Raw genomic sequence first — 220,214 nt, forward strand, 5'->3', positions numbered from 1 at the left:
TTAAAATGTGCTTTATCTTCGCGGCATAATTACTTGTTGTCATTTCAATTATGTCTTCTTGATGCATTGAGACGGCAGCTGGGCCCTGTGCAGAGCCAGGCTGGTGACTTTGAAATCCAAATTTGTTATTTGGCTTTCTTGGCTCCCTGTAGTGCTGGGATCCAGGGTGGGAATCTCCAAAGGAATAGTTCTGGGATGTGCAGGTGAGTTCTCTGTGATCCCAAAGGGAGCAGGTATGGCCAACACACCTGGATGGGATCAACGTGTCAATAAATAATCTTCAAAGACTTAGCTGGGAGGGATGAAAACCTTCTGCCCAACAGTCCAGGCAGAATTTGAGTTCTGCAGGAATCTCCATTAGATTAAGTCAATTTGGTTTAATAGTGATAAATATTTTAGGGCAGAGCAAACCCAGGGAATACTGGGTTTGCTCTGCTCAACCTCTCTTCCTCACATGCTGAAACAACACATGAGAGGAGGATTTAGCTCATTGAAAATCTTCCCAAATGGAGAGTAAGTGGCTGTTTGGGATTGTCTTCTCATGGGAAAATATATGAGTTGGAGAGCTCAGTTTTTATTAGTTCTCCTCAGAATTAGGCTTTTCCTAGATAGTTTGTCTGGTTTTTAGCCTAAAGGCTGCTCTCACAAACCACTTCAGAGCAGAGATAAAGCTTCTTTTATCCCCTTAAAAGACTTCTCATGGTTAAGGCTCTGTATGGTTATTTATCCTGCTTTTATTCAGATGCCTCATTTCTGCAGCATCTGATCATCCCTTGGCCATGTGGTGGCAAAACTTTGCTTTCTTCTGTTTGATTCTCTCAGAATTGTTTTTCAGAGGCCATGAGGGGATGGAAGGAAAAGGAGAATGGAGTTTTTACAGAGTATGGAATTTTCTGGGGGCACCTCTGTCCTCAAAATTCGAAAGGGCTGGCAGCACCTCTGGTAGATCTGGCTCTGTAAAGTGAATTCCTGGGAAGATGTGGCCAAGGCTGTCACCTGGGAATGCATTGCTTTTCCTGCAGGAGGAGGGCAGGAAAGTGTCCCACGTGCATGCAGAAAAATCCTGTTTGACATTTCCTTTCCATTCAGGGAAATCATTGCTGCACAGCCCTTCCCAATGTGTCACCATGTTCTCCAGTGAAGGAACGAGATTGGAACATATTGTTGGGGGCAAAGAGAATGAGTCATTTCCCATTTTAAAAAATGGCTTTTAAGCCTTCAGCCTCCCTTTAGATGAGCTAAATACCAGTAAAGGGCAAAACCCAGCTTTGTGCTCGAGGCTCTCTCCCCTTGCTCCCTGCTGTGCCCAGATTTCACCCCCTTTGTCAGGATTGCAGGCAGAGCAGCAGCTTTTCGAGCTCTGTTAATGCCAGGTTCTGGCCTATATTTCCCTTTTTTAAGCACCACTATTATTCTGGCTTTGGCAGCCCTGCAGGTGGGCACGGCCCTTTGTGGGGGAATGAAAAAGCCACAGAGCTCCACATTTCAGTGTTTTTCCGTGTTTTCCCATTCCCTATTTCCAGAGCACTTTGAAAAAACAAGGAGCAAAGGCCTGGGCTCTCCTCCCTGCAGGGACACATCCGAATTTCAGTGACATCCCTCGATTTCCCCAAACAGCTTCAGCAAAAAGCGACTTGTTCAAGCTGCCCCTGCAAACATTCCAGCATTTAAAGGGAATTCTGGGCACTGGGGAGGAGCAGTTGCTCCATGAGGTTAGCTCTGCCATAAGGAAAGGCAGTTTTTGGGAGGCTGCATGGCCACAGGAGAAGGCCTGAGAGGTGCAGAAGAACCGATGGAAGGAGAAGGGGTGGGCTGAACGGTGGAACAGCTGAGAACTGAAACCTGCTCCCCTTGTTGGTAGGATTACACCCAGCAGGAATATTGCTTTGCTTTTCCAACACTCCTGCAAATCCATCATTTGCAGGATGCTTAGAAAGTTCACAAGGAATTGGATACTCTCCCAAGGAGGTCTTGTCTGTAAAACAAAGGGTGTGTTCTGAAGGAAATAAATCTAAACTTTCTGCAAGATGCTCCAAGAGTTTCTCCCATCGTGTATTTTTATTTTAGAGCCCAGAGGCAGACAGCAACCCCTGAGGAGTCCCTGGGGAGGTGTGAGGGCAGGAAAGCCTCAAGAGCATCACAGAACATCCCACACCCAAAGTGAGCCTCTGCTCCACCATTCCAGCAGGGATTCCCCATACCTGGTGCCCCAAAACCGATATTGGGAGCTGAGAATCCCACATTCCTCCATGATCCCTGTGGGATGGGAAAATTCCATCTGGGATCTCCCAGAGCCAGCCAGGGCCTTCTCCATGAACAGCTCGTTATGCTCAAGGAGCACTGGAATTATTATGGTCCATATGGCACTGAAAGGGTTTTAATGGGGATTAGTGGTTTATGTAATGCCTAACCCACATTGGGCTTAATTTATGGTGTTTTCTCCTTGTCTTTAAAAAAAAAAAAAAAGGCTTGTTTCCTAATGATAAGCCTGAGTACTAATTTAATTTACATTTTACTGCTCCTAGGCACAATCAGAACACATTGGAATAAACATTTAAAGCCCCTTACGAAACTATTTGTTGGGTTTGCCATTATTCTTTTGGCCTTTTTTTTTTTTTTTTAAAGCAATGTTCTTGTTTCCCCCTGATGAAATAGTGGACTTAGGTTTGGAATTACATGACCCACTAATTAAAACAATGAGTCTACCACAATCTGTAGTCTTCTTGGAGAAATAAAAAAAAACCAAATCTTCTGGAAAGTTCGGCAACAACAGAAATTTTTCAAGCTCCTGGAATAAGCAAGGCCAGAAGAGAGCTTCAGACATACAAAGAAAATAAAATCAAAGTCTAAAGCAAAAAATACTGAAACTAAATAATTAGATAGTGCAGTTGGTGGGGAAAAAAAAAAAAAGAGAGGCTGAAATTGGTGATTAATTCTAAGTTTCTCACAAAAAGAAACTTTTAAAATTTCAAGTCCTAAAGTATATTTTTCATTCTTTGTGTTTCCCAGCAGACACTGCCATCCCTCCAGTGCTGCATTTGGGAAGCTGTGGGCTGTGTTTTTCAGAGCAGACATATGTTTGCTTGTGATGTGTCAGGGTTTTGTTGCCAGCTTGGTGTACTCTGGGGCAGTTCTAAAATGCTGAGCTGTTTTAGAAACAGATCCAAATTAAATCAGAAATGTGCAGAGATTCAGCTTCTCTGCCAGCCAATTAAAAAAAAAAAAAAGTCATCTGTCTGTTGTTATCTGGTATTACAATTATTGCTAATTTGAAAAGAATCTCCCAAATTCACAAGGCATTTCTTCCCTGCACAGGAGTCAGGGGGATACATGCCCAATATCCATTTATTCAAGTACAGAATTGGCTTTATCCTTGTTCTGAACAATTAACCAATGCAGTAACTGGAGGGATTTGGGGGTTTTCTTTGAAATTCCTGAATTTCTTCAGTCCAGGATTTATTTCTGTATTTATTTTAAATGCCCTTACATATATCCCTGTCTCTGGCAGTGGCCTCAAGGCCACATTGGGGAACAGGTTATCAGCTGTGTGTCTGAATCCCTTTGGAATCTTCTCCTGAACTCTGCAGCTTCTCTAGAATCTCTCATGCTGCATGCCAAGAATTCATTAATTAATGACTTCCCAAACACTGATACAACTCCCACTTCTGAAAACATTTTTTTGCACTCCTTCCCCAAACTGTGAATCAATCCTGCTAGGGATGCATTTGGGGTGGGCTTTCCCCTCATTTAACATTTTTTTCCCCTCATTTAATATTTTTTAAATGTTATTCTCAGCCTGGACTATGGTGATGTCCTGAAGTGGTCTTCAGGTTACCTGCAAACATTTTACCTTTTCAGTGGCTCCTTTTAATGTCTTCTCAATCTTCCTTCTTCCCCCCTCTGATTGTAATTCCACTTGTTAAGTTAAATGTTATTATCCTGGATTTGTGTTTTGACTTTTCAGCCTCCAAAAAGGTCAGATTTGAATACTTTATGGCCTCCTTTGCCGAGGAAAAAGTTCAGTGGCTGCATCTTGAAACAGGTCACATACTCTGCTTGCAACTAAATCAAGAATGGCTTTTCCTTCGTGGGTTTTGGGACCAATTAACTGAGGAAGCAATGCTTTACAGTGTTTAAATTAATGCTGTCTGCAAGAGGCTCTGCCCTGAAGGGTCCTGAGGCTTTGTCAGCACAATGCCAAAGCCAGAATTCCACTCCATCCCAGCCACACCAGTACACACAGAGCTTCCCTCCACCCAAAGGAAAAAACTCCAATAAAAACCCCAAACCTACAAGGTGGCTTTAAAATGAAACTGGTTTTACAGCCCCCTTTAGACAAACGTGAGAAGATAAGGAGATGTGAACATCGTGCTTTTGAAAAGGGGAAGATATCAAAGATTTATTTTGCTCTTTTCCGAAATCAAATTCTTTGAGAAGCCACAGCTGTACTCAGCTGGGGAGAGCACGCTGAGCTCTACCTTCCCTTTGAATTGAGCACAGCTGGGATTTCAGGCTTTCATCTTCCGTGGATTCTCCAAAGTGCCTCAGTAACCCACTTGAGTGAGTTCATGCAGCCACACAAACACCTCTCCAGTGCAGGACCCCGACGTGCCGAGAGAGTTTCCTCCGTAATTCCAGCAAATCCGGGGAGTGAAACACTTCCAGCCACCTGGGAGCTGAGAAGGGCTTGCAACTTGTTTGGAATCACAGCTTGCTGGCACTGATGCTGCTCTCCTGGCTGTCATTCATCCCTTCTCCTAGGCCCTTTAGAATTTGTGAAATATTCCAGCTAAACATTCTGTACGTGGAAGGGGAGAGAAAAGGAGCTTTAATCCTGCAGTGTGTTTAAAAAATACATGCAGCTTTGGGGGTTTATTTTTTCAGCTCTTGCCTGTATCATAGTATGGAAAGGAGGAAATTGGGCTGTAAATGATTAATTCAGCTGCTTTTCCATTGTGCTGGGTTCCAAGTGGAGCTGTTCATTTGGCCTGGGAAGGTATCACTGAATTCAAACTGGGAAATGAAAAGAGCAACAGTGAGAAATGAAGGAGCTCCACTGGTAGAGGAGGCAGCTGGAGAGGCAGGAACCTCCCCTGGATGCTGGGAACCAGCAGGATGAGCCTGGCAGGGCCTGTTGAAACAGCCATAAAATGCCAGAGTGAGGATGTTCAGCTGGATCTACCAGGTCTGGTCCCAGCCATGGCCTGGAGAAGTGTCAGGAATTCTCTGCTCTCACACCCATGCCCTTCCCCTGATTTTGGGAGGTGCTGGGGAGGGGCTGTGGGTGTCTGCTGGGCTGACCCTCCGTTTGCAAGCCCAAGCCTCCAGCACAATTTATTCCCTGTCAGTGAAGCAGCAGCAGCACAAGACTCTGCCTTGCTCAGTGGTAATGGAGCCCAAATTAATTCCAATATTGGTTCCTAGTCCAACAGAGGGAAAAAAGGCAACCTGAACACAACAGCCCTGGGAAGAGAAAACAAAGCTCCTGTGAGATCCCAGATGGCAGCAGGCAGAGCCTCCTTCCTGCTGACTTCTCTAATGACCCAAACTCCCTTCTCTTTGGGCTTTCATCAGAGATGAGCCCCTGGAGCTTGTCTCTCCACAGCCTGGGGTTTGGAATTGAGGTTTGAAACACCCGCTTTCCTAGCACAGAAACAAAAGTGAGGAGCATGGTAAATGCTGCTTCACTGGAAATAATTATTCTGATGCATTGCCTAAGTGCTCCTAGAAAAGCTGCAATTAATAAAAATGCAGTGACTCGAGTCTCCCCATGCACAGTGTCCATGTTCCTTGAGGTTAGCAGACAGCAGAGCCCATGTTGTGAAAGAGATTTCCACTTCCTAATTAATAACCTGACTGTTTCTAGCAGGCACAGCTCTTTGTTTGTAATTAGTGAAGCAAACAATACTCATGTTTCTGTCACAGGGTGCTGAACGACACCTTGTCCACACTCTGTAACTTACGCCAAGGAAAACTGTGGGGTTTTCAGTCCAAACCTAAACAGCCTCAGGATGGGGATTAGTCACTTCTATAGAGGAAGCTGTGGGGAAATGTCCCCAAGAGCAGGGCTGTGAGAACAGGAAGGACCACTGGACAGAAATAATGCCAGGATCCCATTTCAGGCTGAGTTTGGAAGGTGTTTCCCTGTGGAGCTCATGGCAAGGGAAGCAGCAGCAGGTGCCTCCCTGCTCATCCAAGGTCTGTGGTGGATAAAGCTGGGAATGCTCAGCCTGTGCAGATGGATCCACACATGCAGCAGGAAAATTTCAGCCTGCAGGCTCCAGATTTTCAGGAGAGCCTCAGGCTCTGCCTCAGGAGCTCCTCTGTAGTAGCTTTGATGTGACAAATGTAGTCACACATGCACTGAGACAGAAATTAAAGGGAACGGGGAGAAGAGCCAAAAAAGAGCCCCAGTCAGTGCTCAGGATGATGGATTGACTCAGAATGAGCCACCAGCCCCAAGTCCTGTGCAGCAGGAGTTGTGCTGGTGAAGGGATGGTGCAGGGAAAAACAGGAGCAGCTTGGAAAGCCCTCCTGTTCCCAAGGGCCTGGGGGATGAACCCAGCAAAGGGAACAATTGTGTTCCCTCCCCAGAGGTTCCCAAGCAGGCTGATCATGGAATATTGTTGGCCATGGCATCACAAGGTCTCCTCTGAGCAGATCTGCTGCCAGGAGCCCAAGCACTCCCTGTCGGAAATGGATTTGCCTTCAGTTGTGCTGTCCTGGATTTATGGCTGAACGAGGAATGTGCAGGACTCCTTACCTGGATAAATGCTTAGAGGTGTCAAAAGAATGTATTTCATTTGTAAAAGTTCAAGATGAGAAAAAGCTGATTTACAGGCAGACAGTGTTTTGGTCCCTTTTCCAATCTTTTTGCAGATAAATACAAAGGTCGACAAATGCAGCTTGTTTTTCCATGGAGACTGCAACAGCTCTTGATTTAGTAAACCACAAAAGTCAATATATTAAGGCAAATAATTTCTTAATTCATTGTAGCATTTTAATGACTCGGTGTTTATTTTGATTTAGAGCTGTTTTTTCATCCACCCCAGTTCCTTTTTACTCAGGTAGAATAGCTAATCCTCCCTGGCATGAAGCAGGCAGTGCTACACAGAGCTAAAAAAGATCTATATCACCTTAAAACACTGCAGAAGAGTCACTGCTCTGGTCCTGGACTCAGTGAGAAGACTCAAGGGTCTCCTGGAAGGTACCAAGGATCCCTGGCAGGAGCAGCCTGACCCTGGAAGGTCACATTCCCTCTGGGCAGACCCCAACATCATTTAGGAGCTCCAAGTTCCTTTTCAAGCATTGTTTGCTCCAAACAACCAAACTCCTCTGGATCTTTGCATCATTCTTATTTAGGTAAAGCAAGAAAATCCCTGATTTCTGGTTTTTATAGTTTTGGGGCCTTTATTTCAGTTGTTACCAGAGAAAACAGCAGAGTTCTGGGACCCTGTACATTTAATTCCTGGAATTCCTGGAATCAGCCCACGATGCCACATCCATCTTCCTGACTTCTTTAGCAGGGAATGGATTCTTTTCAGACTTGTGTCTTCATTTTATTGAGTCTGCTTTTGACTGCGTCCTTGTTTCTTGGGTCAAAGCTTTGTCCTAGCACATGGATTTGTAGATATTTAATTAACAACTGGAAAAAAAGAGCTAATCTGGCTTCATAGCTGATAAGGATCTCCAGTCTACTTGTCAGATCCTTTTGCTTTCCAAATTCTTTTGCAATTGTAACACATGAATACAAAAAGTTGTATCCCTTTTTACTTTTCCCATAAGCTCTGAATTACCCTTTGATTATTTTTTTACAGGTGTATCTTTCTAAAATCCCTTCAATTGTCTTTTTGCTCTGTCCAGCATCCCTTAGCCAAACAAGGGAGCAGCATTTAAAAGAAGCAAAGCTTTGGACAGTGCCCACTTCACTTCCAGTAAGTCCAGCCTTCGACCTGCTGCAATCAGAGGTATTTGCTTTTCCACACAAACAGGATTGCAGAGCTCCAGCACATCTGTGCACATGGGAGGAGAAAACAGAGCTGATCAAGCAACAGAAACGTTTTTATTTCCTGGGTTGTGTTTTTCCCTTGTGTGTCCTGGTTGCTTTCAAGGGCACATCTTGCACAAAAAAAAAAAAAATAGACAACCAGAAAGTCAAAAATTTGCAAAATGATTAGATGTCACTTCCAATAAGTGGGTGGCTGGGTCAGCACATTCAGAGGCCAACATGGGCCAAAATTGCTGCATAATCTGCATATGGATTTATATTGGTCTTTCTCCAAGTAATGTGCTGTCACTGAGAAGAAATGTGGCTTTTCCAAGGGCCAACTGCTTCCTTGGAAAAGATTATTTGTCAAATCTGAGCCTCAGCGTTTAGCAAAAAGGAAAAACATGTTGTCCTTCTTTTGAAAATGTTGGGTCTTCAGCAAGCCTGGCAGATTTACAAGGGTTAAGAAGGCAATAAATCTCCAAATCCTGAAAGGCAACCACATCTGGAGCTTCCCACCAGTCAGGGCACTCAGACTGGGAAATGCAGGAAATGCAAGATGCTCAAACTGGGAAATGCAAGATGCTCAAACTGGGAAATGTATGATACTCAAACTGGGAAATGCAAGATGCTCAAATCCTCTTTACCTGGGGAGTGTGAGTGAAGAGCGAGGAACCTGTTCATGTCCACAGGTTTCCTTCAGCTGAGCTCCTGAATATCCTGCAAACCTCCTGGGAACAGCTTCCATTGCTGTTGGGGGCTTTTTATCCAACGTGCAGAAAAACCCATCTGGCCCAGATCAGAATCATTGTCATTTTAAGCAAATAGAAATGTATGACTTTTCAGAATCACAGATCAGTTTGGGCTCAGCTACTTCACTGTTTATTAAAAGGATCTCACAATCAGCTTTTTTTCAGAGGTATAAAATCACTGCAGGCAGTGATGCCCCAGACATTCCCTTCCAATTACCCTGAACTGTAAGACTCAATTGCTCTGAGTCATTTCATTCTTCAATGACTGTTTTCATGGATGTGATTTAAATTATGCCAAAGGTTTTTAATTAAAGTCACCCTTGTCATGCAAATATTTAATTTGTATTGATACATTTTTAGCTATAAACCACTGCCTTGATTTTTGGAAAAGGCTCTTTGAAATTCAGAAGAGAGTTTTAATACAACACTGTGTTGGTTGTGACATGAGGGATCTGTCAGTCACTCACTCCCTGCCTGGCTGCTGAGCCTGGAGAGGTGAAATTCCACCTCACACTGTTTCAGAGCAGCAGAGGTTGCTGCCAGGCTTGTATTGTTTCAGCAAAACATGAATAAAAATAATTGTTCACAGTATTTCCTTTTCATTACTGGAGGCTCCTCAGTGCTTGTGTGGTGCTGGGGAAGTTCCTCCCTGAGCACTGAGAGAGTCCCTGCACTTAATGCTGGCTTTGTAATTTGTTTGATCTGTCCTGAGTGAGCAGAAATGGAGTCTGTGGCAAAATGGGCCATAAATCATTCATAAGCTCTCACCAATGGATGTCATTTCTAATGCTTCTCCCTCTTTTCTTGCTGAGACGTAATTTTCCTAAGGATGGATGCAAAAGGCCCCCCCTGAAGTATTTAATAACATCCCACGGATTTTCCTGTGGCCTGGCTGGTCCCACAGAGGCTGATTTTGCACCAAATTTACAGTGACAACCACACAGCAGAGCAACAGCAGAAGTAGATGGAATTAAAAGCAAGCTGGCAATCTGTGTGTGGCTCCTTAAAAAAAGGTAAATGGAACAACAAAGGCAGCAACACCTCGGAGAGAACTTTGCTGCTTTTCCTTTCCCTGCACAGAATGCTGATAAGGGCTGTTTTGGGGAGGGCTGGGCGTTGTAAACACAAATATTCCTGCAGCTTTTGGCTGTGAAATGGCAGTCAGAGAAAGGCAAGACGATTTCAGAACGTGTTTCTGTTCGGTTCAAAGATTCTTTCTCCTTTTTTTGCAGCCACATTTCACATTCTCTGCCTGTCTAAGGTGCACTTGGACACACAGCAAATACAGCCATCATTCCCAAAAATGCATCTGGTCAGAAGGAGGGCAGGAATGTGTGGCTGCACACACACATGAGGGATTTTTCTTCAGCTCAGGAAATCTGGGGCTCCCTTAGCTTTGGGCCATGAGCCTGACTTGGCTTTGCACTGCTCCCTTTTCCAGGTGGCCTTTGAGACAAGGACAGACAATGTGCCCTGAAATGATGTTGGCATCTCAAGAGGTGCTCTAGGAAACACAAACCCAGCAATATCGTTGGGTTTTGAAGCTCTACCAGCAAGACAGAGATGGCCAGGATAAAACCAGGGGACTCTTTGGTCTAATCAAAGGTTAATTGAGTCTGCACTGTCAGCCAGGCTGAAGGAAGCCGAGCAGGATTTTAGAGAGCAGCATCAAAAAGCCCCATTTAGTGATCTGCAGAGGCTGTCAGCTGCCTGACAGGACTGAGCTGAGCTCTTTTTGAAACAAGCTGCTCTTATTAATAATGCTTCTGGTTTCTCTAATTATCTGCTCATTGTTCTGTGAAAGACTAAGCACTTCTCAGCATTCCAGCTAAGAAATCAGGCTGTGCTGGTATCTGGAGATGTCATGTCAGAGAAGCTGACCCCAGCACTATTTGTAACAGCTGGTGTCTCCCTCCAGGCCAGCCCAGACCCCATCTGCCTCTCCAGACACACAACACGAGCCTTATTCTCTTTCCATGCATCTCACAGCATCTTCTGATGCAGCAGTCAGCTGGTTTGTTCCTCTGCCTCTCTCTCTTTTCTCCCAGAAACCGTGGAGATGAAATGACAGATATTTCAAATAAACAAGTGCTTTGGTTTGCAACGAAAAGCAAGGGGAGCTTTTTCTTCCAGAGAAAGGCAACAGGAGCATTTCACATGCTCTTGTCTTCTCCTGTGCCTCTGGAATTGGAAGGTGATCCCTGAAGGCTGCCTGTGCCAGAACAGGAATTGTCCCTGTGTCTCTCCATTCCAGCCCACTGGTCCCTGACTCCTGGCTTGAATTGGCAGCCAATTCTCATGGCACTGTTTGCCATTTCCCTCAGCACAGGATCCCAGCAGCCTCTGAGCCACAGCTCTTCCAGGAAACACTGAAAATGAGTTGATTTCCGTGCCTGTTGGGGCTGTTTGCCTCGATTCCAGTGCAATGCATCCCTGCACCAGGGATTAATGTGACCTTTTCAAAATGGGTATCAAACATTTGGGCAAAAGCTCCCTTTTGCCTCAGCTGAGGGAGTTAATTTTTCCCATTTTCATTCTCATATGGACAAATCCTTGATGGGTGTGATTTGCTTCTGAAGTGTTTGATTTAGGCTGCTGGTGGTTTTTCTGTTGATAAAACAGACCTCAGTGCACCTGACAAGTGATTTCTGAATTCATAAGGTGTGTCCTAAACAAATATTTCCTAGATATGTTTTTGTTCTTTGTGTCTTGGCTAGTCCAAATCAGATTTGCCAATGACCCTCTTTGGTTTCTCCTCTGGCACTTTGGGCAAATGTAACTCATATACAACAGCCAACCTCCAGTAAAGATGTGATGGGATCAACACAATTGTTAATTGCAATTAATTAATTCTTAGGATTTAGCAACCAGGGTGTCTGGCATTGCTGCTTTGATGCAAGGATGCAGAGTACAATCCACTAATAATTGTCATTATCTGTCTGTGGCAAATAAAAATATCTTTGTATTTGGCAGAGCTCTATTGTTCCATCCACTGTGATTCAAGATGTTTTCCAAGCATTTTCTGAGAATCAGACTGTGATTTGAACAGACTTCACTTCCAAATTTATTTTTACTCTTCTTCATATAATATGAAGAAGAGTCGTTTGCATATAATATGACAGTTAAAATAATAATAAAAAAAGAACAGATATCCAATAATGACATGGATAATATCATAACAGTTCCTGCTTCACTCCAGCCCTACCCTGCAGCTCCAGCAGAAGCTGTGGCTCCCTCTGTATGATGTAATTTTCACAGTGTGTGCTCGAGGTGCTCTGGGTGTTGACACAAAGATTACAGAGGTTCTACTCTGACCTTGGACAAAAAGAGAAATGTTGGCAGCACAGAAAGGTGAGCAATGTGTGGGTGAGGATTTGGAGGCAGCACTTCTAAAAGAGACCATTTCACCTCCCCACTCCATCACAGGGAGAAATGAGGAGATTCGGGCAGTGCTGCTGCTGATCTCAATGTGCACCCAGGTTTCAATGGGCACAAGGCAAAGAAAGGCCATTCCTGGGGCAGAAAACTGCTTTTTGTGGAGGCTTTGGCCCATCTTTTCACCCCCTGGCCCAGCTTGTTCAGAACACAGATGCCAGGGCATGGTGGTGAACCTCAGACATCCACCTGAGTGCTCAGGTGGCCACACAGGAGCACAGACTATGCTCAGGGTTGTTTTATAAAGCAGGCTGCGTTTCCAAGACACGTCCTTCCTTCCATATTCTCCTATCCAATTGCCCTTGAATGCAGCACAGGCAATGTTATACACACTTTAGATATCTCTGTATAGTCCTGTCCATCACAGCCCTATCAAAAAGTTTCCTTTGCCGAGTTTTCCAAAATCTGCATCACACACTCACTAAGGCAAGGAAGAATGGTGCAATAGGAGATTTCCAGTGACAGAAAATCAGGAAATTATCAATTTAGGTCCATCCTCAGAGGCCAATCTTGTGTTCCAGGTCTCCCTAATTACAGCTGTGGAGCTGCAGGGCAGCTGGAGTTTGTCCTGTCAGCAGCAGCCAATTTCCTCCCTGGCATTTCCTCCCTGCCCCTGCTGCCTGGGATGGCACTGCCTCTGCCCCTGAATGAGGGCAATTACAGGCTTTTCTCTAATTGGGATGCTCTAAAAGACACATCCGCCCAGAGATCTCATCCACTCTGAAAATCCAAGGGTCCTGCTCAGAATGCAGATTTTTCCACACATCCTCCAGTCAAAACAGTCCTTCCTGGCTCTCCTTCATGCTGCAGAGCTCCTGTCCTTTGCCAGGATGTTGCACCTTTCCTCCAGGATTTCTGTCACCAGAGCTGCCTGGAGATCGCTTGGGTATCCTTGAGGTGACAAGTGCTGCATTCTGCTTTGTTTCATACTGAGTCCTTGCCCAGATCCTTGGAAGTTTTTTGTTACTTGGCATATCCTGGTTGGGGTTTTGATTCCATAATCAGTTTAAATGCAATGTGTCCCCTGTCCAAGTTAATTACATGGTTGGGTTAATGACTCAGTGCTTCAGGCTCTTGAGTGGGGAACTTGGCCAGTCATTAATGCATTGGTTATTTTACTGCCTCTGAGCTGAAGTCTCCATCCAAAACCTCCAAAGTGGTGCCTTCACCAGCCAGGCAAGACCCAGGTAGTCTTTTCTTTGTGAAACTGCCACTGAGCTCAGGAGGGTGAGGTGATGGGCAAAGGAGACAGCTGAGAGTCCAGGGAGTTGTACCAATATCAGTGTGACACTGGGGGAGTTCTATTAATCAGTGTGACTGAGAGCTCAGGTCAGAGCCTGTCTAGGATGGAGAGCAGGCAATGAAACCCCTGGGACAAGCAGCTATAAAATCCTGTGGAATGCTTCACAAAAAACTACCTGAGAACATGTTTTGGGGTGAAAAAACCTGCATATAGCTTAGGAACCATGAAAGCCCAGGGAGCTCAAGCCACAATACTTGGAGGGAATTGAGCAAGAGCATTTTAAGCTGTGGTCTGAGGGAGACAAGCAATACTTCTGTTTCTGGGAGACAGATGCTCATCCATCGCTGTGATTCTCTTAGAAGTGAACAAGAAATCTCCTTCAGCACCTTTGAAAATCCTCATCCCTTAAAAAAATAGATGTCATTGACCACTGGAGGCATTTTTTCCTCTGAGGGAGAGAGGAGGTGGAAGCCTAGAGTGCAAATTTCATTGTGATACTAATTACAAGTTCCTCTCCTGAGCTGGTTAGCAGCTATTTTGATTAGCTGACGTTCAAGACCGCTTACTGTCAGAATTCTGGCAGTTCTACCCAAATAAAATATTTGTTTGAGGCAGCTCGGCTCCCCTCCTTAGGTAAGGCAGTTGTGTGAAGCCTCAGTGCATCTGTTTGTATTGAGTGTCCCAAAGGCAATGTTTGTTTCCTTTGTTTGGGAAGACAGAGGAATCGGTGCTCTCATCTTTTATTCATGCAAGTATTTCTGGTGAATGTGGCCTCCACTATGTATTAGAGGCAAAAATATCACTAACAGTAATGCCTGAAAGACTCTTTCCTTGTGTTACAAATGGACACCCAAATTAAATTACTGCTGTTAATGCGTGCCCACTCCGTAATTGCAGCCCGGTTTGGAATGCTGCTGGAGCAATTATCTCCGTTCAGAATTGCAAATCAGGGGGTGGGTTGGATCGGGAAAGTAGGACATCTCCTCCTAAACAAAGGCGGTGGCACGGGTCTGTAACACGTCTGACAAATTGCTGTCGGCTTGGCAGAGCCATCAAATTACCCTCTGCTGACACCCCTGCTCCAAAGGAAGCTCCAAAGGAAGCTCCGAGTGAGCAGAGCTTCCCTCTGCTCGGCTGGGCTGCAGAGCTGCTAGCTGGAGCAAAGTTCCTTTATTTTCTTGTTTGGCATTCCAGCCAGATGCAGCCTGCAGGAATGGAATTACCAAAGACAATGCAAAGCGCTGCTCAGGTGGTGCCATCCTGTCCCTATTTAATGTCCTTATTTAATGTCTCAGCACTGGCATGGGGAGGTCCCAGGATGGTTTGCCTCTCCAGTTTGGTGGGACTGAAAACTCGGGATCCTTTCCTGACAAATGACTATTTCACAACAAACACGGTGCATTTTGATTTCCACCCAGTGGGAAGGAAAACCAGTTTTTCAGAGAGGAAGCTTAGTGCCAAGCCAGAGATGACATTCAGCTCCCACCCAAGCTGAGGTAATAACCTGATGTGGCTGAAGATTTATTCATTTCATGCCAACATCCCCATTCTTCGTGCACAGGAAACAACTCACAGAGCCCTCAGAGCCCTCTGTGCTGCAGCAACTTCTGGAGGTCATTAAGGTTTTATTTTCCTCGCTTTGCTGACATGGCCCTGGACACACATTTCAGCCAAACATTTTCATGCAGAATTAAACTCTGCTAGAAACTCTGGCTAGCACAAGAACACAAGGAAACAGCTGCAAGCTGAGGAAATGGGACAGCTCTGGAGCAGGGATGTGTTCCCAGCTCTAAAAATATCGTCCTTAACAAGCACTGTAACGTGAAAAAGCACCAAGTGCAGCTCTCATTCCTCCCGAGGCTTAGCACAGGCCCTTCCACCTTCTTAATGCTTTCCAAATATTTCACCTTTTGATACCAGAGCTCGAAAATTTTAAGTTCCCAGGGGAAATTAGTTTAAAATAGGGCTTTGACTAAGAATTTTTGCTCCCAGAGCTCAGCGAGGACTGAGGCACACATTCCCAGCCAGCAGGAGCTGCAGCCTCAGACTCAGGATAGGACAACTCATCCAAATTAGTTACTTTTTACTTTTAGGAAAATCCTCCTGCCTGGCCCAAGCAGGTGCAAGGCTCAGCCCCAGGGGAAATCAATTTTATCATTGTTTATGCCAGAGATGACATACGTAACCTACAGGAATTCAAACTCAGAAGAGCTGCAAATTCCTTTAAGGAAGGGAAGAAGTATTTTTATTATAGCTCTGTGCCTATATGCAAATATATATGCATATATATATATATATGTGAATTTATTACACCAGCTATTAGGATTTAGTTGAAAGTGTAGCTGTGTTTGATGTTCTTAAAATCCTTTGAGTCAATGGATTAAGGAAGAATCCAAACTTTTGAAGTTCTTCCTAACTTAAAACACAACTCCAGCTTTTATGATTTAATGCAAAATTCATGAAGAAGAACCGAAGGACTTTGAGATCCAGAACACATACAAAAAGTCTAAGTCAGTCATTTGCGTTTAAAATACGATTTTAAGCCAATTTGAAAAATTTCATGGTGCTGGCAAATAATTCCACACACTTTGGTGTCAGCAAGTTTGGTTCAGGTCCCAGACTCTGATTCCCAGACTTCAGAAACCCCATATTCAGTGCTGCCAACATTCCTGGGTTTTTTTTTCAATTTAATGTCAGAACTTCCAAAGTAAAGCGCTCAGTGAACACCCTGCTCTCCATCTCTCCAGCACTGAATGCCCAGCTGAAGGAATTGGAGGTTCATGTAGAGTATGAGATTCTGGATGCTCTGCCAGTGAGCAGCTACTGAAGAATGACATATTTTTATGATTTTTTCAAGGCAGCTGTGTGAAAACCACATTATTTTCATCTGGGGAAGCAGGGCAAAAGGACACTTTAGGAATGTCTGTAGCTCCCCAGATCACCCAAGGCACAACAGAGTGCATCCTATTCCAGCTGCAGGAGCCAAAGGGCAACCTGGCATCACAGGAAAATCCGAATCATTGAGGGAGAACAAGATCTGGGGAAAGGCTGAAAGGCAGGGGAAATCAAATGGGGAGAGGGTAATAAAGGGGAAGACAGCTGGGGAAAATGCCAACAGCACAGCTCCAGAAATCAAAGTGTACAGAAGAGCCCAGGTTTTCTGAATTTTTACATGAGAGGCAGCCAGCGGAAGGGTTGTGCTGTCTGGAGCTGCTTAGTGTGGAGCCAGAGGGCAGAAACTCTGCTGCAAACCTCCCAGGATAAACTCCTGCTCTGATCTTGTTCAGTATTTGCCTCAGTGGGGCTGCCCTGGGTCATGACATGCACTGTTGGTCACAGCTCTTGGATTAACCACACGAAAAGCAGGAGCTGCTGGGAGCAAAGCACTGCCACAGAATGCTGATCCACCCGGGGGACACAGGGGACAAGGGGAAATGCTGAACTCCCAGCCATGTCAGGGGGCTCCCAGTGCAGGTGGAGAAAAATCCCTGTCAGATATTAGAAAAATGCATCTGGAGGAAGAAAACAGCCCGAGGAACAGGGTGTCCTGCACAATGCACTGAGCAGAAAGAAGTGGATTTAATCACACCCCTCTCAGCAAAACAGTTTATTAATCCAGGACTGAAATCTGGGGTTTCACTTGGCTTACAATAACTGCAGTATTTGTGTTATCCTACCCCAATCCCCCTCCAAGCTAGGTGATGAAGGACAAACAAAGCTGGATATGTCTGTGGAGGAGATTAAACTTGCTGAATTATAACTCTCCTGCTGGGCCAAATTCTTCAGGCCCTAAAGTCATGACAATGGGTTTATCTAGAACTTCAAACATGGGAGAATTATTTTGAGAGCTGTTTTACTCACAAAAAGATCTATGCTTCGAATTTCCTAGAATGCAGGTGGCAAAAGATGTGTCAAATTTAGGTCTAAAACTGTGTTTTCTGCAGGGATACCTTTCACTAGACCAGCTTGCCCCACACCTCATCCAGGCTGGCCTTGGGCAGGTCCAGGGATGGAATGGAATAGAATATGATTTTCACTTTGGCTTTCTGGAGTAAAATAGAAGCAAAGGTTACACTTTTGAAGCACAGAAAGGGACCACTGTTGTGGAGAAATTATCATTAAAATGTTAAAAAGTTCTTCTGCTCCAAGAAAACTACAACCTGCTAATTTACATATTAATAGCCCAACTTGATGCTCGGGAAGATAAAAAATGCAATCTTTGGCCAGATGCAGAGAATTAATTACAGCAAGTGAAAGGATCCAATGAAAAGCACAAAGCAAGGCCTGAATATTGTGAAAGAATGTTGTTGCCAGTCAAGTTTGAGTGTGTGCAGAGGAAGATCACTCAGTGCTCCTTCCTCCAGAGTGAGTTTCACTGAAGAAGGGTTGGACTTGGTGATCCCTGTGGGTCCCTTTTAATTCAGAATATTCCGGGATTCTGTGACAGTTTAAGGCATTTCCCAATACTTTGGTTCGAAGGTGATTTGCAGAAATAAATCATTCTGTGCAGGTCATCTGATCACCTGGCCTGACACCAAATAAAAGCGCAGGGTGATCTCAGAATACCTGGTTTTCCTGAATAAATAAATAATTGCACTAGGAATTTGGAGGGCCTAAGATTTATGATTTCACAACAGACAGACAGGATGTATTAAACCTTTGTGCTAATAGTAAATAAAACAAATACATATTCAAATGTACAAATGATATGTGGGTGTAGGGTTTTAGCCAGGAAAGGGGCAGGAAATAAATCTTTTTTAACAACAATTCCAGTCTAATGAAAGGTGAATTTTGGTTTCTGTCTTTACTAAGACTGATTGATTTAGACCTCAACACACTTCCTGTGGCTCACAATTGCATTATGGCCGCTGTTAAATGTGCTTCTGAACAGAAATAAATAGCAATTTGAATTCATTCAACTAAACACAGGATCCCTGTTCTTGCAATTAGCTTGAAAAATAAATCAACCACATCCTACTAAAATTCAAGGGTTGCCTGCTATCAAGGGGGAGAGCTTTTCATAGTTTAACTGGTTTGGAGAGTGTTATGAATATTTGAAGGGATTGGATTTTCTGCCCTTTCCCTGGGCCATCCTACTTCCTCCCTTAATTAAAGATCAATTAATCACTTTGCCCCAAACTGGGGGGGAAAGGAAACATTCTAGAGCAGTGCAAACCCAGCATTCCAGCTGTTCTAGAATCACTTTATTGAACATCCTTTAGCCCAAACACAGCTTTGGTTATTTCCTGTGGTGGTAATGTTAGGTCCTCAAGTCTTCCATAAATAATTGGATTTACGACTTTCATCAAAACATGACTTTTTCTTCAGCTGAAGAAATCACATCCAACAAAACCAACTTCTGGCCATTCCTTTTCTGTATTTCCTTTCTTAATATGGGATATTAATCTGATTTTGGAAGTGTTAGTGTTGGCATTAACTAAGATTTTTCTTATGGAAGTTCTAGGGACTACATTTGGTAGCACAGAAATAACATAGGAAAACATGGCAGATTAAACCTCATTAAACAGGTATTTTCAGCTCTCCTTCTCCTGAAAATTACTTTCCTGCAGCTCACTCTAGGTGGCTCTAACTGGGGCTGACATGTTTGATCTTGAAAGATCCTTTGGTCACAAGAAGAACTTTTCCAGTGGCTCCAGTAAACTCTCACTGCTCATCAGGAGTGCATGAGAACAACTGGAGCACTTCTCTGCCATCCCTGTGGCTTTGCTCCACCCTCAAGGATTATAAAGATGTTGTGGCACTCCAGGTGAGATGGCTCTGGTCTGGAATGTGCTCTGGCACAAGGTGAGCCATTGATTTATGAACCATTGGAAAGACAATTTGTCGTGGGCACCATCAAAGGCAGATTAGCCCATGGTTGGTTCCTGGCAGGGAGGATTTCCAGACTGTGGGTGCCAAACAGCTTTTGGGTGTCACACAAACCAGGACTGGGTGTGGTGAGCCCACAGGTCTCTGTCAGCCAGCACTTCATCACCTCACACAGATCCCTGGCCACCAGCTCCATTTCCTGATGATTTCTGGGATAATCACTGCACTTTCCTGCTTGAAGAGGTGTGCACAAAAGCTGAGCAGTGGAGGGAAGGGCTGTTGGAGAGAAAGCACATCCTGGGGAAGCAGCACAGAAATCTGGAAACCCACAAAGTCCCTCTGCTCACCGAGAGCTCAGGAACCTCTTGGAATCACAGAATCCCAGAATTATTTGGGTTGGTGACAGAGATTAATGCACTGTTCACTTTGACTGGTGCTGATGCAGGGAACAGGTTGGGAGTGTGGTTTCTATTTTTCAAGTGTGTTTTTTGCACAAGGATGTTGGATTTGTGACTTAAATTGCTGCGAGCTCTTCCTTTTTTGCTGTTGTTCAAATGAAGAGAGATGTTTAAATTTTAAAAAAGGGGGATGCTGAAGGGAGCTGCCTGATGTGTCCATCGGTACACAGGCAGTGTTTGATTAAAATTACACTTCATTAAACTCCTCTCAGCAGCAGGACTTGTTCTGGTGTGCAGGGAGGTGCTTTGAGGAGCAGCATCACTTTGCCACAGACTCTGGTTGTGCTCACTGCCTCAAGTGCCTGGCAACAGAAAAGGAAAAGCACAGCAAAGTTTTCTTCTCCATAATGCCTCGAAATTTCCCACTCTTCAGGTGATGATACATTTAGGTGAGGAGCCTTTTTGGAGGGACAGGCAAATGATGAGATAAAAGAATAAAAAGCCTGATGGTAAAATTAGCTCCCTCTTTCATTTTTAAAGGGCTGGGAGTGGAGGGCTGAGATCTCAGGTAACCATTTGTGCTCTGCTTTTGTTCTGGTGCAGACAGCTGAGTTCAAGATAGTATTTTCTCTTTCCCCCTTGATTGTTTTCAAAATGAGGCAATTGGTTGTATTTACGGCCACTGAGAACACACTGGCTTCAGTCCATTCTGATTCCCGGAATGGAACAAACTCTGTGGGTGTACATGGCTTGTTAACCCTCCTGTCACAACCCCCTCTCCAGCCACTTCTGCTCCTTGATGTTGCTAAAAAAACAAAATATTTGTGCTTTTGAATACATTTTGTTTGTCCTCACTGACAGCTGGAACATTTTCTGCAAGTGCCAAGCGAATGCAAGAAGCAATGACAGAAATCTCCAGCTGAAAATGTCCGTCCCTTCCTAGTACATCTCGATTTCTCCTGCTCTTTGCTTCTAAAAGTAGCCAGAAAATGTCAAGTTAGCCTTACCAGACTGTGAGATTGGAAGCAGGCGAGCACAGTGTGTAAGTCAGAGAGCATTTCCCTGGCAGGGACAAAGGGAAGGAGCTGCAGCTCGGTGGGGCAGCTCTGGCTCTGTTGCCAGGATGACGCAGGGCTCCCCTCAAAAGCCCTCTTGTGCTTTTTTCTAAAGGCTGCTTGCAGTCAGTCAGGAGGACACAATCAAGCTCCCCAGCCTGGCTCTGGGAGGCCTCGCAGTGATTTTCAGGAGAGCTGTGACATTTTTGAACACAAACTCATTTAGTCTTAATGCCCCTCACACCTCAGGACTGAGGGCTGCGTGCATTTATTTGTCTCAAAGCCTGTCTGATTCGTCTCGCTGCTATAATGAAGTGTTTTGCTAAGCCATTGTTTTTTACCATGAATATATTCCCTTGGCTGCATCTTTGTGGTGGATTATTTGCTCCAGAATGTTTTCTTTTCATCTCAGAGATGAATATACATTTCGGGACCAGGTTTTGAAATACCAGTTTGCTTCAGGAAACTTCTTATGAGCAAGTCTGGGAAGCCAGCACTAAATCACTTTTGTATATTTTATTTCCCAAGGAATCAGACCCACTTTGTTTATTATCTACCAAAACCCCAAGCAGAATGTAAAAACCAAGACTGAATCAGAAAGGAGCATTATAAAAATACTGAAGCTGTCTTTCCCTGGCAAGGGGGAAATACATCCCTTCACTTTAATATATAAAAAAGAAATTATAGACTGGTAAAGAAATAAAACCAAAACCACATGAAGAGTCCATGCATTTATTTCAAATACACACCAAGATCTCAGCTAGACACATTTGTTTCCAAAGCCATTTTGTCCTGCAATCACCAAACACTAAAGCATATAATAGCATCAGGATATGAAGCCAGAGATGAACCATGATATTTAATCAGCTGTTTCTGAGCAATCCAGGGAGGCTGAAAGCTCTGCCAGTTGTGCCTGGGGGCTGTGAGCACTCAGCACTGGGGCAGCTTCACCCCAAAAACCTCACACAACATTTTAGCCACCCCTGGCCCATCCACAGCAAATGCCACCCACATTCCAGGCCTTTCCTGGCCAGAGAGAAGCCCAGTCAGGAGTGGTTATTCCCACCCCGTTTCCTCTGGCTCCTCCAGCTCAGGGTGTGTGCCCAAGCTCTGCTTCCTGGACCCTCCTGGAGCACAGAGGTGGTTCTTTCCCTAAAAAAAGCCTTTGCTGCACTACTTGTGTTCTTGGACAGCACCCTCTCCTCGCCTGTCTCATGCTCAGCCATCCAAATAAACTCCAAGGATTCCTCAGGGGTACTGCAGAAGGGGTCTGGCTGGATATAAGCCTGAAAGAGCTAGAGGTTTTCCAGAGCAGGTGCAGCCTTGGCCATGGAGATGTGTCCCAGCTCCTCCCTCATTCCCATCAAGCCAAACTTCTGTTACCCTCAGAAAACTCATCACCACCAGCAGCTCCGTTTCAAAGTTCAGCTGCAGGGGTTTTTTTGCCAAAGTCTTACAGCTTCCTTTTCCTACTCGTGCTTCTAGCCCACAGCTCTGAGTCAGTTCAGAGCATCTGAGCAGGGCAAAGGAAGAGGGAAATCTCTGTGTCCCTTAGCAGGCACAAATGCACCCATCCAGTGCCAAATGCCTTCCTTGCACACAGAGATGAAATATCTACTGCTCCTCCAAATGGGCTTTTCCCCACCAGAATGCACAACAGGGAAAATGCAGTTCTGCTCAGCAGGAGGAAGTAACCACTGTGTTACCTCTCCTGCAGGTTAGCTCCTCCTGAGATGTTTGCTCCTGCACCAAACTCAGAAATGTTAACACCACAGACTCCTGCGAGTGCAAAATGCTCAATCCCACCACCAGAAGTTGCCATTTGTGTCCCTCAAACCCTGGCAGTGCCACCAGCAGCCCAGCCTGGCTCTGCCCTTGGAATCAGGGTTGGATTCCAAGCCCACACACAAGCACAGGGCTGTCTGAGCTCAGAGACTTTGCCTGAGCTCCTCTTTTGATCAACTGGCAAAAGAGAGAAGTGGGGCAATATGTAGTCATCAGGTGCTAATGTCAGACATAAAAAGCTCAGTTTTTCTTTGAAATTAATGTTAAATGCTCAAATAAAACAGTTTTATCTTTCTACTCTTTGAAAATAAAGTTACCAGTGCAAATGGCACACCCAGTTCCAATTTGATTCCTAGATGAGCCCACTGATAGTGGAAGCATTCAGGATCCTCTAATTAATGTTATAGAAAACTGTACTTAATTACTTCTTAAGCACTTACATCTGCATAAAGTTGCATTACACTGAATACATCATCATTTAAATCCATTACCTACACATAAATATGTATCAAATTTGCATTGCAAATGTCTTCATCCTCTGCTTTGTTAATCACAAATGTCATGTCTAAATTACTCCAAAATGTGCAATTCTGGCTTACTTGCCAAATACTTTCATATTAGATAAAATACATGTTATAGGACAAAAAAATATAATAAAATAGGAGGTGGAGGTCCTCAGGGTAGTAGAAATTATTACCAAAGTCACCAGAATGACTCCACTGAAATCAGCTGTCAGTGACAGCTGCCATGACAGACTTCATAAGAAAACAGAAAAAATATATGGTTTCGTGCTAGAAAACCTATTTACAACTGTTTTCTTCAATTTTCATCCAGAATTAGTAAGTGCTGATTTGACTGCTCAAGTGATGAGCCTGAGACATTAAACCTGTTTTGCGGTGCCTAGAAAATTCCCACTGCAAGATCTGAGCTGGTTGTCTTCAATGCAAATGCACATGAGTTAATACATGTAATGAATTTCTGTACAGCACAGCACTGTCTCATCTAAGTTCATCTGAAGCCAAGTTAATAAAAGGCTTGTTTAATTAAATGCAGCTTTCCATGTTCTCTTTCAAATTGAACAGTCAAATGAATACACAGAGACATTGCTCTCCTCAACTTGAGCAGTCATTACAGCCTTTTTTCAGCACCAGTCACAGGCACAGAAAAGGGTCAGGCTGAGCCCCTGTGCCATGAAATTATGCCTTAAATGCTGCCATCCATTACTGCTGGGTAAAGAACCAGAAAAACCGTTCTGAACTGGACCTTCTTCGGTCACTTATCAACGACATGGGCACTGACAAAAGCAGATTGCAAGTTTTTCAGCTGGGAATAATAAAATGCCCAGCTGCTAATGCTGTTGGGTCGTGCAGGATGGACAGACAGGATCAGGCTGCTCTGGCTGCATTCCCAAATCAGCCTGGCAAGCACAAAACAGCCGGAGCAAGGTCAGGGCTTGGCTTTTTGGGTGTGCTGGAAGCCGTGGGCAGGTGGGGATTGCCTGTGCATTCCCTGGCCTGTTTAATTCTGCTTTACATTAGCACAGAGACAGATGGTCTGCCCTGGGTTTTACACAAGAGTGTAGGTGCTGCCTACAGAGCAGGAGAAGCCATGAGGGATGGCAAACAGAGGGAAGCCAATACTCTCTCGGCACATTTTGGGGAAGTGATTACAAATCTGACTGTTCATGAGCTGTATTCCGTGCTCTGCACAGGAGATGAGGAGGATGCACCAGCTCCACAAGCAGCAGAGAATTACCATGGACAATCCCAGAGGCCTCTGCTGGGGCAGCACAAATATCTCAGTGCCAGGGTTGGAAGTTGGATTGCTGGAGGCTTCTCCCTTCACTGAGCCATGCTGCCAACTCCATGCTTCTCCCAGAGCAATCCTTACAGACTCCACTCCAGAGGGAAATGCCTTTTGCACCTCAGGGGTCTGGGGAGGGCTCTGGGTATTGCACAGCAGCTCCTTCTTCCCAGCCCAGTCACAGGCTATTCTTCTTCCCTGGGAGCCTCTGGGCTGCTGCTGTCCCCACACCATTCCTCATTCCCAAAAAGTGGTTACTGTGCTCTAGCCAAACACCTGTGTAAGAACAGCTCCTGCCAGGCTGTTGGAGAGCAGACATCCATGTCAACAGCAAACAGCAAAGGAACAAAATTACTCCTCCATTACAGACCTGGAGGTAAATTAAGAAGTCAATCAGCACATGTCAATGTGCTGAGCAGGAAGATCACAGGGTGCCCCTGGATCCCTGGAAGTGTCCAAGGACAGGCTGGACAGGGCTTGGAGCACCCTGGGATAGTGGGAGGTGTTCATGCCCATGGCAGGGGGTGGAATGAGATGATCCTTGAGGTCCTGAGCAGCCCAGAGCATTCCCTGGCTCGGTGGGCACAGGCAGCAGCAGTTACACATAGGCATGGATGCCTCCTGCCCGGGGTGGCCTGGCACGGGCCAGCGAGGGGTACCTGGCCTTGGCAGCCACGTCAGCCCAGCACCAGAGGTGACAGTACATGGCTCCTGCAGCCAGCAGCAGGGCACTGCTGCCCCAGCCCACGAAGAGGGCAGCTCCCAGCTCCCGTTTCAGCGGCGCCGGCACTTGGGGATCGTAGAAATCCCGAACGATGCTGCCGCCAGTCCAGGACACGGGGATCAGCACCAGGGTGCCCGTGAGGAGGAAGGCCACTCCGGCTGCCAGGATGAAGATGCTGACGCCCTGGGGTCCCTCCTTGCTGCTGCGGGTGTACTTGACCCCCACAATGGCCATCAGGAAGGACACCACAGCCAGCCCCACCGCGATGCACATGAGGGCCCTGAAGGCCTCCAGCGGCGGCGGCAGGGCCAGCACGGAGTCGTAGAACTTGCACTGCAGCCTGATGCCCAGCTGGCTGATGCAGTCCATCCACAGCCCCTCCCAGATGGTCTCAAACACCACGATGTTCCCGTCCACGTAGGCAGACACCCTCCACTGGGGCATGGCCGTGGCTGCCAGCGTGCCCACCATGCCCACGCCGCCAAAAATCAGCCCGGTGATCTGCAGCACGCAGCAAGCCATGCTGCCCAAAGCTGCTCCAGAGGCTGCCAGGTCACTTACTCACTCACTGAGCCCATGGACACCACAGAAGGGAGCTTTTCTCCGGCAGCTTCCTCATGCAGCAGGTTGGGTTTCTCGGGAGACGCTGCAGCCTGGAGTTCAAACAGGTGGAAATCCATTACTGGCTGCTCCAAGGCTCTGCTATTTATTTGCTTTGAAATCCCCTCTGAGTGCAGCCCGTCGAGCCCGACAGGTTTGCAGCCAATGGCAGCCTGGGAGAGGTGTGTCAGGGCTGATTTCACTGCTCCTCACAGGGTGGCTGAAGTGCTGCTATAATTAAGCTAGTGGCAGGGATTCAATTAAAGGCACCTAATTGCAGGGCTAACAATTTCTTAACTGCAAGATTGCAGCTCTGTTGAAATTCAGTACAGCAAGTCTGAACTTCCGTCTGCTAAAATATTGTTTCAAATGGGTCATTACAATTGTTCTTACAACAAAAGCTGAACTTGAGGCTTGGAGTGGAGCTTATTGTCTAAGTGCTGCAGCCCTGAGAAAACACCTGATTATTCTTTTTCTTTAAATCAAGCCAGGAGGTACTTGGTGTAGCCCTTTAATGTAGATTTCTCGTTTTGATCAAATACGAAAGTCTAATCATGATATTAGACAGGTACAGGAAAGTCAAGTATTCCAATCAACATCAAAGCTTTGCTCTACCAGCTCCAACATTCACTAGGGCGGCAAAGCAAAGAAGTGGGTGAGTTTCACAGCTCCTGCCTTTGAATCCAGGAGTAGTCACAGTTAGGAGATAATCCTTGATGAGAACTGGGAGGAAGACATTGTCATTGTGTTCCACACCAACAATCTTACCCAGGTTACATCAGGAGGGGCTGGGGGTGACTGTGTGATGTGACAAGGATGTGCAGGGTGTACAACACTCAAATCCAGGGATCCCTCCCACAAACCTGCACCTCAGCCTGCACAGATCCCTGCAAGCCCAGACAAACACACATTCCAGAGGCTGCTCTGCCTCGGGCAGCTCAGGAATAACTGCTGCATTAGGGCTTTGGCTGCTTTCTTCTTCCTGCCTTGAGACAATCTGGATGATGGCAGCTCATGGTGGTGGTGAAGTTGGTGTGCTGCCACTTGCTCCAGCTTTTTGAACCACTTAAAAATGTAATTTTTTTTAAATGGTCCACTAAAGGCAATAAAGGTGCCTAGAATTCCTGTCAAAGAAAGACATATTCTGGTTTTTCTTTTTGCTTGTGGACTCTGTGTGTTTGGAAATATCAGACATTGCCTTTGATGGTATTAATTTAATTACAGCCTTACACAACACATTCAAAGACAAAGCTAAACCCATGGAAAGGAAATTGTCCACCCAAATCACCCACAGCCCAGTCAGTTACTCCTTGGAAGGAAGGAAGTGCCAGATAATGCAAATTATTCAGTATAATGTTACACTCCCAAGTTGAAAATGCTCCCAAGAGATCTGGGCAATTCGACTTCGAGTCTACAATAGGAATCTGACAAGAAAAAATGTCTTCAGCTGAGGTGTGAAACACAGAAATAAATCCATCATCGGGTTTGTACTTAGAGAGAGAGGAGTTTTAGTGTTCTGCAGACAGAAAGAAGAATCCCATGATGCAGAAATTTGAGGCACTGTGCTCCATGCCACAGAGAAGGAGATGAAATCAGGAGTCAGAGATGGGTCTGAAAGAAACTCCCTTCTCTGGCAGGACGCTGCTCCTTAGAAGCAGACTGCACACCAGACCAGTGCTATTTAACTTGAGTACAGTCTCCATCCATCTTGCTGGACTTCTTTTACCTCTGAGTTCCCCAAACTGTTTTTTGGATTACTTATTTTAACTCCAGAACCAGAAATCAACTTATGATGGAAAACCCCTCTCAAAACCAGCATTTAAACGTCCTTCTTTTTCAACAGAAAAATTCTTTGTGCAACATTTCCAGGCAGGCAGCTCCTGAAGGTGTGCACAGCTGGAGAACAGACCATGCCTAATGCCCTGAATCCATTCTCCTGGCTGCCTTATCTATCAGGATTGCTGGGAAATAATTCTCCCTTGGATGGCTCCGGGAGGGTCAGCAGTTGAGGCCATGCGGAAAATCACTAGGGCATGGTTTGCAGAGAAGATGAAAACTGCTGGGAGAAATGGGATTAAAATGCATCACGTGCAGCAATACATCCAGGGAGGGCTGAATGGGAGCTGATCTTTAATGGGAATTAGAGCCTTTGGTGGGTGACATCCAGGGCAGGGGTCAGCAGGAGAAGGGGACACCCAGGTGACACTGCTGGAGGTCCAGGGGACACCCAGGTGATACTGCTGCAAGTCCAGTGGCAGGGCAGTGCTTGTGGTTGGACCCTGAGCAGAGGAAAACCCTCAAATGGCAGGTTTGGGACCTGAAGGCGAATTTCAGAAGTTTAAAGGAGCTACAGGAGACAGGTTGGGAAAAAGAATAAGGAACACTATGAATATATTGGAACTGGAAAATCTCCTTAACCTCTTAAATGCCTGTGAGTCCCTGGCTTCTGTGGAAAAACCCTTTTTTTGCAGGTAAATCCTGTGTTTGAGTCAGCCTGGAGGGGGCTTTTACAGCCCTGGCTACCCCAAAAATCTGCAGCTCCATATAAAGGCTCTCAGAAAGAGAGGCTTGGCTGGCTGAGGCATTTCCAAACCACCCTGAGTAGCACCTCTCTCTTAGAGCAGAAACCACACAAACTGTCCCAGGGTGGGCATGGCTGATACCACGGATTTAGTGTCAGATGTGAGGAAATAAAAGGAAATCCCTGGTTACACCTGACTGGACTTGGGAAGCCTCTTCCCTCTGTGCATCATCCCTCTGTTGTGCTATTGGAATGCTTCCCTGCCTGCAGAGGATAATACCAGCTCTTATGCAAACATGCCCACCCCAAAATTTGCCTTCAAAGAGGAAAATGGACAGCTGAGGGAGCACGTAGCCTTTACACCTCATCTCTCCCAGGATCTCTGTTCACATTTACATTTGCTCTTCCCTTCAAATCAGGATGTTCATTTGAATCTTTCCCTGGGGCACCACCTTCTGTTCCCTCGCTGGCTCTTAAAGTGCTGATGCCCCTTGAAAAGGAAGAGGCAGAGCATCCCCAGTCCACAGGATTAGCAGAACCTGCCAATGAGCCTCAGCATTTAATTAATTATAGGCATCAATAATGTAAACACTTAATTGCCTCCCTGAAAGCAGGATAATTCCTCTTTGAATAACCTCTCTGTACATTGAATTTCAAAGTCCTTATCCATACTCATGCACCTATAGAGAGGAAGAGACTTTAATCCTTTACAAATGTACAGCCATAGTGTTCAGAGTTGATGATGAGCTCCCATCAGCAGTGGATAGCTTGGCTGAGGGCTGATGAGCTGAGCTGAAGGTTCAGTGACATTCCTGGAGCAGGCAGATATGTAGATTTATCAAAGGCACACTTCACACCAGTGGCTCCTGGAGCTCCAGTGAAGTCACCCAGGCAGGCTGCAGAGCCTGGCAAGGGGTAGCCCAGCAGGCTGGGGCTCCATGGGTTCCCTGCATCCCTCCCCATGGGCAGAGGGGCTCACCTGGACCCTCCTCTGCTGCAAACCTGCAGGAAGTGCACAGAGAGCAGGCTGGGGATTGTCTGCTGATCATTTGTTTTGGAAACACGTGTGAGTGGCATCGGTTCCTTCCTGCTCGTGGCTTTCACTCCCCAGTCATTACCTGCTGGGTTAACCACTTTGTTTTCAGCTCTTTAAAGGGCTGCTCAATGAAATCACACTCCATGTTAATGGTTCCATTACTTCCTGTGGTATTTTGATTGACTGCTGCATCTCAAGCCTGCTGGTGAGGCAAAAAGTGATCTGGAATCTGCTTTACTTCAGGAGAAAATGGCCTGAAGCCAACACAGGCCTTTTTATTTGTTCTACTTTTAGTATTGCTGCCTGCATTTCTGTTATCAGTTTTTAATGTTAAAAGATGAAAGGGTATCTCCTTCCCCCTCTCTTCAAGTGTGGCACATTTTGGGGTGAGAGGAACATCTGCTCTGTGCAGCTTAGAGAAGGATTTCCCCTGGTCACTTGGGCATTGACCTCCAACTCCAGCTCAGAGGAAACCCCTGACTGACTCTGGAATTGTAAAGAACTCGGATTTATTTTCTGTGCCAGCAGTTAGGGGGGGAACTGCTTTATTTACATGATGTAATGGGTGGAATAAAAGAGGAAAAGAAGGTAGATTGTGGAAGTGGTGGCCTAAAGATAGGTGAGAGGCAAGGTTTATGGAAAGAGGTAATAGCTTTTATTAGACTGACTGATGCTCTTAGAAATAAGAGTTTAAAACCAAGGATGAAATGGAGGAGAAGGAGGTCTCAGGAAACCTGGTGCTGCTCTGTTGGAGTGGAACAAGGCTCACATTGCAGGCAGATGATGGAATTGAAGGATCATTAGGATGAGAGGAGCTGCATCTCTGCACAAGGCCATTGCCAATGAGGTGAGAGTGCCTGGAGCAGCCAGGGAGAACAGCTCCTCTGATCTTCATCATGTTATTCTTTATTAATTACACTGAACAGCTTCGGGATGGGAATGTGGATGAGACTTGAAAGTTCCTCAGGAAGTAAACAGAAAGTAAAATAAAATGCAGCGTGGATTAGCAAAAAATAAGTTCAGGTTTTGTTTGGTATCATTTTCTAGTAAATAAAAGTTGATAAAATCGAATTCTGTTGGACTTTATTAAAGCACCTGGTGCAGCAGTGGGAAATCAACAGAGACACTGAGGGGATGGCAAAGAGTAACGAGAATGTGATGTGGAGGCAGAGCCCATGAGTGAGTGAAACAACAAAAGGCTGGACTGGAAGGAGAACTGTCACATTCCTATTTCCAGACATTGATTTCTGCTGCTGCTGGAGCCAAGGATTTCTCTGGGGTCTCATCCTACTCCCCTCAGGAACCCAACAATAAAGGAGGAAGTGCAGCAAAGAAATCTGCATGAGACCCCCAGCTGGGAGATGTGTTGTCAGTGGCTGAGCCCCACAGCCTGGGATAATGGGAGTGCAGTGCATCCCACACACTCTGGGGAGGTCTCTCTTGGATCTGGGAATCATTTACCCTGTGCTCTGAGCGCTGCAGGGAGTGCTCTCCAAGTGGGGATGTTTCTCCCGGGATGCTCTGTGAAGTTTTGGGCAACAAACCTGAAATGGGAGAGGAGAAACAGCCAAAAACAGCCAGAGGGGGTAAATGAGTGTGGGAAGGAATGTGAGGAGAGTGACAGAGAGAAAAGGACTGGAGGTGGTGAAGCTGAGCAAGAGAGGTTCAAGAAGTGAGGTGGTAACGGTCCTGAAGAAAGGAAGGAAAAGTTTTCTGAGCTAAAGGAAAGCTGCAGACTGTGGGAAAGAAATCATGGAGCAGCCTTAGTCTGCAGTGGGGAGATTTACTTCAAGCTTCCTGAAAACCCTTTTTAATGAAAATTATTATTAAGTGCTGGGCTAGGTTGCTGAGGACACTGCAGAGTAGCCACCTCTGGAAATTTTATTGCAAGAACATCCCTCAGGAACAATTGTGGCATATTTATTCCTTGAGAAGAGCAAGGGAGCAGTTCAGAGACATCAGCTTTTATAGAGGGAAGTTCACCCACCTGAGCCAAACAAGCATTTCCCCTGCTCTGACCTGCAGGTTGTCCATCCCTTTACACAGCCCAGAGGGCTCCAGGTGCACCTGGAAAGGCTTCACTTCCACAGAATGTGTGCAAACTCCCAAAGTGCAGAGCGAAGGGGCACAGGGCAGGCCCCCTTGGTTTCATCTCTGAAACCAGTTCTGCTTATTCCCCAAATACTTCCTCTTGTCCCTAAGCAGGAAAAAAAGGGTTTCACATCATACACTTCCAGTGAAATATTTAAAACAGTCAGGCTCCAGAACAGGAATGTCGTTCTCCATTAAACACTACAAATTGAGTTATGTTCCCAGTTCAGTCAAAGGCAAAATTCCATTGATTTCTGTGGGTCTGGAGTCACACTTTATTAATTGGTTACAAAATTCTATTAAAATACTGCTACTGTTGATTGGTTTGGGTCATTCATTACATCAGTTTGTCTGGAATTACTTAATTTTTTGTTAGGCTTGGTTTCTTTACATTGTTGTTTATCAGGGGGACATGATCTTAATAAGAACAATATAGTTTAGTCTTTTTTAATGGGAACTGTGAGCCAGTACTATGGTTGTTTGTTCTCCTTATGCCTATAAACTATGCTGGTGTGAGTGGGTCTCAGCAAAAATCTTGGCCTGATTGTACAAAGGATCCTTATTTAAAAAAAACAAAAACAAAAACATAAATAAATATATATATATAGATATATATCCCAGAGTCCTGTGGCAAGCAACCAGCACAGTGTCTGTGGTCTGTGCAATACTGGGAAATGCAGTAAGCCACGAGTTTGCTGCTTCTAAAAGAAGGTTATGAATGAGTTTGACCTATATGGGTTACAAAAGAAATATTAACTTTCCCTGGAAGGATGGTAATTAGGATGTACATAGAGAGCTGTGTTTATTCTCTGAAATAAGGGATATTTTTTCATGTATTTCAGCTTACCTTCCTCTGCTGGATAAACTCTCTGTGCAACCCTCCATTAAGCCTACAGTAAATCAATCCCTTAGTGAATGCTTTTCTTTTAAACCATTATTATCTTGTCTTTAGTCACTGTTATCCCTTCTTTCCCAGGCAGAAAAAAACCTCTCAGCCGCTTAACTCTTCTCCTCATTGCAGCAGGCCAGAATTTCATACCATGGGGTAATTTCAAACCCTTTATTACTGCATGACACATGAAATGCACCCCAAAGCAAAAGCAAAGCCACACAACCCGAAAACTGTTCCGAGGTGCTATCAAAATACCCTGAGTTACCATCAAAATAACCCAAGTTACTATGAAAATACCCCAAGTTACTATCAAAATAGCCCATGGTACTATCAAAACAACCCGAGTTACTATCAAAATACCATGAGACATCCACCTGTGCATGCAATAAAAGCGTCCAGCAGAGCCCACTGCGGGTGGCTGTAGCTCCTGATGGCAGCAGGAGGCAAAGGCAGGGTCTTGGAGCCCAAATCCCTCTGGAAGGACTGGAAGCATGGAGAGGCAGGAGGCTCCTAGACATACTGGCTTTTGGAGTAGGAGCTGCCGGTCAGGCTGGGAGATGGGCAGTGGTGTGGGATGGAGTGTCCGCAGCTCCCGGGCTTCCCGGCGTGGCTCCAGAGGCAGCAGAACACAGAGCCGGCGGCCAGCAGGCACAGGGCAGCCCCCCAGCCCAGGTACAGGGCTGTTCCCAGCTCCCTTTTCTGGGCAGCATTCACCATGGGGTTGTAGAAGTCACTGATGATGGACTTGGCCACCCAGCAGAGCGGGATGAGTGCCATGACGCCTGACAGGAGGAACAGGGGCCCGGCGGCCGCAGCTCTGCAGCCCTCGGGTGTCCGGCAGCTCCATGTGTTCTTGGTGCTCCTCGTTGTCCTTGTGGTCCTTGTGATCCTGGTGCTCCTGATGGCAAGGATGGCAGCCAGGAGAGCCATGAGGGCCATGGCTGTCCCCGCACACATCAGTGCCCTTGCTGCCCTCAGGGCCGGGCTGAGGCCCAGCGCCGAGGCGTAGGGCTGGCAGAGCATCCGCAGGTCGGGCTGCCGGGAGCAGTGCACCCACAGCCCCTCCCAGGTGTCCCCCAGCACGATGAGGTTGCTCTCAATGAAGGCAGACACCCTCCACTGCGGCATGGTGGTGACAGCCAGCGTGCCAGCCAGGCCGGTGCCGCCCAGCAGCAGCGCCACGGCCTGCACCGCCATGACAGCCATGCTGCCCCGAGCAGCTTTGGGTGCTCTGTCCCTTCTGCAAGGGAGCTTTCACACTGCTGCACTTCCTGGGTCTGTCCTGAAATTGGGAATATTCCACCTGAGCTCGGTGGCAAAGTTCCAGGGGGAAGCAGAGCCAGCTCCCTGCCACAGGGCCCCTGCTTCCAAAAGCACTTTTGTTCGGATGCTCTGGGGAGAGCGCTGCAGACAGAGGATCCAGGGACAAAGCAAATCTAAAGGATAAAGAGAGAGTAACCCTAAACCTGGAACAGCTCTGCAGGGGACGAGCAAAGCTGCAAAACACTGTTTCAGAGGGAGAGAGGAGACTCAAATCTGCCAGTACCTCTACACATACATAGCTCTAGACATTTCTCTTGTTCCACATGGAGCTGTGGGAATAGGCAGGATTCCAGAGATATCCATGTGCTTAAAGGATTGCACATTCAGCTCCTCAGGATGGGATTTAGGCCGTGTAACAAATTGTTTTCCTGTGCAAAAGTCAGCAATTAGCCTGTGATGGAAGGGCAAGGGGAAGCATTGGTGCCCTAAGACCTGTGAGAGCTACTCCTGTACAAATACTTTAGAAAAACATCACTTCAATTAAAAAAAAACCCAACCAACCAAAAAAACCCCACAACCCTTAAGAATTATGGCAAGAAGGCGAACTGTTCATTGATATGTTCTTGTGTGATGTGATCTTTCTTTCTTTCTCTCTCTCTTTCTCTCTTTCTCTATTTCTCTCTTTCTTTCTCTCTTTCCTGGAAAATGCCAGGTGAAAAAAATTGTGAAAAATCAAAGCAACAGAAACTACAGTTAAAAATCTAAGACAAAACCCCAAACAGACATGGAACAGTAGATCCTTTTTACAAACTCTTATAGCTGTGGATGTGTGCATGAAATATTCAGCCTAATCTCTGAATGTGCCCTAACATGGGAAATAAAAACCCAGGCATAAAGTAGGATTCTTTTGTGGTGAAATAGAACTCCATATGTTAAGAGAAAACCTAATTTGTTACACGGTAAAAGAACAATTTAGGCTATAACTACCTAGATATTGAAATACAAGCCTGCTGCTGTTCATTTGAACTTTCCTGCCTCTAGTTTTTCTCTTGCCATTTATATCTCTTCAAAACCAAGAAAGCAAATGTAAAAGTGCTAAATGTGCCAGCTCGTTGGCATATCAGAGACAGAGAAGGATAAAAGTCCCATTTACAGGGAATATTTTATGCTCCCCAAGTGTGTTTCTGTGTGTAAAACCACGGTTAGGAGGGAAGGCAAAGGAAGAAGCATTTTACAAATCTTTCCCTATTCAGCTTGCTTTTCATATCCAGTGACTTTCCCAACCTCTGCTGTTCATAAAAATATGGAAAAATGGGGAAGGCAGGCAGGGGACCTCTCCTTCTGCTTCTGGCCCCTTGAGCCCTGATCTGTGTTTTTGGTTTTGTTTGGCTTTGCCTGCTGCAAACTTGTCCTGTCATCCAGCCCCATCCCTGCTGGGGGTCTGGGTACAGAACTTCAGGAAAAGTGAGCCCGGAAAATTTTTGGATGACCAAATCCCTGGAATCACAGAATAATTCAAGTCAGAAGGAGCCTCTGAACATCATCTCATCCGACCCAGGCTTGGAGCCTTCAAAATCACGAGGTGGAGAACTCAAACAAGATCCATATCCGTCATCAAAAATGTCCCAAACTTTTCCTGGGGGAAGAGGGTGGTTAAACCCTGCTCCCCCAAGGAGGATTTTGAGGAGAGCCTATAAATGCACAGCATTTCCCTGCTAAACTGGATTTGACATATTCAGTACATCATAATGCAATTATCATTGCATGGCTCTGCAGCCCCACGGTTGCCACTCAAACAGCAAAGGAAAAGCTCCCATCCTGAGCAGAACAAATAAACAGGCACTTCAATAATACATCAGGAGGTAAACACAAATGTGGTGCAAGCAGCAGGACTGATTTCTCTCAGAGGCTGCTGAAGTTCTAATTTACAGGACATGGAAAATAATTAGCTGAGCAAATATAATTTAGCCACGTTATTGATTAATTTACAAAACCATTAAAGCTCCCATATAAATTCATGGTAAGATTGTGTCTGCGTCAAGGATTCAGTATTTGTACATTCTTGGAAGGATTAAATTTAAGTGCCTTATCTTGCTCAAAACCATTTTGGGGAGGAAATGTGGGGAAATCTTATTTAATGTTATGAATTGCATCTGCTTGTTTATAATTAAAACACAGGAAAGGGGCAAGTCAGGAATCTCATTATTTGTTCTTCTCTGTATTCAAACATGTCATTTCATCATGGGGAAATATCAAAAATGCCTCTGAGTAGCTAATCATAGCTCACTGTCAGCCACAGGATCCTATTAGTGTTAGAAAACAAATATGTATATGCATAATTTAACCTTTCCTTTCCCTTTCCACCTCCTTTTTTTCCCATTTCCCACTATTTTAAGGAATTAATATCCTTGAAGTTTACAACTTTCCTGTACAACCTGTGTATTTTCCTGCTCAATGTTCCCAGCTCTTGCTCTCCTTCCATTTCTCCTCTCATGAGCAGGTGAGAGCTGCAGGCACTTTTATTCTCTATATTTGGACCTAAAATGTCCTAAAAATATGGACCTAAAGCAACTCCAGCACTGCTTGGGCAGAAAATACACAGGATTTTGTGTGGGACCAAGAAGGGTTTATTCCCCACCATTCCATGGCTTTCCTTCCACGTGCTGTTCTCTTTGGGGACGAGATCACCCTGTCACAGTCCCATTTCTCACAGCTCCTCTGGGAATCCACAGCCCCCAGGTCCCTGCTCTGACCTATCTGCAGCCATTGAAGGTGTTTTGGAACAAAAAGCACCAGGAAAATGTGTTTTAAGCACAATGTTCTTCCTGAGCACTCAGCAGCGTTTCATTTCTGAGTTAGGAAGTGCTGAGGGGGAGGTGGGGACAGGGGGACAAGTGGCTGCTCAACACCTCCAAAAATCTCACCCTGCATCCACGGGGGAGTGAAAGAGCCCTGATTATTGGTGCTGCAGTGAGAAAGCAGAGGAGTGGTGATGACAGACAAGCTGCTGGGCATTTTCTCTCCTGGCAGGCTGTCACTGCTGTGCCAGTGGCTGTGCACCATCACCTGGCAGTGACTTTCCTGCAGGACCTTGTCCCTAATGTCCCTTGGCTACCCGTGTGACAGCATGGAAGAGAATCTCATGCCTAATATCCCAAATAACTGCACAGGTTTGCTTCTCCTGCTCCTCACGCTTTCAGTCCCACCTATAAAACAGGTGACAGTGTGATGATGCTCCCCTTGGATTAGCAGTGGTGCAGGAAATTCAGTTTCCCTGGTTTTACCTTCCGTTTGTTTTGTGAGGTGCTAATGCAGGACATTTGCAGAGACACTGCTCAAAAACAGGATTTCTGAAGTGGCTGAAGAGCATCAGAGGCTACAACTCCCTGAAATCTCTGGCTCTGAGAGAGAGCTGAAACCTCAGATGGATACAAATACTGCCTAAGCTGATTTGATTAGAAGTTTTACATCTCTGGACAAAACCCATCATTTGTGGTCCTTCTGCTCCAACCTATTGGAGCCTGCAACACCATATTACGTTTTATTTTCTTTTCTAACAGGTCCCCAGGCTTTTGTATTCAGCATTCCTGACATTCTTGCTGTGAAGGGCTGCCCAGCCTGACTCACAGCACTTCCACAAGTGTGACATGACAGCTCATTAAAAAAAAACCACTGGTCTGTTGTGGCTCAGGAGCCTCAATGACTGCAGCAGGATTTCGCAGGTGGGAATCAAAGCAAAACTTCAGTTCTACCTGCTTGCCTAGAACCTGTGTTGAGAGTTCAGCAGAGAAAATCCAGGCTGGGCAACGAATGGATGGAAAGCCCCTGTGCTCTACAGTATTGCAGCTTTCCTCGGCAGATTAAAAGGAGAAAAAAAAAAAAAAGAAAAAAAAAGTAACTTTTGGTCAAATGCCCTAGGCAAAATCAGTACTGTTGGCTTCTATCCAGAATTTAAAGACTAAATGGATAATGGCTGGGAAACGTGTTTGCACCCATGGCAAACTCTCATCTGTTGTGTTTTTGCATTTCTACAATAAATTTATGAAACAGGTGTTGTTAAACCACGACTTGCCTCCTGCAGGAAAGGAGAGAACAAAGAATAGTTCTTGTGAAATGTTCTTGTGACAAACCAGCCATTCTGTGGTTCCATTCTGTGGTGGCTTCTGCAGCACTGTCATTGCTCAGTGACAGATTTTTGTGCAGCTCCAAGGAGAACAAACAAAGGGATGTGCTGGAGATGGGTGAAGGGGACGAGGAATATGAGAGGAAAAACACAGCCCTTCACTTCTAACCCTTTCTCTTCCCTCTCCTGCAGTGTCCCAAATAATCCTTATCCAAATATTTTATTCTGAAGCTGTGTTGCCTCTTATCTTGTTACACCATGTTTTTGTATTTGATCTTAATCTTCCTCTATTTAGCTTGTACCAGCCTCTGGCCTTTTCACATTTAAGGATTTTCTGTCTGCAGAAATTTCCCATTAGGAGTGGGGGGGGAAAATGTTTCTGTGGATAAATTATCACACAGGATCCAACGTTATGTGTAGGGGGAAAAAAACAAAAGATGAGGCCATTTTAGCATGAATTCATTTTCCTAAAGCTTAAAGAAAAGTCACATCATTTATTTTCCTTATGATGCTCTTTTCCATGGGATGGAGGCAGTGCAGTGAAATCACACCAATTTACAATATTGCAGCACTCCAGACTCCAGGCTGCTCTCTCCAGAGTGTGCCTCCAGCTCCCATAAACAGCTCTGGAGTCCTCTGGAGGAAACATTTACTTTATAATTTCACCACAAACTGGAGAGTCAACATCAGCTCTAGTGTTGCTAAATTATTCCCCCCTCACAAAAGCAGCTGTGAAAGAACATTATCATTACAGATCCCAAACAAGCTTTTTTTTTTTGGTTGTTGTTACAAATTCTCATTTAAGACTGTTGATGAATATTAATTCTCATTATCCCAAAATACCACAGAATGTTCATCCAATCATGAATTCCTCATAAAGATAATCAGGACTTCATGTTTGCAGCCTTCCAGGACCTACAAGACAAATGGAGAGAGACTGTTTACAAGGGCTTGGAGGAGCAGGACAAGGGGGAATGGCATCAAAATGAAAGGGAGTGGGTTTGGATGGAGTATTGGGAAGGAATTGTTCCCTGGGAGGGTGGGGAGGCCCTGGCACAGGGTGCCCAGAGATGCTCTGGCTGCCCCTGGATCCCTGGAAGTGTCCAAGGCCAGGCTGGACAGGACTTGGAGCAGCCAGGGATGGTGGAAAGTGTCCCAGCCCATGGTGTTCCTTCCAACCCAAACCACGTTTTTATTTGAGCAAAGATAGGAATTATTGAACTGAAATAGCTGCAAAAGCTGTGCAAAATATTTACAGTGAGTGATGAGTCCTCAGGCTTTTATTTCCAGGAATTTGGCCTCAGCTTTGCCAGCTGCATCACTTCACAAAGACCTCCTCCCACTCAGCCACCCTCACACCAGGCTGCCTCAGGTTTGCAAAACCCAGGCAGAAAATGAAGGCACCGGGGTCAGGCAGAGCTGGGAGAGAAACTAAATCTGCTGTAATGAATTCTGCCTGGCTGTTTCATAATTCTGCTCTTGTAAAGCACCCAAACAAACCCACTCAGGATGTTTACTTCCAGACAGTGCAGGCTGGGGGTTTCATCAACCCAGAGCTCCACAGGCTGAGCAGTGCTGCAGTTGGAACCCAGGTTTGAAAGGAGACAGGAATGGCCCTCAGATATCTGAGTGCATCCTGGATCAAAGGGAGATGCTGAACGCCTGAATTCAGGTGATAACATGGTAATTCTTTTCAAGTGGGATGAAAACTGTCCCTGCTCTCCGAGGGTCTCTTTGACTGCTGGAGAGCAGCAGGGCTGTGCAGCACAGCCAACCTCTCAGCCACACTGGGACTGAGATGTGTCACATCCTCACAGCTCCTGGGGCTGCTCTAGGGCAAATGTGGAACATCTTGTCACACCAGGACAGCAGCTGCCTTTGGTTTGTCCTGGATGGATGGAAAATGAATGTGGGAACCTCAGGAGCAGCTGAATGGCTGCAGCCATGCTTGTCAAGGCTGCTGCTTTGGGAAATCCCTCAGGAAGCCATCCGTTAGTGGATTTGGAGGAATTCTTTAGAGGAATTCTCTCTGGAAGCCATCCCTTCCCAGAAGAGGAGAGTCCCCAAGAGGTGCCTGCTTTGTTTGTTTGCTCTGGCTCTCCTGGCTGGGCTCCTCAGGGAACCCTCGGGAATGCAGCTGTCTCCTGATGACAGTGCTGCCTGTTTTCCCAACTTCCCACTGCACCAATTATCCTCTCCCTGCTGCCTCAGACAGCAGCATCCCCTCCCTGCTTGGTTTTGCATGGAGGTTCAGGCCATGAAAGAGCTGCACCGGGAATTCCTGTCTCCAGTACCCAAACTGTCACCTCTTACTGTCATTGTCACTCAAGCACTTTGTGCACGTGTTATATTCATATTTTGTTATGCTTACTGTTTCATACTGCCTTGCACTAAGAAAAGCTTTCCCAGCGCAGCCAAAGGCTGGAAAAGATCCTTTACAGAGTCCCTGTTTTCCCTCTGGGGTGTAACCTGACTAAATGAGTCTAAGTGAAAGGTAGGTCAGGAATTTGAGGACAATTGCCACCTGTGTATGTCACAAGTTCTCACACAGCCCCTCGTGGGAGGTTGCTGCATGATTCTGGCACTGCACCATACCAGATAGTGCTGGATTTTCTTCAGGGAAATCACGGGGTTTTATTGATGCAGTGTTAGCACAACACGATGGAAAATTAGGTACATGATCACTGGTGCCTTGGTCAATGCTGTGATTCTTTGTTTTTAATAAAGTCTGTTTTGATTAATTGATGCCAGCAACACACCACTCTTTATTTCAGGATTTATCTTCCAGTGCTTTGCCTTTGAGCACTCACAGCTCGCTGTGCCAGCTCCACGTCAGTTCTGTCCTGTTGTCATTTCCCAGTTTGCATGAAAGCCAGCTGGACAGGGGGATTGTGGAGTCAGAGAATCACAAAAAGATTTCTTGGGCTGGAAAGGACCTCAAAGCTCATCCAGTGACACCCCTGCCATGGGCAGTGACACCCCTGCCATGGGCAGGGACACCTTGCACTGTCCCAGGCTGCTCCAAGGACTCAAGCTGTGTTTACTGAGAAGCTCTGAGCAGCTCCAGCCTAAGGATTGCTTTCCTGGTGCTCTGCAGCCCTCACAGAAGCAGGAGAGGCGTGCTGGATGTGCTCCCTGCCTGATTATCCCCTTCTAAATCTTGGCAAACCCTGCTGGGATCTCAAGGGCCGATTCAGCCCAGCAAATAACTCCAGTGCTTGTTGTTAACACGTCCCAGGAGCGTGGAACAAAAGGTACAAGGCATTTGTTGCTCCCCTCTCCTGCATTAAAAGCGGTTCTCAGACGAGCTGTTCCTCACCACAAATTCATTACAAAGGAGAGGCAAAGCCAAATGAAAGTCCCACGTTTCCCTGGGGAAGCACAATCCATTTCCAACCCCTTTTTTGTTCTTAATTTGGCTTTTCTGTAGACAGCCAGCCTCGGGGTGAAGCAGACAGAGCAGAGCTATGGGCTGTTCCATTCCAATTCCCAAGCCATTCAGAAAGCCTGAGGTTCCCTGTTCTCCAGTTTCCCATGCAAAAAGAGGGGAAGAATGGCAGGAGAGGTGGGAAAAATTACCACTTCTCCCACAAAAGATGGACAATTGGGTCTCTGAGGTATGGAAAGCTCCAGCTTAAATATAATAATTAGCAGAGGACAGAAGGGGAAGCCTCTTTCAGAACAAAGAGTGATTACCAGGGAGGCCTGGCTGGAGAGGTTAATGGGAGTTTGTAATGAGAGGAGAACTCGGGGAGGATGCAGAGAGAGCAATTTAATCAGCCCTGGGGTGGAGGGGTCACAGCCAGCTCCAGGCAAGGCAGTGGAATATAAAACACAGGCATTAAAACACCAATGAGGGAGGCAGTGGAGCCAAAATACAGGTGGGGAGTTAGTCACTGTGTTTCTCCAGACTGCTGGGTGCCACCAACCCAAAACCTGTTCCCTCCACTCACCTGGGAACTGCAAACAAACAGAAATGTCTTGTCCATGTACTGCAAATGCCTGGAGCCCTCCAGAAGGGGGGCAGGTTACCCAGAAATGCCCAGCCCTGCAGGGATGTGGCTGGCAGGGGGAGGAACATACAAACATTTTGGAAAAAACAAACCAAAACACACGCAAGAAAATATTTACCACCTGTGAAAAACGAGAAATGCAGGCAGAGAAAAAGTGGCAGTGAGGGGAGGCCAGGGTAAGGCTTGGCAGAAAGGGAAGAGGGTGTTAAATCTTCCAAGAGAAGAGCAGAATAAAGTAGGAAGTGGGAAAAAACAGAGTCCCACCGAGGGGGAGGAGGAGGAGGAGGGCAGCTCAACTGTTCCAAAGCCCCAAAAATGGGAGTTAGTGCTGCCCTGGGATTTCTGGGCTCTGTCCATCTGCCTGTTTACACTTCTCAGCCACACACCACCCCAAGCCCTGCAGGAACATCACTCCTACACCAGGCTGCTCGGGTGGCTCTGCATGTCCGTGTCCTCACCCGTAAATGGGACAGCAGAGGAATGAGAGGTGGCACCAGGCAGGAGGTCTGGAACTAGCTGAACAAGGTGTAGGGGGTGTTTGAATCCATGTTGGGCAAATCTGAGGGGTTTATGGGCCTCTTCTCCCAAAACAAACAGGTTCCTTCTTTCTCCTATTTTCCTAGTAGGAAATCCTGTTTTTTCCTGTCTTCCCAGCCTGACAAAATCTGCAATTAATACTGAGGAGGAGGATGGATCAGCCTTTATAATATAAAGACAGAACCTGATGAAGATGTATCGATCGGAGGGTGAGCAGCAAAGAGGAGAGGGGAATGTCACAGCAGAGGTGAGTGACACAGGGTTATTCCAGGCTGGAATGAGTAGCCAGCCCTCAGCTGGAGAGGGACACCCCTGCAATCTCCTTGCTGCGGGAGCTGCTGATGAGGAAGAGTGAGTTCCCTGCTGGCAGCTGAGGCGTGGGCACCAGCGGAACTGAACTCACACTTCCAGCCAAATATTTCCCTGAACCTCCCCAAAGTGCCTTTAGTACCTCAGCGCTTTCATGGGGAGCTGATTTGATTTCCTTCTAGTGCCACCAGCTGCTTCACACACAAAAACAGTTGGCTGGGAACTGCTGAACACTGACTTTCAGTGCAGCATCCTGCCAGGGTTCCTGCAGGAGAAGGTGGAGAAGGAGTTCTTTCCTTCCTCAGCATCTCCAAGGATGGCTCATTTGACCCCTCTTGATCTTTTTATCTGCAAACAACCTTCCCTGTTCACCCTCTCCTTGACTGGGGATTGAATCCACTTCACCCACATCCCTCTGGTGTCATTCCTTTGGAAAATCACTGCTCACCCAGAAACCATTCCATAATTCCCATTATCCCTGTTGTCTCTCTCAGTGCTGTTCCTGCATCAGTGCCTCCCCTGCAAAGGGACAGATGTGACAGGTTTGGGATGCAGTGAATTGTCACCTCTCTTTTCCCATTTTTGGATCATCTGGGAGCACCCTGAGCAGCAGGAGCTCCCCACACACATCCCCCAGGATGTGCCTGCTTAAAGCTGACCATTAATTTGTGCTCTCATTTCCTTTTAATGAAGCTGTGCACAGACCTTCCCCCTGCCCCTGTGGCTCTTCAGTCCTGGTGCTGAGGGACCTTGTTAAAACAGCCTCAGAAAATTATCAATTAAAAGAATCACCCTTATAGATGTGCTTGTAAGGAAAAGTGTGTGAATTATACTTTTTTTTTAGTCTTCTCAAGCCATATCCAAGGCAGTGAGCCTTCTGGCAGGAATTCATGGAATACCAACAGTAAAATTCTGCCTTCAGAACTTCACGTGTGCAGCTTCACAGCTAAATAATTCTGCAATTGCAGAATGAACTTCTCATTTCCAGCACAGTTTGTGCTGCTCTGAGCACTTCCAGAGAGCTGATTTCACGAGAAATGCAAGAATAAACTGTGAAATAACCTACAAATAAAACAAACTTCGGGTGTTTGGTGTTTCAGTGTGAGTTTGGCATTCCTGTTTGGGAAAATATTCTCTCTTTAAAGCTATTTTAACACAGACAGCACACCCTTCCTACTGCACTGAGAGTTCCATTCACTTCTGAATTACCTGATTTTGTCTGTTGGTTCAATAAAACCCTAGCAAGGTCTGAGTTCATGGTTTTTCCTCAGAAGCCCATTTTTATCCATCTTTTGGAAAATCACAAGCAAAAGCAATACACCAGTTCCCTAAAGTGCAGGAGAGGAGGATCTGAACTCATGGTTTTTGGTCCCAGGATTTTTAAGGTTTATGTTTTTTTGAACTGGTGATCTTTGGTCTCAGGATTTTTAAGGTTCTAAAGCCAAGAGCTCACAAATTCTGGGGCCAAGGTTTTACCCATTCCCTCCTTTGGATGTTCTCCAACAGCATTTTATTCTTCTTATATTGCAGTGCCCAAAACTGCACCCAGTTTTTGCAGCAAGTAACAGCAGGTGAGTGAATAAACCTGACAGAAAATGCAGGGGGAAAAAAGTGCTTTTCAGTGCTTATTTCAGGCCAGAGAAGACTGAAAAACTCATCTTGCTTTAAACAAGTGCAGCAGAGGTGGTGAGTAGCCATGGACACATCCTGTCCCTCCCAGTCCTCCAGCACAGTATTTAAATATTTTATCTCTTTCCTGCACTCAGGATTATGTATTAGGAGAAGGAAGGATCTGGAAGATTGTTTTCCTGTGTCCTTGTTAAGCTTCTCTCTCTCAAGCCTGATGCCCATATGGCCTGTTAATAATGCAGCACCATAATTTAACACAGTTTGCCTTCAAATAAATCCCAAAGTAAGCATGGGCCAGGATAATGCTCCCTTAATAGGAAGAGCATGGCCCAGAGGGAACCAACCAGCAAATCAAACCATAAATGTGGAAATCTGGGGGGAAAATACAGCCTTTCTCAAGCACTTCAAAAGTTATTATTATTATTATAGTTGTTGTTATTATTATTATTGTTATCATTGTTATTTTGGTTGTTGCTGTTATTATTATTACTATTATTGTTATTGTTATTGTTATTATTATTATTATTATTATGTTGAGCTTACATCCCATCAGTGTTCATAAAATGGAACTTTTTATGCTGCTGGTGCTGGGGAGGAAGCAGATCCCAGAGATCTCCTCAAATACCTGCAGCTTTCAGGGAACTGAAATATTATTGCAACCCTGGAACCAATGGCTTTCCAGAAAAACTCCTTCCAAACAGCACAGGTGGCCTGGAAAGAGATTAAAAAATTCAAGGTTCAGGAAGGCAGGGTCAGTTCAGAAGGCAAGGTCAGAACAGTTCCTGCTCTGGAGCAAAAAATTCTTCCCCCACCTCAAATGGCAAGGGAGGGAAATTTGCCCTTTCTTCCCCCCTTTTTTTGGGAATTACACTCCAGGAGTGCCATAGGAGGGATGGAGAAAGCCCAGGGCAACCCTCACAGCACATCTTTTACAGAGCTCCATGAGGAAACAGCAAAGGAGTGACCGCTGATAATGCTGTTTGAAAATTATATTTATGAAATAAAAATAGAAATAAATTAATAAATATAGATTTATGAAATTTATATATACACCTCGCATGCCTGTTTGCCAAGAACAGCCCTAAAAGTCCCTGGCAGCAGCCTCACAGCCCAAACCTGAATCCCAGGAAAGCTGGGATTCCAGGAAAGCTCCCTGAAATCCTGAATCCCAGGAAAGCTCCATCCCCCTGCAGCTCCCTGAGGGACCATTTGCTGTATTGATTACATGGCAACCGATGGCAAACCCACATTAGCCATCCACAGAGAGGCTTAGGTTTTGGCTAAGGATTAATTTAAGAGTTTTTATGTGATGCAGGCAAATCTACTTTAGCTTTGCAAGACCCTAACATTCCCAGGTCTGAGGGAATTTGCCGTACAAAAATCCGCTTTTCCCCGTGCTTAGAGCGTGTACAAGAATATTATAAAGCATAATTCTTCATGATCTACTCAGTGCTGGAGTGCCCCAGTTCCACCAGATTCTGGAGATTTCAACTTCCCAGCTCTATCACTGCCAATGGTTATATTTATTGCTGTTTCCAACTTACCTAAAAAGGTTTCTCCAAGTTTTTTTGTTTATCTTTCCAAGTTTCTTCTAAAGGAAGAAATAGCAACACAGATGACCAGAAAAGGAAGTTGCCTGTGGACTCCCACGAAGGGTTTTCATCCCTGCTGAGTCCTCAGATCTTACTTTTTAAGGGAGATTTTTACCTGCTGGACCAGAAGGACTTGGGGACATGATGGTTAGCTACAGACACTGATATTTTTGGCAAAGAACGACAATGGGATATTTTGAAGTACCTACAAAGCCCTGTGCAGCCCTGGAGGTGTCCAGGGAATTCCTGGCTGTGGCACTCAGTGCTCTGGGCTGGGGACAAGATGGGCATTGGGCACAGGATGGACTCAATGGGCTGGGAGGGCTTTTCCACCCTAAATGACCCAGAAATCCTGATTCTGAAATGGTTCCACTTCCTGCTCCCCTTTATCTATTCCAAGCCACCGATCTGTGTGTGAATTCTGGGTGGGTTGCTGCTGCCTCCTGTGCACACAGCACTTCCCCAAAACATATGTTTGTGTTTGGTCTGAGCAGGGTTGTGTCAGTGCAAGACAGACCCTGGAATTACACAGTTTGGAGTGTGGAGGTGTTGCATCTGTTCATTTGTGCTCTTGGCTCCTCTGGGCTGTGCCTTCAGTGTGGGCTTTGTGAACACCTTTTTCACTCAGTGATTCAAACCAGGGCCCTGCTGTTGGCAAGGCTCTGGAGCCCTGTGACATTGGTTATTGTCACAATACTCACAATAAATAAATAGAATTGTGTTTTAGCTGGGTCAGAGGGCAGCCTGGGGTTGGTTCTGCTAGCTAGGAAACAAATTTAACATTCATTAAAGGCATGGAGCCAGAGCGTGGTGAGGACGGTGCCAGCTGAGTGCTGCAGGTGAAATTCAGGCAAAGGACATGGGAAAAATACAAAATACAAATATTCCCTGATATCCCTAAATACACCTGCACAGCTTTCCCTTATGTTGCTTGATCCCACTGGTAAGAGTTGAGTTCTGGCAACTCAGCTCTCCCCAAAAGATCATTTTGCTCACAGGAAATGGTGTTTCCAGACAAACTCTGAGTTGTCTCAAAACCTGGGATTGAGGAGGACTGAAGTAAATCCAGTGAACTGCATTGTAATCTGGCTGTACAGAACTTAAAATGGGTAAAAGATCATGCTGGAAATTCATTTCAGTCCATACATTCATGGGGAGTGAGAGCCAGGAGAGTCACGCCTTGGGAATTGTGAGGACCTCCATCAAATCACTTATTCCTGCCAAATGCAGAGAGCAACTTCATTAAGGTTCTAAAAAAAAGCCCTCGTATGCAATCAGGATCCCATTATTAAGAGAGAAACCCATTATTGCAGTGACCCTACACCTTTCAGAAGACACAAAATTGTTCTGCAGACAGATGGGAAAATAGCCTTTAATGAGTCACCTTTTGGCAGGAAAGAGTGAAAGCTATCTGGATCTCAAGAATTCTGAAAGTTTTTTAAAGAATGTTTTAGTTTCACAGAGCTTAAGACTTAGACATGTCACCCGTAGTTGCTTTTTAAAGCACCAGGCTGGGATGGGATGAGAAGCTCTATGAGCTCATCCCAAGGATCCATGGCTTTTTGTGGCAGATGGATTGCAGCCACAGCAGACTGTCAGGGAAAAGGTCATGCCCTGAAAATGCAAACCAATTTCTTACATTTTCAATGTCAAATTGAAAATTCGCAGTTTAAAATGGGAATTAAAATCTGCAGTAAAACAAAGGAGGCTTTGCTGGATATTAAATCAGATCTCATCAGGCAAATTTTGGCCTCTGCTCAGCCAAAGCATTGCACCATTTGGGTGTAAAAATGTTATCTCCAATGGGTTATTATTTTATAGCATCCTGTTTCTTACCCACAACATGCAGAATGCACAACAGCATAGTGCAAAGACTTCCTCCTGCCAGGGCCTTCGTCACTCTCATGGCAGCTTCTCTCTCCTGATTGTCAAAAAACCCCCAAAAATCAAAACATAATGTGGAATAAAAATAACACAGAGCGTGGAGAGGGGAAACACACATGGGAAAGTATGGGATGAAGCCATATTATTGCTCAGGTAAGATCAGGATTGGTACCTTTGGCTCTTGATTGTCCCCAGATTTATTCTGTGCCTTCCCTGGGTCCATCACTGGGGACACTCCGATGGCTCAGTGCTGGGAAATGAAGGGAAAGCTGTGCCTGGAGCTGGTGCAGCTGCTGATCCGATGTGAGAGGCTGAAATCATTGCTCCCTCAGCCAGAAATTCCCTCCCTGTCCCTGTGGATGCAATGGGATGAGGGAAGTGACCGGATGCGTGCTCCAAACCCATTATAATGTGAAACAGAATAGGTGGCTTTTATCACACTTGGGCTATTTCTGGCTCTAGGAAATGAAAATAAATCTCTCCTGTCACCTCAGCAGGCATGATTCTCCCTCTCTCTCATGGGCACTAAGAGCTTTTGACAAGGAAAGTACCTTTTATTTGAGGAAAAGGGGAGGAAGCGAAAATAAACTTAATGCAGTGCCTCAGAAACTCAGTCAACCACAGCATCACGAATGGAGCAGAGAGCAGCAGAGCCCAAAAGCAGCTCCTCCTTGCTGGGCCAGGCATTTCCCTGCTCACAGCCCCTGGCAGGGCTCTGGGAGGGGAATCCTCACCTTTCCAAGCAGGAATCTGCAGCAGCTCAGCACAGCACTCCACCTGAACCTTGATGTATTCCTTGTGCACTGCTCCTGAGCCTCTGTGTGATAGACTCTGTGTTTTCCTTCGTGTTGTCTTTTACACCAGTGGCATTTTATCAGGCTGATAATTCAGCTTTATAAGCATCCCCTGGTATCAGCATTAGTTGTGTCAAATCCCTTATCCGCCGCGTGAAAACAGACAGGCGTTTTGTTGAAACAATAAATCCATTATGTCAACACAATTAATTCTGTGCGCTGCCTAAAACATTCTGTCGAGGAACAAAAGGCATTAACTTAATATCTTTATCTAGTTGACAAAAAAGCAAATTAGTTCAGAGCCTTTGATGTCACTGTGGTTTACGCCAAGGAAAATCCTTGCTGTCGCCATCCCGTTTCACCATCATTTGGTGAGGAGTCAGGATGCAGGGTTGTGGTTGGTTCTGCAGCCCAAAAAGGAAGGGATTTGTTCCCTCCCTGCTCCTGCAGCACCAGCAGGATTTCTCATGGCACTTTGTGGTGTCATTATGGACCAAAGTCCTTCCAAAGTCACTGATGAGCACAAGGGTCTGGGGGCTCCAGGATTCCAAACGAGCTCAGCGCTCCATGTGCTCCCAATGCCTTGGGGAAAATCCCTCTCTTCTCACATGTAGGGAGCCACTGGAAATTAGAGATTCTGAGAATAGCCACAGCAGCACCTCTTTTCCTCACACTGAGAATAAAAAATATCTCTCTTGAAGGGGAGAAGGTTGTGAGGTGCAGAAATCTGGTAGCAGAACTAAGATGCTAATTAAAAAAAAAAAAAAGGTGCTTACAATAAACATCCAAGGCAAACTCAGAAATTCCACCTCATCCTATCTCCTCCAGGCTTCTCTCCCAGCCTCCCAGCAGCCAGGTTTTCCTGTTGCACCGAAGGCAGCAGTGCAGCTCCCCACGATGCAGATGGAATGATTGTGGATTGTGTGGCCATCAATAGACTCCTGATTAGCAATTTTTCTTCCATTTATGCCTGCAGTGATTAAGAAACATCCAGCTGTTTCTTTCATTTTTTATAAAACCTTTTTTAATCTTTTTTCCCCCTCTTCTGCTGGAAAAGGCTGTGTCTGGGTTGGTCTGTGCTCTGCTGTGGCCACACAGGGAGCTGGAGGGTTGTGAGCTGCTATGAGCTGAGAGTCTCCTGTGCTTCCCTTCGGGATTCCTGCAGGATCAGTATCTGAGTTTATCTCCCTCCTCAGGGGGTGGCAGAGCTGAGGCTGCAGGGTTCAGGATCTCCAGAGCTCAATTCCAGATGGATCCATCCTGCCATCCTTTGCAACTTTGATTTACCAGCCAAGGCTTCCTCATGTATTAGGGAGCTGCTGTCCCCTGTAAATAGATTTTTCTGTGACAGGTTTTGAGTTGTTGTCTCCACACTCCCATGGTACCAAATCCTCTTCTAACACCCTCTTTTTAGTGCCAGCAAGTCAGGCATGACTTTATTCCTGGCCAGGGTTTGTGTGTTTGGCTGACAAAATTCCAGCCTCCACACGGATGCTGATACAGAACTTTTTCACTTATTTAACACATTTTTAGCAAAAAAAAGAAAAAAAAAGAAATTCACATTCATTGGTTCTGAATGACATCATTCTCTTTCAATAATTAGTATTCTATCCTCTATTGGTTATTATTTCTCACTTCTCATGCTAATTAGTCCCTATTTTTAGTATCTTTTCCCTCCAATTTCCAAGACATACAGTGAGTCTGTTTTAGTCTCTTCTTTACCTTCTGGTCTCTGCAGAGTGTCATTGTGGTCTATAAATTCTGCATTCTGGATGTCCTGTCCAACCTCACCAATCCATTTCCTCTCCCAGGCTTTGCTCACTCGAGCACATCAGAGTTAGTTTATCAAAAGTTATAGTTTTGGTAATTTTCCCAAGCTGTTCCCACAAAAGCAACTTCTTACAACTTTGCTGAGAGTAATCTAAGAACAACCCACTATTTATAGTTGATATACATGTTGGTTATGATTAATTAAAGCAATGATTTTAAAAGGTAATTGAAACCATTAACTACAATTATTTACAAGCTCTCACCTGTTGCACCAGCTCAGCACTCAGAGGTGGCAGAGGAGCTGCCAGCAGAGCACACCCTGGGAAAATCCTTCTGCTGATCCAGTTCTGGAGGTGCTTTTCCAGTGGGAGGCAGATGCTGCTGTTCCCACAGGCACAGGGAGAAACTCTGGAAGCAGAATTCCTGCTTTTGGGAAATATTCTTCTCACTGTACTCGCAAATGCCCTGGGGAGCCATCCTGCCCTGCTGGGCTGGGATTTTCCTGCTTCCAGCTTGGAACTTCCCTGGTATCACATGGAATGCTTAGGCACAGGGTCTCTGGGATTTTGTGGTATTTTCTCGCTGAAATCAGCTGCAAAATCTTGTTAAAACATTGTTTGGAATCCTTTCCTGGTCAGACCCAGTCTGTCTGAGGTATTGCTGCTCTACTTTAGGTGGCATCTGTACAGAGGCTCCCTTAGAAACAAATATCCTTAATTATCTACTGCCCCTTTATTCTATTTTTCCACTTCTTTGCCCACTACTTTAAATCTGCTGCACACAAGCATTTCTTTCTTCCTGAACAGAAAAACAAAGTCAAACCTTTAACACAAACCTTTTTTCTTCCAGGCACAAGAACACCTCGTGCTTTGTGGCACATAAAATGCTGGAACTTGACCCAAAACTGTGCTAATATCGATGGTTTGGTAGCCCTGAGGGCTCTGCTCTGCATCTCCTCCTGACTGACCCCTGAGCTTTTCAGGAGAACAGGACTTTAGCACTGAATAAAAGCACTGAATACCTGCAACTTAAAAGAGATTCTGTCCTGGAGCCCATTAGGGTGGTGCAGTGTCTTTTTGTGCCCATTTCGAAATTCAGAGATGGATCAAAGTCTGAAGAAAAAATGGGAAAAGAAAAAAAAAAAGGGCCTTTTTTACAATTTGTTCATGTTTAACCCACTGATGGGCCAGGAAAAGGCACGAGGACGTGGTGGATGTGCCCTGAGCTGCAGGGCTGTGAGCTCAGCACTCAGCAGCTCCCAGGCAGGGATCAGGAGGATTCTCCTGCTCTGTTGCTGTGCAGCTCACGGAGCCATGGTGCCACCAGGAGCTCCGAGGTGGAACCGCCTCTGCCAAACAAAAATCCAGAATCCCCTGGATTGGAGCCTTTTCACGCTGCAGAAAAGGTCTGTTTGTTGGGATGTCTCTCACACAAATTATATCTCTTTTTGTGTTTTGTCTTGAAAGGAGAAAATGAATCCTGTTTGCCCTCTGCGTTGAAGGGATCTGTACATGCCAGTCCCAAGCAGGAAAACACCTTCTCATTTCAGCTGGATCAATTTATTTGTGCTCCCTGGGAAGTCTGAGTGGGAAGAACTTCCCCCTGCCATGAGCAGGCAAACTGAGCTGCCAGTGGCATTGGATTTGGATTTACTCCTGCTCTGATTGAGGCTGTCTGGGATACATGGAGCCTTTCTGTGGAGTTCCCCAGCTCCTGGCTCAATGGGGTGACAGCAGCTTTCACAGTAACTGATGCAAAACCTCCTCATCCCCTTAAATCCATTGCTGCTCCTGGAAGAGCTCTGCTGTCACCAAAATAACAGAGAGCCACCAACAGAAGTGGTTGTGGTGGATTTTATCATTTTATCACCCTGTGCTCAACCTGCATCTCTCACAGTCCCTCCAGGCCCAAATTCTGCTGAATTCCGTTAGATCAGCTGAGTGACAAAGTGACACCATCCCTCTGCTTCTGTAGTTTTCAGAAACATACACAATGTCCCAAGGATGTCCAATCAATAACCTGCAGGCAAGGCTGGCTCTGGTTGCTTGGACAGTGATGGAGGAGTGCTGGGAAGAAAATGTTCCATCAAAACCAGACACCACAGGTGAGTGATGCAGCCTTCAGCTTGATGAAAGTGTTGTTGCCTCCAAACAATCCCAGTTCCTTATGAGACTGGAGAAAAGCCCTTTCCCTTCTGTAAAAACAATAAAATAAAATATGGGGACAGCCCTTCCTCATCTCTTCCCTATTTCCTCTCTTTCAGGACCAGAGAGCTGGAATCCAAGAGAAATTTAACTGATGTAATGCACTTCCCCCAAAAGAATCTGTTCCACAATGCAGGTCTAACTGCAGTTATTGGTAGCAGCAGGGTATCTGGCAGGTTCAAGCTATTCAGCCTAAATATCCTAAATAAAACAGCCGTAACTACCCTACAACTGAATAAAACTGTTCTGTGGTGCTTCCTTTTCATTTCTCTCTTCACTTCCCAACCACACCATCTCTCTGCCCACCCTCCCATGCTGATCTTACCTTCCTGCCCTTCCCCTGCTGCTGCCCCAACACACTGCAGCATCTCTTTGGGCTGCCTACAGAAGTGATGCCAATAATTATTTTCCTGCATCATTTGGAAATCCAGCCCTGCAGCACTGTGGGGAAGTTCAGAGAGCTGAGCCCACAGCTCCAGCTTGTCTGTACCACACTGGGGGGAATCTTCCCAGAACCAGCTACTGCTTTCAAAATGAATTTGCTGAGCAAATGCACAGCTTTTATGCCCACACTCTCTGTTTTATTCTGCCTTTAACAACAGTTCTTTCTCTGCTCTTTACACAGGAGACGGGCAAAGAAGGGTCATTTAAAAATCTCTTCATTACCAACTGCTCATTTTCTCATATTTTGTGAGGGTTAGAGGGGGCAGAGGATTGGATTTTCTTATCTTTTCAAGCAACATTTTTTTAAATCTCCTTTTCCTGGAGTATTCCAGCATATAACTCAACTAATAGTCTGGTATTGCAGTGACCTCGAAGAAAGCTGATGCTCTTGCTCTGCTTGAGTCTTTTAATTTCTTATTGGAGATCTGAAGAAGCTGGCTTTTTTAGTGCTCTCCTAGAACCTGTGGCAGGGCATGGAGCAGATTTTTTAAGTGCATTCCTAGCCAAGCTTTCTTCCACATCCCTCTGCCTCCTCCAGCACTGAGATCACTCCCAGCATCACCACACTGAAACCACCACCAAGCTACTCGGCCCTCTAATACCCCTTGAGGAGTTAATTAAAGGGGTTTAATCTCTGCTGAGATGAAGTGAAGCTGAATCTATCCCTGGAAATTACTTTCCCTAATGGAATGACGCACAGGCGGGCAGGGTGGGATGGTTTCTGCAGCGCCAGCAAACAGGAGGATGCTGCTGCCGACTGCCTGGGACTCATTTGCTGTTTATTGGGTTCTTCAGAGTGGAAATCCCTCAGATTTTGAGGAGCTGGGCGGGATTTGCAGGGGAAGGAGGACTCCCACCGGCCGCGCCTGGAAGGGAGCGGGAGCAGCTGGATTTAAAAAGCAGTGCCAGAGGCTCTTCTGGCCCCCAGAACAGCTCATCCAGAACTGCCTGTGTCCTTCCTCAGTGTCCCTGGTGGTGTGACCACAGGCAAAATGCTCTCTCCCTGCCACACTCCGAGCACACCAGGTGTTGATTCAGAGCCTCCTCTCCATCCACGGACAGCCTGGGACATATTTAATATTCTCTTCACACCTCCCTGCAGCTTTATGAACCTGAGTTTCTGCCTTTGATCTGCTCCCTGCAACATTAATTAATTTCAAGCCCTCTTTATTTTTCAACGTGCTGTTTCTAATGGTTTTCTTGAGTTACTGATTCTGTTTCAAACAGTATTTTCCCCCAAAAGCAGTTCTTTGTTGGGCTGCTGTAGCAAGGTGTGACTGCAGAGGGTCATCAGCTCATTGCATCCTGGGGATCCAGGGCTGCCAGAGTCTATCCCAGCACAAAAACACAAGGTATCCATGTTTGCCTCTCCAAACTGAGCAGGTAATTGCAGGAGGAATTTTCCCTCTGTCTTCCTCTGTTTCTGGCTGGTGGTAGCACAGAGCTTCAGAGCCAAAGCATTTCAGAAGTGTCCCTTGTCACTACTGCTTTCTGCTGGAGGCTCTCCCTCCACACACCACTCCCTGCAGTCATTGTTTTTTTCCAGTATTTTATTTCTGACAGGCATTTACAACGTTCCATTCATAGAACTAAAAACATAAAAATAGACCTTCTTTCAGCTTATAAAAGAAATATATAAGAACCTTTGACATAGACATGTCATGACATTATGTACAAGAGCCACGGTACCTTCCCAGTACCAGCCTTCCAGTATTTGAGTGCTGACTGCATCCTCTGGGAACAGCAAAACCCTCCAGCACGTGGGACACAGCTGACAGGTGATGATACAAAAACAACCATGTGGTCATACAAAGGGGGTAGAAACTCTTCTAAAGCTCTTACGAAAAGAAACCAGGAGATAGCAAAAAGTTACAAGAGAAAGCTTTCATAAGGTCAAGTATAGTGCACCAGAAACCAGGAGAGGGAGGGGGCGAGGAGAGGATGCCAGCTGGGACACACAGACAGTGATGGATGTTTGGGGGGGGATAATTTTTGTTATGTTTTAAAATATAGTCAGAGTGGATTTTATAAAATATAATCCTAAGGCTATTATAAAATTTCAGGTTCTCAAAGTACCTACTGATGTGTCAAACATCAACAGATACCGACAAAACAAAGCAAAAAGAAAATTTCATATAATCTTCCTTTTTTTTTTTTCCTATAGGTGAAACTGCAATGGGAAATGCTATATAGATCTTAAAAAAAAAGTGCTATTTTGTGTTTTCGTATTTGGAAGTCTACTTAAAACCCACGAGATTTTAGTCACATTTTACCCTGTTTTAGATGTTTAAATAAAAGATTTAAAATGTTGAAGAGGTTTACTTGTGTAGAACTTTTTTCATCCTCTATTGCAGTGGAAAAGCTTTTAGAAAGGAATTAAAATACACTAGTTTCACCCACGGTAGGAGAGTGGGTGAGGTCAGTTTTTTGGCCATGAATTCCCTATCCCCTAAGCCCAAACTCTGCCAGAGAGAGTGGAGCAAAGGGATCCGTGGCTCCAGCAAGAGCACACCACAGATCCCTTTGCTCTACTGCAATTCAGTCATGTCATTTTATTTATTATTCTTTTTATTAGCTAACTAAACTCCAGTCTCAAACATATACAATAAACCTTTTCCTGAAGAAAGTTATACCTAAATAAGAGTTTCCAGTTCATATTTTAATATAAAACCACCGTTCCTAACCCTCTGCAAAAAGCTAGCCTCGTATCCTAGACGTGGAGCTACCCTAAATCTCTTACCCCTTTGTGCCCCTGCATCTCAGGTAAAATACAAAAAAATATTTCTTCAAGTGTTAAATTTGGATCTCTTTTAAGAGAGTTTGGCATCTTTACAAGAGTATGTAAAACTAGAGCTTCCAACATTGACATTAAATTAGACCAGCCACAGACCAAGAGGACTGAACACAACATAAATCCCAAACCTTTCCTCACACATTCCTAAAATACATGTATATTCTCTTACACTGAAGAAGGGAAAGGGAGTCAGAATGCTGCGACTGTACAGGTTAAAAAGGCAGTTTCCTGTGAAGGAGATGAACCTACGACCGCCGGCTCTCGCGGCCACCAACCCCTGTGTCCTTGTGCTCCTGCCGAAGCCCATTCGCTGCACGGAGGTTAAGACACCCAGAGTAATTTGTTTTCCAGTGATTACGTTCTCCCCACACTCAGTTTCAGCCCCTGATTGTTTTAGAATAAATAAAATAGTGTGAAAGCCCTTGGGTAACGTAAGACAGGACCTCGAGCTCGTTTCGTTCCCGGTTTTTGAGCGTCTGACAGTCGCCTAAAGTGTGGCCGCATGGCTTCGGACCAACTGAGCTGCCGCAATGGTGTGTGCAAGTGTGCAATCCTGGGGGTCACGGGGGGACGAGGGGAGGGACGGGGGGACACCCACGGGGCCGGGGGGGCTTTAGAGCTCGGTGTTGAGCTTCCTGCCGGGCACAAAGTCCTCCCGCCGCACCCAGATGACCTCCTGGCCGTGGCCCTCGGCGTCGCCGTTGATGCCGGGCAGGGTGGCCTGCTTCCTCAGCTGGGCCATCCTGGCGGCGTGAGCGTCCCCGGGCTGGCACGGCCGCTCGGGCCGCCGGCCGCCCGCCAGCGAGGTGGCCTGCAGCCTCTCCCGCAGCTCGCGCTGCGCCCCGCGCGCCGCCTCGCAGAAGTCGTCGTCGTCGCTCAGGATGTCGGTCTCCTTGATGTCGTCCTGCTCCTCGTACTGCGCCAGGTCAAACTGCTCCTCGACCCAGCGGTCAGTGTCCCCTCCCTGCGCGGCCTGCGCCGGCTCTTTCTCGGGGCTGCTGCTGTAGACGGCCTCTGAGTCAATGGTAAACCTGTTTCGGGCCAGCCGCCGCCTCCTCCTCCCAAGAGACTTGCTTGGGGCTGACACTGCACACACAAAGATAAAACCCCACAGGCGTTTTACACACGGCACGACTCGGGGGGAAAGCTAAGTCCTGCCTTTAGCACCTGCAAAGGCCTGGTCGCTGCCTGCTCCCTGCGGTGCCTCAGCTCCTCAGCATGAGGCCTCTGCGGCCGCAAGAGCAGTTTCTGCTGCTCAGATCCACCGTGGGGATAAAGGCCTCAAGTGTGTTCCTCCTGAGCGGCGGGCAGCCAGCCAGCACCAAGGGCATCTGCTCAGCTCAGCTTCCCACTCGCAGCCCCTGCTGCCAGCACAGAAGCCACAGAATCCAACAGCTTCACACCTCGGGGAGGAAAATCTGGCCTGGAGCAACACTGCAGCTTTCCCAGTGGCTACCTCAGTGTTAAGATGCTGCGTTATTTACAGGGAATTAAGTTCCCTGTCCAGGCTCTGCTACTCCCCTCCTCACTTCCTCCCTGCTGGGTGAGCAAAAGAACAACCTCCAAAACCAGAAAAACTATCAGAAGTTCCTTCCTCAGCATCTACTCAGCAACTGGCCCAATTAGCAAATTCTCATCTTCTGTGTCAGAGCATCTTCCCAAGAGGCTCCTGAGGCCAAGCAGGGGCAAATCCTGCAGCTGGAGGTGCTGCAGGCACCACGGTGCTTCAGGGGGCACAAGGAGCTCTGAGGTTGGAGTTTGTCCCCCCACACTGAGCAGCACCTCGGCACCTGCAGGATGAATTTATCCAGCTCAGCCTTGCGTTTTGGGGTCACATTTTAATGTCCCTGAGCCTCACAAGGTGCATTAAGGTACAACAGCTCAGTTGCAAATTTTATCTGTAGGGAGAGGTCTGGACTCCAAGGTGGGATTTTAATCCCTGTAGAATTCCTCCTGCAAACGCCTCATGGAGCCAAAGTGAAAGGAGGTCTGCATCTCCAGCAGGTTGGCCCCAGAGGCCGATGGAAGCAGCACTGTGGGTTTGGCTCTCCTCTAGCTGCCCTCGCTCACACTCTGGGAGGCAGAGGGCCAGCAGCACCGTGGGTTTGGCTCTCCTCTAGCTGCCCTTGCTCACACTCTGGGAGGCAGAGGGCCAGCAGCACCCCGAGTGAGAAGCTGGGCTCAGCTGCTGTTGGTGTGGCCTGCCCTGGTCAGAAGAGGAACAGGAAGCCTGGTTGTCTACAGTGCTGGATCTAATGAGCAGAACAAGAAATAAGTAACAGACCACAACAAAACACGCAGCGGTGCCGTGTACTTTTCAGTTGGAAGCAAATGTTTCTTTCCTCCATCATCTAGAGTTCTGAAAATGAAAACCTGCTATTCCCTGGGATTTTCTCATTGCTTTTGCCTGAAGTCAACTGAAAAGGAAAATCCATGGTTTAGGACAGGCCATTACAAAAATAAAGAGTACCAAGTGCACACTTCTCTAAATGTGGGAAGGAGGAGCTCATGCCCTTTAGCAATTGAGCTGAAAAGGCTCATGTGGAGGACACCCACAGCTGCCCCTTCAAACCAAGCTCAGGGGAGCTGTTTTTCCTTGTGCATTTTAGTTTAAAAGTGCTAGGGTCACCTCGAAATTCTGTACATGCCTTTAGAAACACACAGCTTCTGCTCTGTTCAGCTGAACCCCGGTTCAGATTAAAGTGCACAGCCAATCGGTACTGCCAGGAATCCCATTTCCCTTCCATGCCAGAAGGAGTGCTCTGAAGCTGAGCCTCGAGTGCAAAGCAAGCTAAATAGAGGCAATTTAAGGCTCTCAAGGAAGTGAAGCATGGAAAACCAGCAGTTTTTACATATACAGGAGAGAATGCTAATCCTAATATACAAGTGACACACACCACCACATGTCCTACAACGGTGCTGGGGTTACTGGGATCTTGAAAGTCTGTAGCCCTACAGTACCTGCCCTGTTCATGGCTGGCCTTGCACCTTTTAGAGCACACAATCTTTTTCCACCAAAAGGAACATATTGCTGGGATGAGGGCAAACTTTCGGTTTTAAGGAGCTGTCTTCTGTGTTTGTCCCGCAGGATGGAGTGCACTGCCTTCAGAAAGTCCTTCCTGTGTTCTGGTGAGCTGAAAAAGAGAATACAAAAGGCAGTGTTAGCCCTTGGGAACTGCTAAAAGCTCTCTGTAAATGAAATTAATAATGGCTAGTTCTGTGATTTAAGACACTGCAAATCGACTGGCAGGCGTTTCCCCAGAGAAGACTCCACTGAACTCAGTGTTTGCAAAGCAAAACTAACTCCACGGTCACTGCAATGGGCATCCAAGGAAACCAATACCCAGCTCATTAATAAAACATTCAGCCTTTCAGCCCTCTCGAGGTTTCCTTTGCCTGAAGTGCCACCCACACTTGGCTGTGTCTCACACATCCAGCTGACCCGTGGTGGCTCAGTCAATCTGTCCCTGCAAACACACCGAGCACAGCTCCTGCAACTTTTCCTAGAAGTAGGAACTGGCTTGGCATCAGCTCTGATGGATCCTGATGAACTTATGTTCCAAGTTCTCACTTGAAGTCTAAAAGCATGCCAGGGCAACCAGCACCAGAGCAAGGGATGTTTATTTAAGGAAAGGCAATGTTCCAAGAGCAGAGGTTGGGACTTGGTGCCATGAAAGAAACCAGCTGAACACAACACCTGCCATAAGGATCCAGTGCTGGAGTTTAACTGGAAAATTGTAAAAAGGAGTTTCTCATAAAGGTGCAAAGCTGATTAAGTGCTATGCCTTTGTTTTCAGATATTGTACAAAATTCTACCTTCCAGAAGTAAGGTTTCAACACCGTCTCCCCACTCTCCCTGCTGGCTGTTCCCAGATTGCCTCAAAGGAAAGACACAGGCAAGCAGGGAAGCAGAGATGTAGCTCCTATGGAAAACAGGGAAAGCCACTTACCTACAGCAAAGGTGAAATGTCCTCTCTGGCCTGCCCTCAGACTCAGATTTGACATGGACAATCTCACACACAGAGTTGGTCTCTGCATCTAAAGGGAAAAGCAAGCAGAACTTCATGTCTACCTCCACGATTAACTCTGAAGTATTTACTCCACAAGGAGTGAAAGCCCCCCAGCCCACACATCAAAACCCTGCCCAGTTCCTGCCCTGGGAACATTACCTGCACTGGCCAGAGCTCGGACCTGCAGCGCTTCCAAAGGGATCATGTGGCGAAACCGGAACGGATCCCAGTCTTCATAAATTGAGGCTCTATGTGATCCTCCCTGGAAGGATTTCAAACACTGTCAGGAAATGAGACACCCTGGGGCAGGCAGACAGTCCTGTGCTCTGGACTGAGGGCTCCCAGCTACAGACTCACTGCAATCCTGATTTTCTCACTCCAACACCTCCCTGAGAGGCATCTCTGGGGAGATGTTGCTGAAATCTGGACTGAAGCAGCCCTAAGGCCCATCAGCTCTTAGCAACACCCTCCAAAGTCACTGAGCCCAGCTCTGGGCGCACACACACTCATGAGCACATCTGAGTTTGGCTTTTCACTCTGGAGTCACCCTGTCCCAGCTGCCTTTACCCATGCAGGCACCTCAAATCCCTCTCTGGTTTATGCCACAGGCAAGGATCACAAGTTCCACTGTATCACTATAAACTGACCCCTGTTGTAGCACTGCCAAGCTCAGCTTTAACTTGGCATCCCAAACTCCAGAGGGATCCCTGAGCCACTCCTGCTGTGGCTGAGAGCAGCCAGCACTTGCTTGGTGGCACTCAACACCCAGGGCACTGTGAGGTGACAGACAGTAATTAGCTCTCAGGCACTCATACACACTAACCAAAGAATCAAACCCAAGAGAGACATTCACTGTGACATCTTCATCCAGGACAATCCACCCCAGAGCAGGGAATGGATGTGGCAGGCATGGCAACAAACTACAGCAGAGAGCAAAGGATAAAGGAATACTTGCTGTGCCCACCCAGCTCCTCAGACACCAGGGACCACACATGCCAGAGCACATTCCAGCTCCACAGCTTTGTGGAAAGCAAATTTCCATCACAGCCCCAGAATTGCCCATGGCATCACCCAGATAGTCAATGCAGACTTACGAGTTTCTTCTTCTGTTTGGAGCCATCCTTGTACACAAGGACCACAGCAGTTTTGAACACTGGAGGAGAAAGTTAGAGACAAAAGCTATGTAGTCACAGATTCCCAAAATCCTGCAATGGTTGAGGCTGGAAGAGACCTCTGGAGATCACCCAGACATTACTGGGATGTCTCTAGAGAGGGAGAATCCACGCCCTCCCTGGGCAGCTGTGTCAGGGCTCTGCCCCCTCCATGAACAGAAGTTCTTCCTCCAACAAGGTGGAACTTGTTGCATTTCAGTTTATGGCCATTGCTTCTCAGCCTGTCCCTGGCACCACTGAACAGAGTCTGGCACCATCCTCTGACACCCCTGGGGGATATTTGCGTGGATTGATGGGGTATTTGTATGGATTGATGGGATATTTGTGTGGATTGATGGGATCCCCTCCCAGCTTTCCCTCCTCCAGACTGCCCAGGCCCAGCTCCCACAGCCTCTCCTCAAGAGAATCCATAAGGCTTGGAAGGGGTCTCCTCTACTCCCAAGCATACAGACCTTTCACCTAAGCCCTCACCTGAGCCAGGAAAGAAGGCTTGGAAAAACCATCCCAGAACAGAACTGAGCATTGCAGCAGAGACAAACCCATTTTTAAGTTCCAGCCAACCCAGTGGAAGGCAATGCTCAGTTACTGTCAATATCTGCCATGGTGACAGTCTTTAAGGCATCTGAAACAGAAGTCCTGGGATACAAACCAAATGCTGCCAGCTCAGGTTCCTTCTTCCACTTGCCCAGGGAAGCAGGAGGGTTCAGCCATATCACTGTGTTATGCAAGAGCAAGTCCCCCATGGAAAGGTCGGCGACCTGCCAACACCAACACATGCACAAAGGCAAGGGCTTTAATCAGCACAAGATATCTGATGGGAGTTTTCGGCTCAAGAAAACTTGCCTGAAGTCTAGCTCTGAACAAAAATGCCCCCCAAGCAAACTTCTGGGGTACTTCATCAGCTGACTGCAAATGTGTGCCAACAAACTGTGAGGTTTGGCAATAGAGGCATGTAAATCCTCAGTTGGTGAGTATAAATTAGGGTAAGTTAAACTCCAGTTCTTGGAAGTCACAGCAAAAACCAGATATTTTCTGTGCCTTTTCTTCCCTTTTGTCTATTTTTCTCCCTAGAAAAAATTTTCTTTGTATAATGTTTGAGTATTTAGGCACATATTCAGTTTGGGGTAAAGACTGCATCAGGTGCAGTGGTCAAGCACTCCCTCCCCACAGCTGCTGTGGCTCCCAGTTTTGCCCAAAGGCTCCTCTGTGGACACCACATTGCTGGGAATAGACCAAGAAAGGAGTTCCCAACTGCTGGGAGATGCAGCAACCAGACCTTTCTCCTTGTGGTCCCCCACAGTGACAAACTGAGGGCTATTCCCAGGCCAGGGGGATGTTATCCCATCCCACCACCCTCCCCTCACAGAAGTCTGAATTCAGTTCAAGTCTTGAATTGAGCTGGAATTTATCTTAGCACCAGGATCTACTTCACTGGCACACCAGGAAAGGTAAATACTGGATCCAATTTAACAGGTACCACAATAACAGCTTTTTCCTCTCTAAATCTGATCGTATATTACCTCTTTTTTCTCCCCTGTTTGTTCTGCTATGAGCTGGTCAAACACTGCCCCATATTCTTCATGGATTTTCTGCATTTCATTAATGTGGCTGGCAACTTTGTTCATTGTCTTGATGGCCACTGGAAGAAAGACAGAGACAGGGGGTGAGCAAAGTGAATTTTAACCCTCCGAGGGGAAGGGAGAGGAGGAGGTTGCAGAGCAGAGGTGAACAAGAGAAAAGTGGAGTTAACTGCTTACCATCAAGGTGATAATGTTCTTCACTGTCCACATCAGTGAGAGCAAAGAGCTCCTTGAGCAGGAGGGGGTATTTGAGTATCCTCTGGATGGGTTTGATGAGGTAAGACTCCAGGGTGGAGGAGTGCTGCCGGCGAGGGTTCTGGGCATCCAGGAACGCCTTGAAAGCAGTGTCTGTCTTGGCTGCAAGATTCACATGAAACCATTAGATCAATCAAACATCATACCAGCTGCCCTGAGAGAACTTTTCCAGGTTTAAATTGGTTTAGCCAGTGACATTTTGCAAGGAAGTGCAGATTTATTGGGTGCACAGAATTAGATTTACGCCCTCCAGGATTTGAGTCACTGACACTCTCCCCGGATGTGCTATTTAGGATTTCACAGCAGGCATCCACCTCCAGCATGGGCAATTTTTGATTTCACTATCCATGATAGAATTTCCTGAGTGGGAAGAGACCTACAGGACCATCCAGCCCAGCTCCTGGCCCTGCACAGACACCCCAACAATGCCACCCTGTGCATCCCTGGCAGTGCTGTCCAAACGCTCCTGGAGCTCTGGCAGCCTCAGGCTGTGCCCATTCCCTGGGGAGCCTGGGCAGTGCCAGCACCCTCTGAGGGAAGAACATTTCCCTGATACCCAACCTAACCCTCCCCTGGCACAGCTCCAGCCATTCCCTGGGTGCTGTCACTGTCACAGAGAGCAGAGATCAGAGCTGCCCCTCAGCAGACAGCAGTAAGTACTTCTGGCCTGGCAACTATTTTAGAGCAGCACAAACTGCTTTAATCATCTGTTCCATTTAAGCAAAGGGTCAAATTGAGTATCTGCAAGAAGTCACTGCTTGTAAGCCCAGGTGCACCCACAATATTGGCAAGTCTGGTTCTCCTTATATCATTCAACCTTAAAATGCAGCACTGAATAACAACAACCATCAGGAGCTAGTGAGGAGCAGTAAACTGAGGCTAATGCACCAGATTTTGGGAGCACAGGCAGCATGGATACCTGATTGCCATCATCTTTTCTACCTGACTGCTAGTGAATTTATGAAATTGCCATTTTCTCTGTTGCTCCCTCCACTGGAGCATAAGGAGGGAAGGAAGGAGGAGGCAGTATTTATAGACATACAAATTATTCAGTGCAGGAGCAATTCCACACAATTGCTTTTATTAGAGTCATGTCCCCTGCCGAGGCTAGAGGGGTTTTTGCAGAGAGTCACCTGATTTCAATAAAGCAACTGGAGTTTCAAATGCAAAAGCCACCTGCACCTCAGCTGAGGACACCAAGTGACACCTGAAATACACTCCCAGGCTTTTGAAGAGATTAATCTCTGGAACAGAATTTTAAGTTCTGTTTGCGCCATAATTCAAGCATAACCATTTCTCATTTATAAATACAGTCAGCAATGGAAAAGAGAAGAAAAATAATCAGATCTACTTAGTCTACAGCTCTAACATTAAGGGCCAATAAAATAAAGCCAAAAGAAAGCATGGATGTGACTAGCAACAAATCACTTATTTATGTATTCCACAGAGCTGCCAAGTATTCTTTGCAGCACAGGGAATAAAAGCTTACAAGTAGAAATAAAACCAGAAAAAGTGCACAAAAAATATTTTAAAAAACCCAAATCAACCAAGAAACAAAAACCCCAAAACTTCTGACTGTCAGACCTCCAGATGTTCTTTGAAAAATAGGAGTTCCTCCCTCAATGGCATTGCTCCTACAACTGGAACCATTTGTTTGTTTAATGTCTCGGCCAAAAAGGAATTGCATGAAGCACTGGTAACTGCAGGAGATTAACACTTCCACAGGGAAAAAACATCCCTGTGAGGCAAGCTGGCCCAGGAGCCAGACCACAGTTCCTTAATCTCCAACTCAGCAAGCCAAGCTCTGCTAGGAATTCCAACACGGAAACTTCTCAGGCAAACTGGAATGAAGGCAAAGGGAAGGAGAGAGAGAGAGCGCTAAAATATTCAGACAGCTTCCATAAAACATTCTCCCAGGCTGATCCTCTCCTAGAGGCTGCCAGTGCTCCACCACACTGGCCAGGGCTTCCATGGGATTGCCACCAGCAAGGATTCCTGGCACAAACTGTGGGAGGATGCAGAGGTCTCTAAAGAGCCACCACTCCTGGTTCCAGAGCACACAGTGACCCATCAGCACAGAGCCACAGTGGGATTCCCATTTAGGAAATCTTCCCACATGACTGCAAAAAACCAAACATGCCAAGAGAGAGCAAATCCAGTGTGAGGAGAGAAAAGCTGCAAGGAGAGTGAACCAGCTCTTGTCACGAGTTGCTCAGCTGTCACCACAGGGTGGTCCCACAACACAGACCTCTCCAGGAGCCTCTCCAGACTTAATTCCCCATTCCAAAGGCTCCTGGAAAGCAGCCAGGCATGCGTGTGCCTCCATTCCTGCCCTGAGATGTTTGGGAAGCAGTGGCCACAATCAACATGTGGCTGCAAGACCTCTCAGTTTGTTTTGTAAGGGACTCTCACCTTTCACCAGGACTTTGGGGACTTTAGTGTGGCTGGCACAGAAGGCACTGTACAGCTTGAACCGGTCAGCGTAGTACAGGAAGGATCCACCCAGGGAGAACAACACTTTCTGGGATCAAAAGGAAAAAAAGAAAATTAGTAAAAAGGCATTTAGTTATTGTGCCTTCAGCCAGGTCATCTGAAGCTTCCATCCAGCTTCTGGAGGACAGGACAATGCAGTTGTAGTGTGTTTGCACACCAGGACACCACTGCTGGAGTGAGCCCAGAGGAGGACCAAGGGGATCAGAGGGATGGAGCAGCTCTGTGAGGAAAGGCTGGGAGAGCTGGGATTGCTCAGCCTGGAGAACAGAAGCCTTGGGGTGACCTCACTGTGGCCACAGAGAGGACTGGATGTGTCTGACCTTGCAATGGATCAAGGCACTGAGGAGCTGCTAGCAACACTCATCCCCCACAAACACACTAAGGCTTGGACATGAGTTGGTGTTTAGGGTCAACCACAATCCCAAAATGCCTTAGGAACCAGACAACACCTGCTGGGGGGCTCAGACCACACGTGGGCAGCCTGGGGACAGCGGGTGAGACAGAGGGAAGCAAACTGCAGAACTGAAAGCACAGAACCCCAGAGGGCAGAACTGAAAGTCAGGCCTGGTGCCATTGTTATGGGAAGAACTGGAAGCAGAGCACTCAGGAGATGGAGTTTTCTCTGTAAGGCTATGCTAAACAAACACCTGATGGCAAAGACACTCAGGCACAAAAAGACAAATTCTTTCCATGGTGCTCCCAGGGTTGAATGTTAGCTGAAGAGCAATCCCAGAGGAATTATAATTATTATTATTGTTATTAGTCTTCAAGACATCCTGTCCTTTACCAAGGTGAGTGCTCAGAGCCAGAGTGGAATTCCCCAAAGGAAAACCACTCTATCAGCTCCTTGCCATGCCTCCAGTACCACTGCATTAGAAACAAAACAAAATTTGTTTCTGCATTTCCCAGGTTTTTAAATAAAGTTTATGGAGCCGCAATTTACATTTCTACCTGTGAAGATGAACACCTGCTGAAAGCCGAAAGTGTTTGCCACTATGGATGAACGTGCAAATACAAAATTCCATGTATTATTCTGCTCTGTAGCCCCAGAGGGCTTCTGAACATGAGACTTGTCAGGACAAGGATTTTATGTAACTTTCCATTTCTAGCTTTTCCTGACAGCTCAAGGCAAGAAATCTGGCAGAAGGGTGAGAACAGCTCCTAAAAGCACATGGTTCCTAGTGCTCTATATGGCTAAATGTAGCATAAACTACAATTGCAGCAGGGGAATTTTCCAGCAGCACCAGCATCAGCTGAAAATTAATCTTGAGTAGAAGCAGAGGCAGGTTTTTACATGAACAGTGCAATTGTCAGAAAAATATCTAAAGAGTGTTAAAGGTCTGCTCAAAGTGTAAACACCTAGACAATGCAAATAATGTAATTTTAAATATACAGATATATAAATGTAAACAATTATTACCTTAAATTGCTCAACTTTTTCAAGCTTTTCCAGGTCTGGAACCAGCCTTACTCCATCTTCCAGAGTTTTCAAGAACTCTACCTGGAATGCTACCATTTCAGTCAGATTCCCAAAGAGAACATCCAGCTAATAAAAGGGGGGAAAAAAAGAATGTTGAAATATCACTTTGAGGCTAAACTGGGTTTTCTAGAACTGCAGCAATTCTCACTCCAGTTGTATGATCAGTGTAATGTCAGGAAAAAACCACCTACAGACATTATTGAGCAGCACCTTTGTGCTCTACTCAATCCATTATTTGAAAGAATTGGAACCAAGTGAAAATAATTTCAGCCAAACAAGTCCAACTGGGTGAGCAGAGTGGAGGGGCAGGAAAAGCTCTCTGGAAAAAGACAAGCAAAGTTCAACATACCTCATCTGGTGTGAGGAAGGTTTCTTTTTGTAGAGGCTTCAGATATCTCTCCATCAGACAATTTAAGTCCTAAAAATTCAGAGAAAGATTCCCATGTTGGTACCTCTGGATATTTACTGAGGTGACAAATAATGCTTACTTAATCTGAGAATTTATCCTTTCCACACACAACACGAAATTGTTGGATTTCGCAGAACTTAAGGCAGTAAAAGGGAACATTTACATATTTTTAGTTACAAAATCAATACCAGATCTCAGCGATCAGTAACTCAGAACAACAGCCTAACCATGTGAAAAAGCCTTCTTTTCAGTGGTTTAAGTTACATTTTAGGCACAGACTGTAGAACTGAATGCAAGTTCACCAAGAGACCCACACACCAAACACAGCCTGAAGTTCCAGAGGAGAAACCAAGAGGTTTTCCAGGAAATGAGAGGCTGAGGCTCCCCTTACCTTGACATAGGTGCGCTCAGTCTCCAGCAGCTCACAGATGACCTTGCGGAGCTTGTCTGCGTCCGTGAGTTGCCTCATGGTGCCCTGCTGGGGTCCTGCACAGTCCTGGGGAGGAGCACTGCAGTCAGAGGGGTTCATTTCATGCAGACTGCGACAGAAAGCAGCGACCTGCTCTGTGCTCTTTGAAGAGAAGGGAGAGGAAAGCAGTGGTAATATCTTAAATAAGAGCCAGAGGAACAGTGGGGCTGAGAAGGGTTTGCAGCTCAGCAGTTGCAGCTCAGGGAATTTTTAACAGGCACCACAAGTGTCTATTCTGTCTCTCTGTGACTGGGGATAAAAAAAAAAAAAAGGGAGTTGCATAATTCAAATTAATTGAGGTGCTGCTCAACTACATTCCTGGTTTCAGACACACGTGAATTTTAATTAAAATAGCCTCGTCCAGCACTTCAGATTGACAAACTCACAGAGAGGCCAAAGAACTGGGAACCAAAAATGCCTGTGCAAACAAAACAGACATCTCACCCCCCTGGCAGTTCCCTAATGTGGACTGCAGCAGTGCAGTGAACAGCTCTGGTGACACAGGGCCAGAACCTTTCACACTGGCATTTGGGAAAGCAGAGCCATCCCAGTTAAAGGCTCTTCAGGCTCCAAGCACAAGCTCATTGGGAAAGCAGCTGCATCCCTAACCTGTGTCTGGAAATGTGCCTCGCAGGGTGAACTTCTTCCCCATGAGTGCCACTTCCCAGAGCTGCTCCCTCAAGCTGCTTTCTTTAATATTTAATCAGTTGCCTATATATAAAGCCAGTTATCCTCACTTCACCCCCTCGTGTTAGATCATTTCCTCACATCTTTCCTTACACTCCAAAGTTTGGAGCAGGAATAGCCTCTGGTGTCAGTGACGACAGCCCCAGGCTTCCAGGATTGCCAAGGCAGCACTGGGGTGTGTCCATCCCTCCCAGAGAGCCGCAGGGAAAAGAGCTGCTCCAGTGAGCACACCTGATAATCCTGCCAAGGGATCTGAAGCCAGGCTCAGTGACTTCCCAGCACTGCCTCTACAGCCCCCCACTTCAGGAATTTCTGCATGGAAAGGATTGTTAAACATTGGCAGGGGCTGCCCAGGGAGGTTTAGAGTGCCCATCCCTGGAGGTGTCCAAGGAATGTGGCACTCAGTGCTCTGGGCTGGGGACAAGGTGAGCATTGGGCACAACTTGGACTCAATGGGCTCAGTTCTTTTCCAACCCAAAGGATTCTGTAATTCTATAAAACAACTGACCCAAAATCAGCCTGTTCAACCAGAGAAATGCAAAGAGAGGAGAGGAGAAAGAAACTAACAAACGGAAAAGAAAAAAAAAAAAAAAAGAGGAAAGAAATAGAGAACAAAGCACATCAAAACCTTGCAGTTTGGAGACAAAGCCCTGCCCTCTGGGACATCACTCCCACGCACTGCTAGTTGTGGTGATCACATTTTTTAAGCCATGCAGTCTGCTCACAGAGAGCTATTTCCTCTCCATGCACCCACAATCCATGATAGGACAAGGGAGGATCTACCCCCTTTCCTTAGAGGTCTCTTACAGCTGGAAATGCTCCCCTGAGGTCCCACTGCACAGCACATGAGTGAAGATGCTCATTACAAGCAAAGGATTGAATTTGCTCATTACATTGCAAAAGATAATTTTCTTCAGGACACAAGTGTAAGCCAGGAACTCATTGTAACTGGCTGTCTACACCAAATTGCCTCTTGGACACACTTTATTACAGGGAAATTATTCACCTTCAGCCTCTGAGGTTTAACTCAGACATGGAAGAAAGGAAAAATGTTACAAGTTGAGGGCAGGAGGAAGCAGTGAGTTGGACAAGTCCATTCCAACTCACCCTGCTCCTGCTGGTAGCATGTGTCACTAAGATTTGAGGTTTATTAATCTTGACTATTCAGTAATTCCTGTTATTTCTCAGCAATGTTCCACCTATACTTGCTGTATTCTTAAGTATAAAACACACCCAAACTTTTAGCTTAGATCTGCATCAGATTTCAGCAGGTATGACCCTGATCCCAACAGCCCCAAATCCACCAAGGGCAGTAGGTGAAAGACAAGGCAAAAAAACCTTCCTGAGTTCCCTGCTCTGCTGGGAAGGCACAGAGAGCTGACAGCTCAGATATGATAATCTGGGCCTGCAGAGAGCCAGGACATGAAGGGTTTTGCTCAGCAGCATTTGGCTTTGTTAACACTATTTGAGGAAGATATGTCCAATGGTGTTTCACTTTAAGATCTGAAAGTGCAAATAAAACTAGTTCCAATGTATAAAGCACGATCTGGAATCAAACCCCAAAAATAAACCAAGTGTTTCAAGCAGCTCCTGCCTGCTACCCCGCAGATCCTCCCATCCTGTGCATGCTCTTGCAGGGAAAGATGGGTCACCCAGAAAGAGGGAGCGAAAATCTGCTCAGGGCGTGAAACACCAGCTCAGCACTGAAGTTGAAATAACTCATGGAGGCATGTGGTGCCCCAGAAGGAGCAGTTACACCCATATGGCAGGAAGGAAGTGTGGAGGACTTCCCAAAGCCTTATCTCCACTTGTGCACGCTCAAACTGCTCATGGACTCCAGCCACGGCCAGCACTGCCTTCCCACTGCCCTGCCCCACATCTCCTCAGGAAATCCCCACACATCACCCACCCCACACTCTCTGCACAGACAATGAATCTCCAGCACAATCAGGTTCACAAACCTGTTCCCTGAGCAAACAGCTGTGGTGTGTAACCCCCATCTGAGCAGGGATGTCCCTCAGGGTGTCTCCTCAAGGCTGAGGGTTCCTTGATACCACAGAGCTCTTGTAAGTGTTTAGGAGCATGCTGAACTTTGAATTCTTAGCCAAGGCTTATAAAGGACTGGCTGGGCATATATAATCCTTCAGACATAAACCACTGACCAAGCCTGGGACTAGGAGCAGATCCAGCTGCACCTGAAGCCCTCTGAGCTTAGCAAACAACAGGTCCTTTCTGACCCTCATCCCTCAACAGGAGCTTGCAGTCAACAACCAAGTGAGCCTTGCCATCAAGCCTTTTTAAACCACTGTCATACTGACCAGCAAACTTGGTTACCTTATTGGTTCATATCATAAAAGTATTGTTGTTTCTCTCCTAGAACTGAAATGTGCAATTCCACCTGCAACAACTGCTGTGCTTCATCCCTGAGCACAACCTTGTCTACCTCATATTTCCTTTAAAAAAATCCATTTCCAGACACATGCCGCACACACAGGGCTTCAGGGCACAGCTATTTTGGTGGAAACTCTCAAACAGATTTCACAAAAACCTCTCTATCCCCATTTTCCCAGAAAAAGTGGATAGAGTAGGGAAGCTCTGGAACAGAAACAGATCCTTTTATCTCTCTGCACCAGCTCTGCCAGCAGTGACAATGACAGCATTAAAGAAGGATTTCTCCAGGAGAATTATAGCATCACACTTCAGGCACAATCCTGCAGCGAGCTGAAAATGAGACTGAGGGCAGCCGCAGCTGGGCTGGAAAGTAGAGTTCACACAGACATTAACCCCTCCTCGGGAAGGGGCTCAGCAGAGGAGCCAAGCTCACATCCTTCCCATGGAGGAGGATCAAGGACATTCACAACCACGGGGCTGCTGCCCCTGCAGTAGTTTTGCAAGCCATTTCCTCCCGTGTTTGCCACGCAAAGCCATCCAGGTGCCAGGGCATCAGGCAGCTCGGCCCTGGAATGGCACAGAGCACCTCTGGCCAGCACCCTGCAAGCAGCAGGGACCTCCCAGACAAAGCCAGGCAAACCGCATCCTCTCAGCACCGCCGGCACGGCAACAAAGAGCCTCTGCGGGGCACACACGCTCCGGCTCAGCCTGCAATTCGGAACCTGCCAATTAAACAGCACGAAAACCCCCAGCTGCCGATGGCCGAGCCCTTCCCCTCGGGTCTGCTCACCAGGTACAGCATCCGGTACAGCGAGTCCCCGTCCCTGCCAGCGCTCTCGCCCCGCAGCTTTCGGTGTCCCCTCCAGAGAGCCGACATCGCCGCAGAGGCAGCGCTGTCAGCGAGCCGGCAGCCAAATCCCCGAGCTGCACATCCCCGGCTGGTCCCACGGGCTCTCCCACTCCTCCCAGACACCCCAAGCTGCTCCCTCACCGCCTGTGAGCGGGGCAGGGCAGCGCCCACCTTCCTGCGGCGCAGCCTCCCCTCCGTGCCGTGTGCTCACCACATCCACGGATCCCGAGCCGGGCGATGCCAGAGCTGTGCTGCTGGCCGAGGCAGCTCCGGCAGAGGGGCTGGAATGCAGCAGAGCGGGGAGAGGACAGCCTGGGAATATCAGTGTGCGCTGCCCACTGGCTGCGAGCGGCGCTGCTCGGGAATAGCAAACGTCGCAAGGGACGCGGCACCGAACTGAAGGAACTTGAAAGAGCCCGTTCTGCTGCAGGGAAACCGACCCCACAAATCCCCCTCTTAATCCTTTCACGTCTACTGCAGCACACTGAAGGTTTGGAGACTTATGCTGGTCTCGAGTAATGCTGCAGAGAGCAGTCGACCTACTTTTCTTGGAAAAAATCCCTCCAAGTGCACAAGCGTGCACACACACAGCCCATCAGCCACGCTCCCCAAGCACCACTGCTGCCAGGTAATTAGCCTTCACTGCCACGGGCACATGTCTGGAATTAAAACAGGGAGAAACGAGTGTCCTGCGGTAATTTGAACCTGTGACACTTGGAAAATTCGTCCCCAGTTAAATTCGAAGGACCACAACAGGAATAAACACACGCAGAGACTGATTTTGAGATTCAATACAACACCTACCTTAGCCTTTGGCAAACTGCAACATCAGGAACTCACACATATACACTCATTTTCAAAGGTACCCCCTTTGAACCTCAATATTGAAAAGGCCAAAACAATCACCACAGAGGCAAGTAACCATTGAAGAAATTACTGGTGTGAAATGTTTCTGATGTTCTGTTGAATAGAAGCTGACAGAGGGCAACCCCCAGATTTCATAAACAGCCTGAAATTTGGTGCTAGATGAAAACAAGCTTGAAAAGGTGGCAGAGAGCAGGCTTGCCTTTCCCCCACTCTTCTCCCTCCCCTTGGCTTCCACATGAAACAGGGACAGAAAGGAAAGCCAGAAGCTCACCAGGGCTTAAGGAAAAGGGTTGATACCCTTCACATAGATGTCAACCCAGGAGATAAGAGGGTGAAATCAGATAGGGAGTGAGTCCAGGGAACAGCAGCTATCCCACACCACTGACACCTCAACCCACCTTGGGAAAGGGCTTCCAATATTTCATCAGAACAGACACACACACCTCATTTTCCCTTATTCTGTGTAATAGAATCATCACTTTGACAACAGCCATGGAGAAGAAAGCTCTGCATTACCAGGCCTTTAGGATATACAGAACACAAGCTTCTCAGAAAAGGGAGGAATCCTCAGAGCTCCTGCTGTACCTCCAAATCCTTCAGCAGCACCACAGCTTGGAGGCTTTTGCAGATTAAGAAGCAAAAGCAGCACTCCTAAGGAAAAACACCCACGTGCACACATGCCGGGCTGGGGGAAGGGACAGAGGCAGCTGTGGGAGGAGGAGGAGGAAGGACACATTCCAGTGCCTCCTGTGTCACACAACCCCTGCCACCTGCATGATAAAGGTAGCAGGGACCAAGCTCAGCTTTTGGTGGGATTTCCCCCACTTACCTTCACACAAAGCCTGTGCTATGACAGCAGATGAGCAGGGGCTGTGAGCAGTGTGCTCCTCTCCTTTTTCCATGAATTATTAATGCTCCCCTAGGATCTCTTTGCTGGCTGGAGAGCCAGGGAGCTTCCTGGGAAAGCTGGGAGCTGTCCATGGATGGAGCCCTACCCCAGGATCAGCACAAGACACCCCAAAGGCTATTTTGGGATCTCCTAATGCTGCCCCTGTGCTGGAAGGAGAGGAGCTCTGCATTTAGCTGGGAGGCCCCAGTGCTGGTAAAATTTTAACATTCCTCTGCTGACCAGTGGAATGGACGGGAATGCTCAGCCCTGCTGTAGCCAAGAAGAGCAGAAAAATAAGGGAAATCTCCCTTGATCTCCACCATCCAGGAGAGTCTGGGAGCTGTGGCAGTGATGGAATAAAGGGGAACATGGCACAAGGGCAGAGCATTCCCCTACCCACATACAAAAATAACCCCTGTGAAACAGCCCTGAGGACATCACCTTAATCTTCTGTGCCATAATCCCAGGAGCATGGAAAGGTGTGGGAGTGCATGGACAGGAAAGCATCTTTGTTTTTCTCCTCACCGTGTGGTGACTTCCCACTGCAAGAATCCTTCCTTCCCATGCAGATCAGCTTTCCCGAGCACACAGAAAAGCCAAGGGATTAAGAAAACCCTTAGCTGAGCTTTTTTTCTTCCCCATTACCATGTACTAGAATTTTCTGAAAGCACTGCAGAATAATTTGGAGGTCTCTGTAGTCAGCAAGGAAGCCACTGAGTACAGAGCAGGGACAGCAGCATCCAAGAGTCTGCCAAACTGAGTAGGTTAGGTATATTCTATAGGTACTTGTGTCCTTTAATTGTGGGAGAATACGCCAAGGAGTTTGAAAGATAAAGAAAAAAATAAAAAAAAGCCTCCGTCCCCTTTACCCCACACAAATACAGAGACATATTTCTGTACCCCAAAAGGAAACAGGCAGTGATGTCAACATTTCACTGCCAGGCAGAAGCTCCTCCCGTTGGAAACCAGGGCTCCTTGGAGTGGGGAGTTACTCCTCCAGGATGGAATATTGAGCATTAAAGCTGCTAACACCCATTTCTCAGTTTGACTAAATCTGCTGAGCTGCAGAGCTAATCGGGTAATCCTAACGCCTTGTGCAGGCAATTACAGCTCTGAGGAGACAGGAGACAGCAGGCAAAAACCCCCAGCTCAGGAACAGAAAACCCTGGAAAAAACGTGGAGAGCACTGATTCCCCCAGCAGCGAAGTGCTGTGCTCTGTGCTCTGCCACAGCTTCGTGTGACAGAAGAGACTCTGCTCAGAGCATGTGAAAATCCCACATATTTACAGCTAGAAAACCCAAACTATCAACAAACACTTCCACTTACTGAAAAAGAAATTTACTGCTAGAAATCATAAAGTATCAACAAACACTTCCACTTACTGAAAAAGAAATTATTTGTACTTACAAGAAAAAGTTCTCAATAGAACCTGGAAGCAAACTGTATGAGTAATCACCTTCTCTGTGAGCATTTCATGGTTTCCCTTATCTGACTTCCACTGTCTGGCTACCAAGGACAAAACTCCAGGCTAGAGTGACACAAGGGATCAGGAAACAAGAGGCCAAGGTCTTTTCCTTCCTTCCTCTGCAGTAGAGTAGCACAGGGAGCAGCCCAGAGCTCCCTACAACACCTCTTTATTTTAACCTCTTGGTTAGAATAATAGAGAAAACATGCATAGAGAGAAAACACGAACAAACTGAAATCTAACTCTCATTAGATCGTTATTTGTGAAGAAAAATAGCTGTAATTTCTCACCATCACCTACATAACAAATACCTAAAAGCAATCAAGATAATCTCACTGGATTGTGCCTCACCAATCATCACCTCCTGTCACCAAGTGTGACCCACCAAGCACTGTGGGATTGTCCCTTAATCGATGGCAATTAGCAATCCATTTGCACAAGCTCTTAGCTATAATTGGACAGTTTGGTTCAGTTTAAGGTAGATTGGCTCTGATTAGTTTGCAGTTAGGAACCTGCATGTGAGCTATGCTATTGCTGTAAGGAAGGAGAGTTTAACTTACATTTGTCCTAAGCCTAGAAATCAGGAAAGAACAAGAAATCCCAATAACCCACATGGTTTAGTGGGGCTGCTCTGGGAATGGAGGTGACAAACCAGTCCGTTTCCAAACTGTGGGGACATTATCATAGGGCACTGAAGATGTGAACCCACCCTAGAAAAAGGGCACAAGTCTTGCCAAAGAGGCAGCAGGTGACATGGCACAACCAAAGCCATGGCTTGTTCCATTCAGGATCATCCATAACCACCTCCAAAGTAACATCAGCGTTTTCCCAGGAAAGGTGCTCCAGTCAGGTGAAAATTAAACCTCCTCACCTTGCTCATCTTTTCAGCCTCGTCTGACGACTCCAGGTCCTGTGCTTCCACCTCCTCCGGGGCTGCCTCTGCAGAGCTGTCGGGGTCACTGCAGAGGGAGTGCCCTGCCAAAGCAAGATGGGTGTGAGAACACGGCCAGAATTCCCCAAAATCCAGAAAAGCTGGCTGCAGCCATGGAGTTCCCATGGCCCACGAGCACATTCCAGCAAGAGGTGGTGCCAGAGGCACCCAACGACCTCAGAGCAGGGTTTGCAGCACAGGTTTGAGGACAGGTGTAAAAACAAATAGGTTACGACCAGACAGCATTGCACTGGGAACTGCAGATCAGAGATAAGGTTAAATGTCACTCTGGAAGTCTGACATTCAGCAGTCATTGCCTGGCTGGTGAGCAGTGCCAAGGACCTTTCCACCCCACTGCTTTCAAATAGAAGCTGTGCTGTGCAGTTTGTGGTCCTGGCCAGCCCTTCCTGTGGCACATGGTGATTCCACTGCCTGCATTGCTGGCCTGACACTTGCTGAGGAAACAAACCCACTTTTAGACACTTTGGGGAGACAGGACCCAGCATTCAGCTGCTGTTAATGCAAGTTTTTAGACCCCATTATCCAAAACAATTTGCATGACTGTGCTAGATTTCCCACTTTGTTGTGTCCAGAGATAATTTGGAAAAGCTGGAATTCAAAACTCTGGAATTAAAATCAGAACATATTCTGTACGCTGGGATGGAGCCAAGTTGGTCAATGATGAAATGGAAAGGACATAAAAGGAAGGTCAGAGCTCAGGCCTCTCTTCTGAAAAGGGAGGGTTTACCTTGGAAAAAGATGTGCCTGTAGGGGTTGTTTGCCAACACAGAATCTATCTGAAGAAGTGTTTTTTCCTGTAAGAAGTGCAGTTTTCTGAGCCTTGCCCAGATTTTATCAAATCTCACCGTCAGCTTTCTGCTCTCCCTGTTAATGTGTAAAAAGAATTCTTAAACCCCTCAAGGTGTCCATTTAAAAAAATGAGAAAATAAGTGCTGTGTGCCATAATTTGCAGAGGACAGTCTGTGTTTTTTCACTGCAATAATTTCCCTTCATAAACTGTGTGAAATGCACCTTGCAGCTGTTTCCTCACCCCAAACCAAGGTAATAATATTCGTTAGGGAGGTCTTTTTCTGCTTTTAAGCCACACCTTTTGCTTTTCCTGTATGCTGAAGCCCCACTCAGCCTGTTTCCTGCACTTCTACCCAGCAGGCAGGAACCTTTCAGTGGAACAGTCACACATGTGCTCAGGGTCTTTCTGATGCCTTCAGCCAGCAGGGACCTGAGCAGCTTTATCTGCTGCTTGTTAAATGCCATCAGGCAATAAAGCTGCACGTTCCTGCCCGTTAATACCTCCCAGTTACCGTCCCACTTCTGTCAGCTTCGTTCCATCACCTGCTTTTTGCCCTGGGAATCCTGATTTAGCTCTGCCAGGAGAACGTGCTCCTTTCCTTCTTCCTGAGCACTGCCACTTGCTGCCGTCACGGGACATTATGGAATTGGAAAGGGAAATCCAAAAAAGCAGCAGGAAAAGGGGGTCAGATCCACGTGGCCCCAGCACAGAGGGAGGTCACAGGAGCCCCCAGGCTGCCTCAGCACTGTAATACCTGTGACTAAAGCCCATTCAGTAACTCCCACTTGTGGCTACAACCAGCAAAATAGAAGGAAGTTTTATCCCACTGCAGCAAAGGTGCTGGGGCTTGAAGGCCTGGAGAATCATGGAAAGCTTCAGTACCAGCCCAACACTTGGCTATCATTTTCCACAGCTGCTGCTTCCAATTTGCAGGGTTGGTGTTGCTCAAGGTTTTAAAATGAGACTTCCACGATGTGTGGTACCTCTCTTAAAGCCTCCTTCTTGGTGCCAGGCTATATATTTGTGTATTACTATTTATATATTTACTTCAGTGCAGTGGGAATAAGTATTCCGAGCTAGCTGCAGCACAAATCTCCCAAGTGTGCACCCTGCTGAGACAAAATACAAACCAGGAATCCTGTACCTCAGTGCCTAGTCTTCAAAAAAACCCCAATATCATCTATTTGGGCAGTTTAACAGCAGCTTCCTTAATCCAAATGCTGCCAGGGAATGGCTCCGTTATGAAAACAGAATACCTTGCTGAACAGGCTCTGTCATTAAATGGAACATTTTTGATAGGAGTTGTTAGGGACTGGTGGCTCACATTAAATTTTTATTTCAGATGACATTTCGCCTAAAAATCTACAATAAAACAGGTCTGGGTTTTTTTTCCTTCCTTGCAAAAGAATTCTGGTCAGCTCTGACACACTGCAGTATGAAAGGAGCATATGCCCAGGGAGCCCGGGAAGGAGGGATTTCCATGGCAAAATAGGGAACACCAGCCTTGGCTCCTGCAGATCCAGGCGTGGCCGCCAGAGGGAGAGGCAGCACAGCAGGAATTTGGGACATTCGAAATAAAAAATGAATTCTTATCCCAAACCCCTCCGGTGGCTGCTGCAGCAAATGCCCCCGGAATTGGTAAATCAAGCTCTGAATGAGAGCAGTGCTACACACGGTCTGAAATCAGCCTCGTGAAAATAACCCTGAAGAAATTAGGGTTGTTACTGGCCTCAGCTGATTCTGAAATCCGAATTACTCAGCCCAAGGGGGCCTGTGATGGACGAGGATGGAATAAAAAGCAGTGATATGGAAGTTTGTTCCAGTTTTACAGCACAGATTTATCCTGTGTGCCAGTAACTCCAGCCTCTGGCTGCGTTCTGAATGACAAAATAACAGACTCCCTAGAACTCCCTAGCTGGAAGACTCATTCCAAGCAGGGGACACTTTCAGTCTTTATCCATTCTGCATGGGGATTTATATGCTTCACATGATCCCTCAGGCTAAAGGTCTCCAAAATACAGGGGAATACGCAAAGCCTTAACCTCAGAAACTCCACCCCAGAGCAAAGGAAGGCAATGAATTGTAGGGAGACCACAAACAAATATGGGTAGTATTCCCATTCCCAAATCCCCTTCTAATAGCAAAGTATCTTTCTGATGGTCTGGGGGAGATTCAAGGCTCTGTTTTCCAGCTTTCAGCCTCTCCTCCCCTGGACTGAGGGGAGGCAGAACACTCCTCGTGGGGAGGAGAGACAGACCCCACTGATCCTTTTAGGCAATAAGGAAAACCTGCTGTGGGGCTCCAGACAGACTCAGAGCTAATCCTCCTCAGCCAAATTTATGCAGGCTGTGTTAGCAGTAGAGAACACAGAGCCAGGAAAAGCAATAACAGATGAAAGGAACAAAACTTGTGGCTCTGCAAAGGCAGCGCGAATTCCACGGGGAAAGCATCCATCGTGGCCACGATGGCAGCTCTGCCATCAATCAGATATAAAACCCAAGGTCACTCCCAGAATAACCTGTCAGGCAAACACAATGAAGTAACCAGGGCCACAGAGCTGATTTGCAGCTCCAGCCCCAAGCTCAGCATGTGCAAGGGAGTTCCAGATGATGAAAGAGCTGCGAGACGTTGGATTTAACAGGAGCTCAGGCAGACACTCCAGGGAGGTCCACTCCCAGAAACACAGCCCTGCTTTGCTCCTGAAGACCTCCCATTGAGCAACAAGGCACCAGGAAAGCATGCTTAAAAGAAGAAAAAAAAAATAGGAACACGCATCTTTCATATTTTGAAAACACACAATATGATTTGCCTCATCGGAAAAAGAAAATCTACCCTTTGCTGCCTTCACAGCTGATGAAGAATTGCTATGAAGAAGATAATGGTGAGACATCAGCACGATGGCACAAGCAGTGCTGGATTCCTGGAGCATGGATGTGCCCACAGGTGCTGTATGCCTGCTGGCACTCTGACCCTGCTGAGAGGGGCTGCACTGCCTCAGGGCCACAGACACAATCTGTGTGCTGTAAATAAAGCATTCAGCAGAAATCATGGAGCTGATCTGCCTGGCCAGCCCAACTGCCTGCAATCAACAAGGACACAAATAAATAGGTCAGTGGGTATTTCATACTTGACTGCTCTCTGCAAGAAGCTGTGGGGCCAAGAACAAAACTCTAAGAAAGATAACGCCACAGCACCCCAAATGAAAGCACAGATCCCTTTTTAAAATGTCACGTGGTTCCCATTTTAGGTGACAAATCCCTCTGCTCCCAGGGCAGACGCTCACCTCAGGGAAAAGGTGAGCTACGAGCAGCCAGCACCCAGGGGTTTGGGTGAAAAATCACAGGCAAGGACAAGAGGCTTGTGAAAAGCTGGTGTTGAGTAGGAAATGGGGGCACCTTGTGGCCAGCTAGGAAAATGTGCAAGACTACCTTGATTTTCCAGCACAAAAGTATAACTGGGAAAACTTCCATGAAAATTAAAAGAAGAAAATGTCCTGAAAATGTTTAATTTTAACTCCCTGTGCAGGTTTAATCCACATCTTACATGAGGTTGCTTTCAGCAGTCCCCTCAGAGGGATTTGCATTAAGCTGTTTGGAAGCTTTTCTTGCTCCCTCTTTTCCACTTGCTATGAATATCACACTCCCCAAAGCCAGTCTCAGCTCAGAATAGCTTTGATTAGCTAGAAACTACTTCATTTTGGCAATTGCGCTGATTTTTCTTGTATTTTAAATGATTCCAAAAAACTGCAACAAGGAGGTACAACCAGTGTTCTCTTTTGTTAAATCCAGGGGAGCATTTAAAAGTTCAGAAAGTCAAACTTGTGGCAAACAATCCCCAGTTGCTACAGATTAATATTCTGCCAGCTGGGTTCTCTGAGCAGGGCACTGTGGTGAGCAGGAATGCCCATTCCCATGGCAGAGTGCTGTGGGATCACTTGGATATCTCTGGCTGGAATGTCAATCCCTGTCTTTAGGTGTTTTTAAAGGTTCCTGTGAGTTATTCCTGCATCTCATCAAACACCCAGGGTCTCTGTGATCCTTGCTGACCCCAGAGAGGGTGAATCACAGAACCACAAAACATCCTGAGCTGGAAGGACCCACAGGGATCACCCAGTCCAGCTCCTGCCCTGCACAGACACCCCAACAATCCCACCCTGTGCATCCCTGGCAGTGCTGTCCAAATGCTCCTGGAGCTCTGGCAGCCTTGGGGTTGGGACCATTCCCTGGGGAATGTTCAGTGCCCAGCATCCACTAATATCCACCATAAACCTCCCTGGCACAGCTCCAGCCCTTCCCTGTCACTGTCACAGAGATCAGAACTGCCCCTCAGGAGGAGCTGCAGACCCCAATGAGAGTCCCCTCTGTCTCTTCTCCAGCTGAACATTCCAAGTGCCCTCAGCCACTCCTTGTATAGCCCCCCCAGACCCTTCACCATCCTCGTGTCCCTCCTTTGGACACTCTCCAACAGCTTTAGACCTTCCTGATGTTGTGGTGCCCCATAGTGCACACAGAATGCTCTTCCCCTCTTCCTCCCCTTGCCACACGTAGATCCTGCAGGCAAATCCAGAGGCAAAAGCACCTCCTGAGCTGCCCAGAAGGGAGCAATTGGCTCTGTGCTCATCTGTGGGCACAGCCAGAGGATGTGAGGTGCCTCTGGTGATGCCACACATGTCACAGCCTCACTGTGGGCACAGCATGTGACACCTCACAGCTTCCAAAGCCCACCCTGGATGATCTGCGCAGTTCAGGCTGTCATTCCCCTCCCTTGCACCACGGAATTCACGCGCAGGGATCACGCAGGATTTCTCCTGGTGGTTTCTGTGTCACACCAGTACCTTGGCTGCTCCCAGCGAAGGCCAGGCTGCTGTCACTGGGCTCTGAGGGGTTCTCTGGGCGCCGTGGGGGAGGCTGCTGCAGCCTCTGCCCCTCGTCGGGCTCGGGATGGGTGCGCACGGTGAGGCTAAGCGAGGACTGCACCAGGGCGTCCTTCAGCAGCGCCGAGTCCAGCTCCTCAGCGGCTCTCGAGTTGATCTCCAGCACCTCATCGCCAGCTTTCAGGCCTGTGGCACAGAGGAACAGGTCAGAGCTGCACACATCTCCCCACGGACAGCAAGGAGCTCTCAGGGGTGGTTATGTCCAGACAGAATCATTAATGACTGCGAACGATACTGAGACTGGATGGACTTTTGTGACATCTGCTATCTGGCTGCTCTTCTAGTGCCACCCTAAGAGCAGAGTGCCCAGGAAGTCCCTCCCAACCTGCCAGCAATGATTTATCCCCTTTTTCCTCATGGCAGAGCCGCCGTGCACACTGCACCCTACACAATGCAGGCCTCCCCTTCCTGAATCCCACGGCAGCACAGGGATCTTCAAAAGGCAGATCTGAGCCCTTGCTAAGTTATTCATGGCTTTTTTCCAGCCTGATTCCGGGAGTTATTTATAGCAGCAGCGCCCCAGGGAGCAGGGGATGAGCAGGGGATGTGCAGGGGAAGCAGCTGACTCCTGCACTCTATGGGATGCTGAGGGACAGCGTGCAGCCCTGCGAGGTGACACGGGAATCCTGACCTTCCCCACGGCCAGCCAGGCCCTCCCTGGCCAACAACAGCGAGCTGCAGTGGGCTTTCATCCCAAACAATCCCCAGGGCCAGGCAGGCAGCAGCAGCCAGGGAACAGCAGTGCTGAGAGCTCTGGATGTCAGATCATCCCATCTCCATCCTTGCATTTACAGGGATGAGAGCTGGAATTTGCAGGGACCAAAGAGCAGGGGTGACCATCTCTGCCAAAGGAGGAGTCCTGCCCCACTGAAAGCCTGGCTGATACTCCAGGAGATAGAATACTGACCCACATTCAGGGAAGAAACGTGGAAGGGAGGAGGCTAAGGAGCTTCCTTAGGAAAATGGAGATCTCCCTAAATGCGTATAATTGTGCCCAGAAACTGTAGTGTGGTGTGCAGTTTCAGGGAGAATAAAATGAACTAGATAGAGTAGCTACAAAGTAAATGGACTGTAAAATCATATCTGAAAGAAGGACAAAACAAGGCAAGTCAAGCATTTCGCATTATTTAATTTATTCTACTTAGTGATTCTGTGGCATAATAGTAGCACACTAATAGGCCTGCAACCATAAACATGGGATCTGGGGCTTCATTTGCTCTTTGTAGTCTTTGTTTTGGATCATTTGGGATAAAACATCATGTCTATCTCAGTACAATCAAGGAGCTCCCCTTCCAACAAGGAACGTCTTGCTAAGGCAGCCCAACAGAAGAAATAAAGAGATAAATCATAAAAATTACGAGGAGAAAATAGAAGTTTTCTAATTGGAGAAAAGATTGAAAATGAAATGCAGTATCTCCTCTGGTGGAGTGCAGTCAAATGCAGACAATGCACATAAATAATGGGAGGCAGAGAGAGTTTTCCTCCCTTCCTCCTGCTACCTCAGGGAATCTTGTCACAATATCCTGCCGACTGCTGTTCATACAGAAGTGCCTTTCCAGGTCAGTTCTGAGCAGCTATGTATCTGTGAGCTGTTAGTCCCTGTTCTAGCACTGCAGCCCCACAGGAGGCACTCTGAGCTCACACATCCATTCAAACTGTTCTTCCAGCAGTAACTAAAAGCAAAACAGGGAAGCCCTGATGAAACCCCGTCCCTCCTCACCTCACACTTGCTTTGCTCCTCACAGGAACCCACAGGGTTTCATTGCCCTAGGGCAGCCTGGCAGGGATCCCCCCAGCCCCTGCTCAGGGCTTTTGGCAGGATATCCATCATGTTAGCCAGGGAATGCTGTGGGGCCAAGGGACAGGAAAGAGAAAGATGGTCTTTTCAAGTTAAACACACACCTACCTATGTGGGTTTCTGAATTCGGGCTTAGGGGCTGCAGCTGGGTGCAACTCCAGGCTCTTCCCCATTCCCTGACCACTGCTCCTTCCTGCCTGTTTCTGCCTCCACTGTGCCCCTTCTGCTCTTCACTCCAAGCCACACAAGCCAGTTCTGCTTGCCTGGGGTCACAGAAGCTGCCAGGGCAGTTTTCCATCAGCTGCACTGGCTCAGCAGTGCCAGAGGCAGCACCAAGCCAAGGGATGCAGCAGCCTGGGGGAGAGCAGCTTTTGGCAAGGGCCAACTGCTGAATAAGCTCTGCAAGGCCATATAAACCCTTGCTAAGAGAACACTGAAGGTGTTTTTGAGGACTCTGCAAACACCAATGGGTTATGACTTCTCACTTCTCACCCCTCATGGTCCCCACGTTCCCTGACCAGCCCGTCCCATGCAGCAGGGGAGGCAGTGAATGGGAAATGCAGTGCCACGGTTGGCCTCAGCTGCATCACAGCAGATCCTGCTGTGCCTTGGGATGAGCTGCCAGCCTGCTTATCCCTCCTGGCTCCTGCTCCAAGTGCTGCCATGCTTCCTGCAAAGGCTGGAAGCAAAAGCAGAGGCAGTAACCCCAGCCATAGGGAGCACTGAGATGCTTCTGCTGTATTTCCATCCCAGTGACTGACTTGGGAGGGCTTTGGGAAGTGTTTTACCTTTCTTGAAAGCCAGGCCTGTCTCCTTGACGCCGTTCACATAGAGCCGGCGAATCCCTTCCTCTTCCACAGCGGACAGAGAGAAACCTGGGGAGACAGCATTGAGATGGTCAGAGAAATCCAGCCCCTTCCAGTGTGTCCCAGCCACCACACTCTACAGCCAGGGCTGTGCTGTCCCCACAGTGGCAGTCGGGAATCCCTCTCCCCTCCTTTCCCTCAAACCTTTGCAAACCTAACAGAGAGTTAAACAAAGAAAGTGGCTCTAACAAAAGCCTGAACTGAATTTCTCAGTGCATTTATAATTCATCTACAATCATATTCGAGGATACCACAGCTGCAAAGCCTTGGAACAGACTCCCAACTCTCTTGCCACCAAAGGTTGCTCCAGGAAGTTTTGCTGTTTGCAGACCAAAATTGCACAGAGCCATGGTTTGCAACAAAAGCTGGGAATCTGAGAGTTGTGGCTCATGCCACCCCGTTCCTTCAGGCAAGGAACAACACCTCCTGCTAGAACAGTGTTGACCTCTGCTTTTTGGGGCTCATGGGCTGGGCAGGTTTGTAAAAATGCCACTTTCCTTTTTCCCCTTACTTTTTTCAGTTGCTTATAGCACAACCCATTATTTGCCAGGTCTCAGCTCAGCACACGTTTCATGCTCACCAGAGACCCACAGAACAGTCTTGGAGTGGAAATGCTGACACAGCCTCATTTTAAACACTGCAAATGGTACTGTGATCTTTGGTCTGGGGGATTTTCCTGCCATTTGTGTGTCACTGTAAGATAACGATGGGTAAAGGAAATATAACGTGCCGAGTTAAATGCAGGTTGTTTATTTACTGGTGACAGTTATCTAAAGCAGAACATTTGCCTTTCTGAAACTTCATTACTCCCTAAATGAGTGCAGGCAACCATTTGCTCTCTCTTTTTCTAGAGAATAGAAAAACATTTACAAACCTCTGGGGGGAGTAGTTTGTTTTGACATGGAGTCACCAGGCAAGAGGTGTGGATGTGCTGGGAGCCCATCCTGACTTTAGGACCCCCTTCAAGTTGATCCTTATGGCTGAGAGTTATTTTTTCATCCACGATTTAAAAATAAAAATTAAAAAAAAAAAAAGGAAGAAGAAAGGAGGGGGGAAATGTGGCAGCTCAGAAGTGAGAAGCATATGGCCTTTCATGACTTACTGAGCTACTTGGAACCTGCATGCGAGCTCCTCGGGCTGAATCAAATGAAATTTGTGAAGCTCACTCAACACACCAGCCTTGGCAGAGAGAAGAACCCTCGACTAAAAGAGCAGCTGTAAAATATAGTAGTTATTGGATGTCATCACCACAAAGCCTACCTGAAAAAACAGCAGAGTGTGCCCAAGACTGCAGTTTGAGTCAGCACAAAGGATCAGCTCCTAAGAGCGTCACCCTTTTCAGCTGAAATGCTGTTTGGGGCCAAACACCTCACAGTTAAACCAGGCTCAGGGGCAGCTCAGGCTCTCACTGAGAGGAGATCAGAATGCCCAAGCAGCCCCAAGCTCCCCCTCTCCTATGAGGAAAGACTGAGAGAATTGGGATTGCTCAGTCTGGGGAAGAGAAGCTTTGGGGTGACCTCACTGAAGCTTTCCAGGACCTGAAAGTGGGGAGACACTATTTACAAGGGCCTGGAATAATAGGACAAGGGGGAATGGCTTCAAACTAAAAAAAAAAAAAAAAAAAAAAAAAAAGAGGTTTAAATTACATATTAGAAAGAAATTGTTCCCTGTGAGGATGGGGAGGCCCTGGCACAGGCTGCCCAGGGAAGCTGTGGCTGCCCCTGGATCCCTGCAAGTGTCCAAGGCTGGACAGGGCTTGGAGCAACCTGGGCTAGGGAGAGGTGTCTCTCCCCATGGCAGGGTGTGGGGTGGGATGAGCTTTAAGGTCCCTTCCAACAGAGATTCTGTGATTCCTCCACGAGAAGACCTCTGCCTCCTTCAATCCATCAGCTCTAAATGCATGTGTAGTTGGCTTCTTAATTCATCTTTCGGCCATACCCACAAATCCTGCAGCTATTCCTGGCAGAAAGGGCATAAGGAGCAATTACACAGGTTGTCAGCAGCTTTGAGAGATGAGAGATGGGCAGCTGGCAACAGCCTGGAAATGGTCATCTCACACACACAGTTAACCCTTCCACAGCCAGGGAATGTGACCCTACCGTGTTTTATTTCCACAGCAGTGCTCTCACTGCCATGTGGGTGAGAAACAGCCCAGCCATGTGTGTGTGTGTGTGCAGTTTTACACACGTGGACAGCAGCAATGCACAGTTCCTGGCTGAGTTCCACAGGGGCTCCACACAAACATCACAGGAGAGGAAGGGCAGCAGTGGGTGGAAGCCACAGCAATTGCATAAGCTGGCATTGCTGTCAAAAACATTATCATCACACTGTGCACGGACTCTGAAACACAGGTGGGAAGAGATGGGTGGTGACCCAGGCAGAGCCTTCTCTTCACTGGAAGGTTCTGATGACAGGAGAACAAAAATCTGCATCTCTGAGTGCACGTGGCCTCACCAAAGCAGCTCAGTACCTGAACAAATCCACCTCCAGATAATCCCCTCAGCCCCCTGTGATACACCCAGCTGCTGGTGAACATCCAGCAGGCTCCTGACACATCCAGGAGCTGGGAGCCAAGGGTTCTTACTGGTTTCTGCCCTCACAGCCTTGGCAAAGAGGGAAAGAGTACCAGCCAAAGGGGTGAGAACGTCTGTGCTCAGGCATCAGCAAAGCATCCACGGAGAGATCCAACACTGGCCAGACCCTCCAGGAGTGCCTCTCACCACAGGCATGCTGGTGGGAGTGGAAACACCACAGGATGCTCCCAGGTGAGCTCTCCCTGAGATGTGGTGTTGGAACAGGATGATCTTTAAAGCCCCTTCCAGCCCAAACTACTCAGGACTGTGTGATTTCAGCACACACTTGTCACTGGATGAACACACAAGGAGACACACATAGACCACAGAAATCCTTCTGCCAATTAGAGGCAAACCACATTTGGCCATTTTCCTTCAATGAGAGAAAAGTCAGCTTTTTTGGGGTGCTTTTAGCATTCCCTCCCTGCAGGGTCAGAGCCAGTGCACAGCTACATCCCACACCTCTCATTTCACAGGACACCACCATGCATTTCACCTTTTTTTTCCACCTACCACTTAGAGAAAAAGAAAAATAAACACACAGGAAATGCTATGACAGCCCCAGCTCTTGCAGTGCTTTCAGGCACTGCATAAATGTCAATCCTTGGCCATCACTGGGTTGGTGAATATTTCTTTCTTAGGCCTTCAGTATTCAATCCCCAGTCAGTCCCACTGCTTTTTAGCAGAGCTGAATATTCCAATGGCCTGCAGCTTTATAATAGCACTCTGGAGATGCAGAATTATTCTATTCATTAAAACAGAGTATTTAGATAAACACCAATAAGATGCAGATTGGCTGCACAGATAACTCTCAAATACACCCCAGAACTGTAACTGCCAGACCAAAGGGCAAACTCACCAGGCTGGAGGGCAGTCACCTGAAATACCTGAAAGCTGAGAAGTATGAACTACACAGAGAGGAGAGATTCTGCTGGAATGACACAGGCAGGACTTGCCCTGCTTTATGTCTCACACAGATCTGCCGTGTGTCAGATTCTGGCTCCAGGTGTCTGTGGGACATCCTTGAGGGCTGGAGCCAGGCATCCCCAGGCTCAGGAATGCCAGCAGGAACTCACCCTGGGTGCCCCTGGCAGGTGGGGAAGAGGCTGAGCATCCTCTCTGCAGCTGCAGAACTGGAGATGCCTCATACCACAGCGGTACTCCCGAGGAGGGGGGCAAGGAGAAGGAATGAGGAGGTGGGCAAGGAGGAAAGACTGGAGCTGGAGAGCCCTGCAGGCTGTGGGCAGTGTGGAAGCCCCAGCCCAGCCCCACAGCAGGGCCATGAAGGCTCTGTGAGAGATGTGACAGCTGGCAAAGGATGCTGCTCCCACCCACACCCTCCGTGGGTGGCACTGGGAGGAACCACAGCAACAAGCAAACGTTCATCCTCTCTGCCACTGTGGCTGCACATCCTCCAGCTCCAGGAAAGCCACGTTCAGGGCACTCCAGATAAAGCTTCCCTCCTCCAGGGCAGGTGAATGCTCCTGCCGTGGCTCAGGAATCAGAAGTGCTTTTCTCACTGTGCTCAACAGACCTTTAGGTATATCAGTAAACAGCACGCAAGAACCTGCTCACACTAGAACTGACTGGGGAGAAACAGCAAAACAAGGCAAGGAGTTACTCACCATAAATATCAGAGGATGCATCAGACTTCTCCATCTGAATGTGCTGGGTAATTTTCTGACAGATTTCTATTTCTTTGTACAGCTGAATAGAGGGGGAAAAAAACAAACACAAAAATATGTTACCGTGGGAGGACACATCAATTGTAATGGTTTGGAGCAGATTTTTGGTTTTTAATTACAGGCAGAAGAAAGGGACTGTGGTCATTATTTATCAAACAGTTTCTCTCCACCTGTGTGAGAAGCATTAGCAGTGTCACTCAGCTCTGCTGGTAGAACACAGTTAAAGAGGAGGAAGCAGTGTTTTCCCACCACCATCACAAAACCAAGGATGAATCTATTCCACTCAGTCAATACCACTTGGAGTGCACAAGAAACAGAGTTTCTGTTCCTGTTTTCTAATTTACAGTAATAGCTTAACGTTTTTATATTATTTTAATGAAGACATTACAGGAATTCCATCATTCCACAGCACTGAAATCACAAGGACTGACTTTGTTTCTTAAACCCATTTCTTCATTATCTGACTATCAGATTTGCTATACCTCAGCATGACATTTCACCTTTAACACCTTGATGTTTATTTGCACCAAGGAAAGCCCTCAGCTCTTTGAAATGGTCATTAACATGCTTCCTGGGAGAGCAGCACAAATTCACACTTAGGCAGTAGCCCAGAAGTCCCTCCATCCAGCTGCAAATCCCTCTGCCTTTCAGCACTGAAGTAACAAACCATCCCTTTGTCTTTGGAAAAAATCATAGCCCCAGGTCAGCGAGAGCCCACAGGTGGATATTAATTCTGTTTATATGCTGCTGTGAGCTTGTAAAGAAGCAATTCACAATAATCAACATTTTGAAGCTCAGCGTCTGGACTGAAGGATGTAAGCCATTCCTTTCAAAAAGCAGAGGAACTAATTAGCAAAAGGTTTCTCTAATAAAAATATAATTTGATCTCCTGCTTCTATCTGCACTGCAAAAAGCAGGTATTACAGAACAGTTACAGACCCATGGAAATAAGTCCATTTTCTCCCCAAACAAGCAAACATACCAAGCGTGTTGGTTTGATATTCATCCATTAGACATCATCTTGCAGCATCCATCTCTACCATTCCCTTCCAGCATCTACACAGTCCCACTGACAGAGTTTTGGGTTAATTTCAGCTTTTCAGAATAAACAATAACTGATGACTGTGTCAATCCTACACCCTCTCAACACAAGACAAGTCCCCAAAGTCCTTCCAGGCAATGACAGCTAAAATCTGTCTCCTCTGAGTTTTAATTTTCCCCAGCTATATCACACTTCCTAGTCCTAGCACTCCTCTAGCATTTTCTCACTTGATTTTTTGTTGTTGTTGTTGACAGCATTAATGGAAAATCCCAGAACTTCTTTGCTAAATGAACAAAAGCCTCCATAACTAGCAAAGTTTTACTTCTTATAAGTAAACCAGCCACCAATGAAAAGGACTTTAAAAAGCTTTACAGCGTGCCTGTGTAAAATCACTGAGTTAAAGCATGACACTAATCCTGTTTGGTCTTTTTTTTTAATCTCTCATGGCAAAATTCCTTTGAAGTCTGCTTTTGAGATGAATGAGATGAAAACAGCCAGCTGAGGCAATTAAGGAAGTATATTCTCACACATAAGTCCAGACCTTCTTAACCTCAATCTTTACCTTCCCATTAAGGAAAAAAAAAAAACCCAAGAAACATTAAAAATACTCAACAACTTGTGTATTTTCCCCCTGTTTAAAAACCAGACAGAGGGACTGTAACAAGAAGTGCTCAGGCCCAACACCATGTCTTGAAAACCCCCATGGACAACAGGAACAACAGGAAAAGACAACTAGGAGGGAAGTTCAGCTTAAAAGTACCTTACAGTGACTTTCACACATTGCCTGTGGCTGTCTCTCCTCCCTCCCCAGACACATCCACACACAAATATGAGCTAAACACCAACCCAAGATGAAATGTTTGGAGAGATCCCTTTACTGAAAGCCAATTTGCTGTGGTCTGCAAAGCACCACGACTGCAAGATAAAAAGCATAACTTCATGCTACAGAATGTCAGATAAACACTAATTAACAGCGTCCTACCAGTGGCATTTCATTTGCCCAGTGGGCAGCATTACCAGTTCATAGATCTCCTCCTCTGGCTTTGGTACATAGAACTGGAGCTGGTTGTCCACGAGGAATTTCAGGCGCAGGTAGTGAGCAGAGTAATCCAGCTGGTGTGTCTGCAAGAGACAGAGAGGCTTATGAGAGAAAAGCAGTGTTCACCTCATCTCTGACACTCACAGCAACCAAAACACCCCAGCACTGCCTTCCACCAGGATCTCCTGGCCTGAAACCTGAACAAAACCTGGATCTCCTGCTCTCCCCCAGGAACAAGCATCCACAGTGAGCAGCCTCCTTGGCTCTGCTGACCTGGCATTCTGCTCCCTCCCAAGCTATTCCAGGAATAAGTTCATGCTACAGCAGCAGAAGCCTCAGAGCATGCCTTTGGATAAAATGATACTCAAAAAATGTTCTGCTAACAGAGCAAAATATGGCAGGAAAGGTGTTTTCTGTTTGGTTTGGGTTTTTTTTAGCATCTTCATAATTTAGCATGTAAATACAAAGTGGTAAATTTTAAGCAAAACACCAAAAAAATCTATCTGTCCTCTAAACTCAAACCAGCTCAGCATACACTGGCTTTGTAAGGCTAGAAAAAGCCAGGAGTTGCATCCTGGATTGCAGCCCTGTGGAAACAGGTCACACCATTTTAATGAATTAGTTATAATTAGCTGAGGATACAGCATTTGGTCTGGGAGATGTTAACGACCTTTTCTCAGCATGATTAATAAGGTTGATTTAAGCAGAGGTTAATGCAGTGTGTAATCAAAACACATTAGGAGTATGATAAACACAAAGGATATCATCCAGAAGTTACTTTCAAAGTTCCTAAACTAAATCTAATGAGAAGCCCCAAAGTGATTCACAGATACAGGAGGTAAATTCTCCTCACTGTCCCTTCTGAAATCCCATTATTAAAGGCTTTTATACCTCAGCCTTTTCATTTTACACCAGCAAATTACCAAGGTTTCCCAGGCTGTGCTGAAAACAATGGCTTATCTGAAAAATCATGCAAGAACATCATTATTGCCTGTTTGTCCTGTTTCTTGAAGCCTGGCTTTTCCAGTTCCAGCCAGGATACAGCAGCAATGAGGTGATGAGCAATGTGCACTGAGGGACCTGTGGCAGACATCCTACCCTGACCCTCCAGGGAACACACAGAGAACAGGCAATGCTCTGGAAAGTCTGGATTAGCCCAGGGGTAAAAAAGCTACCAGTAATAAGAAAGAAAACTTAAACAGATCTATTGCTGCACTCTGCACAGTGTTCTGTTCAGATATGTCCAATCCAAAGATCAAATTATTCCTGTATGAAATGGAGTATCTGAAATGGAACAACCTCTGTAATACAGATAAATTCCTAGTTAATTAAATAATGACTTTGAAATCTATCACAGGCCGAAAGAAAAACACCTGAATGTAGGAGATCCTTGATCCCTCATTTTACTTTTTTCTGTTTTTGGAAAGCTTTTCTCACTGATTACTGCTGTTTTCAGTAGTTTTATCTCTTACAGACAAACACCCCAGAAACTGAAGTGAAGCAGAATTGGCTCTAAAGGTTCAGAAATGACACAGAGCAGTCCTGGGTTACTCTCTGGCCAGCTTACATTACTGTCCCTAGACACGAAAGTGTCAGTGCCAGCTGTGTGTCCAGCTCCACACCACTGCCCAAAGCCCACCCCATCCACAGCCCCTCCAACATCCTCCCCTTGAGGAGCAGACCCAAGGGATGCTTTCCAGCCCACCCCAGGCAGGCAGAAATCACCACCTGGGATGAATTTATCCGGTTTGGGGACTCCAGGCAGAGCATCAGCTCAAGATAAAACTCGGTGAAACATTCGTATTTAGAGCCACTCATTTCTTCCAAGAAACCCCATCAGCCCAAGTGGATGCCATCAATCCAGTACCCTGCAGTCCCATCCAGGTCAGGGATGAGAGCCATGGCCACACTGCAGCCCAGGAGACACCCCCTTTAGTTAATTACCATCCTACAGCTGCCCCAAGGCTTTGTCTACCTCCAAATCTGACATTGGTTAGAGTGTTTCAAAGAGGGCCATGATTTTCTACTGGAGTGAAAGGAAAAGGTCCCCTGAATATGGACACAGACAGTCTGCCCTAAAAGCCAAACCATTAACCCACTTTTCTGTTGCTGGGAGCTGCATCCATATGTGGGGAGGTGGGAGCAGAAACAGGGCAGCTTTAATGATATGAATATCCTTTCGAGACCACCCAAAATACCTTTCAGCCGTCCAAATCAGCTTCTTGGTTTATTTATTTCTCTCCTAATAACTCTGGCTATGTCTGGACTAAATTAAGCAGCTAACCCCATTTAAGGCACAACCCGACAGCTTAACCGAGGTGCTCTGGAAGAAGAATTTACAGCCAGGGTGAGATCAGATTCCAGAGGCTCCCAGTGCCACAGCAGGCTGGCACACAACCCCAGCTGTTCAGCCAGCCTGGCTGCTCTCCAGCCAAGGAGAGGGCCTGGCATGTTCTCCCAGCTTGCTGGGGGAGACCTTCATGGCAGCACCACAGAAACACAGCAGCCATCCCACAGCATCGCTCCTGTGTGGCCCCAGCTTCTCCAGCAGGAAAGAATCAGCCCAAAAGCAAAGTAATCCCTCAGAGCATCAGGCTTAAGAACTTCTCAGAGGCTTCGAGCACAAACCCTGAGACCCTGGGGGAATCTGCTTCTTGGTCCATGTGCAGCTCCCTTTGAAAAATGCAAATTGTGAGGGGGAAAAACCTTTCTTACCTCACTTTTTATTTAGTCAAAAGACTAAGGGCCATGTAGTCATCTATGCTTGATTTTTGGTGTTCTTAGCTCCACACTGGCTCTGCCTAAATCCATGTACAGAGTGTGATTTCCTCCTCCATTTTAAGACACACTATTATGCAAATGTTAGTAATGCATATACATTCGTTCACACTGAGCAGTGTTACCACAGAATCACAGGATGGTTAAGGTTGGAAGGGACCAGCTATTACCTGTCAGCCACAGAAAGCAATTTGATGCATATACACTGACTTTTCCTGCCTTCCAAGTATGTTGCTAGTTACATCTTAGGAGAAATCTTTGAGAAACCACTTTAAAAATGCTTTAAACACTCCTCCCACCAATCCTGCATTATAAAAGTGTCACAAAGCATCCTCCAAAGCCTAACTTGCTGTACAATAACAAGCAGCAATGTTAGCATAAGAACACATTTTCCACAATGACTTCGCTGCACTTAATGTTCTCCAACAGAAGAATCAAGCTCAGTTTAACAGCACAGATTTAACCATATCTACAAACATGAGGAGGTTTATATGAAATGTAGAGCTTGAAATGTTTACTGTACCAGAACTTGACTGGTTCTCAGATGGCAGATGGCAAACTGATGTGAAATGATGTGGATCAGATATTAAAGGGGGGAAAATGAGCTGAATGCAAGAGACAGAAGAAAGAGATTGATTATTAAATGCTACAGAATAGAAGGCATCCCGAGAGTGATTTTCAGGCTGAAAACTCTTACAGAAAGGAAAGAAACAGGTAAGAGCTCTTGAAGAAACACTCACCAATCTCCCCTTCTCCTTAAACACCCCCACCCAGTGCAGCAAACACACAGTGAGAGACCAGACCCTCAGCAGGCACCTGCTGCAACCACAGAGCTATGCCAGCTCACTCCGGCCGAGGGTTTGATCCACTGAGTTAACCACTCTTACCCAAAGGAAAACATAAATCCTAAAAAGAAATCATTACTAATAATGTGTCATCCAGCTTCCCTGTTATGTCTCTCTCCAAAAATGTCATCTTTTGCTGAACACAAAGCAGAGCTTTCATGAGCTGCAGCACACCTGGCAGAGAGACGAGCACACATACAATTACTGGAAACAAACGCCTTTCTCTCACCTTGCCTCTCTTCGGAAGCACATGCAACACGTTCTAAAAGTCCCCAAACTTAAGCTCTCAATAGTAATAAATGTTTTCTTTTCTCCTGCTGTTGTTGATGTACAAAGCAGACTCACTTTTCAGAGCAGCATGTGACAGGAGTCGGGTCTCGCTGGCTTAGAAAACACACATTATGTAGCTGCCAGATCTGAAAGCCTGTATTTAATTTGTCAAACTTTCCAACTCATTAGAGATATAACTCTTTTCAATGACCCAATGTCTCTGATACTTCATCTGGCAAAGAAATCCAGGTGGTTTTTCTTCCCCCCACAGAAAGGTAAAAGTTTTCTCCTGTCCCCTCGTGCCACCCACACGCTGGCACAGGAGGCTGCAGTGATTTCCCAGCTGCCCCAAGGCACATTTACCTTGCAGATCATTTCCAGCACGTCCCTGGAGGTGTCCCCAGGCCGGATGACTGTCAGGGCAGGCTGGTTGTTGGGCAGGCAGAACCACGAAGGGGTGAAGTACTCGTGGACCCAAATATCACAGTCGGGGTTGTGCTGGTGGACACTGCTCAGGGCCACTTCTTTCTCCCTCTAAACAGACAAAATCCATCATGACTATCCCAGCCCAGCACAACTCCCTTCTCATCAGTAACTGGTGCATTATGTGCTATAGCACACATTATGTGCCATCTCCCTCTTAGAGAGAAGGTATTTTGTTCCTAAGCCCAGGTTGAAGGCTTGTCTGAACAGGAACCTGCAGTTTTCCCTGAGCAGGATAGAGTGTGCCTTCCCTTGCCACCCACACAGCTACACTGCTGCAGTGTGCTTCTCCTGGGATTTCACCCTATGGCTACTGGGAATGCAACAAAAAATAGTAGGGATAAAAGCAGATTTAAATGTAAAACTGAAATGCACAGTGTTTCTGAGCAGACCAATGCCAGCAAAACTGTTGTAGGTACTGCACCTCCAACGCTTAGAGATGGCAAAATAGCAAATCTTAGCATTTATTCTGAATTTACTGTCTGCAAACGTGGGGGAAGGAGGCAGCTGGAGAGCTGGGGTTTTACCTTGCCATCCGGGACTGTGTCATCAAAGATCCCTTCCAGAGATTTCTTTACTGAATCGACTCCTTCTCCAAACACCTGAGGAACAACAGAGGGAATCTGCTTTAAAACATGAATGAGACTCCCCGTGTGCAGCACCTGCCAAGGGCAGAACAGTCTGTCTGACATCCAGCACGGAAATCAAACTGAGAAATACAAACATGCATATCCAAACACGCTGCTTGGAGAAATTTTTCACTGTTCACTGGGGAAATTGTTCACTGTAGAAATTTGGGATGGGGAAAGCCTTCTTTATGGTTGGTAAGTCCCATCCAGCAGTCCCTCAAACCTCTTTTTGTCATCCGAAAAGAAATGACACAGGAACAAGGAGGTGTTTTCAGCAGAGAGAGGATCTCAAACACCAGGGCAGCTCATTCCAAGTGCTGTTCCTTAAATACAGGGAAGTTCTATCCTGTGCCCACCACCCCCAGTTCCTCTCCAGGACCACTCCTCCTGAGCACAGGTGTGGCTTCACTGACACACCACTCTCTCTCCAGACCTGGCCCCACCACAAAGGTTTGCAAGGCAAAACTGGGGGAGCTCTCCAACATTCCCTCTGGCAGATGCACTGGAGAAAAGGAAAATACCAGCTTGATGGAAGTGCAGGGAAGGTGAAAGACAAGCTGGTGATAGGGTGGTGCAGCAAGATTAGAGGCCACTTCTGCTTGGAGGTCTGTCCTGACTTCCTTGCTGCAGCTGGACTAATTTTATCTCTTTGTGCTTGGTTTCCCCACCTGTAAAATGTGGGAAATGAGCACTTTCCCACCTCTGCCAGTGCTGAGAAATCAGAAGGGCTCTGCTTCTGGCTGGCTTTGTAATGACCCAGCTGCCAAAATGTACTCAGCAAACATTCAGGCACAAGCCAGCGTAACCCTTCTGTAATGAAGTAGGAGCTGGTAACCCAGCACGAGCCAGAGAGCCAAAGTCAACAGGATTCCCTGCAGGAGGAATGACCAAACAGGAATATGTGCAGGATCCACCCCAAATCAGCACAGGACTGCATCAGATGGCCAAGCAGGGCTGATGCTGCAGCAGAAACCAATAATGAAAACTGAAAAGTTCAGTTTTATAGCTCCACATCAGCACAGCTCTAGGATCCAGTTGCTGGGTTTGTTAATTACTCCATGGCTAAAATGAAGCAGGATGGGAAAATGTCTTTGCCCTTTAGGGATTTACAGCTGGGTGCTTCCAATGGCAGCACCTTACACATGCAAGGGGAATGTGTTCAGGCACTGCATTTAGACATTTTGCTACTTTCTCAAAACCTCCCACTTGTTACAACTCTCTCCACAATGACTTTCCTTGAAGCTGGAGCAGAATCCCTTTCCATGCCTGTGCTGTGAAGGAGCAAGGGGGGCAGCAGTGGGGGAGGCAGCATGAAGAATGCAATTATCCCCAGTGAGAGGGCAAACAAAAGGGGGAACTCAGGGGGAAGTGAAAGCAGGTTTGAAGGCACAGCACAGGCACGATCCCAGCTTAGGACAAGGGATTTGGGGCAAGTAAATACAAAGCAACAGGGATGCTGCAACACCGGCACAAGGACTTGGGAATGTGCTCGAGGAGCTGCATTCCAGCCAAACCCTGGGCTTTTGCTCAGCCTCTAAATATCAGGTGAACTTTTATTGTCTCGCTGCAAACAAGCTGAACAATTCCACAGCATTCATTCTGTGCTGAACAAAACAAAACAAACACCCACTGCTGCTTCAACAGACAGCACAAGAAATCACAGGGCACACAGCGTGTGTCCTTAGCCCTTCTCCCCACAGTAAGTGAGAGAAGAGGAAGAAAAGCAGAGCCTACATTTCCTGCAATTAGGTGAGGTATGGCTCTCAAAAAGTGAAAGCTGTAATTAGGGATGTTTGGAAAGAATAACAGGGAAGCATCTTCCTACCACACTGAAACACGTTTTCTAGAGAAAGATCTGGGCAGTGACTCAGTGGAAATAGCACAACTTTAGCATTTTTATAAATCAGAAGCAAAACAGGGAGTGTCCCAACTAAATGCAAAGCTTCTTGTCCCCTTAGGAAGTTTTCACCAAACTCAGCTACACTTAAAGCATTGTATGAACTCATAATTTTAAATTAAAAATAACCAAACAAGTCTGAACTGGGGGCTTTTTCCCTCTCAAAGTTGTATCTGTTTTACACTGCTGCTTTATTGCTCCCGAGATTAGGGAAGGCACCTTCAGGAAAAGCAGAAGCAGCAGAAATGCAACGACAGAATTCAGCGACAGAAAGGGCAAATTCCAAACCTTTAACAGGAGCTGCTGTGCACTGATCTGCAGCTCCAGTCCTGGATTTTTGAAGAGCATGAGGAATGAGATGACTCTATGCCAGTGACTCTGTGCATGAGCTCCATTCTGCCTGCTGACAAACCAACCTTGCAAATAACAACACCCCAAACTTCCCAGTGCTTACCTGGTTAATGCTTGGCCTCCCTTGCTTTTTCTTCGAGGTAGTATCCAGCCCCCAAAGAGAGGAAAACCTGCTCCTCCGCTTGCTGGCAGATCTGGACATGGCCTGTGTCCTTCTCCTCACTCCCGACTCCCCCGTGCGAGCTGCCACCTGTCAATGCCACATGGCTTCACAATCAGAGGCTGCAGCAGCACACAAACCCCACCAAGCTCTGGAGTTTGAGGGGGAAAAAGGCAAATCCTATGGCAACAAAGGGTAATCACTAGAGGGGCAGTGGGGATGCTGCCAGGCCACTGCCTTCTCACTGCAAATTAACTCACTCCTCCCAGTGTCAAACGTCAAATATTGAAATGGGCAGTGCATACCACCCCCCATCATTTTTTGGCATTAATTTATTTTAAAGCAGCCTAATCATTACAGAGCAAAGCCTCAGCACCAGTGAAGGGTTTGGGGGTTTTTTTCTTTTTTTTTTTCCTTTTCCTAGCAAGGTTTGAAAGCTGGGCATGTGAAACCTGAGATTTCCAAACTTATCTGTTGCTTCCCAAAAACCTGGTCTTCCTCTTTGCTCTTTCCTGTGGAAACACTCTGGGCATCCTGGTGCTGACTCAGAACTGCAGCAAGGCAAGGCAGATAAAAGCTTGCTGGGAGGTCATGGCACTGAAACCTGCACTTCCTTAAAGATAAGTGACATCTGAAGGAGTGAGCAACACACAGGAAGGGAAAAAGGGAGCTGAAATGACCCTTCCCATCAGAGCAGTGTCAACTGCTCTGCAAAATGGCCCAAGGTGACAAAAGAGTTTTGCCTTTACTGAGCCCAACAATCTGGGGACAGTTTCCCAAGTGAGGAAGCTCTGGAGCAATCAGTGGGACATTACTCAGAGCTGATGTGTTCAGCTGAAGTCAGAGCAGATTTCCCACATGGAGGTGGCCTGAGGAGAGGCAGCTCCTCTCCTGCCAAAAGGGAGTGGTAGGGAATGGCAGGTATGAATGAGAGGCAAGGCACAGCCAGCCAGCCAGACAGGCAGACCCACCCTGCCAACTGCACTTCCTGAAGCACCTTTGTGCTGCATTCCCACAGCCCAAACCAGCAAAATGGCACTGTCACACATTTGGCAGCCCCAGCAGGAGGGAATGGCCACATCCCCAAGTGATGCCCCAGCTACCAAGGAATTGGGTGTTTGGATGCAGCACATCCAAAACTCAAGTCAGGATGGACAGAAGGCTGGCTGGTGCACCCAGGGAAGTGTGTGAGGAATGGGGGCTCTCCTTGGGAAACGTGGGGAAATCAAGGGAAAGGAGAACTTGAGCACCACAGCACCATCTCCATTTCCACAGCCTGGACTTGTGAGACGTTCTGTAGCTGTACCTGGGATATTTTCACAGAGCCACCTGGGGTGACCCAAGTTATCCTTGGACAAATGTACTGAGGAACATCTTCAGGAGACTCAAGTCATGGAATCACAGAACGGCCTAGGTTGGAAGGGACTTCAAAGCTCATTCAGTGCCACCCCTGCCACAGCAGGGCACTTCCCACTATCCTAGGCTGCTCCAAGCCCTATTGTCCAACCTGGCCTTGGACACTCCCAGAGATGGGGCAGCCACAGCTTCTCTGGGCAAATTCCCTTCCTGAAACTTGAGTCAGGTTTCCCAACGTGATGCTGCATTTCCCCACCTTCCTGGGGGCAAAGGAGGACACGAGAGTTTGCTGCGAGGAGAAGAAAACACGTGTCTCTTCCAACACAACATTTTCAAAACATATTTTTTTCCCTTGGCTCTCCAGAGACACCAGCATGAAGAGGCAGACTGTTTTTCAGGCTAACGCTCAGTGCTTTGCTTGATGCAAAAAAAAAAAAAAGCATAAATGCAAATTACAGCCCGCCACTTAAAAAATATAATAAATCCACCAGCAATTAGCAGGATGATGACGCTAATCTTTTCATATAAGAAAGAATAAAAACGCCCCTGACTGAATTACAGCTCTGCATTCAATTGAAGGGTACAGCTGACATCTACAAGACAACAGTGAAGCTCAGCTATTTCTGTGAACCTCCAGGAGTCCAAGGTGAAACTACAAGAACTTGATTTCAACTCATTAAAAACCCACCACTTTGCTTAACATTCCCCTGTACTTTTAAGAGCTGGGTCATTCCAGCATTTAAATTTAAACAACCATTATTTGCCACACTGCAGGTAGCACAGAAGAACATTTCCCCTCCTCCCTCGTGAAGCATCAGGTGTTGATGCCCAGAGAGCAGATATTGGAATACTGGTCAGCAGGGAAGGTCGCTGAGCATGGGAAGGTTCCACTCACCAGGGCATGGAAGGAGGACACGGAGAAGATGCCCAGGCGGCCCATGGCGACCTTGGTGGGGCGGCTGGCGAAGGCCAGCAGGCGCTTGGGGTTGGGCAGCTCCCCTCCCTGCAGGCTGGCCAGGTAACAGCGGTAGCGGAACAGATCCATCTGGAACTGCTCCAGGTTCTGCTCCCACACGAAGATCTGCGGCGGCCGAGGTTCGGGAGCAAGGGGAGAGAAGGGGAGAGAAGAAGAGTAAATACCTTGGTAAATGCTTTGAAAAAATTCTGCTCTTCCCAGTAACACACCTTTTCACCAATGCTGATCTCACACAGGAAACCCTGATTCCCACATCCCCCTGCCCGCCCAACCCCCTAAAAGATACGAATAGTAAGAGTTTTCATTAGATGGAAAACAACTTTTTCTACATCCATGGCAGAAGTCTCCTCCTGGGACAACTGCTCCTTTGATACAATGCTAATTAACAGGATTAAAATTTCATTTTTTATTTTCTTTGTATTTCCAGGATTCTCTGCTCAGCAGTCCCTTAAGAGGCTTCTTTCACGCATCAAGAGCATCTGAGAAACCAGAAGAGCAAACCCCACCAAACTCCAGGCACAGGGCAACCCAAATCAGCAGCCACAGCAGCAGCTTTGCTGTGAGCACCAACAGAGCTTGAAAAAGAGCCATACACTGGGGATAATTAATCTGATCAGTGGAAGAGTGCTGTAATCAGCCGATGGAAGGACTTATTTAAATAATTCAAATAGCTTATAGCAAACAGTTTCAAAGCATCCAGACAAACTCAGTTACATAAAGAGAGAGACTGCTCTGCCCTCTCACTGTGACTGACAGCCTTTGAGAGGAGCTCTTTAGCATCTCCCTCCTCTTTCTCCCCCATCCTCATGGATTGTAACCCCTTCCAGGGGGTACAAATCCCTTTAGCTCAGCCCCAGCCACTTGCCATGCTTTGCATTACAGGCACACTTGGCAGCCGTGGTACGAGCGCTCCAAATGAGGGAAGCAGGAGCCATATGTTCATTTCCCAAAATAAGGTGCTGCTGCAGCAGCAGGAGAGACATCTGCTCGAGGCTCTCTGCTTCTGAAACCCAGCTTGGCTGTCCACTTGAAGGCAGAAGGAGCAGGCCCAAGGGGGAGCCAGGGATGCAGCCACAAGGTCAAGGCAGGCCCTTGTGACCAACAGAAACCAGAGATGGCTTCTTCAGCCCAGCTGCCAGCAGAAGCAGCAGCCTCTGGCATGCTTAAACCAACAGCAGCAGCAGTGTTTGTCAGTGTGTGAGCAGCTGCTCCCCAAGGCATCCTGCAGCCATGGCCTGGCTGCCTCCTCACTCACTCCTGTCCAAATCTCCTGGAGGTCAGGAGAAGGCAGCCCATGCTGGACCTTAGTGGAGTACATGGTGCAACTAAGGCAAGCCAGCACAGCTCTCCTGCTCCCACCTGCTCTGGGGAACGAGCTCCTCCAAAACTCTAGAAGGCCTTAAACCCTCACTAAGGACTTATTTAATGAGTAAGAGTTTACCTGATCCAGAATGGTCTTCTTCTTCTTGGAGTCTGTCACAGAGGACAGCTGCATTTCACCCATTTTCTTCATCTTCTCATCCATGTCGATCTTCTGCTCCAGCTTTTTGATCTCTGTTTTCAGGAGTTTCACCGTGTCCTCCTTGTGGTGCTGCCGTGCCACGGCGGTGGCACAGGCTGAGTGGATCGCCGTGATCCAGTTCTCCAGCTCCGTCTGGCTGCACGTCTGAACACAGGCAGAGAAGTCAGCATCCTCTTTGAAACTGATTGCAGATTAACAGATGCAGTTCCGAGGAGTTTCCTTTCCCTTTGATCTCAAGATTCAAAGCCTTAAATCCACTTACCCCTGTTGAAGTAATAACCCCCCCATCATCCTTAAGCAGGCCATTTTTAACTTGGCACCAGCACTTGGAATTACACCTCTATCTGTGCTTTGCAGCTGCGGGGTGCTTCCCAGCAAGGCCTCAGGAATTACCTCCCTGGCTCAGTGCAGTGCTGCCACATGATTTCTAAACTCCCAGTTCCTTAAAGGCAGAGAATGTGCCAGCCCTGTGCTCTTCCCAGGATGGAGAGCTTTTCTGGCATGCAGCAGTTAAAAACAAATTAATGGCATAAAACGTGCCCATGATAAGTATGAGCAGCTTTATTATGGTGCACAAACAAACAAGCTTTCCATTTCTGAAGGTCCCAAAGCACTCTGAAGACAACCCTTTTATCATTAAAGGCAGGCTCATCCTCATTTTCATAGCTCTGGCACTGTCCCCTCCTAAGCATGGATATGGCAGCTTGGGAAAAGGGAACACTTCCCCTACCTGGAAGTGTCCAAGGCCAGGTTGGAAGGAGCTTGGAGCAACCACGGCAGGGTGTGGAACTGGATGATCTTTAAGGTCCCTTCCAGCCCAAACCACTCCACAAGACACCAGGCTGGAGCCTGGGACACCAGTACATTTTTCTGGAGCTGGACTATTCTGATTAGAGGCTTTTTTGAATCTTTCCAGATTCTTCTTTCCAGATTTTCAAAATAAAAAGTCAATCATCTTAGGCCTTTTACTAAACTCCATTCCTTTTTACAGTAGGTTATAAAACAAACTTTACAGCCAGCTCAGGGTTGCAGAGGACTTTGTGTAAGTGTCAGCCTGTAGCAATAATCACACTGCTATTTGGCTCCTGGCTGGAAAAGTAGCAAGGTGCCAAACCACCTTGTTCTAATTAAACTTTCTGATGATGCCTGATCTATTAATAGACAGCCCAGCATGACTTCTCCATTTGCTGGAGAAGTTGAGGAAGGTCATCCTTACTGAGGTCACAACCAACAGCTAAGGATGAAGCCAAGGAGAGATTCCCAGAGAAGCCCAGTGGGAATCACATATGCACAGACTGGGTTTCAGACTGATGCTCCCCAAACTTTTGTGCTACTGAAGCAAGTAGGACACACGTGTCCCAGAATGACACCACTTTCCCCACTCCAGCTAGAAGCCCTAAGCAGAAATAGGATCTCCTCCAGAGGGACTATCTCCTACTTCCCAATCTCCTTGCCTTCAGCTGGCACTGTACACAGGATGTGGCTGAACTGGTCAGGCTCCCTGCTCAGGCAGCACCATTAACAAGCCCTCATTCTACTGCTGAAGACACTCTGAATCCCCTTTGCTGAGGAATGTCTGCTGGAAATACGGGAATTATTTGCCAGAATGGGAGACACTTTGTCCACAGTCAGATGGTGAAACCTCATGCCCTGCAGAGAAGAGAGCAGTGCTGGACTTGGAATAAGATGGTGTGTTTTGATAATTCCTAGCAAAATTCTAACAGCATTTTTTACCATACTAAATTTAAAAGTATTATCTGTAGACCATTAGATTCATTTTTCTTTTTGGTTTCCTGGGTATTGGGAGGGAAAAAGGGATCTGGAGTGGATTTTAGGAGCTGAAGATGAGCAGGGGATGGGAATTACTCCCTTTCTCAAGGGAAAGGACCACACAAACAAGCTGCAGACACCTGACACACAACTACATGGTGTCACAAGTTGCTGGGAGCTCCTGGCAAACACATGATGTGTGCCAGGCAGGGCTGGGTTTGTGTGGGCACAGCCAGAGCTGCCTGAGTCGTGTGGGAGGGATGGGATGTCTCTGGGTGCAGTGCCGTGGAGAGGCTTGTTACAAGATGTCCAGGATCTGTGGGCATCACAAACAGCCCTATTTTTCTGTTCCCCAGGACAGAAATAGTCTCCTGCAGGGCTGTGGTCTCTCCTTGCTAACCTGCTACTATAGCTCTGTGCTGTGTGTGGGGCAAGGGCAGCAAAGCCTCTGCAAAGCCCTGTCTCTTACAAGTCACTGAGAGTGGCACAGCACACTTAAGCCCAGCTGGATGTCCTGTGTGGTGACTGGCTTGGTCTGTGTGTTCTAAGCATGCTGCCCAACCAGTTCTCACTGTAACGCAAGAGCATTTCTTCACTCTTTGCTCCAGCCATCTACACAAAGAGGGTCTGGTCAGTTAATCAAACAGCAGATTTGACACTGATCATGTCCAAATCATGTCCTTCCTCTAGTGCTGCCAGAGGAAAACCCCAAACCTACCAGAGTCAGCAGGATTTTTCCATTGATCTCAGCCAGAGCTATGATGTTCTCCTTGATGTGAGACAGAAAAAAACTTTGTAAAAACTAACCTGGAAGAGGAAAGCATCCCCGAGGGAGTTGCTGAGGCAGAAGACAAAGTCCTTCTTGGGGTGCTCAGGCACGGCTTGCACGATGCTGTTCTCCACCCAGACAGCGTGTTTGGGGATGCTGTTGTGGTCAATGCCAGACCTGCCATCCGTCTCGTAGAAGAACAATGTGCACCCTGCAAGAGACAACGAGCAGCACATTCAAATGCCCTGCAGCTCCTCAGCACCGAGACTGAGCCTATAAATAAAGCCTTACAGGGATCTCCCTGAGTTTTGTTCTCCCCAGGATTGCCAAACCAGAAAGTCACGGGCAGTAAAACACAGACCCAGATGAGAAACATGGTAAGAAGTCACAAATTTGGGGTCATCCATGGCCACCCCATCCCAGGGAAAACTCAGGCGTGAGATCCTGAGTCCCCTGAGGGTGAGAAGCAGCTGTGAGCCAGCCCTGGGAGCAGACAGGCCCCCAGGCATGGCCCAGCCTCAGCCTCTGCAGCTGCTGCCACAGTCCCTGCAAGGCAAAGATCAAGCCATTTAATTATTAGATGCAGACAGTAACTGGAATTAAAATGGGCTGGGATGATCTGTGCTTGCTGAAAGACTGACGGACAAAAAAATTTAGCTGGGGACAGCAAACAAACTGCTCGATGTTACAAAATTATCTTTACAATCCTCCGGGGGAAGGGGAAAAAAAGTATAGAGCAAGCGTGCAATTTGGGAGATTCTGAAAAAGAAAAGGATCTCCTCCTCTCCCACCTTCCCACACTATCTCCAGCTGTTTATAAGCTGGCACACAGTTGCTGTGTCACTGGAAAGGGATGCCCTGGTACCCAGGCTCTCAGAAAACTATTTGCAGCCAAAGACAGCTGTTCACTTCAAAGCCTTGGGTAAACACTGCCAGTATCAAGGCACAGCAATGTAAGGAGTTAACACTCCACTTGAGTCAAAGCACTTCAAAACAACATCCCTTCCCGGCTCATCCTTCCCCTTTTTCCTCCCAGATGGCCCTTTGTTTGCCCGCTCCTCACAGCAAGACCTTCCTGCCACAGGGCTCCCTCCCAGGAGATTAGGGCTGCCCCTCACCTCCCTCTCTCCTCTCCCATTTCCCCAGCTCTCCAGCCCCCACAAGGGATAGCTGGCTCCTAACTTTGCTGTTGGTTTTAGAATAGCACTGCAAATTAAAAATAAACAAGTGCTCTAAGAAAAGCTCTCAGTGGGGAGGACAGAGTTTGACCACACTGAGCTTTCTGGGTGACCCTACTAGAGCAGGAAACACAGCTCTGCCTCTGCTGGCTCTAGCCACAGCAGAGGAGAGGGAGGCCAGGCCCAAAACTGTGGCTTCCTGTTTCACTGCTGCTGAAGCACATGAAGATGAGTTTATGAGCACGTGCCTAGCAGGAACTGCAGCAATCCAGGGAGAAGAGGATCTGTGTCCTGGGCAGCTGTGGAAGGAAGCAGAGTGGCCAGGTGATGAGGGCTGCCCATCACGGGGAGGGTGACACAGTCAAAGCCAACGTCACCCAAGCCACATGCCAGCCTCCATGGCCAACCCATGGCTTCCTGTCCACATAACACCACAACTGTGCTGCAGCTCACTCGGTGTTTATACTCACGGAGCTTCTCTTGGGGAAGGAGAGGCCCTAAAGCCTGAGAGGTACAGGAGAGATGCAGAGCCTGGCAGAGCCCCTGTGTGAACACAGGCCACTGTCACCACCAATGGGCTCCCACCATCCCATGCCTGCAGTGGCACATGGGTACTTAGCTGCCACACAAGTGTGCCATGGACACACTTCTCCAGGGAAGCCACCCAGGGCAGTGCCAGCATGGTTTGAACCCCAGCGCTGTGCCGTGGACTACACAGGTGCCATCACCGAGCACATCAGCAACCACCACATGAAACCTCTGCAAAACAGCAGGGCCACTTCCTCACACTTTATGTGAACGATACTGAACTTCACAGTAGCTTTTGTTCCGACTCCAGGCCCCTGGTTTCGCCACCCCACAGAACACACTGCACGTGCCCACCTGGGCACACCCCTGCCCACTTCCTGCGTACCTTTCAGGGATACCCAGTAGTGCTTCCACTTCCTGCGCGTGGCCGACTCCACCTTCTTGTTCTTCTTGTGCACCAGGAAGTTTTTGACGGCCAGGGCGCCGGCCTTGCGCACGGTGCCCTGCGCGGCCGTCAGCAGGATGTCGGACTGGCCGGGGGAGCTGAGGGTGCCGCTGCTCTGCTCGTCGCTCAGCGCCGAGCCGGCCTCCTCCAGCTGCTCGCTGGTGGTGCTCATCTCCAGCTCGCGGCGGAAGTTCTCGTAGACGCCCTGGCGCAGCCCGTCGCCCGCCGAGCTGCTGCCGCTGTCGCTGCCGATGAAGGCGCGGCTGGCGGGCGGCGAGTAGCTGGCCGTGGTGGCGTTGGAGCGCCGCGACAGCAGCTCCGTGTCGGTGGCTGCGCCCTCGATGCCGCTGTCGGTGAACTCGCTGCCCTCGCCCGCATTGACGTCCTGGGTGAGAGGGAGACACACAGTGAGGGGAGAGCCTGGCCAAGACCCCGAAGACCCAGGTGGCACCACATTTCTTCACACCTCCGTTTTTTCTAGCACTGCAAATCCCTCATGTCTTTTCCTCCCGAAGACAAGCAACCGGAGGAAAAGGTGGGGTAGATGACAAACAGGCATCGCAGCATCCTCAGTGAAGAGCTCTCCACCTTGGAGAGAAGGGTGAAGTTGTCCCATGGATTTCCCTACAGCTTCATGGGGACAGATTCATTTTCAACATTTTCTATCTCCCAGCCCCAGGACTGTACTTTCTTGACTGCTGCAGGAGTCCCTGTGGCTCCATAATTTGCCTTTGGGGCATCTGAGGTAAGATTGCTTCCTTCTGGAGACAAACAGCTGGAGGAAAGGGTGGGGTAGAGGCAGAGCTTCGAGCACAGGTTAGGGAACACCAGTCACACATGCTCCACTCCGGGTGGTACCTCTACAGCCTTGGCAATTTGGAATATAAGATGCAGCATCATCTGTTTACATTGAGCCAAGTTAACAGTGCTAAAGGTTTTGCAAAAGGAGAACATATGGTAGTAAAAACTGGCAGCGTTGAGAAAAGCAGCGCCCAACCTACGCGTTTTGAGGAGAAAACATTGATATTGTGCATTCACACCTACAGCTGAAGATACATTTCAGACACCCCAAGGCCGACCTTTGAAAATTATGTAACCAAAAAATGTTCTTATTTTTTTTTCCTCCTGACAGGTTAACGTGGTTGAGATTATTTCTGCGTTCATCACAAACTGTAATGACAGGCCATGTGATACTCCCCACAAATCCCACAGACCCTTCCTGGGCCCCAAGAACTTGCAGTGGAAGCATCAGAAGAGACAAGAATATGGTCAATTTGAGCAAGGCAGGAGAAAAGACCACTGAACTGGGGTTTTGAAGGATGTGATGCAGCCTGCCCCCTGCTACAGGGTTAATCCCTCCAGGGGGATATACACACCACCACCTTGGTATTTACAGGCATCTGTAGCAGATTTTTGAGGACAAACAAAGGCCAAACCCTGTAAATGGAAACAAACATTTTAGGTACTCGAGAGAAGAGGGATCCAGGGAAGAAGATGCAAAGAAGTGAGAAATATGGCCAAAACAACAGGAATTTCAGCCTCTATCTCTCCTGCAAGAGCAGCTGGTGCTTGAATCAAAAGGTTAAAAAAAAAAAGGAGTCTCTGAGAAGAGGTAGCAGAATGGAGTATTTATTTTGAGAGAAAACAAGCTTCCAGATGTTGGTTGAAGCACCAGTTTTCTTTGTATCCAAGAGCAGCTCTGCAGAAACAAAGAAACCCTCCATCAGCTCTGTTTGAAATCATCCTCCTGTGGAGCAAGGGCTGGCTGAGGAGAGCTTAGGGGCAGGGGAAGGGTTGACTAACTTTTAAGGCATTAATTTGCAATGGATGGGCCCGTTCTCTATAAACACCGCTTCCCAAGGGAGACTTGGAGTCCAGCTGGAAGAATAAGCACTTCCTTCCCTGCTCAGTGAGCACAGCTATGCTGGTCCATCTGGTTATTTAATGCAGCACACAGTGACAGACAGGCTGCTCTGGCCAGGCCAATATTGCTCTGCTGCTCCCTGTGTGAATGAGCTGAGCAGGGTTTCCTGTAAGCACAACCCTGTATCCACCCAGAGCAGCTCTCACAGCCTCACGTGGGTCCTGCTGTTCCGATACACTTGTTTTTGGAAGCCAACTACCTTCTCATTCCGTGCAAAGGAGGAGTATCTGGCATGGGGAAGCGGTGCTGCTCGGAGACCCATGTTTACAAACACTGCCACAAGCAAGGCTCTGCACTTTGCCATGAAAAACTGGATGGTGCAGCTTGCTCTGCCAGCACTGCCTCCACGTGAGCACTGTGCCAGGGATGCTCCAGGCTCACACTGCCCTCTGCCAACACAGCTACAGTGACCTACAGGCAGCACTGAACCGAGCCCCTGCCACCACTGGGATCATCATTCCCAAGGAATTGCTGCTTCCTGGGCACTTCTTCCTCCCTAACTTTACACTGACAGTGAATAGGTTTAGATTGATTTTTGGGAATAAATTTTTCCCTGTGAGGGTGGGACAGCCCTGGCACAGGTTTCCCAGGAAAGCTGTGGCTGCCCCATCCCTGGAAGTGTGCAAAGCCAGGCTGGATGTGACTTGGAGGTACCTGGAACAGTGGAAGGTGTCCCTGCCCAGAGCAGGGGGTGAACAGGAATGGAATAAGTTTTAACTAGTCCCTTCCACCTAAACCATTCTGTGATTCCATGATTCTGTGCTCTACAAAAAGGACAGAGTTAATTCCAAAATCTTAGCTGATGTAATTTTTTTGGAAGCATATCTCATGCTCCAGTTAAAATGAGCTGATTTAAGAAAACAAAGAACTACTAAAACAGACCACCAACTTGAGGGAGATAGGATTTGTAATCTTGCCAGCTAGTGTGTGGATCAAATTTTCTTGGTGCTGATTAGCACATGGAGTATTTTTCCAAAAACTGAAGCTGCCCCAGAGCTGCAATGCAAAGGCTCTCAAGGTCCTCCATGTCCAGTGTGCCACAGCCTTCTCAGGTGACCTTGGTGAGACACTGCATTAATTACCTCAGTTTCCCTGCCAATAAATTGGGCTTACACTCTGTAACCAATATATGAGCATATCAGTTTGTAAAAAAAAAATTTATAAAAAACCCTCAAAGATGGAGAACTCAGAGTAAATATATGTGTTATACTTGCTCATGAAGTTAAACTGTAGCACATTTTGCAAAGACCTCTATAATCTTTACCACAATGCAAGTGATAGGCCGGACTGGTCAAAAGATCTTTTCAGCGTAATGTTACAGCCCTGCTCCTAATCTCCCTCTCCTCCCTGCACCCCCTTTTCCACTCTTAAATATCCCTTATCAAAGGCTTGTGGGCAACCCATTCAAGGCCTTTGGTAGGAGGAGGGTCTGAGCAGCCAGAGGTCAGAGCAGTTCCCAACCCGGAGCTGCAGAGTTATGAAACGCGGCATTGAGGGAGCCTCGAGTGCTCGCCAGGCTGGCCCATGAGAAGATCGCTGCTGGGGTTAGGAGGGCTCAGGGCATTCACTGCACAGGTGAAGAGGTCTCTGCTTCCCAGTTCCTGCTGCACTGTCAGCTCATTCCCATCCCAGGGCAGGGAAAGATCCCAGGCAGCTGCCGGCATGTGCTGCGGGAGCCTCGCGGTGCTGCGCTGAACACACTCAGCTGAGGGTTCTGCACAAAGCACAGAGGTTTCCTATTGTGATCCCACAGAAAGCTGCTGGGGCACAGGGGGAAAACAGTCCCAAGACAGGAACCAACTGTAGCAGGGTTTGATGAACACAGGGGGTTTATTGCTCTGACTGAAGGCTGCTCTGTGGAAAGCAGGGAGACAAGGGAAACAGCAGCAGAGCTTCCACCAGGATCTGGGATCCCTGGCAGTGCTGAGGGCACAGAGGAGCAGCACCATTCCTTACTCTGCTGTGTCCTTGGAGGTGCCCAGAGGTTATGAAAGAAGGCTCAGCAGACAGTCCTGATGGGAAAGAGGAGGGAGAGGTGGAATGCCCAGTGTAAGAGAGGTTTGCTGTGGAATGAGGACTGGAGCAGGGCTGAATGGTGCCATTGTCACCAACAAGGCCACATGCCAGGGCAGCCCTAAGAGCATCCCAGTGAAATGAAGTGGAATGAGTTATCACAGCCCCATCAAGTGCAGAGAACCATTTAACTGATGAACCAACTGGGTAAAGTGCTAGTGGAAGCATTAGCAACCCACTTAAATAGAGGGTTTTTTCTTCACATGAACACTGGGTTTCAGGCAAAACAAGGCAGTGGGGAATAAAACTGTAATGCAACAGCTACATTAGGCTAATGTACCTGCTGCTGCAGCTTTTGAATACTCACATGATACCCATACCTCTGTATGTCTGCTGCAACCACATTTGTTAGATAATTTTTGCTAAATTTAAAAGATAAACAGATAAAACCCCTTTTGCTTTAGGAAAAATGTCTATATTCAGCTAGCAAAAATCAGGGGAGGAGTTTTGGGACAGGTTCCAGTGTCCCCATGTTGAACATACCTGGTACTGGCCTCTGCTAGAAGAGACCACAGGATGGGACAAGCCTTGCCCAACTCTCCAGCTCATGCCTGGGCACACTCAGAGTGCCTGCAATAGCTGCACGTCCCAAATTTCCCCCCATCAGCCCTGCCACAGACACTGTGACAGGCCTTGGTGACTCACTTTCTCCTGCCCCACTGACAGCACTGATTCATGGGCACTTGGGGGCTGATTTAGTAGGAAAAATCTTACTTCTCTAATATAAATAGTTCCTCATGTGGTTAAAACTTCTTTCTAAATGAACCATTAGATTAAAAGTACAGCTGAGTGGGGGTTTTCCTTGGAAGGGGCTCCCTCCAAGCCAATGCAGATCCTTTGTTCCCTGTCCTGTTGAGCAACAGAGCGATCAGATGCTCACACTCAGCAAGAGTGATTGCACACAACCTGTCTGGCTGCTCCTGAGGCAAGCACCACAGAATACATTGCAAATGGGTGAGCAGCCTGATGGTTTGCATGCTTTTATCTGACTGGTGTCCCTTTGAAGCTCCTACTTGGAAAAAGATTGGCCTGATAAGAGTTTTTCCTTTCTTTTCAGTCCTGATTCTACCATCATTTGATGGTCAAGGTAAGGCTTGCTGCACTTCCAGATTGAATCCTTTCTCCACATTCACGTCCAAGAAGCAGAGATAAATCATAAATTGCAACTGAAACTTGACTGGGACAAATGGTTTGATTCCTGCTTCCATGCACTCACTGCACTGGTGCAGCAGTTCTTGAGATGTCTGAGAGAATCAATTTTTTTTTTTAATTAAATTTAGAAAAAAACAAAACAAACCCTTGCATGTGTTATTAAAGCTGCTCAGAGTGGTTTGATAAGCAAGCAGGTTTGGGTCATGGTTCTCTGAAATCAAATCTGCCCCTGAGAAAAAGGTACTAGCTCTGACCTCCAAATACTTCTCCTGGCAATAAACTCTAGTCTATGAAATGGTGAGTCACAGTCACAGGTGTCTGGGCAATAATCCCTGGGAAAGTCTTGAGGCATGGATTTCAGTGGATCTGGTCCCAGGATTTCTTTGTGAGCTGGTGGTGAACACTTGCAGTGTAATTTGGCACCCTGGAAGAACAGCCAGGAGATAGTGGGATGTGGAAAGATGTGCATCCACCATGCTCCTGTGGGACAGCAGGCAGCAAACAGCACTGTGCCAAGGGTCTGCCAACCTCACATCCTCTGCAGACAGCTCTGGCTCTTACCTCAGCATCACCCTCAGCTCCTTCACTCCGTGTTAAGCTGTCACCTCAGCTCTGGGCACAAAGGCTTGGGAGCATTTTTGGTTCACTGAGTCCCCAAACATTTTCCAGCCAATATGTGGGCCCTTCCAGAAAGATCATCCCTGTGCTTCCCCAAGGAACCTGGTTGTCTTACCTTAGATGCCCTAAAGGCAAATTATGGACACACAGGGACTCCTGCAGCAGTCAGGAAAGTACAGCCCTGGAGCTGAGAGATATAAAATGCTGAAAAGGAAATTGTCCCCACCAGCTCCTCCCTGGCTCTAGCACTGACTTTTGAGGGTTGCTAAAGTACGTAATTCCATGAAGGAGAATGCAGCCCTAATCCAGTAAAGCCTCTTGCAGTGTGGTCCCTACACACAGCTCCCGACACCTCCATGGATCTGGGGCAAATTCCCACTTTCCATCTGCTCAGTTCTCGGGTGCTGCAGTGTTTAATCCCTCTGTTCCCAAAGGATTCCCTGAGGACCCCCCAAATTTACCCTCCTTTCATCCCAGTCGACCACCCAGCTGAAGGAAGTTTCTAGAGAAGCTGAATTAACCATGAACTAATAAAAGCAGCTGAACTGTGCTCGAGTTAAACCAAGGGCAACGTGCCACCAAAACCCTCCCAGTTAAATTAAAACACAGGGTTGGGTTACTTTTTGTTTGCTGAAGCCAAGAAGAGGGAATTCTTCCTGCGAAATGCAATAGAGAGGGTAGAAATAGGGGACAGCTGCTAGAACAGCAGCCTGAAATCCAAACACATAATCAGGGAGGAGTTCACCTGAACAACACCCAACTGAAGGAAGCAGGGAAATGCCTGTCATCAGGGATGATAACCAGGCACAGCATCACATGCTGAAATACTCTGAAAAGGAACATTTCAATGGAGCACTTCACTGGAAAGGAGCACTCCTGCAAATTGCATCCATGTAAGTAAGCAGAGCCCAGCAAACAAGCAGCTGGGGCAACCTGTCCGTGATTTTTAAGTGCAAAATACTTGGAACTAAAACCATGCAGCATGTATAGCTTTACAGAGAATACAACTATTGCCAATGTTGTTATATACACTTCAGAGGTATAAATGACAAAGTCCTACTGCTTAAAAAAACATGCCTGAATGGAGCTAGATCAAATATCAGGACTGGTGATTTGCTTTCCCTTGGCCTCCAGCCGAGAGCTGAGGAAGAAAAACAAATTAAGATCTTTGAAAGAGGTATCAAAATATTTGCCAGTGAAGACCAAAACACCAATTTTCACATGCTCCTTTCCCTCACAACATTGGGGCAGAGTTGTGTGCTCTGAAGGGAGTGACTGCTCTTTGCTTTGAAATACCCCGACTAGGAAATACCTGATCTAATCTCCTCCATCTGGGTGACAGGGCAGGAAAGACCTTTGAGTGTGGGTCTGAAGCCTTCCTCAATGAATCCACTTCCAGTCAGCTAGGCTGTAAACAGCTCATTTGGTCTAGACATTCAATGGGTCTGGACATTCCGAGCTGCCACACCAGGACCCAAGATGTGGATTCCCAAGCGGTTTACCCTGATGCAAGCCTGGGCTGCCACAAAAATGAGTTGTTTCCACTTCCCCCAGCCCATTCCCACCCTTTCCTCCCCCTCCTGGCCCTGTGGCTGGGGGCTGAAGGCAGAAATGTTTGGATTATGAGGGTGGTTTGCCTGGAGGCTCAGCAGGGTGACCAGCTGACCACTGCTCCTCAGTGGGATCCAGCCCCACAAGCCAAACGGCCCTATTCCCAGCTTTTGGGCAATGGGGGCATGGCTCAGGCTACATCCAGGACCTTGGGAACAACCTCTGTCTGAAAGGGACTGGCATCAGTGAGCCCCACACTGCAGCTGCAAACCAGTAACACCCTGCTTCTACCTACTCACTAACCTGTGTGCCAGCAATTATGAAATGCTGCCAACTCTCTCTTTATTTCTTCCCTTCATTCCATCTGAAGTCAAACAGCTCAGATTAAAGGTCCGTGTCAATCTGATTTGGAATCACACTTAGGTTGGAAATAGCCATGTTTTCCAGACTACAGGCAGAATTCCTTTAAAGAAGCAGAGCTCCAGCTGCTGAAGATGCTCTGCCTGGAAAAGCCATGGCCAAGGAGGGCTGGAAGAGAAGGCTGGGAGGCCACAAGTGCTCTGCAGAGAATGAACAGGATGCAGTGGAAGCCAGAAGCAGAAAAATATTTCAGAAAAGAGAATCTTGGGACAGGTCAACCCAAGAGCTTTGGAAGCATTCCTTGCACAGGAAGACTCCAATATCTAATCTTCTGGTTTTGGGAAGAATGCCCTGAAGGGAAGTTCACCCCATACTCTCTCCCTTTGTTTTCCTGAGCAGTTGGTATTTGGGGAGCAAGATACTGGGCTGGATGGTGCTTGCATGGGACTGACCCAGTGTGGTCCTTTTCCATTTTGAGGTTTTATGCTCTATGCCACAAAATTATTTTGTGAAGAAGTTTTGCACAACTTAAAACCAAGTATCAGCTCTCTGGAGTTTAGCCATCCTACAGAACATAATGGAACACTATAACCAGTTACAAAATTCCCTGAGATAGTAAAAAAAATCAACTGGAAAGTTTGTCTAATTTTAGACTGGTTTCTCTGTACATCCTGATCTAATTCCCACAAACCCCCTTGGTTTCATCTCTTGCATATTCTGCAAAATTTTTTATGTAGGGTTTTTTTTTTTAAGGTTTGAGATCCCAGATTCCTGCAGGCTACCTAGAGAGGCCTAAAAATAGTAATAAACATGAAAATTGGACAAAAGGGGATTTAACACACCAAGGACATGGCCTGGGGCTGGCGCTGAAGCTGGTGCAGCTTCCAAGTGAGCTGGGCAGGAAGTTTGTTCCTCTCCTCCAATCAGCTTCATAAAGAATACGGAATAAGGAGGTGGCAAGACAGGCTTGGGAGGGGCACAAAACTGTATCTCAAGGTTTTAATCCCTTAATTCACAGAATCACAGAAGGGTTTGGGTTGGAAGGAACCTTAAAGATCATCCAGTTCCGAATCCCTGCCCTGCCAGGGACATGTCCCACTATCCCAGGTTGCTCCAAGCTCTGTCCAACCTGGCCTTGGACACTTCCAGGGATCCAGGGGCAGCCACAGCTTCTCTGGCAAATTCCCTTCCTCAAACTTCAGTTAGGGCTCATAACAGCAGGGGAACATGGGGTACATTTGTCCCTGAACACACACCAGGAGAAGGAGGAGGAGGAGGAGGGAGTCTCCTGCAGGCAGATGTTTAGCTGCCACAGGACACAACAGGACCACTAAACAAAATCTGGATCCCGCAGAACAGGCTGTAGGATCCTGGGGATCTCCCAACCCACAGTCAGAACAGGCTGTATCCAGCCAGTGCTTTCTCCCTTCGAGGAAGAATGGGTGCAAATGTCAGCCAATTAAGCCCTTTCCACCTACACCACATCAGCTCCAAAAGTCAAACACGATCCCAGCAGAGCTCTCCGGGAAGTCTCGCTCGGCAGAGCTGAACCCTTAATGGCACAATGTTGGGAAAAGCAGAACTGCTGCGTGGGTGCCCCAGAGCCACCCAGTGAGCGCTAATCCCTTCTGCACAGGGAATATAATTGCCTCTCCATGGAAAAAAATCCCTTCCATTAGTGGAAAGTGACTCCCACCGCTCCATTTAAGGTTTAAATTTGGACATGGAGAGATTGCCTTCTCTGTTTTTGGTTTGTTGGTGTTTTTCCCTTTAATGTAAACCACGTACTGCCAAACCCATGGATAAGGCATTAGAACAAAATATGTACAGCCAGGATTCTGGTACCTTCTTGCTGGGATGTGTTTTTCCTCAGCACAGCTCAGAGAGTACAGCCAGTGACAACTTGCAGTAAATTTAATTTATAGAAACCATGATGATGTTCATGCATGCAGCTGAGCGTGCATGGAACAATGTTTGGATTCAGGAACCAAACACCAGGGCACAAGGCCATCACTGTGGTGTCAGACTCACCCTTTTGGCAGTGACCTCATTAGGAACTAAACTAGTCAAGGTCACCTACAAGTGACCATCGGGCCCTTCCAGCACTTCTAGCACCAGGGTAGCTGAGAATAAAAAACCAGGCACAGCTACAGCTTTTAAAAAAATGGAAAAAAACCCCAACCCACTGGCAAACATAACCCCAAATTCTTATGAGGATTGGCAAAAGGGATCTGGGCAGAAACCTCGCTCTTGGCTAGGAGAATCCATTAGGTGACTCTGCACTCTAACACCACAGAGCAATGACACGTCACTGGCCTGGAGGCCAAGAGGGAAAACCATGTCCAACACCACATTACACTTGGCCCTGGGTCATCTTTGTGTGATGCCCTCACAGCCCTAAGATGTAACAATTATTTTGCAGGATTGGAATGGGGGGAGGCAGTTCAAAAGGCTGGTCAAAACACAAATTTATAGCAGGAAGTGTTTTCCAGCATGAGGACACACATGGCAAGCTCTGGGGCAATGGGGTTATCAAGAGCATGAAGATAAAAGTGCTGAAAGATTGGGAGGGCAGAGGGAAACAAAACTGCCCAAGAGGTGCCCAAGTGCCACCTGGCACACGCCAGCACAGTGCCAAGGAGCACAGCAAGAGCAGTGCAGTGACACAGCCTCAGCTCCACTTCACACCAGCGGTGAGGAGGAAAGAGTAGTGAAGTGTGAGACACTGCTGGACTGTGCAGACAGACACAGATTGATGGCCTCCCTCCTCTCACCAAAGCCATCCAAAGCCACCCCATCAGGCTCACCCAGGCACTACTCCTTTCACTTGGTGTGCAAATTTGGCCTTCATTTCCGCCTTTTCAAACACATAATGACGGTCATTTCCCTAAGCTTGCTCAGCCTAGGCTGGGGCTGACATGACTTCATTTCTGACAACTATCTTATACTTACAGGATGCTGCTGGGATTAAAGACTTGGGAGGAGAAATTTTGACCTTTGCAAAGCTTTAATTTTGTTGAATTTATCCGTGGTAATAATCACTGCTGAGACTCCTCACAGCCGTCATCTCCAGTCTCAGGAGATACATCCAGTGAAACCAGCCCCACAAAATTATTTCCCTGGGTATGGCTGAGGCCTCACAAAATACTACTTAAATTCCAGACTTTCACTATGTGCCTCAGAGGAATCTTCTGAATGCCAGCATAGGCACTGAGAAAAAAAAAAAAACCACCTGGCTGTTCATCACTGACTCCATTCTCTTTTTCCTTAAATACACCTGAAAGCAGGCTGCAGGCAGCAGTTGCACCCAACAATCTTCAGGAAAGCTGTTAGGTCCAAGGCTGCCAAAACCGTTCTTTTTTTTTTTTTTTTTTTTTGCTTGTTGTGGTTGTTCTCTTGCTTTTTATCCTGCACTAGTGCACCAAAGGCTTTTCAGCTCCAAGAGCAAAGAGCTGATTTGGAAGTACAAAGCTGCTGTTGTAGGACGCTGCAGCATCTGTTTCAGCATGTCAGTTTTATATTTAGCAGCAGCCCATCTCCACAGATCAAGCACAGCCAGGAAGTCCCTGAGCAGCCCCATCCCAGCAGCTCCCATGGGCCAGTGCCAGAGGATGAGGGGGCACAGACTCCTGGAGCCCTGCACAGCCTGGAACCTGCCTGGTGTTTGCTGCCCAGCCTCCTGGACAACTGAGCCAACAGCTCAGCCAGCAGCTGGACATGCACTGGCCAGCCTCTGGCCCTGACCAGTATGCAGCTCTCCCCTTTTTCTGGGTCAGACACACACTGCACAGCATGCAGGACGAGCCAGGCAATGCCATCAGGGGAGCAGCCCTGCCCCATCCCTGCTCTGTGTCCCCAGGCCATGTTTCTGAGCCATTTCTAGAGAATTGTGCATGTAAAACATCAGGCAGCTGCACCTCTGCTCTCAGAAAGTCCAAATGAACTCAAATGGAGCACAGTCTGCCCATAACATGTGTGCCAGGCATGGTGAGGAGAGGAGGGCAGGGTTTGGAGCTTCTTTCTGCCCCTCTCTACACATCATCTGCCACTGAACTGCCAGCAGAACCACTGCCTGCAGCCTGAGGCAGGAACTCCATCAGGCAGGACAGGGAAAAGCAAGGCAGCATGTGGGAAAGCCCCGAGAGCAGCCATCAAATCACAGGCCTGGTGTCTGGAGAGCAGGAGGGGCACCTGACAGCAAAGATCCTCTAGACTCTGTGCTGTCCCTGGCCCAGAGATGCAGCCTCTTCTCAAACTGTGCACCATCGTTTCTCAGTTTACAGGAGGCCTGGCAGTGCCAGCACTGTTTCAGGGAGATGTTTTGCACAGACATGAACATCAGTTAATCAGAAGAGTGAAATTTCAGCCCAGGGAGTGTTTAGTACAGAGGGGAAACACTGGCAGGTTTTTTTCTTTGCCTCCAGCCACGAGTGCAGACAGGGGAGGGTGACAAGGCAGGGAGGGCAAGGAGAGGGGACACAACTCTGCAGTGGAGTGATCAGTTTTGGCAGCTACCCTGGAAAAAAAGGCACCGTCAGCACTGCAAAACACGCAGGGAAATCTTCTGCTGGCAAATGCAGATTTCCCTTTCCCAGAGGCAGTGAAGAGTGGAAAAGGTCCAAGGAGAGCTGCAGATAAGGAGGGGACAGTGATGGGATCAAGCCAGCCCTGGAGACCAGCTAGTTCACCTCTCTCCTGGAAACAGCTCTCTGCTTGGAAAGGGGCTGTTGATGGAAAACACAGCCTGGGAGAACCTGGAAAACCTTTACCTACAGACCCAGCTCAGCAAATGCCAAATCACAGAAGAAAACTGCCTTACCTGGGTGGTTTTTGCCCTTCTGCCTTGCATGCTGCTGCTGTGGCTCATCTGGGGGTTGGTGGCTCCTTCGGAAAGGCAGTGGGACTTCCTGCAGGGGAGCGTGTTGTAGTTGCTGTAGGAGGACGGCGCGTCCTCAGCGCTAACCGATGCCATCTTATGGCCCCCGAGCTCCGGCATGTCGGACACCAGGTTCCGGCAGTAGCCTCCGAAGGCGTTTCGGGGTCCCCCATTGATGGCGGCGCCGGGGGTTTTGGGGGAATACAAGTCGCTCATGGAGTTGGCCCGCTGGCAGGCCACCGGGGGCTGCGGGCTGCCGCCGGCCTCAGGGCCCTGCGCGGCCTCAGCGTCCTTGTCCTCAGCCAGGCCCAGGATCTCCTCGTTGCTGGTCAGGTGCTCCTGGCTGAGGTCGGACAGCGAGAACTCCAGGCTGTCCTCGCGCCAGATGTCAGCCGACTTGGAGCGCTTCTTCTTGAAGCCGGCGGCGTCGGCGAAGGCGGTGCCATTGGCCGCGTAGCGCAGCGCCCGCCCGTCGCCCTCAGCCAGGAAGGGCGCCTCGTCCCCATAGAGCCGGCTCTCCTCCGAGTCGGGCATGCTGTGCACCGAGGCGGCCGTCAGCACCGTGCTGCTGTCCACGCTGGGCGTCACCGACGAGTCCGTGTGGTAGGACACGGGCCGCAGCCCCATGTCCACGCGGTCCACCCACATGGGGCTGCCAAAGTCCTCCAGGCCAGGCTCGGGGGCGAAGGGCTCCAGGCCGTTCTCCACCAGCGACTGCGGGATGCTGGGGGTGCTGCTGGAGCGCGTGCTCACCTCGGAGTTGCGGTGCACCATCTTGCCCGAGGAGGCGTGGCGGGCGCGGCGCGAGGCCTTGCCAGACAGGCGCAGCGAGCGCGACGTGTGCTTGCGGCCCAGGCCCGGCTGCTTGTCCCCGTACAGCGCCTGCTCCACGCTCTGGCTCTCCGCGTTCCCCATGGCGTCACGGTCTGCAAGGACACACGGCGGGCACCGTTAGCAGAGGAGACACCCCGACACAACAAAACTGCTTTTTTGGTTAATTACCCATCCTGTACCAACACCTACACCGCAGGTTCTCGCAGGACCTGCTGTAACTGCTGCAATAATCCCACAGAATTAATTAAGGAGCCAGCGGTTGTACCAGCGAACTCAGAAATACAGTTAAATCAGAATGTAGCAAACAGCCAGGCAGCTCTGCTGGTGCAAGTGAAGAGTGCAGAAGAGGGAAGGACTGACCCTTGAAGCTCCAGGGTGAACTGGAACCAGTTCAGCACCACAGTGCAGTCTCAGCTGTGCACACATTCACCTGACTCTCAGCATCATTCCAGCCAACAAACTCAAAAAATCGACAGCTGCTGTTTATCTGCATGTAACAAGATGCTGAAAAGTAGAGATGTACACCTTTAGCTGAGAGTCCACCTTCTTTTTTTTTTAGCTAGGAACTGCAAAGTGAAGCACCAAATGGCAAAGTACAAATCCAACCCTTCAGCAGCGAGCTAATGACAGGTTTGATTTCTGGAACAAAAAAACTGTGCAACATTAAGCAGGTACAGAGAGCCCCACACAAGAAAGCCGTATTATGAAAAATAAATTAGCATGAGTGACTCAGACTATACAAAAATAACCTCTCCTTCCCACTCCCTCTGAAGCAGATAAGCAGATCCGAGCTCTTTGATCTGAGCTGGAACGCAGGGACGGGGTTTGTGTCCCCAGCCCCAGCTCCAGCCTCCTGCATTATTCAGCTGAGCACATCCCGCCGTGAAACAGGTTTCCCATCCAGGAGGTGGGAGTGATGATCTGATTCAACCTTGGGAAACACTTTGAGGTCTGCGATCTCACTCAACAAATGTCAGAAATATTTTATCAGTAGTATTGGGTCCTTCTGGCCTCATGGCAAGAGGAAGAATAAGAAAAGTAAATGCCAGAGTTCAAAATTAAACAGCAGATCCTGAATTGCACACAAGACAATTATATAGAGAAAAACAGTCCATCAGTCTTGAAAAGAAATCCCAAGACAAAACTTCTTTGTCGTGAGGTATTTCCATTAGTTTTAGTTGAAAATGAAAAAGCTGCCCTGACAGTAAAATAATCTGGAGTTTTTAATTTCTTGGGGCAATTTCTTCTCTTTGGAGGGATGCTGATGGGTACTGAGCCAGATGCTAGCAGAATGAATGTGACCATGTATTTTCCCTCACTGTCTATATGCAAACCATTGCTGCTGCACAGAACTGAATTAACCCTACAAAAAATACATGGAAAGTGAGGAATTGATGGCACTAAACCTCAGGACAGCACAGCAGAACTGAGCTCTGCAGTGACACTTCTGACCACAGCCAGAGGATTGTGCTTCTGCTCCTCTACCCAGCAAAGCTGAGTAAAAGGCTGAAGGTAAAAGCCTGTTTGGTGCTGGAGAAACACACAAAACCACAAATATCAGGACATTTCTGTATTGAACAGAAATACAATTGCATGGGAAGTAAACTAAGGCAGGAAATGTCCTACATCTACAGAAATTAATGGCAGAAGTCCCTTTGGCTGCCATTACTTCTTTAGAAAAATAAATGCACTGAAGGAAGGACAGGTTTAAATCCTAAAAAATAAAAAAAAAAAAAAAAGAAAAAACCCAGTTTTATTAATCCCTAGACAAAGGGTTATTATCTCATAAGAGCTACAGCTCTTTGATACAGACTGAGAAACAAACATCAGCCAGATTTTGCCTATAGAACATTTTAAAGCACAAAACCTGCATCTTTTCTTGTGATCATATTTAAAACCAGGCCTCAACATTCCCATCTTTCAGAAGAAATCCTCTTGGGGCAATGCTTTCACTGCTTTGGTCCTGAGCTTCTTGCTAAGCACACTTTTCTTCTGGCAGGATTTCCACTGGCTGCAACACCCAGCAGAGCCATTTATCCCCAGTCTCCAGCCATTTATCCCATCTCAGCCATCCCTTCTCAACCTATTTAAGGAGAATGAGCAGTTTTCAAAGTTCTCTTGAAACCTGGAATGATTCTTTACCTTCCAACCACACCAGGCAAGATTTCCCCCAGCCAAAAAAGCAACACGACCACAAATGGCTTGGTGAGGGAAAGGAGTAGCAGCTCAGGCTGCATCCCGTGAGGAAATAACACTCTCCTGGAAGGAGAGAAGTCTTCTCTCCACAGAAGGAATGTTTAGGGAGTGATTTCACACAATGAGAAGTATCTGCTAGAGACTGGCAAGATGTGTCAGACTTCAAAGTAAAGACCTGATCCTTTTTAATTCTGTGGATTGGCACTTGGTTTGAGGACATTTGCAAATCCAGACAGCTATCAGTGAGGCAATACCTCACTCCTGCACCCTGGAAAGGCCCTGCCCGAATCCCACTGAATTCCTGACTGCAGGAATGCTAACCAGTGGGTGCAAGGGGGCTGCAGGCAGTGCAGTTGATCCAGCTGCAGCCATGCCAGACAGTGCCACCCCTGAGGTTTGTCACTGTCCCCTAGCAGTGCCCATCTCCCCTGGGAGATGCAGGACACGCCTTGGGAGGGACAGATGACCCCACCAGGTCAAGCTGAGGGGGATCCTCTGAAAGGGACCCCCATCCTACCTTCTCACCCTCATTTCTGCCACCCCTCCGCATTGCTGGCTGAGCATTTCCATCAGTTACCCTGAACCAATTCTAGTGCTTGTACAGTCCACTGAAATAGCAGAAAATAAATCCAGGGGGAAAAATAAAAACCAAAAAACAACAAAAAAAAATAGTTTGTTAGTTAGTTTTTGCTGAGCTAGTGAGTTGGCCTGGCACGTGCCAGAGGCAGCACAAGGGTGCCTGTCTGGGGACACAGCAGGGACAGGACAGGACAATGTGTCTGGAGGGTGACGCAGGAGCCAGGAGGAGGGACAGTGAGTGGCATCTCCTCATTTTTTGGCAGCAGGGAGCTCTTAGGTGAGCTGAGGCAGATGTGGAAAGGCAGCCCTGAGAGGGAAACAGGCACCGACTCAGATGCTAGCATCCTCAGCGAGCAGGAGCTAGGCAGGGAGGGGAGCCCCAGCCTCCCCCTCTCATGGCCACAGCAGACACCCTGGGGCAACAGCGTCTCAAACTGCTCCAGCTACGACTGCCAGATGCTGCCTGTCTGTGGCTTAACTGCATTTAGCACACTCAATGAAAAAAATCTGTATCAAATTAAGAAAATGAGTAATGTTAATGGGAGCTGCACGCAAGTGCTGGTAGGACAAAGGCTCCCCTTGTTAGCTCAGCAGCCAAATGCAAAGGGGACCATTACAGAGCTATCAAGGTACCACCAGGATATGACAGAGATCGAGGGTGACACATCTCCATGCTTTAAACAGGTCTGTGGTGGTGTCAGGAAGGAATTACCCTGAACCTCGCAGAGATCAGCGCAGGACCACGCGCTGCGAGCACAACTGCCTGGACGCTTTTCAGCAGAAAATGTTGATTCATCAAAACCCAGACTTTTTGTGGGAATAGAGTGCCTTTGACAAAATCTCTCTCTCTCTGGGAGGGAGAGGTTTGAAAAGCAAAGCAGGGAGACAGTCACGTCTCCTGAAGAGGCACCAGCGCCGTGACTCAGGCGCTCGCCGAAGACGCGGAAGATCCAGATTCGTATCTGCAGCCCAAGGCAGGCAAATGAGGGGTGGCAACTTCTTCCTCCACATCCTCAAAGAAGTGGCCTGACCATCCACACTGGGAAAGGGCTCTCTCTCCCAGAAAACCTGCTCCTTCCCAGTTCAGGGCAGGGAAAATGTCAGAATTGTGGAAGTCTTCAATAAAGTCACCTTTAAGCCAGTCTGCGCATCAAGAGACGGGACAGGGGGCTGAGATGTGTTTTTTGAAAGCGCAGACTTAAGACTGACATCAAGATTAGGCTGCTAGCAGGGAGAACAAGCGTTTGCAGGAAAGCTTTGGTAAAAACAGTCTGCTTTTCCCTGGAAAAGCAGACTGACCTCCAGCTGAACTGCTGAGGTTTTGCTGGATGAGTCTTACATGAAATGGTTACACATAAATTATATCACATTCTAGATGACCACTGATGATGGCCCACTCAAAGAACGTAATTTCCTTTAAAAACAGTCATTTTCCTTCCTCTTCCCCTACCCCTGATATTAAATTATTTCCTAAAATAATTACAAAACCAGAATACTCTTTTCAATTAAACCTGTGTTACTATCTCTTAAACTTGCAAAAGGCTGGACACCACTAGATTCCAGAAGCATATCAGAAAAATATTAAATTTCCAACCAAATTTGAAGCACCTCACAAGACAACAGATTGCAAATTTAAAATTAGATTCTAGTGGGAGGCCCTGGTGACAAATCTGTATTTTTCTCCTGGAGCATAGCTCGAAGGCTGTGAGAACCAGAACAATGATCAAATCCACAGCGGGCAGTGAGCCTACAGAAATAAACTTCTGCTAAAATCTGCCAGCCAACAACAAAGATTTTTACTGAACTCACCAGAACCACACAGAAAAATGTACAAGACTAATAACCAAGTGTGAACACACACATTTTATTGTAATTAAAATGTGCTTTTTCAAAAGGGCAAGAGAGAGGCTGAAATTCCACAGAAAGCCTTTGAGTTTCTCGGAAACTCCAGCAACATATTTCATTGTTTTCACATCAGAACCTCTTAACCAGCCACTTCTTTTTTGTGAGCCGCTCTCACATGTGTTAAAGCACAGGATGGACTCCAGAAAAGCCCTGCAGGCAACTGGAGTAAGAGGAGGAGAGAGGGAGGAAGGGATGTCACCAGGAGCCGCCTGACAGCCATTGAAAAGCCCCAGTGCTGCCAAGCCGGGGTACCCAGAACATGCAGCTCAGCCTGCCCTTCCCCTCCCCGAGCATCCCACAGCACAGCACAGCCCTAAAGAAACACACAGGGACCACATGTACCTTCCGAGGCAGTCCCGGTATCCAGCGCAACCTTCCCCCAGAGAGCTGTGGCATTTAGAGGTATAGAATTGCAAATGACCCCAAAATGAGCAGTTACTGGGACTGCAGAAGCTGTCAGCACCTGCCACTCAGCGACTCCATTACTCCCGCGTCAGAGTCTATGACTACATGCCAAAAACCTGGGGAGAAAGGGGAGAAAAACAAATCAGACAAAGGGTTAGCAGGGAGGGCTGCACAGGAGCATCTTCTGCCGAGGCCTGGCAGCAGCACTTACCTAAGGAGCACTTAGCCAGTACAGCACTGAATGCTGTGCTCAAATTCGGATGATGGAATCTGATGGTGGCAGAATAAATGAAAAACCCAGTCAAGCACCGCCAGCCCCAACCACAGGACGTGGAGAGTTCCTCTTCCCACAGCTCTGCACAATCCAAATCCCCACAGAGTTTAACATTCCCTCGCTGAGGCCGGTCTGTCTCAGCTCGGGGCCAAAACCACACCTGCATCTCAAGACGACCACCAAGAGAGGAACCTTCCAACAAAGCAGGGCTGAACTTCTGGCACCAAGGGGAACCCAACCGCCCAGGAGAAGCTGGAAGGCCTCAGAGGAGATTTCTCTGCACACTGTCTCACTTACAGAAAGGGCGGTTTTCCAGGCAGGGAATTCATTACTGTTTTCCAAGGGCGAATCAGACATTGGGGCAGAGCATTTCCATCTGGTTTTGTGAGCAAGGAAAGGATTCTCGGGTTAATTGTGCTGATGAAGGCACTGATACAAGACCAGGCTGTGCTTCCTTAGACCAGAGACAAGTCCTAAGGACAGTCCTCAAGTCAGACACTGAGCTCCTGTGGGTACCAAATCCCAGCCCTTTCCAGGCCTGGCACCCCTGGTGAGCTCTCCTGCAAGGATCCCAGCTCAATCCAGGCCTGGGAGAGGCTGAAGGCCATCCCAATCCAGCTCTCACCCAACCCCCCTTTCTCCCAGCCAAGCACCAGCAGTGAAACATCACCTCAGCACTGCATGTGGACTTGGGAGAGTTATAAACTTCTCCTTGAGTCCCATGGAATAAAACCCTGGAGAGGGATTACTGATGCCCTTCATGTTCTTAGAGCTCCTTGGTGGGAAAAGTGTGATCCTTGCTCTTGGCTGGATTCTCAAAAGACATGAGAGTCACCACCTCTTTTTTAAATTAAAAATATTCTTGTTTTCTTTCTCTTCCTTCAGGTTCCCTTCTTTACTCCCCACCTCCCCCTCTTCCCCCAAGCTGTTGGTTGAGATCTGAAAAGCAGTTCATGAATTGCTCAGGAGCTGGCAGAAATTAATAAAATGAACCTCATTTATATTGTAATGGACTCATTATCATGCCAGCTGCCAATAATTTCCAAGAGGGGAATCTTGCTGACAAAAAAGGTCCTACAGGCAAGAGGCTCCCCACCTGCACCCACCACATGGGGAGCAGCCCTGCCATGTGCATTCCTCACCTCCCAAAGAAAAGGAATTGTGACCATCTCTGTTCAGATCCACCTGCTACTTCCCCCGAAACACCTGACCAGAAGAACAAAACAGACAGCCGAGCATTTGATCAGATTTTCTATTCTCACACAGGTTTTGAGGAGTTTGTAGCTCAGCAAAATCTGCTCCAGGGTGACACAAACTCTGGTCACTCCCCTGAAGAAACCAACTCCAAGGCAGCCTGTTCCACACAGCACTTGTGCTCCTCCAGCAAAAACCTTTCTCTTCTGGCAGTTTTTTTGTTAAAAAGGGGATGTTTTCACCTGGATCTTGCACTATCCAAATCCTCATGCTGCTCCAGTACATCTGAAGGGCTGGCAACATCCTTTGCCATGAACAGATGAGTACTGGGCATGCACAGTTCCTCCAGAATACAAGGATTTATCATTACCCATCGACTCTTTCCTGGAAAGTTTTGCTCCTATTAACTTTGACAACTCCGTCAGTCTCTCCTCAATGAAACAAGTCATACTTTTGAAGAAGAACATAATTTTTTCATCCTTTGTCTAACATTAATATGCAGTGGAACAGTCCTCAGTGTCCTGGTTCATTCCAACTGCCCAGCTTCTGCTGCAGCAGAAATTCTGGAGTTCTGAAGCAATGCTTTCCTTCCAACAAGGTCCTGTAAGGTCCAACAAGGCAAAAAGTGGTGCCAGTGATCCTCACTCAGGAGGAAGGGCTGAAGCAAACATGAGCACAGCTCCAACACTTCCTTTCCAGAGCCCTGGACACGTTTGCTCCCCTGGATGTTCCCATGGAGACTGGCCAAGGGGGAAGCTGACCACTGACCCACCAGTCTGTTCTCAGGGGAGATGGACAGTTGTAAACATTAACACATGGAACAACTGATCTAATTTTTTACAAAATCAAATAAAGATTGATTTCTTTTTATGTGCACTCAAGACAAACCAGCCCCTGTTAGCACTGACTGCTCCCAACACACTCAGACACAAGGGTGGTGTGTGTGAGCCAACGCCTGCACACGTCAGTGCAGCTCCCGCGTTCTTTGAAGGTCTGCAAGCAGCACAGCTGTATTTACTGCACAGCCACAATCAAACCAGGCCAAGGAGTTCCCACAGGGCTCATCGTGCCGCAAATCCCAGCCGGGGGAGCACAGGAAACCTCCACGGATGGATGAAACGCAGAGTAAGGAAGCAGAACAGATTAAAGGAGCACCTTGTTATTCTTCACATCTGCTACCTGCGATTCCAGGTACAGCAAAGAGCTCTGACTTTCACATGCTGCAAGCAGTTTGCAAGAGTTTGGAGAAAAATCCAGCACACCTGTTTTCTTTTTGTTTGCGGACACTTGACAAGAACATGAATGGATGAAAAATATGGAAGCTGTAGCTTTCTAAAATACTCCTTTTCAAAGCACAACCCTTCCTTTCCAGTACAGGAAAAATCAGCATGCAAATATATCCATCCCCTCGTCCAGTGAACAGGAAAAGTTGGCAAGAAGGACTACAGCTCTCTTTCAATTCTATTTTTACTTTTTCACTTTATGAGGCATTATTTTTGTCAGATTTCAAATGCAATCAATTGGTTGTTAAGCAAATCTTCATCCAGTTTGGAGAAGCCCTCAGTAACTCTACCATCAAGCATCAGGATGCACATACAGGGACAGGAAGCAGTAGTCATTCCATACAGAAACTATTCAATATTCAGCAGCAGCTCTGGGCTGTATTCCCCACCCACGATCCCAGTTCCACACCATTGTAACTCCAGTGTTCGATCCCAACTCCCGAAATGGAGAATCAGGCCCTTTATTTGTGACTGGAGGCCACATTTTGTTAGTTAATAACTAGTTAGCTAACATGAATTGGTGCTGAAATCAGTCCAGCCAATCCCCTGCCCTGAGACTGAGGTAAATGCTCTCCTGTGCTCCAGGGCTCTGGTGCTCTCCCCATCCCATATCCCTGGGCTGCCCTCTGCAAAATAAACCCACAGGAGAGGGAGCACAGAATATCCTGAGCTGGAAGGACCCCCAAGGATCATCCAGTCCAACTCTTGGCCCTGCACAGACACCCCAACAATGCCACCCTGTACATCCCTGGCAGTGCTGTTCAAACACTCCTGGAGCTCTGGCAGCCTCAGGCTGTGCCCATTGCCCAGGGAATGTTCAGTGACCAGCACCCTCTGGGGGAAGAGCCTTTCCCTGATCTCCAACCTAAACCTCCCCAGACACAACTACAGCCACAACTACAGGGTTCTGACCCTGTCCCAGGGAGCAGAGATCAGAGCTGCCCCTCGGGAGGACCTGCAGCCCCCAGTGAGGTCTGACCTCAGTCTCCTGTGCTCCAGCTGAACATTCCAAGTGCCCTCAGCCACTCCTTGGATGGCCCTTCCAGACCCTTCACCACCCCCATGTCCATTCTTTGGATGCTCTTCAGTACCTTTAGATCCTTCTTAAACTGTGGTGCCCAAAACTGCGCCCAGGACTTGAGGTGAGGCTACACCAGTGATGGATGGATAGATGGATGGATGGAGAAGAGACTGTGCTATGCCCAGATCTTTGTTCAGAAATGCAATTCAGAAATGCTCCAAGCTTCCCCGCTCTCGATGTAGACACTGAGCCCCGAGACCAACTTTAGTGGATTGCAGAAGCTGGTTGACTTTTAAAGCAGTGAAAATAAATGACAAACGTGCTCCTCTCTGTGTTTTCTTTTTCTGACATTTAAAATGTCACAGAAGCCTTTGTTTGTGAGAAAATTAATTTCAAACCGAGCACGGCTTGTGAGAAAAATTAATCTGAACCCAACCACAGCTTACACTACCTGTTGAGGAATATGGCTGCTCCTGAAACTGAAGTCTGATGACAGTGACCATCCAGAAGGGTCAGGAGATCATCCATACATCCCTCAGAACTGGCTGGCAGAGCTGCAATTGCAAAACCTCTTTGCAAGCATCTTGCTAACATGCAACCTCCGTGTCTGTCACGGCTGGGAGAACAATGCTGGGGATCCTCCAGATGAAGAGGAGGGCAAAGAAAAATAAACCCACATTCCCTTTGAGAAGAGCTCCTAAAGGGGAAGGTGTGGGAAGCCCTGCTCCTCCAGCTGGAGCACCACCCCTATGACGATTTCCAAGGGAGGGAAGAAAAGGCAAAAAGGGAGGGAGGGAGGTTTGTCAAGAGACCTTAAACCTCCACAGAGCCAACAGTCAGCTATCCCCAAATCCCATCTGAAGAAAACAAAACCAGGAGCACAACACTGACAAAGCACCGTGGGGCCTTGGCAATAAATTAATGGAAGAGCAGAGCAGGTAGCCCAAGGGAAAGCCCCCTCTCCAGGGTTTCTATATTTATAGAGGGGATGTGAATAATTGACACGCTTGTGGGTTTGTTTGTTTTTCAATCATTTATACAACTATCTGAGCATGTTTTAACTCTTTCCCCTTCCCTTCCCTTTTATTTTTAATGGTGGGAAAATCCCCCTTTCTCCCCTGGGGGGAATCTGCAAGGTTTTACACGTTTCCAGCAAAGGGCAGAGCAGGGGAAGGATTCTAATTTCAGATCATCAGACATAAGCAAATCTATGGGAAGCCACGAGGGCAACTCCCTGGAGCCTGTGGGGCAGACTAAGCCCAGCCACAAGGGAGCTACAGCAAAGGAAGAGCCCACTTGGTCTCTTTGGAGGCTACAGGGTCTGATGTACATTTATGTTACTTAAAAAAATAAAAAGAATTGCCAAAATGCAGCTGAAATAAAAAATAAGGTGTGGTTTGTTTATTTACCTTCAGGTTCTGTGTTATTGTTATTACACTTCACTTAAAAAGGACTTTCTCCTTGTGCCAAATGAGCAGAGAATTGCTGATACACAGCGAGGGTGGGATGTGCCAAATACACTAAAAAGATTTAGGAGCAACAAGAAAATGTTCAGGCCAGGAGACAGAGCTGCAAATGGATCTAAGGGAGCTCACTGTACAGCCAAGGAGTGGGACCTTGCCTGCACAGAAGAACCACCCAGCACCACAGGCTCCAGCAATAAAAACTGAAACCCTTGGCTTGAGTGACCGAGGAGACAGGATGTGAAGGATTAAAATGTTGTGGAAAAAAATCAAGGGCAGTAATTGGGGTAGGGGGAATTGGAGAGGAAGTGCTTAGTGTATCTCCTCATTTAAGCACTGAGGTAAGTAATCTGATTTTCAAGCAATGCCAAAGACCTCACACAGATCATTAAGATGGTGCCTGAGATATGAAGTATCTAATTTTAGATACCCTGACTTAAGTACTAGGGAGGGAGGGATTCCAGAGGTCTATGGAAAAACCAGTGTGAAATACAACTCGGGCAAAGCACCATCAGCAGAGCTTTCCCTTTTTGGTCACACTGTTTCTGAGGAAGCACAAGGAACCTCACTGAGAACCAAAGTGTATGACATACCTCAATTACTGCTTTACAGTCAGGAGAAAGGACAGCAAAGTAACTTCCGTGCTGAGGCCCCGAGGGAAGCATAATAAGGAAAGGATTGAAGCAAAGGATGTCCTTTACAGATGACAGCATGCCTCGCACAAGTTTTGGCACCAGGATCTCTCTGTGAGCTCGTGCTTTGAAATCAGCACTGCTCAGGACTCGGCCTTCACTGAAATTCCACTGGGTGGGATGGAGTCTGGTGGCTCCAGCACAGCAGGGCAGGGCTGATTCCTGCCTGGCAGGCTCCCCAGAGCTCCCTTCTCTCTGTGAACACAGTGCTCTCATCAGCAGCAGGAAGACCCAACACAGCCACATCCCCAGTGTGAGAGGGTGCCAGGTGACTCCAAGGGGCAAAGCCATGTTCAACCAGCAGAAAGCATGTGTTGAACATCCTAAACTTCCCAAAAATCTAAGTTTATGCCTGACACATCAGTGACAGCACAGACACAGTTCTCTGGTGGGACAGGGACAAGTGAAGATGCTGAGACAGCCATTCACCCAGGCCAAAAGCCAGGACTCCCCACAGGACTCCCACCCTCCACCTGCTCTGAGCGTTCCCACCACGCTACACCAGCAACAAAAAGGTGCCCAAGGTGAAGCCCAGCTTCCCAAAACCCGACTGGGAATCCTGACTCCTGTTTAAGCAGAGCCTGGGAGGAGGCAGGTGAGCAGATGGCTGAGTGGCTGCTGTTTCCAGCTCCTGCTATCAGCCACACCAGAGCAGGTTTCCCAGCCGGGCGTTACCATCGCACAGCCCTGTCCCTCCGGCAGGCAGAGAAGGAGAAACCACGAATGCAAAGCTCACTGGGCTGTACCAGCTTGGCACTGCTGAAGGGAAATTAAGCATTCCGGTTTTATCTTGCACGTCCTGACAGAACCTGATGGCTTCAGTTTATCTGGGCTGACTGGTTTCAGTCACGACTCGTCCATCGCATTTCCTGACGCGGCTCTTCCCCTGGGGAGGAACACACAACACCAGGGCCACATGCTGGGTGTTGCTTCTTTAATTAAGAGGGGACAAACCCCATGAGGGATGGGAATCCCAGCAGAAGACACCCTCGGGGTTCAGGGGTGAGCCCCCACCCTGGGAAGAGGTGGGCAGGTGGGCAGAGCCAGAAAAAGGATGGATCAGCAAATGCTCTGGAGAGGAAAAGCCAGAACTACCAAAAGCCAGCTCAGGGTGGAAAGCTGATACCCATCAGCTCCGAGTGTGGCCTCCAAATAAAATGAAGGCTTTGCCTTCTTTTCCAGGGAGTGCATGGGGGGAAGAGGCATGTGAATCACCACATCTGAGGTTATCAGGAGCAAAACTCAAGAGTTTAAAATGTGCCAGTCAGCAGCAGCTTTCAATCTGCATCCCAAAACTATGAGAGCAGCGACCACAGGGATATGGGCAAGAATTTTTGTATTAAAACCTGCGGATCAGGATCCTGCCTGGGACTGGAGAACAAGTGATCCCAGCAGTGATGTATCCATCTGTCTGTCAACGGAATGCAAAGCTGGAGAGCACAGCTGAGAGATGAACAGGGAATGACACGGGAAGAAATGGGAAATTGAATAATTTCTGCCTGCTACTCTTGATCGCTCCCTGCAAGAAGATGACCCATTTTCCAGAGGAGGAAAGGCAGAAGACACCTTTCCAGGGAACTACTAGTGGAGCTGAAGATGACAAAAACTGGCACAGGAATTATGATCTGCCTAAGAAACTTTGCAGAGAGGTTGTGCTGAGAAGAGAATTATCTCATTCAGGTTTTTCATGTTTTCAATGACAGCACATAAAAATGAAATGTGCCAGTGACTTGTGCTGATGTCACAAAGCTGGAAGAAGTCACAGTACAGAACAGACCTTTTGTCTTGTATTGATCCCAGAGGGACGGTGAACTGCCGGTGTGGCAGAAATGCCAAGAAAAACAGAAGTAAATCAAAGGATGCACCAAGCAGGACTTGCCCAGCAGAAACAGGAGTGACTGATGCTGCAGAAGACACTGACCTCATCTGGAATGCCATGTGCAATCCTCATCTTGGCCAAGGTTAACACAGAGCAGACACCTTCAGGAAAAGCAAGACCAAAGTGAAGCTTCACTCTGGGAGGAGTTCAGAACAACAAAAGTGCTGTCAGATGGAACCCAAGCAGAGAGGCAGCCGAGCAGCCCCAGTGCATCCAGCTGGCTGGTTCGGGGCATGGACACTGCCCTGGACTCCTGACCAGCCTCAGTGAGACCCACAGATCACAGCTGCACCAAGGGAGAGAGCTCACCCTTCCAGAACTCAAGCTGCTCCTGAGCAACAGGGAAAAAATAACAACTAATCCTCCACAGTTCTGCAGCGCCACAGCTGGTCCAGGTCCTCCTCTGGCTCTGCAATCTGCAGTCAGCAAGAGGAGAATGTTGTTGCTGGCAGGCAGGAGCTGCCTGTGAGTGGTGCCCAGCAGCAGTGCCAGGTGACCAGCTGTGACCAGGGATTGTACCTGGGAGCTCCCAACATCCTGCACAGCACACTGCCAAAAACAGCTCCCATTCAGCTCTCCCTGGAAAACTACTCCAAAAGCAGTGCCAGAGACGGAGCAAGGAGATGTTCCAAATCCTAGGTGGGAATATTTCAGCACTAGGCTCTCACTGGAACTGAAACTACTTTTCATGTAGTTACTGCTGGGTATAGTCACAGAAACAAAACATTGAGCCAAAGCATGAAGAAGTGGGATTTTTTTTTAGCATTCTAAAGTATGTGTCAGAAATGCAAACTTCTCATAAAACAACAGCTCTGCCTCCTCCAAATGCCAGGTTGGTGAAGTATCAGCCACACCATTAAACAACACCACAATAAATCTACACAGTGCTTTAAGGACTGGCCATGGCACTCAGTGCTCTGGGCTGGGGACAAGGTGGGGATCACCCCAGGTTGGACTTGATGTCTCAGAGGTCTTTCCCAACCGCAGTGATCCTGTGATTGATATTTTCAGCAGCAGTAGCAAGTGCCATTCCATCATTTCAGTGCTTCACGTTGGCCCAAAATAGCCCTGGAAGAAAATAACCAGTTTCCTCCTCACATTTAAAGAGCAGTAGATGATTTTAGTGGCTGAGAAAGCCACTGGTATTTTCTGTGGCATCATTCCCAGCCCCAGTGAAAACAAACCCTGCAGCAAATGCACACATGGTGTATCTGTGGACACACTGACCAGAGTCACCTTGCCTGTGTTACAAGGGAATTGTTCAGCCCACCTGAGCTCACAACAGCTCCTGAATTCACCTGAAAGGCTTCTGTCCCCTAACAGAGACACCTCCAAGCTGCAGCAAAGTCCAGCCTTTCCCAATAACTTCTCAGCACTGTTTCTGTCTATATGCACACAGCCCCCACTGTGCTACTGCTTAAAGCAACTTCTACTCAAAAGGGTGTTAAAAATAACACCAGGGAGCGGGAATTTCCTCTTGAGATGCTTTTCCTCCATCCTGAGCCAAAGCCACCAGGAGAGGTGACTCTCCTGTGCCTTCCCCTCCACCAGCAGCCACAGCCACATCTCCACACTGATCCTACAGAACCAGGCCAGAAGCAGCAACTTATTTTTTGCAGCGAGTGGATGCACCTCAGAGACAAAGTGACTGCTGCCATTTTCGAGGGAAGCCCTTTAGAGAGGGGACAAAAGAGAGAAGCAAAGGACACCTTTTCAACAGAGCTAAACAAAGACTCTGTGGCTCAGCATCAGCCTTTCCATCTCTTTTTGGAAGGCAATAACCTTTGTGCCAGTTCAGAGGGCTCCACCTTGAACTTTTCAGATCTTTACTGCAGAGTCTGCCCTACAGGTGCTCTGGAGACCTCTGGATGTTTTGCCATCAAAGACAGTCTTAAAAGATCACTTTATCACACAAGATTGATGGGCTGCACATCTTTTCAAGTCATCCATGAGTGGAATCAAAATATTTCAAATACAATTCCCTTCTTTACTTGTTTTCTTAGTCTTTTTCCACCACTTTTCAGAGCTGACATACCTGCATCAAAAGAGAAGGAGGAGGAGGTAAAAGGAAAACATATTTTGCACTTTATTATTTACAGCTTTCAATCAACTCCTACAAAATCTTTCTCAAGATGTTATTCCCTGTGCATTGAGGGAGGAAGAACAGCTCTGTGCAGTGCAGGAATCAAAGCACAGCCTCGACACAGAGACCCGATCTCCATTACAAATATTTGCCAGCACAGCTGTATTCAGTGCTGAGATGGAACATGACCTCTGACTGTGCCTGCAGAGGCCACTGCAATACGGCTACAGGAGCAAAATTATGACCTGACTGATAGTAACACATCTTTTTTTCAGTCCCAAAGAAAACCAAGCCCAAAACAAGCTCCTCCAGCAGCAGCTCTGCTTGCTGGTGTGACACAGCAACACAAACGCTCCCCGTTTTTCCGATGGCTTCCCGTCTGCAGGGCTGCACCAGGGATGGGCAGAACCCCTGGCTGTGTCAGGGGAAGGAGAAGTGTCTCCCTGCCTGCAGAGTGCTGACTGCAGCCTTTCCTTCCACAGGAGCTGCCAAGCTGCTCAGAACAAGCAGCCACACGTGCAACCCAGTGAGCTTCCACCTGCACAGCACAGCTCTGACTCCCTGCCCAAGAGCGACACCAAAATCAGGGGAAATTCATCCCCTGGGATCTGCATCAGGCTCCCAAAGAAGGGATGAGGTCTGAAGAGTGGCACACGGAGCCAAAAAGCTTGGCCTGGCTTCTGGCATTGCTGAATTGCAGTGGGAAATCTTGTTTGGCCTCATGCATGGAACTTTCACGCCGAGAAGGAAAAGGGAGCAAAGAACAGAGGGCAAAAAATCTCAGAGACAGAAGATGTTATTTCTCTGGCTTTTCCACACACCATTTCCTCAGGGGTCATTTTTAGCACCTTTCTTTGGCCCACAGCCCCCTCACCAGCCAGGCCAGCTCCACTCACCCCTCTCAGGGGCTGTCCCACCTGGGCTTGGCTGTAGGGAAGGATCCTTCTCCTCATTCCCTTCCCCTGTTCTTCCCCAGGAGAGCCAGCAGTGCCACTGAGGAGGAGAAGGAGGAGGAAGCTAAGGCAGTTCTCTGCCATCTCCCAGCACCCACTCCAGGTCACGGTCCCTGTCTCACCTTCCCATTAAAATTAAAAGGTGCCCTTCAAAAGAAACCTGCAGTAAGTTCTGAAAACATCCTTGTTAACAACTTACGTATAATTTTTTAAAATACCTGAAATTCTCCAGCAAAGCACCAAAAAAGCAGCTAAATACTCTCATCCCTCTGCAAAAAGTGTTCATTGCTCTGAACTTCAGAGAGACAAAGGAAGGCAGCACAGGCTGAAGAAATCCATCCCTCCTGGTGCCATCTGTAAGGCTGTAATTAGCTACCAGTATTTCTGTAACCCTATATAGTGTAGCAAACAGAAAATCCATTAACTGGGACATTTTTGTGGGATTTCTGTCGGTTTGATTGTTCCAGAGGCTTATATTTATAAAAGATACAAAAACCTGACGGGCTTCCTTTGTTCAGTGTTTCACAAAGATCCACCAACTTTCAGGGTTCAGTTCAGGCTTAATTATTAGATTAATAATTATGTAAACAGGCAGTAAATCCCTTTTAAAGACAATAAAAACATTTGCAGAGCAACTTATTGTTAAGAAGTAGAGTGATGCTCCTCCAAGCATCACCCAAAATCCCAGTGCACCAATTAATATTGGGATATTGTTTAGCCTGACCATTTACCAGCACAGCAGGTCACAAGGGAGGAGTAATTCAAACCAGCCGTGGAATGGCTTTGAAATGAGACAAATAAACTGCTACAGTGATGGCTGGAAATGTGGTTTGAGGCCTATTTCCACCTCCCCCATTTCTTCCCTGTGAGCCAGGTTTTACCTCAAGAGTCTGACTGGTCTCACTGGGCAGCAGGACAGGGGGAAGAGCCCCTTGACCACCTCAGCCCCTCCATCTCCCACCATTCCCCACGGGACAGGGCTGTGAGCACAAGGCACTGAGGTTTGGCACGTCCTCCCTCCACCCAGCTGTGGGAAAGGAGGGAAGCACTCCACTATCACTCCTCACACAGGCTTTGACATGCCTGAACTTATTCTCTGCCTCTTAAAAAAACCCAAACAAGCCATGAAAAGGAATGTATAATCACCTGGCAGGGCACCTCTCTGCTCCAGCTTGCAGGCTCTGCCCCACCATGTTCTTTTCCCAGCCCAACGTGACTTGGGAAACATTTTACACAATGGGCACCTCAACCTTTTCAAGGGAACCAACTTCCCAGTCCCACTGGCAGAACAGGCCCTTGCTGAGGGCTCCAGGCAAGGAAAGATGCCCCGATTGGATCTGGACATGGGGGTGAAATGAAGAACAAGTGCTTGTTTACACAGGAGATGCAGCAAATGCTGGCCAAATGTTAACCCGAGTGCACCCCAGGCTGTGTCAGGACCCCTCTGAGCACCCCAAAGCCCCCTGGACAGCTGTGCCCAGCACTGCAGCACGGGGGTGAAAAGCCTTCCCAGTGCAGTGGGGAAAAGCCTTCCCAGGAATAGCTGGGCTGTGGGCAGGCAGGGAGCTGTGCCAACACTGCCGACTCAAACAACCGCGTCTGGCAGAGCCGCTCGCAAAAACGGAGCTGCATTTGAGGCACAAAACACTGAGAAAAACCTAAAACATGAGGCAGCCAGCAAGATCTGGAATATCGGAATTAGGGAAGCATGGAATGGTTTGGGTTGGAAGGGAGCTTAAAGAGCATCCCCTTCCACACCCCTCTGCCATGGGCAGGGACACCTTCCACTATCCCAGGTTTCTCCAGGCCCTGTCCAACCTGGCCTGAGACACTGCCAGGGATCCAGGGGCAGCCACAGGGAGGGGAAGGGGTTGCAGTTAATCCTCCCAACAAACAAAAAGGCTGGGAGACCTCTGGGAAGGTTTAGAGTGAGGACGTGTCCCTGCTCCCAGGGGCTCAGCAGGGGTTAATAACCTGCTCCTCTCACAGCCCTGCACATAAATACACAATTTTGGGGCACAGGGCCACCTCTGTGAGCTCACGCTCAATAGCTCCATTTTAGTTTTCCTCCTTAAGGCCTGACTTCCAACTGCGTTCTGAAAAGGAAACGAGTCCTGGACTTGTTTGAACAAGTGGGCAACACCTGCTCCAGGCTTTTGGCTTTACTGCATTGTCTGGGGTTTGGGATTTGTTCTTTAAAGCCCAACCTAACAGGCTTAGGGGACAAAAAAGAAATACCCATAACCAGTTTCAGGAATAAGAGAAAAAGACTTCATTCATTCACCCCTTTGTTTTCAGGAAACTTACCCTGATATTTCTTTGTCAATACATCAGGAAAACTGCAGAAAATGCAAACACAGGCAGGATGGTGCTTCAAAGGGAGAAGATACAGCCCTGCCTTGGCTCCAGTTTCTCCTGAGCTAGCCTCTGTTCTGGGATATTTCTGTATCAGAGAGCCCGTTTTACTGGAACTCTTGACAAGCAGGGAAGAACACGGCAGCATCCCGCCTGCCAAGTGCAATTTGTTTATGCAAGGCTTCCAGAATCCATCTTCTTTCCTTCCCCAGAAATGTGCTGTACTCTCAGAAGGAAGACATTGAAATGTCATCATGTGGGAGCTGGGCAGAGCTGAGCACCACTGGAATGGGAATTGGCTCACAGCAGACTCCAGGGATGTTTCCATCCCAGCACTCATGTGGCTGAAGTTCTGTACTGTCCTGCAGGGCTGGGCTCATTGCTTCCGACACCACCCTGATTGGAAACTCTATTAAACTGACAAGAGTGAAAAATCCTGCACAATTCCAGGCACAATTAGCCTGTAACTCGAGCTTGGAGCAGCGATGGGTGTGGAGCAAGGGTTGTGAGTTCACCTATTGCCAGTGAAGATCCCTCGTGCTTTTCCTTCTGGAAAAGGGAAGGAAAAGGGAACTTCCAGATGAAGATTAATAGAGACAGCAGGACAGCTCCCAGTCCAACCTGCCAGCCAGTGACTTCAGACCAAATTGAATTAGGAACTGGGAATCACACAGGAACTGCTTGGAGCTTTTCTCCGCTTAAACACGATCCATCCGCGTGAAACAGAAAAGAACTATTTATCTGTCAGGGGTAATTTTGCCCAATTAATTAATTAGGGAGTTTGGGGGGAATATTCAGGAGAATGCCACACGCTGTGACCAGATAAATAACATGTCCCCTGCACATGTTTCCTAACTTAGCTTGTATTTAATGCAAGTAATAAATATCAACACTGAACGTGGTTCTTAACACCAACATAAAACTAAAAAACCAAAATGCTGTTAATTTGGTTGATGCCTTTGTGTGCCAGTTGTAACAGGTTGATAAATCCTACAGAAAGGGTGTAATTCAAAAGGACCTTGCACACCTTTGCTGGGACAATTTTTGGGGATGTAATCAGCAAAAGATGATTTATAACAGGTTACGTGCACCACAATGGGTTCAAATTTGCACATAAAGAAGAATAAATCAGAATAAATCCCATTTACTATCATGACAGCTAACTATAGATTTTAATTTAGCTGATGGGAGACCAAATATAGACATCCTGGACTAGATTGACCATGAAGGTTTGATTGATATCACACAAACTAATCTGCTAGTTAAATAACAATATGCTGTTATCAACACCAGCCTTAAAATGTGAAAATTCTACCAATATTTCCCCAATCCATTCAGGTGAAAAAACATCAATGCAAGAACTATCCAACTTTTTCAAGATTACAGTGCCTCTCATGAGAGAAACCAGGAGCAATGCTACCTGCCAAGTCAGTAAATAGAATTAGAAGAGTAATAAATTCCATTTTTAATCAGGGAAAATGCCAGAAATAATTAAAAACTAATAGTCACTATGGAAGCGCAGGTGAAATATTTGCTGATTTAAAATTGAAATGATCTTGCATTGGACTAACAAAGAGTTATATTTAGAATATTTTCAATGTTCTCTTACTAAAAACAGCCAAGCCCAACGTGCATCCACCCCCCTGATACCAGAGGGAGCCACAGAACACGATTATCTGCACTGGTCTCTGAGAAGCTGAGGCACAAATGGTCATTTAGCCAAAACCCCAGTCAATTTCTGTAAGAAAGCCCAATAACCCAGCCCAGGCACCCAGTTTAAAAGCCTCCCGCTCACAGGGATCAAGCTCCTCACACACATTTCCACGTAATCCTCCGAGCACTATTACAGTGTCACAATGGAAATTAAATAACAGCTTTCGAGTGCAGCTATTGAGATAATCACACTCAGCCAGGGAAAGAACCAGCAAGCCTCAGCCCTCGGCTCCCAGGGAAACAGCTCACGCCAACAGGTGGCATTTCAGATGCCACTCTGCAGTGCTGGATAAACCTGGGGTTACACAAAGCTGTCCCGGGGGAAGGCTCATTTTCTGTCATTAGTCTGATGGAATAACCTGCCCTATCACATGGGGGGAACTCGTACCCCCTCTGCTTCCTCTGTGCCGTTGCTTATTTTCATCTATTCAACAACATTTTCAGAGAACGCTCAGCTCACACTGGGGGGATGTTTATCACGGAAAGGCAGGGGTATTCAATGCTGAGGGATTTTTCCCCCAAGTTGTTAAATTCTGGAGGATTCTGTTCAATCACAAGCAAAGAATTTCAGCATGCAGCACCCTGGCTGCCTGACAGCTTTAGTGGTTTATTCAGTGGTGAAGCTTAAGCAGAAGCTGTGTCTGAGAGAGAAGGTGCTAGATTAGGGCTCTACTCTTCAACTTAATTCCAGGGATTCACAGGCAAGGACCTGAAATCTCCCTGTGTCTCAAATCCCCTCTTACAGATGGAGAAATTGCTTTCCTGTCTCACTGAAATAAAGCCAGAATAAATCACAGGACCACAGAATGGTTTGGTTTGGAAGGGACCTCAAAGATCATCCCTTCATCCAGGTGAGGTGCCCATGCAGGGGACCTGGGGGTGACAAGTATCTCCTTAGACAGCAGAGGCTGAGCTCAACATGGTGTAACTTCATCACATACTTTGCTCCACAGAAAGGCCTCTAAAATGAAATGAAAGGAGTCACATGCACCTCCAAATGTGATTGATACACAGACTTGTGGGACCCACTCAATTACTTTGGGATAATATCAACATAAATTTTACGTCAGGCAGAGCGGAATATGAATCCCTAGCCTCCGGCATTCCTCTACTAGGTTTAAAAAGAGAGGCTGGACAAAGCTAATCCTCTTATTGCTCTGTCAATTTTACTAGCAGAGACTCTAAATGTGAAATTTGGTCCAGCTTGAGCGATAAAAAATGATTTTCATTGCCAGCCTCCCAAGAGCTCCAGCTAGGAGTCTCACCGAGCTCCAGGAGCTCAAGAACTTTGGACTTTTGAAAGCCCTTTGAGTGGGGAGTGGAGAAGGAGGTCGGAGAGGCTTGCAGACAAATGGATTAAATTTCTGAGACCTCAGGAGAATTTCACTCCCAAGCTCACGGCAACACGTTGTGGTGCCGTCTGCTGTGAGCAGGGTTGTGAAAAGCAGGAGCTGCCAGGGAGGCGTGAAGTCTGTCCCTTCTGTCCCAACTCTGAGCAACGTGGGGACGTGACTCACAGCTCACTGCACACTGAGCCAGGCAAGACATTTCATTGCCATTTAGACAATGAATCAGGAGCTCTGCGAGGAATATAACCCCTACGAGGTTTTATCTTCCTGTGTTCAAAAACAGATTTTATTTTCAAAAAGAATTTGATAACAGGGTAATTTTGTATACGCGCTGAAAGTGTTCTGATCCTTGATTCCTTCTCAGTGGTTATTACTTGCTGCCAAATCCTTGAATCACAGATTCACAGAATATCCTGAGTTGGAAAGGACCCACAAGGATTGAGTCCAACTCCTGACCCTGCACAGGATACCTCAACAATCCCATCATATTCCTGAGAAACACCTTGGATCAGTTTTACTTTTTCCATGAATATATAATCGAGGACCAAAGCAGGTTGCAGAAAAGTCAGTGGAAGCAACAGGTAGGCAGAGGTTTTGAAAAACTGCTGCTGCTCCCTTAAGTGACTCATTTTGGGGTTCAATGAGCAAAAAGTGCATTAAAATTTCAAAGGATTCTTGTACAGAAATAGCTCTGCACAGCTGGAGTGGCTTCAAGTGAGATGCACACTCTGATGAGCAGGTTCAAGATTGCTCTGAAAGAGCTAAATATCTGCAATCTTGTGTGAATGCCAGGTGAGCTGTGCTCCTCCTAAACCCACGGAGGGAACATGGGCTGGGCAGCCATTTCAAACCCAGGATGATCAAACCTTGGGATAAGCACCCTTCAGGCTGGTGCCCCCCAGGAGCAGGGAGCCAGCTTCCCTCGCAGCCAAAAGCACCCACAGGAAAAGCCTGGAATCACAGTCCCTACAGCTCTGCACATTTTAGTCTGCAGGGCGGTATTTTTTCTCTTAATATATTGATTTGCTATTTTGCCTGCCTGACCATGTACTGTCCAGGAGCTGAGGTCTTACTGGGTCCCTCCAAAGACTTCAGCCTTTTTTTGCCCTGCACATTTGTCCTCAGCACCAAAAAAACATTTTCTGGAGCACTTCCCTGTTTCCCTTCACAGGATGCATCTCCCCAATATTCTGTGTTGCTGAACCAGCAGAACCAGCCCATTCCACTCAGACAATTCCCACAGGTTTGCAGGTTGAGGCATCTGTGCTTTACACACACGAGGGCTGTGTTTGGAAGTGTCATCCCTGTGAGACACCATCCACCCTGACCACCTTGGGAGCTGATCCCTGCATTTACCCTGCAGCTGTATCCGAGAGCTCTGGCGTGGGCTGAAACTGGAGCTCCACAGTCACACGAGGATATGTGATCCTGAGTCCAGGAGCTCACACAAAGCTGGAGCTGTTTTCCCTGTCATCACAGACTTGGGATTGGCAATTATTTCGCTGCCATCTATTCCATGCTGGTGGGGGAAGCTCTGCCCTGCCTCGGGCAGCAGCGCAGCCCCAGCTCCCATTTCCCATGGAACCATGGAATATCCTGAGCTGGAAGGGCCCAACAAGAATCAGAGTCCAACTCCTGTCCCTGCACAGACACCCCAACAATCCCACCCTGTGCATCCCTGGCAGTGCTGTCCAAACACTCCTGGAGCTCTGGCAGCCTCAGGCTGTGCCCATTGCCTGGGGAGCCTGGGCAGTGCCAGCACCCTCTGGGGGAAGAACCTTTCCCTGATATCCAACATAAACCCCTCCAGACACAGCTCCAGGTGTTCCCTGGGCTCCTGTCACTGGTCACCAGAGCAGAGCTCAGTGCCATCCAACAGCAGAGCCAAGTTTTTGGCAGGCTCTAAGTGGGTCAGCCTCCTGTTCTCCAGCAGAACTGACCAATGCATACCTGATGAGATCCCAGTCCCTGCAGCAGATTCAGAGAGACCAGACCCTCTGTCTGACCTCCATCCTGCCCAAATCTTTACCCTGTTCACAGCCAGCCTCTCCCTACTCCCTAACCAAACACCTCTGCCTGGAAAAAGAGCTCTCCGCAAGGACAGCTGTAAGGTACTGGGAAACACGAGGTTTCTCCCTTAGCTGTGAAGCCCCATGAGGCTCCAGGTACACCTTCCCTGCAATGCCTCTATTTCCAAATAATGCAGCCCCTTCTCCCAAAGATGCAGCTCCAGCAGCTCGAGCCCTGCAGATGGGCTCTCAAAGCCATGCTCCAAAAAAATCCTTGGTTTCTCTCTTTCCACTTGCCCAGAAGCACAAACCAAGGGCACTGCAGCTTTCTCATGCCCCCAGACGGTCAGTGCTTATTCCCTACATTGCTTCACATTGTTTGGAAATACAGACTCAGCTGTTGGAACACCCACATGGATGTGCAACTTTGCCCTTCTCTTGCCTCAAGCCCTGCTGCACAAAGGCTGCAGGGCTCATTTCAGGAGAGAGGCACTGGGGAATGGACAGCCCTTGACCAGGGACTCCCAGGGATATTCCCTACTGGTCCACAGTCTTCATGGAGCTCTGGATTTATATGAATTTATATGATTTTCCCAGCTCCAAGTGGCTCAAAACAACTGACTGCATCTTACAGCTCCTCAAAAATCTCTTATTCCTTTTAATTTCCCTTAAAAAAAACTCTCCATAAACTCCAAACTTGAAGGTACGCTCAGGTAACCATGTCAAGCATAAAGACCTGTTTGAAGCAGTAAACAGGAGCTGAAATGTCATGGATGCATTCAGGTGCCTCCAGGAATGACAGCTCAGAGGAACACATCTCACAGTATGACTTCCCAAATTTTTAAAAACCAGGCTGGTAAATTACAGTGATTTATCACTCCACAACAAGTACACACGCACACAAAAGTGCTTCCCAGAAAAAGATTACCAAGCAATCATCCAGATGTTACTAAAGCATTAAGATTAATTTAAAAAAAAAAAATCAGCAAGGAAGTGACTCCCACTGTTTTTTTATTGTCAAATTTTCTCCTGCAACTTCTAAGTGAATTGAGTTCTGCATTCTGCCTCGAGTCTTACACTCTGGCTGTGTGTGTTTCTGCTGCTCATCTCACACCTCTTACAGCAGCACCCTCTAACTCACCAGGGGGGACCATGAGAGTCAACAAAAACACAACTTTCCTCCCACTTCAGAGGAAAAAAAACCAGATTTTCATTGTTACAAAGGAAGAAGAAAAAAGGCTCCTTGTTACTGCTAAAAAAAGCACATCAGTCATTTTTCACCAGAACAACCTTTGGCATGTGTTTCACATCACCTACAGCAAAAGGCATGGGATGCCTGACAAAGGCTTTCAGTCAGCACTTCAGTTCACTGCACAGACCTGCAGCCACCACTGAACAATCACACACACCCCAAACCTGGAGCTCTCAGGGCTCCAATTCCTGCTGAGGGGCCTCATTCCTGGGATCCCCTCACCAGGAGAGGAGGGACACCACTGGCAAAGGGAAGGAGCAGCCTGTGCACAGCTCAGGAGCAGGGGGGAAAGCTGGCAGGATCAGGCACAGCTCTGGGTTGGGTCTTCCAAGCTGTGCCAGTACTCCTGAAAAACAAGGCAAGGGAAAGGACATGGAATCCCCATCCCTGGAGGTGTCCAAGGCAACATCTAGACGTGGCACTCAGTGCTCTGCTCTGGCTGACAAGGTGGGGATCACTTGGACTCCACCATCTCAGAGGTCTTTTCCAGTCTAAAAGATTCTGTGCTTCTGTGAGGTGGCTGCACACAGCTCCCTTCCCAGCTCCCTTCCCAGCGGTGGCCTTGCGCAATGGGGAGCCTTTGTCTCCATTTCAGTGTCTGAGGGCCTGGGGCACACTGAATACACCTTCCCCACCCAGGTGAATGCAAATGAACAGCAAAGCAGTTCCCAGCTGGGAAGCAGGCAGCAGAAGGTTCTTTGTTTTCCCTGTTGCAGGGACTGGACTGGGAGCACAGAGGGCTGTTTGCTCACCTGGGAAAGTCAGGACATCGGGGTTTCTGAGTTTTACAACAGTTTCCCATGTAAGTCATGAAGCCAAGCTGCTGTGAAGGTATTTCAGCAGCCACTGAGGTATGGAGGGAGATCCTGACACGAGGGGCTCTGTGTATCTCCCAGAAACAGTGGAAGAAGGTATTAATGCAAAACCTACACACTTCCCTTTTTCCCCTCCAACTTCTGCTATTTGAGAGACCCAAAAACCACTTTCTGGCTTTGGACAAAATGCTACAGAAAAGGTCTGGCAACTTCCCCAGCTCCTGCAGCTGCAGCTCTGCCTTGCTGGTGCCCTGCAGCACCCAACTTCAGGGAGCCTCATCTTTGGAGAGGTCACCCTCGGTGCCCAACAGCTCCAGCACTACCTGAAAGGGACACTGCCCTACACACACAAAGAAAACACCTGTGTAGAGTCAAATTCTGGTATTCCAGAGCTGCTTCTGCACTTATTATCCAGTATCACATCCCCTCAACAAGTGACACATCCTCTTGCACCACATAGGAGAAACTGAGCCCACCACTCCCAAATTGTTTGGAAGAGAAAACAGAAGTAGAAATGCAGAGCAGCTTTCAGAAGAAAACACATGTTTCTTCAGAAATGAACCCAACTGCTCCCAACCCCATGGTTGCCCATTGGCACCCCCATTTCCCCTTACACCTGCAGAAGGGCACACCCACTGTGACTTCCACACATTCCTGTGTCCATATGGCTATCTTTGGGCAATGTCCTGCCTGCAGACACTCGTGCCCTTGCAGCAGGATGTACGTGTGCAGGGTGATTTGTGGTCAGCCCCAAATCAGCTTCCAGAGGTGCTGCTCATTCCCTGTAACTCAGGGGCACCTCCGGCAACGCGAGCTGACGCAATTTATCCCGTACCAGCCTTGCTGAAGTGACACCACAGCACATTTTCCATGCTCCTCCTAACAACAGGCACACAACTCCTGCAGCCCAGTGAATGCTTGGCCATTGCAACACTCTGTGAACATCACCAGGAGTCTGTGCTCTGAATTACCCCATATTCTAGAACCATGGAGTCACAGGATTGCTAAGGCTAGAAAAGACCTCTAAGACCATCGAGTCCCACTGTGGGACATTTGTCTAGACACTACTAGAAACTGCCAGAGTTGAACCACTGCTGTTGCCTGACCTCACCTGCTGGCCCAGAGCTCGACACTGGGAACACCACCAAAGGCAGAGAGCAGAGTGGGAACTGCTCTGGGTGCTGGCAGCAGCGAGACCACAGAGATTCCCGAGACAAACAAGGAGCAGATCCCCTTCCCAGGACCAGAGCTACCAGAGCTTTCCCTGGGCTCAGCCTGCAGGTCTGAGGATGCCTGATGGGATGCCAGATCATTCCTCTGCTTGGCTTTACAAGGGCTTTTCAAGCTGCCTGAGAACATCACATCCCAACTCTCATGGAAAGCCTAATTGGAAGCCTCCAAAAGCAATTACACTAAAAGCACTCTGCAGTGAATCAAGTACCTGTCTGGCAGCCACAGCAGCAGCTCACGGGGCTGTGCTGCTGGGACACGGGCATGCAGAAAGGCTGCACACGTGGAACTACACAGCAGCTTTTCCCCTGCAAGGAAGGAGGGGCTGGCAGCTCTCACAAATGCTCCCCTTCCTCAGTGCTCTGCCTCCATCCCACCGGGAACGCAAACAAGCTGCCGGCAGCGAGTCTGCTGAACCAGGGAAAAGGATGTTTGTGTCTGTTTCCAGTTCACTTAGAATCTGAGATGTCACAACCAATAAAAACTACATTCTGGTTCTAGAAACCCCTAAATCTTACGTGACCTATGCCTTGTGAGGCACAATAAAAACATAAACATCGACGTGAAAACTTCCCCTTTCACCCCCTGCTTGTGCACTGCTTGTGGCACAGCTGGGCTAATCCCATTGCCACTGCTCTGCATTCTGACCTCCTTAAACAACCCCATGCGAGGATGTTAAAACACTCTAATCTATAAATAATGTATTCCCCTCATCCAGCAATGGATTACTGGGCCATAAAACTCCCTGGAACGCTCCACACAGTCACCAGTTTAACGAAATAGTACCAAGGAAGACACATCAGTAGAGACTCGTCCTCTTTCTTGATGAATTCTTGTAAAGATTTGACGCCCCCATCACTTTTCCACTGGATTTTTCTTTATAATTAATTATTTAGAATCTGGTATTTTATTCTAGCAGCCTTTTTTGTCCCCCACCAAACACCCTTTAATTTTTTGAGCTAATAACCCTCGTAATGTGAGAGAAGACCAGAGCTGGGGAACTCATCAGAGCCAAAGGGGAAGCAATGAGGTCTTGCTGCTGCCCTGAGCCACAGGGCCTTGATGCAGTTTAGACCCAAGCCAACCTGTTGTCTCAAGCAGGGAGCTCCCTTTTCTGCTCCCTCATTCTCCTGCCCCAAATTCTGGCAGGAGGATTCCCAGGCATTCCCTGGACCAGTCCAGGTCACTGATCCTGCAGGAAACTAGCTCTGTTTTCCTGGCATTCATTTCCAAACAACCACTACCTACAACTAAAGCCACAGTGAGTAACTTCATTAGAGATAAACGAGTCTGCTCCGAACACTGATGCCTAATAGACTCACTGCCACTGCAAAAATCAATGCCTCTCCTCAACACCAATTCCAGCAGGAATCCTACCACTGATTTCCCAGAGCAAAAGCATAAAGCTCAAGCAAGTGCTTAAATGATGCAAATTTGCGGTTTGGCAGATTTATTTCTGTCAGGCATTTTGGGAAAATAAAGCGTTTCTGCCTCAAAACAAGTTAGAAACCAGAAAGGCACCCTTTAAAGAGCAAGTTGCCCAGGAAGCATAACCAGGTCTGCCACATTTCGGCACCTGATCCCTCAACTCTGTGTGCCATGCTTAGCACAGCAATTTTCCACACCTTTTCCACAATGCACAGATCACTTTTAACTCCAAAAGGATGGGGGAAAACAGGCAACCCAGCAACACCCACCAAACCTGCTTGCTTCGTTCCACAGCGCTGATCACGTGTGGAAATGTAAATCCCTCCTGCAATATTAAAACACCATCCAAGGAACGCACAGCCAGCTCGGCAACGGGGCTCTGGTCTATGAAACAAAACTGTGAAAGCACATTTCCAACAGCTCCAGAGTGACTTAATTCCCTGAAAAAGGTATGCATTATCCTTTGCCTCTGCCCCGGAGGATTACTCATGGCTGATGGGTTGCACAGCTCTGAGTCAGGGCTGAACCCTGTCTGTGGGAAGGCAAGCCCGTGGCCCTGGGGAAGCAGGAGCCATCCCTGACATTCCCACAGCACCCTGGGGACAGCAGGTCGGGGTGGGGAGCAGGGACAGGATGGGGAGCCTGTCCCCCAGAGCTTGGGGCTGGGACACAGCGCTGCCGCTCTGTGCTCAGCCCTGATGCTTAGTCACAGTAATTGCAGAGCCAGGGCTCTGTGCTCACATTTCCTGTCACCAACCCAAGAATTAGGCAATTTAGATTCGGAGATAGCACCCGGGATATTAAATAACTTGATAAGCGATCGCTGAAGGAACCAGGAGAAAAACGAGCAGCTCTGTACGGAGGAGGTTCCCCCAGTCCCAGCTCCGCAGTGCTCCCAAATCTTTGGGAAGTGTGAGACCCCCCAGCTCAGCCTTCCCCCTCACTGAGCAGCATTGCCCTTCACAGCCTCCCAGCCCTCCCCACCTCGCACAGACACCCAGCAGAGCTGGATTCAAGTTGAAACCTTTCACGGGGCTCATTTTCAACAATTAAAGAGCTTGGCAACCTGTAATTACGGAAAATAAAGCCAGACAGCTGGAGAAGGGAACATCTCCAGTCAGTAACACGATACTACATTTTCTCTCTTAGGGAATTCAGCTATGAAGCCCCCAGCTCCCATTCAATCAGTCTGAGCCCTCTGTGTCTGGGCGAGCAGTGCAAACCCTGCAAAAGCAAACAGCACTTGACAACCCAACTAAACACAACTCAGAGAAAGCAACACCTCTATCCACACTGGGGAAAGACAGGAATCGGGAGAGGAAAGCCTTCTTGGACACACAGCGTCAGCCAGTGCTACACCCCAAACACATTTTCCCAGCTTTATCCAAGCCCCAGCTGCTCCCTCTCCCCCCGCCCGGCACACAGCAGGCAGACAGAGCTCCTCTTACCGCTCATCATCAACAGCACAAACATCTTTGCCTGTTGTGCTTCCCAAGCCCCAGCTGCCGGTACCAGAAAGGAGGAAGCGCCAGCGTTTCATTCCCCTCCTGCTTCAGAGTGGGTGTAACTTGTGAAGTTTCACGCTAAGATGAGATGGGTCAATTGGGTGTGTTTGAAGGTTTGGGGTTTTGCCATCCCTCCCTTCCTCCCTCCCTCCTTCTCTTCCTCCCTCCCTCTCCTGATTAATTCCTCCCGTCACAGGCTTCAGACGAGCTGCCACTCAACCCCGCTGGCTCCTGAAATCTGAATTCCTAAGGACATCCCTCCGGGGTGACTTTACTCACCAGCGCTGTGAGAGGAGCCAGGAACTAAATCCCCAGTCAGCCCACGGAGGCGACTTGCTGCTGCATTCCGAGTGCACCAGCTCCACAGTCCCTTCCCCACCACGGTCCTGGGATTCTGCTGGGTTTGCAGGGAGCAGCTCACCAGCAAGACAGAAAATAGAGAAATTCTGACCTACTCTGTGCCTTTTGCTGCTGCCCTCGATTCCTGAGGGTTTCTCTGGGTATGTATCTGGATGGTGCTTCTGAAGAGGACACGTGAAAAACACACAGCAGCTGCTCCCACCGAGCTCCTCACAGGTGCAGAAGGCTTTCCAGGATCAGGAACTCCAGGGAATTAAAAATTACGCATAGATCTGGTTTTACTTAATTCCCTACTTCCACATAACTGTCTCTGGATTAAGATTTGAGCAGCAGTATCCTCCAGACCAGGGCTGGCTAATGGTTGCTATAAATAAGAAATACCAACACAAAACCCAAACCATCTGTGTTTATCCCCCAACTTCCCCTACCTTGCCTCTGCACCATGTATATGGAAGAAGAAAAACAGGTATGAAACTGCTCTGGAAGTGAAGCAGACAACACAGTAAATATTCTTTACAAGCAGAAATCAAATTAATTAGCAAATTACCATTTACAACTCCGCATGGTACTTCACAAATACCGAGTATTGAGCAATAACCGTACCCTTGCAGTCCCGCCCTCTGCAACCCAGCAGTGACCATAAGTTGGGAAAATGACAGAAACACCAGGAAAAGAAAAAAATAAAATGGCAAAAGGTTCGTGCAGGAGGCCAGTTCTGACCCAGGGCTGGACACACTGCTGTGGGACTGCAAGGATTTAACAGCTGGAGTGAGGCTGTGGGTGCTGTGGGTGCCGGGGCAGAGCAGGGGAGGAGATGATTCTATTTTGGGACAGAGACAAGACATCAGAGAAGCAATTTGACATGACACAGTCACCCTTACAGCCCCCGTGACCAGGAACAGGAGTGAGCAGTGAGTTTGAACCCACTTCAAACAGCATGTTGGGTTTAACTTCACATCTCAGCACCTGCAGCCTCAGATGTTTCCGACAGATCCACCCACGCTCGGCACAAGATCCCCCCGTGACCACATGCACACCCCAGAAGCACCACAGTGCTCCACCTTGACAGCAGCAAAGGGCTGAAGAAGGGATGGGATCAGACATTCTGTCTGGACTGGGGAGCACTGAAACAATCAATCCTCAACTTTATGGTGAATTTAAACCCGGAATGAGCAAACCAGCAGCTCCCATTTGCAGGACAAACAAGCAGGAGAGGAGTTTTCAGCACTGGGAACTCACAAACCCCGAGCAGACGAGCAGGTTTGGCGAGCCACGAGTGACTCAGAGGGCTACAGGGGCTGCTGCTGCTCCCTCTGGGTCCACTTGGGCACAGCCACCTCCAGCCCACTGAACAGGTCAGAGCTCCCACACCGCCCAGCCGGGATCAGGATGGTTCCCACCGGAGCAGCCTTGCCGTGACACAGACATGGAGTGTACCCACACACAGGTGTGCACACAGCTCCCACACACACAGCAACCACATTGCCACATGCCACAGGAGGGACAGGTGCTCAGCACCACAGATCTGCACTGATTGTCTGGAGCCATTTGCAGATTTGGAGGGTAAAAGGCAGCACCACCCTTCTGCCACCAGCGCTGCGTGCATCTGCCACAGCAGTGTGGGACATCTCTTCCTGCTATCTAGAGCAAATCCTTGGCATGGCCAGAACTCCCAGGAAAGCAGGAGCTACATGTGCCCTCCTCGCTGTATGAGCTGCTTGCAGAAAGCTTTAGATGTTGGTGTGACCACAGGTGGGTTTTACATCACAGAATCATTTCACTGAAAAAGACCTCCAAGGCCATCAAGTCCAAGCTGTGCCCAATGCCTACTTTGTCCCCAGCCCAGAGCACTGAGTGCCACTTCCAGTCCTTCCCTGGACACCTCCAGGGATGGGGACTCCAAAGCTCCCTGGGCAGCTGCTTCCAATGTTTAACAACCCTTTCCAGGAAGAAATTCCTGCTGATGTCCAACCTGACCCTCCCCTGGCCCAGCCTGAGTCCGTTCCCTCTCGTCCTGTCCCTGTTCCCTGGGAACAGAGCCTGACCTTCACCTGGCTGTCCCCTCCTGTCAAGGAGTTGTGCAGAGCCAGAAGGTTCAGTGCAGATGTGCAAAAGAAAAGCAGTGATTCCCCTTCAATCATGACCCACCACAGCACCAGAACAAAAACCAGCAATGAATGACAGATGGAGAGAGATCCATGGAGGGAGAGGCAAGGGAAGCCTTCTCCCGAGCTGTGCAGGATCCAACCCACCCTCCTGCTGAGAAACGAGATGCTTCCTCCAGGGAAGCCTGGCTGGGTGAGGGACCTGGCAGGGCTAGGATGGTGGGAACAGGAGTTCCCCAAGAGCCTTGCTGGGACCCTGGTGGGCAGTGGCCTGGTGGGCAGTGGCCTGGAGGGCAGTGCCAGGCCTGGCATGTCCGCTCCAGCTGGGGAGAACAGGCATTTCCAGGCCTGGCCCCGCTGACACACCGGGATACACCCTTTTGATGTGGGCTTCTTCCGAGGGCCGAGCCAGCTTGTGTAAACATCAGTGCTCCTCTGTGCCGAGCGAGCAGCGAGCGACTACCAGAACCTGTTCTGAGACAGCCTGGTGTATTCTGCCTGAAACGGCACAGACAGCCAGGCAGCTCCGGAGCTGGATGGCTGCAGGGCATGTCGCCTCCGGGAGCTTGAAGAAGTGGCCATGAGCTCAGCCCTGCAGCTGGGCACAAAATGACCCTCTCCTCCTCAGCAGAGTAATGATACAAACTGGGAAAGGCATATTTTGCTTCCATACTTCTGTCAGGATGAATCCCACCAGTCTGGAGGAGACTGAGGTCAGACCTCACTGGGGGCTGCAGCTCCTCCCAAGGGGCAGCTCCGACCTCTGCTCCCTGGGACTGGGACAGGACCAGGGAGTGGCTGGAACTGTATCTGGGGAGGTTTAGGTTGGATATCAGGGAAAGGTTTTTCACCCAGAGGGTGCTGGGCACTGCCCAGGCTCCCCAGGGAATGGGCACAGCCCCAAGAGCTCCAGGAGCGCTTGGACAATGCTCTCAGGGATGCACAGGATGGGACTGTTGGGGTGTCTGTGCAGGGCCAGGCTGGACTGGATGATCCTTGTGGATCCCTTCCAACTCATTGATTCTACAAACCTTCCAGGGAAGGTTCTCACAAGCTCTCCCAAATACCAAGCTGAGATGTGGAGATCCCACCACAGAGCCCAGAGGAGAAAGGTCCCACAACACAGCACTTCTCTGCGGTGAAAGGAAGCAAGAGGGAGTCCCATCAGACACAATCCAGGTCTGTATCCTGCATAAAGGTGTGTTTATCAACCCTAATTAACATCCCGGGCCTCTCACACCCTGGCACACCTGCTAATTAGCACACATGAGTTAATATCATTTTAACAATGGATTAGCACTTGGGGCAGAAAAAAGGGAGTCACTTCAGCACAGTGACTCACCCTGAACACAGCAGGAAGGTGAGATATGAGGAGCATCTGCCACACTCACACAGGGCTCTGCAGACCGTATCTCCTTAACTAAGGCTTACTTTACAAAGCCAAGGTGCTTCAAAAATTCATGATTGTATCTGTCTTATTTTTCACCTGTGCACACAGGTGGCCTTGGAGGAGAGCTCTGTCTCCACCATCCAGACAACCGGAGCCACTTGGGTCTTTCTGCACGTCATGGCAGAGTTCCTGAGGTGATTATGCCCTGCTTTGATCAAGCATGTTTCAGGACACGACCTGGGGCCCACCAGCCACTAATCACCTGTCAGGAACATCCCCAGGGGAACACCAAGGAGTTGATGTCCATGGCCAGTTTAGTGCTTCTCCAAACATCCCATAAGCACAGACAAAGCTGGCGGCACTCGCAGGCACCGGGCAAACAGCACTGGGACATTAGTGCCCTTTTCCATGGAATCCTGGAAAAACTGCAGCCCTACAAATGCGACCTGCCCTTCAAAGTTCCCTGTGGATGATGAGGCCAAGCCATGCACTGGCTTTTGCTCTGGAATGCCATTCCTTGTGCCTGTGTAGCTTCACACACCTGGCAGGAGCAAAGAGCTGTCTCTGTGTAGGTGAGGACAGCTTGACTCAAGCCATCTTATATTCAATACCAAACTGAAGAAGAAAATTGACTTAGCTTGCATTATCTTTTTTAAAACCTCAGCTTTCAAACTGGATCTCTGTGATGCAGCACCTCACAAGAGGGCACTGATGGAAGACCATCACACTGCCATCAGAATCACCTCTACCCCCTCAAATTGATGTTTAACACTGCCTGCCTTTGCTTTGTCCCATGAAAACCTGCAAGCCAACCCTTGGCAATTACAGAACATTAATGCCATGAAAAATTATACTGGGTTGAATGTATCTATACTCCCTGCTATCAGAAAGATTTTCTCAGCCTCATGTTTCTGTTTGGGATTAGGAAGGGAGTTGTGAAAGGCTAGTATTGTTCAGTCACAAATAGTTCCCTTTCAGCCTCTACAGAAGTCAGGTAATGAATTACAGGAGGTTTTTTTCCCTTTGGAGAGGTCAGCAGATATATCAGCTCCCGGGAAAGCTGATCCCTGTAGTTTGGCTACAAGGGGAGCTGAAAAAGGTTCCTAATGAGCTCCAGGGAGTGGATGCTGGCAGCAAACCAGCACCTTTGCCTGTGAAACCAAGACAAATGACAAGAAGCAGGAACCACCTTTGGCCCAAGCACAAGCTAAAATTTAAGGTTTGCATTTCATGGCACTGCCTGTGGCTGGCAGCTCTCACACCAACGTGGGCACTCTGCTTGCAGACACCCAGAGAACATCCTGACCTGGGAGAGCCCCATAAGGATCATCCAGTCCTGCTCCTGGCCCTGCACAGACACCCCAACAATCCCACCCCTGTGCATACCTGAGAGTGTTGTCCAAATGCTCCTGGAGCCCTGGCAGTCTCAGGGCTGTCTCATCACTTGGTGGTGTCACCTCACCTGCTCCTCTCCCCTGGGACTGTCAAGCTGCATGCAGGTACAACACTCACCTCTGTGGATACAGGATCAGTATCTACAGAAAAACCCTGCTCCTACCCATCAACAACACACCTGCAGAGGGGGAGCTCTTCTGGACATGCACATGTGGGCCCAAAGTCACCACGAGCTCTGCACTCCCCAGCACCATGGGGGATTTATGGGGTCCCTGACACCATCTGGCTGAGCATGGCACAAGGACAAGCCAGAGTTTAACACAACAGGGACTGCTTCCCTTTTCCACGGGAAGGCTCAAGGAGGAACATTTTATTCAAGACCTGTAATGCAAACACCTCCTCTCATTTCTTTGAAACTAGGCAGTAGCTGCTGTCATTTTCATGCTGCGTTCTGACACACTTCCACCACATCCCTGCCAATAGTTTTAACTTCATTGGAAAAATCAGCTCCGAACGAGAGTGACAAGCTGCACGCTGGTGACGATGCTGTCAAGTGATGGATAATGTAGGTTTACTTTAGCTGTCAAAACTTTTCAGCACTAAAAATAGGTATCACAAGCTTTTGGACTCACTGCACTGAAGCATTAAACTCACAGGATATTGACACCCTCAGAAGCGCCCAAAGCCACTCACAGCTGAGTAAAACCAGCAATGTGTGATGGACAGCAAAGGTCTGTGAGTGTTACTTATTTTGAGAAGAGAAAAACAACACACCACGGAATGAAATCTCATATCCACGCTGGCCAAAGCGAAGACAAGATGCTGCACACACACCATGAAACAGAACAGCACAATATGGGATGCAAACACAGGCAGAGAGAGAGAAAAAGAAAAGCTTAAGAGTGGAAATCTTGTACCCCTGTTATCCCAGCTCTTGATCCAGATCCTGTGGAAAGGAAGGGCAAAGATCTTCCCACAGCAGCTCCTCCTTTCCTGCCTGTCATCCCTCACCTGCCCCAGCCAGGAAGGGCACAGAGCTGTGAAGCTGGGAAGGATGGGAAAGCCTGAGAAAAGCAAAGGGTTTTGCCAGAGGGCTGAGATTTCCATGGAAGGCATGAGCTCTCCCCAAGCAGTGACCCACTGGTGGACACCAGCCTGGGAGCAGTTCACCAAACAGGCAATGGTTTTGTGGGTAAGGTGGCACAGGAGGGGGAAGAGGGACCATTTACAAACCAAATCCAGCTTTTTTATTCCCTCATAGGCACTGAGATGACAAACACAGGCAGGGTTGTCCCTATGTTAGGCCAATATTTATGGCAGAAAGAAAATGAACCATCATAAGGAATTACTAATTAGATGTTATCATAACCCTGTGTATAACTGAAGCAGCACTCTGATGTGCTTTGTAAATAATTAGCAAATTAACTTTCACAATGCCCCTGCAAGGCAAGTATTATCCCCATCTCCTGCACGGCCCTGATGGAAAAAACAAAGAGTTTGAGCAGATTATTTACCTGGCCTGGACAACTGCAGAGCTGCCCAGACACAGCGAAGGGACATCAAAGAGGAAGAGGGAATTGGAGGCTCAGGGGGACCTTCTGGCTCTGCCCAACTCCCTGACAGGAGGAGGCAGCCAGGGGGGTCAGGCTGTTCTCACAGGGAACAGGGACAGGACAGGAGAAAATGGCCTTAAATTGCACCAGAGGAAGTTCAGGTTGGAAGCATTGGCAGGGGCTGCCCAGGGAGGTTAGGAGTGCCTATCCCTGGAGGTGTCCAAGGAAGGACTGGAAGTGGCACTCAGTGCTCTGGGCTGGGGACAAGGTGGGATCGGGCACAGCTCGGACTCTGTGGTCCTGGAGGTATTTTCCAACCTAAATGACCCTGTGATTCCATAATTCCTCATGTGCTGGAGGCAGGAACTGGGAAAGGAAAGGCTCTCCACTCCCAGTAGATCCAAAGGAAACAGCTCTGAGCACCTGCTCTTTGCAGTCTGAGCACACGGCTTCAAGCACAGACCATCAGTGCCAGCCAACTCCAGGGACAGGGCAGAGAGCACTCTGACAGTAATTACCCTGCCCAGAGTTTCCCTGAGTGTCCAATTCCACCTCTCACCAGAGCCAGAGGGCTGCCACAAGTGGCCTTGCTCCCTCCTTCTCCCACCCAGAGGTTCCTAATGGAGAAGGGACCGGAGCAGCACCACAGCCACCCGCTCACCCCTCCTCGCGTCACTGCCACCTTCCCCCTGCCATGTGGGGCTGGCTGGCACATCCAAACCCCAGTCACCCCCTCAGCAGCTCGCTGCCAAGTGGTGGGAGCAGGGAAGTGAGGGGAGGGAGCAGAAAGGAAGAGGGCAGGAGTGACTCGGTGCCGGATGCACGCTCTGAAAGAGGCAGACTCGCGTCTATTTTAGATGTGCTGCATAAAAATAAAAGATGCTGGTTGACTGCACATGTTCTCATTTTTAGAAAACAAGCTCCAATTTATTTCTTCTATTACAGCCAGATGGTAAAAAAAAAAAAAAAACCAACAAACCTCCTCTCAATGTCATCTCAATGAAAAGAAGCCCTGACCTGGTTTCAACCTCCCTGACCAGAGCACGGCACAGGAACCACACCATTAACACCTCTCTCAGGGGGCTCTGACCCCTCACTCACAGCCTGACCCAAAGCCCCAAGGTGAGCAGAGATCTGCACTTCAGGTCCTGCCCAGAGGGCCACCAGCACTGACTGTGCCAGTGAGTCAGGGCTATAAACATTACAGATGGCACACAGGGCTGGCACGACTGGACTGACCACACTGCTCTGTGTCTCAGTGCCTTCCCTGCCTCTCCTTTCCAATTAACTTGTTCTAAGCTGCCTTAAGGGGTCTTTTTCCCTTTAAAACTCACATCACGTTAATTGATTGAAAGAGCAACACAACTTTATACTGAAGTAAATGCTGGTTTTCAACTTCCCCTATTTTATCCTCCCCTCACTCACAGCCATGACACAACATCCCATACAGTATTTCCATATATTTGTTTGCCTGACTGAAGGCTCAGAGATCCATAATTTCTCAGAGTGATCCCTAAGACTGAGAGTTCATACACAGATTAACTGCTTAAGAAAGCAAAAGGGCAGAGACCTGGTCCCTTTTCCTGGCAAAAGCCTCACGTTCAGAAAATCATAATAGTTCCAGAACTGCTGATTGCTTTTCCTCATTTGTCCTTTTTTTTTTTTTTTTAAAGTCCTGCCTGTTCCTCCTACTTCTTATGAGGCTTTTCAGTATTTGTCTGTTACTCGCATGCTAAAGCCTGATTTGGGATTAAACACAACATTTGGGAGGTGGACTCCAATGCTGCCTGCTGTCACTGTTCCAGCTCTAAGAAGCTCGGAGAGATATCAGGGCAGATCCTCCTCTGCATAAGTCTGTGAGACCAAAGTTATTTTCCCCTTATTCTATTCCCCACACACACGCACACAGACATGATTAATACACAGTGCATGGGATGGATAGTGGTGGAGACACATTAAAGTGGCAATAAATAGGCTGGGGAACACAAAAATACACTGCAGAGTAACAAAATAGCTCAGTTTCATCACTGCATTAAGTGCCCAAAAGCAGAAGTGGGGATTGTGTGCTGAAGTGTGTCAAGAATGCTGGGCTTGGTCACTTGGAGAAATGACTTTTATAACTTGGCCCACTTCCCCTACTGCAGCCACACTCAGGGCAGATAAGGCAACTCCTCAAACCTAAATAACCACATTCTGCATTTCGGGGTTCTGCAGAACCCAGCTGAGCTCCCTCGAGCTGAGGCCAGGCCAGCACAGAGGCTGTGAGCATCCATCTCCTCTGCATTTCAGTAACACAGCAGAGCCTCCTGCATCAGCCACAGATCAAAGTCCTGGAGAGACCCTAAAAAAGCAGAATGAAAAGCCCAGAAGGCCTCAGGGCTCCTGCACTCTCCCCATCAGCATGGGTGATCCAGAGCCTCTCCAGGGAGAGCCCTCCTCTTCCTCACTCTCCACCCTGCTCCTTAAAGCAGGTGTCTCCTGGGACATCACCTTGCAGGACACAAGTGGAGAAGCTCTAAAATGCATAGCAAAGCAGCACAACCCCACAGCTGGCAAGGAAGGGTTAAACCAAGAGTGTCCATCTGTCACTGGGCTTTGGAGTGAAGTGTTCTGATGACACTACTGGGACTGCAAGAGAGCCAAACAGGCTGCAAGACACCTCCTTCCTTCTCAGACCTCTCCAAAAATGACCACATCAGGGCAGCCACATCCTGCCCATGTATTCCCACCTCTTCCAGCAACCTGGCTCCCAAAACACAGCTGGCCTAAACACCACAGTTTTATTCTCTGGCCATTTTGGCTCCCTGAACTTGCTCACTGTGCACTGAGCAAAGCCCCTGGTGCCACTGCAAGGAGGGAGCAGGAACTGCTTTAATCCCTGATTAGAAGGACAGCTCAGGCTCAGAACCACATCTCCACCACTGGGCAGGGAAGCACAGGAGGGAATTGGGACTGGATTAGCTCTAACCAGGTGCACAACACACAGGTTATACTCTGGGTCAGTACCTTGGTCTGATCCACAACCACCAGCCCTTGCAGCTGTTTCAATCTAAAAGTGCTTGAGACTTCTTGCTTTTAACAAAACCCAAGCCACACACAAGCACAAAAACATCACACATGGTATCCCCCTTCCTAAAGAAAAAAAAAAAAAAAAGAAAAAAAAAAGAAAAAGAAGAGGGAGTTAACTTCTTTGTTTTCCACTTCAGGGCAGCAGCCCCTGAGGCATGAGTCAATATTTGATACAACAGAGTGGGAGAGAAGGGAAGAGAGAGTTTTCTGTTATTCTGTTTCTCCCAGTTTTCTGTTATTTTGCCTTAAATGCACTGTAGTTTATGTCCTCAATAAAAGCCTGTGCATATCTTTCCAACTTAAATGTGGATTGGAACCTCGGGATTACTGCCCTGGCAGAATTAACGTATTAGACATAAAAACCATAACATTTCATTATCCATTGTAAACCACATGTGCTTTCACTCTGAGGAGACTGGAAATATCACCCAATTTCACTATCATTTTCTGTTAACTTACTGCCTTGCCACATGTTCACACACTGGCACGCTCAGTTTGATGATATAGCAGTCTTCTGGTTTCATTCTTCTTTCTTTACAGTGCTGACATTTTTTTAAATCATGTTTTTCTGTTCTGTTTTTGTCTCTCTGAAGGCACCACACTACAAAACCACTCGGCTGGAAAAAAAAACCTTACCCTGGAACAAAAAAACAGCTCATATTTGTCTAGCTGAAAACATACCATAACCTGATGTCTGAAACAAGGGTAGAAGGCAACACAGAGGCAAGAAAACCTCAAACACAACAGGCAAGAAGACTCAGATGCATTTATGGGTACAGTGGGGTCTGTGGTCAACAGTGAGGCACTAAAGAACAGAATCTCTTCCCTCTGCAGTTTAAACTCCCTGTATTCCTCCTTCCCACTCCTAGGCTGGCTGCATAAGCCACAGATTTTGTCTGTCTCTTTGAGAGGTCAAAACTGAGAAGCAGCACAACCCCACACAGGACAAATGGGCCAGCTGGCAGCAATTTGCAGTGACCACACAGAGGAAGTGTGGGGAGGAACAGGGGCCAGAGAGGAGCCTTTAAAAGCTTGGGTCACACTTATATTGCAACTTGCAGGGTGCCTCAGGGGAATCTTTTTATTTAATCAGTTTTGTATCTTTGCAAAGATTAGTGACCAACTGTCCTGATTTAGTGCTGCCATGTTTCCATAAACATTTCTGGACATGCTTGCTTGGATAAAACAGGCAGCTGCTGACATGGGCTATCACATAAACATTTCACTGTGCATCTCCAGGAAGCCTTAACATTTTTACTCCTAAGAGGCTATTCATTCTGCTCTGCAGGCAGGGGGTTTCTCCCCCAGGATGGAGAGGGAAGGGATGGTGAGCAGAGCAGGAGGAGGGTGGGCAGGAGCTGCAAACACACACCTTCACCAAACCCACCCCAGCCCTTACTCACATGAGGGTGTCACAGCAGTGAACAGGACGGGAGGGAAACATTGGTTGTCCCACGTAGCTCCTGGAATGAAAAAGGAAGATTAAAAGGTCAACTTAAAGCATCCAGATGCACAGAGCTGGTGTTCAGCTGCCTGACCTTCTGCAACACACCTCGGCCAAAATTCAGCAGACAGACTTTTATCACTAGCACCACCTATACCTATTAATGCAGGGGGGGAAATAATTCAAATCCAAATTGCTCCTCACTATTTGTTGATGTTTCTGTCTAGCCAGAGCCACAAAAACCAATTAAGGTGGTTTCCCTTCAGTCTGCGGTCGGTCAGCTCCAGGCACTGAGGGCTGCAGGCAGCATTTACTTGTTTTAAAGCAACTCTTTCCACAGGACTTGGGTTCAGCTAATTGTACCACTGCTATTGATCTGCAGTTTTACAGAAAGCTTGGCTCCCAGTTGAATACTCTCAGCAAAATTATGCCCGGGGTTAGTGTGGATCTCACAGAACAAGAACCTGGAAGCACTGGCAGAGGTTTAAGGTAGCAAAACAGAATGTATTTTAAAAATAAACCTCTGGAACGCCTGCACAACTGAAGTAGTAAAAGGTCACTTGTGCCCAGCAAATATCATCTCCACACACTGCTCAGAGATTGGAAACATGAGTGGACTGACAACTCCTGAGCATCATCCAGCAGAGATTTCCTATGGCTCTTCTCCCTGACCAGCGCTTCCCATCACCTCAGGACATGGATTTGTGGGAGGCAGAGCTTGCTGACAGCTCCTAATTGGGAATGGTTGTTTTCCCACACCAGGAAAGTGGGAAGAGCAGAGCTTCCAGTGGCTATCCAACCCACCCCAACACACTGAGCGCTCCAAAGCTCTCGCAGCTCCAAGGGCTGGGGATGATGTAACATCATCAGACATCTGCCAAATAAATAAGCAAGCTCCAGCATGCCTCGCTCCAAACCTGCACAGCAATTTCCATTCCAGAGCAGGAACTTGTACTGGGGTTTAATACTCTCTCCAATACATCCCTTTCCACAAAGAAAATCTGTGCCCACTGCTCCAGGAACACACGTAATCCCTGTAAGCAGATGTCAGCCTCCAAAGCTGAGAAAATGACTTTGTTCTTTGGGATCAGGGAATTTCAAATGCAAGAACTTTAAATGTCCTGATGGATTTGGTAACTTAAACCCCAGGAGGAAACACCTGCTCTCTGAACAGCAGCCCAGCTGAACACCCGCCGCTGTTTTCTCCATCCATAATTCCACAGGAATGGTCTTTTGCTGGTCTACAATCCAGCAGCCACAGCCAAAGAGCTGGGAAAGAGAGGAGGGAGCTGCCAAGAGCAAACAGCCCCAATCTCACAGCACTGCCCCATGCAGCAGCTCTCAGACAAAATCTTCCAAGCTGGTGTTGCTCCACAAGGATCCACCAAACCCAACACCAGTTCCACCACCCACCCACCCTGCAGGGACACCAGTTCACGCCAGCAGTGATTTGGGGACACAGATGCACAGCTACACCTCCCCTCTCCTAGCAAACCACACACAGATACAGCAGCATTTCCCTGTTTTTTACAGCAGGTAAAATATGGCTCCGGGATGTCACAGGGGAAAAAAGGGCATAGCCAGGAAAAGAGGATTTTCATCAAAAAGTAAACAACTGGATGTAGTAATTATTTCAGAGATCTGCTTGGTAGAGTCCTTTGGATAAAGCCCTGGATGGAAGAGCCCACGAAACCTGGTTAATTCTCAAGGCTCACCTCCTCCAAGCAGGAAACAGGTAAGAACTCCAGGAGACCTGTGTGGACAAACAAGGAGCCCCTGAAAAAATTCAAACACAGAAAAAGGGCCTACAGAGGATGAAAGCAAGTAGAGGTAGGCTGGGAGGAATTTGGAGAGATTGTCCAAGCAGCCAGACTGGATGGGGCTTGGAGCAACCTGGTCTATGGAATATGTCCCTGCCCATGGCAGGGGAGTGGAACAAGATGGGATTTCAGGTCCCTTCCAGCCCAAACCATTATGTTTCTTGTGCTGGTTGGTGCTTTACCTCAACAGAGCTGGGTTTTCAGGAAAGAAAACAGAAAGAAGCTCAGCTAAACAAACACAGGGTGTCCCACACACCTTGCGCAGCCAGGAGGGCTTGGCAGAAGAGGGACTCTGTCCGTAGGGAGCTCAGGACAGACAGCAGCACATTAGCAACACTTCTGGGAAATTTTATCCTGTGAAGGATATGGAGATCAGCCTGGAAGTCTGAATTCCTGCTGGCATGGGTCCTAATGATGGGCAGAGCTGTCGCTCCGGCGCGATTAAATCTGCGCTGATACCCAGGGCTGGGCCGGGCGCTTCCCCTTCCCACCACCCCCGGAGGGGTGTGGAAAGCCCCGGGGAGAGGCTGTGCTGGCCCTGAGCCGGGCTAGGGATGCAGCAGCTCCACAGAGCTTCCACCACCACGTGCTCAGCACAGACAGGCTCTGCCAGGACACTTGCACCGAGCACCGGCGGCTGCCACGTGTGCCCAAATACTGCTCCCAGCTCACAGAATCCTTCTCCCAACCCACAGAATCCTTCTGCCAGCCCACAGAATTCTTCTGCCAGCCCCTGCCCCATCACAGGTGTCTGCCCCCAAAGCAGCTCCCTCGGACATAAGGTATTTCCCGGCCTTGCCTGGCACAATGAGCACAATGATGGACATGCTGCCCATGAGCCCAGACTGAGCCCAGACCAGCAAGTCCCCAGAAAAAGCAGATCTCAGATTTCCCAAACCAGAGAGCAGCAGCAACAGCCTGTTCATCTTCCCCATGCTTGAGTCACTTTTGGGACAAAACCAGGGTGGGGGCAACCCACTGCCACCAGCACTGCAGGAACCAAACATGCTGCAGGCAAGGCTGGAGGTGTCCTGTAATTAAACACTGCATCAGAACCCTCACAGGGAAAGAGACCATGTCCAGATTAGGCAGACAGGCTCAGCTCTGACATCTCCTAAGCTTAGCCTGCTCAAAACTGTACTTCAGTAATATGTGTTTAACACAGAGCTCAGGATGTGCACAGTTTTTAATGCATCTCTTGAAAGGTGAGCAGAAAAACAAATGAAAATGTTGCTAAAAAATTCCATTTTCCCATGTAAACTAATGGAAGTTCAGCTAGAAGATCTACAAAGAGTTTCTATTTTGTGTGAGAAAAATCTGTGTTACCTGACTACCCTCAGGTCAGAGCACTGATGTTTTCTCCCCCAGGAGCTCCAGTCTTCTTAGGGATCTGTTTTGTCTTATCTACAAAAGCCTTTTCTTCCCTTTTTCTGTTCTGGAAGCTCACAGGGAAACCCCAGCATTGCCAACAACTGCTGTAAATCCCCAGTTCTTTTTCTGATTTAAGCATGGCTGCAGCAGCCTGGTATCATCAGCCAGTACTTATCCTGGAAAACATGTAACTCCAATTCAACAATCCTATTACATATGCTCCCAGCATTTGTACAGGAGAGATTTAGCTCTTAGCTCTCCATTGCTTTATCTCTTCCTGGGTTTGCCAGGGCAGAAATTATCTCAGGCTATAAACAGGTCATATCCAAATGCTTCTCCTATCTTTGCTGCAAATCTGGGAAAAAAAGTCACGTAGCTGCTGTGCACTGTCTGACTCCCTCAGTGCTCACCAGGACCCTCCGGAGTGCAGTGGGAAGAGATGGCTGTCCCACCTCCCCAGAATTCCATCTCCCCAGCATCCCACCTCTAAAAACACATCTGCCAAAAACACAGCCTGCCCCATCAAGGGGTCTCTCCCAGGAGTGCCATGCTCCTGAGGATGGTGGTGGCTCCAGAGTTGACAGGTCTGACAGGCTAAAGGGCAAAGAGCCCAGCCAGGGCTGACATCCCTGGAGCAGAGATGGCAAAGGACAAAATGAGGAGAAAACAAGGAACATGGACACGTGCATGGATGGAAAAACCCACCCTCCCTATGTCAGTGACTTGCCCAAAAGCCTGTGGCTGGGCTGGGAGGGTGGATCCACCCCAGAATACCTCGCTGCTGGCAGAGGGACTCATCCCATCCTGCTCTCTTCTGCCTCTGATCCCCCAAAATCCACAGGCCAGGTGCCCACAGCCCTTCCTGTGCCCTACTCAGTCTCCCTGCTTTTGTCAGCAAACTGAACTTACACCAAGCCATCCCCATGTCTCAGCAACACACCCGCCTCTTGCACAAAAAAATACAATAAATTAGAGCTAAACCACTTCTGCCCCATTCATCCCAAGAGCACTATTCCCACAGGCCTGTATCCATGAGACAGGTGTGCAGTTCTGGAATCCCCATCTCCTCCATCTAGCACTGGCACCCAGGTTCAGGGCTGTGTTCCCATCCACCTGCCAGCTACCTCTTTCCCTGTGGAACCTCCCCGGTGCTCTTGCCCAACACCTGTCTCTTACCTCACCCCACTTTTCCTCACATCCAAAACATTCTTGTCAACTCACGGTTTAGTCACCGTTAGCAAGTCCAAACCCCTTTGCCAGCGAGACACTTCTATCTCCGTGAGAACATCAGCCTGGCTTCCTGGATTCCTGCTCCCAGAAAGTCTGGGACAGCCCACAGAGCAGGCAGTGCTCTCGAGAAACATCTGCCATGGCAACAGTGGCACTTCCAGAGGCTTTGGGCTCATCCTGCAGCAGCTCCACTCAAGGAGCACCAACTGGGATGTGCATGGAGAGGAAAGGAAGGATGAAGATAAACGGCTGTGCAGATGTGTCAGTAAAATTAAGCTGCACAAACCCAGAGTAACTCAGTTCTGGAGCATTAAAAGTAATTAAAAAAAAAAAAATCACCATGATACTCAAGGATGTAGTTTTTTTGCTTTTCTGGAAAACACGCCAAGAGAAACAGCAAGCAGGTCACAGTCAGCCCCAGCCATGCTCCACCAGCACCACTAAAGCTGCTCCCAAGAATTCCTTCTGTTTTCCCCAGCAGCCTCTAAGGCAAATTGCTGCTTTGGCTTCCAAGGAGAACAGCCCACCTTGCCTTGGGAGCACAGCATCCAGACACACACAAGGGAGCCATTCTCATTAACAAACCCCGAGTTTCACTCACAACATCACCCTAGAAGAAAAGAAAACCTTACAAGATGCCTGGGAATGATCCCAGCTGTTTCCTCTGAAAAACATCTCCTCCCCACCCTTGCAGCACCCTGAACTCCTCTGGCTGTGCTGTTTGGCTCTGCCCCCATGGTCAGAGCCCGAGGTGTGGCTGTTGCAGCCCCTCACCCCTGACCCACAGCTTCCAACATCCGTTTCTCCTCCTCCCTCTGTCCCTTTCCCACCAGCCAACAAGCCCAGCCTTTGTCTTCCCCTCCATGCACCTCTGATCCCCATGCCCTCTCCCCACCCTGCTCCCCACTGCATTGTGGCATCCAAACACTGCCAAGTTTAGGAACATGGAAGAATTTCTGCAGGGGAAAATTTTAAAAAATAGCCCTTGAGTGCATGCTGTTTTTATTTCAAACAGAGCTTACACCTGATGCAGACAGCAGTGACTGTGGCACACTCCTCACCTGACCTGCCACCCAGCTCACTCCATACCACCTGCCCTCCTCATAAAAAACCCAGATTGGGGTCTTTGCCCTCAGTTTGTGTCCTGCCAGAAACTCTGCAGAGCAGCAAAGCCTTGCAGAAATGTCTCCTGGCTGAGCAGGCTCCTCTGCCCTCCCAGCAATGTGCAGTTCCTCCCACAGGCACCTCTGTGGACAAAGCGCCGCAGGTGCAGATCAAACACATCAAAGAAGAAACCTCCCCTCTGCTTTCACTCCAGCTTTGCCTTCCAATCAGCCTCTCTGATGTGCTGCTTCTCTTTCATTACTGCTCCTTTTGCCTCCTGGTCCTGTCCACAGCTCTGGCCTTCGATTACACTGTCAGCTCCATCACCAGGAATATTTTATCAGTGCCTGCCCAGCCTCTCTCTCCCCTCAGACTCACTCTTTGCACCTGCTCCTCCCACAGCACGTTTTTCCAGTCCAGGTGATGTCTTTCTTTGTGGTGGGGCTGGCAGCCCTGAGCTGTTAGAGCACTGAGCACATCCCTGGTGGCAAACCCCACTCTGAGAACAGCACTGCAGCAGCCAGGAAGGTGGCAATCTGCAGCAGATCTCTGTTTATACACATACACACACACAAAAACGCTGCTAAGTGCTTTTTGAGAGGGAGGTGGGACCAGAGAGCTCCTCTAACCTACACAATCCTACCATTCTGTCAGTTTCTTGTAAACAAAATAATCCAGGCTGGAGCTGGAAGCTGCTGCTCACTTGACAGTGCAGCAGAGAGGTCTTGTAGCTCTGTGTCCTCTCTGCCGTCACATTCCACTCCTCAAATCAATCACAATTCAGACAAGACAGCAAAGGTCTCTCTCTGGTGCTCTACCTCTGCAAATCCTCCCGTAAGGAAGGAGATAATTGCACCTGCTAAAGGCTGAGGAGCATCACTGCAGTGTAACATGCTATTATTGTAGCACCTGGAAAAATTGGATAGAGAAACCACCAGTGAAAGTCTCCACTGCTCAAAAAATACTTCATGCTTTTCCCTTTTCACAGTGCTTTTTGACAGGAGAAGGAGGGCTCATTTCTGCAGACAGGCTATTTAAATTTAATCTTTAATTTTGTTTGGCAGCTTGTTCCTGGCCCAAAGGGGTCCATGCCTTCCAGTGGCATTTTCCAAAGGAGCAATTCTGCCCCTGGAAAGTGGGGAGCTCTCAGTTAGCACCAGGAAGAGAGATGATGTTTAGTTTGACAATGAGACTGTCAGTGGGCTCTGAAATGTCACTCCCACACCTCACAGATGCACTTGGCTCATCCCTTGTTTGAGAGGAATGTACTGAAGCTCCTTTTGCAACTGATACAAAATGTTTCACCAGGCTGGAGCTTTATTTTGGAAAAAAAAATATCTCTCCTTGCCTTTCCATTGAAAGGCATTTTAATTAATTCTCTTGAACATATTTAAACTGTTCCATCGTTTTTAAAGATGCTTTTGCAGGGACAAACCATGTCCTTAAGTAAAACCCATATGGCACCAAGCTGAACTAAAAAAGCCCAAAACAACACGAAAAAGTGAAGTGATAGTTCAAGAAGGTGGATCCTCCACCTATCATCATTCTTGTCCCTGACTTTGGCAGAACTTATGTCTGTGAATAACTCTGGAAGGATAACCAGGACAAATGTTTGTATAATGGCAGCTTGACAGTGTAACTTGTTTTGAAACAAGCATGTAAGATAAATCACAACTGGAATGACAGGAAAAAAACCAAGCGAGAGGAGACACCAAAAACCCGTGGGAGAAAGATAACACAAGTTCCGTGGAGATCTGGTGCCTTATCTCACAAATGAGCCCATCATTCCAGTACCAAAAATAATCTATTAGATGAGCTTTTCTTTATAGCATCGATTTTTAATCCATATGAAAACTGTCCCAAAAAGCCTTAAGCACCACCACTGCATTCTTCACATCCTCTTTATCCCTTCACATTTCTTGCTCCTCTCTGGCCAAATGCAGGTGGAAAAGGAGGAAAGCCTTACAAAGCAGCCCAACTTCACTGTATCCTGAATCTTGGATATATGAAAATGTAGAAAGCAAAATTAATTTCTGAGTTAACATTTCAAAAATAAAGTTTTGATTTTTATCCTGTGGCAACTAAACCTCTCTTCCTTGCAAGTCCTGACACCGAATTCCATGGAAATTGGACTGGGCTGTGACATTTTCCCAGGGCCCAGATCTATATGCCCATGTGCTGCTCTTCAATTTCATCACTAAAGATATTGGATTTGTCTCTTAGGGTTGGAAGAACACTATTTACTCTTTGTTCCATCAAAGTTTAAAAGCGAACTTGGTGGGTTGATTATTTGTCTTAAAACTAAGGCAATGACCACTTTATCATTGGCAATAAAATCATCTTGTTTTTAGAACTCATCATAGCTCTGCAAACTGCTCTTCTGTTTCCACAGGAGGCTGAATTTTCTTCTTGGACAAAACTGGCTATATACAAATATTTTGTGAATGTATCAGCCCATGGATTGGTTGCTGATCTTTGACTGGAGGAAGGAAGACAAGAACACCCCACACCAAATCCTGTGCAGTTGTTCTCCTCCATTACACAAACTCTTGGCAGTCTTCCAGTGTAAAATTTATGCACTAAAATTAGCTCTCTCAATTGCAATCAATTGCAACAATCAAGCATAAGTAATTCCAGGGAAAGGGAAAAAAAAGGTGAGCATGGCAAACAATGCCAGAGCACTGCAGTGGTTCCTCCATGGATCCATCCTTGTGTCCAGCAGGATTTTCCTGCCTGTTGCTTGTAGGGCTGCAAACACAGCCCAGAACCACAGCAATTTCTCACCAAGCAGCTTCCTCCTGCCAGGCCCCAGAACATTTCTCATTTTGGGACATTCTCCTTTTGGGACACTGTTCCCATCTCAGGGAATGCTGCTGGGAAGGGACCCTGGAGAGGATGCCCAGGGAGGGGAGGTGCAGCTCCACAGGTCCCCAGGGAGCCACAGGGCTCAGGGACAACACAGCCCTGGCTCTGGGGGTTCTTCCCAGGCTGAATCCCACCTCCAGCTCTGGCTGTGGGACAGCAAAGCACCTTTCCCAGAGGGACAGGCAGGGATGGAGCTCCAAAGTCCCCATCACAATGTGCACAACACCACTTTACCAACAGAAGCCTTATTTTCTCCTTGCAGTGTGGGGCAGGTTAAGGGTTAAAAGCCACCTTAGCAACCACCCCAAGGCATCAGAAACAACCCTTAGGAGCAAATTTCCATAGATTTTAAGACAACTCCACGGTGCTTTGGTGCATACACCATTTGTTACCCTCCCATGTGATGTACTCTGCACACACAGCCATGGTACAGCACCAGAGCACAGCTTTGTGCAGGTTTGTTTCCCCCCTTGAAACAACAACTCATGAAACTCCTAATAAATGTTACACTGTTTGGAATGAAAGGCAGAAAATGTACATAAACTTCTGGCAACCAAACACATATGGCAGGAATATGCTGGAGAATACAGAATGCTCCAGAGAACACAAATAATTACAAACCCTCCCTGGGTAATTGAGTGTAAATATTACAGCTGATGGCTTCTTCTCTCCCACATACAAACACATCAGTGCCTGTCCCCCCACCTTAATCTGGGCTGTCCTCTGTCTCCTTATACCAACAATCTACATAACTTCTGGCCCCTGAGAACCTACATCTTGCATGTCATCACACATTAAAACTGAATTACCTGCCACTGTTTTCATTCCCTGCTGGGCTTTGGCTTGGATTTCTATTTTAAACAGGTCGCAGCTGTATTATGAAGGAGCAGAGATAGATAAAGAAGCAGATGGTGTTAAAGGCACATTTTAGTTTTGCAAGGAGTACAAGAAGCTTGCATGGTACAGTCTGATCAAACCAGCAAAGCCCTTGGTACCAAGGAATTGTCTCCTTTCCTCAGTTCCCAACAGCAGATGCTCTTCTGACCCACACCTATCCCATCAAAGAGAAAAACAAGTACAAACTCATCATTCTTTGTATTACCTAAAAGATATTTTAAACTCAAGCACACAGAGAACATTTGGGATTATTTCATGTTTTACAGTAGAGTATTTACACTTTCAATGCAACTGCAAATGATGGAAGTTATGCATAAAATGCAGGGGTGAAATCAAGTTATTTAAAATTCCTCATTTTGAGTTGGCATCAAGAGCAAAAAACATTTAGGGAAAGATTTTTTTTAAATATGAGCTACAAGGAATAGTTTTAAATATAGCAAAAATGGAGACATCTAGGGGAAAGGATCTGGGGGAAAATGAAGCTGATAATCAGGAATGGTGGATGTAACAACACAACAGGCTGCAGAACGCCCTCCAAAAACTGTGGACAGACAATCTTTGCAAACAGCTTTGCCACAGCAGAAAATGACCACTGAACACTTCTCTGTAAATCTCACAGCACTATGGAAATGCAATGTTATCCCAAACACAGGAATCAGGGAAAAGAAAACGGCCACACTCCAAAAGAATCTTAAAATATTTCCCGGGCTGCCTTTCCCAAAAACAAACAGCAGCAGAGACTTGTGTAGAGGTGTTCCCAGAAAGGAGAGCCCTCCTGGAGCGGCTGCCCTGCTCCTCAGGAGGGACCTGTGGTGCCAGGCTGCTCCAGGGGCTGAGGGGCCTCTCCAGCAGGAAATTCCAGACCTGGCATGGCCAGCCTGGCACCACACGTGTGCCCAGGCAGGTGAGTGCTCAGCTACCAGCCCACAAACACACTCACACACGTGGATACATAGGAGGAACACTTGGGTTTCAAAGCCATTTCCCCTCAGCACGAAAACACTGCGGGAATTTCTGTCTCAAACAGCATCACTCATGCACAAAGCCAATCCACTCGTGGTGATTTCTGTCCCATCCCACCACCAGAGGCAAAACTATGGTCTCTGAGCGCCCTGGGAGAGCCCAGAGACACAGCCTGAGGTTCAGAGAGGCTCTGCAGCCCTGCAAGGAGCTATTTTGGGAGATCTCTCTGGTTGCTAGGGCAAACTCCCAGCGATGCACACCATCCACCAGGCAGGGTCTGGTGTGCCAGTCAGGAGAGGGGGAAGGAGTTGAGAGGAGAGATGACTAAGCAGGGGAACGTGAGAAACCAAACAAAATGCCAGGCTGGGGAGAAAAACACAGCCATGGCTTCCATCAGCACTCAGCTGAACTCCTACGTGAAACAAGCCTGGTTGGATTGAGCCAACAGAGCCCAGATCAGCTTGAAAGAAATTTCCAAAGGCTGTACGAGGCCTCCTGCTGCCCCCCAGCAGGATTAACTCCATCCAAACACCACTTCTGAGCCAGAGCATGTGTTCATACAGCCCTCCTGGACCGCTGCTCCTGCTCCTTTACACGAGGCAGTCAGCAAGGCAGAGAGGAAGCACTTAGCTCTTAATTGCACACCAAGTCTCCTGCAAAATTAGGAAATGGCTCCAGATGCTCAAAACCCCACAAATAACTGATGGATCAGGTTTCTAGGAGCTGTATGCATGGACAACTTTTCATTTTCAAAACTACTGGAGCTCGGTTTACACCAGCCTCTTACACATCTGGATAGCCTTACGTAGTTTACAAAAGACCATGACAGTTTTAAACCCATTTCTATCTTTTTTTCTGAGCTTTCAGTTCAAAAATATCCTTAGAAAGTTAGCAGGGCAAAAGTGGTAAAGAGAGGACACTGTTTGGGGGTATAAACTCTGTTCCCTTTTCTCCACAAACAGAGAAGAGACTCGCACAATAATCTCACTTATGGTTCTAAATAACTCCGTTTTGAAAAATGAGGTTTAAACACCACTGAAACCTAAGAACATAAAGAGAAAAACATATGTGCACACGGACTTAAAGAAAGCAAACAGCTTTTCAAAACAGAACTCCTCTGACACACTCCTAAAGAAAGTGATTTTTATTTAAACCATCACCAGCTGAAGGGCAGGAGAAGGGCTCCAGCACATGTCAGCAAGAACTCCCACTCCACACAGGCAAAAACACTGGCACAGAGTAAACTAATTACTTCCTAAGCTGCTAGGATGCCATTATAAATTTTTATAACTACATATCCACGTGATATTTGCATATATCCATGTATCTCAAGGTAGGAAATTTTTTAAGTAACTTCAGGATAGGATTTAGTCATAGGGCAACACACTTGTATAGAAAAGATAAAAGAGGAAAACATGCTCTAATGCAAGTGAAATCCCCCAGAGTCAGGAGACCCATTATGGACAGAGATCTTTGAAGGTCTCTTCCAACCTTGATGATTCTGTGATTCCCTCCTCTATTTCCCACTAGAGGAAATATGGGTTAATAAATATTGGGAAGGAACATGTCTGTAAGCATGACTAGGATGCATAAGTGGTTAGAAGTTTCCTGGAGCATCAGGAAGCTCGTGGGGAGAACACGGAATGCATGATGAGGGAAGGAGGATGGAAGGTACCAGGAAGTCTGAGCTATTTTGGGGGAGATACACCACCTCCTGACAAGCCCTCTGAGTTTAAAAGGCACTTTAATCTGCCTCAGATCCATATGAACAAAGATCATAGAAACAGCTGCCTAAGGGGCAGGTGACACAGTGAGGGACAGCCTGGGAGCCCTGCACATCTGGGATGAGGAGGAAGGCCTGAGGCACAGCTGCCCCAGGACCCTGGGTCACCCCACTCCAACACCGCATGCGCCTCGGGAAGAGCAGTGGAGTTGATGGAAAGGTCAGCCTGAGCTGCTGCACTTCTGTTTCCAGCCCTCCTCCCCGAGCTGCAGAGTTTCTAAATTAATCTGGGTCTTTGGGCTTGTCGGCTTTTATTGCCATTTCTTAGGGCAAAGCCCAGCTTTCACGGCACGGCCCGCACGGCTGAAATCCCCAGACTAGTTCACTGAGTGCTTTTTGCAATTCGCCTTTGCCCTCACTCATCCCAGGGTGCTCCCTTAAGTGTCTCCTAAAAACCTAAGGAAGGAAAGGCGCTTAGTCTGCTCCTCATCCCCGCTCCCTGGAAGGTTTTAATCAGGAGGCAGCCGCCGGCTCCCCCCGGGAACAGCCCTGCTTTGTAGGATTGTGCTCCACAGGTCACACCGGGGGGTCAGCCAGCACCAATCCCCCCTCCCCAAATCCTGACCTTCCGACTTGAGGCTGCCAGAGGGCGAGAAATCCTGCTTCTGTGCAGCAAAGCATTGTTAAAGGGAAAATTCTTCCTTTTTTTTTCCTAAATCCTTTACGAGTCTGGGAGAATTGGGATTGTTCAGCCTAGAGAAGAGAAGGCTTCAGGGTGACCTAATTGCAGCCCTCCAGGACCTGAAGGAGCTGCAGGAAAGATGGAAAGAGACTGTTTAAAAGGGCTTGGAGTGGAAGGGCAAGGAGGAATGGCTTCACACTGCCAGAGGGGAGGGTTAGAAACCCCCTCCGTGGATTGCTGGAAATTGTACTCCTCTTGGATTGCTGGTGTTGCCAAGCTTCAGGCATCCAAAGCACGAGGTCTACTTCACACCTGGGGTTTTCTGAGGGGGCTTTTCAGTGGGTTGGTATTTTTAACTGCTGCTGGGTCCATGTGACAAATTTTTAGCATGTGAGATTCGAATCCTCATGATTAGAGAGGCAGAGAAAAGGGGGGGATGTGTGGTGGGACACACATGATGCCACAACAGAAACCCACACATTTAAACTATAAAAACCTAAAAGGCAGGATAGCACAGAAGTTTTATCCCAGAAGTAGCAAAGCCTAATTTTTTTTCTTTCTTGAAAATACCTCAGTTACCGAAGAAAGTAAAAAATAAAATATAAGAATGGAGTCACTGTCTGATATGTCATTTGTACTTACCTTGGCAAGATGTTGTTTTCCAGAGGTCTAACAGCTCCTAGGTGAACACAGCAGCTCCAGAGAGACAGAGTTTATCAGGACTGTCTGGAGAGATCCCTGGAAAGCAGAGCAGCTGAGTTCTCTCTCTGGATAGTCCCATTGACAGCAGATTTCAGCTTTCACAGTTCCTCCACTTGTCTTCTCCGTGGCAGAAGGGTCTGGAGAGGATTCACCATGGGACACAGAAGGAGCCTCTCGGGGAGCTGCCTGCACAGAGAGCAAACACAGAGCTGACACAGAACCCACGGCACCACGGGCATTTATGCAACCTTCACCACTGGTGCTCAGCTAGGAAGGAGAGCTTGCCATGGAAACTGCAAGGAGCTGGTTTGTTTGAGGCACAGAGCCCACGTTTCAAGAGAGAGCTGCTCACAGGCAAACATCTGAACAGCACACTAAAGGCTCTGCATTCCCATGTGCTCCCAAGAAAACAGCCAGTCCCACCAAGAGGCTGCAGCACACTTCCAAACAAAAACATCGGGAATTGCTCCTCCCTTCAGCTAGAGCCAGGTGAAAGGAAGGAATGGATCCACCACTGCAGGGTTTGGAGGGAACTCCCCAAGGGAGCACGGAGGCTTAGCAGGCAGCCAGCCCACATCAGCTCCCGAGCTGCAGAGCCTCAGTCCCAGCCAGAGTGACCCAGTAATCCTATTAGGCTGTCTAGAGACACAAACCAAAGGAAACGGGCAAGGAAGGGCAAAGGAAAAGGGGAAAAACTATGCCTAAAGTGGAGTGCATCCTCATCACTGCCCCAATTGCAGCTGCAAGAGGGAGAGCTCAGCTGGGAGCCAGAGCCTGGGAGGCAAGGACAGCACCCTGAGCAGAGGAGAGCCCAGCCTGGAGCCCTGTCACCATGCACAGGAGCTGCTCACGGGCTGTGTGGGAGCCAAGGCAGCCCTTCCTAACCAGGCTGCTCAGGAAAGCTTGCAGTGATGACTCCAGCCTGCTCCAGCTGCTTCCCTGGCTCCTGTCACACCACATTCAGACATTCTGAGGAGTGCAGGATCCAGAAACCACGTGGCTGCAACGGGACCAGGGGAGGGACTCAGTGATCCTCATGAGTCCCTCCCGACTCCAGATACTCCACAATTCTATGATCATTCCTTCTGAACACAGCTGGGTGCCCTGCTGTTCCCACCTGCCCATCCCACCAGGTGCCCAACTCTAAAGAGGATCCATCCCATGGATGCCTCACATCAAACAAATGTGAACGAGTCCAGGAGAAAGCAACCATTCAGCTTTAAAGGTCAGAACCTCTGGGAAGAGAAGGGGAGTGCAATTTGGGAAAAACCCCACCACGGCAAAAAGGGGATTTCTGGGTAAAACAACTGTTTAAACTGCTGGTGGTTTTCACATGCTTAAGAAATGAGCATAGCCAAAGTGCCAAAAACATGTTTTAGGAAATTTTTTAGCTGGACTCTGGTTTCTGCTGAGACAGGAGGTCATGACAGACCCAAACCCAGAGCAGGAGCCACCAGCGGATTTGTTTCTGGGTGGAGAAGCTCAAAAACACAAAACCATCACCTCAGCTCTCATGCTGGAAGCCCAAACAGCATCATCTGGGAAAACAACAAAATGAAAGAAAAAAGGCTTATAGCTGCCATTGCTCTGGAAAACTAGAATTCTTAATAGTTAAGTAAGCATAAGGCTTGTTCTATATGATGATAATTATCAGCATGTCAGGGGTTTCATGGTTTCTCCATTACCATAACAAAAGCAACTCTCTTGAACTGCAGGAGTTAAAAATGCAGAACATCCTGACTTCCCAGAGATAACTCTGCAAACAAGGAGCAACAAGGATGCACTTCTACCACTGATTTCTTTCATGAATAACTTTATCAGCACTTCCTCTCCACAGGGAGAGCCAGATGTTTTATCAAGATGGATTTACAATCCAAGAGCCAGGTTTGAAAGCATGACAGGCTGAGGAGCTGGGCATCAACCTCTTGCTTAGGAAATTCCTGAGTATTATCCAAGGGCATCCTTTTGCTCTGTATGCTGTGGCACAAATGAAGAGGAGGCACCAATGAAATGTTTGCCAGGCTCCCAAGCCCTGTTGTGAGTGTGGCCAGCAGCTGCACAGGCCCAGGCAAAACCCTCAGCAAACACAACATTTTTGTACTCTCTCCACGGACGATTAGCAACAGAGCCCAAAATGTCAAAACCCAGCTCTTAATTACCGAAGTCGGCACTTAATGGCTCCAATTACAATTTCCACTGATTTCTGAAAATTGGATTCTCCACTACACTTGCCGTGTTTAAATGAGTTTCTTACCTCATTTGTGGTAATTATACTCTGACAAACTAATTTAAAATACAGTAGAGATTTCTAAAATATTACTTAAAAATAGTGGGGATTTAAGAACAAAACATTGCTTAAAGCCTCCCCCTTTACACATTTTTTTTCATCTCATTCCTTTCAGGGCCCAGGAATGCTGAGGGTTAAAAGATGACAGACAAAGGACAGTATTTTGTCAAAATGCCATCAAAGGGTGTTTTACAAGTAGGAAATGGTGTTTTATTCCTGTGATAGAAACTCACTGTCTTATCCCCCTGTATCACAGAAATTAGCTTCTCCTTTTATCCTAAATCCCAGCAGAAGTTGCTCCTCTCAGGCTCACCATCAGCAGAGCCACAGAGGACCTCATCAAGGAGGAGATTCATCAGGAAGGAATAAATACATTTCTCAGTCACAACTAGCAGCTCTATATGTCACCTGCATGCTGAGACCTCCCAACAGAACCTGCCTTTGGGGTGAGCCTGGACTGTGCAGGATGCAGCTGCACCCACTTGGAGATGCCTCCCCTTTATCAGGGAATTGTTTTCAAGCTCCTGTTCATAATTAATAAAAGAAATGGAAAAGGACAGATGAGTCCATTTCAAGAAACCAAGCTACCAACAGAAAGAACACACCAAAATGTGGTATTTTAGGGCTCATGTGATACAGTGAGCAGCAATTTCTCCAGAGCATGCCCTTTCCACGCATTTTTCTCCTGGAAAAAAAGGAAGGAAAAGCCACTACCAAACCCTGATCCCTTCATAAACCTCCAAACTCAGATCTGGAGCAGCTCCTGGCAGGAGCCATAGGAGCTGTCAGATGTCACAGGAGCTGTGGCAAAGCTGAGGTGGCTGTGCCAGATGACACCATCACAGGAGTGAGTCCCAGCACCTGGACAAATTCATCCTGATCCCTGCAGGAGCCAGCAAGCACATGACAAAAGCCACCTGAGGGGAAGGCACAAACAGGGTTTCATTTTCTGAGGGATCACAGCTGCCCCAAAGGAGCGATGACAACTCTGGATGGGCACTGGGGTGCCACCCTCCCCAGCAGCTCAGCAGGGCTGAGGGGCACAGAGCAAACCTGCTGCACATGTTCACTGTGCACAGAGCTAACTCAGGAGGACACACAGGGTCACATTCCCACTCTGGCACAGGGACAGGATATGCCCCTGGCACAGCTGCTCCTTGCAGTGATACTTTTCCATTCTGCTCGTTTCTGCTTTATTTCCATTCTTGTCTTTCACAGATACCCATTACTCAGCAGTGGTTGTAGGATTTTATGTTCACATATGGTTTAAAGAGGTGGCTGTTTAATGTTCCCTATATGTAAATAACTACATGCTGCTCCAGTCCCTGCTGAGCAAGTGAAGGAATGATTAGATTATAAATCTCCAGCACAGAAACATGTCAGGTTGGTTTTTATCTACAAACACATTAGAGCTTACACTGGGTTACATTTTCTATCTTCCCTTTTACCCACAAATTACCACTGCTTTTAATGAGCATATAAACCAACCAGCAACAGGAAAAATTATCCCAGAAAGCAGGATAATCCCAGGGGAGCAGCCAGTATCCCACAGCCATCCCTCCGCCTGGGGCAGGGCTTTTGCCACCATGGTGTGAAGCAGAATCTGGAATGGCCATTCCAAGGGTTGTGTTGTGGGTGTGTCTGGGAACCCCCAGAGCAAAGTGGGGAGCAGGAGCCTTGACCCCTGAGCTGGCACTGCTGGGGCACCTCCAGTGCTCTGTCCAGTTCTGTGCCCTCACTCCAACAGAGACCCTGAGGGGCTGGAGAGTGTCCAGGGCAAGGAATGAAGCTGGGAAGGGGCTGGAGCACCAGGAGAGGCTGAGGGAGCTGGGAAAGGAGCTCAGCCTGGAGCAAAGGAAGCTCAGGGGGACCTTGTGGCTCTGCACAGCTGCTGACAGGAGGGGACAGCCGGGGGGTCAGGCTGTGCTCCAGGGAACAGGGACAGGAGGAGAGGGAACAGCCTCAGGCTGGGCCAGGGGAGGCTCAGCTTGGACAGCAAGAGGAATTTTTACCTGTAAAGGGTGGTCAGGCATGGGAAGGAGCTGCCCAGGGAGATTTGCAGTCCCCATCCCTGCAGGTGTCCAAGGCAGGCCTGGCCATGACACTCAATGCTCTGGGCTGGGGACAAGGTGGGGATTGGGCACAGCTTGGACTCGATGGGCTCAGAGGTCTTTTCCAACCTCGGGACTCTGTGATTCTGAGCCCAGGGAAAGATCCCATGGGATAACATGGCAACTCCTGCCACCCCTCGCTGCTGGTGCCCCACAGGAGCAGGAGCTGCTGCACAGGGAACCAGCTTCACCCTGAGCCAAAAGCAAGCACGGGAAAATCATGGAACTCCAGGATGGTCTGGGTTGGAAGGGACCTTAGAGCCCAGCCAGTTCCACCCCATGCCATGGGCAGGGACACCTCCCAGCAGCCCAGGTGGCTCAGCAGAGCAGCACAGCATGGCAGGAGCCAGGAGGGCAAACACCTGCATTTCACATGACTGCTATTCCTGTATTCGTGGCATAACCCCAGCGCTGCTGCTGGAAACCAAAACACGTTTTTCAGTGTAATTTATCATCTATTTCACATGGCTGACAGTATTCATTTCAAATCAAAGCTCCCAGGCCAAGCACATTAAAACCATTTCTGTTTTTTCAGAAGTGAATGCCACGAGGGCTAGGAGCAACATTAACATACCCACTCACATTTCCAGCCTGTCCGGTATCAGAAACCAGCATGGAGAAAATAATCTTTTGAACTTTCCAAGGTGGAGAAACACTCTTTAAATAAGGTGGAGATACATAATTCCTTGCTCAGCTGGTCTCCTTCCCTGCTGAGCCAGGACAGACCATAGGAAACACCCCTGGCTCCTGATACTCCCAGGCCTTGCAGAGCAAGGAAAGCAAGGGAGGAAGCTCTCCCTGGCTCCTGAGAAGACATCCTACACCCACAAATAAATAGAAGATCTCCATCACAGGCACCCCCAGGCAGCCCATGCAACCCACAAAGGCACCAAGGTCACTCAAGTGCCACCACAAAGGTACCAGGGCTTCCCCTGCAAGCACCTGCCTGGGTGGTGGGTGCAGAAATCCACCTCTGGTGGCAAACAAACATGCAAAACCAGGGAAAGGCTCACAAGGCAGAAATGAAGATGCTAACCAAGAAGGCAGGATGGAAGAAAAAAAAAAACCCCTTTGGCCTGTGGAAGCAGGCAGCTGATAGCCTGAAACTGGGTATTAATTCAATTTATACAACTGCAGTCCAAGCTATCAAGTTTGGGCTTAGTCTCTCTGTAGTGAGGAGTCATTGGAGTGACTGCAAGAGCTACAGGATCCAAACGATGCTCCAGACCAACACTGCAGAACGAGGATGGGAGGAACCCCAAAGCTGCTCAGCTTTGCCTTTTCCCTCCCCATCCTACCCCCATACTCTCCCATTATATTAATGAGGAATCCTTGCCCAAATCCAGCCCCTGTACCCAATTTCTGCTGACCTAAAGTTATGCTGCAGCAGATGATGGATCTCTTCCTACCCCAGCAGCCTCTGTTGCCTGGCATTGCTCTGCATATTAATGATCCCTAATGACACCTAAAAGCCTCTGCAAAGTCTCATATATGGATTTTACCACTTAGTCTGAAGCCATAAAGAGCCAACAATGGCAGAGTGTGTTTAATGACCAAAACCAAGCAAGGAAAGCATTCATTAAGACATCATCTGACTCTTGTGGAAAGGGGCATTAAGATGATTTTTCTCCTGGACTGGTGGTGGGAGGTGAGTAAGGTGATGAGTAATATTAGTTTGAAAGGGATCTTTAAAATATGCATTATTTAAGTTGGCAGGGAATAAGTCTGTTCAGTGGAAGCAGGGGAGGGGGGAAAATGGTCAGGGGAGTGAAAGGAAAGAGCTGCCTGCCCGTGACATTGTCAGCTTTGGACAGTGATGGAAGATTAGTCCTCAGGAATATAAATCACCTTCAGCCAGGGCTCCTGGAATGCTCTGCTTCCCGTGACTGCTGAAGAGGCTCTGTCAGCTGATCCTCACCTCTCAAGATCAGGATGATGACTGGCAGGGGACAAGGCTGAAAAGAGGGGTTAATTAAACAAAGAGGCAAATAGGCAAGAGACTTGAGGAATTGATTAGACAATGAAAGTAAATGACTTGGCAAAACAACCCTGGTATCATATCCAAGAGATGCAGTGCTGTTCTAGTGATTGATATTCTCACTGGATGTTCCTGCAGCAATGGGGAGAGCTGGGACATTTATTGGGGTAAATGAAATCACAACCCAGACACTTTCCTTTCTACTCTGTGCAAGGAGAAAAAGCTGCCAGGGAGCTCTTCATCCAGAAACCAAAGCACCAAGGACTTAGGAAAATGATCACTTTGCCAAAATATGACTCAGAAAAATATATTCATCAAGCTTCCATGGCATTTGTCATTTGCTTGCTTGGAGGAACAGTGCATCAACATTCACACAGGTGACCAGGACCAGAAAGCCAGTGTCCTTCCTCATTTCTGCTCTACAGCCAGACTCCATATTTTCCACTCTCCATGCAGATCTATTTCTGTTTGTTTGGGAAGTCACATGGCCAGGGGAAGGCCCAGAGCCTTGGGAAAAAACAGTGTCAAACCTCGACCATGCCTATGTTACTCATCCAAAGGATATTTAACGCTTTTTTGTAAGATATCAGTAAAGAAAAGAGACTTCAGTCTGGTTTCAAGTCTTGAATCATTGCGTTCATGAGGTCAGAACTACAGCTGGTATAAATTTACTTCCCAGCACCATCAATCCCAGCGTTGTAACACTGAAACATTCCGGCCGGCCGAGCAGCGACTGCCCTGCATTTTTAACCTTGATTATACATAATTGTTAATCACTGACCCATTCTCCGGCCGTCCTGGTTGCTAAGTGACCTGCTTTTGCTCCAGATACTTTTTAAAGCTGGTTAAGGAATGGCCAAAAGTCAACAGAGTGACGACTGAGACTACTGGGGACAGATCTTGTCAGAAGTGAGGAGACTCACCCACAGCTCTACCCAGGGTGTAATAAAACACTCAGTAATGACACCTTGGGACCCTCAGAGCAGCCCCAAGGCTCACACACCTCCCAGGGAAAACCAGGCTCCTAATGGGAATGTAATTACCCTCCCAGGCAGGAGGGCAGGGACTTGCAGAGACCAATGATTAAAAATAATCAGGTAGAATTAATCAGGTGAGGGTAGAAATTGTCCAGCCTGTGTTTCTGTGCCCGTGTCACCCTCGGTACTCCCTTCCCAGCTCCCAGCTGTGCCCAAATTCTTTCTGCTGCTCCCTTCAACAGCCTGGGGCTCTCGTGCCCACCAGGATCCTTTGGATCTGCAGGAAGGGACATCAGAACTCCAGGAGTTTTACCCTTCTGGCAAACTAAGTTGAGTGGGACACAGGGCAACATCCACGGTCTTCCTTGTGCTGTCTACCTCTGGTTTTCCCTCTTTTCTTCCTTTTTTGGAGAACACTCTGAGAAAGGGCAACCCTTCTCAGGGCAACATGTCCTTCTCCTCCTGCTGTTCCACTCCTGTATCACCCTCTCATCAACAGCCACTGTGGTGTGCTGTGATTAGCTATAGAAACACCATTTTTGTCCTATAGAAACCAGTGGTTAAGATGCTACAGATTCACACAGAAGCAAGACTGAGCAACCACATTCATTGTCAAGAGGGAACTGATAAAAAATACAGGAGTTGCAAAGAACAGGAAAACTCCAAGGTTCTGTTTTGTCTGCTTTTTCCTCTTTTAAATATAACCTCGTGGTGTGGGTTATAGTCACAACTGTAGTTACTGGTGTAACCAGTGTAAATCAGACCTTTGAGATCAGGTTCCCAAAGCAGCTGAGCACTTCAGTAGGAGGCTGTGGCCATGTGCCAGAGTGGGAACTCCAGGAGCTGAACATGCCTTCTCCTTTTCAGAACTGTTATCAGTTCAATACATTGATGCCAACATGCCTTTTTTAGGGTTCAGGGTCTTTTTAAGATTTCCTTTAAACCTTAGCACAGCCTAACATGTCCAAGGCCAGGCTGGACAGGGCTTGGAGCAACCTGGGATCATGGAAGCTGTTCCTGCCCATGGCAGCAGAGCAGAACCAGATGACCTTTAAGATCCCTTCCAACCCAAAACAGTCTGTGATTCTTTGATACTATGAAGTTCTGGGGCAAATACACACAGACAGCAAAGGCTTCCAGCTTGCACCTCTCTTTTCCTGCCAGGAATCATCTTCTCATCAAAAGCAGCCCAGGCTGCAACACCAGTGTTTTAGGAATACCAGACATCACTCAAAGCACAATTTTGTAAAGAGGGGGAAAAAGATTCAGACAACAAAATGATAGCCAGGGACAACAAGCAAACGAAATGCAGAGAGGTGTAAGGATCAAGAGGCTGCTATGGAATGATTAGCTGGGAAAATAAATGATTAAGCATGAAGAAGTCACCCAAAACCAGAGGGCCCCATGAGTAATCTGACCACTTGTGTTTGGATATTTTTTGATAGTGTGTTATCAAGGAGTGAAAACCTCTCACTAAGCCCAGCTTGCCTTCACTGCTGCTCCCAGGGCCAGGTGGGTTTATGGCACTTGGTGGGAATAAACCAAGTTGTGCAGCACAAAACTCCATCACTGCCCTGTCAGTCACTGCAAGCAACACGATCCCATCACCTCCAGCTGACCCCGGGAAGTTGAGCATTGTTTCATGAAAAAATCCTGGAGCTTGCTGATGGCAATCTGCCCTCCAGACAGGCCTTGCGCAACCCCGACCCCATCCCAAGCCAAGCAGGGCCCAGCAGGACTGGGAACCCGAGACAAACAGCCCAGCACAGGAGCCAGACACACCAACCCAGGGGCTTCAGCAAGGCTGCTGGGATTAAACAGTGGTGTTTCCACCGTTCTGCAGAGGAAGGGCTGGAGACACCCCAGAGCAGGAAGCTCTGCCAAGCAAAACTGCTGGGAGCGGGAGTGCTCACTGCTCACTCCTGCAAGCAAAGCTTCCAGGAAAAGAAAACAAACCCCTTTTGGGCTGAGCAGTGCCTGGAGTACAAAACCTGGGCTGGGCTCTGTCCTCTGCCTTCCTCAAGAATCCAAAGGATCAGCAGAGAGAGCAGGACAGTGCAATGTGTGTCTGCACACAGACAGGCACTGCTGCAGCAGGAGGGAGACAGCAGAACTCGTTTTGTCTCAGGGATGCACACAGGACAGGAAGAGCAGCACCACCACAGCCAATCCCTTCTGCTGAAGGGTCCTCATGTTGCCACAGAACCTTTAATCCACCACCCTTCAGCTGTAAAATTCATACAAATTATTTTATTCATAATTAATTAAGGTCTCTAAATGTGGAAATTAAATTACCATTTACAGTGCAGAAGGAGATAGCACAGGAAAACCTGGATGGCAGCGACAGCTCTGCATGGATCAGGAGGACACGGGGGATGGAGGCTCTCTGGCAGGCATGTTATGCAGTCATACAGTAAAATCCATGCTAGGTGAAAACACAGATTCCAGCACCTTTAAAAGGCTGCTCAGGCCTAGTCACAAGAGACCTTCATGTCTCAGGTGCCAAACTAACCCCAAAACTCAGGTGCCCTCATCTCGGCTGTCAATTCCCAGAACTCTTGCATCAGGGGCAAGAGTCTTGCCTTCCTTTGTCACTTGGCTCCTCTGCTGGCAAACAAGCTGTTGGGAGGACAAAAGAGCTGCTTCTCATCACGTGTATCCAAGCTCACCTTTCCACTTGGATCAGGCTGCCAGGAAAGAGAGAACATACAGGAAAACAGATGGCCCTGTGCTGAACATGAGGCAGAATTCACTCGAGGGGTCAGGAGTCGGGGAGGGAATGGGATGAGCAAACTGCAGCTCAAAACCACCACTGAACTCAGCTGTGCCACCACAGCAGGGCCCTGCTGTGACACAATCCACAGCCACCTATGTATGCTCCTCAATTCACAAAAGAAAGATGGTAAAAAGTGATTTTCCGTCTCGTTTCAATGGCAAAGGAGCATCTGAATTGGTGATGGGGATGATTCCATGGTAGTTTCAAAGGCAACTCCTTCCCATCCCTGACAGCCCAGGGATGCAATCAGTTTTAGAATCCCACATGAGAGTGAGGATCTTTTTCCCTTATAGTCAGCTCCTGGTTTGCCCAGTTGCCAAGGCAGTTTTAGGGTGAGAAGATGGTCTGTACACAGCTACTCAAAGAGACCAGGAAGCAGACATGTCCCACACATTCCCATGCTCAGCAGGGCAGGCAGATTGCAGAAGGGGTAATGGCCATGTTGAAATTAAGCAAAGAAGAAAAGGTTCATGTACGTGACCTTTCTGGTTCCACACAGCCAAAAATAATGACGCACCAAGTACAGGGAAGTTTCAGGGTTACATTCCCCCCAAAAACCCTCAGTGGAGTCAGTGAGGGCTGAGTGGGCGCCTGTGCCAAGTTTTCCTTACAGAGGAAACGGGGAGGCTCCTTGTAGCACCCCACAGGAGCCTTTAGGGATCGGTCCTTCACTTGGCAAGGCAAACCCACCACGCCAAGGAACGGCACAGGCATGTTTGGGGCTGGAAAAGCAGGCTCGGAAGAGATTGAGAATGTGGATAGCAGGAACAAGAAGAACTGCTCCGTCTGGTCCCTCCTCCTCATCTGCCCATGGCCACGAACCCGCTGTCTGTGTGACTCCAGCCACCTGGTGAGTCCCTTCTGCTGCTGACACACTAAGGATGTGGCACTCCGTGAGGGATCCACAGCTCCCAGGCTGGAGTGATTCATGCCTTCAGCTCCACAGGAGCCCAGGTCAGTTCCTGAGGGGTGGCTGCTCCATAAACAGGCAGAGGTCAGCACTTCCAAAGTGCCTGCAGGCATGCTCACACACACAGATAAAATTGAGCACCAAAAGAAATGCAACTCTTGTGGAACAGGCAGCTCTGAAAACTCAAGGCTTGTTCCCTGCAATATATCCAGTAGACAGAATGCAAACATAGTTCCATTCTCCTTTCCAATTCAGGCTATTCCAGCTGCTGATGGTTTCAGCCCCACAGAGGCCAAGGCTTTGGAAGTCTATCCAAGTTCTGTATTTACACACCACGAGTGTAAGAGTTCAGCAGATGCCCAAAGAGCAGTTGGTATTTCAGTGCCATACCCAGGGGAGATCATCTCTTGTGTGTCTGCACCTCCAGCAACTTCAGTGATCACAGTGGAGAAAGAGGTTTTGAGAAAGGAGATGCTTCCACACCCCTCACCAGCACAGCTCTCTCTGCAATACACTGTTTTGTGAAGCCAGGCATAAATCAGACCCCACTCTTCCAAGCACATCCTCACTCCCATTCCCATCACACAAACCTAACAGGACTGCTTCCAAACGGTGCCACACCATCCCCAGACCTGCCCCAGCCCCCCAAAAACCTTTGGGAAGCGTGATCAGGGAGCACCAGGCCCAGCACCCAGATTTTGTTTGCACATTTGCTGTTTCACTTAATAGCAGATAATCCCAAGCACGTGGGTGCCCTGTGCTCAGAGACCCCCGAGCTCCCTGCTCAGTCTGAACGCTTCCATCCTCATTCCCTCCCCTAGCACTGGGTCAGGCTCTGCACAAGGAAAAGCCACCAATGGCCTGACTCACACAGCCCAAATCCCAGACACTTCCCAGCAGCACAAACACAAACTCTGGAGAACCGCAGGCAGGAAGACAGCAATTTCCTCATCAGAACAACTTTCATTCACAGCAGGACCCAAACAGCAGAAACACCTTCTGCAAGCCACCCTCCCCGAAGTGAGAGCACCTCACACATCATAAATACCACTCCCGAGCTGGGCATCAAGGGCTTTGCTTCCTAACGAGCCTTTTCAAACCAGAGCAGACAATGACCACAAAACAATTACAAAGAATAATATTGGAAAATGCCCATTAGGAAGAGCACATGAAAAAAGCTTCAAAGGAAAAAAAACTTCGACAAAGACACTTCTCATTTTTACCCAGCTACAGACAGTACTAATTTAAGGGAAAACATTTGGCTGAAAAACATAGAATCATAGAATAGAATTTGTTTTAATTATGTAACTGACTTCCCACACAAACAAATCCCAGCTATGGAAAACGCTTTTAAAATGGCACGAGTTGAGTCAAAGAGAGGAATATGCCACAGTAATTAATGTTTCTTTGCAATCTCTGCAAGGTATTCACCATTTGGTTTTGCCCAGGGGAAATAAACACTGCTGCAAAGTGACATAAAACAGTGTTCCAGAGTAAAATCTGTCTCTGGCCCATCCTGATTCCTCCCTGGAAAAATCCACATGTGCACACGAACTGAGAGAAGTGGGTGAGCTCCTGAAGGCACTTCCCAGACTGAGCATCACCTCTCCATCCCTGGCTCCCTGTGGGAACACTGCCAGGGCACCCAGAAGGTGGCAGGGACCAATGTCCAGTCCAGCCCCTGTCACAGGTTCCTGGGGCTGTTTGGCTGGCTTTGGGACACCTGGCACAGCTCTGCTGCCCATTCCCACCAGGACTGGCAGCAAAGCCACCACAGCCCCTCATGGTGTGGCCACCAGCAACGGAAGGAGTGGAAATCACTGTCACCCCTGCTTCAGGAAACTGTCTCCAAGTATAAAAACTTTTTATTTCAGCTCCATTTCTACCCAGCTGAAGCATCCCAAGCTGCCTGGGGTTATCAGCATAAACATCAAACGTGTGGAGCTGCATTAGGCACGTCAGCAGCTGCCCCAGTCACAGCAATGCCAGACTAAATTGCTAACCCAGCGATGATCACCAGGATCCCAGGGAATTGCATGCACAGGAAAAAAGAAAAACGAGATAGATATATAGATAGTTAAGAAGAAAGTGCACCAGGCAATTAAAAAGAAAAGAAGAATATAAAATTTCTTCACATCAGAGGAAAAATCATCATCCAGGCTATTCCACTCCATTAATTTTTTAGCAGTGCTACCCATTCAAGGCAAATATCAGACAGAGAATTTATACTCCAAGTCTTTTGAAGCAAACCTTCTTCCAGAAGAAGGAGAAGCAACCTGGTAGCAATCCATTTGCAGTGAGGAAAAAAAGGGATTCCCTCTCACACACAGCAAAGTCAGCAGCAAAACCTCCCGATTATTGGAGGCTGTTTTCAGCAATACATCTGATTTGAAAGAGGCTCAGAAGTCAAGGCTTACAACAAGTCAGTAAAGTCAAATACTTTCGCAATGAAGGGTTCAGAGGTATTGAGTTTTTTTGGGAGCTTTGATATATTTATTCATGCTTTTCCTCCCCAGTTTGTGACATAACTTATATCAAAAGCTCGATCTAAACCCCAAAGGACAAAATGCCAGTTTACTGCATTTTTATATATTGTCTCAATGGCAGGAGGAGACTTTTGGACCCTCCCTCAGGCAGCAGCCCCACAGCCAGGCTCCCTTCCCAGGGAAGATGCCAAAAGCTTCTGCTATCAGTGGGATGCTCATGCAAGCCCTTCTTGCTTAAATTAGGGGATAGTCCTGACCTCCTTGCCTGTAGAGAAGGAATGTAACAGAAGGATAACTTTCTCTGTAGCCCAGCAAAGGTCTGACATAAAACACAGCCCAAATTCCCTCTGCACCTAAACCATTTCCAACAGGAAGTCCCACTGCCAAGGAAGGGAGAGAAACAGCAATTCCATAAAGCCACAGAAGGTGCAAAGCAGAGCAACAACCTCATCAAAGACTTGTCCTGCTATTTCAGCATAAGCTCCTTTTGTAAAGAAAAAGAAGGAAAAAAGCAAACTGCTGCTCAAAATATATTTTGGAGGTTACATAAGGGATGTTTAAAAAACTAAAACCCTATTAATTCTTTGTTAAAAGGAAACATCCTGAATGAAGGCCCTAGGAAGAAATAAAAATAAACTCCTGCCACAATTGCACACCATTGACTCAAGACCCCTCTGCTGAATGCACACAAGGAGTCTTCAGGCAGGGCTTCCCCCTGCACTTCCGAGTGTTCAACTCCTCTGCTCTTAACACTGGATCAGATAAATAAATCAAATTGAATACTGTATGCATGAGTAACTCCTAACTTCAAATATTTATGAAAGACTATTCTCATTCCCCCCGATGTGGGTCATCCACAGTGCCAAGACATCCAGATCCACAGCAGCAGGGACTGGTGAGGATGAGCATCAGGAATGTTTTTTTGCCATCAGGATCACTGGGAGCTGCAGCTGGGTCTCAGCTCCCAGGCAGCTGAGGAGTCCCCACAGCCACAGGGTCAGACAGCAAAGCCAAACAGGAGGGACAGGAGGATCCTGGGGGACATTGGGAAGAGCATTCCCAGCAGGTCAGGGAGTGATCCTCCCCTCTGCTCAGTCCTGGGAGGCACATCAGGAGATGCTGCTGTGTGCAGCTCTGTGTGCAGCCCTGTCCTCAGACCAGACAGGGAGCTCCTGCAGCAGATCCAGCAGAGGCTGTGGAGATGAGGAAGGGCCTGGAGCATCTCGGTGCCCAGGAAAGGCTGAGGGAGCTGGGGCTGCTCAGCCTCCAGAGGAGCACAGCTGAGAGGAGCCTCAGCCCTGGGTGTCCCTGGGTGTCCCTGGGTGTCCCTGGGTGCAGGGAGGTCACAGCAGGGCCAGGCTCTGCTCAGCAATGGCACCAGAGGAAAGGCAGGGAATGAGCCCAGGGAGCTCCAGCTGAACATGAGGAAGAACTTCTTTCCTGTGCAGTGACCAAGCACTGAACAGGCTGCCTACAGAGGGTGTGGAGTCTCCTCACTGGGATATTCCAGAGCCACATGGACACAATGCTGTGCCCTGTGCTCTGGGATGGCCCTGCTGGAGCAGAGAGGTGGCACCAGGTGACCCACAGTGGTCCTTTCCAGCCTGACCCACCCTGGATTCTGTGATTCTGGGAAGGGGTTGGTCTGACTGCAGGTTTCCAAGAGCAGTCAAACGTTACCCTGCACTGAGACATCCACACAAGTCAGATCAGCACAATTAAAACGAGCCAGAACAATCCTATTACAGCTAGGCTGGCTAGTTTCTAACGCAGACAAGCTTAAATACATACTTAATTAGCTATTTTAAGAAAGCTCAGTAGTCTCTTTCGAGGACCAGCTTTCCAGAACTCAAGGGATCACCAGCAGCAATTTTAAAAGGGAAAAAAACCCAAACCCATTTCATTTTATAGCAGGGGTCCCATGGAGACCACAGGCACAGGGACACACCGGTCCCCCTAGCCAGCCCCGGGGCTGTGCAAGCCCACATCACAGGCTGCCCTGAGGCCCCTGTGCCCTGCCTGACACTGAATGTCACACCTGGAGCAGCAGCCACATGCCAGGGACCAAGAGAAGTCTAGCTCACTGCGGCAGATAACAAAAGCACCAGTGCAAGCAGCTGACTCCTTATTCCCTTTATTCCCATTATCCAGTGTGACATGGAGCTCGCAGCCCCTGGCAGGGTCACTGCAGCTGAACCACGGGGCAGAGCATCCTGTGATACTCACAGCCTCCTGGTTACACTTGGGTTTATTTTCTTTATCAGTGTTTTCTTTATGAGGCAGACGCTATTGTACATGAAATGCTGAAGCACGCCGGGCCTGCGGGTCACAGGCTGGACACCACTTGAACACAAATAAATACTGAAGGGTATGCTGGCTTATATTCACCTCAAAATAAAAAAAGAAAAACCACCAACTAAATACACTACTTGAACAAAAATAGCAGCATGTTTGCTTTAGGCCTCTGGAGTAGGAACAGGTATGGCAACCCAAGTACAAAGAGGGCAGAGTAAGTGGCAGCAGGACTGATAACGAGAAAGGGAGATGAAAACAGACCCAAACAGCAGAACTAACCTTCAACAGATCTGAAAGGAGAAACCCAGGGTCTGACAATCACTTTGACATCACTGCTATATGGATGGAGAGATCATTATCAATGTTTAAATTCCCTTAAATACTATTTCTACAAGTTGTATCTTATTTTATAAAAAGGGAGTTATACAAAACAACTCTTTGGCACACTTTCAGGCCCTGAGTTTTTGAACCTTCTGAAGTTAAATGAGAATGAGAAATTTTAATCTCAGCTAGGAGAAACAGTATTTCCAACAGAGAAAACATTGGCACAGGTTAGCAAATGACAAATCGATTGAATCTCTTTCAAAAGCTTACAAGGGTAGAAATTATCTTCTTCCACTGAGCTTACAGAGATAATTTTAAAGGAAAGCATCCACTGAGAAGTGACACTGCCATACCCAACTGGAAAGACAAGATTTAAGGCTAGATTAAGTCTTGCTGGCAAGCCAGAGGAACTCCATCGATATCAGCTGTTCTACACACTCAGGCCAAGCCAGGAGGTGTTTTATGGCACCAGAGTGACCTCAGCTTGAGGCTTGCATTAGGAACAGCCTGTCCCTCTGAGGCCCTAAAGACTCATCCCAACCTTCCATCTCAATCTGCCACCAAGTCAAACCAGCAACAGTCATCATCCTGATCCTGAAACATGCAATGGCACATGCAGGAAATATGTTCCATGTGATCTGGAGACAGATCAGACCCCAGCACTTCTTAATTCCCTCAGAAAGACAGAAACCTTTAATGCCTCAGAAAAGAGCCATTCCAGCAGCATTTGGCTGTCTGCACTTGGTGAAAGAGAAGAAAAAGGCCACCATTTCTCTTCAACAGGTACCTAAGGATTGGGAAGGAAGGGCACATGCACCTTCTGCAGGGAAGCAGAAAACAACACACACAGAATTGCCTCTCCTTTCCCATATTTCTGGCATCTTCCCGTTCTGCAATGCTACAGAACAAAAGGAAAGCCCAAAGCATCCTGCACACAAAAGAAGAAAAGCTGGTCTTTCACAGGGATAAAAGAAGGAGGTGCAGTCCCTGAAGTACAAACAGGCTCAGACACTTTCTCTCACGGAGATAAAGTGTTTCACAAACAGTTCATCCCACCACTTCTAGCATTAAAGTGCTGGGGAAGGAAGGAAGGAAGGAAGGAAGGAAGTGCAGAGAGAATATTGTACATTTGCATCAGACACTTTGATGGCATGAACAGCTCCGTGTCCCCACGTTTTTTAAAGATGTGATTAAGTACACAGACATACTAAAAATTAATTTTTCTTAAGAAAAGGAGGGGGATTAGGTTTTAGTTTGATTTGCTTGTTTGGGTTTTGGTTTTTTTTAATTTGACACAGAATCATTCCCTTGGGACAACTTGCTCTTTTTAACCCCAATGAGAAATCCAGAATTGCCAGCCCAAGCTGAGTTAAGACACTTAATTCCTCGACTCTCCAAGAGCCTCTGTATTTTCATAATCACCATAGAATATCCTGAGCTGGAAGGGCCCAACAAAGATCATCCAGCCCAGCTCCTGCCCTGCACAGACACCCCAACAATGCCACCCTGTGCATCCCTGGCAGTGCTGTCCAAACACTCCTGGAGTTCTGGCAGCATCAGGCTGTGCCCATTCCCTGGGGAGCCTGGGCAGTGCCAGTATACTTTCAAAAGTACAAAAAAATATAGCAATTTCCAGCTTCTGCTTGGGAGAAGGGTTATATTCCTTTTAGGATAGCCTAAAAAGAGACTGCTGTCCATCACTGACATGAAGTTGAACTCTCATCATTGCCACTGTTCTCCCCTCATTCTAACCCAGGTTTCCCCTCAGCAGGTACCATCCTTGCAGGCTCTGCACAAACAGGGTCAAGGAACACAGATGTCTTCCCAAGATCCCCACCCAGCAGTAGGTGCTGACAAACCCCTTCAAATGAGCATTCCCCTCAAGAGGGGCACAGAAACAGGAGATTTTCCAGCACCTGAAAGATTATTGGTGGCCCAACGGGATAAACAAGTCCCTGTCTGCCTGCACTGGAGCAGATGAGCCACGAGGCAAGAAATCCACACATTCCTTCTGTCAACAAGGATTTGGGATGATCTGAGAGAAGATCCCCAGCCCAAGCTGCTCACATTATCCTGAGGCTCACTCCCACCACGCATGAGCTCTTCCCTCTCCTGCCTATCCAAAGAGGGAATAAATTACCTCCCTGTGGATGAGACTCAGTTGTTCACTGATTCCAGAGACCTGGAGCATCTGCAGCAGGCAGATCTCCCACGGCATTTCATGTCCTGCCATTCCCAGTTCCCCATGGAATGATTCCCATCAGGGTGCCCCTACCTCCTCCACAGGATTTCAGCTGGCGGGGATCCTAAGGGCTCTCAGCAAAACTCTGCTCCCACTGCTGCCAACCCTTACAGCATGCCAGAGCTCCAATCCTTCTGGAAAAACACTCTTTCCTCTTTCTTGTCCATCCATAACCCTTTTTTTTTGTCCCCCCTCCTGGTATGAAGCAAACAGGTCACGCAAGAGCCAAGCTCAAGGATGTCTTCCACACTTCCAGCACAAGAAGCAACCTGAAGCATAATTTCTCTGCAGAAGAAAATTTGGTTTCTCTGCAGAATAATTTCGGGTTTGCTCCCCCAGCTACACCAAACTGAGAGTCTGGTTTCAAGCACAGTGTTCAGCAGCCTTTGCTGCTGCCTCTCCTGCTCCCACTGCAGGGCAAAAGGAGGCAATGGGGAAAGCTCTGACAAAAAACCAAACTGGCAACATGCTCCATTGGGGTGGAACAATCCAAGGCAGTGAGAGGGCATGCAAACTCACCGGGGCAGAGTTCCAGTGTCCAGCAGGAGGAAGGACACCTGCTGTTCCTTCCAGCAGCTCTCTGTGCTTCTCCTGGCACACCTGCCCTGCACAGAACCAGGGGACACAGGAGAAGCCCCCCAGCAGCCACCCCCCAGAAGCCCTCCAGGAGCTCCGTGGGACTGGACCAACAGTTTAGCTCTCTGAAACAGTCAGTAAAATCCAGAGAGCCCTGGGGGTCAGATGAGGGACAGATAAAGCCTACCTGGGGCAGGGGCTGAGGGAAGGAGATGACTCCCTGCCACAAAAATGCAGACAGCTTATCTATCAGACCTCAGGGGGTCCCTTCTGAGGGATGTTTTTCCGCCTTTTCCAGGAAGAGAAAGGATGGGGGAGTGTCTTTTGGCACACTTAGTTAAAAAATACAAAGCAGACCTACTCTCTGCTGGCCAAACCTACAAGCACTCCTTCCACTCCCCCCTCCAGGTGCCTCCTCACTGTTCCCCTCCCTCTCAAACCCCTGGACAAGGCCAGAGTGGGAGGACATCAGTGCAGATTCTGTATCTTAAAGGGGATAAAAGGTAAGGAAAAGGGATGGCATGTGGGATCCACCAATTAAGTCAAGCATTTGACTTCACAGCTGCATCCAAGCACTAAACAGGTACATTTTCCTCCCTGGTTTGATTCAAGGGTGCCCACACTCACAGGTTTTGTTTTAACAAGGTCTGCTGTCTTAAAAACAGAGCCCAGCTTTGTTTCTGAGAGCTTTGGGGAAACTTCTTAACATTTTTATAGAAGAACCATTTAATGTCCTTGTTGGTGACAAGGACAGTGGGATGGATGCACCCTCAGCACGTTTGCTGATGACACCGAGCTCTGTGGTGGAGTCACACACCAGAGGAAGGGCTGGGGCATCCAGAGGGACCTGGATGGGCTGGACAGGTGGGACTGGGAGAACCTTGTGATGTTCAATAAAGTCAAATGCAGGTCCTGCCCCTGGGTTGGGCAGTGCCAAGGACAGACACAGGCTGGGAGGGCAACGGCTGAGAGCCCTGGGGAGAAAGACTCGGGAGATGAGAATCTGGATGTGCCCTGGCCATGAAACCCCCTGTGCCCTGGGCTGATCTCCCAGCATGGGCAGCAGGAGATGGGGGATTCTGCCCCTCTGCCCACCTGCAGAGCTGCCCCAGCCCTGGGGAACAACAGCACAAGGACATGGAGCTGCTGCAGAGTCCAGAGGAGCCATGGAGCTGCTCCAGGGCTGGAGCCAGGCTGGGAGAGCTGGGGGTGTTCACTGGAGAAGAGAAGCTCCACAGAGAGCTCAGAGCTCCTGCCAGTGCCTAAAGGGGCTCCAGGAGAGCTGGAGAGGGACTGGGGACAAGGGATGGAGGGACAGGACACAGGGAATGGCTTCCCACTGCCGGGGGCAGGGATAAATGGGATAGTGGGAAGGAATTGTTCCCTGTGAGGATGCTGAGGCCCTGGCACAGGGTGCCCAGAGAAGCTGTGGCTGCCTCTGGATCCCTGGCAGTGTCCAAGGCCAGGCTGGACAGGGCTTGGAGCAACCTGGGATAGTGGAAGGTGTCCCTGCCCATGGCAGGGGGTGGCACTGGGTGATCCTTAAGCTCCCTTCCCACCCAAACCCTTCTGGATTCGCTGGAGTGAGCGATGCCCACAGCCTCAGAGGCAGCCCGAGTGCCCCACAGATGGCCTGGGCAAGCTGCAGTGAGTAATGCAATTAGTGAGCCCTAAGCATTCCCCATCACATGCTCCAGGACTGTCTGCAGAGAGCTGTGAACGGCTGGGGCAGCCGTGCCAGAGCTTTTAACACTGCAATTAATTCACCCTTCACCTGAGGCAGACACACACACACACATAAAATAAATAAATATAAAGACAAACAAACCAAACCCACCCCACCCACAGCATGGATTTGGGCATCAGCTGAACTGCTGGCTGCTGGTCAACCCCATCCAAGCCTCTTCTTGAGCCATCACAAGCCTCACACAACACACGCCTGACAGATATGATGACAACACTGCCAATTTTCAAGTTCATATTACCCAGAGAGAAACACATGTAGTCCTCACAAAAACTGGTGCAGACTGTCAGAAATAAAGATGCTAAATACAAACAGGCTGCAAAATCCCCCCCAGTGCATGCTACTGGAAGCTGGGAGAACATTTTGGAGAAATAACAGTAGCACCTGCCCTGGTCTATCCTCATGCCTAGGACACGTGGGTCTGGCACTACTTAGTACCTTCATAGATATGAATACAGAAATACAGACGTATTTCATAGTGGAAGAAAAATCAGTGTGACGTGAGGATGCCTTCACAGGAAGAGGAAGCTGCACAAAGAGATGCCTTGTTCACCCAGTTTGGGTTCACCCCAAATCCCAGCAGGTACCTCCAAACACACACAAGTGGCCAAAGGAAAACTGTCCTTTCAGTCTCACAGCCTTCTGAAGCATTCCTGTGATGCAAAACAGAGCATTCCCCTGAAATCACATGCTGCCAACAAACAATTTCCACATGTAGAAGGGAAGTAGGAATTTCACACCAATTCCAAGTTGAAAGCTAAACAGCTTTAACTTGGGAAACAAGGACGAAAACGAGAATTGCCAACAAATAATTGCCCAAAGTGAAACAAAGCACTCAGCCTCTCTCACACAACCCTTTCAGAGAGGACACAGGCACATCAGGAGAGTTCCAGCACAATAATTACAATTAATTCATTACTTAATCTCCTAATCACTTCTGGGCAAACACCATACTCAGACATTTGTAAACCACAGAATCATCCAGGTTGGAAAACACCTCCGAGCCCATGGAGTCCAAGCTGTGCCCAATCCCCACCTTGTCACCAGAGCACTGAGTGCCACATCCAGGCATTCCTTGGACACCTCCAGGGAAGGGGACTCCAAACCTCCCTGGGCAGTCCATTCCAAAGTCTGACCACCCTGTCTGTGAAGGAATTCCTGCTGATGTCCAACCTGAACCTCCTTAAATGATACATTCCTTTTCAAACCATCCTACCCAAAAATTTCACCGAGAAAAGGGGAAACGCCCAGGTAACACCAGTTACTACACTCTGAGCTCCAAAAAAAGGAGGATCCTCAGCTGAGGCCCAGAAGCTCCCCATATTGGGGGTCCCACCCTCCCATCCAGCTCCTTGGACTGGGGTTTAAATGGTTCATGGTCCACAAGCTGCTTCAGTCACTGGATATGCAGAACCCTCAGCAGCTCCCTCTTACTCAGTATATTCCACCCAACATATATAGAACAGATTTGAACAGGCAGGGAATGAGTTTAAACACCCCGTGGGACACAATAACTCAGTGTTACCAGCAACGTCTGAGAGCAGACAAGGGTAAGAATAGAAATTCTGGCAGTTTTTGTGACACTTCAGTTCTGTGTCTCTCTTGGCAGATTTAGGAAAGACCTCGAACACTGACTTTTTCTTTGCTTTATTACCAGAGGAAAGAAAATATTCCAGCATGGGAGCCCTGAAGCTAAAATTAAACCCCTGTAATTTGGGTTCAGCAGAAGTTGGTACAATTCAGGTCCCAGCCACAATGAGAGGTCTCCAACATTATCAACTGTCAACAATTACTACTGGCCAGGCACACAAACCAGCTTTGTTCTGCACTGGAAGCCACAAATGCAAGCAGCAGTAATTGCTACCAAAGGCAAAACACACAAAAACCCCAGCCAGGCCACGCAAAACACTCTCCAAAGAGGAATATAGGAATGGACTCTTGCTATCTCCACTCACATCTTTAAAAAAAACAGGAGCAAAATCCAATGCTGTATACCCAGCAAAGGAGCGGGCTAGCAAGGAAAAAGGATCCTAAAAAGACACTTGTTAACGGTTAGGAGTTGAATGCACATTTAATGGAACATCCTGTTCATTAGCGATGGAATTTCATTAGCAGTTTAAGGGAAAGCGACACACGGAAGAGACAAAACACAATCAATTTCTCCTGGAATTGCACACATTGCCACGCTGATCCTCAGCAAGCTCATCCCAACCCGTATTAAAACCCAAATCAATTAATACTAATTGCTCGCCTTATTTTCACAGAGGGATCTTCGCACTTCAACAAGCCTCAATAAAAAAGCGAAGACAAAAGGCGATTTGTACAAAAGCAATTCACTTGTCTGGTGTTTTTATATTCACTTAGCTATGCATTTCATTATGCTGGCAGGTAATTCTGTCAGCTCCAGTCTCCTTCCTCACAACCAGCCCCAAGCAAAGGGGCAGCACGAGGCCATCCTGTTGTGAGAATCCACAGAACAAATCAAAGTTTTATGAGTCATGGGAGGAATCCCAAAGCTACTGACTTCATTGCCAGCTCTGCCAAGGTATCAGTGTGACTTTCCCAGGACAGAGTGATGGCCAAGGCAGGAAACGTGTTTTACTAGAAACAAGCCAGGATTTATGTTCACAGAATCCTGGGATGGTTGGGATCTCTGGAATCACACAGTCCAACCCCCCTGCCATGGAGCAGGTGACACAGAACTCTCCAGGTAGGTTTGGGATGTCTCCAGAGAGGGAGACTCCACACCCTCCCTGGGCAGCCAAGCCAGGGCTCTGCCTCCTCCATGGACTGAAGTTCTTCCTCCTGTTGAGGTGGAACTTGTTGTGCTTCAGTTCACAGCCATCACTGACAGCTCCTCATCTCCCAGATCACAGACACCAAACCCTCTGGATCACAACCTACTGCCATCTCTTGAAAGCCTGATGGTACCAAAACATGAGATTAACTGGAAAAGTTAACTGCAGTCAGATCTCCCTGCAGGATTTTCTTCCTTCCTGTGCCTCTGCAGATCACAGTGAGTGGAGAACAGTTTTAAAAGTGCCTCTGCAACTGAGTCACACCTGCCCAGACTTCAGCAAAGGGTCATGGTGCAGGAACAAGCTACAGATGGAGGCCTCCTGCAAGTCCTGCAGGTAGGAATGCAGAAATGCAGGTAGGGCATGAATTCAGGCTTTCATCAAAGCTCCAAACAGCACAGAAACTCCCCAGGAACTAGCTGGGTGGTCAGGAAGCAGGACTCTCAAGGTTTGAGACATGCTTTCCATAAGCAAACCGAGCTGAGGGGCTGCTGCAGCCAAACAGAGCCGTGCTGGAACACGGAGGGAGAAGCTTTTTGTCCAAGGCCATGCTAGTGACTGAGGGCAGCAATTCCCAGGGACAATCCCAGCACAGAGAAGAGGGCAGGGACAGAGAGGAAGGGCTGGAGAGGCCATTTCTCCCCAAGCCATGCCAAGGGGGAAAGACAGGCTGAGATTTGCCTTAGAAGAGGTGAAGTGCAATGGGCTGGGGGTATGGGATAATTTGAAACAACAAAACCTGCCTGCTGCCACAGCAATGGATGGGTCCCACAGACAAGCAGGAGCTGGATCCAAGCAGGAACTGCCCTGGCTTGCTGAGAGCTGGGTATCTAGCTGAGCACTGCTTCTAAGAAAGGGTGGAACGATAGAGGGAGGGCTGACGACATGATAAATCCACCAGGTTACTGTAAAACATAAAAATTAAATAGAAATATTTTTAAAAATGGAGGTGGGGAATCAAAAAACCGAAATGCCAAGCGAAACTTTCCTAATGGCACTGGCTTTCTGCACACTTCCTCCTGCAAATGAGACAGACAAGATACAGGCAGCCAGGATATTCATGTTCTTGCAGAGTAGCGCTGGTGTAGCAGGAAAAATCGTGGGCAAAAAATTCCATCACAGCTTTCTGGCATGAGGTTTTAAATCTCTAGATATAAGATGTTTTGAGTGAGAGATGAGAGATGTTTTCCAGCTGTGGTTTAACTGGAGCCCAGAGACATTCAGCTGCTCTATAAAGGTAGTTCCTAAGAGCACTTTTTGACAACAAAGGGAGAGGAAACTCCAGTCATCTGAGAGTGCTTTTGTCAGCCAGTCTGCACTGACTGAGGCAGGATGAGACGGGTCACACATCAGGGAAAACGATTTCTTTCTTTAGGACCCTGGTTTGGGAAGAGCCCACAGCAGCAGGATTGGGAGAGCAGGGACTTGGCTCCTGGCTCCTCAACCCCTCACACCAGCAGTGCCAAGGGAAGGGCAGTCCTGCCCTGCAGCAAGGCACACAATTAGGCAAAGCAAACGAGTTGTCAATAAACCCTTGAGCGTTCAATGAGATGTTGCTAATAGGGAGGCAAATGTACACTGTGAGAATCCCTGCCACGAGAGCAACAATCCTCAAGTTATTGCTTGATGTTTCTGTGATGAAGCTATTTTCAGTTGCTTTAAATATTCTTCAGGAAAGGTAGTGTTGGAATAAAAAAATTAAAGAAAAAGAAGTCACGACTGTTCTGAGCTGAGATGCACACATTTAATCAGTCCAGGTGTTTAAATTATTTATCCATGAGGTGGAAAACTGTACTAATCTTAGGCACAGAGCATATGAAGGGGAAAAGCAGACACAAAGACATGCCAAATACTGTGATGCAGCACAGAATCTCTCACGCACAAGGTAACTGTGGCCAGAGGTGTCCCAAGTGTTCATTACTGCAGCCTGGGCTGCAAATCTCAAAACACAGAGATTTGCTGCTACCAGGAGAAAGCCTTCCCAACTGTGAGGTGAAATTATTGTTTTCAGCAAGCACAAAGCCCTAGTCCAAAGTTTCCCTAGTACTTTCCCTAGTTGGAAAGGGCAGAACTTTAAAACTGGGGTGTTTTTTTCCCAAACCAGTGTCTGGAGGAAAACACAGCATTTCAGGAACTATTCTGCCCCAAGCGAGTGCTACATCCAGCGCTCTGGACCAGCCTACCCCTCCTCATCACCTGCACATAGAGAATAACCTCTCCTCTCTGACTTGAGCCTTCCCCTCTTCTCTCTCACCTGCCACAGCCAAGGAGGCCTCCCAGCTGGAAGATCCATGGTGGATCCCACTCCAGCCACTGCAGCCTTGCTCTCATGGGAAAAAGACCCAAACTAAAATCCCTTCCAGGTCTGTGCCATATCACAGAGTCTGGGCTGAGCACAGAGAAATAAAAATCTCCACCTTTCCTTAAAGGGACTCAGGGAGAAGTTCAAGGTATTTCAGCTCACTTCAAGCCACTGCCAGCTGCTGTTTCAATCATTTTGTTTCTCTAATCTGGGCAGCACACCAAAGATCACAAGGTTTGGGTTTAAGTTTCATTTTAAAAAACATCTCGTAGGAGAAGAATCGTTCCTCCATTTTATTAAGCAAAGCCCAAAGGATGCTGACAGGGCTGTTGTAGGCAGCAGCATCAATGGGACATTATATACACGATAAATATGTAAAGAGGAAAACATAGAGCTAGAAGGCTACTAATAAAAATAGACAGGAAGATCCAGAGACACTCTCTTTGTAATTCCTTTTTACACAAGCCAACACTTAAAAGTCTCGTGGCTGAGTTTCCCCAAGTACCTTACAAAGCACTTAACAGCATCATTGCTCAAACCAATACAAGGACCCAGCAGGTCCATTTCTAAGGGAATGTTATGTTTCTTACTGACAAAACACTTCACTGAACAAGGAGAAACCAACAAGGAAGTGGCACCCACTACTTTGAAAGTAACATGGGCTCTAATTGAGTTACAATGGGAAAGTGACTTGTTATGATGCCCAAGGTCCTTGAAATTACTGCTTCGAGAAGCGTCTGTGAGGCTCTGCAAGAGCGAAACGGTTTCGCAAAGAGCAGCAGCCAAAGGAAAGAGAAGGGAAGCAAAAAGTAATAATAACAGACCAGCCTTTGGCAACTACGGCCTGCCCAACTGCCCTCAGGTACAGGGGATCCTGAGCCCCCTTCCTTCTTATTTCCAGCCTTGGGAAGCCTTCATTTGATGTTTGTTTTCAGCTGACATCAGCCTTTTTACACTGTTTTGCCAGATTGTACTTTAGTCATTAGTTCTGGTTAGAGATGGGATCTCAGAGCCACAGAATCCCCTGAGCTGGAAGGATCCCACAAGGATCATCCAGCCCAGCTCCTATCCTGCACAGACACCCCAACAATCCCACCCTGTACATCCCTGGCAGTGCTGTCCAAACACTCCTGGAGCTCTGGCAGCATCAGGCTGTGCCCATTCCCTGGGGAGCCTGGGCAGTGCCCAGCACCCTCTGGGGGAACAACCTTTCCCTGATCTCCAACCTAACCATCCCTAGACACAACTACAGCTGTTCCCTGGGTCCTGTCCCTGTCACAGAGAGCAGAGATCAAAGCTGCAGACCCCAGTGAAACACCAACCCCTGAGTCTCCTCCTCTCCAGCTGAACATTTCAAATGCCCTCAGCCACTCCTTGGATAGCCCCTCCAGACCCTTCACCATCCTCATATCTCTCCTTTGCACACTCTCCAACACCTTTAGGTCTTTCCTATATTGTGGTGTCCAAAACTGCCCCCACTCAACAGGGCACATGTCATTCTTTTTTGTGGGTTGTTTGGGGTTTTTTTTATCAAAGTGCCCTTTGCTGTAACTCTAAGTGTAATTACTTTGGGGGCTGACATTTCCCATTCCTGTTCTCATGGCAGAGCTACGTATCTGAAGAAGATCTGCTTGGTCATTCAAGGCTTTTAAACGCGTTCCCAGATAAGCACAGCTGCATTTTTAACAGTAGCTGAAATTACAGAATTTAGGAAAGGAAAATTTGATACAACGTTTCATGCTTTAGTTAACAGTCTTCCAAGACACAAAGCTGCTCCAGTTGCTCTGGAAACTGTAACTTGGACACAACCATGCAGATACATCAGCCCCCTGGCTACAAACGAAACCACTTTAGCAACACTGCACATTTGTATGACAAACATTTATTAAAGCAAGCATTGCATCCTGATCTCCCTATAGGAAGGGCACATCCCATGGTCCTCCACAGCAGCGCACAGCTCTGATTTCCTTTGAGCTGGAGGGAAGACGACTGGACAGTCAGGGGGATGTACCACTGGAATAACAACCCCCCAGGTAAGGGAGAGAGGGGAACAGAGGGAGATGCCATGGATTCAGAGCGGGGCTGTGCCTATCACACCCCAGGCACAGCTGGAAGCAAACAGCGCTACCGAAAGGAGGGCTTGGAAGACAAAGGGACACGGTGGCCAGGCCGGGATCTGGTCACACACTCGTGGCCCAGGAGCAGGCAGTGGGAAGCTGGGAACAGAGCAACAACAGCCATTGGGAGAAGGAAAGCGGGAGGGGGATGCTCAAACACCGAGTAGGAGGAATGAGCGAGGGGTGTTCACGGAGGAGGACTGGACGCAGCACCACACCAGATGCCAGACACATGGGCTTTTTAAAAACAGGGGGAAATATTCCATACACAAACGACGGCCTGAGTGCTGGTTGCTGTGGAAACCATAACTTTGAATTCAGTGGCTAAAACCCAGCACTGCTATTTATACCCTGCTCCTCACTACAGCACGAGAACTTCGCCTCGAAAGCAGAGCTCTGGTACTCACAAACGTGGTTTTCTCCCTGTTACACACACCGATCCCCTCAAACCAGGCAGCACAAGGTTTTTCCAATGCCCCTGGCCACTGAAAGACTACACAGCACTACCACATCTGATGGGCAAAAAAACCCCCACCACTGCCTTTCCTCTTCCAAGCAAGACCAGGTGAATCCCTGGACAGACATTGGGCAGAAGTCATTGGATTCTGCTTCAGTCAGGAGCAAGCAGAGACAGCAAGAAGGCCGTTTCAAACAGCAGTTTATCTTGTCTCTCTCAAGGCAAATTCCAGTCAGCATCACCTGAGATTATGCAGAGCCAGATCCCAAAGTCAGTTATCATGAAAGACGACAAACATTTCTTTAAGGACTCCAGAATATAGCCTTTAAAATCCCGGAAAGCATAACTGGGTCATTAACGCAAGAGTAACAACAACAACAGAAAGGCTGCAGAATAAACCATTTTGGAGAGAATCCCTGTAACAACACGCATTTTCTAGTTGCTCTGCTGTTGGAGAAGAAAATGGCTTTTTCCTCCATGGGAATCATGATTCTGGGGCAGCAAGTGCTCCCAAGCCAAAGCAGAAGTGATCTGCCTGCAACCAAAGCTGAGGTAAGCCAAGTATGTCACATTCCTTTTCCACCTCCACCATTCCAGGGTCTGGAAGGGAAGAAACAGCCCCATTCATCCCCCACCCACTCCTCAATCCTGTTTTCCCCCAAGCAGGATGAAGGTGCAACTGTAGCACAGCCAATAAATACCACAGGGCGACAATCCCGTTCCAAGACACTTCCCAGGACCTGGGCACGTATTGGTCCCCAAATCAGTGTAGAAGGGCAAAGAAGGCGAAAGCTGAGAGAGAACCACGCTTGCCAAGGTCACTCACACCTTCAGAATCCCACTGGACTGTCCCATCCATGGGACTCCCCGGGAAGCAGCAAGGACAGCAGTTCCACGCAATCCAACAGCAACACTCTGCCCACCCAAGACGGTTTTCCAGGGGAAGGGCAGCCAGGGATTGCACAGGGACAGGAACGAGGATGCAGCAGACAAGCTCCAGGAGCTGCTGAGCCAGGAGGGGTGGCAGAAGTTGCTTTCTGTGGGACTGGACCCTTACAGCAGAGGTGAAGGAGGTCTCGTCTGTCCTTGCTCAGTAATTTACATTACAGCACTGAAGTGTCATTGAAAACGACAGGAGCATTTTAATAATACAGGAAGGGGGAAAGATGCTCTAATCACAGGCAACCAACTAATCACTCCGTAGATCTCAGCCTCTCCTAATTTATTCCAGTAAATAAAGAATGAGAATAAATGAGAATTTCAAAATGATTAACAAGTCCCGAGTGCTACCTACTCTCTAACCGTGGTCAGTCTCCGCTAGCCCAGTCCTCTGGATGCCCCGCAGAAAGTGGGAACGAAGGACCATTGCTGAGGAACCACACGTCAGTTTCTCCCAGCGCTTCCCAATCCAACGTGGAAGCACTGGACATACACACACTCGTTCCGGCAATTCCATTAGGACCGCGTTCGTGCCAGCGCTTCCCGTGGATCCCGGGGCTGCGAGCATCCTTCGGGAGCCCGCAGCTCCCGCCAGGGCAGCGCTTCCCATGCATCCCCGGGCTGCGAGCATCCCTCGGGAGCCCTAACCCCGGTGACCCCGCCGCCAGGGCGGGCACCCCTCCAGCCTCACGCCGCTCACCCGCCCGTGTCCCCAGCGGCATGCCCGGCGGGGCACGCACCGGCAGCGGGCAGCACGGGTCTCGGCGGTGACATTCCCAGCGCAGCCCCGGCGCTCCCGCAGGCTGCGGCAGGGCCGGCTCGGGACCCGCCGCACGCCCCCCGCGCCCTGCCCGCCCTGCGGAGCGGAGCGGAGCGGCGATGGAGATGCCCGCGATGCCCCGGCGCAGAGCGCTCCGGCGTGCGCGGATGCGGGGACGCGACCGGACGCGCACTCACCTGCACGGCGCCGGGGTCGCCAGCACGGCGGGCGGCAGGCGGTGGCGGACGGACGGTCGGTGCTCGGCGATGTGCGGCGGGCGGGCGGTGCGGGGAGATGGCCGGTGGGTGGCCGCGGGCCGGTCGCTGGCCGGGGGTCGCCGCCCGCCCCGGGAGCCGCTCCCGGTGCCCGCCGGGCGCCCGCGGCTCAGCGCGCGCCGCCGCCGATAGGCGCCGCTGCCATCTTGAGCCCTCCGTCCGCCCCGGGGGGCAACGCCCGTTGGCCGCGCCGCACGTCGATCAAAGCCCGAACGGCCAATGGGCGGCGGCGGCGGCGGGCGGCGGGGCCTTTGGAGTCGGGGAGCCCCGTGCGTGACAATGGGCGCGCGCGGCCGCGCGCGGGAGGGGCGGGGCCGCCTCGCCGGCCAATGCGGGGAGCGCGGGAGCGCGGCGCGCGCCGGGGCTCGGCCAATAGCGGCGCGGTGCGCGCGGCGGGCGCGCGGGGCTGCGAGGCGTCACGCGCCCCTCACGGCCCCTCACGGCACCGCTGTCTCCTCACGCTGTTACCAAATCCTCCGAAACCCTCGGGATGAATAAAACCCTCTAAGACCTCTGTCTTTTTAGTGTCAGCGAATCAGGCATTACTTTCTTCTTGGTCAGGGTGTGTGAGGCTGACGAAATTCCAGCCTCTACACAGACACGGATGCAGAACTTTTTCACCTGTTCATACGTTTCATCAAATAATGGCATTTCAAAATTACATAGCTCTCTTTCATTAATTAGTATGCTATCCTACTGGTTATTGATTTCTCACTGTTCATGCTAATTAGTCGATATTTTTAGTCTTTTTAGTATCTGTTTCCTCCAGCAGGGACTTCCCACAGACACATCTACTGAGCCTTTTTTAGTCTCTTCTTTATCTTCTGCTTTCTGCAAAATGTCCTTGTCCATAAATTCGGTGTTCCAGATGTCCAACCTCACCCATCCATCCTCCTCTCCCAGGCTTTGTTCACTCAAGCACATTAGAGTTCGTTTATCATAAGTTAAAGTTCTGGTAATTTTCCCAAGCTGTGTTCCCACAAAATAGCTTATGACAACTTTGCTAAACACTAGCTAAGATTAATCTAAGAATAACACACGATAATTAATATGCATATTGGTTATGATAAATTAAAACAATTAATTTAAAAGTTAATTAAAAACATTAACTAAAATTAAAAGGCTCTATTGTGTCTGACAATGCAATGGGGAATTGCCTTAGGCACCCTCTCCTTCCTGACTCCCAATCCCCTCAAAACCCCCAGGAATTGTGCTGAGCTTTCCCCATCTCTGCCTCTGTCCCAAAATGTGGAATATGCAAAAAATCCCTTCAGAAATTATGTGCTCTGATGTTTGATCTTTGTATACTTTCAAGCCTAATGGAGGTGAAAGGAGATTTAACCCAAGAAACACAGAGCAACCAACAAGCTACAGGATGTCCAGGTGTTAGAAAAACAAATTACTTGCTAAGATTTAGGGCTGGACATGTTTCCATGAGGTCAGACCTAGGGGAGGTGAACAAAGCTCGGGAAGAAGGATGTGCCTCTGACAGCAGACACAAGGAATGCATGATTTACAGGCCACAAGGACATTTGGCAGAATCCCCCAAGATAAGGAAGAAACTAATAAAAGCAACTCAGCAACTGTGCTGAAGGAGCTCCGAGTGGGGAAAAGGGAATTCCATGAGGGCAGATCGTGACCACCAGCTCCAAACCCCACCAATCCAAAAGAAGAGAATGAGCACGGGAATGAGCAGGAGAAGTGAGAGAATCATTAACCAAGCCATGACAGAACACTAATTAATAAGAGAACTGTGTAACTTGTAGCCAGTGAACATGAATGCCTTTGTTTGCACCATGCACAGCCTCCCCTCAACTGGACACAGAGAGAGCACCCAGGCACTGCAAGCACTTGGGCTTTGTTGAGCCATGACTCAACTCCAGCCTGGAGAAGCACATTTTATAATGTTCTAATAAATAAACATGAGCTGTGTCTGAACTGACAGTGTTTTTCAACACAAAAAACTGGGAGCACCTCCCCAGCCTCTTTCAAAGCCAGGGTGGGGAAATCCAAACCAGCCCAATGTGTATCTAATAAAGAATATTTATTTTCTAATACTGTGTATTTGTTCTACCTTTAAAAATCAAACACAAAATCTCAGATATCATTAATCACATGTTGCTTGCAAATCAAATCCAAATATTAAATGTCAGTTTTCTTCATCAAGCCATCGACTAATTAATGGCAGGTTTTAAATGGCATTACCACACCAAGCACTTTGGGCAGAGCATTTAATCAGCAAGATTAAACGCAGGCCCTTTCCTGACTTTGATTTCAGGTGTGCCAGGGCCTCCCCACCCTCCCAGGGAACAATTCCTTCCCAATATCCCATCCATCCCTGCCCCCTAGCAGTGGGAAGCCATTCCCTGTGTCCTGTCCCTCCATCCTTGTCCCAAATCCCACTCCATCTCTCCTGGAGCCCCTTGAGGCACTGCAAGGGGCTGTCAGGCCTCCCTGGAGCCATGTGTGTCCCCCAGTGCTGCTCCCCTTTCCCACTCCAGCCCCATACAATCCGGACTCAGCTCCCACAGTCCGGCGCCTGCAGACAGGGATCCGCAGCCCAACACACCTGCAGCTCATGCCAGCCAGCTAATATGGGCATATTTTTAACTAATCCCACCTCATTTGCTGCTTTTCCGGGGCCTCAGCGTATAATGGGTGAAATTCATTAGTCATCTGACAGTTCCAGTTACTCTGCACGTCAAGTCCCATCTCTTCATTTGCATACGCAGACTGTTGTGCCAAGCCGTGTGCTGGTTGTCCCCCTCCACCTACTCACTGCTAATTTGGGAGCTGTTATTTTTGTCTCCCAGTGATTGCGTGCATAAAAAAGTTTGGTTTCCTCCAAAATGTTTTCAAAGGAAGCAGAATATGGGCCTGTGCTGAAAATTCCTCTTGCTAAACATTGATTGCCCCACATCAGCAAACCTTGTTTTCTGGGAGTGTAGCAGGAGTAAAACACCTTCCTAGGAAGATCCTGAGTTTATGAATGATTGAGCTGCAAAAAAGAGAGTTGTTTCTGATAGGAGAAGCTCAGTCAGAAAGAAACAATGTGGAACAATTCTGAAAGAAACAATTCTGAACAGAGTAAAACTGAACTGCAAAGCAATTCCGTGATTGGAAACACGGCACAGCATTCCTCATGGAAGACTGTGTAAGGAGGAGCAAAGCTCAGAAGCAAAGTTCTGTCTCTACTGCAGACATTTGCTTGTTAAATTTTGTAAATAAAGCTTTTTTCTCTTTGCAATGCATGTTGTGATATTTCTCCTCCACACACAAGAATGCTCCTGCACTGGAGCAGTGCATGCCTGTACCTGAGAGACAGGAACCACAGAATCACAGGGCACATTTAAAGTGGAAAGGTGGAAAAAGGAGTTAAAAAAACAAAACTGGGGAAACTGTTCTTTTCAAAAAATAGTGGTAGACTGTTACCAGCCCAAACCAGGCCATCCATACTGGTCTGAATTAGGACTTGTTCTGTACTGGTGAAACACTTATTTTCCTGACAGATTTTCCTGTAGCTTAAAGAAGATGTTTACCACAGCCCAGAAGTTGTTGCCTCCTTTTTTTTCTTTGAAAACAGGCACAACAGTGTAATAATGAAGGTTTCTTTCTGGCTTTTATGTAAGAGTAACTCAGGTTGGTTGCCAACTCCATGCACAGAAAATAAGTGTTCCTGCTTAGTATGAATTTTAGTGAGGACAATCTGCTTCCCTAAAGTGCAAAATATCCATTAGCCCTTATAGTCCCTTGGAGAAGCTCTCCCAGGCCTTTGCATGCTTCAAAAATCCTAATGGTGCCTTCCCAGGTGTTTTTCAGCTGCTGTTTCTGTCAGGCTGTAGTGATGCTAATAGTGGGATCACATCCTCGTGCCTCTAGGATTATGTAAAAGAGGGGAATGGATTTGATGAATTATTGTCCACCTCAGCCTCTCTTTTGAAAAATGCTGTTATCAGTGTTCACTGCCGCTGTGGGTGAAGTGGTCTGTGAAATCAGAGTTCTCTGGATAATGGCAGAGCCGGAGCTTTCCCAGGGGTATTGTTGCTCATCTCATAGGACACACATGAGGCAGGCAAGAGCCTTGGCTTGCAATCCTGTTTGTTGTCAGCTTATTCTATTAAAGTCTTGCTTTCACTGTCAGTGCTAATTTCAGAGAATCCCAGAATGCTTTTGGTGGGAAGGGACCTTAAAGCTGATCCTGTTCTACCGCCTGCCATGGGCAGGGACACCTTCCACTACCCCAGATTGCTCCACACCCCATCCAGCCTGGCCTTGGACACTTCCAGGGATCCAGGGGCAGCCACAGCTTCTCTGGGCAACCTGTGCCAGCCCCTCCCCACCCTCACAGGGAATAATTCCTTCCCAATATCCCACCTATCCCTGCCCTCTGGCAGCAGGAAATCCATTCTCTGCCCAGCCTGTTTTTGTCCTTGGGGTTGCCCCTACCCAGGTGCAGGACCTGCATTTGACTTTATTGAACATCACGAGGTTCTCCCAGTCCCACCTGTCCAGCCCATCCAGGTCCCTCTGGATGCCCCAGCCCTTATCTGGTGTGTGACTCCACCACAGAGCTTGGTGTCATCAGCAAACGTGCTGAGGGTGCATCTGTCCCACTGTCCTTGTCACCAACAAGGACATTAAATAGTTTACCCACGGGATAACAGTTGGACTTAATGATCTCAAGGGACTTTTCCAACCTAAACAATTCCATGATTCTATGCCCATGGGACACACAGAGGCACACAGCTGCTTGTGAAAGGCCCAGGAGAGAGTACTCCTCTGGGCTAAATCATTGGTCCAGAGCTTTTCTTCCTCAAATATTCATGTTTCCCTGATTACCTGCTCCTTGTAGGAAGATTACTGTGCCTGTGTTCTCCTCGGAATAATTAATTTAAAATATTACAGCCACAGAAAAGAGACTTTTTATCTAACAGTGGGTTAGAGCATGGTCTGCCCAACGCCTTCCTTGCCCAGTGGAGGGAAGCACTGGGAAGCATTCCCAGCATCCCAGAGCCTCAGAGACAGCAGTGTGGAGAGCAAAACCAGAGGTCAGAGTTGTTAGAGAGCATCTTCTCCCACGTGTGTGTCAATGTGGAGTAGGAAAGGAAGGCAGGAACTGCAGGGGGGAGCAGGAGGCAGGGGTGGAAAGCAGGTCAATGAGCTGCCCTTCAATATATCCGTGTTTTTGAGCCACACTCAGCAGCATTGCTTCTGCAGGGCCTGTGAGCAATGGGGTCACTGCCTTGCCTCCACATAACAAATTAAACCAGCAGTGCAAACCTGGGCCATTTGTACTCCTGCTACCTGTGGTGCCACAAGCACATGGAACAGCATTAAACCACCCTTTGACTTTTGGGAATTCTCGCTTCCTTAAGTTTTCTGCTTGGATTCTACACCTCTGAGCTTTTTGATGTAGGCTATGCTATGGTTCTATCATTGCAAAGTTAGAAAACTCACCAAGTATTTCTGTCCCATTCACTTTTAAATCCTTTTTCCCCAGACAGAGTGGTTTCATGTTCGTGGATGGGGCTTTCCCCCCACAAGCCAGTCCTTATGCCCCTTGTTTTTATCACAGTCTGTGCAAGATGCCATATAAAGTTCTGCTCTGTGTACCCAGAGGAATTAGAGCAATCATTTCTACCCATGTGAAAGCTTTTGGGTCTTTTGCCACACTAGTTGTTTCCAACCCTTGCAAGACAAATTCTCCCTTCCACAAAACTATGAGCTATCCTCCACAGTCCCTGTGGGACAGAGAAGGAGAGTTTTTTCCTTTCCACAGTTTATGTTGTCACACAGGCACAAGGCACAAAATTTAAAAGCCTAGATGGAAAAGGGCATTTATTTTTGTGGAGACGATCAGCCTGCATAATCTCTTCCCTTTGCTTCCTCAGACCCCTCACTCACAAAGGTATCTTACTTTTTTGTTGTTGCTGCTGCCAAAGAAGAGCAGCACTGTGGGAGAGTCTGCCCAACAAACCTGGATCACCACCGCCATCCAGTGGCTCTCACTGAAACACTCGCCGGGGCTAATAAACCCCGAACTGCCTGCAACAACATCAAACTCTTTCCCCCACACTTTGCAGTCATTCACACAGCGGTTCTTTGTCCCCACCAGAGCCCACACTTACCCTGAAAAAAAGTAAGAAACAACACAGATTGGATATAGCTTGTGTTATGCACGTTTTTCCTTTCCTACCCCTGTTTTCTGTAGAAACTGTCCTCTGGAGCTCAGCCTCTGAAGTAATACCCAAAATTGTTCATGCTAAGGGGGATGTTGTGGCTCTCCACAGCTCCCTGCCAGGAGGGTGCAGCCAGGTGAGGGTCAGGCTCTGGGACAGGACGAGAGGAAAGGTGCCACGAGGCCAAAGTGAGGAGGATTTGGCTCTGGACAGCTGCCTGGCACACCGCAGTGGAGCTGCACCCACCTGCCTTTGCCAAGCAGCTCCTTCAGCCTCTCAGGCCTCCCGGCATAACTGCACCTGGAGCTGCTCCTTAAGCATGGCATGTCAGAGTGAACGTGGCTAGAAAATCCCTGCTCTTCAAAGTGTGGCTTAGCCGGGCTCATAGCGACAGGCTGGATTAGGGAATGAGCACTCGTGCAGTCAGTGCTGCTCTCCAGCAGCTGGGTGCCATAAGCTCCCCGTGCTCCAGCTGTGACAGACAGCACTGCCAAGCGTTCCCAGGCTGTGACACGGTGGCTGCCAGCCAGGGACTGTCAGGAGGTGTGAACTGTCCCACCAGTCCGGGATTCCCTGGATGTGGTTCTGGAGGGTTCTGGAGCTGCCACACAGCCTGGCCCTGGCAGAGCTACAGGCAGGGTTTAAATCACAACTCAGCGTGGAGGGGAACTTCTGCTCCTGCCTCCAAGCCCAGCAGTCATTGCACCCAACCCCTGACCTTGCAGACTCTCAGAGCTGCTCTGAGCACATTTTGGGAAGGTGTTCAGGCCACACGAACCACAGGGACAGTGGCTCCCTATGGTTACAGGGGTGCAAAGTCTGCAGGCTGCTTCCTGCAGTGCCCTTCGGCCCTTTGGCACGGCTGGAGACTGCGGAAAAAACTTCCACACAGATGTGGAGCAGTCACATCAATATTAATGAACAAACACTCCACAGCACTGGAACATTGTATGAAAATACGTGGCTGGTGCATTTTCCAGCTGCATCCCCCCTTATTAATTGCTTGTATTAAAGCAGCACCCCGAAGCCTCGTTTTACTCACAGCTCTACAAACCCAGCTTGGTGCTTCTGGAGGAATTCACCCATTCCCCGATCATCCAGTGCTTCCAGAGAAGAAACCACGTGTTTAGAACTCCAAATAAAACCACGTCTTTGTTAGTCTGGACACCTGCCTGATATATTCTGTTTGCCCTTCCTGATTTCCTGCAGAAACAGGATAGTTTACCCTTTTGTATAATTTATTTTCTAAGTGCGTATTAATTAGCATTTTCCCTGTGGTTTTGTACTTTGCATCTCGGGGATTACTCAACACATCTGAGCTAAATCCAAGCCACCTCACCCTTGGGTGTCCTGACACCTGCTGTACCACTGAACTCTGCATGTGGCAAAAAATGAGAGTGCAGGGTGGTTAGTGTCTGAAAATAAATCCAAATGAAACCCCCTAGAACTTACGTCTGGCACACACTCATGTGGGCTGGGATTCACAGTTTTTTGTTTAGTTTAGTTTAGTTACCACTGGAAGGACTTTTACAAATAAAAACCTGCCAATAGACTCTAAGACCAAGCTTTTCTTTTTCATCACTGTGAATGAAATCCTTATCCAGTCATTATATATAAAGTACAAGGTACAGGCTTTTCTTGGACTTCATTGATTTTTATCCAAGTTGATATTTTAAAATACATATTCCATATAAACACATTTATACACAGACACACAGTGTTTTGGTTGCATTCCTCTAGGTGCCTTTCAGTGGCCAAAATAACATTCCTGAGTGCATGAACATTGTGAGAGTCTCTCATTCAGAAAACAAAAAAGAAACAACATTTTCCAGACAAACTTTCTGGACAACATTCTGTCTTTGGCCTGTTCAGAAGTGGTACCTCCATGCTCCAGTTAACAGCTTAAAAACCATTTAGAACTCCAGGTAAGTTTCAGTTTGATTTCACTCATCCCTCTGTGCCACAGCAGCAGCTCCCATAAAGCCCTCAGCAGACTGTTGTTTCTGCAAACACAGGGGAATCCTCAGAATCCCTATTTTCATCCATCCTGGCAGTCCAGGCTTTGTGCTCCCAGTTTCATTCAGCCTGCCGGGAAACATGCCCAGGCTTTAGTACTGTGTGGAGTATTTAAAGCCCTTGGCGAATGTCAAAATAATAATAATAATAATAGTAATAATATAATTTGTAAACCCCTCAGTGGGCAGACCCTGAGCAGCCCCAGTGCCCTGGCAGGTTGTAGAGAGGTGCAGCTCACACCCCACACTGGGTACAAAGTTCTTAACCAACATTTACACAACCTCTCCTCTGAGTCTCATGTTTCAGGTTTGCTCAGCCCAGGGAGCACTGGAGGGTGAGGGACTTGCAGCACAAAGATTGGCTCGGTTCAGCTGTTAGAAGTGAATGTTGTTTTTAATCTTGCCTGCTCCATGCAAAGGCTTTCCTGCTGACACTCCTTTAATTACACGGACACTTTGGTTATCAGCACTGCTTCCCCTCATTCCAACAGCAGGCTTCCCACTAGGGAGCTGCCAGTTTGTAGTGAAATAATCATTTCCACAGCACATTTCACCTTGGAAATGCCACACGAGCACAAACTCAGTGTATGACCTCTGCCAGCATCCCTCGGAGGAAGGGAAGTGGCATTGTCCAAGAGGAAGTGTTAATGACACTCAGTGTCTTGCTCAGGACACAAGCTCAGGCAATCCAGAGTGATATGGACATTCCAGTCTCAGTTCAACTCCCTATTTTTCCCGGATGATCATCACAAGCAGGAAATACCATATATTTGCACGAGGTGTATGGCTGCCATGGGAAACACAACCCTCAAAATTCCCTCTTATTTTTTAATTCACAGAAAATCTCACTCAGAAATTGCTCCTTGATGGCTTTATCCTTGCTCTAGGCCAAATTTTTACAGGACCTAAGGGTTTGGATTTTGTGTTACTTTGGCACATTTTGCTGAGAAGTTTATTAGCTGCTCTCCACATGGTTTAGGTTGCTATTAAGCTGCATCATACAGCAGTTATTTCAGCTGGCCTTTAAACTGGCAGGTTAGGAGACAGTCAAGATGATCTTTCTCTTCTTTCCTCCCTGCTGTGACTCTGATACTCCAAATAACAAAACAATCACGTCACAGGGTCAAATTATGATTTTTGTGCTGTCAAACACCCTGTTCAGCTGCACTGGGGGCTGGATTTTCTCACCCACTGTCGAGACAAAAGAAAAACAAGGAGTTAAAAAGAAGTATGTGGGAGAAAACAAAACAAAAACATTTCCCAGGCTTCTTGATGTGAATGAGCACACCAGTAACTGATACTTTGGTATTTCTATTGTACTTGTGGAAGAAGAGGATCATAGAGAACACTCTCAAGGCTGTGACTTGTGCAAGTTTATCAATCTCTTTCTGCAGGAACCACATGAATTCTTCTGTTAGTCCTTGAAGTCCACACCTCTCCGGGGTGTCCCTGAGCATGTCAGTTTTGTCAGCGGAGTGCTGCCCAAGGGGGCACCCCGGGGGATCTCTGCAGGTGTCCTGACACTGAGTACTAACACCATCAGCCTCTGAAATTACTTCAGATTATTTCCCCTTCACGTGTGAGGAAACCTGACACATCTGGCTCTGGTCCATCCGTTTGTCCCACATTCGTGTAGGGGCACGACAAAGGGCAGATCTTGGAACTTGCTTCCAGGGAGGAAGGAATAAACCGATAAATACATCAGGGCGGATTTGGAGGTTGGACTAAAAGTAAGAGAAAGCCCTGCACGAGAGGGCCCTGGCAAGTGAGGAGAGTGATAAAGGAAGGCAAGGGTGACTGGAACTAAAATGTAAATTTTTTTAAATGGTAGTGTCTCAAACCTTTTAAACTCAAACATGGGTCACCTGGAGGGCACTGGAATCTCTCCTCCTGCTGGAGCAAGGCTCAGGGTGCTGCTGTTGTACCACAAGCACAGACCTGTTTGCTCTCAAGTCACTGAGTCTCTTCTCTCCAGGCACATCAGGGCTGAAGCTCCAAGGAGTTTATCTCACACTGCCAAGGTGCTCCTAGATAGGAAGCTGTCTGGCTTTCCTCCTGTCCCAGCATCTTTCCAGGGTTAAACTCCCTATGTGTCTCTCAGACAGTCTCCATGGATTTCTGTGGATCAAGCTTTCTTCACCTGATTCTGTGTTCTCAAGCAAACAAATCTGCTTCAGTAATGTCACCTGAGCCATGACTCAGGTGTTTTGTATGAGTCTGATGTGTGAAACAGCCACAATCTCTGCTCATCCTCCCCTGGCCTTAACGAGGTCCCAAACAACTAACTTAAAACCACCTGGGCTTGGTCATTGGCAGAGATTAAAAGCACCGTGAGCAGGAGGGAGTTTGCCCCTCTGCCCTGCCCAGGTGAGACAAACCTGCAGAGCTGCCCCAGCTCTAGGGCCAGCAGCACAAGGATGTGGAGCTGCTGGAGAGAGTCCAGAGGGGAATTGCTTCAAACTGATAGAGTCGATTTAGATTAGATATCAGGAAGGAATTCCTGGCTGTGGGGGCGGGGGGAGGCCCTGGCACAGGTTGCCAGAGAAGCTGTGGCTGTCCCTGGATGCACCTGGGGTACACCTGGAAGTGTCCAAGGCCCGATTGGACGGGGCGTGGATCAGCCTGGGCTAGTGAAAGGTGTCCCTGCCCATGGAATGGGTGAAACTGGAGGAGCTTTAAGGTCTCTTCCAACGCAAGCCATTCTGTGATTACCTAAAGTCCCAGGTACTTTTAAATCTCTCTGTGATTCTGATTTTTAGGTTCAGAACATCCTCGGGGCAGAGCAGCTCTTTTGAAACGCAGAGCTGCTCAGGGACAACCTCGCAAGCGCATTCCAGTTTCGGGGGAGAGCTCAGCATCCAACCCAGCAACAGAACTGCGACAGGGGCTCAGGCCGTGCGAGGAGCAGGCGTGCAGGGAAACAGCGCTGCTGCTCGTCCCCACGGCACGGCTCCGCCGGCACAGCACGACACCGAGCCGTGAGCGATGCCGTGAGCAGCATCTCCCTGTCCCGGTGCCTCTCAATCCCTCCCCATCCCGTTCCCGGTCCCCGTTCCGCGCCTCCCCCCTCCCGCCGCCAGAGGGCGCCGCTCGGCCCCGCCGCTCCCGCCTCCCGCGGGCCGCACGCGGCGCGCAACGCGATTGGCCGCGGCGCTGGCCGCGCGCCCTATATAAGGGGAGCGAGGGCGGGGCGTGCCTGCAGTCCGCGGGCGCTGCGGGCGGGGTCGGCAAACATGGCGGCGGTGCGGGCCGTGTGCGTGATGCGCGGCGAGGGGGCTGTGCAGGGCGTCATCCACTTCGAGCAGCAGGTGAGGGCACGGCCGGGGCAACGAGACCACCCGCGGCGGGTGCGAAAGCCCCGGCTCTCCCCGTTCATCCTCGTCCCCGTGCCCGGAGGGAGCGGGGCGGGCTCAGCTCGAGGGCGCTGCGGTTCCAAAGGGCCGCGGCCCTCGGGAGCTTCGCCGGCCCTTGGGATCGGCCAGGAGCCGCGGCCGCGCCGTCAGCCGTGCTCCCCTGGGGAAGTACGAGATCTTTCTGGAAGGCCCCGTCAGATAACGGGTACTCATTGCGCTTAGTGATAAAACAGGGCAAGGAACGTGTTCGCGGGGCTTAAACGAACGCAAACATCGCGGACAATGTTGTGTTGGGCTCGTGGCGGGGCCTCCGGTGCTTTCTGTCACCTTCGTTTGACACGGAGCCGTCTGATGCCAAAGTCCTTGTGGTGATAAATCCTCTCCTGTGAAGGGTACCGGGCCGGTGAAAGTCACTGGGAAGATCACTGGATTGGCTGATGGAGAGCACGGCTTCCACGTCCATGAGTTCGGCGACAACACGAATGGTAAGATAGATGTCCCTCCAGGCCTTTGGGTCACGGCTGGAAAGTGGCTGCTCGGCGCTAAGGAGCTGCTCGTGGTGTTGCTGCAGCAGCTTGGGTCTCACGGCTGTAAATCTGTGTCAGGAAATTGTGACATTTCCCAAGGAATTGCTTGCTGGATAATACTCTGAGCGTGTTGAGGCTGGTGGTCAAGATGTGACATACCAGGCGCTCACCTGAACGCTTGGATAACCCGGTGTTATGAAATGAAAAAGCTCCTGGCAGAGCCTGGGACTTGTAAGTCTGTAGCAGGTGATTTATCTCCAGGGGATTAGCAGGGCATGGAGCGGGAGAGGAGCCGTTTCCTGTTGCTGGGAGCAGTGTGGGAGCAGCGTGTTTATCCAGGGATCGTGCTCTGACGCTGTGCTGTGTTGCAGGGTGCACCAGTGCTGGCCCCCACTTCAACCCCGAGCGCAAGCAGCACGGGGGTCCCAGCGATGCCGAGAGGTGAGTCCAGGGCATGGACACTGCTGGGGGCCTGGGAGGCTGCCAGCACAAGCCAGGAAAACCCTGGTAATTCCTGCACGCTTTGGTAACTCCAGCAGTTTGTTTCTGTGAGAGTGTGGTGTGAAATACCCTCTTTGGGGCACGTTCCTGGCTTTGCCATGGCTCAGGAGCAGGGGACAGCGAGGGCCCGATGCTCGTGCTGGGTGTCTGTACTTCAGTGGGATGTGAGACCTGGCCCTTCCTGGGAGCAGATCTCACAGCCCAGTGCCCTTGGGTGGGTGCCAGGGGGAGTTGTGTGACTGTGCTCGCTGGGAGCAGGGCTCAGGCAGCCTGGCCTTGCACAGGGAGCAGCCCGGCATCAGGAGCAGCCCTGGAATGCTCACATTGGTGTCCCTGAGCGCTCCTCGTGTGGCTGATCAGTCCCACCTGAGCCACAGGCCGGGCAGAGCTGGATGCTGGATGTGGGCCAGCTCCTGCATGACACAGCATGAAATGTGTGTTGGGCCCTGGCAGCCGCTGCTCGGGGCTAAAGGTTGGGATTGCATGGACATTGTGGCTCCTGCAGGCTGGCAGGTCCTGCTCCTGGTGTGTTCTGCTCAGGTGGCAGTGGGCAGGGGAATTCCTTAGGAAGGTGCAAGAAGTGGATTATGCTTTTATCTGTGTGCAGAAACAATGGGACTGAAGCTTCCTGGAAGCTTAAAAGAAGCAAATTGCTTAAGGGAAAGCTGCCCTTGACCCCATTTTATAGGACTTCATTAAAAATATGGAATTTGCTGTGTAAGAAGCTGGTGATCAGCCCTGGGCTGGCTGAGCTGGTCACCCTGCAGGCATGTGTCAGTATTCTAGGTTCTGAATGTGGATAGGGGAGCCTGACAGAACATGATCAGCTGTATTTTGAGTGAATGTTTTGTTTGGGGCAGGTGTGCAGGACACAACACTCTGGAATGTCTACATGTCCTGTAAAAACTCCACTGCTTGAGGCCAAGTTCTCCAGGGAATCCTTAGCAGAGATGTAGCTCTGATAAAAGCTGTGTGGGAGTGCAGGATGCCAAGTGATGGGGCAATGCCAGACTGGAGTAATCATCCCTGGCACTGCCTGGAACTGAGCAGTTCCTGCATTGCCTTTGACCTGTTGCCTGACAAACTGCTTTTCCTAATCCTCCTTAAACCCCAAAGCCTGCAGTTGCCTGTGGAATAGCTGAGCTGTCATGGACAGCAAAAGCTCTGAGAACAGTGGCAGTGTTCCCACCAAGGCTGCAGGAAAGGTTGTTGCACTGGATTTGGGAGCCTTTGTTAGGTTGTAACGTAAAGTCCCAGCCTTCCCTCCGAATAGCTTTTAGTCCAGGCCACTGTGCTGAATTTCCTGGTTTTTTGTGCAGGCACTTGGGAGACCTGGGCAATGTGACTGCCAAAGGAGGCGTGGCTGAAGTGGACATCCAGGATTCTGTCATTTCCCTCTCTGGGCCACACTGCATCATCGGCCGTACCATGGTGGTGAGTGTCGAGGTGCCTTGGGGAACTCCAGAGCAGGGACAGAGCATTTGTTGTTTGCACAGATACTCAGAGAGCCTTCTGTGTCTGAGTGTGGCACTTCACTGCCATGTAATCCTGATTTCCTGCCAGCCTCTCTCCCAGAGATGTCCCTCTCTAACCCTGCCCTTCCAGCTGTGGGTGCCTGAATAGCCCTGGAACTGCTGGAGGCAGCTTATCTCTTAGAGAGGTCCAGGTGGAAGTTTTTAACATGGATATCAGCATGGCATTGTGCAATTAGTCTGTGCTGTAACTCCCTTCTGGGAGCAGGGGAAGGTGGTGATTGGATCCACAGGAACATCAGTTAAAGTCCCTTCAATTCTCTTCCAGGTCCACGAGAAGCGGGATGACCTGGGCAAAGGGGGAGATAACGAGAGCAAGTTAACTGGAAACGCAGGACCCCGCTTGGCCTGCGGAGTGATTGGGATTGCCAAGAGCTAAGTGTGGTACCTGCAGTGCTCTTTCATTGCTGCTCTCGCCCTTCCTCGTGCAAGCTCACAGTTTGTCACTAATCCCCTGCTCTTCTGCATCCTGAGCAGCACTCACACGCTGGAGACTGACCGAGTTTTGTATGATGTACATTCAATTAAAGTGTCCCTGATGGAATGGCTCTGTGTCTCTGCTCACACTCCTGCTGTCACCATTCCGTGTCCCATCCCTGCTGAGTGAGGGAAGACGTGAGTAGTGCTCCTGTCCCAGACCCTGGATGAGTCCCTGGGGGTGTCAGGGCTTCCTCCTGGGGAAGGTGCAGCATTTGTAGGCTTCAAACTTGTGTAATAAATGTTCTGGGCAGATACACCTGGGTCTGGCTGTCTGTGAACAGGGAATCACCCAAACCTGCACGTGCTGGGGAAGGGAGGCCTGGGCTTCAGCAGGTGTATGGTTAAGTTGCATCCAGCAAGTTGTTTGAGGCAGTGTCCCAGGAGTAACCACCGTGTGCAGTGCCAGCTTCCATCGTGTTCTGCTGTGTCCTTCCGAAACAGGTGTCAGGGTCTCCCGTAGTAGAGCAAATGAGTCATTACAGTGAGGACTTGTAGCAATGTTCCTTTCTCCTGTACTTTAGGATGTTCATCGATATAGCAGGCTGCAGTTCCAGGTAACCCCGTTCCACTGAGGCACGTTACAAAGGGAAGTGGGAGTAGAGCAGGAATACTGTAAAGATGCTTTAAACTTGCATTCTTGCTGCTGCTGGAACACTGTGAGCCTTCAGCTGCCTGTGCCTCTTCCAGAGGGCTGGCTCTGCTGCTGCTGTGAGGGTTATGCACAGGCACTGCTGCAGAAGCTGGTAAGGAATTGTTCTGCAGTTTTCCAGGCTCTGCTTTCAAATCCTTAGCAAGGGAGAGAATGGGGTGGGATTTGTGTGAACAGAGCAGCCTTCTGTCTCATTCTTGTCTGCACCTCTTTAAGGAGGTGTTCTCAGTGAACAAACCCTCCTTCCTTACAGAGCTGGGGCAGCTTTTTCCAAGGCTCAAGTGTGTGGTGCTCTCTGGCCACGGGAATGTCCCATGGGCCTGGCAGGAAACAACCAGTGAGTACACGAGTTTTAACACATGGAAGTTGAGTTCACTACAATCTGTAAACAGGTTCTTTCTCTCTTTATTCTGCTATTCCAAGAACATAAAAATAGATGTCCTCTCCCCAGTCCAGAGCTTCACAGTGGCTCTCCCACCCTCTCCCTCCCCCAGAGACAACTCCCTCTGCTGCAGGGCAGCTGTGAAAAGGACTGATGTAAGGAAGCAGCTGCCCTTTCCTTGGGGCAAAATCCCCAACTTTAAAGGTAAAACACACCTACAGCAAGGAGAAAAAAAACATTAAATATGCACAGGATTCATAGGTTTGCCCCAGTGCTGCTGAAGTTAGGGGAGCTCCGAGCCATGCGTGGTGGGGCAGGACATCCAAAATGTCCCTGCCCTGGGGGATTGGCCATGGAGAAACTGCTCCTGCCCTTGTCACAGCTGACAAAACATGGAAGTGCTCTGGAGATGATGTGGCACAATGCCCAGGAACACCA

General features: G+C 48.1%; 4 protein-coding genes and 1 long non-coding RNA gene across 13 annotated transcripts; 2 read left to right on the top strand and 3 right to left on the bottom strand.

Annotated features, from left to right (window-relative positions):
- Positions 1–21,417: 21,417 nt before the first annotated feature.
- Positions 21,418–26,537, bottom strand: LOC146445622 (claudin-8-like). Its single transcript, XM_085077636.1, has one exon. The coding sequence runs from the start codon at positions 25,531–25,533 to the stop codon at positions 24,886–24,888; it is 648 nt and encodes a 215-aa protein (XP_084933762.1). The 5' UTR covers positions 25,534–26,537; the 3' UTR covers positions 21,418–24,885.
- Positions 26,538–32,098: 5,561 nt separating this feature from the next.
- On the bottom strand, positions 32,099–33,430 carry LOC146445623 (claudin-8-like). The gene has a single exon (XM_085063051.1). It carries the CDS (start codon positions 33,355–33,357, stop codon positions 32,662–32,664), a length of 696 nt encoding a protein of 231 aa, XP_084919177.1. The 5' UTR covers positions 33,358–33,430; the 3' UTR covers positions 32,099–32,661.
- Positions 33,431–40,513: 7,083 nt separating this feature from the next.
- On the top strand, positions 40,514–49,367 carry LOC146445624 (uncharacterized). 2 transcript variants are annotated; one of them, XR_014855592.1, is made up of 4 exons: positions 40,514–41,154; positions 42,205–42,334; positions 43,927–44,082; positions 45,611–49,367. It is a non-coding gene; the product is annotated as an uncharacterized LOC146445624 (long non-coding RNA). The 2 variants fall into 2 exon arrangements; XR_014855593.1 differs by having other exon boundaries at positions 40,514–40,791.
- Positions 49,368–54,245: 4,878 nt separating this feature from the next.
- On the bottom strand, positions 54,246–204,263 carry TIAM1 (TIAM Rac1 associated GEF 1). 8 transcript variants are annotated; one of them, XM_085077683.1, is made up of 30 exons: positions 204,081–204,263; positions 180,051–180,157; positions 173,745–173,990; positions 160,407–160,466; positions 124,571–124,749; positions 118,658–119,640; positions 106,101–106,545; positions 104,048–104,220; positions 101,390–101,614; positions 99,868–100,053; positions 97,560–97,706; positions 95,107–95,181; positions 94,460–94,630; positions 90,182–90,286; positions 88,063–88,144; positions 83,787–83,873; positions 81,102–81,326; positions 75,397–75,500; positions 67,298–67,477; positions 66,847–66,915; positions 66,438–66,563; positions 64,937–65,045; positions 62,447–62,626; positions 62,210–62,328; positions 61,339–61,447; positions 60,612–60,670; positions 59,677–59,779; positions 59,458–59,545; positions 58,469–58,641; positions 54,246–56,593 (listed from the first exon to the last, which is right to left on the bottom strand). In XM_085077683.1, exons 6-30 carry the CDS (start codon positions 119,627–119,629, stop codon positions 56,121–56,123), a joined length of 4,785 nt encoding a protein of 1,594 aa, XP_084933809.1. In that variant the 5' UTR covers positions 119,630–119,640; positions 124,571–124,749; positions 160,407–160,466; positions 173,745–173,990; positions 180,051–180,157; positions 204,081–204,263; the 3' UTR covers positions 54,246–56,120. The 8 variants fall into 8 exon arrangements, with proteins under 8 accessions (XP_084933809.1, XP_084933800.1, XP_084933815.1 ...); XM_085077674.1 differs by lacking the exon at positions 180,051–180,157; XM_085077689.1 differs by lacking the exons at positions 124,571–124,749; positions 180,051–180,157.
- An 11,237-nt stretch (positions 204,264–215,500) lies between these two features.
- SOD1 (superoxide dismutase 1) lies at positions 215,501–218,999 on the top strand. The gene is made up of 5 exons (XM_085077782.1): positions 215,501–215,660; positions 216,097–216,190; positions 216,604–216,673; positions 218,053–218,167; positions 218,534–218,999. The coding sequence occupies exons 1-5, from the start codon at positions 215,586–215,588 to the stop codon at positions 218,642–218,644; spliced, it is 465 nt and encodes a 154-aa protein (XP_084933908.1). The 5' UTR covers positions 215,501–215,585; the 3' UTR covers positions 218,645–218,999.
- The last annotated feature ends 1,215 nt before the right edge of the window (positions 219,000–220,214 follow it).

Source organism: Lichenostomus cassidix, chromosome 1 (assembly GCF_008360975.1).
Source record: "Lichenostomus cassidix isolate B80296 chromosome 1, HeHo_3.0, whole genome shotgun sequence".
Taxonomy (NCBI): Eukaryota; Metazoa; Chordata; class Aves; order Passeriformes; family Meliphagidae; genus Lichenostomus; species Lichenostomus cassidix.

Coding starts and splice junctions, on each gene's coding strand:
- LOC146445622 (XM_085077636.1), bottom strand. CDS start 25,533: ATGGCTTGCTGCGTGCTGCAGATCACCGGGCTGATTTTTGGCGGCGTG.
- SOD1 (XM_085077782.1), top strand. CDS start 215,586: ATGGCGGCGGTGCGGGCCGTGTGCGTGATGCGCGGCGAGGGGGCTGTG. Junction 216,191..216,603: donor GTTCGGCGACAACACGAATG/GTAAGATAGATG, acceptor GCTGTGTTGCAG/GGTGCACCAGTGCTGGCCCC. Junction 218,168..218,533: donor TCATCGGCCGTACCATGGTG/GTGAGTGTCGAG, acceptor ATTCTCTTCCAG/GTCCACGAGAAGCGGGATGA.
- TIAM1 (XM_085077662.1), bottom strand. CDS start 149,099: ATGTTTGTGCTGTTGATGATGAGCG. Junction 106,546..118,657: donor GAAGGGCAAAAACCACCCAG/GTAAGGCAGTTT, acceptor CCTCTCACCCAG/GACGTCAATGCGGGCGAGGG. Junction 95,182..97,559: donor GGAGGCCAAGCATTAACCAG/GTAAGCACTGGG, acceptor GTTGTTCCTCAG/GTGTTTGGAGAAGGAGTCGA.
- LOC146445623 (XM_085063051.1), bottom strand. CDS start 33,357: ATGGCTGTCATGGCGGTGCAGGCCGTGGCGCTGCTGCTGGGCGGCACC.